The 288,358-nt window shown below is 45.1% G+C and overlaps 1 long non-coding RNA gene across 1 annotated transcript; it reads right to left on the reverse strand.

The window, feature by feature from the left end:
- Positions 1-64,609: 64,609 nt before the first annotated feature.
- Positions 64,610-213,288, reverse strand: LOC146860971 (uncharacterized). The gene is made up of 5 exons (XR_014979224.1): positions 213,006-213,288; positions 76,482-76,553; positions 66,482-66,600; positions 66,159-66,263; positions 64,610-65,993 (listed from the first exon to the last, which is right to left on the reverse strand). It is a non-coding gene; the product is annotated as an uncharacterized LOC146860971 (long non-coding RNA).
- Between the last annotated feature and the right edge of the window lie 75,070 nt (positions 213,289-288,358).

The following is a 288,358-nucleotide window of genomic DNA, read 5'->3' on the forward strand; positions in this document are numbered from 1 at the left end:
CCAATCCCCCCCCAACCCACTGAAGCAGCCCCAACGTGCCAGAAACCTCAACCCGCCCCCCTCCCAAAATTTCCACCCAACAGCTCAACAGGAGCAACTTAGTCAATTTGTTCATTGGGGTACACCCTACAGGGGTCATCTAGGGGCCACATACAGCCACCCTCTACACCCAGCGCCCCAACTCCGTTAGGGGAACTAGGGAGGGTGGTGCCTGGAGTATAGTACCAGCCGCCGCCAAACTCCCGGCTAGGACAGTCTTGAGCAGCATCATTGCAGTCGTGCAAGCGGGCACATGCGGTGGACATCCGGTCAGGCACCAGACACGCTGCCCCCAAGAGCAGCAGCAAGCACAAGAAAGCAACAGGCAAAAAAGTTACTGGTCATCATCATGTTCAGTACGCTCCTCTAGTCGTCGTTCAGCCCGTGCACACTTCAGAGTTTTCAAAAAGTCCTCCACTTGTTGCGGGTTCGTGAAAAAATGTTGCTTAGCTTGGTGTGTAATACGCAGCTTCGCTGGGTATAGCAGCGCGTAGTCGATTTGAAGAGCACAAAGTTTTTTCTTTACCTCAATGAATTTACGCCGCTGCTCCTGAACGACAGGTGTGAAATCCGGGTAAACAGTAAAGCTGACACCGTCACAAGAGAGTTGTTGGTTCTGACGCGCAGCCCTCAGCGCAGCGTCACGATCTCTGTAATTTAACAGCCGAGCGATGATGGGTCGCGGTGGAGCCCCGGGCTTGGGTCGCGGCCCAAGGGAACGGTGAGCCCTCTCGACAATAAATTGCTTGGAAAACGCCTCCGGCCCAATGGAGGTCAAGAGAATCTTTTCCACATAGTCCTCCGGCACCCCCACTACGCGGATGTTATTGCGTCGGCTGCGAGCTTCCAACTCCTCATTCTTGGCAGCGATAACTCGAAGGACATTGTCCATTCTCGAGAGCTGGGAGGTATGCGAGACAGCGAGATCGTCAGCATCGGAGATCCGCCTTTCAGCCTCCGTGAGGCGCTCCTCATGCACATCCATCTTCTGTGCAAAGGCATCCATGTGAGAGGAAATGCGATCCACTTTATCAACTACAGTGGCAAACCCTTGCCTCATCTCCTGCATCAACTGCTGAAGTTCGGGCGTTGGAGTGCCCAGGCCCGTGGCCGCCGCCGGCGGGCTGCACGAGCCCTCCGCATCCTGCGTGCTGCGCAACACCTTTTTAGCCGCTGGGGCTTCAAAAGTGAGCTTCGGCTGTCTACTGTCCTGTTTGCCCATCCTGGGCCCGCTGCTAGGAAGGCGCCGCCAAGGAGGAAGTGGGCACAGTCCACAGGTCACCTCCAATCTCGCAGGACCGGTGCAACTCCTGCTCCAGGTCCTCTAATCACCAGAGCCCAGAAACAGCGGCAAGAACCAGGGCCGGGGAGCGGTCTCAAAGGGGCTCAACGGCCGCAGGCATGGCCGGGTAGGGAGAAGGCGAGCCCAAGGATGACACCAGCCAGCGGGGCCAAGACTGTCCGGTCTAGACCCCTGTGCCCCAGCCAGGATCGCCACCAGATGCGTGATAGTCCGCCGCAGCACGGCCCCCGATCGTCCACGAAGCCTGGACAAGGCCCCAGGTCCGGGGGGGTGGGGGGGGGCCCCAGCACCACAGCGTGCACCGGTCCCGCAGTCAGGCACAGCGATTAATTCTCCAGAAGCGGGGGGGCCCTGCTACTCAGCACTCGCCAGGCACCCCGCCCCGCAATCCAGCAGGCACGGCAATCAGCTCTCCAGAAGTGGGGGGGGCCGTCCATCCAGCACTCGCCATGCACCCCACCCCGCAGGCCGGCACCAACGTGTTTACAGAGCAAGGTCGAGGGGGGGGGGGTCTGCTCTCACCAGCACCGCACAGATCTCCGGAACCCAGGCGAACCGTACCTGCAACAGCCTCCGTACGTTCGCCGCTCGTGCTCACATAGCACACTCCTCCCGCCGGCAGAATGCAGTCCTCGAGGCCCAGGGGGTCACGCTTCGGCAACTCTCTCTGCAGGGCCTACCTGCCTCGTGGTGAGCCCCGGTCTCGCGCAGCTCCGAGGTCCGGCCGCGCGCTGCCCTTCAGGCCGCCTAAGGCACGTTGCGAACCTCGCTGCCTCCAACTCCGTCACGGAAGGTCCCACATCGCCCAAACTTGCACCGGAGCCTCCGGCAAGTACCCGCAGCAGTATCGCGTACTTTTTCGACAGGAAGGCGGCCAGCTGAAAGGATAAACGGAGGATTTCTGCTCCAGGCGGCAGGAGCCTCACAGAAGCGCGGCCATTCTGCGTGCGCGCCCTCTAGCGCCCCCCATGTGCGCATCTTTTTTCCGCACTAACTAGCATTACCTGGGATAATGTACCATAGGGCGAAGGGAAAAGCTCACCAATCAACAACTAAGTGAGTGTGCTTTTATCATAAAAACAATGCACACCCCGGATCTCAGTGGGAGGTGGTCATTACCGCCTAGAGAGTGATTACAGTGTGTGGAAAGTATCCTCACAGGAAATGGCCAGGGTGGTCTATCTATAGAACATTCATCTACCATCCCTTGGAAGACAGGCCTCGGTCATGCCGCTTTAAACTTTGCAGTGATTCAGGGTTACAAATGCAAGGCTGTTGTCCTCTTTACATGCATAGCCAAATGTCGTCTCCTACTCAGTGATATACGCTGCTACAACAAACTCTTCTGATTTCTTGGTTCTTGATGACATGTTTGGTTATATATATATAAACTTAGGTGTTCCAGGGTCTCAGCTAGTATTGCTCTCCAAGTGGATGATAAACTTGCTGAATTTTTTTATTTGTATCTTGAACCATGGCTCACTAGATCATCAGGGCTCACTAGAAGAGGTGCCACAGGACACAATGATGACAAGGCTATGTCATTATTAACATTAGAAATGTAGGACAGGTAAAAGAATGAGCAACAGAAAAAAAGTCATAGCGCCTTCTGGTACCGAGGTACCAGTGAAACTGTTCATACCACCAAGCAGTACGTCTCTGCAATCATAACAAATGCCTATCTGTAGACAATGTAAACATATTACAGTTGCTAAGCTATCCTCTGAAACATTTGGCAGGCATACATGAAGATGACAACTTACTGTGTCAAGAAAGCTGAGAATCTGCAAAACTGTCACAAAGCATAAAAATGCTTGAGTCGCACCAAAAACACCACCTAAACGTGAATTGGTATTCCCAGCCACATAATGATGTTGTTTAAGGGGACTACACAGGCTAGTCCAAATTCAGAGTTCAGCGTTCTAGCTTCCAGTTAACAGGGCGTCTGAATCTTTGATGAAAGATTGCGAGAGGCCCCCGATATTTTTTACAGCTGGTGGTCATGGCCTATCTTTGCAGGTCTGGGATAATGTACTACCATACGTTGATGACTGGCTGTTGAACATCAGCTTGTCACAGTAAGTCAAGGACTACCTGCAGATAACCATATTGCTCATACCTTCCCTGGGGTTTCCCATCAACAAGCTGAAATCCTGCCTTCGGCCTGTGCAGACGATTCCCTTTATCCGGCTGTTTTGTGCACCGTGGCATTCAGTGCTTTTCTACCCCCCACAGCAAACCTGGGACTTTCAGGATATGATCTGATGTTCCGGGCTCGGTCCAGTCTTCCGTCCAGGGCATGGTCTGTATGCCTTCTAGGCTGCACAGTTGAGCCCTTTAAGATAAGTGACACAATTGACACAAATGAAAGCTTATAGATGCTTTACATACTTGATAAAGTGAGTTTGTTGTAACCATTGTGGAGACTGCTTGATATTGATGTCAAATGACAATGCCGTTTATTTATATGTTTTAAAAACTAACACATATATAAAAGGCTTGTCATTTACAATGCCAATAGCTCAAACTCTTGCAAATACAAGACCTTTTGTATTGCAAATGCTTGTTCTCTTAGAACATTCCCCTTTCAATCTCATCAACCTCTCTAACAGGGAATTGTCAGACCAACCATGCACTATTAACTTCACTGTGCGTGGTTGTGTTTTGCAGAGACGCTATGGAACAACTTCCCAGTACCCTACCTTATAACCAGTGTATTTATGTCCACTAGAGCTACATAATAGGGTTCAGGGAGGAGGGCCTGATACTGGACGCTGGTGGGGTCTTCGTTGTCGACCTGCAAGGCAACAAGATTTTGATTAACCTTAGAATAACTGTTGCATTTTGGAAAATAACGATTTCCTCTTTCCCTCCTATTTTGTGTACTTACATTGGTTAACTTCCCTACCTGTGAACTCGAACTGGCAAGCACTGCGTCCTAGCAGACTTGTGATGGCTTGATTCTTTCTCCGGGCATTCTTCTTGAGAGGGGCGTGTGTATGAAGCGAGATCTCCCTCTAACTTCTTCTTCTGAAGAAAATAACAATAATTATTCCTGTGCACTTATTATTACAAAGTGTTTTCTTTTACAGTATTCTATTATGAAGCTGCGATGTTGACGGAAGAAAATCATGAGCTGAAGAGCTGTTCTGTCGATTTCAGGTAAGTGTCCCTAGTTACAGGTCCCTCGCTGGCAACTGGCAGAAGGCTAAGCACCTTCCAGAAGTTGGGTGTGGCATTAAATAGTAATGCCACACCCAAGATGGCCTCTACGCTACGTACGCTCTGCGTGACGCTGCGTGCAGTATTCCTGAGCTCTTTCTGTTCTGTCATCAGCTGAGACACAGACACAAGGCCGATTTGGTTCGCGGTCCAAATCAATATGTCTTTTACTTGCTGCGAGTCAGAAGTTCTCCATCCTTTGTGAGTTGATGGTCAAAACCTTGACGACTGCAAATAATTACAAGTATAGTCACAGTCCCTAATAATATTCGAACTCCAGGACTCCTTCAATTGAATAAAAGATTCTTTCGTGTGCTTTCACACGCAAGGTGATATATCGTGAATGAAAAGCTTTTACTGAGCGTGGGACGTTCTTTAAATGAGCGAGACGCTCCCAAGACTGCTCTTCTGGTCCATAACCTTTCCAATCCACCAAATAATACAATTTCCAACGTACTCTTTTTGCGTCAAGCACAGATTTTACTTGAAATTCGGGGACTCCTTCTATATCAAGAGGAGGTGGAGGTTTTTTTGTGCGAGTCATGGGGTTGAAAGGCTTTAAGAGAGATACATGGAAAACAGTGTGAAAACGATATTTTACTGGGTTAATAATTTTTTCAATGGGAAATGGTCCAATAGTCCGAGGACAAAATTTCATATTACTTTTTATCCGTAGATGTTTCATAGACAACCATACTTTGTCTCCCATAGCATATAATGGTTATGAAGTGCTGAGCGTTTCTGACTTTCTTTAGCTTTTGCCAAGTGAAACTGGGCTTGTTGTTGAACAGATATCAAATTAGTTACATAATCACTTATAGATGGAATCAACAACGGATATAAAAGTTGTCCCGGAATATTCTTTGGATGATAACCATAAGCACAAAAGAATGGTGACATACCTATGGATGAGTGTTCTACATTATTATAAGCAAATTCTAACGCCCATAAAATGTCTGACCATTCTTGGTCGCAATCTACCAACACACAACGTAAATATTGTTCAATGGTTTGATTTGTGCGTTCAGTTAAACCATCCGTTTGAGGATGATAACTTGAAGAGGTTCGCACTTCCATGTTTAATGATTTACTTAAGCTGTTCCAAAAATGGTAAATGAATTGAGGACCTCTGTCAGATATCATGATAGACGGAATGCCATGTAAACGAATGATTTCTTTCACAAATATTGGAGCCATTTCCACTGCTTAAGGGAGTTTTTTTAACTGTTAAAATGAGCCAGGTGCGTAAAATGATCAACTATGGTTAAAATGGTAGTGTGACCAGTCTTGGTAAGAGGAAATTCTACTATAAAATCAAGGGAGACAGTATTTCATGGTTGCGGAGGTATAGGTAAAGGATGTAATAAGCCAACAGGGGCTTGATGTATTCTTGTACATCATCAAACATGGAAGGCCACCAAAATTTCCTTTTAAGAAACTGATAAGTTTTTGTGATTTCTGGATGAGCGGATAAAGGGATATCTCATGATGCAATCGTATAACTTGAGTTTGCAAAGTTTTTGATGGTACAAAGATTTGATAATTCATAAATAATAAATCTTCTTTCCACTGGAGTGAGTGGTACAATTCTTGCCATTTTAATGATGTCTTTGTTTTAAGTTCTTTCTGTATGTCCAACACCACATCTGTATAAGTGATGCTGGCTTGAAAGCAATGATTGGGTAAAATTGTCTGTGATTCTTCTAGTTGTTTACAATTGTCCTCATCCATGCCATTGCGTCATAAATCATCCGCTTTATTGTTTTCCTTTCCTGGCCGATGTATGATAACAAGATTGTAATCATTAAAAAACAACATCCAACGGAGTTGGCGAGCAGAGAGAGTTTTACAGATCGTAAAGTTTGGAGATTACGATGGTCTGTATAAATTGTGATTGGGTGTCTTGCCCCTAACAAGTAGTGACACCATTCTTCAAAAACTGCTTTTGTGGCCAATAGTTCTCTATCAGCAATGGTATTATTTTGTTCTGCGGGAGATCATTTTCTAGAATAATAAGCTATGGGATGCATTTGTCCAGTGTCTTTATGTCTTTGTGACAAAATACCCCCTAAAGCAAATTGTGAAGCATCAGCTTCAACTATGAATGGGCGCGAAGGGTCAGGATGCATCAGTATGGGTGCATCTTTTATCTGGTCTAATAAGGTTGGTATTAAAGGAAGTGGGTAACGGTTTTTAATAGTTACATTATTTAAAGCACGGTAATCTATACACGGGCGTAACTCACCCCCCTTTTTTGGTATAAAAAAGAGGGGAGGAGACTGGAGATTTTGAATGTCTAATAAGACCGTTGGCCAGATATTCATCTAAGAAAGTTCTTAAGTACTCATTTTCTTTATCAGTGAGGACATATATATGGCTGCAGGGCAAGGTTGCCCCAGGTACCAGATCTATGTGACAATCGTAATCTCTTTGGGGCGATAAGGTATTTGCTTTTCTTTTGTCAAAAACATCCAAGAGATCCGAATACTCTTTTGGAATACCTTCAAGAATTAATACACTCTTTGAATCCTTTGGGAAATTATAAACTTGCACTATATGTTCCGTAGTCTTGTGTCGAAAACAGACATTACGACAATGCTCTGAATTGAACAATATGGTTTTCTTTATCCAATACATTTTAGGGTTGTGTTGAACCAACCACGGGATTCCTAAAATAAGACGAAACTGAGGTGCATCTATAACATCAAAAGTGATATGTTCACAGTGAATAGTGGAACTCATCATGACTAAATTCTCAGTATGGTGTTGTATTAATCCTGATGTTAATTCCTTACCATCTACAGCTCTTACCACTTCTGGTCTGGCTTTTGGTAATGTTTTTAACAATAAGTCCTGTAAAAATTGTGTGTAGATGAAATTACCGGTGGCACTTGAATCTATTAAGGCATCTACGGACCATGTATGTGTATTGTTATCTAGCGATCTTAAAGTTACTTTAATACTAAGAGGATGAAGGGAGGCTTTGGGAGCTGTGGAGGCCCAACTAGAAAGTTCACTCGACAAACTGACCTCATCTTTCGCCAAGCTCTTTAGTTTTCTGAATGTTGAACCGCGACTACTTCAGTCACCTTTGGTTTGTTTTCATTTGGACGGGTAGGACATTCTTTTACAAAATGCCCAGTCTTTCCACAAAAAAAGACATTGATTTAATTTACGCTGTTTATCCTTTTCTTCTTTCGTTAAACAGAAACATCTTATGTTATGTTCACCTTCGCATTCTGATAGACAATGGTTTAACTTAACTACCAGATTGATGAATTCACTGCAGTCTTCTTGTGGGTATAAGATTTGAGTCACCATGTCCTTTAGCTCATCTCTCAACCCTCTATAAAAAAAGAGATACCCGTAAATCTGAAGAGCCTTGTTTTAAGTTGAGTAACTGATTGTCTGCAGATTGCACAAACACATGTTTGGCAAACAATTTTTTCATAGTTTTTTAAACCGTCTGAAATCATAGAGAAGCGGGTCATCTTGCTCAACTATTTCGCCTGACCACAATGCTGCGTCTCCTCCTAAATAAGACAGAATAAACACAATTTTAGAGGAATTGTCAGGGAAGGCTATGGGTTTTGCAATGAAATGTAAATGACACTGATTTAAAAAAATAGTAAATTTGTTGCTATCCCCATGACATCTTTCTGGGGGTGCTAAGGGAACTGAAACAGGAGTTACCACTTGTATTTGTGTAGGTGCGGTGGCTGTAGTGCTATGCACGGTCTGAGTTGGTGGTTGGAACTAGGTGGTGGTTGGAAACTAGGTGGCTTAAGGAGAGGCTTTTGCATAGACGGAAAACTCCAAGCTGACTGATCTTGCATATTACTTTGCAAAGCAGAGAGGTCTCCGAGTAATGCTGCATTTTCTGACTTAATATCAGCTAAGATGGTGGCTATCTCCTGCAGAGATATTTGCTGAGATTGGTCCTTGCGTCTGGACAAAACTGTTCACCTGGGCTTAGCCTTCTGTCAGACCAACTATGCACTCTTACCTTCACTGTGCGTGGTTGTGTTTCACAGAGATGCTATGGACCAACTTGCCAGTACCCTACCTTATAACTAGTGTATTTATGTCCACTAGAGCTACATAATAGGATTCAGGGAGGAGGGCCGTATACTGGACGTTGGTGGGCTCTTATGTAGACCTGCGAGGCAACAAGATTTTGATTAACCTTAGAATAACTGTTGTATTTTGGTAAACAACTATTTCCTCCTTCCCTCCTATTTTGTGTACTTATATTGGCTAACTTCCCTACATGCGAACCAGAGCTGGCGAGCACTGAGAACGGCGTGTTTATGAAGCGAGATCTCCCTCAAACTTCTTCTTCTGAAGAAAATAACAATAATTATTCCTTTGCACATATTATTACAAAGTGTTTTCTTTTACAGTATACTATTATGTCATTTTCTTAAAGCCTTAAAACACTCACTTTTTTAGGTTGCCCCCGATGTGTTCCATCACTACAAAAAAATATACAATTGCAAAGAAACAAACAAACTTTCTACAAAGTCACATGAGATATAAATATAAAGGGAAGTCAATCTATATTGCGCTAGCTATTGTCCTTCTTTAGTAATTCTTGATAATAATTATTGTTGTCCAAACATGTTTTTCCTGTTGAAGAAAAAACGGTCCAAAAATTGTTCTAAATAATGACCATGGCACTTTTGCAGGCATTGCTGTCTTGCGATAGGCACCTCAAATAAAATAAATCACTTAGCTTTCTCTTTGTCTTTTTTCCTCACAGGTTTGCAGCAGGAAAGGAGTCGAGATGCCCCAATGAAGCTGCGATGTTGACGGAAGAAAATCAGGAGCCGAAGAGCTGTTGCGTCGATTTCAGGTAAGCATCCCTAGTTACAGGTCCCTCGCTGGCAACTGGCAGAAGGCTAATCACCTTCCAGAAGTTGGGTGAGGCATTAAATAGAAATGCCACACCCAAGATAGCCGCTACGCTACGTACACTCTGTGTGAAGCGGCGTGCAGCATTCCTGAACTCTTTCAGTTCTGTCCTCAACTGCGACACAGATGCGAGGCCGATTTGTTCCGCGGTCCAAATCGGAACGTCTTTTACTTGCCGCGAGTCAGAACTTCTCCATCCTTTGTGAGTTCATGGTCAAAACCTTGACAACTGCAAATAATTACAAGTATAGTCACAGTCCGCAATAATACTCGAACTCCAGGACTCCTTCAATTGAATAAAACAAATGTTTGTGTTCTTTTACACGCATGGTGATAATTACAAAAGCATGACAACCCAGTACCTCAAGCATAATGACACATTTATATTTGAAACATCACACATAACCAAATATTCGGTCATGCTTGGTTGCAAGGGATAGGGGTGGGCTTTTCCATTACTAAGAACTCTGCGCTTTTGCAGAGAAATCATGACAAGAATAAGCCATTTGTTACCATAACAGTACTTCTTCTCCATTTTCTTGCGAGCATCCCACTTTGATTCTGAGTATCTACTCACTGTATTCTTATACCTATTCTGATGCTTGTCTCGATCCCTCTTGTATGCTTTATACTTCCATTCTTTTAAAGCCTCATACTGCATTGGTATCGGATTTGGATTCAAACCATTCATCCGAAACCTCTGATTTTCCTAAATCCTTGTGCTGAAAGTACTATTTTCAGGGAAAGCTAATTCACCTTCATCCTCTGTATATTTTACCCAGTTCTCTAACCATGCACATATATGATAACGCCTTTCTAACGCCATAAATGCTGCTGACGTACCTTCAGGAGCTACTGAAATCCTTTCTTTAATTGGAATTGGTTGATCAATGTCTTCAACAACTTTATTATCTTCATTTTCTCTGCTTACTGTAAGTTAATTATTAATGACTCTAATCTATGTAACATCCTAACAACACTCTCTTCCGTGTTATGTTTTCAACTTCCAATCAAAGTTATTTTCGCTGTCCAATAGCAGCGCTACTCACACCAACTAACCATTACCAGCGTGGCACCTCTGTGACGTTGCTCACCAACTGTCCAATACCAGCGCGGCTCTCTGTTATGTCAGTACCGCTCTTTCAACTTACCCTCCCTTGTCAAAATAAGCGGCAATGTCTTTAAGGTCTTTTTAAACAAATAAAAGAAACTACATAAGCACAAATTTTCTGCTCCACTAAAAGAAATGTTGAAAGTATATGCACTCGAAGAGAAAACCCTACACTCCAACAATAAACCACGACCAGCATGATTCTTGTTCTCTTACAAGCAGAAGATTCTATGGACTTCCCCAGTTGCGCTTACTGAAGTGACCCAAATAAACCCCCACTATTTCATTCAACAAATAAACAATAAAGACCTGGTTGTTCATCCAAGCATACAATGACTAAGCGATTTCCCTGTCACTGCCTTGACCTTCACCTGAGCGCCATGAAACAGTTGGTGTACGCGCGCTTGATAAATGCTTTTAACATAACATAAAATAACAAAGTTCCCTTTACAATACTTTCAGTTCGACGACCGCCTAGTATTGTATTACCAGCAGATAATGTACATTACCTTAATGTACGCAACACTAAGAAGAGCCCTTAGGCATATCCCGGGATCTCAGGTCTCGATGGACCCGTTCAACAAAAAACTCAATGTGACAAAACGAATTCAACATATATTTGAACCGTCCAATCAGCAAAAACTCCTTTTTCTCCACCTAGTATTTTAGTCTAAACTAACCATTTGATGCAACTACCAAAAACTGATGCAGCAGAAGCGGTGGGGATTCATACAATATCCCACACCAACCTTTACAATACCTAAAGAAGCGTAAATATTATAATGACAGGCCCATAAGTCATTATCCTTTCTGTTAGCAAAGCAATATCAAAGGTCCTCCAATAGATCTTTGGTAGAGCTAAAAGGGACTAAGTAGAGAAATCAGAGAACTATTCCTTCATAAGGACCTGTAATGAAGAAACAGCTATACCATAAGATAAAGCACAATTTCATCAATAATATAACAAATTTTATCCTAAAAATAAGTCATGACTCAGGAAATAATGACAGACACTATTCTTTCTAGGTATCTTTTTAGTATTAGTTCTGAAATTATGAATGGTAATACACAAATAAAAATCATAAGGAAAACTCTTTGTTCACAATATCACAGGCTAAGCATCACAGTTATCACAAATAAAGTAAATCGGAGACCATCAAACTCAGTTGAGAAATAAGGGAGAAAGAGATCAGAAAAACGACAGAGAAATCACTGTTTAGTTCAGTTACCTCTCAGTAAAATAGTGAAAACTAATGCACGGCATGCAATAAGTCAAGAAAACTATCTCCACTGCCGTAGGAGAATAGTATGGGCAGCATCACCAGCCGATGATGTGCAAAGTCTCTAGGGAAAGATTTCTCTGCAGTCAGGATTGCCAGCCAGATCAGGAATCAGCACAGCACAGCATGCAGCATACCACGGATGCAGGACAGGTTACCAGAATGTGAACGAGCCGATGATCATTTTCCCACCAGCGTCTTTATACTGACTTCGCGACTTTGTTGCTCTAAGTTAAAACTTTCTTAAACCCTACAAACCACTCTCATTGGTCAGTAATTAGGGGAGGCAAACATCTCCTAACGATGACTTTACAAATTTCTCTAAACAATCTTTGTCTAAAATTGTACAACTTCCTAGAGAGGAAACAGTAAACTACAATGACATATTTTGTAACTACATAGCAACAGTTTTATTCTAAATCCTTGCCTAGACAGGAAAGAGTTGTGCTATTCTCCGCTCTCTAAGGATGTAAATGTTATCCTTTACAAGGACATCAGTAAACACCATGAAGAGAAACAAAGGAGCATGGAAGCACATTCCCTAACCAATACATTTGCTTAGGCCTACACGTTTAACAAAGGAAAGCAGAAAGAAAAGAAAAATTATTTCTACATTTCTAGTCCTACTCTACTTTCACCAAGAATAAAAGAGCTTTTTTCTCTTTGTGCTTGAATACTCCTGCAGTTCAGGAAACATAAGAACATTAATATTAGACACACAAATTAATAATTCATAACCCTATGAAGAAATCTTCCATTCTACATGCGTTATTCTGACTTTTTTTAAACATGTGCAGCTGTGCATATTTTCGGTCGTACTTGGTAACTCTTCACATTTTAGTAATTTCGGTTTTCACACACGTTAATAATTTATTTAAACACACACATGGGTGGATTTTCCCGAGCAGATTTTATTAGCAAAAACCATGCTCCATCAACCACATGGAACACCATTGCCTCAGACAAAGCCACCACAATCCTGTAGCCCATCCACGCTGGGGCCCCATCAGACTTTTGTCCTGACCACACCTTAAATAAAGAATTCACCCCACCAGTAAAGCCCATGCCCGCATCCTCAACACCTCCATCAACACAGCCATATTCCTGGAAACCTGGAAGTACGGAATGGATGCCTCACTGTGGGACCTCACCTGGTGGCCTACAAACCTCTGTCCCACCCCACACCAATCCCTTACCCAAGAAACCTCATGATCATTATCAGTAATAAGCTGGAAATGTCTACCTAAAGTCAGCATAAAAACACTTAGGATCTATAACAGGGATCTTTATAAACCGGAGAAGTACTGATCCCGAAGAGACTACTATTAACACAGAAGTACGTCTGGCTAAGTCTCAAAGACAAGAAAAGAAAAGAAGAGAAAAGAGCACAAATGTGAGTATGACGTAAAAAGAGAGAGGATGGAAGAGAATTCTCTCAGGACAAAAACCCTCACTCACCATTAGGTGACATGCTTCCTCATTATGGTTCTCTCCTCACACAAAGGTGTGGGCTGTGAATACTGAAAATTCATTGGGCAATCACAGTGACAGGGTTAAAAGACAAGAGAATGTTAGGTTTTTCAACAGATAAACCCTAATTCATAATGTCAACATGTTTCTGCCAATAGACATACATCAGGACCTATATTCTCAGTCACTCTGCAATAGTGTTCAAGTGAAACAAAGGAAAAATTATACAGGCCACCACTGGAGCTGTGTGGTCCACTGTTCAACGTCCCTCTCCTTAGTAAAGGGTACATAAACTGTAAAGAGAAGGTCAAGTTGATATCATCAGACCTCCTCACAATTTAAGTCATAGTACACCCAGTGCTCTATTTTACATGAAAAATCATTCTTGCCTATAGTGCAATAAATTCATGTGTACTCTCCACGCTCTTGTACCATCTTGTAGTGCCCAGCTATAAGTGCATATATCAAGATGTATTGTAATCAACCCAATTGTGTACATACCACTCTCAAAGTAACAGACATGGCGGAAGTTGTAATGTCAGAAGTATAGAGATCATTATACATGGGGGATTTGTTTTGCCCTTTGTTCTCCCCTCTGTCCGCATCTCTTCCAACGTAGGGCCAGCACACTCCGTCCCTAAACAGAACTCAGTGGAGTATGCAGTACCAAACGACCCTTGTGGGGACACCATCCTAAACTCAGAAGGCTGGAACTACCAGCAAGGTAATCACATTAATGAAAAGACGTTTAAACCCCCCCTGGTTGATCCTACCAGTAGAATATGCGTGTCTCAAAGATTAAGCCATGCACGGCTGGTACAGTGAAACTGCGAATGGCTCATTAAATCAGTTATGGTTCCTTTGTTCGCTCAGGGACTTAATGATAATATCCCTTGGACGTCCCTTTCCAAGTGATCTAAATTCTCTCAGTGGGGACAGTCTCACGATGCCAGCTTCCCCTGTGGGTATATGCATATTGACAGGACCAAGGGTGGTAATATGGCATTGGTATTTGAGCTCCTCGACCATGGAGGACACGGACCTAAATGTTTGGTCCTTGGTGTATTTGTCCTCCATCATGCCTGAGCCCCCACCCACTCCTCTTCCCCCACTTCCCACACCCCCAAAGGGTGCCTCTAGGGGTCTGTTCATAACTCTGAATGCATATTCTCGTAAATGACCTTTGGAATGCGGGTCACAGTTCGGGGATCCTGCGGGTGACACGGTTTCCCTACCTCTTTGTGGCTTGACTTCCTTTGGTTGGTACTGTTAAGGGTTGCTACAACCAGCTTCTGGATATGTAAAGGGCGGGTCCTATTCGGTGATCCCACGTCTTCATGGGATACATCGTCTACCCGGTCCTAAGTTCCTCATTTCCTTCAATTGTCCCCTTTTACACATTTGTAGGGGGTTAGATTCTAGTCAGTCGCAGGACTTTGACCACCGGGCTGGCTACGGGTAGTTGGGTTGTGCTGCCGCTCCAAACTACCTTTCCCATCATACTGCGCGGTCACGTGACCAGGCGCACGTGCCAGTAACTGGAGACATCACTCAGCTTAACATAATTGAGATGCCGGAGAGCGGACCCTTGACTCTCGCCTGACATCTCAGGAGGCAGTGACACCAGCGCCATTGAGGTGAGTTACTGACTGCTGCAAGCGGTTTTTGTGGTTATGTCTGATCTCCCATGCCAATCAGCTCTATCACAGCTCTTGCATTTTGCCCCGTTTTGAGTTATTACTCGTGTTCGGCGTACGTATTATCACGTAGATTGGAAGGGTCCTCCACTTTGAATCAGGTAGGTTCTCAACTCGGTTCACGGATCATTTCCATCACTGGGTGTCGACCCGAGCTTACCTATGGGTATTTGAAACCGCATTTCCTTTCGGACGCAGTTGGGTGTTTTCCCTACTGAATCAGGAGGGTTTCCTACTCGGGTCACGGGTTACTATCTTTTGCTTAAATGTTTTGCCGGAGTTCACGACTATGAAGTAAGGGACAGTACAATCCCTGTCCCTTCGGATGCATTTTGGGTCCTCCCCTTCCCCCATTCACAGCATCTTTTTGGAACAGGGGGTTAGCTGCTTGTGAGACCGCCTTGTTGCAGCTGTGCCGGTCTGGAAGTCACCTGGGGGGAGGGGGGGTAAATCTTTTCATTAATGTGATTACCTTGATGGTATTTCTAGCCTTCTAAGTGTAGGATGGTGTCCCCACAAGGGAGGTTTGGTACTGCATACTCCACTGGGTTCTGTTTAGGGGCAATGTGTGCTAGCCCTACGTTGGAAGAGATGCAGACACATGGTAAAACAAATCCCCCCATGTATAACGATCTCTATACTTCTGACATTACAAATTCTGCCATGTCTGTTACTTTGAGAGTTGTATGTACACAATTTGGTTCATTACAATACATCTTGTTATATGCACTTATAGCTGGGCACTACGAGCTGGTAGAAGAGCATGGAGAGTACACATGACTTTATTGCACTATAGGTAAGCATGATTTTTTATGTAAAATATAGCACTGGGTGTACTATGACTTAAAAACTCCGTACCCACACATACATACAAAGCACTACATAACACAGGCCCAGCCTACCAGAACTGTCACATTCACTTCCATCAACCTTGCAGGCACTCCCCTCAGACTCTTACTAGCACACGTCCCACGCATTCACAAAAGAAGAAACAGTGGTTGAGCCTTCTCTTACATTGCTCCTAGAGCATGGAATGATCTCCTGTCACTCTTCTTAAATTCTTCAAGAAGTTGAAGACCTAGCTTTTTGAGTAAGTCTCCCCCATCACCATTCAAAGCTAGGCTCACACACCTGCACAGTGCCAGGATACCCTCACAGGTGGTACTGCCCTATACAAGTACATAGAACCCGAGATAACAATTGTATTTTCATCAAATGGAAGAAATATCTCAATAGCAAAGGTAACTAAGGAGCTCACAATATTCTTACAATGGTGCTAAGCTGTGTATGGACACGTTTATTTTTCTGAATCCTAAACCTTTGAGTATGTTTTTGTGGTATGGTTCTAATTTGTTTAAGCGCTTATTTTAGCTGTAACAGTTCAGTCTCAGACTATTTCAATCAGTAGGTTTTTATCTCTCAATCCATCCTTAATACTGGTATGCAGGCACCTTTGTACTTAATGTTCCTTGCACTCTACCTGGTGTTCAGTTCCATGCTGATATTGCAGATTTCTTAGCATTTTAAAGATATTTAATCTGCTAAGATCCAGGCAGCCCAATGTTCAAGCAGTTTTAACGCTAGATTGGTGATGCTTTAATTGACCTCTGTTCATTCAGTTGATGAAGATAAGGGTGTCTTGATTTGTCTCTTGCATGTGATTACTCATTACTATTGATGACTTAGCATTATGTAACCTCTTTATGAAATATTATTTTATGGATATGCAGGTCTGGAACTTCTTGATAGTACCTGCATCTATTAAATAATGTAATATACCATTACTCTCTCAGGACAGGGTAGCCTCCAACATAATTTTTAACTACAATTCCTCCGCTTCCACACTAAAACTTTGCCAACAGTTTTGTAAATTCATATATCAGTTGTTACCTTGGCAACTTTTACATCGGGAGTCATTAAACTGTGATAAGTACAATAGGAGTACCTTTATATTACTGTATTTTAACTCATGAGTGCCTTTATTTCACAGGGAAGTTGGGGACTAATATTTTGTTTTAGGGAAAGTTTTGTAAAGATTTATCAAACGGCATCAAAGTTATTAGCAAACCAAAAGATCCAATTCATTTCCTATTGAAAGCCGGTCCTCACTATAAGCAACATGCAGAAAACTACTCCATACCATCCAAGAAAGTAGATTGTGGACACTCAGGATGTTCCCATGTAAATATTGTTTATTAACAATGGCTCACAATGCATTTTGGTTGGGATAGCCAGCCTTGTTCACGATCATGGCTGCTGGGCTTGGTCCTCTCTGTAGGGTCATTCCCACACATTTTGCCTTCACCCCTACTTTTTTCGGAATTTCGTTTTTGTTGGCATTAGGACTCTGCTAACCAGTGCTAAAGTGCTCATGCACTCACCTTTAAAAATGGGGAAACTGGTTTACTCCCAATTGACATGTTTATGATACTTGTAGGTCCCTAGTACACTGGTGAAACTTGTACACAGGACCTGTAATTTAAATGCTACTAGGGGGCCTGCAGCACTTATTGTGTCACCCACTGAAGTAGCCTTTTAAAAAATGTGTCAGGGCTGCCATTAGAGCCTGTGTGCAGTCTTCAACTGCCATTTTGACTGGGCAAAATAAACCTTTTGCCAGGTCTAAAACTCCCTTTTAATACATATGTCACTACTAAGGTAGGCCCTAAACAGCCCATATGGCAGGGTGCAGTCTATTTAAAAAGTTGGACATGTACATTTACGCTTTTTATGTCCTGGTAGTGAAAAACTCCTAAATTCGTTTTTTAATACTGAGGGGCCTGCCTCTCTCAAAGGATAACATTGGGCTACCTTATTACATTTAATACATGATAAAATTTGATTGGAAACAGGTAGAAATATTATGTTTGGACTCAAATTAATTATAATTTAACATTTTATTTAATGGTAAAGTCAGACTTTAGAGTACATTTTTGTAAATGCTACTTTCTATAAAGTTGGCATCTTACAGCTCTAAACTTTCTGAGGTCGTCTGGAAGTTTCCGGTTGCCTGGGCCTTTTAAATGCACCCTCATCAGGAATGTATATTGGGCCCAGACAGCTAAGAATAGGACCTAGGTGTAGTTGGAAGAAGGCCATCCTGCCAGGATTGGAGGGAGAGAGCTGTTCCTTGCCCCACTTACATTTCAAAGGCTGCCTCTAGCACACTTGAAACTAATTTGGCACCAGGCTTTTGTCACCTCAGACCTCTTGGGACATAGGGAGGGAAAAAAGAAATTCCATTGGTGGGTGGGAGGGCTCCAGAAGTTTCGTCCTCTTCAAAGCTGCCATCAGGTATAAAAATAGGACCCTCAAGCCCACTCTTCAGTTCATTCCTGGAACTTCGTATGACTACACAGGGACTGCCTTGCAATCCAAAGGACTGCCCTGCTGCATGAGACCTGCTTTGTTACTCTGAGGACTGGCCTGCTGCTACCACAGGACTTCCCTCTTGCTTGAGGCCTGCCTTGTTCTTCTGAGGACTGCCCTGATGCTTGAGGCCTGTCTTGCTGCTTGAAGGATAGAGGACCCTCTCCCTGAACCCAGGGCTACCAGAGTGACTCCAAGGGCCAGTTGACTGACCGCCTGTTCTGAGCTACAGGGACACAGCTAGCTCTATAGGCCTCCCTGAAATGGCCCAGCTGACTTGCTGTAACTGGCCTTGCCTGTACCTGCATCTGGACCTGTAACTGAACCTGCCTTGACCCTCCTGGCCTCTGCTGGAGTGAGTTCCGATCCCCCAAGTGGTGCCTCCTCAGTTCCTGGATCTTTGGCTGGCATAATTTGAGCTTCTTTTTTGAAATCCTGAAGTTTTTAACTCTGAACACCAGACTTTGAGAAGGTCACTTTGTCAGCGAGACTAACCTGGTCCCTGTATCTGGCGTGCACTCCATTGTTGTTGGCCGGAACTTGTAACTTTTTTCCCAGTCTAGCGCCAGTGAGCACTTTCTGTTTTTTGGCACTTTTGTTTACTTAAACTTTTAACATGTCATATCTCCGGTTCTACTGATTGGACTTTTGTTGCTTTGGTCACATTTTATTTATTACATTTTACTCTATTATTCTAATTTGGTCTGGGATTTTTCTTGTGTTATGCTTTAACTTCATTATTGTTTGTGTGGTGCATACTTAGTTAATTCAGTACCTCTACTTTAAAGCGGACTGCTTTTGTGGCAAACAAGCAGAGGGTTAAGCACAGGTTAATTTAGTGACAAGGATTGTGGCTGTTGCTTGAGGTGGGTTTTCATTCACAAAAATTCAATTTCTGACAATGACGTTTTATAAACTGGAATGTATATATCATAATAGACATTGATGACAGACAAAAATAGCCTAACTTCAAGACATTTACCATATGACCATCTGCAATTCAAATGTACAAATACAAAAAAGTCATACATGTAATTTCCAATAATCATTGTGTTGCAGGAAATCAAAGCAAAATTCAAATAATCACGACTGTAGGAGAATGCACAGAATGTGGATACACCTTCTTAGAACATGGGAGTGTTACGATAGTGTTCACAATGTATTCTAGTTCATCTACCTGTTCATCCATAGACACCTTTGTGACCAGTCCTATTGGTCCAAGAATGGTAATATTGAGTTATCATCTGTTAGTTCATAGATAAAGTCCCAACGTATCCCTATGTGGTGTTATTCAGCCTCAGTGGGCTACCATAAATCTCCATTGAGAAGCATTTGTCTAAAATCACAAGCAGCATATTGAACACCATTAACAGCTATCACTAACACTAAGGCTGTCCTTGTTATATAATTTGCTGTTTAAAAGTAAATTCAGAGTCAAAGATTATATCTAGATTTCTGACTCCATTGACTGGTGCTGGGAGAAATCCTAACCATAACATCTGCGACCATAGGGACTGGTGATTGAAAACCACTACTTCCGTCTTGTCTCCATCAAGAGTAAGACCATTGTTCTTCATCCAACCTGTCACTGCTACTATGCATATTGAATTTTTGGAGATCTCAGTCTAGCCTAGGTATGATCCATGAATCAATTGCATATGCATAGAAGTTTTTACCGCATGAATTAATCAAATTATCCAAAGAGGCTATATACTCATTGAATGTCATGGGGGCTCAATGCAGAGGCCTGCGGTACTCCTGTCAAAATAGTTTTTGCCGGAGATCGAAACGCACCTACAAGCTCAGTTTGCAAACCATTTTTTTTTTTAAATTAGAAAAGGCACTTATGTACTTCAGCCCTTCCAATAGAATCTTGTGAGAGATGGTATCAAATGTGACTTACAGTTTCCAACAATATCAATGCCATCGTACATCATCAGTTGCTTTTATTAAAACTGGTTCGATACTCTGGCCCTTTCTGAAACTAGACTAAGCAGTATGTAGTATTTGTCTTTCTTCTATGAATTCACTCAGCTGTTTAATCACAATTAATTCTATGATTGTTCCGAAAAGTGGACGTAGGCAATTGTAGGATTGTAGTTGGCAGTTGTTAATGAGTCCAGTAAAGGGTTCTTCAGCAGTGGAGTAACCACTATTTTTTTCAAGGCCAGAGGAACTGTCCTTGATAAAAGGGAGGAGTTGCAAAAGTCCTTGAGTACTGGGACCAGGATGTGGTTTACTTTTTTTTTAACTGTTACACCAGACATTTATCCAGTGATGACAATAATCTTGTCTTATCCCAAAGCCTTTTTTAAAGTTGTCTTCTGAGACGTCCTCAAACACAACCCATATTGATTCCTACTGTAAGTAGTTTGAGATCTGTCACCGATTGTGTTGTTTTAGGTTACAAAATAATGTTTCCTGTTTCTCTGGGAAAAAATTAGATATGTTGTTACATATGATTGCACCGGATTCTTATCTTATCCTACCACTCCTAAGAATCCTCGCCGACTGGAGCTTTTTACCTGCTGTGAAGTGTAAAGGGGAGAAAACCAATGCCTTTGCAACTAAACAGCATAGACCAAATAATTTAGCCTCAGGAAAGGATCACCGACTCCGAATTCCAATTTAGGGGTTTTATTACAAAGCCAAGGATAACTGAACATACAAGCACCTCATGACGAGGTTAAAGAAATACATGGGCACTAATACAAAGTTCATCCTACGCACCAACCTAATCCGGTGAAGCATAAAAAGAATAAGAAACTCCAAAAATATCAAACTAGCAATGACTGCTCCAACATCTAAATCAGTCTTCATTAGTACCTGTGAAGAAATCCATTAAGCTGTCCCTACACTATCTCTAATGTGGCATCCCTACTTAGCATCTCCCAGGCAAGATCAAGAAAAGGTGTCAGTTTGTGAAGACTTCCTAAGAAGTGCACTCATGTTGTAAGGGTTAGTAGGCAAAGCTACAGATTCGTTCTTAAGTCTATCGATCGTTGCCTTCTACCCTCTAACGGCACTCTACTCCATCTGCCCTCTCCTCCCTCGGGGCACTGTCCCTAATACAAAATGCACAATAGGTAAGACATGCCTCTTTAACACCTCCTCTGGCTAGGCACCTCTCGTAGGTAATTTTTCACCAAAACTTGTACTTCGTCCAGCAACGGTCGGTATGTCCTTGGGTCTCAGGCTTCTTCCAATTTTCGGCATTCCAGGATACACTGTTTCAGCTCTCCTCCATACCTAGCTCCTAAAACAAAAGGCATCTGTCTAACTAACGAAGACGGTGTCCGTGCACCTGCAACAGAAGCATGAGAAAAGAAAATCTTTGCACGCACATGAATTTCGCTGACTACCTCCAAATGAGCTTTACCAGGGAAGTACACTTCAGGCCTACACAATTCAGCTAACATAAGAAATACGAATAGGTCTTTCATAGCAAAACGTGAACATTCATTTAGGCCTCTACACATCGAGAATTACACGCATTAATACATGTTGCATCAGTAAATACTACTCTTCATCACGTTTAAGGCACAATTAATAATTTCTACATATGCAGACTTTAATATGGTGCACGCTTAATCTAATGCATTACATTACACACAAGCTAATTCATTAGGCATTTGCAATGAACGTCAAAGTTACATAAGCACATCTAAATGCCACTTTACTTTCTGAAATGGCACAAATTAATTTTCTATTATAATACATACACAATTTGTTATTACTTACACATTTCTAATGATCACTTTTTAATACAACACGAGAATATATGCGGGTGCGGACTATCCATGATTATGATGCACCCCTACAATTTTCAGAACATCATGACGCTCTATTACATAGTTCTAGTGTTTGGTTCATAGCAGCAGAGGGGTGGGCTAATGATTTGTAAATTTCAGCAACCTCTTTCGTTGGGCTGTTTGAAATAATATTGCAATTATGATAGAACCCTGCTTTGGTTTTATTGATCAGATTTTAATACTACTGTACTTGAGTTTGATATTGTTCTTTATTTTCTACAGTTGTATCTTCCTCTAGGCTCATTCTACTATTTTATAGGCTTGCTTTGCGAGTGAAGTTCTTGTGTGTGCCAGGACAATTAGGGATTGTTTCACTTGCACCTAAAAGTTTTTTTTCTGGAATTAAAACATCCAGGGGCTAATTTACAAGCTGCTTGCACCACTTTTGCGTCATTTTTAACATAGGACGTACGGGTGTCACAAGGGGCTTGTAAATAAACCCCTCCAGAGATTTACTGATCCATTCTTCCTACATGCTCATTAGGGTCTGCCGTAAAAAGAATACGTTATATGGTATGTGCTTTTCATAGACATGGTTCTGATAAAATTCAAATTTGAGCTTGGTGAAAAATCACATCCAGGGTAGGTCTGGCACTGTGTCTATTGCTTGTAACTAGCGGTGGTAAATTCAAGGCTTTAAGACAGTCTACTAGATATTGGGAATCTTTATCTAGTTTGTTGTCACTACGCAAGTTAAGTTCCCCCCAATATGACGAGATATAGAAGCCCTCCATGGACCCGACGGCTCTCAAGAATTTCAGGCCCATCTTGCTGCGTCCTTTCGCAGCCAAGGTCATCGAGAAGGCCATCAACACATAGCTGCCACACTTCATCGAAGCCAACAAGATCCTAGACATCTCCCAATCCCGATTCCGCAGCAACCACAGCACCAAGACCACCTTCCTCGCTGCCACAGATGACAAAGGCGCCCTTCTCGACAAATGCCAAACGGCAGCCCTCATCCTCCTGGTCCTATCAGCAGCCTTCGACACCATCTCCCACCACACACTAGCCACCAGACTCCACGATGCCACATCCAAGGAAAGGCCCTAGACTGGATATGGTTATTCCTCACCAGCAGAACACAGAGAATAAGACTCCTGCCCTTCCTTTCTGAACAGACAGAGACCAGATAAGGAGTACCCCAAGGATCCTTCCTCAGCCCAACCATCTACATGGCCACCCACGCAACCATTGTCAGAAACCACGGGCTCAACATCGTCTCCTACGCCGATGATACCCAACTCATCCTCTCCCTCATCATGGAGCCCAACATTACTAGGTACAACTTCCAAAAAGGGATGAAAGCTGTTGCAACCTGGATAAGGACCAGCTGCCTGAATATCAAATAAGAGAAAACAGAAGTCCTCACCCATGGCTCCACCCCCTCTGCATGGGACGACAACTGGTGACCCCCTGCCCTCAGAAACCCACCCACCCCGACAGATCATGCACGTAACCTCTGCATCATACTGGACTCATCGCTCATTATGAATCGCCAGATCAAGACCATTCCCTCCACAAACTTCAACACCCTCCACAGACTATTCAAAACTTTCAAATGGATACCCTCTGGCTCCAGGAAAACTGAAACTCAAGCCCTCACCACCAGCAGATTGGACTACAGCAACGCCCTCTAAGCTGGAATCAACAAAAATGTCCCCCACATACTCCAGACCGTCTAGAACGCCATAGCCAGACTAATCCTCGATATCCCAAGGCACAACCACATCACCCAACACCTCTGCATCCTCCACTGGCTCCCTGTTGAAAGAAGAATACCTCTTAAGCGGCTCACGCATGCCTATAAGGCCCTCTACAACATCGGACCACAATAACTCAACAACTGCCTCTCCTTCCATGCCCCCAAGAGAAACCTCCACTCAACCGACCTCTCCCTAGTCACCGTCCCACGTTTCTACAGGAACAGAGTGGGTGGAAAGTCCTTGTCCTACCTCGCTGCCAAGACCTGGAACGAGCTCCCCCTTCACCTCTGGCACCAATTCAGAAAGACCTCAAGACCTGGCTGTTCGAATTACCCCAATGGAGCTGCACCCCTCCCCTCCCCCAGCGCCTTGAGACCCTAATGGGTGAGTAGTGCACTTCACAAACACCTGATTGATTGGTTGATTGATTGTTTGCCCTTCCTTTATGTTTGGAGCAAAATACAGGCTGTTGAAGGATACCCCCAATACAAGCACGCTCAGCTCTTGGGCAAGTCAGGTGATATTGCAGAAATTCTCCTTCCCCCTCCTCCCCTGTATTTAGGCAGTGTACGCAGAAGTTCAAAAGAATACCCCCGCCCTTAGGTCTAAGGCAGGCGTGTCGGAGGTTACCTCTCATGACAAAATATGAGGTGCAACAGTGCTAATAGTACCCACTCCAACCAGGCCACTTTCATTTAATCTTCTCTCACAATTACATAATGTAAAATATCACAAATTACAGTGATGTATGTCATTGAAGACATAATGTAGGGATTTTCAGATGTTTTTATGTGAAAAAGAATGTTTGGTGTGATAAGCTAAAAATTAGACTATCTGTCAGTCGTGAATTGTCAGTTAAATAAAGGGCATCACAGCAAACTGAATAAAATGTAAGATTAGAGAGTAAAATATGTAGCAGGCTGCTGTGATCTTAGAGGCCAGCAAATGCCTTTTGTTGTTCTGTTTAGGTGTGGTAAATAATTTAATTACCGGTACTTAATTTGATGCGGAAAATCTATAATAATAGCTCAGTAAAATAAGAGGCAGAATCCGTGGTATTAGAGGTTCGGAACGGGCTTTATTCCGAAATCAATTCGAATTGATGGACTCCATATTCCATCACCACGAAGGTTCAGGAAGTGAAGGGCCCACTTTATTGACAGGTAATCATTTTTATACAAAGGCATTACAGTGAAACAGATGCAGGAGGCGTAACAGTTGATAACAAAGATAAAACATACATGCGTAACTAAAGTAGGTGTAACTAGGCGTAACTAAAGAACGTCATTAGGTATGATGTCACAAGTAGGTGGCACCATGAAAGAATTTCGCAATGTCAGCAGAAATACTTGGCAGAAATGCGCGCGCAGCAGCATGACGTGTGATTGACGTGCAACTAGGGGGTGAAGGGGATTTGACATTTAGCTCTACATGTGGAGACAGAAGTCTGGGGTTATGTCAACCTAATCCCAAATCATATCTAACATCCTATGTTTAAAGAACTATGTTATCCAAAAAGAGAAGTCTCTTAGAATAGAATCTTATTCTATACTGACTATACTGACTGTTAGTGCGTGTACAAGCGTCTAAGTGTCTACACTAGATGCGAGGGCAGAAATCTTCCATAGTAACAGGGCTATGAATTACTTGCATAAAGACAGGGAAGCCGGGCCCTTTGCTCGGTAGCTGGAAGAATGTTTACTTAAACTACTAGACAGGAATGCATTGGATGGGGAGCGGAGCAGATAATCTCGAAGGTGAAATACAGTTTTTGGCAAGCAGACAGGTTGAGTCAGGCACCGTTAGCCACGCAGAGAGTAGGACAAAGTTCATGGATACAGATGCGAGCTCAGACTGGAGCTTTCAGAGGCAGAAGGCAGGAAAAGGCTTAATGGCAGAATCAGGGCCTACTCGCCTGGACTGTAAAATGGGATAAATGAACCATATAAAGCCGGTGGCCTTTCATACTTAGGAATAGAATATCCGGCCCATTCATGGCGGATCTGAAAGAGGACATGTTGACGGTGGACGCACATGTGTTTGCGTCTTCATAACTGGAACTGGAGGAAACATACATGTACTGGTGATTTATACATGAAACCGTTGGGGTCCAAGATAGGGGACATAACTGATCATAAAAATCCATATTTCCACATTCCCTCCTTGTCCCCTACTTGCCCTTAAGAGATATCAATCTTCATCAATCCGTTGATCTGTTCATATAGCATCATTTGTTCTTCTTTCTTCTTCCGTGATGAATGAAATCTTGGTGGTGGAATACACGATGTGGCACACAGACCACAAATCGCTGGTCCACATTGTAGGCATAAGCAGCAACTGAATAGTATGAGAAAGCCAATACCTAGGAAGGATAGGACCCTCAATCCAAAGGTTGACAATACACTCCAAAACCAACCGGACCAAGTCCAGGTGCCTGGATTCTGGTGTATCTGGCTTACAATCTTATGAAGGCGAGTTATGGCTTTATATACAGATGGCGAATTTTCTGGTATGAAAATGCAACAACTTGATCCGATGACCCTACAAGCTCCGCCCCTATCGGCCAGGATGACGTCAAGGACAAGACGATTTTGAAGCACAACAATCCGCATAGCAGACTGTTCTTCTGTTAAATTGCCTAAGGCGGAAATAGTTTCATTCACTACTGCTTCAAGGGTTCTGGTTAATCTACGTATCAGCTTACTATTGGTAACTGTACCTATATAGGGAAAGAGACCTTTATTGAAATCTGTGTATTTTTCCCATGCTGTCTCAGTGTAGTCGACTATTGGGAGATCTCTCCGTTCTCTATTGTGTACTAAATGAGTATTTCTGTGATAATCAGGAGGAGCTAGGAAAACAGGTGGCAAAAGGAATCCGATGTAGCAGGTACCATCCCAATCTAGAGGCAAACGTATATATGCAGTCTGACCACATATGAAGTAGGAATGGCGAGAAGCTCTAAATGTAGACTTGCCTTGATCACTGAATTCTATTACAGTGGTGCATCTACTATGGCCCATATGTATGGAACCATTCTTTCTTACACATAATTCACCTTTAACTGGAAATACTGACATAGCGGGCAAAATTGGTGCAGCTTCGGATTCGACATTCAGGATCATGAGGTTAAGCGTGAAATTCCCTAATCCATATACTTCATTTTCTAGATCAGTTCCTGTTCTTTTGGGAAGTCCCTCCTTGTTAGGGTAGCAGACTTTAAGCAAAACTAAGTTCAGGTTTCCCCATACCCAGTTGTCTTGATAAACTGCGGAATTCGAATCTAGGGAATTAATTAAACTAAACCATGCTCCACAGGAGCCATTGTGTGTGAACGGATATGGAAAGAGAGGCAGAATTCCCTTATAGTTCTGATAGGGAGGGAGTCGGCCACATATCCAACAATTTGTAGCATTGCTAGCCTGATGGGAATGATGTAACATACTAATAAAAGTGTTATTGCGCAGCGCAAATCTATAGGACAACTCATGCGGGGGTAATTCACTAAAAGAATGTTCAGCAGTAACATTGTAAACATGTTTAGAAATAGGATAATATATGTGCAACAATATACTTGCAGCGATTATTAAAAGATTTAAGAAAAACAAAATTAATAACGTCACTGTGCAATGACTACGCAGTGATTTACAGTACGCATGTTGTTTCAACTGCATCCTTCGGTTTCTTTCTCTATTCAGGTCTAAGGGATACATGTCAGAGACAAATTCGACCGATTCACCTTGGAGAGGACTTAAACAATCAAATTGTCTGACTTGTTAGACCGTAGTTTTAGTTTATATAGTTCTTTGTCACTCAGTTCAACCAAAGGAAGCTTTGAGTCAATCGGTGAAGACACGTGATGTGTGTCGTTTACATCAGACGGAAGTCCATGAAATTTCTTGATATGACTTGAATGTATCCAGCCTTTGCGACCTTCGATCTTCACGGCTGTCCTTGTGGTTAACAGTACGAGTTGAGGCGATTTCCACCTAGGGTCCAGCTGAGACTTCCGGTCAAAGTTCCTCACTAACACCAGGTCCCCGGGAATTACGTCATGGGGTTTCACCTCGGTGTTGTCGGGAAAGGCTGCAGCTACCTGTGAACGACAAGATTGTAGTGCAGACATCAAGGAAGCCAAGTAATCTGTCAGCATATTACAGTCAATATCAGTTATTTTGCGTGGTATAGGCGTCCCCCACATATTCGGTGGTCTGCCAAAGATCACCTCATAAGGGGATAGCCCTGTTCGAGAGTGCGCTACCATTCTCATGTAAAAGAGTGCAACTGGTAAGGCTACTACCCAGTCGACACCTTTCTCTCTACATATTTTGGACAATCTAATTTTCAGAGTTTGATTATGTCGTTCCACGAGACCTGCGGCCTCGGGGTGTCGGACACAGTGAAATCTCCATTGATAGCCTAACAAAAGTGAAACGTGTTTCATCAGTTCGGATGAGAACGGCTGGCCGTTATCTGAGTAGACAACACGTGGTAAACCGTACCGTGGGAAGAATTCTCGAACCAACTGTTTGGCAGTAGTCGGGGCAGTGTAATCTGAAACCGGGTATGCCTCTGTCCAACGGGAAAGAGCACAGACAACTACAAGAACATATTTGAATCCTCGACATCGTTCCATCTGGATATAATCCATCTGGAGGACTTCAAAAGGGTGATCAGGAGGCTGAAATCCACCTTGTTCTACGGGAATGCTTTTACCTGGGTTAAACTGACAACAGATCATACAGGTACGAACTTTTTGTTTAGCTGCTGCTCGTAAATGTTTGTTGAACCAAATGTGTTGAATGCTGTCTAGCATAGCTTTTTCTCCTAGGTGCGCTGGACTATGTACAGTATTAATGATAACTTGGACCATTGAATCAGGAAGGAACCATACAGATTTTTCCTTCGTCATCCATCCTTGATCCGTTTGGATCCCTCCTAATTCAGTCCATTTCTTTATTTCCTCTGGTGTAGCATGTGTCTGTATGTCAATTACGTCAAGAGCGGGATCCTTAACCATCATGCAATGTGTTGGTGTCGGGACTATTGTCTTTGTCATGTCAGATGTGTGAGTTTGAGCAGTCTGTTTAGCTGTTCTGTCAGCTAGATCGTTGCCTTGGGAAATGATATCAGTAACTTTCGTATGAGCTTTACATTTCATAATTGATATTGCAGTGGGTAGATGTATTGCATCTAATAAGGCATGAATGAGGGGTCCGTGCTGAATGTGAGCACCGTGAGAAGTTAAATAACCTCTCTCTCGCCACAGCACGCCGAAGTCATGTACAACTCCGAATGCATAACGTGAATCAGTGTATATGTTGACTTTTTTATTCGTAGCTTGAATACAGGCTTGTGTCAGAGCGATGAGCTCTGCTGCTTGAGCGGACAAGGTAATTATGCAATTTGTTTCAATAACTTCAGTGTCTGTTGTGACTGCATACGCGGCCACTAGCTCTCCTGTATTTGTTCTCATACATGAACCATCTACATACAACGTCAGGTCTGGGTCTGACAATGGGACGTCTGTCAAGTCTTGTCTAGGTTTCGTCGTGATAGTAATAACTTCAATACAATCATGTGCTAGTGGGTCTGTTCCGTTTACTGGTAACAGTGTGGCAGGATTCAATGTACTACAACGTCTGATTTCTATGTGTGGCTGGAACAATGTTAATTCGTAACCGGTGAGTCTTGCTATAGTCAAGTGTTGTGTTTGCGTTCGGTTCAAGAGAACCTCTACTGCGTGTGGTACTTGTACTGTCAATGGATGTCCTAACACTATGGCATCGCTTTGTCTGATTGCTAAAGCTGTTGCTGCCACTGATTTCAGGCACGCAGGCAGAGCCTGAGCTACGGGATCTAATGTACTAGAAAAATAAGCACATGGTTTGTGTGATCCTGCTTGTTCCTGTGTGAGTACTGACAAGGCAGTACCTTCGCGTTCTGTAACAAAGAGTGTAAACTGTTTATTGTAACATGGTGTTGCTAAAACAGGTGCTTGACATAAAGCTTTCTTTAGGCTTTCAAAAGCTTGTGTATGTTCCTGAGTCCAAGGGAGGACAGTCGATGTGGCTGCCTCCTGTGTTGTCAACTGAATGAGTGGCTTTGCTAGAAATGCATACTGAGGGATCCACTGCCTACAATATGAAGTGAGGCCTATAAAAGCCCGCACCTCCTTTTGTGTCTTGGGTATTGGCATGTTAGCAATTAACTGGATGCGATCGGGTGTAAGCTGCCTTCCCTCCTTGGACAGCGAGTGCCCAAGGTAAACAACTCGCTGGACACAGAATTGCAGCTTAGAAGGGGACACCTTATGCCCCTTTTCGGCCAAAAATTGTAGAACCGTCAGTGAGGCTTTTTCACATTCAGGTTCGCTTCTAGCGGTGATCAGCAGATCATCGACATATTGAAGCAGGGCAGTGTTGACTGGCATGTGGATACTGTCAAGTTCTCGTTTCAGTGCTTGGCTATAGATGCTGGGGCTTTCTGTGAATCCTTGAGGTGCGCGTGTGAATTTAAAGCTTCGTCCATTTAAACTAAATCCGAACAAGTATTGGCTTTCCGGATCTATTGGGACGCTGAAAAAGGCATTCTTGAGATCAATTACAGTAAAGAATGTTGCTTCGGAATCAATGGCTGTCAATAATGAAGAAATGTCTGGGACTACGGGGTATTGTGGTACAATACATTTATTTAATTCGCGCAGATCAATAACCAATCGATATACTGGCGGGGCTTTCGGATCAGTTCGTTTAAGAATCGGAATTATCGGGGAATTACATACATTGGAGTCGGTTTCCACAACCACTCCTTGGGTAATAAGCTCGTCAATGATTTGCAGTAAAGCCACTACAGCATCTGGGGGTAACTTGTATTGTCGCATTCGTGGTAGTACCACTCCTGTCTTTAGTGTGACTCGATATGGTGTAATGTTCATGCAACCAACATCTGTAGGGCCTTGTGCCCATAAACGTGTGGGTAAAGTCTGCAGTCGGTGATCCATGTCTCGGGACACGTAGTGCCCTTTGAAATCACGTAAAAACAATCTTACTCCTTCCGGAGAACAACATATTATAGCTCCGAGAGCTTTCAATGTTTTTATGCCTAACAGGTTTTCTGGACATGATTTAGTAAGCAATAAATCTGTAGTTCGTGTCAAGGGACCAATCGTAAGGGGAAGAGGCTGTGATACTTCGTTAACGATAGGTTTTCCTGAAAAACCAAGGGAAATATTCTGTGAGCCTGAGAGGGGTGCCCCTGGAACTTCACTACGTTTTATGGTTGTTCGGCTTGCCCCTGTATCAAGTAAAAATTTTCTATCTTGGCCTAATAGTTCACTGTGTACATAAGGTCCTTCTTGATCTACAGGGACCTCGATAAGGGGTAAGCCAACTTCCCTCTCTAGGCTGTTTCATGAGTATCGTTGATAATCAGGATAGTCATACTGTGCGGTCTGGTACATCTGTTGTGTCGTTGTTTGTGTGGCAGCAATAGGCTGCGGTGGTGGAGCTGGCATAGACTGTTGCGGAGCTGGCATGGACTGTGCATGCTGCGGGGCTCCTTGTTGGTTCTGATCCTGTCTAAGTGGCCGTGGTCTTTCTTTTGTATTACCTATGGCGATATTATGTTTTAAAACTGGACAATCGTGTACATAATGACCTGGCTGTTTACAATAGTTGCATGTCCCTTTTACAGGACCTGCTGGAACACTGGACTGTGTCATACCCTTTTTATGACCGTCAGCTGGAACTGTCTGGGAAACTAGCATTTTCATTTTCGTGTCTTTCATGCGTCTTTGTTCATGTTCTTGTTCCTCTCTAATTCTATTGTGATGGTACTGTAGCATTTGTAACATTTGTGACGGAGTGTTACCTTGCCATGTACTCTCGAATTTCAATACTCTATTCTTAACTTGGGGCAAGGAATTTTCAACTAATTTTGTCACAAACAGATGTGGATACGATTCGCTACTTGCTTTTATTCCGCTATTTATACCAAAACATTTTTCGAATCGGGCATAGAAATCACTAGTGTCTTCATCGTGCTTTTGTTTACAGGCTGAGATTGCACCCCAGTCTTCCTTTTTCGTAGTTAATAAACGTGGCAGTACCTGTACTAGTAAACCTGGTAGTGTTTTGGTCTTTTCCCCAAGCCCTGAACCTGGACCTCGAGCTTTTTCTTCGTTTTCTAATGCTGTCCAATCTATCTTTTGGTCTCCCACCTCCCAATCCTTTTCCTTGAGTTTTTCGTAAATGCCCGCAGGCATTAATACCTTCAATATTGTCATAATGTCGGGATAGGTATACTCTCCCATGAGCAACATGTCTTTAATTTCACGGTGGAAATCCGCTGGGTCTTTGTCATGACTGGGTACCACTTTCTTCATTTCTAATAGTTCTATTTTAGATATGGGTGTGTATACAAACACACGTTTAAACTGATTGTCCTCACCTTTTATCGGGTGGACTTCGCGTAAGGGATTCTGTCTATCCATATAATACGTCGTTCTTTCCTTGATGGGCAGTGAGACATGTTCGGGGCATACAAAAAGAATGTACTGTTTTCTGGATTCCAGTATTTCTCTAATTAACTCAGTACCTGAACCTCTCCATTTATTCGTGAGTAATTCAGTCAATATATCAGGTAGGGGACCAGGATCGGAGTGTTGGCTTTTATATAATATAAGGAGTTGTTGAATCATATAGATACCAGCTAAACGCTGTTCATCTGGGGTGAAGTTCAAAAACGTGTGCGCTAATGTATCATCACTATATTTTCCGGGACTATCAACCCAGTGAACGGCTGACCTGGCTAATTCTTGTTCGTCCATGGAATCGAGTATATGATAACCCCTTCGTTCTCTGAGTAATTTGTCAGCGGCTTGGAACGAATGTTCGGGGGACCTTATATTTACTATAGGTGTTTGGAAATTTCTGTTATTATCTGGACGTATCGGACGTATCGGATCAGTAAAGCATCTAGTATTATTGCAAGATCTTCCTCTACCTACATAGGCCATGGTTTCTAACTGTCCTGTGGGCAGTTCTAATTCTTCCTCCTCCTCGGTTTGTTCAGGCTGGTCTACTGCTAATCTTTCTTCGTGTATTCGTTCTATTTCTTTGCGGATCTTTCGGCACATAGCTACTATACTTAATCGTTTATCATGTCTCCCCTCTGATATATTCCGACTCCATGTGGTAAGAATTTGCATTTCTTCCGGATTTACCCCTGGTCGGTCTTGATTTCTGATCACACAATTTATGAGGAAACGTAACAGTTCCCCCTGTATCTCCACTTTCTGGTACTCCATGGCTCTATTAATACTTTCAGAATCTCGTCCTGACTGGACAAAGTGATATATATTTTCTAAATGTGTAGTCATTCCTGGTAGTCTCCCTAAATATATCGCAGCTCATCGGATACGTAATGATGCCAGCAGCATTTCGTCCTCTTTGCCGGGCACAGGGTCATATCTACAATCTATTAGAAGTTCCTTAAGCGTGTCGGGAGTTACTAGTTTGGGCGTACGTTGGTGGGCTAATTCTTGAAAGGAAAGTTTATTTACTCTGGGTGGCGTGGAAAAAATGTTTGATGTACCTCCTGTAGCACCACCTGGGGTGCTGGATGTGAAAGGATTCGTTGAACGTGATATAGCAACCATAGGTGTGGGTACAGCTGTAGGAACAGATGTGCTTGCCGGAACTTGTGTCGGAGTTTGCTGTTGCGGAGGTACAGACGGAGGAGGGTCTTGGCGTTGAACCCCCTCGGCAGGCGGTCTATGTGGTGCAGTATTAGCATACTCGGGAGCTGCGTCGTCTAAATAAGAAGAAAGGAAAACATCTTCTGCGGTTCTGGGATGCCCTTTGGGATGAGCTTTTATCGGAAACAATGGGGGTGGCAAGTCTTTTGGTATCTCCGGAGTAGCCTTAGGTAATCCTTCGGCCAGAAGAGGATACATACCATTCATAAGGGCATTTCTTTGTCTGTCTATTTGTTCTGACTTTACTCGAGTACCTTCTTCAATTAATAGATTTTCTCGAATTTTATTTGAATTCTCCTTACTTTTCTCTTCCTGTCTGAGCGCTTTTTCTGTACGTCTATATGATTCTTTACGCCATAATTCAATGGCATCTTTCTGTGACTGTCTAGCTTTCTTTTTCCATAATTCTTCCTCTACTTTCATGATGCAATCTGCATCCCAGGTCCCAGCTACGGGCCACCTCTGACTTTCTGGTAATTCCTTGGTGTAGTCTACCCATAAATCAAGAAATAATATGGCGTCTAGGCCATGATTATGATACATAAAGTACCCTGGAGTGTCCCTAGGAGGAATGGGAACAGCTTCTTCGAGTACCCCTTTTCTAGTTTTTATCTGTCTTAATTTCGAAAAGAGCGGCATATTGAGAACTGATCTGATACCTAATTTTGAACACGTTTAATACAACAAAACACAAAAATGAACAGTCATTCATACCACAATATGCAGAACGTATTTAAAAACATTTTAACATTTAACATTTAATGAACAACAATGATGGCCATTTAGGGAACTAGTCACTAAGCATAATACTCGGCACTAACTAGGTAATTCTGAATTATATACTAGACATACTTGATATACTGCTAAACAGTACAGATACACTGCTGAAACAGTGCAGACCGGATTTGTGTACCCAAACCCGTCTTGACCGGCACAACCTATGTGCACGTCAGAACGCCTCCCCGACAATGGTACTCACCGGGTAGCTCGAAACGGAAGGCCTCGGAACTGAACTGGACTTGAACCGGACTGGACTCGACTCGAAACTTCGGAAACTTCGGAAACTGGTGGGCCTCTGTATACCTCGGATCTTGCTCTCTCAGCTAGGCTCTGGTCGGGATACTTCGCACTTCTCACCGCCTCGTCTGGGTGTTGATCGCAGCCTCAGTTACCCCCGCTCGGCAGGAGGGAGATACAGGAAATCCTGTGGGTACGCGTTGTTGTCCGTCCAGCTGTGACAGGAGACCGGGCCTGCAACGCACCTCCGGCGCGTGAGATGAGAAAGTGTCCCTATTCGGGCGCCATATATGTGGTAAATAATTTAATTACCGGTACTTAATTTGATGCGGAAAATCTATAATAATAGCTCAGTAAAATAAGAGGCAGAATCCGTGGTATTAGAGGTTCGGAACGGGCTTTATTCCGAAATCAATTCGAATTGATGGACTCCATATTCCATCACCACGAAGGTTCAGGAAGTGAAGGGCCCACTTTATTGACAGGTAATCATTTTTATACAAAGGCATTACAGTGAAACAGATGCAGGAGGCGTAACAGTTGATAACAAAGATAAAACATACATGCGTAACTAAAGTAGGTGTAACTAGGCGTAACTAAAGAACGTCATTAGGTATGATGTCACAAGTAGGTGGCACCATGAAAGAATTTCGCAATGTCAGCAGAAATACTTGGCACAAATGCGCGCGCAGCAGCATGACGTGTGATTGACGTGCAACTAGGGGGTGAAGGGGATTTGACATTTAGCTCTACATGTGGAGACAGAAGTCTGGGGTTATGTCAACCTAATCCCAAATCATATCTAACATCCTATGTTTAAAGAACTATGTTATCCAAAAAGAGAAGTCTCTTAGAATAGAATCTTATTCTATACTGACTATACTGACTGTTAGTGCGTGTACAAGCGTCTAAGTGTCTACACTAGATGCGAGGGCAGAAATCTTCCATAGTAACAGGGCTATGAATTACTTGCATAAAGACAGGGAAGCCGGGCCCTTTGCTCGGTAGCTGGAAGAATGTTTACTTAAACTACTAGACAGGAATGCATTGGATGGGGAGCGGAGCAGATAATCTCGAAGGTGAAATACAGTTTTTGGCAAGCAGACAGGTTGAGTCAGGCACCGTTAGCCGCGCAGGGAGTAGGACAAAGTTCATGGATACAGATGCGAGCTCAGACTGGAGCTTTCAGAGGCAGAAGGCAGGAAAAGGCTTAATGGCAGAATCAGGGCCTACTCGCCTGGACTGTAAAATGGGATAAATGAACCATATAAAGCCGGTGGCCTTTCATACTTAGGAATAGAATATCCGGCCCATTCATGGCGGATCTGAAAGAGGACATGTTGACGGTGGACGCACATGTGTTTGCGTCTTCATAACTGGAACTGGAGGAAACATACATGTACTGGTGATTTATACATGAAACCGTTGGGGTCCAAGATAGGGGACATAACTGATCATAAAAATCCATATTTCCACATAGGGCACACCAAAGTAAGCAAGAATAATTGTCAGAGCAGTGTTAATTGTTCCATGGCAGGTTGTCTGTTTTTTTCTCAGAACGCCAATACCTAGAATTTCCTGTTCACAGCATTTTGATCCCTGCGGGCCAAGGATGGGAGAAGGAATTCAGCACGTATGTGGCTGGCAGGTTCTTACACCTGAGGCATGTGATCACAGCAAGCTCTTTTAAGCCCCAGTTTACTTCAGTCCAACGTTGGCCATTGTAGCTGTGCTCCTGTTTGACTAACCCCTTGTCCCTGAGCTTTAGTTAATCTGTGTTCTTTGAACTAGGGAACACTGACAGAATAACGCAAACAAAAATATCGTGTGGGCAGAATATAATGTCAAAAATATCGAGGGCCAAAATATCGAGAAGGTAAGTGCAAATAGGTCAGTATAAATTTACTATTTTTTACTCAGCATCTATGTACCTTGCAGATATATATATATAGTCAAATGTTTACATTGTATTTTCTACAGGCATCAGGCATTCATGCCGACATTGTAAGATACATATATTGCATATGGAAAGCTTATAGATATGGACAATGTTTTAGCCTGTAATTTGATCACTTGAATTCATTGCCGTGGGGTTAATTGTACTTTCTCTCTGTTTATGACTTTATACCCATGTGATTCCCCCCATGTGACCAGCAGTATCACTTTAAATATGTGACATCACGAGTTACACGCTGTCATGTGAACAAGGCTCCACGGAGCCGAAACGTTATGGCCGTCGCTCTGGGCATTAAATGAAAATTTGCACTATTCCTAGGCTCGTGTACTTACTTCTTTGGCAGTTGAAGGACCTTCAAGGCTGGTGGGAGTAGTCTTTGGATATATATATATATCTATATATATATTGTCAAGGCACATATATGTGGAGTTGTATATAGTAAAACTTTGCTTACCTATAGAAACTCATCTTCACAATATTTTTGTCCTTGATATTCTTGACACTATATTTTTAATTATAATTTTTCTGTGATAATTTGTCTAAACACCTTGAACAATTAAAGCCTGCAGTGCTTCCTGGATTCTGAACTAGCACTGTTTGATACATCCTTAAAGGTTTATTCCTTCTGTATTTACCTTTTTCCAGTACCTGCCTTATTCACATTTACCTTAGTTCCATTTTCTAGTTTGCTACCTTCCTGTTCTTGCTGTCTCAGCTTCCAGTTCCTTTGTGTTGTTTGTTATTTGCTTCCTGCCAAGTGTGCCCTTTGTCTTTCCTTTCCCCATGTTAAGTCCTCCTTGTCTATCATGGATGAGTGTTTAGTTTAGCACCCTTGCTGTTTGATCGCTAGGATTTGTGGCACAGCTGACATCCTAGGTGGTGTTTCTTGTCCACCGTACTGTCTTTTTTTTATAACATCACCATAGGTATCAGCTCCATCGACCCTGCCTTTGCATGTATATCCTACATGTGGGTATTTGCAGCCAGTATCTATAATAGAAATTGCGGTGAGGAACTTATTGAGCTTCAGTCTTACCGCATGGAGCTACCGAGTGCTGGACCCCACATTCCCTTTTTTTGTTAATGTTATATGTGTGTATGTATTACACGTCTTCCCTGGGTGTTAGATAGAGTGAATGCCTAATTGCCTCTTGGGTGACCGAGCTTTGACTTTCTTGTTCCCTTGTGCAAAGCTCCCTCTTTGGATCCCCTTTCTCCCCTGACTCCCTGTGTGATCTTGGGTGGCTCTGTACCCAATATTCTGTGTACTTTGTCTCCCCTGAGACCAGTTCTTGCTAGACAGATCCTAACAGATGGAGACTGTCAACATATTTTAGCTCTGCTGCAGTGCTCAGTCTTCTAATAATATCTTTATAATAAAGGGGACTTTTTCTCATAGGTTGAAAAGTGAAAACTCATGATTATTTATTATGTGGAAACTGTTTTGTTCTTCTGTCATGGAAACTAGCGTTTGAACACTTTGAAGCCTTCCTAGACTTCCAAAAGCTCATAACTAACGGTTGGTTTACTCTTTTCTACACATTCGGATTTTAACCATTAATGGCACCAGTAAATTGATATATGGTGTTTAGAGGGCACTGTTGGATTGTTAAAGAAACAGAAAATAGAAGCTGGTTTTCTTTGGCTTGAGCCAGGGAGTGTACAGAATTCTTAAATGTGGTCAAGAATACATTTATTAGTGAGTGGATCCCTGTCAGGTTTTCATTTACAGACCAGAGGAAGAGAAGTCTGTAAGCATGTTCACTCCGTTGATATAGTTAGAGTCACTTAGCTCACGATAGTCTAAGATGGGCACCAAAGAACTGCAAAGAAGACTAGTTCACTGCTTTTGAGTTTTGACTGTCCTAGACAATAGTGAAAACAAAATATGTATCATGGTTTATAGATCTGCCCAACACCATCTAGACACTTTTCTTTGCATAGCATTTTATTCAGACTTTCCATCCCATAATACAACAAAACATTTAATTTGGTATCATGCGGTTGTATTCCTCCCTCCTCCCCAGTCACGTTGTCCTGTACTTGAAGGCAGTTTTCTAGCTGAATATGTTCTGCAGTCCCATACTCGTCACGGTACTTGTCTGTACACTGAGCATGGTTGTCAGGGTATGTGCTGGGCCTTTCTAGTTCTTAGCTCGTCGCTGCATTTCCATTATGTAATGTTTTAACCTGCCCCTGTTCATTCATTCCATATCTTGCTGAATTCCTTGGAACAGCCTCTAACTGTATATATCAGTTTATCTCTAGCATAACATATGTCCATTCGCTCCACTGCTAATGTGGCGGCATATTTGCCGGATCTGTTGATGGCTAATCTGATGGAGAAAACAAATCTCTTTTGGCTGCGCCGCTTTCTATGGAAGAAATTGTGCTGGCAATAGGTACATTTTGTACCGCTAAAGCCCCCGCGGGTGATGGGCTACCACCCGAGTTCTATCAGATAAAAGCTAACCTCCCAGCGGAGCGTTTGCTGGTGGTATATCAGGAGGCATTGAAGAGGGGGGAGATTTCCAGACTCAGTGAGAGAGGCGATCATAGTTATGGTACCTGAACCCGATAGGGACGCTAGAGAGGTCTACTCATATCGCTCCCTATCCATGCTTAACATGGATGCTAAGATTCTCTGCTGACTTCTGGCCACAAGGTTACTCAACCACATGTGACAATGGTGCACGAGGACCAGTGCAGATTTATCCCTCGCCAAAACACCTTGTTTAACCTCAGACGGTTGTATTCGGTACTGCACACAACCAAACTATGGGAGGAGCCATGTGCATTGGCCCTTCTTGATGTGGAGCAAGCCTTTGACTCCCTATTGGGGGACCATTTATGGCAGGTTTTACACAAATTTGAACTGTGGGCCCGGTTCATTAAATGGGTGCAGCTACTCTATAAGGAACCAGTGGCAAGGGTCAATGTCATCAGAAAGGTGTTGCCCCACTTTCATCTTCAAAGGGGGGCTAGATGGGGTGCCCCCTGACCCTGTTAATATTTGCTCAGGCGGTCGAACTGCTGGTGGCTCGGTTGAGATTGGTGATGCGCGACTGGAGAGTGACCATATAAGAGACCACAAAAGTGGTCTTTCTATATGTGGATGATGCACTGGTATACTTGAGGCAACCAGGGTACTCTGTCCCTATCTTATTTGCTACATTGAAGGAATTCAGGGAGCTATCTGGGTTCCATGTTAACCGTCGTACCAAATCTGAGTTTTTTCCTGTGGATCGTCTGGGAGAGGCCCAGAGTCACTAGCTTCCCCATTTATCACTCTGTTGGGAGACAGTGAGCATACGATATCTTGTTATACGAATTGCACGACAAGCAGTGACATTTCTGTCCCTGAATATAGTGAGAGTTATGGAAGGGCTTTGGCCCTCAGTTACATTTTGGAATATGCTACTGTTGTCCTTGATGGGTAGGATGGTACTAGTCAAAATGGTGGTCTTACCCCATTGCCTGTACATGTTTCAGGGTGCATTATTTGACATCCCCAGGGGATACATTTTGGAACTCGACAAACTTATTGTTGAGTTTCTTTGGGCATCTTAGAGGACGAGAGTGAGTTTGTTCACCCTAAAACAGCCTTGGCAATAAGAGTGCTTGAGGAGGGTGCTTGAGCTGACTGGTCTGAAACACTATTATCTTGAGGCCGTACTGCAATATGCAGTGCACTGGCTTGGAGAGGGGAACAACCGGGAAAAACGCATAGTTTGCAGTACCCATGGAGACACACCCCTTCCGAAGCTCCTCATGCTGGGAGCGCTAGTTCCTAAACATCTCCTTTTGTGATTGGTCAGGTTTGTAGGGCATAGGAATGGGCGGTTCAACAAGTGTTCAAGCATGCCTCTTACGCATCAGACATGTCTATATGGTGCCTACAGTCCTAACTCCAAATAAAGCAGACAATGGCGATGGAACATTTGCGTGAAGGAGACTTTACTCTATGGTCTGTACCCAAACAATAGATTCACACCACTTCAGGATGCATTGGAGACTTTTCAACTCGGTCAGTGGCAATTCTTCCAAATTGCCAAGTTGGTGGCCACTGCTTGCGGCATATGGCCTTCATTTGCAGAGGCTACGTAGGAGTCTAGTACACTAGCTACACTGTTAAATATGGAGGGAGGCAGGCGATTGATCTCCATTTTATACAGGGAACGCAGAGAGGATTTTCCCAAAGGACCGTTACTGATACAGGATAAATGGCAGGCTGTGTTGGAAGAACAAATCACAGGGAGGGAGTGGGACGCAGTGCACATAGCCCAAAAAAAACACAGCTAACACAAGGTTTGAATTAATTTAGTATAATGTTATTTACCAAGTATACTTCACACTGGCTATATACCCGGGTTGGACCTCTGCTTGCCCCCGTTGCTCTGTGAAACATGCGGCTTCCTGCATATGTTATGTGAATATAGGGCATTAAACACATACTGGCAGACTGTGACAGACCGGCTGCATATGGCAACGGGTTGAGTGGTTCAGAGGGATCCTATGCAATGTTTTCTGGGTTTGCTAACTGTCTGTAATAAAAAGGCCCTGAGTAGGAAATTCCTTGTACAAGAGTTAATTTTGGCAAAACAACAAATTGCCATTCATTGGCTCTCCCCTACTCCTCCCGAGGTGCGGGTGGCAGATACGGTTGAATAGGCAGTGGTGGATGAGAGGCGAATGGTTACTGTATTAAGGATTTAAAGCTGGCGGACGATTTACAGGCATGGGCTGTCATGCTGGCAAACATGATGTCTGGCTTCAGCTGATAAGACTAAGACCCATAGCACCTAGCATATTTGAAAGAAAACGCTTGTGTCCATGACAGTGTGTGCTTGTTTTCTAGAATGTTTTTAACAACCAATTTACAGCCCTGTTTCCTAAAATTGGTACAGTTAAGGTAGAGCGCACGTGGGTGGGGGGGGGGGGGGGATGTTCTGCAATTGTCTTTACAATACCTGTGGTACATAGCTATTACTTGTGGAAATGTCAATACATTAAAAAAAAAAATAAGTCCATTTCGGTTTCCCAATCACGCAGTATCAGGATCTGTGCGGTGCCCATTTTAATACAATTTGTCATTTGGCAAGTAGGAAACCTAAATTAATAAGGAGTTTCTTATAGGTGGTTGCATCCGACTCTCCATATCCCCAGCAGTGCTAGAGGTGCTTGTGCATATATCTGTATCTTCGTTGAATCCTCCAATCGTAATATAATCCCCTTCCAAAAGTGGTATAGTTGCGTACAGTAACACAAAAGGTACGCCTGGCTGAGTGTGGAATGAAGAGGAGGAAGAGATGTAATGTCAGAGAGAGCAGGAAGGAGAATTCCTTTCAGGATGAGAACCCTCACTCTCCATTAGGTGATATGCTTCATCATATGGGTTTCCTCCTCACACCCAGGTGTGGGCTACAACTCCCCAAGGGGAGGAGCTGAGGTGTTTTCTCTTAAATGACCAATGGAAAGGATGAGTGGGGGCAGAGTGCAAAAAATTGTAGTAAAGTGGTAATTAAAATTGTGAGGAGGGAACCCATATGATGAAGCATGTCACCTAACAGTAAGTGAGGGTTCTCGTCCTGAAAGGATTTCTCCTTCCTGCTCTCTTTGACATTACATCTCTTCCTATTCTCTTTCTCCTTCCCTTCATTCCACACTCAGCATGCATACCTTACGTGTTGTTAAGTATTCAAAGGGATCAGTACTGACCTGGCTTGCCAAGATCCCTGGAGATCCACCTTGTGTGAAATAACATAGTTGTGTACAGTTTCTTATTGTGGTGGAACATGCCCCTCTGTCCACATTGTCGTCAGTGGTTTTCCCCATCCTGTAGAGGAAGGTTCTTGTGTAACATACCCTAGGCAGTACTATTATAGGCTCACTCGGTATTGGGCTTTTATTACCACCTCTCTGGGGAATTGTAAGGAATCTCTCCAGTCGTCGTCATCTAGGTCACCCTGTCTGTTTGCAAGCGTGCCCTCAACTGCTCCAATTCTCCTTGTGTGTTTCTCGATAATGTGTTGTATGTTAGGGAGACTGCCCTTGTGGTCACCTGGCCCTCTAGTAACCTCCATTCAAGAGGAGAGCTCTTCATGGTCTCCTCATCTGGTGGTATGACCGCATGCAGTGCATGCCTCAACTGGATGTATTTAAACATTCGTGAGGGCCCCATCTTGTATTCCTTCGTAAGGTGGTTGAATGGAACAATGCCGTTAATGTACCAAAATTCAAGTAAGGAAGATATTCAAATGGTGTTCCATTTCTTAAATCCTGGTAGGTGCCCAGATAGAGGGAGATCTTTGGTGTGAGCCATTTGTCCCATCCCATTTCTTTGTTAAGATCATGACATGTGTGCACCACCGCTGTGGTTGGTATTGAGGTGGCCAGTGCCATCTTGTCCCCATACAGCAAATGGAGGTATCTGTTTCCCTCTAATGCTTCCCTATCCAGCCTGAATGTGGGGTCATCAAGCAAGGTATACTCCCATTCGTTAACGGTGCAAACCTGAGCTACTACATAATATTTCTGAATATTCTGCAGAGCTATATCCCCTTCATACGTTGACCAGTGGAGATTGGATAGCGTTATCTGTGGTGGGCCATCCAGCTACAACAGGGACCTCACTAATCTAGTGAGTGTCTGGAAGAATGACTTGGGTATGGTGAATCTTGGCAGTGCAATCATTTTAAAGATGGCTATGCCGCCCATCAGAGGGAGTGATTGTGTCAACCAGTGCTTCCCTTCTGCCTTTAATCTCTGGAGCAAGGAGGGGTAACATTTTCTTCATAGTGTGATCTTTTATCGCTGGATATCCACAGTCCAAAATATTTAAAGTGTTACTTCTCAACCTTCAACGGTGTAAGGAGGAAAACGATTGACCCCTATGAACCCATTGGGAATATCAGAGATTTCTCTCAATTTATGTTTAGACCTGAATAACTACCATAGACCTTAAAATTGTCTCCTATTCTCATCAGAGGTTGTTCAAGCTTCGCCAGATATAACAGGACATTATCTGCCTATAATAATATGTATTCTTCCAATGTCCCATCGCAAACCCTCAACTTGGGCATCGACCCGTATCCATTCTGCCAGTGCCACCATACCCAGAATAAAAGACTCGGCAATAATGGACAGCCCTACCTGGTTCCTCTGAGTATTGGGAAATCCCGATAAAAATTCAGTTGACTTTAATCCATGTACTAGAATTGGAATATAGTAATTTCACCCAAGCCCAAAACTTGGATCTGAAGCCCATTTTCTCTAGGAGTGCATATAGAAAAGTCTATTCCATGAAGTCAAAGGCTTTATGCGTATCCAGGGAGACCACTGCCAATGGCAATCTCACCTCTTTTGCTGCAATTATGTTATAATAGAGTCGACAGAGCTTGCTCGACCTGGTAGGCATAAACCCATTTTATTCTGGGTGAATCAAGTCCAAAATCACTCTCTTCAGCCTATTCGCTAGGGTCTTGGCTAGTATTTCAGTGACTGTATTTAGCAGCAAGATTGGTCTGTATGAGTCCCATCTACCCCAGGGCTTCACTGGTTTGGGTATGGGCATCGCCATTGCCAAGCGCAGGTCTCTGGTAAGTTCGCCCTCGCATTGGGTCTCCAGGTAGAGTCTATGTAGCGGTGCAGCAATTTTCCCGGACATTTTCTTCATAAATTTTGCCTGTAGGCCGTTCAGGCCTGGGGCTTTGCCAGACTGCAACTGGGAGAGCACAGTTTATATTTTGTGCTCAGTCAGGTCTGCCTCGAGCACTAATGCGTTGTGTTTCTTCATTATTCTACAGAGGCATTCACAGACAAATTCTTGCAGGTCTGAGTCCCGGGTGGGCACCATCCCCACATAGAACTCCTGCAGATAGTCTGCCAGTTCCTCCTCTATCGCCTCACTTCCTGTAATCCTCCCTCCCAGTCTATTACGAATGTCACTAATATGTGTCTTCTGTGGGTTTCTATTCGTGAGCCATGCCAGGGGTTTATCAGCTTTGTCGCCCACTTCGTATATCTTCCTTTGATTGGCTAGGTAGGTTTGCTTGAATTCATATTTGTTGAGCAAGATAGTCTGTGGGATTGTGGATGTGTATTTCCTCTAATTCCTGGAGTTCCCGTCCTGCTTCCAATTTTTTTTTTGGAACAACTTTTATTCATTTTTTGCATGTTAGCCAATAGTACAATTATTCAGCAGGAATATACAAGTAATCAATCAAGCGAAGCAAAGTGGTTGTCACATTACAACGTATCTGTAATATACTGTTCTGAATTACTCACTGTAGTGCTCGTCCGCGCACTCCTCATAGTGACAGTTGTTGTTGGCCCTTCTGTTACAGTAACAGGATTACAGTGCATAAAAAAATTACTTATACAACACTTAAACATTCAAACTATCCCCACACTCTCCCCGCTGACGGCTCCATGTTTGTGAAAAGAAGATAGACATGAAACCATAGAAAGGGGATACATTGTCAAGATTGCTACTGAGATATTCAATACAATATAATGATTCTTGTTGCAGGGTACTGTGCAGGTTCAAATGAGATTCTCCGATGCCTGTGCTTTCTAAATTTGCTAAGTACTAGGATAACCTCTATTATCTAATAGGCATGGTAATTTCCAGGGGTGAGGGAGTCATTTGCTTTAAAGGATGCCAATTTAGTGTCCCAACATCTGGCTATGGGGTTTTTCCGCAATCCTTCTTCTGTGCAAATGGCCACGCTTTCTGCTAGTTCCCATTTGTCATCTTCATCCTTCCTGGCTTGTAATGTAGGGCCTGTTGGAGACTTCCATCTCTTAGTTATGTTTCATTTGGCTAATAGTGCCAAGTCTGCAAACTTAGCGTGTACCTCGTGGCCTTTTCATAGTTTATACAAACCTAAAATACAAGCTTCAACTGTATGGAATTCTCCATCGCTCAGTATTTCTCTTAACACCTTGGATATCCCCTCCCAATACCCTCGTAGTTTATTGCTGGTCCATAATATGTGAATCAAATCTGCGTCCTGTTCAGCACATCTGGGACATGTTGCATTGGCATCTGAATATTTGGAATTTATTTTATGTGATGTTAAATATGCCCTCTGGGGTATCATATATTGGATAAATTTAAAACGAGCATTGCGGGTGACTCGTTTAGGGTATTCAAGTATAGTAGTCCACTCCTTGTCAAGTAATGGTCTATTTATATCTTGTTCCCATTTACCGCGCACTGAATTTAGCGGGGATGATTGGTGTGTACGTAACCCTTGGCAGAACAAATGTTTCAAGTGACTACCTGTTCTTATAAGGTTCATCAAATGGACTAGTTCATTTGTGGGGGTTCCGTTCACTGAGGAGCCCACTTTTTCTTGCTATAAGCTGTTAGGCTAGTGTGAGTTAAGAACAGTGTTTCTGGTACTCCTTGTTCATAGGTGAAATCAGTATGCGTTAAGAGTGTCCCCTCTCCAAAGAGATTGGCTACTGTGCTGACCCCGGGCTGTATCCAGGGCTCCAACTGTCGTTTAGTTAACGTTCCAGTGTTGGTGGGGATGCCTAATAGTGATATGTTGGGCACATATGCTGGGATGTCTGTTGTGTATTGTAATGCCTGTCTCCAGTAATCTATTGCGATTCTGAGCAGCATTTGGGACATGAGGGGAGGCATAGCGTTAGGCCACAGCAAGCAGTGTAATCTACCTTGCACAAGCATTTGTGGCATGTATGCAATTTCACGTAGGTTTCGGCCTGCTAATCAATATGATAGCCATTGTAGTTATGCGGCAAGTCAGTATGCATAAAAGTCTGGTGCTCTCATTCCTCCTGCATTAGATGGGAGTTGCAGTTTCTTTAAATTCAACCGCCGACGGCCTTTGCCCCATATTAGACTACATAATAGTGTATTCAGGGTTTTAAAAATATTTTAAGGGAACAGTACTGGCAGGTTTGTGAAGAAGTATAACAGTCGCGTAGCATTACCATCTTTGAAATTGCCAGCCTGCCTGCGACTGATAGGGGTAGTGACGTCCTGAATGCAACTTGAGCTCTTAGTGTGTTAATTGCCCTCTGGAGGTTTCTGTCAATAATGCTTTGTGCGTCCCTATATACCTGTATTCCCAGGTATCTAAAGGTGGTGTATGCTATTGCTATGTGCATGTTTTCAAAAGGGATGCCTTGTGCATCTACACTGTCGCCGATTGGGAATGCGTAGGACTTTTCATAGTTTATGGCCAGTCCTGCACTGGATACGAATTGTGTAAAGGTCTGTGCCGCGACAAGGTTGTTATCATGTAATTTGCTGACGTACAGTATAATGTCATCAGCGTGGCATGGTGTGTGTCATGAAGGGTAATGCCCCATCGTATCTTGTAAGCTAATGGCTCTAGTGCTAGAGAAACAACATGGGCGAGAGGAGAGAGCCCTGTCTTGTGCCTCTTTGTATATCAAGGGGTTTTGATATATATAATCTGTTACGTACTCTGGCGGTTGGGAGGTGATATAGAGTTTGTATCCACTTAAAATATTTCTGTGGGTTTCTGAATTTCGGTAGCGTAGCTAACATGTACTCCCAGCTCAATGTGTCGAATGCTTGGGTTATGTCAAGTGAAATGCACCTTGCTTCTGGTAGGTCCCTAGTGCAAAAAAACATATTGCAGAGTCTGTGCATATTTAGGTATGTATTACGTGTCAGGATGAATCCACATTGATCGTCATGAATTAGGCCTGTTAGGAGGGGTTTTAGATGAGTTGCTTAAATTTTGCTAAGGATTTTGTATTCGGTATTCAATAATGATGGTGGGCGATAAGCAGTCAGTTTGGTGGGGTCGCGTCCCGGTTTACGTAACAAGCTTATTAGGGCCTGCGCAGTTGAGGGAGGTAATGTTCCTGTTTCGTATATTCCCACCCAAAAGGTTTTAGGTTGTAGAGTCAATTTTTGCATGTAGGCAACATAGAACTCCATTGGTAGGCAATCTAATCCAGGAGTCTAATGTTTGGGAAGGCTTTTTATAGCTGAATTTATTTAGGGGTAGCTAGATTTTTCCGGGCATCTCCAGTAATTTGGAGTAGTTTCACTTTTTCAAAAAATTAGTGCAGTTCTTGAGGGTCTGTCCGTCGTGGAGCCGTGTATAGGGCTTGATAGTGAATATAAAAGATTTCATTAATGTCTGCCTGCGTGGTCGCTCGTGTATGGTGTGGTGTTATAATTTCCACTATTGGTATAGAAGGCGGAGCATCTCTAATAATTTGCGCCAGCATTGCACCAGGTCCGCTGCATTTAAATGCGTCTCATGTAGCAGGACTATTTGTGCCTTACATCAAGTTAAATGGGCATGTATTCTGTGTCATTTGTGTGGCGATCCTTTTCCCCTTATATTCCAAGTGAGGCAGTTTTAGTGTAATGTAAATAACATTTCTCTAGAGCGGCTGTCACCCAACGGGTATCCTGGCACTGAGATTACCTGGAAAAGAGACTATGAGTAACCGTAATTCATGAGAGCCAGGCCGGGGAGACTGTGATACTATTCTCTAGGGAAAAGACTGTTTTTAAGCTTCTTCCTAAATCGCAGCAGAGTGTCACTTTGTCTGAGCTCGACTGGCAGTGCATTCCAAAGTTTGGAAGCTACAAGGCTGAATGATCTACCGCCAAGTCGAGTTTTGTTAAAATGTGGAATACAAATTAAATTGGCTGAAGAAGAACGAAGACTTCTGGCTGGGTAATGCCAGAGGAATTTCCTATGTAAAAGCTTAGGCCCCGTTTTGTGTACCGCCCTATACACAATACAGAGTGCTTTAAACTGAACTCTGCTCGATGGGTAGCCAGTGAAGATCTTTTAGAGCAAGCGAGGCAGAAGCTCTGCGTTGTATGTTTAATGCTAGCTTAGCTGCGATTACTTGTATCCTTTGCAGCTTTTTTATCAAGGAAACTGGGGCTCCCAGAAGTAGAGCCTTACAATAATCTCATCTGCTCATGATAATACTCCTTACCATTTGGGGTCTAGCTAGAACTGGTAAAAATGGGGGTATTTTACGAAGAGCTGGGAGCAGAGATAAACAAGTGCTCACTGTTTTGTCCACTTGGGAGTCCAGTTGTAGATTACTATCTAATAGTACTCCTAGATTATGGGCTATTTTAACAGGTAGCGGGGGATTATTTGCAGGGGCGGCCAGAAATCTGCTGGCATTGGACGGGACGCTTTATTTGCTGCTCAACATAATACTTCCGTCTTATCACCATTGAATTGCAAGGAATTGTCTCTGAGCCAGCATGCTGTTTCCCGCATACAACTATGAAATTTTTCCAAGGAGACTGCATTGTTGCCTTCAAATGAAAAGACAAGTTGGGTGTCATCTGCATAATTTAGAACTTCAATGCCAAAGGATTTTATAGGGGAGATAAGTGGGCGCAGATAAAAATTAAAAAGGATTGGAATTATTGCCGAACCCTGCGGAAACCCGTGATTTACGGGGCTATTTTGGGAGAGAAATGGCGTCATAGTCACTGCCTGTTAGTAGATAGGACTGCAGCCAGTCCAATGACTTGCCCACGATACCATTCTCCTTAAGTCTCTTGATCAAGATCTTGTGGTTGACCGTGTTGTCGAATGTGACTGACATATCTAGTAACACTAGTATGGCTGTTTGGCCGTTTTCAGCCCGCATTCTGAGGTCATCAAGGACTGTCACCAAGGCAGTTTCGGTACCGTGTCCCGGGCGGAACCCAAGTTGGACTTCATCTAGAGGATTAGTTTCTTCTGCATGTTTTGAGAGGGATTTACTCACTACTCTTTCTAGGATCTTTACCGGATAAGGTAGCAGAGAAATAGGTCTGTAGTTGGAGGGGCATTGAGAATCTAAAGTAGCTTTCTTTAATAGAGGAGACAAAACTGCCTTTTTCCAGCAGTTTGGGACTGTGCCATTGGTTAGAGACTGGCAACAGATTCGGTAGCAGTACGGGAAGAGCTCCGTTCCAAACACCTTCCACATCTTATGTGGAAGCGGGTCCAACGGAGAACCTGAGGAGATGTCAGCTGCGATTATATTGAACTCTTCCTGTGAAGGAACCTGGAAGGTCTCCAGGATTGTCTCTAGCAGATTCTTCATATAGAGTTCTGCTACTTAATGATACACATATATCATCTTCACTGTCCATCTCGACTTCTTTGGTGGTATTTAAACCATTTATAATTTTATTAATTTTTTCCTCAAAAAACACTGCCAAACCATCGCAAAGCTCTTGTGTGGCTGGGATCCTATTCTTTGCACAATCAGGATTGGACATGTCTCTTACTATACTAAATAAGGTTTTGGATTTGTTGGGCGCCTGCAGGATAGTTTCCTCATAATATTTAGCTTTGGCCTTACCCATCATCTCTTTATAAATATGAAGTAATTTTTTCAGAGCTGCTTTGTCTTTCTCCTCATATTTCCTCATCCATTTTCTCTCTGCCTGTTTACATTTTGTCTTCAATATCATCAGCTCCCCGTCATACCATGGGGCTGACTGCTTTTTTATGTTTTTATATGTTTTCAACGGGGGCACTCGATCGAATGTGTGAATAATCTGGTCACATAGATTCATACAGTTCTCGTCCACCGGTTTGTTAATATCAAAGCTACTACCATTAGTAAGTTGAGGGAGCTATTTAGATTTTGATAGTTTATTAAGTATTGACTGGGTTGGAAGTTTGTTTATTTGTAATGGCTGACCATAACATAAAAAGGACCAGAAAATGGTCTGTCCAACACAATGGTAGTATCTCCCCCACAACTACCTCCGTTTGGTTGGCAAAGATTAGGTCCAGCACATGACCTCTCTGGTGAGTGGGACGCAGCACCAGCTGCTGTAGGTTGGTGTTTTCACAGGCTTGGCGTAATTCTTTAAGAGCAATCTCATGGTTTCCATTCTCCCAGAGATTAAAGTCTCCGAGGATCATTAGTTTGGAGTGAGTATGTGAAAGATAATATATCACATCAATCAGAACTTGATAATGACGGGCAACTCCTCCAGGTGGTCTATAGAAAAGTATTCCAGAACACAAATGACCACTATTATCCTTGAGTGAAAAACCAAATAACTCAAAACCCTGTATTTCCTCTACATTCATTGGGGCAAGATTCCAAGTTTCTTTATGTATTATGCCTACCCCTCCACCTCTCCCACCCGCCCTTGGTTTAAGGAATATTTTAAAGCCCGGAGGGCAGGGCAAGCCAAGCCTAGCTCAACTTCCCTACCAGGTCGTGTCCAAGTTTCTGTGAGGAACAGAACATCCATGTTCTGGTCTTCTAGCAATGAATAGATTTCCGAGTGATGCTTTACAAGAGATCTCACATTTACCAGACCACAGTTGAAAACTTTTGACATAGTCTTTAAAGGTGCCCTTACCGCAAGTGTGTCACCTGATATCAAGGGCTGTGTGCTTCTGTTCACCTATAGCAATAAGTTGATCCCTAGAATAGGTGAGGCCAAATTCCCTCGAGAGGCTTGGGGTAGAAGATACAGCATGGCTGGCGCTGTGCGTGACCGGTGCACGGATGGGCGCGGACAGGCTTGCCTTCGGCGCGCGCTTGCATATTTTCTCCTTAAGTAGGGAGGAGTGCAGCTGACAGCTAGAGCGCTAACCAAGATGGAGTAACTTCTGGTGACCTGCTCTAACAGGCGGAGTACACCAGCACACCTTGGTAGTGCTAGAATAACTAAAGTGCAAGTGCGGGCTAGTAGCGCTAAAATAGCTAAGGTACAAAAACAGATTCTTCAAGTAATTCTAACAACACAATTCCCATATGTTAAAAATTATGAACAAATTAAAACAGCACATAATAAAACCCAGCGATATTTCTATAATAATGAACAGAATTTCAGGACGCACAGTTGGTAATCAATCGTTCCTCGCGCGCTTGCAAACCGTCTCCTCAAGTAGGGAGGAGCGCAGCTGACAGCTAGAGCGCTAACCAAGATGGCGTAACTTCCGGTGACCCGCTCTAACAAGCAGAGTTTCAGGACGCACAGCGGGTAATCAATCGTTCTGTGCTGTTTTGAGTGCATGTGCTTTGCTGACATATCATAATGACGACTTATCCAGCCCAAAGGTAATAGATCTAGTGCTCGTTAACTACCCACTAAACTACCCAATACTCGGTCCAACTTCAAAACTTTGTTTGACCAAACTGTAGAAACAAATACTAACAATTCTACAATCAAATATTGTGCTATTGCATAAGAGGTCATGGTAATATCATAGTATACTGGGTGCTCAATAAGTCCCATTGGCTCATTTATTAGAAGCCTCAGCCCCTGACCCGGGCACCTGCCCGACTCTCGCCATTTGTCAAAGTTCAAAGCTTTAGGCCGTAGGTTACAGTTTTTTCCGCAATGGGCCTACATAGTATTCCTTATTAATGCTGGTTTCCTGTAATCTGTAGTGGCAACAGTCTTACCTCTGTCCATGGTGAACCTCTGGTCCTGTCAATGTGGCCTGCTGTACAAACAGATTAGTCATTTCACCTTCTCCGCATCAGCAAGTAAGTACCAAATGGAGTTGGGTGTAGCCGCCAATGTCTCGGGTAATCACTCGCTCTCGTGCTTCCAGCAAATGACCACAGGAGAGGGCTATCGTAGTCACAGAGGTGTGTCATTTTTCAGTCATTAATTAAGCAGGTCAGTGATCGTTTGTGAACATATGGAGGAAAAGAGCAGTTGACTGTTGTCTGGTTCCGAGTGTACAGTGCCCACAGTGGAAAGTTCCTCATCTGTTACTGTTCTGTATTCATGGAATGTGGCTGCAGATATTATGGCACGTCGCTGTCCTTCCAAGACCTGTGCAGGTGTCGGCGTTGGATCCTCTTCCGGCTTCTTAGCTCTCCTACACCGTTGTTGTTGCAGCTGCCATCTGGGCAGTGAGTCTTCATTTCGTCGATGGGCTGAGTCTATAGGGAAATAAGGGAAAGAGTGCTCCAACCATTCCCACGGTTTATCCGGGGTGTCGAAGAAGTGACGTTTTTGGTCATGCAAATTTTTTATCTTGGCGGGGTATAGTAGGGCATATTTCAGGTTTATGCTTTGCATGCGTTTCTTAACAACCTGGTACGCTGCTCTTTGTTTTTGAACCTGAGTGTGTAATCTGGGAATAGTGATATCCACACATTGTCCTTCATCATCGGGACTTTTCTCACATGCCACCTGTAGGATGAGATCTCGATCTCTATAATTGAGCACCCTGACAACAATTGGGCGAGGTGGCGCACCTGGCACTCTCCGCCTGGTGGGGACTCTGTGAGCCCTCTCAATGTAGAAGGTGTTTGTCATTTTTCCTGTAAGCAGCAAGGGGCTCAACCATGTTTCAATGAATGGCAAAGCATTTTGTCCTTCAGCATTCTCAGGCATTCCTATAATGTGAATATTATTGCGGCGCGATCGCCCCTCTGTGTCTTCTATGTGTTCTTGCAGACTCGTGATTTGGTGTTGTAGGCTCTCTAAATCTGCAGAGTGCTCCCTCTGCTTCGTAATCAGTTCCTGCAGAGCCATTTTTATTGGTATTCACTTTGTCTGAAAGTTTTCTGTGTGGCCGTCCCTGATTAGTGCTACTTCTGCTGCGAGTGAACCCAATTGTTGCTCCAGAGATGAACAGGATTGCCTTATTTCTTGAAGGATAATGTCCAATTTATCTGGATGTGTAGTTTCTGTTGTGGGGGGAGGCAGTTTTGGTGGGTGCAGTACTTGAGGAGGAGCTGGCATCTTCAGTTTCTTGGTTCTTACCCCCTTTTGGTCGTCCCATTGTGAATTCAAACTTGTGGTCAGTAGTGCTGCAAATTGTGGGCGGGTACTTTTTAGGGGGGGTCCTGCGAGCCGCAGTATGGTGATAGTGCTCCATAAAAATGAACACGTTTGAAGTTGCACCGAAGTGATTATGACAGACAGGCAAACTCTTGTTGCGTAAGGCACCTTTTATTTAATGCTGTTGTAATGATCCGCCGCTGCTCATCCCCCTCCTTCTACAGCTGTGTGCCTTATTCACCCTGCCCCCGTTGAACCTATCACCACTGTACAGTTACATCGGGTGGTGCATAATCGTGAGTCCATATGCAGGGGTGGGGGATGCGTTGTAATGAGGTTATGCTTCCTGGTTCTCAATAATCCCAGAGCTTACTCTCCCCACTAGCAGGCCACAGTCCAGTTTCATTTAAGGAACAACATTGTTGTCTTTATTAAAAAGCACAGTTACATCAGGTGGTGCGTAATCGTGAGTTCATATGCAGGGGTGGGGGAGTATAGGCAATGCGTTGTGATGGGGCAGTGCTTCCTGGTTCTCAATAATTTAAAAGCATACTCTCCCCACTAGCAGGCCACAGTCCAGTCTTATTTAAGGAACAACACTGTTGTCATTTTGAAAGGCGATAAGGAGGGCTCGCACTGTCCTGTCGCTGCACACATCAGTGGGAAAGTGCATTTGCAACCTTCAACAATACAAGCAGGGGGTCCCAGCGTGCATTCGGAGTGTCGGGGCAGGTGGTGGCCCCCAGACAGCGTTTAGGACAGCCCCACTCGCTTACCGCTTCAGTGAAATATGCGGTACAAGGCACAGTGATGCAGGTTCCCGTGACGTCGTCCAGCCGCACAGTCACTGACTCGGAACACTTCCTCTCGTGCCTCCTCCCCCAGACGTCCAAGTTGCGCTGGAACTCCCGGGGGTTTCCCCTTCTCCCAAGGCAGCGCAGGTCCGGCAGAGCAGCGGTCCCACCGCTCATGTGTATGGGCGCTCCTCTCGTATTGCTGCACCTCCAAACCAGCAGTAAGTCGCAGCAAGGGGCTAGTCAGCCGGTCCACGATCCCGCACCACATCGGTGCGAGAGGCAAGCAGCTTGTAGAGCGTTTCGGGTCTCGCAGGGGCTTCAGTGCTGTGCTTCTACCTTCCGAGCTTCAGGGGAGGCGGGATGTGCCATTTTCCTGCCTCTTCGCTCCCACCGCACACGGCAGAAGCAAGTGTGTGTGTGAATGTCAGGTCCTGGCAGTGATCCCTCACCGTACCGAGATAAAGTAGGTCATCTTGTCAGGGAATAACGGCTAAAATTTTAGCTTGTACGGATGTTAATTGACAGGAATTACAGGCTCCGGGCCTCGAGCTCCGTAACTATACGTCCGCCCTGTTTGGCGGTTAACCATACACCCCCATTCTGCTTCCGACTTGCTAGCTCAATCTGCCATTTCTCTCCCACAATTATCTCTCAATGCATGGTGGCTTTGTATGCCTCCCAGAGAGTAGCCGCATCTTGCAATGAGCCGGTGTTTTCTGTGAAGTACAGTTCTGTGGCTGTGTGAAACCACTTCGTCTTTTGATGATTCATTATCTGTCATGCAGCCATTCTCCATTCACTCTTCCCTCACAGATGCTGTGTGAAAAGTGTGATACTTAATGGGAAGTGGCGAGAAATTCCTCTCGTCTTGTATTTCAGCCTCCATAAACCTGTGGATCATTGACTGGGGTGTGAAAAAATAATGAATGCGAGTATGTGTGTTGTGTGCTCCTGAGTAACAGGAGTACACTGAGTGTGTCCCAAACAGTGCTCTCCAGATATCTCCCATTCCCACCGTGTTTATGAAGCACTCCAGCTTTTCCACATGAGCATGTCTTACCTATCCAGCGTGAGTCCTATCTAAATGTGGGTGGAGTATCATATTGAAATCCTCCTTGTTGCTGGTGGTATTTCCGTCAGTATGTCTCAAGCATCTTAGAGTGTCTGTTTGGAGCCCCGGAGGGATATATACATTTACAAATGCTATTGTCTCTCCTTCCCAGTCACCCAGCACCACTATGCCAAAGTTTTTTTAACTAGTATTGCTACCCCTCTGGATCCAGTAGTATAACCTGCATGGCCAATCACCTCATATTTTCCTGTCTAGTACTGTAACATTTGTCCCTTTCATGTGTGTTTCTTGTAAATACACTATGTCAGCTGAATATCTATTGAAAGCATTAGCGACAAGCCCATTCTTGATTTTGTGTCCCAGCCAATTGACATTCACGTCAGTAGCATAGGAGTATGTACAACCATTTTGTTTATTGATCAGCCCCTGTTCTATGGCTTCTACCTTCAATTGAGCTTTGTGACCCTGGTGTGTGTACCTTATAAATCGATAACATTGTAAACTGTGAAATCTTACCCAAACTCCCGCCCCTGCGTTCTTTACCATGCTGCGGTCCTGAAACTACCCGTCACCCCAAATCACTGCATGTTCTTCACCCAATTAAGGTAAAACTTTCATGTTCCTTCATTTGTGTACTATGCCTTTGTATGCTGGAGTTCAGGGTTGTACCAGCTGAGAGTGTGTCCTATCTGTCGCATGTTGGGTAGTGTATGTCTCTTGTGGTCCATTGGGGTACGGATCTGTAGATGTTGAGCCACAGTGCATTGTGCCAAAGCTGCCCCCCTCTCAGATGATCACCTCCGCGGTCATTGGCTTTACTACTGGTGGGTGTGTTCCGTCTCCTTCTCCCAGGTCGGATTTGTCTTCACTGGAATTGTCCAAGCTTCCCGCAGGAGAAGATTTGCTCTTTTGGAGCGTCGCAATCACACTCGCTCATTGGGAGTCAGTCTGGTCCCTGGAGAGGGCCTGGTGTGTACGTTCTCATTGCTTATGGTATTGTTTGCGCTCCTGCCATCTCAGGAGCTTTATCCTTCCTCTACCTGCAGCGCTGGGTATCCCACTTTCTCATTCCACTCCCAGATTGCTTCCGTAGTTACGAAAAAGTTAAAATTTGCCTCATAAAATATTGTGTTCCTTGGCAGGGAATAACAGTGCATATCTAATCTCGAGTTGTTTTAAGTGGCGCTTGACTTCGAGGAAGGTTTCCATTTGTGGGTTGCATTTGCGTAGTGTAGTTTGGGTAAATATTGACTAATGCCTCTTTTTTTTTTTTTTTGCAGAGTTTTATATAGCGCGAACTTGACCCGAATCCAATCAGGTATCAGAGCGCTTTACATAGCACCAGTTACGTTACATGAGGACACACATTCAATTTTTGTTAGGCACAGGGAGATTAAGTGATTTGCCCAGAATCACAGGATGTTTAGCGTCATTACCGAGACTCGAACCCAGTTCCCCAGGTCCGAGGTCGAGCGCCCTAGCCGTTAGGCCAACTCCTCTCCCCACTTGCCAAGACCTGTGCACCCTCACTGTTTATAAGAACGCAAATCTATCTTGACAGTTTAATAGTCTGGCTACTATTGCTCTCAATGGGGCACCCGGTGCTGGCAGTCTTCCCAGCACTCTATGGGCTCGCTCAATCGTAAACCATTTGGAGGTCTTCCCACTTTACTACCAAGGATAACCAGTCTTCAAAATATAGTTCCAATATAGTGTGAGCACCCTTCGGCATCATTTACTTTATCTTTTAGCAGTGTCATCTCCTTTACCATCCATTGTATATGGGCCTCATAATCGCGCACTGTTGGGTGAACCTGCGAAAGTGTTGATTCCATGTCTGTCGCTCTGTCTACGAGTTTTGTATGGTACGCTTGTAATAGGTTTACCGCCTGTGTGACTGCCTCGATCTTTGCCTCCAGAGTATCTTGAATGGCAGCCAATATTGTTGTTGTGTGAGTTTCCAACCCGTGTTTCAGGGTCATTGTTCTTTGGTAGCTGGATGTGCATTTTTCTCCATTTGTTGGCGTTTGGCCACTTTTGTGCAGACCATGATAAGTGCCCAGCAGATCAGGTCTGGGTCTTCACCCCATTCAACACTCAGCCGGTGTGAAGATGCTTCTTTAGAACCTGTCTCATTCTTAGATGTGGGCCTGCTTCTGAATGACCCCTCAGAGGTTCCGTCTCTCCGTATATTAGAGTGGTTTAAACTGAGTCCTCTCTGCTCCTAGATCACCACTACACCTTGGGCACATGCACTCCTTCCTGCAATTTCCCGCAGAGCACCTCCTGTGCAGTCAATTCCAAGCTCCCGGGGCTTTCCCCGGGCAGACAGCCTCAACGCTTCTGGAGATAACTAGTCCAAACTGTCCTACTGTGGAGGTCCACTACTACAGGCTAGAACATCATGCCCAATGTTTTACTCACTCTCGCCCATGCCTCATCTTTGTTGAGCTGGCATATGTACAGTACATGAGGTGGCCAGCGTCTCCACTCCGGCTCCTCTTCCCCACAGGTGGCTCAATTTCTCAATCGGGCCCTCCCCATCCTGTGGTCTGCTTTCTCGGTTCCTTGGGTGGGGAGGTGCCCATGTTCTCTATGTAGCGGGCCCTGCCTTGAGTGTAGGCAGGCCCATAGCTGTCCCCTTGCGGACCTCATGGGCGGTGTCGAATTCGACCCTTGTTGCAGCGGCTGCCGAGGTCTGAGGAGTTCTTTGCCACTGACGCCACAGTGCCACACTAGGCTGCCCCTAAGCCCTGATGGGTCATTCTCTGCCCTCCTTCACTGTGCAGTGGTAGGATAGCGTTGCCTGAGCATGCGGGTGAGTGTCTTATCTTGCCGCCATCTTGGCATCTCACCCGTCCTCTCGGTTTTGGTTCTTATGCGTGGTCCCTATTTTTATGATCGCGTTCGTTTATCCGACTCTGCCAGGTGTCCCGCATGGGCATTGCCCAGTCAGTCTGTGTCCATGGGGGATCAGGATCTATGCTCTCACGCAGGCTTTGGGAAACGGTGCTCCGCGGCTGTGCTGCCACCGCCATGATGCCTTCTACATGGTCCACCATCTACACACTTGGCTGCTGTGTTTTTTAGTATTTGCATCATTGAATATAGGATTATCGAATTATGCCATGCATCCCACTGGTGGACAAAGTGAACAATGCTCAAGATCGTTGTTAAAGAAATTATCATTAAGCTCTCAGAACAAATTTAACATCTTTCTTTTCACAAGCAGTTGCACCTCAAAAAATCCATTAATAGACTGTATGGCTTTTATTAAAACTTCAATTTATTCTCCAGCTTACCATAGATCTTTAAAAATGTCAAGAGACTTGTATTTGAAATAATTTGCCTTTGTTAACATGCTTACTGTTTTGATGCAGTAAATATAATTCAGCACACTTGGCTTATATACATGATGCAAAAGATGGTCTATTAGATACAGAAGAATCATGCCTTTGTATGCAGTCAACTTGTATATGTTTGTAACCTGTTGTGAAAGGGAATCAACATTACTTTTAATCTGGTCTTAAAAGGTGACACTACACTTTCAGCCAGGGAAATACTCTTATGAGATAATGCAAACTGGAAATCCTTAGCCATCAATAAACAAGTTTGGTGTCAAAGATCAGCTTCTACTTCAACCACAACGTATTTGAACTTTAAAATACGGTGGTCGCTCTTTTTCATACCTTGCCCCATTCCACTGGAACCAGCTCCCCTTTCACATTAGGGATTGCACCAAGTTTTAAAAAACATCTGAAGACCTTTTCATGGCACAGAGCTGCTGTCCGGCTATCAAGCGCCGATATGCCGTTCCGAGGAAGAGTCGTGCGCTATAATAAATTCCAAACATAAACATAAAGACACTCGATGGCAGTGAAGAACTTCAGCTTTACAAACTGGAAATATATACTGCAAATTGACTCATTGCTGATAGAAATGGCCAAACTTGCTGCTTTTATTAAAGAACTGATTACATTAATCTAGGAACAATATTTAACATTATGTGTCATTAATCCCATGAGTCATCTATAGACTACAATATCTATTTCTGAAATAGTCTGTAAGGCTGGCACTCTGATGTTGTCGCATAACAACTAATATGTTAACTTTGTGCCATTAAAATGGTGTTACATTACTGTTCGATCATGCTGGTTAGTGAATTTTATACTTATACTTGCACTGTGCATATTTTTATTTTACTCTACTAAAGGCTTGAAGCTAAAAATTATCTTACCGACTTCAGATTTAAATTCCTGAATAACCTACGGAGCTGGTTACTGATAGTGCCCAGTTCCTGACTCTTACATCTATTACAGATTCTGGTTTGTTGACTCCTCAGTTTTAGGCAACTCCTTCTTTGTATCTTTCCCATTCAGATTGCTAAAGCATCTCCTAACACCATACAGATGTGCAACCACTGTTCCTCAGTGCAGGTACAATAGAGCATACATACGTACACGAGCCATCATAGAGAACAATTTTGGTCTCCTAAAGTTAGGATTCAGATGTCTTGACAGTACAGAAGGGGTGCTGCTTTACTCCCCTGATGTTGTGTGCAAGATAACAGTAGCCTGTTGTATCTTGCACAACATTGCAGTAGATCTGAGAGTTACTTAAGTGGGTTCAATTACTTTACAAAGCCCCTGTTGCACGGATTAGAGCAGGGACCTTAGTGTCCAGACAGTTTGAACTGTGTAGGGGTACTCGCCAGGGGTGCCAGCTGTCTCTGCTGTTGTTCGCATTAGCCATGGAGCCACTGGCGGCAGCTCTGTGGAAGGAACTGGGAGAGTGGGGGGTCTGATTAGGCGACACCAATCATGTGGTGTCCTAATATGCTGACGATACTCTGGTCTACCTCCGCCAACCAACAAACTCAGCATCACTGCTGCTCGTAGAACTGAGGAGGTTTGGTATGGTGTCTGGACTCTGGATCAACCCGGGAAAATTCCAACTAATCTCCATTGGAAGATTAGTGAGGATACCACAGACAGAGCTCCCTAAAGAAGAACTACCATGGGTGGGAGAGGTCCCTGGGTATAAGATTGGCGAATTCGCCATCCATGTATATTGAGCTCAATATTGGCAGAGTGATTGAGGGACTACAAGCTTCTGACAGGACTTGCAGCTGTCCCTCATGGGTCGAATTGCAATAATCAAAATAATCATCCTTCCTAGATGCTTATACAGACTGCAACACTCGCTCTATATCATTCCCCGGTCCTACTTTCGAATGAATGATCAACTTCTGACAGACCATTTATGGGGCAACATACGGAAACGGGTATGTCTTACGACGCTGCAGATGACATGGGGCAGAGAAGGACTGGAAGTTCCATGCATAGAATTATATTACATGGCCTCCCAACTACAGCATGCGGTGCACTGGATGGACACTTACGACAACTGGGAGATATATCTCCTAGCCGGTACGCATGACGGATACACATTCCCTGAATTATTAATGCTTGGGAGAAAAGACCCCCCCCACCCCCGGCTCCCATATACTATATGACATGTAGTGGAGATTAGGGACACTGTGGTCCGCAGGGTGGTCTAACATGCACCATATGCTCCTGATATGTCTCTATGGGCACTATGGCCCTTTGCCCGTATTGCGGACTCTATGTCCATAAGGAAGTGGAAGGAAGGGGGCGGCCAGAAGTTGGGAGATGTATATACGGATGGTAGATTTCTGACACAAGAGGAAGCAATGGATGCCTTTGATATGGGGAAGAGGCAATTCCTACGATACGGGAAAGTTTCCAGTGTCCCTGATTAACCCTATAGCACGAATCCATTAAAATGAATGGTATATATGGCGCAGGGTAGGCGACTAGTGTCCCACAGATACAGTGCCCTAAGGTACGACCTGCCTGGCGGCATTTTACTGGTGAAGCGAAAATGGGATGCTGTACTGAAGGAGCCACTATCTGATTAAGAGTGGGAGAGAGTCCAGCAGGGGATCTGTACTGTTAGCTCCAATGCACGATTTAAACTCCTACAATATAATTTAGTACAGCAGGTATACCTCACCCCAAATACACAACATACAATCTACCCCACCCGAAATGCTGAATGCCTGAGATGTAAGGCACAGGTAGCGGACTTTATCCATATGGTTTAGACATGCCCTATGCTGGTCTTCTATTGGGATGAGAGAGCCACAGGATGGGTGGAACCTAAAGAAATCTGACAAGTAATGTTGGGACTCATACCTAGCCCCAAAAGTAAAAACGTAAGTAGCGCTTTCTCTCATTGGGGCTATTGTTAGCAAGGAGGCGCATTATTATAGTATGGCTCAGACCCAGGCCCCCGCAGGTGAGAGAGTGGATAAAAGATATATGTGAGTGGGCGACAGCGGAGAGGGTGCGAATGAAGATGGTACGTAAGGATGAGAAATTAGTGACAGATCTTCGGGCATGGTATCATATGATGGCAGACCTCAGGGACGAGCATGATACAGGAACACAGGTATCTGGAGATGCGGGAGATGTTGCATCGCAGGAGAGTCATTAAGGGAAAGAAATGGCATGATCTAAATGAAGCGCTGAGAACAGTATACAGCAACCATGCATGTCGTAGCATCTGAACTGTCAATTAATGTTTGGAGCGGAAGGGGGCCGGGAAGGGGGGGGGGGAGGAGGAAGTTGGGGTTGGCAAAAATTTACATTATTCTATTGGGAACAATAGGCGAACAGGAACTTAGTCTCCCCCTTGTTAGATCCCCGGGACTTGTAAGGTCAGATAACTGTGAGGGCTGGAAGATGATATGATCAATTTCTGTACTATGCTCGGAAGGCAGGACCAGGGGACTACATTGTTATTTCGATATCCGCCTGTAAAACAATGTCTATATGATATAAATGGCAATAACATTTATGGGGGGGAAAAAATCATTGCACTAGATTATGGCTTACACAGACCTCTGGACCCTCACCTAGGCCTGAATCTGGGGAACCGAGCCAATGTACAAAACTGAGGTCAGGGTATGCAGGTGCGTGATCAGCTGGTTGACACTTTTTTCTCTTGAGCAACCAGTTGTGTTACAGCTTTTATGTGGTTTCACAGTCTATTGTCAATGATGATTGGTAGACATTTAACACTCTGTCCATAAATTCCATCACAAGACTACTCTGTAAGCCATACAAAATGTTTGTAGACAACTTCTGTTGTCAAGAGTCAAAATATTGGCCATGCAACACATGTCGCCCACTGTAGTGATTAATGTGCATAACGTCTCAAAGGACTCCATTGTCTTAGGAGAATAAATGTCACAGCATTTGTCAGACCTCCGTGAACAGTATAACAATTGAAATGTAATGCTCTGTGACACAGTAGATGTGGTGCTGACATAGTGAGGCTAGGAATGTTCAACAATTCGTTGCCCATGATCTACTGTTTACCCATGTTATATCCTGATGGTTACCAAGATACCATAGTAACATTACAACACAGTCCTTAAATCTCCAATGCATAACGGTAAACATCTATGTATAGTAGTGTTTAGGATCCGTAACATGTGAATGTACAGGTATTGCAAATATCTTGGACCTGATCTACAAAGGGCCTCCGCACTCATAGTGGAGGCCCTGTAGTCCTGGGGAAGTCACCGCACTTGGGGGAAATATGCGCAGTGAGAATTCTCATTGCTGAAATTACGCCCCGAGTGCAGAGATTCCCCCAAGACTGAGGGATTTCCACCACGACTGCAGAGGCAGTTTGTGAATCAGGCCCTGTATTTGTGTGTGCTTCAACTCATTTGGCAGTGTGTCCATCAGTCTGTCATACGTACACCATGGTTCAAGTGGACCTGCGTAATGACATCAAGTTATCACATCATGCATGGACCTGCAAAATTTGCCAGGTCTGTGTGCTCAGAAAAAGACTCCCTCATGTATCCAATTAATATCTAAGGATCTAATTTAAAAAGGCAAGGCATTTTGTATTGTGTGTAATGCCGAATGCATCATACACGCAGGTTTAATGTCCACCTATGATCGTATGTCACTGTCTCATGAAAACTTTCAGGTACTATGTGAGATATTTGCCAAAGAGTGGCTGGCACTGTCTAAGCAGTAAATGTTGTACTAACACTTTCTCCAATCAATAACAGCACATCTTGGGCCACGGCAGGTACACACACACTGCACAGCAGCACACATCAAGATCCTCCAGATTTGGTTGTCCTTTGCATTGCTCAGCTTTTCCTCTGGTCCCTCATTAAGCACAGGGTACTTTTCAAGCACTCCCTCAGTTAGTATGTTCAAATCATTTTCACTGAATGAGTGGAGCCTTGTCCTCAAGTCCCTCAGTCATGCTGGGGGCAGATGATTTTGCTTGGAGGTGAAGGTGTCTCAGAATGACCATAAAATGGCTGCCTGCCAATCCCCCAAGTGCCTGCATGGAAGAGCTGAGGGAGACATCTGCCCCCAATACCCCACACCCCTCATGTTTGAGCCAATCCCCTTCATGTGTGATTTCTCCTGTGAATGCATCCCAGGAATTGATTTTGGCATCTAATGTTGAAGAGAATGTTCCTTCTCTGGTCTTACAGGAGACCCAGGATGAACTCCGGAGGTTTAGAGAGGCACATTTTAGAGAAATGGCCAACATCAATGCCCCAATCACTTTCTTGGGTGCAGCCATATTGTCTGCATTGACCCAACGACCCACCCAGTCCACTTTAGTGGTGTCTCCCAGTTCATCTTCCCTCACTGTTTCCCCTGCTATTCCTTGTACCTCTGTTTCCTCACCCATAGGGTGTCTGGTCCTGCACCGGCCAGCCAGGATGAGTCCACAGGAGCTGAGGATCTCCACATTGTGGAGAAGGAAAGTGAGGGTGACCAGTGACTGGACTATGTTTGGACTATGGACTGTGCTTTACCCATGTACATAGACCGGTTCCCCTGATGCTTCCTGACAAGTTTATGTATTATTTTATTTTACCCAACTCCCTCCAAGTGCCCTAGCCTATTCTGCAAGACTTTTATTTAATTTCCTTTCACCCTTTCCAATGGACAATTTTTCACTTCAATTATTTCCCAATATATAACACCATCTGTCTTGTGGAGGTCACTATATATGCTGGATTCAAAGTATGGAAGTCAACAGTGGTAGGTGTTTAGCTATGCTTTCAACATGATTATGATACCTTGTTACAAACTTGGTCCTACAAATCTACATGTCTTACTCACACACACTTATCACATATATGGCCTTACAACCGGAGTAACCAACTGACCATCACTAACTAATATGCAACTCAGTATTGACTTGTGAAGATTATCTTTTTATTTACATATATTGCGTATTCGTATTTTACAATGATCATGGGGGATATCTCTTGCGACTTAGCAATTGTGGTGGTGAGGATCTCTGTGAGTAAAAGCATTTACTGTGTTGTTGCCGATGTGTGGGTGGGTTTGGTGTATCTGCCTCTTCAGTTGGTGGGTGCGATTGTAGAGGGTGAGAGTACCTGTACAACTGGTGGGTGTGCCTGTACAAGGGGATAGGGTGCCTGTACAGGTAGGAGAGGTGGCTGTACACTAGGTGAGGTTGCCTGTATTGGCGAGGGAGCTGCCTGTACAAGGGGTGTGGGTGCCTGTATAGGTGGTAAGGGTGCCTGTACAGGTAGGAGATGTGACTGGGCAGGGGGTAGATGTGACTGTGCAAGGGGGGCATGTGCAGGTGGTGGTGCCTGTGTACACAGGGGGCGCTTGTGCAGGTTGTGGTACAGGTGGGTGGGTGAGGTGTGGTACAGGTGGGTGGGTGAGGTGTGGTGCAGGTAGGTGTGTTGGGTCCTCTCCATGTGTTGACCATGAAGGAAAACTTTGGTACAGTTCAACATGTCCTCCATCATCTTCATGGCCAAGGCATGGTGCCTTGTACTCTCTTCCCTATAGACTGCCATGATGCCATTTCTTGCCTTTCTATTTCTTGGCAAGATTTCTCAATCCTGTTCAAGACATGGGTCTGTCTGTCAATCATCTGGGGGATTTACTGTATTCCTGGTAGTAAGTCTAAAATGTCAGACAGAGTAGCCCCTATGGCACAAATGTCCTGCTTCACATCAGCCACTTTGGAAAAATTCATCCTCCCACTGGCCACCATGACCATCTGCCAGCCCCCTCCACATAGGGCGGTCTCTGATACAACTGTCGGGTCCCCCAGAACTGGGAGGGGTAGCATGTGAGAGGCTGTGGTGAGGAGATTGCTGCCTAGGGGATAGCTGCTCCTCACCAGGAGTGTCAGGTGCCTCAGATGCTTGAGAGAAGGCCTAGGATGCACTGCCATGGGAGGAGTGTGTAGGAAGAGCAACATGTCTAACCTCGACGTGAGGGCTGTGAGCAGCTGATGGTTGTGCTGGGGTAGGTGAATGCTGTGGCTGGTTGGCTGACTGCTGGGAATGGGCAATCCTCAAAGGTGAAGTATGAGGCACAATGCTGACCGGACCTGGTGTAGGCTTAAGTGTTCTGCCCAGGGAGCCTACAATGCAGTCTTGATAATATGTTTCCTCCTCCATGACCAGCACCAGAGCATCTTCTTCATCTTCATCTTCTTCCTCCTCCTCTTCCTGGGAGGTGCTGGCAGCTGACATAGCTGCTTGGAGGATTGGGTTCTCTCCTCGAATTGCCTGTCACCTCCACTGGCGGGTGGTTCAGCTCGCTCCAGCGACTCATTGTCCTCAGCACCTGGAAGACAGAGGCTGCAACAGAATAAGTATTTGCCATAGTATGTGCTACAACACAAGGGTTGAGTCAAATAATATTTGCATCTATCCGATGTTGCACATGTGACCTGGTTCTTTAAACCTTCATGTGACAGCTCACACTGTATTCAATGCAGATGTGCAATGCGAATTCAAACTCACCAGCTCGAGCCACAGCTCTGTGGGATATTGAGATCCCCTGTGATGTCAGCTGCTGACCCAGGCTTCTTGAGTATGTGGCGGAAGATGTAGTCCTCGCTCCAGCAGCTTCAGAAGGAAGTGACACCCATAATTAATGTTCAGCATAAATTATATGTAAACATGCAAAATGAACACAGACATCACTCATTATGCTGGGAACATATTCCACACCAACTTCTAATGCCAGAAAAAGTGTCAATTTCTGCTAATATCCTTTCACAAGGATTTGGATATTGAGCAGGATTTGGGAATCAATAGTTTACTACAGTATATGGCACACTTACCTGATGGACAGATGGCAGTGGGTCTGACTGTTGTAGCCAGGATGTCTCCCAAATCCCTAGATAGTGTACTCTGGATCACTGAGGAAGTCCTGACAGCAGCTGTAATGTGCCATACATATCTATATTTCAATGCAAAGGAAGATGGTAATCATTTTACGTGTATATATCATATGTATAAACCGGTGATACTCAAATTACGGCCCAGGGGCAGCATTCAGCACTCCTGACCTTTAGATGCGCCCCCCCACCCCCCCCGGTCAATAGCAGTACTAGGCTGCTGTTTACTTAACACAGCAATAACATTTAAAAGATGATAAATAAACAAGCAAATGTGTATTTAAAGGTCGCTTGAAGGTAAATAAAGGAGGTAACTCGGGTGTCCTGCACCACTTCACTTTAGAAACACATTTTTAAAGACATCTTGCAGCATAAGTGCAAAAGTATGATGAAGTCTCTTCAAAATTCTAAAAGTGTATTTCATTAACATGCAGAACTCTTATCCTTAGTACATTAGATTATATCAGTGCGTTTATAAGGGACAGTTTTCAAACATGAATTTAGAAACATTCATCCCACCCTGACAACAAGGCCAATAGTGAACTTGGAGGTAAATCAGTTGTAATCTGCAATCTTTGGGTGGCCTGTGTTCCTATTATACATAAACAACATCATAGTTTACTAAATAAAACACTAAAGAAAGTTTTGACCAGCACACATCCTAAAGTCATCCATTTCAAGGTTCACTTATATGTGATTATGAAGAAAAAGGAGGGAAAGTGAAATAAAACAATTGCCTAGGCTCACAAAAGTTGGTTAAGTGGAGAAGCTGCGGTTAACTCCAGGTTTTCTGGCTTCACGTTGTGCAGTTCAGCCACCAGATGTATATGATTTGCTTCCCCAACACCCACCTTACTGCCAATCCTCACACCCCCCCCCAAACCCCAACAGCCACCCTGCTGGCATCGGTGTGGCCCTTGGCCACATCACTGACCAAACATTTTGTCCCATGAGAAAATGTTTGCGAGTATCCATGGTATAGAGTTTCAACCTAGTTGTGGCTACTCCTCTTTAGATAAGACAATATAAGCAATTTAGTACATACTGTATTAACATAAATATAGAGTCATCCTTTCATTAGCCATTATTTAATGAAGTAGTATACTATTATGATCCATATCTGAGCATATGGAGATGAGTGACAAAAGGGATATTGTACAACGTTTCAGTGATGGTTACTCATTCAGGCACATTTTCTAGTGCAATTCATCATTGTAAAATGAAATCAACAGCAGTGCTGGCCATCTGTTTGTGAATGAGAAATTGGAAGTTACCATTTCCATCACAAAGGATTCTGGAACTTGCAGTGCAATAGTCAAAATGAGACAACTGAGAGTTCAACTCACCATAAATAGTCAAACAAACTTGTAGTGACTTCCATAGTCACATTAGCAGAGTCTGGTACACATTTATCATTTTGAATCATTGTTAAAATCATCACATATAACCTGGCACCACATTAAGGTCATCATTCACAGGCAGCCCATGCAGCAGGTGGGGGTGCATGGAGGAGAGGGCGTCCTTCTTAAGTGGGGTGAGACAGAGACGGACTCCAGATGACCCATCCTTGAGAGCTCTGGCCACCATAAACCCAGTGAACTTCTCCTTCACCCGCCTCTTCTTTAATTTGTATTTATTTATAAAGCACAAACACTCATCTCCGAAGGGATATCACGGTGTTAGAAAGCTCCCTATCTTCCAAATGTGAGAACTGAAAATTAAATCAATCAATCAGGGTTTTGTAGAGCGCACTACTCACCCTTTACGGTTTCAAGGTTCTGAGGGGTGAGTGTGAGCAGCTCCGTTGGGGTCATTTGAAGAGCCAGGTCTTGAGGTCTTTCCTGAATAGGTACAGTGTCAGGCTTTGCCGGAGGTGAAGGGGGAGATCGTTTCAGGTCTTGGCTGCAAGGTAGGAGAAGGACCTTCCACCCGCTCTGGTCCTGTAGAAGTGTGGGGCGGTGGCTAGGGAGAGGTCAGCTAAGTGGAGGTTTCTCTTTTGGGCATGGAAGGAGAGGCAGTCGTTGAGGTCCGATGTTGTGGAGGGCCTTGTACGCATGCGTGAGCATCTTGAAAGTTATTCTTTTTTTTATGATGAGCCAGTGGAGGTCATGAAGGTGTTGAGTGATGTAGTTGTGCCGTGGGATATCGAGGATTAGTTTGGCTTCTGCTTTCTGGATGGTCTGGAGTTTGTGGAGGAGTTTTTTGTTTATTCCGGCATAGAGGACCATTTTTCTGGCATCAGAGGGGATCCGCTTATATATTTTACGTAGTATGCAGAGGGTCCTGAAGCATGCAGAGGAGACGGCATCAAACAGTGATTAATAGTGAGCGATGAGTCCAATACGATGCCAAGATTACGTGCATGGTCTGTCGGGGTAAGTGGGTTTCTGAGGACGGGAGGGGGGGGGTTTACCAGGTGTCGTTCCATGCTGAAGGGGTGGAGCCGAGGAGTAGGACTTCTGTTTTCTCTGAGTTGAGTTTCAGGCAGCTGTTCTACATCCACGTTACGACGGCTTTCATCACTTCTTGGAAGTTTTGCCTCGTGATGTTGGGTTTTTTGGGGAGGAAGAGGATGAGCTGGGTGTCTTCGGCATAGGAGACGATGTTGCGCCCATGGTTTCTGAGGATGTTTGCGAGGGGGGCCATGTAGACGTTAAAGACGGTGGGGCTGAAGGAGGATTCTTGGGGTACTCCTCATCTGATCTTTGTCGGTTTTGAGAGGAAGAGCGGGAGTCTTATTCTCGGTGTTCTGTGCAAGGGAATGAGCGTAACCAGTCTAGGGCCTTTCCTTGAATGCCGACACCGTGGAGTCTGGTGGCTATTGTGCAGTGGGAGACGGTGTTGAAGGTTGCTGATAGGTCCAGGAGGATGAGGGCTGCCATTTAGCCTTGATCGAGGAGGGAGCGGATGTCGCCTGTGGCGGTAAGGAGGATGGTCTCAGTGCTGCGGAATCCGGATTGAGAAGGTATCCAGTATGTTGTTGGCTTCGATTAAGTGTGAGCTGGATGTTTATGGCCTTGTCGATGATCTTGGCTGCAAAAGGAAGCAGTGAGATGGGCTTGAAGTTCTTGAGGTCCGTTGGGTCTGTGGAGGTTTTTTTAAGAGGGGGCTGACTTTGGCACACTTCCAGTTGTTGGGGAATGTGGCGGTTTCGAGGGAGCAGTTGATGGTTCGACGTAGCTCGGGTGCAATGGCTGTGGTGGCCCTGTGGTGGGCAGGGGTCTGAAGGTGCTCTGGAATGGATGCTCTTCATGGTATTTAGGGTGTCTTCTGTCATGAGTGGGGTCCAGGTAAGTAGGGTCTGTTGGGTAGCGTCACTGGAGGTGGGAGTTGGAGCGATGCAGAAGTCTTGGACGTCAAAGTTGTCATAGACCGTTTTGATCTTGAGGTGAAAGAAGGAGCGGAGTCTGTTGCAGAGGTCTTAAGAGAGGGTCATCAGTTGTTTCGGTGTTGGGTTTGCCAATGGTGAAGAGTTCCTTGGAGTTGTGGGAATTGGAGAGGATTCTGTCTTAGAGAAAGTTCTCCTTTGTGGATTTGATGAGGTGGTGGTGTGCCTTGGTGGCTGTTTTGTAGGCAGAGTGTACTTCCAGAGTTTTCAGCAGGAGCACTTGGATTCTTGGAGTGCCGTGGTGAACCAGTTTGCTTTCTTGTTGTGTCATCTTGTGGTGTTTTGGGTCCACTTCTGAAATCTCTTAATCTTTAAAAAGCCAAGTTTAAAAAATGTTCCTAAACCACAGGTGGTTATCAGTCAAGTGAAGGTCTAAGGGTAAGATGTTCCAGTGGGCCGCTGTCGGATCTGAAAAAGAGCAGCCACCAGTCCTAGCTTTTTTATTTGTTTGGCCTTGACAAGTGAAAGGTTTTGTGACCTCAGTTTGCATGTGGGCTTGTAAAATTTAACTCTAGTTCGAAATTGTTTTGGCCCGGTCTTATATAAATTCTTGCGTGCATGAAAATGAAGCTTAAAGCTGGTTCTTTTCTTCATTTGCAGCCAGTGCAGAGTTACCAAGCAGGCTGATGCTGAAATGTATCTATTCAGATCAGCTTCGCTGCAGCATTATGGATCACCTAGAGCCTGGTAAAAAAACTATATTCGGCCATACCCACATACAGGGCATTGCCATAGTCTAATCTGTTTATAAAGTCTGGACTATTGTTTTACGCCAGTCGACTGGTATCCATTGGAACAGTCGTCTCAGTAGTTTGAGGATACCATAGCATTTTCCACAAGTGGCGTTAACTTGCTCCTGCATTGAAAGATTATTTGCTAATTTCTTTGGTATCAGTGCCTCTACTAGAGATGTGAGCCACCAAGAAAAGCTCGATATTTGGTGGGCTCTGCTGAAAATTAACATCTAAGTCTCTTTTGCACTGCGTTTTCAAACAATGAAATTATTTTGAGTTTCCTCATATTTCTCCCCCATGGAGATGACAGGTTGAGTATCATCCACATATGAGCAAATCTCGAAACCCCATTTTCGTACCAGCTTAGCTAGGGAGGAGACATAAATATTGAAAAGAGTTAGATTCAGAGAGGAGCCTTGAGGGACTCCGCATTTGGATGCATAGGGGCAGGATCTAAAAGTGCTCAACTGAACTGATTGTGTTCTGTTCCCTAAAAATGATCTAAATGACTGTAAAGGTTTAGAGTGGAATCCAATTTTAGGAAGTTTCCTCATCAACCGACTATGGGAGACGGTGTTGATAGCCGCTAACAGTTTGAGTAGGATCAGAGCGGCGGCCTTACCCTGATCAACTACTGACCTGATATAATCCAGTATGGTGAAAAGGGTGGACTCAGTAATATTTTTGGGCCAAAAGCCAGTCTGTGAAGGGTCTAGTAAGTTGTTATTTTCTAGAAAGTTATTGAGCTGTCCATTCACAATTCTTTCCACACAGACGCATCCATTCCTGGCTTCTTGGCTAGGGGTAATATTAAAGCCTGCTCCAAAATATTAGGCCTGGGCATAGTTTGTGGAAAAACTCTGCGAAGTTCCGCGAGTGGCGGAGTGCAGGGCGGACTGCAGTTTGTGCTGGTATTCCTGCAGCTTGGGTAGAAATTCTACCTGAGCGGCAGCTCGCGCTGACAAATTTACCATTTGCGATTGTGAGCGGGAAAAAAACTCTGCTGCACATCACGAAGCGGAGTTTTCTGCACTCCTCGAGCTCCGCAGAGTGCGGAGTGCAGAAAACTCTGCAAACTCCGCGAACGAAGCGAAGTTCACTGCCCAGGCCTACCAAATATCAGAATATGTTGCTCTTCCGAGGATTGATTAAAATGTGGGGGGAAAAAGGGGTTTCAGTATAGCAGGTACCTTAGAATAGATAAAATGAGGGCAAGGATCGAGAGGAGATCCATACCTAATGTCAGTCATTAACTTTGCAACTTGTTCTTCCTTGATTCTTTCAAACGAACTCAAATGAGTAGCAGCCTCTGGATGAGGGATTAGCAGTTCCCATGGTATCTCATCTAAAGAAGGTTGAGTGTCAAAGGATGAGTAGATTTTCTAAATGTAATCATTAAAACACTTTCCAATTTCCTCAGTGAGCATCTGTGGAAACAATCGTTTGAGAGAGGCATGTTGGCTGGGATAGCTCTTTTACAAATTTGAACAGCTCTTTTCAAGAACTGCTATTCTCTTCAAAGCTCCTAATAAAGTAGCCCTTCTTAGCCCTCCTTAGTGCTTTGTGATATTTTTTCAGTTCGTCTTTATGATTTAGGCAATATATTAGAGTTTTTGAGTGCCAACGGGTATGTTCAAAAGCTTTGCATTTCCTTTATGCTAGCCTTAAATCATTAGTTATATTTTTCTGAAAGTGAACCTCTAACTGGTTTATTTGCTTTCAGGGGCGTACATCTGTCCATGGACTTAGTGATGGCAGCATTGAGGTTTTTAATATTTTCATCTAGAGGTTTTGTTTGGTTATTAGATGGTAGAATAAAATGATTAGAGGAATTTTCAGCATTTATACGGCTCCACGGTCTTTTGTGTGCTGCAGAGGTATTTTTTGATCCACTGGTAACGTAAGATTGAAAGTGACAAAAAAGTAATCTGTCCGTGTTAAACGGACAGTGTCAAGAATTTTTGTAGCTTCAATATTTGAAAAAAGAAGATCTAAAGTATGGCCAGCTCTATGAGTGGGGCTACTAATCCATTGCTTTAGTTGGAGCATTTTCATGTAAATCTCTGATTATCTACAAAGTGGATCCTCCATATTCTCATAATATAGCCTTATAGCCCACCGTAGCGGGCTATACCGGCAATTAAAGGCCTGCTCCAGCGTTAATGTTCCGAGCCGAAGGCGAGGGCCTTTAACAAGGGAGCGGGACTTTAATAGCCGGCATAGTCCTGCTACGAAGGGCTATAAGGCTATTAGAACATTCTGCCACTAGAGGGCAGAATGTTCTAACAAATAAAACAAAGGCGTCTCGGAGCCTGAAGGGGTTTAAAGCCCCTCGAGCTCCGATAGGCCTTTGTTCACAGCAAAAGTAGTGAACAAAAGAAACATTGGAATGTTGCTCTGCGAGCCTTTAACGTCCCGTAGAAGCATGGAGCCCTCCATTGTCTGCAATGAAGCTCCCAACATTCCAATGTTCTAATATAGCCTTATAGCCCGCTGTAGAGGGCTATACCGGCTATTAAAGGCCCGCTCCAAGGGAGCGGGACTTTAATAGCCGGTATAGCCCAGCTATTAGAACATTTTGCCACGAGAGGGCAGAATGTTCTACCAAATTAAACAAAGCTCTCGGAGTTCGAGGGGTTTAAAATCCCCTCGAGCTCCAAGAGGCCTTTGTTCACAGCAATAGCTGTGAACAAAAGCAACATTGGAATATTACTCTGCAGGCCTTTACCGGCCCGTAGAAGCATGGAGCACTCCATTGTCTCCAATGGAGTGCTCAACATTCCAATGCTCTAATGTAGGTTAAAATTCCCAATGACTTAATAATGATCGTTCTTAACACTTAGAGGGATTATCTAAGCAAGGAGGTTAGTCGTCATTTGGGTTTGGTAGACTGGCAGTCTATAAAGGCCATGCCTCCAGACAGCTTTCATTTTTTCTAGGGCAGCTGGTAGGCTAATATTTTACAGTCTGTCTGAGGAGAGCTAAGTTCAATGGAGCAGGTAAAAGTATCTTTAAAAATAAATGCAGTGCCTCCTCCCGTGCAGCCAACTCTATCACAATTCAATATTTCATAGCCTAATGGAGTGGCCAGCGAGAGTTCGGGTTGGGATGAATCTTTAAGCCGGGTTTCTGTTATAAACAGTAAGTCTGGCTTAGCCTCTGTGGTAGTGTTTAAGTAGGGATCTTGCATTAAAATAAAGGCATTTCAAAGTTAAATCAGTGCTTCTGACCCAGTTACAATTTAGACAGGAAAACGGGCCTTCTAGGTGGCCACGGAAGCTTTTCCACCAAGAGATATCACTACAACCAGGAGAATTGCCTAATGCTAAAAGATTTTCACAGGTATATACAACTATTACCTGACATTTTTTTGTTGGACCCGACTGGGTCCCTGGCCCCTGATCCCGTTAGTGTGCAGATGGGCTTGCCTTTGGTGCGCCGGTGGAGCCCTCGTTCTTATCGCCCCTTAACATTAGAAACTAGACTGCTAACCAAAATTGCTCTCAAGGATAGCAGCAACAACAAAGTGCAATGTGCAATAACTTAAAACATTCAATTTATGTCCAAAGATAAAATTCCTAGCATGCAGTCTCGCAAATTAGGGAAGCAAGTGCAGCAATTTCAACTGGCTGCACAGCGCCCTCCTTCTAATCACCCCTTAATGTCAGAAATAGAGCACCGACCAAAAAACATGGCGGTTAAGAGATTCTCACTTGCTGTTCGGCATGGTTTAGACCTCCCACTGCCTCGAACAGCTAAAAGTCTTAAAAATCATAAAAACACGATACCCCAACTTTGTAATAACAATGCCCCCTAAAACTGATTGACTTTATTTCTTTTTTTAAAAAATGATCCATCATTCTAAAAAGATATAGATTCCCCTCACAGTAAAGAGCTCAAGGATAGCAGCAATGAAAAAGTGCAAAGTGCAATAAACTTAAAACATTCAATTTATATGCAAAGATAACATTCCTATCATGCAGTCTCACAAATTAGGAAAGCGAGTGGCAGCAATTACCATCTATCCCATCCTGCCACTTCTTTTTGAGGTCTGTGATGGTCTGGACATCCTCCCAAATGCACTGACTGCAGTTGCCAACTGCTGCAATATGGCTGCCTTCTGAGTTGTATTACCAAAGTATGGAGGTAGCCCATGCAGTTTTTTGTAGCTCCTCACTACAAATGTGACAATCATATTGGCCTCCTCCTCAGTGTAGTTCTTCTTCCTCCTCAAATGTTGCATGCTGAAAGCAAGGCACAGAGCAGGCAGGTGAAGTGTAGGTGTGGAAAAACCAGAGCCTTGAATATGTGCTGCTTTTATGTGGTTTGTAGTGCAGGGGTTGCAGGTGATATTAATTGTCTGTAGGGGTATGAAATTACATCTACTCTTCCTGAGTGCAGAGATTCAGCCCGAATGTGGAAACTCCAAAGTGGTGAAGATACTGCTCGTAAGTCCCTTTGTGAATATCAAAAGTCATAAACTTAGACTTTTGGCATAAGTTTACTTTTGTAAATCGGGCCTATAGTAGGCAGCCGAGTGACAGTAGCCTTTTTGTAGTCCCCAATTGGCAGTTAGTATGGAAAATACTACTGTTTGCTCTTTACATAACAGTTTGACCTTTTTTTGCTATGCCGACAGTGTAGTATGCATACAAAACAAGCATTTGCAGTCCAATAAGAGCAATAGTTTTTTAAAATATAAAAGCAGGCGTCGTGCTCAAATTAAGCACAGTGCCCGTGCATATAAAGGTTATGTGCATGGCTGCCCGTGAAATGGCCACCATGGTATTAAAAAAAAAAAACATGAAATTGGGCGCCCGCGTTGCAAATATGAAAGTAGGTGCCAATATGGAAACTGGAAAGTGTGGTAAGCCTTGTTGGAATTGCTTGAAGGCACATAAAAAAATAATGAAAAATGGAGGCAGGAGGAATGAGAGGGCGGTAGAAGAAATAGTACCTCATAGAAGCGGACAGCTACTAATGAATGGAAATCATTTTGTAGTCGAGTTGTACTACTCAACAAGAAAAGGGAAGTGATGTATCGGGTTGGGAACCAATTAGGAGGCTGCAAAGAAGAGCGATGCTCAAAAGAGGCCCAACTGCAGTGCTGGCACCTTAGACATTATAACACATGAAGACCCCCCAAAAATACACACACGTGTATATAAAACGTGTACAGACATGGAAATGCACGAATGCGCAGCTGCATTATGTGCACAACAACTAAACAGTTCTCCCTGGCACCGCCATGTATTGTACAGAGCCAATGCTTAGGGCACACCGATCCCCGCCTGCTGCCTAGGAGTTCCCTTGCAAGACCCCAAACTGCTACCAGTAACCATAAGCACCGCAAGTGGTAAACTCTACTGGGAGCACAGCCATATACATTTATGGAAACGGTGCTGTTCATCCAAGTGGCCAGGAACGGGTTAATTTGTCTATGCAAAATAATTAAACATGCCTCTGTAGACTACACTATAGAGGTTTGTGTTGTAGCTCTTCAAGATGTTTTCTAGGCAGCCTTATTTTCCTAGACAGAAGAGGGAATGTAGAAAGGAGAATTTGCTGACTATTTGCATGAAACTGGAAAGAAAATGGTAGACTTGGGTAATGAAATAGGAGGTGCTGGAATTGCTGATCAGCAATGACAGACGTTTCCTGAAAAACTAAGGAACTCAAATATGTGAAAATGCAGACATCAATCTTAAAAATAAATAGCAAATACTGTTTCTGGAATGACCAATGTGTTTTGAAAATCAGTGTCTTCGGTTCACAAGAAATTTATGAAGATGTACATTAAAAATACAAAACATATACGCACAGTTGCCTTGGTCTGCAAAAGTTGCTCAGCGTGTGGATTCGAAGACCGCATCTGCTCAGTAACTCCTCGTGTCTAAAACAAGTCAGAAAATTCACTATGAAAAATTCGGCGCAAACTCGGTCAGGTGCTCTGTGCTCAGAGGGTTAAATAGTCGAATCAGACATTAGCTGTGATCTGCAGGTCACGTGTAATTCCTGGCAAGGCCAACTCAACCTTTCATCGTTATTAATATTAGTGTGGTATAAAGCACTGTATATAAAACAAGTTATTATTAATACAAGTAAGACTCATTACAGTGGCACCAGAGCTTGGCATGCCCACTGCACTCCGATTATAGCAGTCTTTCCTTACATAACTTGAGGTCAGAGTTTCAATTTTCTTTGCTTGCATTATGGCCCATAGCACACTTGCTCTGGTAAAATGTGTTGACCTTCAGTCCTAGATCAAGGATAAAGTCAACACTGAGACATTTGCTTGACAGTTACTGCTGATTAAATGCTGAAGTCTTCGATGGGAAGCAGTTTTGTGGACCAGCAGATAGAGGCAATAAGTGGATCATCGGAGAATCCTCCTGTGTACAGGTACAACCAACCTGATTCTACCGTATCTGAGAGCCTGAGGGAGAATGGGAGGGTCCTGAGTCCACTTATGAAGAGCATAGTGTGTGAGTCAATGGTGGATGATTACATGTTCTAAACTGACACGTGGGCAGAAGGCGAGGGTAGCATGGTGGGCAAGTGGCAACCAATGTCTTGACATTAGGGCGTTGCAAACTTTTAGCTCTTTTTGGCCATTGTTAAATCGGTTTATGTAAGCCACACGTCTGCTTCCCATGTCATCTCGACCTTGGGCCAACCCTTAGTTGCGGCTTTTATTTCCTTCTGTTTTCCTCCTTTGCTATATTCTCGAATTGATTCTAGTTTGCTCAAATATGGTGAGTAAACAGTAGGGTCAAACCATGTAATTAACTCCAATCTTGGCATTAATGCTCCTTGCTTTATTTCCAGTTCCTGAAATTGCTAATGATCAGAATTTCTAAGAGCTTAAATCTTCTGCTACAGACCTGGAGAGTGACAATTTCTGCTTTTGGTATGATGTACAAACAATGATTTCCTTCTCTGTCTTGCACGTGAGCTATCATAGCAATGCTATGGTATGAACAGAAGTGGCTATGTATGTGCAAGTCCCAGCTGCTGAACATCAAACGCCTATCTATACAGTGAAGGCAAAGAGAAAACACTGCTGCCAAAGAGCTTCAAGGCCGCAGTATCAGAAAACAACACCTGACCACATGCACACAAATAGCAAGGCCCAAGGAATTCCACTGGCATGTGTGCGTACAGGTCAAAGTAGTGGATGTCACATGTGAATTCTCACTGTGCCTTATTGTGTGATGAAAGCATCAGGGTTTACATTCATAAATGACAAGCCGTTAATGCAGAGGCACAAACAGCTCCTTTCCTGTATGGCACAGCGACGATGGTTTATGATGCTACATTCCTATGCCACTTCATATGGAATATCACATAGGGCACCACTACTTCGACCTAACCAATACATCACAGGTGAGTCAGAAGAGAAGGAGATCAGGGTATCAGAGTAGTAAGTATATGCATCCTGAGTTCTGCAGGACACTGTGCAACAGCTGGATCCCATTAAGAAGCCCTGGTTGATGAGTGTGCAATGTGCAGACACAGATCCAAATGGATAGTGAGAACTTAGGACAAGGGGTAGAGTGTGTGCAGGTATATATTCAATTGAGTGTGCAAGTTGCACAAAATGTAATTTGCAGACAGAGAAAATTGAGGGCGCACAATTTTGAAAAAGAACTATGTGTAGATACATATTCCATTGAAGAATTAGAAGGCTGGCAGTGTGCAACATGCAGCTACATTGTCAGATTTGTAAGACTATGTTCCATGCTGAAAGGTGTGTGAGAGGGAAATGACGTACTAGGCAAGCGGCATGTACAAATGGTAGTGTGCATGTTTGAGAGACAGAACTCACTCAGTGACTATCAGGTGGGAGCGCCCCACAAAGCACGTGGGAGAGGCCAGAGCAGCTGACTCTGGAACGCGGAGGCTTACGGAGCAGGGCATTGGAGAAGCAAGTGCCCTGCTGATAAACGCGAGGCCTCACGGATTGCTGCATCGGAGAAGTGGTGCTGTGCTGATGACCGCAGGGCCTCATGGAGCGCTGCATCGGAAAAGCGGGTGCCGTGCTTATAACCAAGCACGTGGGAGAGGTCAGAGCGGCTGACTCCAGAGCGTGGGAAGGAGGCTCAGAAAGCACGGCATATCTGAAGTGAGGGAAAGCAAAAAACTGGACAGAAAATGGTAGACTTAGGTAATAAAATAGGAGGTGCTGGAATTGCTGCTCATTAATGACAGACGTTTCCTGAAAAACAAAGGACCTCAAATATGTAGGAAGGAACATATATTAAACAAGCGTACTTACACTGTACTTTACCGGCGCCCCTCAGCATTGAAAGGAAGTGAGGTATCAGCAGCGGGAACGAGACAGAAGGCAGCAAAAAAGAGCGATCCTGGAGTGCACCAATGGTAAGTAGGAGGCGGGAATACAGTCATTTTATTGATTACAGCAGGTCATGCAGACAACGCATGCGCGCTGTTAGGCTTGACCTAAAAACTATTGACTGCTGTCTGTTTTGTAAGTGGGTAGCAATTTGACTATGCTTCAAACCCTGCAGGCACAATAAAAAGACTACCTTCTGCACTATTGTACATGGGCCGTCTCTGCAGCACAGTCCCTTCATTCTTGCTGAGTTTTGAGGTAAGAAAAAGTAACATAAAAATAAAAAAAACACTACTGTTCTGCAAGGCTCTCCCCACGTGTGTGTGGTGTTATAATTGATATCATTACGAGTGGCCCAGATGAAGTAATTACTAAGTGAAACTGATACTCCGGGGTTCAGAATTTCCCAGGTGCGAAAATCAATTCTACTTCAGTGCTTTCCCACTGACAATGCTGAATGACAGGCAGATTTTTTGCTTTTCACCTAATTCATCATGCTTCGGAATTTGCCAGTAAATTTTGGCAGATCTGGCTTGTTAAACTTTATCTTGGCATATATGCGAGGGATCCAGTAATTGGTTACATTTATAGTTCTGATTCCTGTGCAAATAAGTGTTTCCAAAGGGACCGGAATTACCCGGTTCACTTGTAATGAAGATGAAACTTGCAAGTATTTTCAGGTCACTAAAAAACAATTTCTGCTCCTTTGTCTTATTTAGGCCTCCTTGCTGCTAATTTTAATAGAATGGAACGATGCCCATCCCTTGTAGATGTAAATTTTAACTGGGCAGTGAGCAGTACAAAATGTTAATTAATAGTATTTTTGTTTATTTACAATAACAAAGTGAGTGGAAGCACTTAGTAATTGTACTGTTCTGCCAGTGAAATCTGGAGACTAAATAGGGTTCCAGTGTGTGGTAGGAACACATGCTGATGCCCCATGTCATTATACACAAAAACTCGGAAAATTAGCTGGGCATATGCCCTCTCCCATGCTAGATCCCTGAGTGCCATCTTCATTGTCCACTTGGTAGGGTGACGTTGAGGACATCTTATTCTTACAGTTAGACATCAACTTTTGCATTCTGGGTCTCGACATCGTAGTTGAATGCATTGAGTACATTTAAAAATTACATATGAAACAATTTTAAGAAATTGGGTTATTAGTTGAGTGGGGCGAGAATCCAACTCAAGTAATAACCACTATTCTTCTCAGGATGAACCACAAAAGTCCCTTAACTTTCTGAGCTCAACCCTCTGATAGCTATCGCATTGAGCAGACAGGCATAACTTTAGAGGCAATGTGTAAAAAATTCCACACCAATTGAGAAAAATAGAGAATACTGTAATAAATAAAATGACACCAAAACAACAAAAATCCAATCAGTCAAACTGGACTTTATTGTAACTGTTCTTTGAAGGTTGTACATACTAAAAAAGATTCCAGTTAGGATCAGGTGCATATCAGGGACAGGATCCAAGCATTCATACAGTTCAGAATCACATATACAGTGGGTTGAGTATACAGAAAATCAGTAGAACTGGATTTATGATTTTTTAAAGTGTAAAGTGCAAAAATAACACTAAAAATGAAAAGCACCAACCGCAGTCATCAAGTTGAGCAAGTTTGGTACAAGGGAAAGTTTTAAGGCCGACCACAATTGAGCACTGTTTGGAAACAACAACCAGGTTTTATTCCTTGTCAAAAAGTTACCTTCACGGTTAGGTACTTTATGGATGCTGAAAGCCTTCAGCAGAACAAGGCAGTAGGCTGAATTCGAGAAGGGGCTCGACTTCAGCCGATTCAGGCATTGGGACAGAGTCTTGTGAAGCCATTAGTTTAAGCAGGAAAAGCTCAGAGCAGGTAAAGTTTACATTTCTCACCACAGAGGTCTTTGGCATTAACAGGATTCCCTTTCATGGTACCCGTGAAGCTTCGTGCGTCAGACTTAAAAACTGTCTCAGAGGGTGGATTTCCTCAGTAGGACACAACAGCAGGCTGGAGCTGAATAGGACTCAGCATCAATAGATTCCGGCGTCAAGAGAAGGACGTAGCGGAGCTATGACGAAGTAAGGCCCAGTGGTAATGCACCCTTGTCTGATCGACTGGGCAGGTTGGTCCCGGTCTCCTGATAGTTCTCCATAGGAGTACACATTGACACTAGCCAAAAGATCTAGACTTAGAGGACAGCACTTGGGACATCTAGGCTCAGTCCAGCAAAGGTAAAGCAAGTTATGTAACAATGGAGTAACCCAAAATACCACTGGACACAGGTAGCATACAGTACAACAGAGAATGGTCACAGTGGAAATCAATTTTGCAAGATACGAAATTAGGTTATTGAAGCATCACCATGATAAATTCAAATGAATGTGATTTTATTTTTACCACATGATTATCAAAGACAGCCTGATTGTCTGTACATTTAATTAAAATGGTGCTCGGAGAAGGGAATAGAGTGCTCAGGAGGGAATATGTGCTAGTGAGGGTTTTAGGAAAGGAAAGGTAATGTGCAATATATACATCAGATATAGCTGAAACCTATCGAGCCTAAGGATGGCAAATTAATACAAAACAAACATGGCAAATTATAAGATCAGATAATTAATCTCTGTCGTCTATGCTTGAAAAGTAGTAAGAGACCGTCAACGTTTCAATCCCTATATTCAATAAAGGTAATTTGATCCTTATCCTGGGGTCTTTATCAGGACCAAAGATTGGAGGAGGGGGGAGGAAGAGCACCGATTTGAGGCAGCATGAAAAATCAGGCCACAGACTGGGAAGCGGTGGGCCCTAAGGCTCTTGAAAATGTGCAATTTATTCTCCCCAAGTCGGACGGCGGAAACAGATTCAATTGTTTCTCTTGTGCAAAGAAAATCCCTGCACACCTGATATTCTCTAAGGAGGTTACTGACCAACCTTGGTCGGAAGTGTGAAATTCAAGACCCACTTTTCCCCGTACTATGAGGGCCCAGAGCCCTCATATAGGGGTCGAAACGTCGACTGTCTCTTACTACTTCTCAAGCATAGACGACAGATTAATTATCTGAGCCTATAATTTGCTGTGTTTGTTTTGCATTAATTTGCCATAATTAGGCTGGAAAGGTTTCAGCTGTATCTGATGTATATATTGCACATTGTCTTTCCTTTCCTACAACCCTCACTAGCACACCTTACCTTCTGAGCACTCTATTCCTTTTTCCGAGCGCCATTTTAATTAAATGTAGAGAATCAAACTGTCTTTGATAATCATGTGATAAAAATAAAATCACATTCATTTGAATTTACCATGGTGATGCCTGAATAACCTAATTTCGTATCTTGCTAAATTGATTTTCAGCAAAGGCAAGCAGCAGAGTTTAGGGCAGGTCTGGTCAGCAAAGAATGCAGGAAAAAGGCCTCTTGTAACTTGTTGTGTCTCTGTAGCTCAAACAAAGGCTGGCAGCAAGGTCCAGGGAAGATCCGGCTGGAACTGGTCAGCTGGGAATGCATGAAAAAGGCCTCTTGAAGCTTTTTGTATCTCTGTAGCCCAAACAGAGGGTCACCTGTATGCCCCTTGGAGTCACTTTTGGGTCCTGGGTACCGGGAAAGTAGAACAAAGTCCTCACAGATCTTCAGGCAGCAGAGTGGTCCTCTTCTGAATCTTCCTCTGGTCCAGCAGTATTTTGAGGAGGGTGCTGTGGGTGCCATATTTATACCTGGCACCAGCATGTGGGTGGGGGCATCTTCTTGCCACTGCCTGGCTAATGGTGTAAAAGTTCCCATGGATGACTGCCAACTTTTACAGCACTTCCTGTGAGATTTACTATAAACTATCCCACAGTACCCTTCTCTCCATAAATTCAACATGGCAGAAACTTTCTTTCCCTGGTCAGAGCTTCCTGCACCCACCCAGAGGTGTGGCTATGAAGATGGGCAACATGTCCCTTATGATTACTCTAAACCAGTTGTGGGGCAGCTCCCCCTCCCACAGGGATCAGTACCAGCCTGACTAGAATGACAATAGAAGGGGTAGGCCCACACGTGAGCTACATCTGCCTGTCACAGGGTAGGCCTCCTTTAAAGTTAACCAAGTGCCTGGGCACAGACCTCAGGCCGTCCTGCCAAGGGAAGGACAACACTTCCCTGCACCCAAGGCCCTTTTTCCCTGACCTGGGAGCAATTCACACCTTACTACAGGGGAGTCATCAGCTCCCAGGTGACAGCTGGAATACTTACAGAAAGACCTTGGAGGCTTTAGGCAGGGAAAATAAATGATTTCTAAAATACCCTTTCCTTGATAGTTTGACTAACTAATTAATAGAGTCCTTGAAATAGTTCTCTGGCTGTTTTCAAACCAAAATTAGCATTATAAGGTTTCATAATGTAATAGAAGGTTTTCCTATGGAGGAAACTGGCATATCTACAGTGAAAATAGCTTTGAGACTTTATCACTGTAAAGACATGCGTAATATTAAACTTTTACATCTACTACTTTTAAATACAATGCACCCTGCATTAGGGTACTGAGGCCTACCTTAGGGGTGACTAGTGTGAATATTTAGAAGAAAGGTTTTAGGACCCTCAAAAGGGTTTATTTAGACAGGTCGAACTGGCAGTTTTAAACTACACTGCCAGGCTGCAAGGTCAGGCCTAGAGTCGGATTTGCTGTGTCATGGCAGTAGGTGGCACACCAGGCACTTAGGCCTACTGGTACATTTACCTTACAGGACTTGGGTGCACTTTGTACCATCTGATAGGGACCCATAGGTAAACTATATGTGCCAATCAGGGGTATACCATGTTTCATCATGTTTAAAGAGGGGAGCACAAGGACTACCAAGCAAACAATGGTCATTTCCAACAACAAAGAATGTAAAACGATAGTCATGGACCACAAAGGATGTGTGCTTGAGACTACGGCCGCAACTAGATCTGAACTTCGGGTTCTAACATACCATGCAATTGAGTGGGACTAACACCCTGAGTGATGGGCCATAACATGCCAGGCAATGGGGGCATGGCCATCCATATCACCACACGTATGAGAACTGAGAATGCATCCTTTTATCCACCGATTCATTCTTCCCTTCACCCACTTGACCCTCTGACGTAAAACAGACACAAATACAGCAAGCATATGCAGAATAAATTAAAAGAAGGAAATGATTGACAGGGGAGGTATGAAGAAAAAATGGAAAACAAGAGTGGGCCGCCAACACACCACTGAGGCACACTTGTTTTCAGGTGGATGTGCATATAGGATGAGAATAAAACGCTATCACTCATAGTAAAATAGCCAATATGTTGTCACTGGCAGAGTCAGAACATGAATGACACACAAGCATACAGTAGAGAATTGACTCAAAGACCCTTTACGTATGTATGTAGTTTTCTTTTAATTACAGGGGCGTGGCAGACAGCTATACCTGCTATGTACTCCTGATGTTCTAGTAAGGATTATCACAGTGCAAATCTTCACCCCCAGGGTTTGTTAAAGGAATTAACCAACACCAAAACACTTGTCTATTACAGTAATCAGGAAATGCTATGTAACAAAGATATTTGTACAGGATTTAACACAGTGTAATAAGAAAACATCCCTTAAAGGGCTATTGGCTTTAAAATATGATTCTCACAAACACTCAGGCCTATTGAGTCTGGTGTATTTTTTCACAACAGATTGAACCTCCACTCATTCCTTGATCTCGTCTCCCAAAGTATACCTTCGTCATGGTGTCATCAACTGTGTATCGTCCAATCCTCAGTTTCTTCATTGGTCTCATCAACTGTGTATCTTCGATCCCCAGTTCCTTCATTAATCACTGCCACAGCACAAATCCCAGGCCATAACTCAGCCCCCTCCCGTCTCTCTCCAGCCCATATTTGGTCTAAGTTTTTCTCCAAATATTTGGGCTGCTGGTCTTTTCATTCGCCTCCTGTACTTCTGTCCACTCCTGTCCTCCTCACTTTTCCAGACACTCTAACCGTCCCTTTCTCCTACACTCATTCTCTTCGCCCATCCTATGCCCCTCCAGCATTCCATCCCTTCGCCCTGCCCTTGTCTCTAAACACTCCATGCAAACTAGGCCTAAGTATTTCCACCTGTCGTTGGTCTCATCCATGTCCCTTTTCCCTCCAACTACTCCTTGGCTTGGTATCGTCAGACAATCTACAATTTAAAGTACGGACAGAATCACTACAGGCACACTCTGAAGTGCCACAGATTGTTGATCAAAAGTGCTGTACTGCTGTTTTTGTTTCCTTAAAATTAATAAAGCTGATTGTCAAACAAAAAACACGTACGGACAGAGCTGATTTTGTTGCAAAGTTTAAGAAATGTTTGCACAGTAATTTCTGATATCCAACAAGATGACACGTGGTTTAAATCCCCTGCAAGAAAGCGTGTTTAGCTTCGGAGACAGCAAAGCTGGTTAATGTAGTGAATGTGATGATGTGTGTGTAGCCTGCGAGTTACACCTACATCACGGCAAGGGTGGCGTGGCTCAGTGTTTCATCCTTCTGAGGTCACCAAAGGGCGCATGAATTATGGAGGGTAACAAATCCATTTGCTTAAACATAGAAATAGGGTGCCACACTCACTCAGGGACCCCAGTCCCCTCTATGCTGGCTCTCTGCACATGATCCTCTCTGTCTCACCTTCTGAGGACCTCATGACAATGCTGACCTCCCAGATGCACTCTCTCCCCTTTAGTGATGTAATTCAAAATGTTTGGGCCTCTTTCAGAATGTGATGAGGGGCCCTTGAGTCTCACATACCTCAAAGATATTTAGTGATTTTGTGCTGAATGGGGTCCCCCTGAATGGTCTGGAGGCCTGTAGTGGTTGGGCCCCTTTACTGTAGGGACCTGCATTATAACACTGCTTCCCCGCACCTCCCTACTACCCCTACTTACCTGCTCATTAGCTTCTCTGCCCCCAATGAGCACAGTTGAAACTAGCTTGAAAAGCTGGCTCTTAGACTCTTGCTGCTGCTTGGATGATCTTGTTCTGGAGTGGCACCACACTTCAGGGTCCCACCCCTCCATCAGGCCTCCAACTTCAGTTGCTGGTCAGGCATCTCCTGACTGGTCAGCTGGAATAGGTATGACCCACCACTTCAAAGCCAATGGAAAGATTTTTCTGGCAACCTTTGACACTATCTTATCAGATAATCAAGCTAAACACCTATGCAGGATTAGGGACGGTGTCAAACCTCAACCATATATGAGGCAATGTGCTCCTAAATGGCACCGAAACACAAATGTAACAAGCATTGGAAAAAGACATTAGGTTTCGCCTTTGTGAAGATTGGGTTTGCCAATGGTTTTTAGCGATGCTTTGCAGCATGGCTAAAGATGATTTTTTTTTAAATGGTGTCCTGTCGCAACCAAGCAGCAGGTTGGATTGGTAAGAACATTTTTTAGTGCTAAAGTGTTTTTTTTTTAATTGGGTGTGGGAAGCAACGCTGAGGAGGAGGAGTAGAAGGACATGAAAGGTGCAGGGGAGATCATGGAGGACGGGTTCTGAAGCATCATATAGAGTGGACGTAGTACACAAAGCAGGCGAGAGAGAGCAACTTATAGTTCCACTGGTCATTCCACAGGCAAGAGAGAGCGCATGTGGAACGGGGAGAAGCACACGGGTAAGAAACCAATATGGGGAAAAGCACATAAGGCCAAGCACAACACAGTGGGGAGTTCCGGAGAAGCACACAGGCAAAAACAACATGGAACGCCGTGAAGGTGCAAAGAGAAGTATATGAGGGAGACAGCTGGAAAACACATGCACTCTCATGGAGTGCTTAACCAAAAAGAACAAGCATTGGCAAAACCAATAAATCTTGCTTATGTGAGGTTGTATTGGCTTTGTTGGAGTGGCATTGTTTGGTGTGGAGTGGCGTGGCATTGTGTGACATGGAGAGGCTTTGTGTGCTGTGGAGTGGTGTGAAGTGCAGTGTGTTGGCGAGTGGTATTGTGTGTAGTGAAATACATTGACACTGTGTGGTGAGGAGTTCAGTGGAATTGTGTGGCATGGAGTGCAGTGGCATTGTGTTGAGAGGCTTTGAATGGAGTGGTATTGTGTGGAGTGCCACTGTGGGGCATGGAGTGGCATTGTGTGCTATGGAGTGAGATGGAATTGTGTGGTATGGGGAGGCATTGCGAGGAATAGATAGGAGTGGCATTGTGTGGCTTGGACTGAAGTGGCATTGTGAGGCATGGAGTGGATTGAAGTGGCATTGTTCTGTGGTGTCGAGTGGCATTGCATTGAGTGTAGTAGCATGGCACTGTGTGGAGTGGAGTGGCATTGAGTGGAGTGGCACTCAGATGTGTAGAGAGGAGTGGTGTTGTGTAAAATGAGGTGGAGGGAAGTGGCATTGTGTGGCATGGAGGAGAAGTATCATGGAGTGGAGAGGCACTGAGTAAAGAGCCATGCCACAAAGCGCTTCAAAGCCTTGTCAATGGTAGTAAACACTATATAAATACAATTATAACGGAGTGGAGTGGCATTGGGTGGAGTGGCGCAGAGTAGAGTGGAGTGGCACTGTGTGGATTGGAGTGGAGTGGCAGTGTGTGGTATGGTGTGAACTGGCATTGTGCGGTGCTGAGTGGACTGGAGTTGCACTGAGTGGAGCGGATTGGCATTGTGTGGTGAGAAGTGGAGTAAAGTGGCACTGAGTGGAGTGTGTTGAAGTGGCATTGAGAGGAGTGGCACTGAGTGGAGTGGCATTGTGTGGCGTGAAGTAGAATGGAGTGGTACTGAGTGGAGTGGAATGGCATAATGTGGTTTGGAGTGGAGTGGCAATGTGTGACACGGCATTGGGGTGACATTGCATGGCGTAGAGTGGCATTGAATGGCAAGGACTGGAATTGTGTGGCATGTAATGTAGTGGAATAGATTGGCATTGTGTGGGATGGGGAGGGTTTGAGTGGAGAGGAGTGACATTGTGTGGAATGGAGTAGAGTGGAGTGGGGTGGCGTTGTGGGATGTGGAGTGGCATTATGTGGGTGAAGTGAAGTGGAGTGGCATTGTGTGCCGTGGAGTGGAATTGTGTGTAGTGGAGCAGCATGGAATGGAATTGTATGGAGTGGAGTGGAAGTGAGTGTTATGGAGTGCAATTGTGTGTTGTGGAGTGGAATTGTATGAAGTAGAGAGGAGTGAAATTGTGCTGCGTGGAGTGGAATTCTGTGGAGTGGAATTGTGTGGCGTAGAGTGGAGTGGCATTGTGTGGCGTGGTGTGAAGAGGCATTGTGTGGTATGGAAAGTTTCTTGCCCTACCACTACAATTTGCCCTCTGGCCAGGGCCACTGGAATTATGCGATTCTGCAGCTGCAGCTTTTTTCCCCTTGTAACTATGAGCTACATAATCCATAATCTACTGCATAATCTGTAGATTTTAACAAACAAAAACAAAAGATTTCTACCTCAAACAAATGAAAAATTACTACAAACATAGCGACACGTGTTCACGTGCAGTGGAAGGCCCTTCCTAAAGCTTAACTGGTCATCTTTCAGTTGCTTACTTCTGTATTTGGTTGTTAAACTAGCACTGTGAGGTAATGAGGTAAAATATTTGCAAGACAGTATTAACATGTGTAAAAATAATAAAATAATGAAGTAATACTATCAAAATTTGTGCCCAATTATGTTGCAGAATTTGCCTTTTCTAGCCTCATAATTTAGTCAGCCTTTCACCAAATTTGCGTAAGTCTAGTGACTATGGCACTTCAAAGCCTTGTGCTAAATAATTACAATTATAATCAAATACTTTACCATTTATCTAGACCTACGATCTATGTAAACATCTGATACCTTCTATCCGATGCAGGAGCTTATTAGTATGTACAACGCAAGACTTAGTTTTGTACATACTTCAGCAAGACTTAGTTTTTTTTCTACAAATAAATGCATTTTAGATTTGGAGGAGATAGAATGTGAGGGAGCAACATAAATTGTACCGGTTGGGGATAAAGGAGATGGAGCCAGGTAGTGCAGTGTTGTGGATATAAAAGTGTTAAAATTCTTTTCCAAACAGGAGTAGTAGACATGCTCAGAACTCAACCATGATAGCGAATGAGAGTGAGTAACAATCACCTTGTTATGAGAAGAGGCAAACAGAACACACTGTCGGAGTTTTGAACCAAAGTTATTCCAGAATTGAAAATCTGGAAGCTTTACAATGACTGTCTCAGATTTTGGGGTGAAGTGGTGCTAAAGGAAGAAGCAACATGGAGAAGGGGTGGATGCTAAGGGGAAAAAGCACCACGGACAAGGGTGTGGGAGGGGAAGAAGAAATAGTACCTGTATCACAGCATGAGCAGAATACACTAATTAATTTGAATCAATCTGTGCTAGGTCCATGCTCCACAGAAAGAAAAGTAAGTGACTCCTGGCACCTACTCGCCAATTAGGGGGCAGCTAATGAATGGTAAGCAACGCGCAAGCCCCAAGCCCTTTATGGTAAACAGTACTCCTCCCAGTGGACAGCGCATGCAGTGTTGGCAAATGAGACCTCTAAAAAAGGAGTGTCTGAAAAGTCAGCAGTAGAATGGCACAGGTAATGACGCTATGCTCCAGGGCAGTACCAAACAGAAGAGGAAGAAGAAAAGCCCACACAGCTAGTCTTCGAGGCAGGAATGACTACATTTGCAGGTTGCTTTAGTAAAAGCTTGCCACATAAGGTGATGAATTCTACGGTTTCTTATTCCCAATGTACAGCAATTAAAAAGTGCAAGGCAATCAAATATGAAGTTTATGCAAATGTGTATCTACCTAGCGAGCACTCTCCTTAGGGTTCAAAGCAAAATCGTACAATAGAGGTCCTTCCCAACTTTCACATATTTATTTCCATAGTTAAGACCGACAGGTTGATAGATAGCAATAGTAAATCTTTGAGATGACAGCTTTACTCGATTCCTAGATGCATAGTGAGAACAAGTTACTCAAGAGTAAACAAATGCAAAAGTATGCACAACTTTCCATGAAAACAGCAATCCAGTAATGAGTTGAAAATGTTTGTTAAAAAATGAAGACATTCTACAGAAACAAAAAGCTATGTAAAGTGAAAGGGTGGTGGGGTTTAGGGTAGGTAGGTAGGTAGGTTAGGGTAGTGAGGGTGATGGTGGTACAGTGGTGAAGGTGGTCATGCTGATGAAGGTGGTAAGAGTGGTGGTGGTGAGGTGGTGGTGGGAATGGTGGTGGTGGTGCTTAGATTGGTGGTGATGGTGTTAAGGGTTGGGGTTGAGGGGATGGTGGTGAACGTAGTGTTGAGGGTGGGTGGTGAGGGTAGTGGTGGTGGTTAGGGTAGGGTGGTTGTAGGTAGTTAGGTAATGATGGTTTGTGTGGTTGTGTTTAGGTGGTTTGTGGAGGCTAGTTTGGAGGTGGAGGGAATGTTGTGATGGTGGAAGGATGGTGGGGGCATTAGTAGGGATGGTGGTGATTATTAGTAAGCACACTATTGTTAGATAAGAAGGTGCAACATTGTTGAACCCCCAACACACAACATACCCCGCCTTCTTTTGCGAGACTAATATCTAAAGCTAGACAACCCTGAATATTCAGTGCATGCATAGCTATAAGCTCTTCTTTGAAATGAGTTAATGCTTCCACATTGTTAGAAGCCAGATGATCAACCAATGTAGACAATTTTCTAATTTTCACATCATTCAAAGCCACACTAATAGTAGAAATCAAAACACCAAACACATCCTTTAACATATGCACAAAACCATGCCGTAATCTTTTAAGACTCATCTCGTTCATATGGTATACACAAGGGAGCACTAGAGCATTATGGCAGCTTCCCACCCAACTATGTGGGAGGTTAAAATACACAATCTTGCAGGAAAACATAATCAATTCTACTGAGGATTGGTTCCTCACCAATCAGAAACTTATCATCATCAACTACATAACTCAAAATACACTCACTCTTACCCACAAATTCAAGTGATTCAGAGGGTTGAAACTTTTCACACACCACACAAATTACTTCTTTCTTTTCCTGCTCCACTCCCAGTCTAAGAGGCATTCCTGAATTTCTCCTCCACTTCTTCTTCCAATTCAATCCCTCTTGTTTTTTCAAAATGTTATTAATTTCAACCTTTCTCTCATTGTACTGTTATATAATTCACGCTTCACATCATTCAGTGTATATGCAATCCCACTGATAGTCATTTTAGCTTCCAGGTTAGAGTGCATAACAGATCTTTAGTAATTTCAAAACTTTAGTTTCAGGAACAGCTTCTAAGGCGACGTTATAGATATAGCGCTAGGAACTCTTGATTCAAGAATACATTACCAAAAACATTACACAATAGGGAGTATGGCAAGCGAAGTTGAAGACAGGTCACACCCTCTATGAAGGAGGTTGGAAGAATGTGCATATGAAACAGTCTTTCATTCTCATAATCCTTGCATACTCAGACAATAAAGTAAAATATATATTCTCCTTGTAATTACCTAAAACCCTATTTATATGTGTTAACTTCGCATTCACTAAACTATGATAAAAAATGGGTAATTCTTTATTCTTATTTGTACATGAATCATAGCCAACTGGCGAGATTAAACACAAAGATAAGTCAACTAGTGATGTTGTTATCAATGCTAATAAAATTATTCATAATTTTTGACAGCATTTCTGCTTATTGGTTGTCATAGCTCATATATAAAAGGCTTGGGAAAAAAAGAAAAAAGGATTTAAAAAAATGTGACAAAAATCTAACCACTAGTTTTACAGATGAAAAATAAAAATAAAAACTCAAGAAAACTTCATTTTTTTCCCAAAAGAACACTTCAGAATATCGATTCAGTCCATATAGTGAGGATTCAAGGTAACCCTTTAATCTTCGTCTGGACACCTAAGATACAAAACAAAACATTGCTCTCCTTACTTTCTAGCACACTCATGCCTCTAGGGGACGGGGGATGTATACTTTGCTCTCCCCGCTCGGTGTAGTACCACTGTTAGTGATTCCTAAAATACTATCCTATTTGCTCCATGGGAGGGCGAGAGTGGAAGGGCCTACTATGACTTTTGTCTGTATTCAGCGCTTCCAGACGTTCAATCTACAGGCGTCCTCTCGGTCTCCCCGTCGGTGAGCGGGGAGTGCGAAGTATACAGCCCCCGTCCCCTAGAGGCATCTTCTTTTTGCACTAGGTGGGAGGAGACAGCGCCCATAGTTAGAAATCCCCCTTTTTTGGTCCGGACGAATGCTACGTACCCTTAGGGGACACGAATGCAGAAACATGTTGACCACACTTTATACGGTGAAGGGAGAATAACGTCCCGGATCACCGCTCACTTATTTTAATACCATACATTTGTTCTATGAATAAATATGGTCTTTTGACAAATGTAATTGTTTTTAGATCACTTTTCACCTATTCACGGCAATCACTTAGCTTTAGAGCTGCATCCCTGTCTCCAGGTGTATGCCCGCACTCTATCAAACAAAGTTTTTAGAGGGCGAGGACAGCCGATAATGAAGCATGACACCGGGCGGTGTGTGAGGCCAGTCCGTAATTTTTTATTAGATTCCCCCACTGATGCTGCATCTCAAGGTTACTTTGTAGGAAACTGTAGGACCCCATATTAGGGGCAGCCCATTTTTGTGGATACATAGTAGAGTGGAGGCTGGCTTGCCCCTAAGCCCTGTGCCTCTAGTTCCCATATCCAGCAAGGACTGGGGTTAGTGTGTGGAGGGATGTCATGTGAGATGTCATGAGTGATGTCACTGACCATGTCATGAGTGATGTAATATGTGATGTAATCAGCAGTGCATTGCAGGGGCGCGAGTTATACTTAGCTCAACTAACTATAACGGCCGAATTTTTATGGTTTTGTATGAGTGAAATGTCAAACTAACCATAACATCCCTGAAATCTGTGGTTTTTTCAGTGAATTTCTAAGGTTTTTTAAATGCTAATTTCTAACTATGCCTACAGAGGGAGGACATGTGCAGAAAGAGGAAGAAAGGCACAGAAAGAAGCACGAGAAATGCAGAAAAAGCCAACAGAAGTCCAGAAAGACGAAGAAAAGTGTTGAAAGAAGCAAGAGATATGCAGAAAGAACCAACAGAAGGGCAGAAAGAGGCCTTGTTGCAAAGTCATCCTGTGCCCCCAACCTTTTGCTGACAGGTACTGGTGGTAACTTACTCTGACTAACCAGGCCTAGAGCCAGTGCTATGCTAAAAGACACTTAGAATACAGTGAAAACACCTACATACACTAGGGTACACCATGGGTTGCGGTACCCCTGTGATTGGCATGACCTCCCCTGTAAGGCCCTAGTATATAATAGGGCAGGGAGATTAAAACTACATCTAAGTCAGAGGTGCAGAAACATGCTTCTTTAACTAGTATTCACGTTTGCAGAGTGGTAGAGAAAGGTGCTGGGCCTCCAACCAGCGCTCAGGTATTCCGCTGTGTAGAACTTACAGGAGGTACCAGGAGGGCTTCTTGGCCCCCAAAGTCCCTCAGGAGTAAAGTGGACTTCATCTCCCATCCCGTAGTCTGTCAGGAGGAAGGTTTGCAGAGTGGTGGAAAAAGGAGGCATGGCTTCCGAATTCGTCTTAGCAATCCTACTGATTTTGTATTTTATTTTTTAAATGCGGGCTTCCTGTTGACCTCCTGAGGCTTGAGCCGGTGAGTAATCGATGGTAAGGAACTCTGCCAAGTTACGAGAATTTTTATGATCATTTTAAGACTGATTTTAGCAAAATAACATTTATATATTTTTGATACTCCATACCTGCACTTGCACCTTAGTTGTGTATGACTCTGGGGGCCCACACTTGAACGCGGTACCACCATCTTAGGAGGAGTGGGTTTAGCGGGCTAGTGTTTACGGCCCGGGGGGAGATAAGAGGAGGAGTGGCACAAGCGGGCTTCCTGTTGACCTCCTGAGGCTTGAGCCGGGAGTAATCGACGGTAAGGAACTCTGCCAAGTTACGAGAATTTTTATGATCATTTTAAGACTGATTTTAGCAAAATAACATATTTATATATTTTTGATACTCCATACCTGCACTTGCACCTTAGTTGTGTATGACTCCGGGGGCCTACACTTGAACGCGGTACCACCATCTTAGGAGGAGTGGGTTTAGCGGGATAGTGTTTACGGCCCGGGGGAGATAAGAGGAGGAATGGCACGTGCGCGCCGTAGGCGCGCCTAAGGCAAGCCCGTCTGCGCCCGTCCGCGTCTGGCCCGCGTCTAGCGTCATGATGACCCCTGCTCCAATTCTTAAATGTTATAAACCACTAACATATTCGCGAGAGGATCTCCTAAAGCTGAATACTAATATTAATGCTCTCTGCTTTAGACCAATAGACCTTAGGCTCGAGCCAAGGAGGTGCGAAAATTGCAAGCTGAACTTCAGTTATATTAAGGTAAAGGAAACTACCAGTCAAGATGCACAACAAAATAGGCCTATTCTGAAGGAGTGGAGAGCAGTATTAATTAATGCACGTTCACTGATTCGACATAATACTGAATTGGCGGATCTGATTGAAGGCCAGAAACTTGATCTGGCATTCATTACAGAAACGTGGGCTGATGCCGCCTCAAGTTTAGAATTAAAGGCAGCACTCCCGCTGGGTTACTCTATTGTTAGAGCAGACAGAGAGCACAAGCTGGGGGGGGGTGGGGGGGGGCTTGCTATTATTTTTAGAGGAAAACTTAGAGTGATGGGATGTGCTAGCGGCAGCTCACAAGAGTGTGAGACACTAGCCTTTCAGATAACACTCAACAATAATTATACGTTAAATGGCCTTCTCATATCGTCCACCAAAAGCTCATACCACCCTGATGGAGAATATAATTCCCTTTTTAGAATCAAGTATAAAGTACAGTATTAGGGGATTTTAATTTTCGAAAAAGGAGAGGATAATAACACGGCCACACTTATTGATTCAATGGCAAGCTTCTCCTTAAAACAAATTGTCAGACAAGAGACTCACATTGCAGGACACACCCTAGATGGAATTTTTACTTCCAATCCAAGAATAAAAATGTTGGAAGTTATACCAGTCATTTGGTCAGACCATAAAGCCATTGTATTCACGATACAGGATATTGGACAGTCAAGGATATCAACCGATATCCCGGCCAGAACGGTATATCAAGACTGGGCCAACATTGACATCCCTATGCTACAAGAGGTACTAGGAACAGCTAAGCCAAATTTAGAGACTGACTCGAACGGTATGGCCAATAGACTACATCTTTGGATCAAGACGGCGGTAGAATCAGAAGTTCTAAAGAAAACCTTCTTATCTAAAAAGAAGCGACCCTCTCAACCATGGTTCTCGGACAAGCTCAGAGAACATAAAAAGGCCTGTAGAAGGTCTGAAAGAAGGTGGAGAGTGAATTATGATGATGGGAGGAAAAGAGTACGTACAGACGTTGCTTGAGTATAAGGAAATAATTAAAGAGGAAAAGCGTAAATATTTTACTAACAAGATTTTAGAAGCAAAAAATACCTGCAGAGAATTGTTTGATACGGTGAAAAAACTCACTAACCCTCCAGGGAGCTCCCAGAAGCAGAATGATCCAGAATTTTGTAATACTCTGGGAACTTTTTTTATTGATAAAGTAGAGACATTATACAAATCATTTAAAGATAGTTCAAGGCTAGCCTCTGAAGATAGCAAGTCAGGAAATTGCACAGCAGGATCGAGTCCTGGGTTCCTCTTTTTTCCGCCTTCAGAGGAACAGGTTAGACAAACAGTAATGTCAACCAAGTCCGGAGCTCCATCGGATCCTTGCCCCCCTAAAATTTTTTCATATGGTCACAGATATGATTAGTGAACAACTTACATCAGTATTTTCACAAATAATACGGTCAGGGATTTTCCCAGAATCATGGAAAATAGCCTCAGTCCGGCCTTTATTGAAAAAGAACAATCTTGATCCTACTGAGCCAGGTAGTTATCGACCAATTTCAAGAATCCCCTTTTATTCTAAGGTGTTGGAGAAACTAATTAACAAGCAAATCACAACCTTTATTATGGAGAAAGATCTTTTAGATCAGTCACAATATGGCTTCAAAGAAGGCCATGGAACCGAGACAGCATTGGTAATGGCAGTAGAAGAACTTAAAACAACTTTGGACGAGGGAAAGAAGGCCGCCTTGATTCTGTTAGATCTGTCGGCGGCCTTCAACACAGTTAAGTCATGGAATGCTAATAGAAAGATTAACAGAGCTGGGGCTCCAAGATACTGCCACCACACTGCTATCATCATATTTAACGAATAGATCATTTGTTGTAGAAATGGATTGACTGGTCTCTAAATCCTTTAAATTGTCATGTGGAGTGCCACAGGGCTCTTCCATCAGCCCCACTCTTTTCAATATATATGTGGCACCTTTGGCGGCCATAATTAGGAAAGCTGGTTTCTCGGTGGTCTCCTGCGCCGATGACACACAGGTAGTGGTCTCGGTGTCTAATAACATAGATGAGACAGCAGACCGATTTAATACTTGCATGGTACAGATTATTATATGGATGCAGAGAAATTGCCTCAAGCTCAATGGGGGGAAAACAGAGGTGCTGTTATTAGGAGCCAAGACACCCTTTTGGTCCCCAAGATGGTGGCCGGCCGACCTAGATGAATGCCCAGTCCCAGTCACGAAGGTGAGGAACCTAGGTGTCATAATTGATGAAAGACTAACGTTTGAATGGCAAATCAAGAAACTGGCATCTACCTTTTGGGGCATTTTGAAAATGATTAGGAAGATCCGTCCTTTTATTCCGCTGGATGCCTTGAAAACAGTGGTTGTCGCTTTGGCTTTATCGCGCCTGGATTATGCCAATGCCCTATATGTGGGTCTTCAAACACAATTTCTAGTCAGACTCCAAAGGATGCAAAACGCAGCAGCTAGAATGATTTTAGACATTTGAGTCTGTCTCCATCCGATTAAAAGAACCTCATTGGCTTCCAGTGGCTAAAATAATTATTTTCAAGTCACAATGCCTAGCATTTAAGGCATTACATGGGAATGGTTCACTGTATTTTAGAACACACCTTAAAAAATACAGTCCAGTTAGGAACCTAAGGTCATCACAAGCATTTCTTTTAGCAGTACCCAGATATAATCAAGCTCGATGGGGGGGGGGGGGGGGGGGGGGGGGGGGTTTCTTTCCGGGAACAGCAAAAATCTGGAAAACGTTACCTATGTCAATAAAAAACAGCAATTCATTAATGACATTTAGAGGGTTGCTGAAAACATGGTTATTTAAGAACTAACAATCTAAAGCTTAGGTAATTTAAGTAAAATTGTGGAGAATCCTTACTGTTGATTATAGCGCCAAGACGCCCTTGGGCATTCGTGCGCTTTATAAGTCTTAAATCAAATCAAAATCAAAATCAAATCAAATGCTTATTTTGGCTCTGGAGGTCCTTGTGGGACCCCCTGAGCAGGCCTAGGGGGTCAGGGTCTTTCTACCCAGCCCCCTTTTCTTGTTATTCATCTTTTTTTTCACCCTTTTTCTAGTCACAAGATAACTGCCAACACTTCCTGGTTCGGAGTGTTGGCAGCCAATCAGAGTGAAGCTCGAGCCCGGCAGGGTTTGCGATTCTGCCTCGGTGCTTAGATATCGATATTTTTATTTCTTGAAATTCTCTGTAACTACTGAACGGATTTACACCATTTAAAAAAAAAGGTCACTTTCTGAACCAAAAACTACATTTTTGCCAAATTTGGTGTCATTCCGTTCAGCAGTTCGGGCTGTAGCCTGTTCCAAAATTTCCTATGGAAATTAACATGGAGAAAACGCGTTTTGGGACCCCCCTTTTTTCTCGGCCCCCGCTTGACGAATCACCCCCAAACTTTCAAGACAGGAGGTGACAGGAGGTGACCGGAGCGGGCCTTTAGTTTTGAAAATATTGCGAAGATTTGTCAACCGGCGCCAAAGATATTGGCAAAAGAAAAAACACTTTTCCTATGGAAACTAGGTCCTAACTATAACTGCCTACTGTCGACTGCCAGGAGGTAATATATATATATATATATATATATATATATATATACACACACACATACACACATACAATCCTGCTTCCACAGAAACTTCCACAGAAGAAGGCAAGTACTCGAGGCTGTATGGATATGGGCTTTTTTATTTTCTCAGGTCACCCTCGACCCCGAGACCAGAGAGACGCGTTTCGGCTTCACAGAAGTCTTTATCAATCAATATATATATATTACCTACTGGCGGTCGCCAGTAGGTAGTTATAGTTAGGACCCTGTTTCCATAGGAAAACCGCAACATTCTATTTGGAATAACTTTGGCGCCGGTCGACGAATCCTCGCGAAATTTTCAAAACTAATGGGGCGCTACGCTCTGCTCCTACCCTGAAAGTCTCGGGGGGGATTCGTCAAGCGGGGGCTGAGATAAAAGGGGGGTCCCAAAACGCGTTTTTCCCATGCATTTTTCCATAGGACCTTTAGACACAGCTACAGCCCGAACGGCTGAACAGAGTTCCTTGAAATTTGGCAGAGAGGTAGTCTACAGGTCAAGGAAGTGCCTTTTGTAGGTTTGGTGTAAATCTGTTCAGTAGATTCTGAGAAAATAGCCTTTAAATCAATATATATATCTGAGCCAGCTTACGGTGCGCTTACCGTGCGCGCACGCCGCCGTGCGCGAGCGCGATTCTGATTGGCTGTTAGATCTTAGTAAACATTCGAATCGGTCGAAACCAGGAAGCGGCGGCCGCCATTTTCTCTCTCGCAGTCTGAGAGGGGGTTAAAAAACAAAGGCCAAAAACATGTAAAGGGGCTGTTTAGACAGCTCCTAAGCACCTAGCCATGTTGAGGGAGTCCTCAAAGATCCCCCAAGGCCAAAAACGGAATTTTAATTTTTTCGATAATTTTGCCGATTACGCTTACCGTACGCGTACGGTAAAAATTAACTAAAAAAAAAAAAATATCCATACTCTCCCCACCCCATGTGCAAATGGTGCCCGAAGGGCTCCATTTGTGCCTGGCATATAACAATTGAGAAAAATTAAAATATTACCTTTCACAACGAAGCGCATCATATGTCCTCCATGTGCGCACGGTGCGCAAAGCGCATCGTGCGTACATGGCCCATCTAGCGTAACGTGGGCACGCGGAGCGCACCGCGTGCCCACTGTGCGTGCACGGCACTAACTGCGTAAAGTGGGCGCGCGGTGCGCGAAGCGCACCGTGTGCTCACTGTGCGCGCACGGAACGAACTGCGTTAAGTGGGCGCGCACGCCACGAATGGCGTAAAGTAACTTAGCATTTAAAAAACCGTACAAATTCACTGAAAAAACCATAGGTTTCACACACGTTATAGTTAGGAATTAGCATTTAAAAAACCTTGCAAATTCAGTGAAAAAACCATAGGTTTCACACATGTTATAGTTAGCTGGAAATTTTACTGATAAAAAACCAATGAAATTCCCCCGTTATACTTAGTGCAGGCAACTATAACTCACGCGACCGCAATCTTCTGCTGATGCTAATACTGTATTTAGACACTTATTTGCCCATGTCTTCTTCCATTAAATTTTAGCTATACATATATTACAAATATTTTTTTTTCATAAAGACACATATGTCATCAGCAGAGGATTGCGGTCGCGTGAGTTATAGTTGCCTGCACTAAGTATAACGGGGGAATTTCATTGGTTTTTTATCAGTAAAATTTCCAGCTAACTATAACATGTGTGAAACCTATGGTTTTTTCACTGAATATATATATATATATATATATATATATATATATATACACACACACATACACACACACACACACACATACATACAATCCTGCTTCCACAGAAACTTCCACAGAAGAAGGCAAGTACTGGAGGCTGTATGGATATGGGTTTTTTTATTTTCTCAGGTCACCCTCGACCCCGAGACCAGAGAGACGCGTTTCGGCTTCACAGAAGTCTTTATCAATCAATATATATATATATATATATATATATATATATATATATATATATATATATATATATATACACACACACACACATTATTATATAGCGGTCACTCCATAGTGTATATGCAGGTGCTAGAAAAAAGTGCTCATGCATAAATGAAAGGAGATCAGAAAAGAATACAATCTAATTCCGAAAAATTAAAACCACAAACAAGTAGCATCTTGTCCTATCTGACAATCTTTCTCTTTAGGTCAAATCACTTTCCATCCATAAGGGGAATTAGTTCCCCTTGAATCCTGAGAGTCCCTGGGGGCTACAGCCCACCAGGTACCTCCAGTAGGTGCCACAGGGCTGTGTTGTAGAGAGGTGGTCCGAGGCCACGCCCCTTTTTACACCTCTCTGCAACGCACCTCATGGGCGCTTACTGGAGGTACCTGGTGGGATAGTGGGACCCAAGGGACCCTCAGGATTCAAGGGGACTTAATCCCCCAACTTACAACGTGCCAGAGGGCCCGTTTGCACAGTGGTGCAGGGAGGGGGTGGGGCCTGATGTGACAAGTGTGCAAACGTGCCATGTGGCGCGTTTTTTAAGTTGGGGGATTAAGTCCCCTTGAATCCTGAGGGTCCCTGGGGGCCAACTAGCCCACCAGGAACCTCCAGTAAGCGCCACAGGGCTGCGTTGCAGAGAGGTGGTCCGAGGCCACGCCCCTTTTTACACCTCTCTGCAACGCAACACTGTGGCGCTTACTGGAGTTACCTGATGGGCCAGTTGGCCCCCAGGAGCACTCAGGATTCAAGGAGACTTAATCCCCCAACTTAGAAACACGCCACAGGACGTGTTTGAACACATGTCACATAAGGCCCCGCTCCCTCCCTTCACCACTGTGCAAATACGCCCCGTGCCGCATTTTATGTTGGGGGATTAAGTCCCCTTGAATCCTGAAGGTCCCTGGTGTCCTACTAGCCCACCAGGTACCGCCAGTAAGTGACACACAGCTGCGTTGTAGAGAGGTGTAAAAAGGGGCATGGCCTCAGACCACCTCTCTCCATCGCAGCCCTGTGGCATGTACTGGAGGTACCTGGTGGGCTAGATAGCCCCCCACAGACTCTCAGGATTCAAGGGTAACTAATTTCCCACCTTAAAACGTGCCACGGGGCACGTTTGCACAGTGGTGCAGGAAGGGGGCGGGGCCTCCGGAGATTTGCCGGTTCCTTTTAAAAAATAAATTGGGGGAGGGGGGCTGTGTGGCCCCTCTTCCCTTGGCCACTTTTGGCCCCGGGCACCACATCCCCCGGGGTCTTGCACCCTTTTTTTTTTTTAAATTATGCGGCGGGGGACCACGTGGCCCCCCTTCAAAGGCCAATTATGGCCCCGGGGACCCCATCCCCCGGGGCCGGCCTTTTCTTTTTTTTGTTTTGGGGAGGGGGTACGCAAGGCCCCCCTTCCGGACCACTTCTAGCCCCGGGGACCCCATCCCCCGGGCCTGGCCACACCATTGGGGACCGTGGGGGGAGCCCCAATACCCACACGGTCCCGCCGTCTACCCGCCTCCTGCGGGAGCCGGCATTGCTTTTCCACAAGGTGAGCTGCTAACATGAAGCTCCCCTTGTGGAAAAGCAATCTGCTTTGGATTTTGGAAGCGAGAGCAGGAAACCTTCGAGTTTGATATGGCAGGGTGGGAGCCGCACGACTCCCGCCCTGCCATAGCAAAGAGCAGTGTCCCGGGGGTGGGCACACTGGGACACTGCAGGAGCGGCCCTGGGGGGTGGCGGACCCCAGGGCCATGGAGGGCTCCAGGAGGGGGGCAGCGCGCCCCCCTCCCAACCATTGCAAAGCCTTGGGGAGTTGGTTGTCCCCAGGGGGCCCGTAACGGACCCCCGCATTTACATTTTTAGTGCCTCTGGGAGATGGTGGTCCCCAGGGTGTGTAGGGGGGCTCGAGCCCCCCTCACAGGTTATTTTATTAAAAATAGAACCCCGGGGAGGTGGCCGTCCCCGGGACAGCGTGGGGGGGATTGGGACCCCATACTTTGTTTTAACAGCCCGAGGAGGTGGCGGTCCCCGGGGCTGCAGGGGCCCCCCATGTGCCCCCGCTAATGAATTTCTTAGTGTCCCCGGGACCTGGTCCACCCGGAGCCCACGCATCTTTTTTTTTCAATAATTTGGGCGGGATTCACGACCGCATTGCGATTTCCGCCGAAATTATAAAAACAAAATGCTTTTTTTGGCCCTGAGGTCCTTCTGGGACCCCCTGAGCAGGCCTATGAGGGTCAGGGTGTTTCTATCCTGCCCCCTTATCTTCTTAATCTTTTTTCTACTTTTTTCTTGTGACTCGGGTCACAAGATGGCTGCCAACACTTCCTGGTTTGGAGTGTTGGCAGTCAATTAGAATGAAGCTTGTGGTCAGGAGGGTTCGCGAACCCACTGCGGCAATAGATATCGAAACGTTTTCTTTTTCTAATTTCTCAGGAACTACTGAACGGATTTACACCATTTAACAAAAAGGACTCTTTCTGAAACCAAGGGCTACCTTTTTGCCAAATTTGGTGTAATTCCATTCAGCAGTTTGGGCTGAAGCTTTGTCTAAAGTTTCCTATAGAAAATAACATAGGGAAAACGTGTTTTGGGACACCCCTTTTTTCTCGGCCCCCCGCTTGGCAAATCGCCCCGAAACTTGACGAATCGCCCCCAAACTTTCAAGACAGGAGGTGACCAGAGCGGGCCTTTAGTTTTGAAAATTTCACGAAGATTCATCAACCGGCGCCAAAGTTATTGGGAAAACAACAACGCTTTTCCTATGGAAACTAGGTCCTAACTATAACTACCTACTGGCGACCGCCAGTAGGTAAAAAAAAATTATATTATATATATATATATATATATATAAAAAAAAATCTACTGGCGGTCGCCAGTAGATAGTTAGGACCGAGTTTCCATAGGAAATCTCAAAATTCTATTTTGAATAACTTTGGCGCCGGTTGACGAATCCTCACGAAATTTTCAAAACTAATGGGGCGCTCCGCTCAGCTCCTATCCTGAAAGTCTCGGGGTGATTCGTCAAGCGGGGGCTGAGAAAAAAGGGGGTCCCAAAACGCGTTTTCCCCATGCATTTTCCCATAGGACCTTTAGTCGAAGGTACAGCCCGAACGGCTGAACAGAATTACTTGAAATTTGGCAAAGAGGTAGTCCTCAGGTCAGGGATGTGCCTTTTGCATATGTGGAGTCAATCTGTTCAGTAGTTCCTGAGAAAATTGCAGTTAAAAGCACATAAATATCTATAGGCGCACACCGTACGCGCATGGTTTGCGCACCCTAACGTGCGCGAGCGTAATTCTGATTGGTGGATTCATGACAGTCAACATTCGAATCGGTCGAAATCAGGAAGTGTCGGCCGCCATTTTGTGTGTTGTGTGTGTGACAGGGAAAAAGAAAGGTGGAGAACGTGAAAAGGGGGCAGGGTAGAGAGTTCCTGACCCCCTAGCCTTTGTTAGGGGGTCCCTGAAGGACCCCGAAGGGTGAAAATAAATATATTTTTTTTTTCAAAAAATCGTGGGGTGCGCGCACCCCCAGCCGCCATTTTGAGTTTTAGAGGCAGAAGAGAGCTAAAAACACAAGTGGAGAACGTGAAAAGGGTGTAGGGTAGAGAGTCCCTGACCCCCTAGGCCTTCTCAGGGGGACCATGAAAGACCCCTTAGGTCTAAAAAAAAAAAAAAAAAAAACAATTTTTTAAATATATCGTGGGGTGCGCGCACGGCGACAAAAAAACATAGAAAAATAGAATTAAAAATCAAGTTTAAGTGTTTGAGTGTTTTTTTGTACCTACAAGTAAGTACCGATGCAGAGTCTAACGTTCAAGAGGAAGCCTCGGTTGCCTTCATCTGTGAAATTAACACCGTCTCCTCTATAAATGCCTTGCATGTTGTAACGCAAGTTGTTGTGGTATATAGAACCCATACTATAGTCTCTGAGGAAAGCAGAAACAGACTTATTGACGTGCTTTCTTGCTTTGTCAATCTGTGGACAACATTGGCTGGACCAGTTCCACTTTTGCCTTTGGCATATATTAGAATATACAAAGGTAGTTTGAGGAAAAAGTGACATCAATTGCACAAAGGTGTCCTTAACAAGCATTTCCAGACCTACCCCAGTTAAAGTGCCTAGGTCATTTCCACCACAGTGCACAATTATAAGGTCAGGCTGTGGGAGATGTAGAAAGGACTTCACCAAAGGCATTAATTGGTGCCACTTTAACCCTCTCTGACCAATCCATTTAATGTCTACATTTGGCAAAGCAAGGTCTTTCAAAATACCTCTTTTTTCTGCATACTTTTCACTCCAGAAGACATAGCTATGACCTACAATCCACACTGTGAACATCTTTCAAGGAGATCTGGATACACTCAGAAGGTGTCTTTCAGTAGAATGGCAATATGAAAAGAAAGATAGTTGTAAAATGGAGGCTTACATACTTTTTTAAAATAAAAAGAGCTCATTGGCTGTTTCAGACCATTCTAAACTAAAAACTAGGCTGTATGTTTAAATTTTTAAAAGCATGTTTTGTATTGGTTCAAAAAAATGTGTTCCCACAGAAGATTACTTTGGATATGCAGTTAGGTTTGAAAAGTCAAGCACTCTTGCTCTTTGGATTAGAAACATTGTGTGCTGAACTTCTGACCTCTCTGCTCACACCAGTGTTCCATGACCTGTTGCTATGGTAGGAGGCAGAAGTCATGTGGGGGGTAGGGATCATTTGGAAAGGGTTGGAATTTGCAACCAATAGAAATGTGTGTTTCCATTTGAAAAAATATGGGAAGCACTGTGATTTGAAGTTAACATGTATATGTGTGAAAAAAGAGGGAAACATTGCCATTTACTGGTTCTGCTGAGAGGTGTACAGTTCAGAGATTCTGGCTCTGATAATCTGCTGTGTGAGTGCCACATTTCTTCCTCAACTAACTACTTTTAAAGGTGAGTTATGAATTTGAGAGGGGATGTATGAGGTGCATTATGATATAAAAAATAGAAATGAGATTCTTGTTTTAAAGTTGTGTTTTACATTTTATGTTTTGGAAGATATTTAACTGCCTTGAACTTGTCAGATATTATGGAGTATGTCTTCACCATAAGTAAAGGTGTACTGGTATCACCCAGGAATATTGTTTCCTGCCTAGAATCACACCATGAGTCTGTGTGCACAAAGGAATTGTTGTCAGAGATTTAATTCGTGGTGGTCTGGTTCTGTAAGACTTGCATTCGTAGGAAAGGGGCAGCTTGTTTTGTTGAAGTGTGATGGCTAGCATTCAGCACAAATCAATATTTCACAAATGAGAGGGAAATGCTAACACATTTGCAAACAACAGGGTAGATTTTCCTTCCACTCCTGCAATGGGTGAGGTAGTTCCTATGTGTTACAAACTGCAAATAAAACTTATCACACATGTACTCTTACATACATCTGTGCAGTCTTAATGCAGTTGTGCAAGCATCTATGCAGATCTCTCTTGCACCTGACAATACACAGTCTCCAGAAGGACGCTCTTAACACACAGGTAGCTGCTTCTCCTGCACTCCCATGCTTACTATTCACCACTATGGCATCTGTAATGAGGATGTACAGAAGGGAAAACAAAAGGAGAGTGATGTGATTGCAAGCAAAAAGAAAAAGGACAATGTTGAAGAGGTTGTTGGTTGTCATTTTGAAAATAGCTCTGGTGTCAACTGCTACGCTAATGTAGTGCTGAATGTTGTATTTTATCTTGAAAGTTTGCAAGAGCAGATAATACTAAATCATGAAAAAAGATTCTGTTCTCTGCTGAGTCTCCTTTATGAGAAGCTGAGTAATGATAAAACTAAAATAGAAAGTGCTTCTGATGTTAGAAATCTTTTAGATGTATGTTCAGGATGTACACAGTTTACTCAAAATGTCCAGCAAGATGCACAGGAATTCTTAATGTATATGCTTATGGTACTGGAAGATGAAGGGGTAGAAATAGAAAATATGTTTGGTCTCTCTTATAAATGGGAACATAGTTGTGAAAACTGTTTGAACACATGCAGCTCTAATGTTGATTCTGAAAGGTTCATATATTTAACATTACCAGAGAGTAAATCAGTGACTTTTAGTAAATTAGTTAAAGATGCAAATCACAACATGGAATGTTCTCAATGTAAATCAGAAATGTTATCAACGTTATTTTTAAAGAAATATGGACAGTATGTAATTTTAATGATGCAACGTTGTAGAGCTGATGGAACAAAATTGCACACTTTAATAAAGAAGTTTACAGGAAATCAATTATCAATATCTGGAAAGACTTTTGTTGCAGTTGCAATAATTTTCCATGATGGACCTTCTATAACTTCTGGTCATTACACAGTTTATCTAAAATGTGAAAAAGGCTGGACACTGTGTAATGATTCACAATTGATTTTCAAGCAACGTTTGCCTGCAGAATTACCAAATTCCTACTTAATTTTTCTAAAACCCAAATTTTAGATACAAATTGCAGCATCTGAAGAAACCATTATTTCGATTTTATAGGATTACCATTGGATATTTCACCCCAATTTTTTTTTTAAATTACCATTTGGCCTCATGGAAAGGTAACTCTTTCTATTGTGGACTTCTTTGACAGATATTATCTTGGTGTATGAGCTTAAGCAACCAAATTTACAGACGTTATTTATTGCAAATAGTTATTGGTCTTAGATGATATTTTTTAATATATATGTTACATTTCTATAAAGGCATGTGTTACTGAGTAGATATTCAGGGCTTTTTTTAAACAATCTTTCAGATTGTTAATTTTTTTGTCCGCTGTTAAGTGATGAATGCAATTGATTTCACAATTTGCAGTGAAATTCAATATATTCTGAAAACAGCAAAAAAAGGGCAAAAAATGACTTTGTTAAATATGAAAATATGTGTACTGTATTCTAAAATGTATTGTTAAATATTACTACTTTTTTTCCAGATCGAGAAAGAAAATTTAGGAAATGTAATCCTTTTTTCTAGTAATTAAAAAAAAAAAAACATTTATTTCTAATTAAGTTATTTTGTTGGTCAGGTAAGTTTGAAATATCTGTATTTCTCACCCCTTCACTTTCATGCTCCCTTTTCTTCACTTCTCCTCACTCTGCTTTTCTCATTCCCCTTCTCTCTCTCTTCTTCCTTTACTGCTCTTTCGTAACTCCCTCACTCCTTCTATACTACTCCCCTAGGTTTACTGCCTCCATCACTACTTTTTCAACCATGTATCTCTCCCTGTCTCCATGTGTCTCAGTCATTCTAACTGCCTTACTCCTTATCAGTTCCTTGCTCTCTGTCTCTGTTTCTGTCTCTCTCCCTTTGTCTGTTTTACCCTTAATTTGCTTAACATCTCGGGAAAATTAACAAGGCCCCTGCGCCACCACTATGTCACTTTTCATAACGTACTGGTGGCGCAGGGAGCTCCTCCATATTTACAAGGAGAGGAAATCCCACCCTGCGTGACTTTTCCTTTCCACATAAATCAGCCACTTCACACGCAGCACTGTGCGTTGAAGGGGCATTCCATGGGTGTTGTTGTGGGTGTTCCCACGCAACACTCAAAGAACTAGACACATCTCCAGGTTTTAGAGAAATCGTAACTCTGGAGATGCGTGTGAATCCTACGGTGCGCGCACGGCGGGGAAAAAAAACAATAAAAATAGAATTAAAAAAAAAAAAAAAGTGTTTCGATGTTAGGTGGCTATTGTGTTTAGAGGGACAGAGGAAAAAAAAAGACATGGCAAAATTTATAGGGTGTCACACGTGTGTTGCTGTATCTTCCTGTCTATTAGCGGAATGCTGGTGTCCGCATAACAGATAAGAGCATTACACAAGTTACACCGCATATGCACCCTCTCAAACAGAGGGTGTATATCCAGAGGAGCCGAAGAAGGTGAAGCTGCCGCCGCAGATGAAGTGCTCTGCTGAGCTGCCGATGATGTGCTCGGCTGAGCTGCTGGAGGGTTTGCTCTAGCAGCTCGAGCATAAGCCACAGGATGTACATCTCTAACGTGCATGATCATAGTGAAGATACTAAAAGAGTACTTCTTATTAGGATCTCCTCTTGATAAGACACAATCACAAAGACTGCAGGTGACTTTGGGAGCATTCACTTTCTTCTGCCCCTGTGGAAATGTAAAAAATTGCCATATAAAAGAATCTTTCTGTTTCCTCTGTCTCTGTCTCACAAGGGTCTCCTGCTCACTCCCAGAAGATGACTGCTGCTCTGCCATTCTGAAGTACTGAAGTACTAGAAAAGCTGCTCAGCTCCTTCTCCCAGAGAATCAGAAGTAATAATGAGGGGAATGGGTGTGGTGTTGGAAGTTTCTGGAACTGAAACTACTATAAACCAATGAAAAGTGTTGTTTCTTGATCACATGACTTACCGTGCGCGCACGGTACGCTTACGGTGCGCGCACGGTACAAGCATGCATGCGCGTACGTAGGACGCGCGCATGCGCAAAAGGAGCACGTGCGCATGCGCATACGGAGCGCGCGCGTACGCATCACGCACGAAGTACGCATGCGCACGTAAATCACGTACGCATGCGGAGCACGTACGCATGCAAGCCACGTGCGCGCACCGTACGCGTACCATACCGTACACGCACGGTAAGCGGACGGTGCGCGCACGGTCAAAAACCCTTAAAAAAAAATTAAAAAGAACAATGTTTATAGGTTTCTAGAAGATATTAACTATGCTGTTCAACTATATCTAAAATTAAAAAAAAAAAAAAAGGTGAGCCATTCCATATTGTAGGATACAGTAAATCTATAATTATATACATAGGGGTAGCATATTGTAAAATAAATAAATAATATAATAATACATTCATAAATTAGCATTTAATGTCATGAGTGATGTCATTTGAGATGTCATCAGTGATGTCATGAGTGATGTCACTGACCATGTCATGAGTGATGTAATATGTGACGTCATCAGCAGTGGATTGCGGGCGCGCGAGTTATAGTTAGCTGAACTAACTAGAACGGGGGAATTTCATTGGTTTTGTACGAGTGAAATGTCCAGCTAACTATAACGTGTGTGAAACCTATGGTTTTTTCAGTGAATATATATATATATACATATACATATACACACATATATATTTGCATTTAATGTCAATACATTTTTTTATTAATTTCACACATGAATTTGGTGCCGTAATTGTGGCATACTCTTCCTTTTACTTGGTAATGTTACTTTCCCCTACGACGCATCTTCTTCTACCTAGGATTTACAGGCTACTATCTCCCTTGTACTGTCTAAACTTGATTACGTCAAATGCCTCTACCATGGATCATCTTTATCAATTTTTAAAAGACTACAATGGACAAAGAACTCTGCTGCCAGACTACTCCTACATGTAAAGCCACAAGCCCACCACATCTCCACTGCCTTGAGGGCTCTACATTGGTTACAATTTACTAGAAGATCCACCTTCAAGCTGCTTTGTATCACCCACAAACCAATACATGGACCAGGAACATATTTTAATACAATCACCAATACATACAACAAAGGGAACCTTCACTCCAGATTGACACCTCCCCTCAAAACCCCAGCATACAAGAAAAAATAACATGGGTGGTATATCTTTCTCTGTTCAAGCAGCCAAATTATGGAATTCATTACCCCCAAACATAAGATTTACAGATAACTATCTTATCTTCAAAACCACACTCAAGCACAAATGTACATATGCCTGTGTATGTAAATATTTATAATTTGATTATATGTATGTATTTAGCTATGTGTTTCTCTGTACAAACATATATACTACCTATGTTTTAAAAATGTATAGATATTCTTTAGACCCGTTTAGAAATGTATACAGTACTTTTGTTTAATATATATATATTCTATGCTTAACATGTATATAGACTACTGCATAGCTTTCACATAAGGTATTTCATTAGATGCTTTAGGGTGGGTCTCCATTTTTATTTCATCTATCACAATATGTAAATAGGATCATAACAATTGTATCCATAAGTGCTTCACTATTGAAATACTGAGTAAAATGTAAATGCAAAATGAGCACACAAAAAAGTTATTAAAATACACAGATAAATTAACATACAGTAAAAATTGAAAGTCTGAGTTTCTAAGTATCTATCCACACATGGACATATGGCACTTTATACAATACAACTTTATATCTCAATATATTATCTTCCTTATACATGTATACCCTTTCTATGTAGCTATATATCTATATACTTATTACTTTACTCCTACTGTAGAAGACAAAATGAAAACCTTCAACTCTCTCCAATGCACTTCTCTATGTCTCATTGTATACCTCTCCAAATTTAAACTCTACCTCTACTGTCCGACTCATGCCAAACTTCATGCTACTACTATGATCCCCAAATAACCCTTTCTAGATTCTTTCCTCTCATGTAGCCCTTCTTTGACACATTCCAAACCTCATTTTACTACTATGATCTCCCTAATCCTTTCTAGACTCTTCCCTCCTTTATACCTCCTTTGACTCATCCCAACCCTCATCTTACTACTATGATCTCCCAATTAACACTTTATAGGCTCTTCCCTCCTCTATCCCTACATTATCCTGTTCAATCAAACTAACAGACTCACATGTTGGGGGCATGGCCAGGCCATCGACCAAGATGGCCGCTCGGCACTGAAGCTCCGCCAGCCTCTTCCAGCCTAAAGGCTATATCCCTGTAAAATGCTGCCTGATCGACATCTGCTGTTAACGAAACATGCAGGGAGCCTGCTGATCCTACCCTCTTGTTGAATGGAGCCTCCGTTGCAGTAAAATCGTCGCTCAGTAGATCGGGGCGGAGCTACATCGGGCCTCGGGCTCTGCGGAGTGCCTCACAGCCGGTTTTCAGATGCGTTGCAGCCCAGATCGGCTAGATGCGGTGAGCGGGCATCAACATTGGCAATGAGTGCCCCGGGCACGGGTCACTCCTGACGCCTTCCCCCTCCTCCTGCTGCCGTGGCGCAGTCACGTTGACTTGGCCCAGGAATCCTCCATTGTGCCTGCAGTCTCCCCGAGGCCTCGTGGAGACAGGGCCAGTGAGCGAGCCAGGGAGGCGTCCACTCGGGCACTTGCAGACGTGGCTGTGGGGGAGATGTGAGGGCTCCCTCCGTCGATCCCCGCGCCCGGTTGCCCACGCACCTGATCCAGCTGCCATCCCACCCGTCAGGAGGCCCGCTGCTGGAAGCACCCCCTGACCCTGGCTGCAGGTTGTACATTGGGACCGGAGGCTCGTATCTCATCAGCACTACACCTGGCGACAACGGAGGCACTTGCTGAAGGCCGCCCTGTCCCTACAGCACATCCCGTGGCCTGCGCTCCTACATGCTCCAGATTGCTACAATCCCACGCACAGCCTCGGTGGAGGGACGATCTGGGGGGTGCGGCCTAGGAGCCCACGCACAGTGGTGGCCTGCTTTCCTTGCTCCTGCTATCCCGTTGGGCGCCCTGCCGGCCCTCTACCAACATTGGGCCTCATCTGTTGTATCTCGACCACCCCGGCGATCATCCTCATCCTGGTCACCACACGGAGGGACCACCGCGCCCACACCGCGGGGATTGTCCTCGGCGGTTGTGATGCGGGCTCTGCCCGGGTTCTGCCCAGTACTGTACTGGCGCGCTGCATTGTTTGCACATGGACTGTATCATCCCGAGGCCACTGGCCCTACTGGTGTTCCCCTCTTCCGCCACTTGACCCTATTGGTTCCCTCTTCTTGCTGCAGAGGCCAACGGTGGTGATGATTCCAGGAGGCATTCCTGGGGTGGGTCAGTGGTGCGCCATCTCAGTACGCTCGCTCCCCGCTCCCAGATTACACTTCGGCCTAGTCCTGTGGTACCGTTGATGTTCGGCCTCCACAGAGCAGAGACCTCTGTCCTGGTGTAAGCGCTCCCTGGTTTTGCCTGCCACTTACATCCCGCTGGATCCTCCTGAGGGCCTATCACTCCTGCGCGCATTTCCGGATATCCAATCCCTGCCTTCACTTGGACATCCTCTCTGACGTGCTGACCCCTTGGATTGCTCCCCGGCCCTGTCTGGCATTGGCTCTTCACTGCCCTCAACTGGGCTGCACCCCTCACTCATGCAGGGCCTTGAACTACGATGTTTTGGTGCAGCTGGTCATGGGCACCAATCTGCTGGACCACAGGGTCGCCGAGGGGGCCCGACGCCGAGACGACTGGGGGCTTCACTCGCTGTTCCACTGACACTCAGGAACCTGTGCGCTGATTATCCCTCTACTTCCGTAGCTGGCTCTAGAGCTTGACCCGTTCTCTTTTCATCAGCACCCGCTGAGCATGTCCCACTGCCACTGCCTCCACTACGTGACACTGCGCCATGGGCCACAAAGATCCTAAGCAGAAGACCCTCCCCTTCGAAAAGCTCCCTGAAGATAGCGCCGACATGGCGGATGGCGCGCAGGGCGTGGACCGTGCCGACGACCCCTCTGCTCCCTCCTCTTCCCTGTTACAGTTTCCAAATCTTTCTTTAGAATTTGACAACAGATTGATTGGATTTACGTATACTCTGGTGGGATACAACAGCAAACCAGGTCTTTATAGAGGAATCTGAATATGAAAACGTACTTATTATCTTTATGAAGAGGAATGGAGAAGAATGCTTGGCACAAGTGAGTGACTGTGTACAATTCTGCATCCACAGGAGTCTAAAATAAAATCACAGACAGTTTTGATACCAAGGGTCAACATAAAACTACAATTTTGTTACTCTTTCATAAATCTTCGGTCACCCTTCATTTTCCACTCACTTTTTTGATTTGCATCACAGGAGAGTTGCAGGGACTACCTGGCACTTTTATTAGACTGCCCGGTTCAAATATGTTTTTTCAGTTATGGGTTTCATTCCCTCCTCTGTTTCATGTATAGGTTTGTACTTAGGAGTTTGCCAAACAATCTGCATTAGGTTTCACTGTCATTTTTACTGGCTCTGCACTTTTAATTAGTCCTACCTCTTTACCTGTGAAGTCCCATTTCTCCTCTGTATGTCTCAAATAAGGAGGCAAACCATCTTTTGTGTGATCGGGAACAATTGAACTCTAGACCCTTTTGATTTAATTTTGAAGGATAAGTCTTCATATTGTGTTTGAATTGTGAAACCATCTGGTGTACAGAAAGTCACACAATTATAAACTCATGGTCAATTTCGAGTAGGCCAGTTTTTACAGGAACATTTGCTTAGACCTGATTAGTAATCTATTACTAATTATAAAAACTTGGATTCCCGAGATGGGTTGGTTTGGAGAATTTGAGAGAATAGTCACAAAAGTGAATGATGTATCTAACAACAAGCACTCACAGCAGAAAAATAGGAAGCACGGGAATGATCTGTGTCGTCGAGTATGCTCCATGGCCTCTAAAGCCCATCCTGAGACCCACCAGACTGGTGGTGGTTCTACGAGGTCCATGAATCTCTTGCCTTGGGACGAGAAGCTGTATGGAATCCTACACAATGGAGGCTTTGAAGGAATCCCTGGTGGATTGGAGACTGGTAAGAACAACCACTGTACTGTGTCTTCATTATTATTATTATCCTTCTATAGCAAGCTACACATGGTTGACCTAAGTTATAGCTGAGGTCTAGCTAGGAAAGTCCTCCTGGCAGTGGAAGTGGGTACAACGCCCCCCTGCGCCACCTAATGGCCTTCATCTTGCCCGTGGCCTATCCCCAGCTTGATGGGGAGCTGAATACCAGAGCGCAGCAACAAAGGGGTAAGTATAAAGTTATATGTCTGCTGTTATCCAGATTTGTTGTCAAAGCACAACTCTAACAAAACATATGCATGAGGTATAAAGATTTGATAGTCAATAATTGTTATGCTGTATTATGCTGTTTGTGTTTCAAATCTGCAAACAAATATTTACAACTATAATAATGTTTTAGTAAATTAATGCAAGCCATAAGTAAAGGTGACCAGTGGGTGTGTAACATTGCTGTAACATTTGTTCTTTGTGTAGTACTACATTGAGAGCTTTCTAAAATTACTAATATTGTGCATAAATTCATGGTTTACTTATGAAGGCATTATGCATTGTGTATATATATTGCAATAAACAAAATGTGTGTTAGATGATGTAGGTTCACCTGCCAGGCTAAAAGAAGTGTAGGATCACAAAAGACTGATGTCAAGTCCCTTTGTTCACGTGCAGGAAGCTCTCCACCACATCATTCCTGTAAAGATTGGAGATTATACTAATACCTACGCTGTGTGGAGTTAAAACTCCACTAATACCTGCCAAGCTCTTCATAATCAACTGATCTGGGATACATGCTACAGGAAGCAAATGGTTAGGACACAGAAATGGTAGTTTTTTTCGTAGTCCTATTATCTGGTTTGTGAGTTAACATCCAAATATACAATTAAAGATGATGTAACATTACCAATCAGTAATGTATAAACATGATTCCCCTACATGTTCTCTATACACACTTATCATTTAATATATTTTATTAGGTAACCCAACGTCATCCAGTGGGAGTGGGGTAGGCCTTTCAGTAGTGAAAAGCACAGTTAGGAGTTGTTCTGAAGCAGGACATTCAACACTTAAAAATAAATGTCCTACTTTGTAATTACACTGCACCCTGCCCTATAGGCTGTAAGGGCCTACCTTCGGGGGTAACTTATATTATTAAACAGGAAGGATTAGGCTTGGACCAATATCACTTTTGACAAGCCGATAAGTCAATAAAAAACTACACACAGGCTAGAATGGGAGGCTTGAAATAGGTTTTAAAATGAAACCCGAGTGTGTGGCATTATGAGTGCAGCAGGCCTACTTGTAGTCTATAATTTACAGGGTCCGGGTACATGTAGTTTCTTATTACTAGGGACGTATAAGTAAAATAAATTAAACAACTGGGTGCAAAGCAATTTTAGTATGTTTCATGGAGAGTGCACAAACACTTTAGCACTGGTACTCTAAATGGGTTTTAAAAACTGGAGGGGGGAAGGCAACACGTTTTTGGATGAGCCTTCAGGGAGGGCCTAGTCCAGCTCTTGTATAATGAGATATTCCTGAAGGGATGCGCAGTGCATACTTGCTTGGTGTGTCAGATAATCATAGGCTTAGAAACAGCAAGTGCCCAAAGTCCAAGATCAATGACGTCCACAATGGCACCATAACAAAGTCCTATCAAGAGGTAACCCATATCCTTCACTGCCTATGGCTACATTTAATTCTCAGTAAATTACTGTCCAATTGCAAAACTAAATAATAATCCCGAAATACCGATTTATTTCTGCTGTATATGATTTGTATGTTATGTAGTACATCTTCATCACATCTGAACCACAACAGATAAATAAAACTTGTTTTTTTATATTCTGAAACAATATTGTGTAGATTACACAATCAAAGCCTTTACATAACAGGAATACATCATTATGATGTATGAAGTATGGGTATGATATTATTTGATAGGTAGAGTGATGCACATACAAGTTATGTGTACATAATTGTGATTCAACTAAACGAAGATGACAACATAAATTCCCATGTGATACACATATGACAACATCCAAAGTGATCACCTGTGTTTATGTGCCTAGCATATGCGTTACCTACACATAAAACACATAACCGAAAGCACACTAAATGATGTGTTTAATAGTGCTCCAAGAACATCATACTATTAAAATATTGCTGAAACATGAATGTAAGTCCAGATTTTGATGGATGGGTTACTCAATCAAAAACATCTAAGATATTCTGTCAACCGTAATACAATTGCATTATATCCTATGGTAGTTGTAATATGGCAGACACCTTCTCAGGCAAGGTTGTGACCAAATAACCCATCTGCAAAGTAAACAGTCACTTGTGATTATAAATTGACTTCATTTTTATAATATAGAGCGATAATAAGATTTGTGTTATAGTAAAGCTGCATTTATTAGGAATTGTGTTTAATAAATACTTAATATTGTATAAAGATTGGATGTAGGGGGCCTGGCCAGCTGCCGGTCATGGCAGTCGCCTGTTGAGGGAGCTCCGGACCCGGGCAGTAATTATCCTGTAGCCTTGCCAGATCCTGAGGTCTCTGTCGTCTGCCGATCTCGAGCGCGGCGGAAGCTGGTTGGTGCCGACCCTCGTAGCGCTTTTTGGCTCTCGAGGAGGCAGAGATGCGGAGCTGTCGGGACCTGCGGGGAGCCGTGCGGCCTGGGACGGCCTGATTTGCAGAGGCCGCCGTTCCTCCCCGTAGGGGGGGAGAGGCTCAGGGGCCGGCGCCATAACCCTCGCCGCGCCGAAGGTGACAAGAAGGAACCGGTTTTGGGCGCCCTTGGCGACCAAAAGCGGCGAGCAGTAGCCCCTCCTGCCCACGCGCTGGCCTCGCGGCTACCACTCCCCCCCGCAGCCAATGGGGGGCGAGACAAGATGCAAACCCCCCAATGGGGGGGCAGGCACGATCGGCGGGAAAAAGAAGATGAGGGATATAAGGGGCCGCTCTCCCAGGGAGCTCCTAACTTCGGGGAGCAGGGAGAGCGGCGCACCGACGTGGTTTCTGCAAAGGACGAAGGACGAAGTACTGCCCGGACGAAGTACTGCGCAAGGAGACGGCGAGGTACGAACGGTGGTGACCAGGGCAGCCAACTTGCTGAGTGGCGGGACTATCAGGTTGTGACCTGCATCCGTGGAGCGAAGCGCCCTTCCAGTAACGGGAGAGCGCTGGGTGAAGAGTCTACCGGAGCCACAGGGAACGAGACCCGTCTGCAGCCTTCGCCGGTGGGGTTGAGGTGAGCGGACGGACAGGACCAGCCCCGAAGTGAGACTCACCTCTTACACCGCTCTCGGGACCGTCGGTGCCCCTAACAGCTGGCTCCGCTTCTTCAGCAGCGGCGCAGGCGCACTGCGCGCCGGTGGAGCCCTTGATAGCTCAGTTGGTGGAGCGGAGGACTGCGGTGAAGGGCCGGACATTCTTCAGACGCAGGTTCAGAAGCACGCGCGAAACGATCCAGGGGCCCCCTGAACAACCCGGAAAAAGAGGGAGGAGCTCATCGGAGTCCTCGGCATCAACGGGCGTGGCGGAGCAGCTCCGTCTTTCTGCATCGACACTTGCGCGCCGAGTCGCGGGTGCACCCGGCTTTGGAAACGCGCCGGAAGGATTCGGGGGGGGCATAGGTCACGGGCCGGCAGGCCTTGGTGGCATCACGCGCACCACGCGCCCCTCCCCCTTGCAAGGCAGGAGCAGCACAAAAAAAAACACAAGCACTGCCCGGCTCGGAGGGCTTGGAAAAGGGGGATCAGCTATAATCAATTTGGTGCATAAGTGAGCGGCAGCACCCCGCTGGCAGCAATGGCAGAAGGGCAGCCGGAAGAAATTGCTGAACTCCTCAAGCGCATCAAAGAAGCGGCGGAGATTCACGGCAGGGAGTGGCTGAAGCCACATCTGGGCCTCGAAGGAGAGGAGAGTGCGGAAACGCAGGCATCGGAGGACGTTGACCCACCATCACCGAAAAAGCTGAAGACGACAGCGCCGGAGACTGCCACACCGGGGCTGGCTCAGAGGAAGGTGCCCAGAAAGAAGCCGCAAAAGAGGAACCCACCTGCGGGGGGCGCACCAAAAGGCGACAGCGAGGGAGAGCCCAGCAGAGCGACAAGTGGTGAGCATATTGCAACTATTGTGCAGGAATGTGTTAAATCAATGGCGCCTTTATTGCTGAAGGGTCTTGGGCAGGGTGCTGGGGAAGCCCGGAAACAGCGCGCAGAGGACACGACCGGCTTGCCATGGCACCTGATAGATCCCGGGTGGGCACGGCAAGCTAGACTGCAAGGACAAAGTGGGCAGAGTAGCCAGGGCGAAGCGGGGTCTCCCGTGGCAGCATGGGGATACGCTGGCGGTGTAAGCACCCCAGCAAGTGAGTCTCAGGCCACTGAAGGCTACAGCAGGCCATCCCCTGGCCCTGCGTCCTTGACCACAAGGGCTACGGGCCTGGCAAGTCTTATCCCGGTAGCGGTCAAGGAAAGGATATGGCGGAAAGAGTTCATAGATATTTTTTCCTTGCTGGAGGTTCAAATGGAGGGGTTGGACCTCACAGCCTGTGATAGGAAGGAGGAAGACAGGAGGGAGAGGCGCGGCGCCAGGAAGGAGCGAAACTTTGATAATTGGTTAGATGCATTCAGAATTATGGCATGCATCATTGTAGAGAAATTCCCGCGCTGCGCAGCGGATTTATGGCTATATGAAGCTAACATTCATTGGGCCCAAAGGCAATTCCCTGGTGATGCGTGGCTAGAATACGATAAAGGGTTCAGATTGAAGATGCAGAGACATCCAGAGATGGAATGGAACGAGGAGGATGTCTCTGGGTTCATACATAAGATGCTAGTGGTCAAAGAGGTCAAAGCCTGGGCAGGAAAGAGTGACCAGTCCTTTCGGACCTCCTATAAAGGGAAGGGGAAGGCGTTCCACAGACCCAAGTTTGGCGGGGGGAAACCGAACCCATCTAACGGCCCGGCGGCAATTTGCTGGAGATTTGATGCCGGAGATTGCACGTGGGGCGCAGCATGTAAGTTCTTGCACGCATGTTCCAAGTGCGGGGGTGGGCACCCGTCAGCTGGCTGCCGAGGCAAGCAGGATCAGAAGAGGGACAAAAAGGACAAGAAAAATAAACAGTGATGGGGAGCGGGGGGGGTCTGGAGGATTGCCAGTTAGCCAGGTCCCCGATTAACGTACATCAGCTGCGTGAACTGGCAAATAAGTACCACAACAGAACAGACGCTGCAACATTAGTCAAAGGTTTCGAGGAGGGCTTTGTTATACCGTTCAGTGGCACACTTCCCCTGGGGGGGGCGGAGAACTTGAAATCCACTAGGCAGCACCCAGGGGTGGTCACCAAGAAATTGGCAAAGGAGAAGTCATTGGGCAGGATAGAGGGCCCTCTACCACTGCACCTCCAAAAGGGCCTGGTGATCTCCCCCCTGGGGGTCGTGCCCAAAAGGGAGCCGGGGCAATTCCGGCTCATTCACCACCTCTCTTTCCCAGAAGGGTCTTCAGTAAACGATGGTCTAAGCCCAGAGGCATGCTCGGTGAACTATGCATCCGTGGACGAGGCTATCGATATGGTTAAAATGGCTGGGAGGGGGGCATTAATGGCCAAAGCAGACATAGAGTCCGCTTTTCGTCTGTTACCTGTCCACCGCTCCAGTTTTCATCTGTTAGGTTTCCAGTGGGAAGGGGACCTATATATTGACAAAGCCATGCCCATGGGCTGCGCCATATCATGCGCATACTTTGAGATGTTCGCCACATTCGTGGAATGGGCGCTGCACGATAGACACCCAAAAGGGGGGAAGCTCCATTACCTGGATGACTTCCTGTTCACGGGTCCCGCCCAGTCACCAATCTGTGGGAGCACGTTGGCGGCGTTTGTGGAGCTGGCGGGGGCGCTAGGGATTCCTTTGGCCCCAGACAAAACAGTGGGCCCTTCCACACAGTTCACATTCCTTGGCATTGAGTTGGATTCGGTGGCCGGAACGGCTAGGCTCCCCCAAGACAAGGTAGAGGACTTTAGGGCGGAAGTGAGAAGCCTGTGCGGTAAGAAGAAAGCTACGCTCAGGGAACTCCAAAGGCTGATTGGGAAGCTTAACTTCGCTGCCAGGGTTATCCCGGTGGGTAGGGTGTTCGCAAGGCGGCTCACGCAGTTGACAGCAGGCCTCACACACCAGCACCATCACGTGCGGTTAGGAAAGGGGGTCAAACAAGACTTATGTATGTGGGATAAGTTTCTCGCAAACTTCAATGGCGTCCTCATATGGAGGGAGGGCTGGGTAACAGCCAGGCAGATAGCCCTGTTCACCGATGCAGCGGGCAGTGCGGGATTTGGGGCAATTCTTGGCCGGAGGTGGTGTGCTAGGCAGTGGCCGGAGAGATGGCACAGAATAGGTCTCACAGGCAACATAACATTTTTGGAATTGTTCCCCATTGTGGTGGCCATGACAATATGGAAACAGGAGTTAAAGAACATGAAACTAACACTATGGTCTGATAACAAGGGGGTGGTGCAAGCCATTAACAAGGGGGCGGCTAGGTGCCCCGATATCCTAAGGCTAATGCGTCAGTTGGTTCAATTGCAGCTGGAAGGCAATTTGGAGGTGAAGGCCCGCCATGTCCCGGGGGTGGACAACACGGTGGCGGACGCCCTGTCCAGGTCACAGATGGACCGTTTCAGGGAGCTGGCGCCCAGGGCAGACGAATGCATGACACCTTTCCCAGCGCACCTGTGGGACCTGGGGGGGGTAGATCTCTCGATCCTGGTGAACCAGTCCCTTGCCCCCGAGGCGGCTAGGCGCTACAGAAAGTACGCTGCAACAGTCATGGAGATAGGTGGGGTCCAGTCCCTGACCGACAGGGTGGGGACAAGGAAGGCGGCAGAGCGCTTTATACAGTGGGCATTTGCCAGCAAAAAGACAAGGTCCTGGGCACAGGCACATCTTGCAGCTCTGGCCCATTTTGCAAAAATACATACGGGGGAGGACCCGACAGCATCCTTGTACCTCAAAGCAGCCATGAAAGGGTGGAGACGGGCCGAAGGAAAAAGGGTGGACAGCAGGAGGCCCATAGATTTTGAGAAATTGGCCAGTTTGTTGGAAGCATTATCATGGTGCACGAAGGATGACTTTGAGCTACTCCTGTTCCAAGCAGCATTCTCGGTGGCGTTCTTTGGCGCCTTCCGCATTAGCGAGCTAGTGGCTCCCAGGAGGCAGGGGCCGGCCGAGCGCTGCATCCAAGCAGAGGACGTCAAGCCAGGGCCAGCCTCAGTGCAAATAAAGCTGCGAAGGTCAAAAACCGACCAAGAGGGAAAGGGCGCGGTGGTGGAGCTGAGGTGCATCCAGAGCAACAGGTCATGCGCAGTGTGCTGCCTGCGGAAATACATGGTGGCTCGCCCCACAGGCGGGGGAGCGCTGTTCAAGCATCAGGATGGTAGTAACCTGAGCAGGTTTCAGTTTACTACATTGATGCGCCAAGCCCTGGATAAAGCAGGGCTGCCCTCGCGAGCATTCGCTCCTCACTCGTTCAGGATCGGCGCAGCAACGGCAGCATCACAACACGGCATGCCGGAGGCGAGAATCCAAGAAATGGGCCGATGGCGGTCCAGGGCCTACAAAACGTATATCAGGCCGCAGCTGCTTTAAACCTGCGGATAGGGTCGCGCCACTCGCCTTGGGATGCCGCACGGCAGGGTCAGTGGCGCGCAGCATGCCACCTTGGGATGCCGCACGGCAGGGTGGCACGCAACAGGAATGCCAAACCAAAAAAAAAAAAAAAAAAAGGAGAGAATGTATGATGATCTGATATGCGCCCCATTGTTCAACAGGAAAACGCCCTCGGCCGGTATGGGTAGTGGGCCACTCGTTCGTCGCCAGGATGGGTACTTGGTGGCGGCAGACGGGCCACAGGCTGGCGGAAAGGCCCAGAGACACGTGCATCCGGTGGCTGGGACAACCAGGGATGAGCTGGAGCAGGCTGACGACGACGCTCGAGCATCTCCTGGCGGATGCAGCATAGCACCCAGACATACTGATCATCCACCTCGGGGGTAATGACTTGACACGCATGGGGAGGAGAGTGTTAAGCCACGCAATGCAGGACGACCTCGTAAGGGCATCGGCGGCGTTCGGGGGAACAACCATCATCTGGTCAGAGATAGTCAGCAGGGGTCACTGGAGGGGCGCAGAGTCCCATAAAGCAGTAGAGAACAGCAGAAGGAAACTGAACATTGCCATGCACAAATTTTGCAGTGCCAACGGCATGGAGTCAATCAGACATGGCTTGATTCACCTGGGGCGCCAGGAGCTGTATGGCAAAGATGGGGTGCATCTATCCGAGGAAGGGATGAAGATGTTCTGGGGCAACCTTTGGGGCGCGATGGCCTTGGCAGGTTGCAGATAAAAAAAAAAAAATAAAAAAAAAAAAAAAAAGAAGGGGGACGAGCGTAGGGGGGGAGCCGCAAGAAGACGGGAGCCTCCCTGCGGCGTGGCGGAATAACGGTACGATGGTTGGCTAACGAGACACACCGACAGGGCGGTGTGTAGGAGGAGGGCCGCTCACCTTGGGATGCCGCACGGCAGGGTGATGTGGCCTGGCCAACGAAAGAGGGGTAGCAAACGGAGACAGCGCTCGCGGCCCAGACCCGGCCTGTCGGCAGGGCACAAAAGGTAGCGAGTTGGGGCCTAACTCCGGGGGGAGAGAAAGCTACCCCTCCCTACACGCAGAAAAGCTTGAGTGACCAACCAAATGGTGGTCCCAGTGGTAATTGGACCAGAGGAAGAATACTAACGAACAACAACAGATCTGGTTGGGGGGTCGGGTCCTTTACGAACTGGAAGTACAACGAACTACGAATGGGGGGGCACGGCTTTGTGTCCAAAGAAATGGCAGTTCGCAAATAACCCGATATGACCGATGTCATGCCAGATGTATGTAACCAGAATAAAACTGCGGCCAACAACGACCACAACTGTACCATTCTTGTTGGCTAAGTTCTTTGGGGGATCGCCATTGGGGCAGGGGTGTAAGTCGCACCGGGTAGGCGCAGTGCGAGGGTTATTGCAGAGGCCGCCGTTCCTCCCCGTAGGGGGGGAGAGGCTCAGGGGCCGGCGCCATAACCCTCGCTGCGCCGAAGGTGACAAGAAGGAACCGGTTTTGGGTGCCCTTGGCGACCAAAAGCGGCGAGCAGTAGCCCCTCCTGCCCACGCGCTGGCCTCGCGGCTACCACTCCCCCCCCCGCAGCCAATGGGGGGGCGAGACAAGATGCAAACCCCCCAATGGGGGGGCAGGCACGATCGGCGGGAAAAAGAAGATGAGGGATATAAGGGGCCGCTCTCCCAGGGAGCTCCTAACTTCGGGGAGCAGGGAGAGCGGCGCACCGACGTGGTTTCTGCAAATCCCACCCACCCACACCTACGATACAGCAATGTCGCAGTGCTGGACAGCAACACGAGCGTTTGCGGAATAACGGTACGATGGTTGGCTAACGAGACACACCGACAGGGCGGTGTGTAGGAGGAGGGCCGCTCACCTTGGGATGCCGCACGGCAGGGTGATGTGGCCTGGCCAACGAAAGAGGGGTAGCAAACGGAGACGGCGCTTGCGGCCCAGACCCGGCCTGTCGGCAGGGCACAAAAGGTAGCGAGTTGGGGCCTAACTCCGGGGGAGAGAAAGCTACCCCTCCCTACACGCAGAAAAGCTTGGGTGACCAACCAAATGGTGGTCCCAGTGGTAATTGGACCAGAGGAAGAATACTAACGAACAACAACAGATCTGGTTGGGGGGTCGGGTCCTTTACGAACTGAAGTACAACGAACTACGAATGGGGGGGGCACAGCTTTGTGTCCAAAGAAATGGCAGTTCGCAAATAACCCGATATGACCGATGTCATGCCAGATGTATGTAACCAGAATAAAACTGCGGCCAACAACGACCACAACTGTACCATTCTTGTTGGCTAAGTTCTTTGGGGGATCGCCATTGGGGCAGGGGGGGTGGGGGCAGGGGTGTAAGTCGCACCGGGTAGGCGCAGTGCGAGGGTTATGCTGCGTAGTGTGATCTGGCAGAGGACAGCCTACATTGCGTGGCCCAACGGGGCTCGGTGCCTGGAGGCCCTGGGCGGCGTTGTTGTTAGGGTGACCAACCGTCCGTAAATTTCACGGACAGTCCGTAATTTCAGCCGTCTGTCCGTTGTCCGTGAAGGATTCTTTAACGGACGCCATTTGTCCGTAATTTTAACCAGGCACCGGTCGCAACACCCTAATGCCGGCACAGCTTCCACCCACCTCCCTTCTTGACTCCGATGCCGTACCAAAGCTCAGATACCCAGCAGCACTGGAGAGGCACAGCAGGATGGAAACCCTCACACCTTCAGCCCTTGATGAGCTGTTAAGAGGTGCTTGAAGGTGACTGAGAGGGAGGGGCTGCAGCTTCAGGCGCAGGGGCATCTATTCAGATGCAAACAGCCCTGAATGCGTCATGTCTCTGCAATTCAGAGGGGCCTCACGCATTCCCTTTCTGCCCAGGGCCCCAAACATCCTAGAACCGGGCCCTGATTACACCGAGGCAGCACGTGGTTCTCTTCACAGAGCTTAATTACTGTCAATAAATTGTAAGCAAACCTCGGTTCTTCAAACATGCAGTCTATAATGTAATACATAAATAAAAAAGAAATGGCGCAATCGCACCCACACTGATTAACAAAGTATGGAGGACAATCAATTAAATCAGTTCTCTTGGAGTATCTCCTTTAAGTACTGTACATCACAGTGGGGGATGGCAAAACTAACATTTTGGAAAGAGAGCCTGTCTTCTCGTTGCCCTACCCCACCCTGGAAGAGACCAATCTGATACTAGAATACTGCATGCCCACCCCTGTGCCCACCCTGGTAGATCCTGTTCCCCCTCCTGTGATGGCTCTTACCCCCCACCCCCACTGTGATGGCTCCTGTCCCCCCTGTGGTGGATCCCGTCTCCGCCCTGGGTGGCTTCTGTCCCAGTCCTGGAATGGCTCCTTCAGCAAGGGTGAAGTTCTTGATGGGCCTCTTCTCAAAAAGGCTCAGCTCAAATTTAATATGAAAAGTTGGGCGAGTGAGTAAGTGAAGGGATGGCTGGATGAATTAGTGAAAGGGTGAATGGACGAATGAAAGATTGAATAGAAGGATCATGAGAGAGGATGGATTGATGAGTGAGTGGAGGGATGTGTGAGAGGAAAGGTAAATAGCTGAATGTATGGGTGGAAGGGTAGCTGGATGGGTAAAAGGGTGGATGGATGAGTGAAAGTATGGATGAGTGAAAAGGTGGATGATGAGTGAGTGGGTGGATGGATGAGTGAAATGATTGACGGATTGATGAATTGATAAGTGCAAGGGTGAATGGATGGACGGATGAGTGAAAGGGTGGGTGTAAGGATGGATGAGTGAGTGAAAGGGAGGGTAGATGGACAAAAGGATTAATAGATGAGTGAAGGAGTGAAAGGATAGAGGGATGAGAAAGGATGGATGAGTGATAGGGTCAATGGATGGATTCATGAGTGGATGAGTAGATGGATGGGTGGGTGGATGGATGGAAGGAAGGATGGCTAAGTGAAAGTGTCGATAGAGAGAGAAAGGGAGGATGGATGGATGACTGAAAGGGTGGATGGGTGGAAGGATGAGTGACTGGGTGGATGGAGTAAGTGAAAGGATGGCTGGATGGGTTAAAGGGTAAATGGCTGGATGGATGGGTAGAAGAGTGGATGGATGAGTGTACCGATGGATAGGGTGAAAGGGTGGATGTATGGATAATGGATTGATGAGTGAAAGAATGGATGAAGGGATGGATGAGTGAAATGATAGATGGAAGGATACATGATGGATAGGTTTGCAAATGGTTGAATATGTTTGGATATGGCTGGGCTTACTTATATTTATATACTATTGCGCGACCTCCTCTGATGTGTCTGTAAAACGTACCTATTGTCCTGAAGTTTTGTCCTGAATTTTGACCTCCTGTCCTGAATGTGTCCTGAATTTTGACCCTTTGTCCTGAATTTTTACACTCACCGTCCTGAATTTGCATCGATGCCAGTTGGTCACCCTAGTTGTTGTGAGCGGGCAGTGTCCCGTACTGTCGATGGAGGGGCACAAGCGACGAGAAGCAACTAGCGTGGCTCAGGTGGGCTGGCCTGAGGCGCGAGTCCCGGGGCGCGATTACGCTAGCGCCGGGGATTTAGCGCGGCCCACACGAGACCGCAAAACCAAGGAGGCGAGCCCAGGAGTCGCCTACCCCTCTACACCCGGGACGGGGTGACCAGAATTTTAAAGCAAAAAACAGCGTCATTTCCCAAAAATAGAAGAAGGACTGCAATTTTACTTCAACAGTGCACAGAATGACAGTGCACCTTGGAAGAAAATTTCTGAAAAGGCAGAAAGAAAATACATAAAATGCCATTTTAAAGCCAGTTGCATGCCTTTTAACTAAATTGCTCTCCTGTGACAGCTGCTAACTATCCCTGCTTTGAGAAACATAAAAAATACCTCCCACCCTTTGCAGCCGACCCTCTCAAAAAACCGGGACATGAGCTTAATTTTCTGAAATCTGCTGGGACAGCAGCCGAAAAGCAGGGACTGTCCGGGCAAATCCAGGATGCCTGGTCACCCTACCCCAGGAGGACGTAGGTGAGTGAGTGCCACCACCTGCACACCTGGAGGGGGGGAATCCTACGGTGAGCTGCGGGCTCCCCCCCCCCCCATAACCAGTGCTGCAGCTGTCTGCTCGCATGAGTGTCTGTGTGAGCGCATTGAGGCGAGCCTGTGAACGACGGTGTACCTGGCTACTTGGCACTGCGCACAAATAATGGAGTGGCCATAACAAATATTGGTGCAGGTCCTGGAGTGCTGTTACAGTGTGTGTCACCTGGAGTGCCCCCACTCCCCTGTCCCCCTGCTGTGGAATCGGACCTGCATGGCTAGACGGCGCATTGCAGCTGTGGCAGAAGGCTGACATTTGGGGCACTGCATTTGGTGGTACGGACCGGTGGCCTGCATACCGGTACTTGGTAGGGGGCGCGACGGACTGCGATTAGTGCAGTCAGTTGGGAGCACGGTGCAGTGGGGGCTGCCAAACAATACAGGAGCTTCCCCCACGGAGTTGGGGAGTACCACCCTGTCGTTTCGCCTCGACCACAGGGAGTGGGGCGGCTTCACACGCTGTGATGGGGCGAGTGAAGGGCAAACAATTTGAAGGTGTGGCTGGAACCGACAATGTCCCGGAGACCGCGTTATCGTCGAGTGGCTCCCAGCAGGCCAGCTGCATTCTACCTACCAACACAGCGGAGCCGGCGGACAAGCTGGATTTGATTTTACAGGAAGTGCGGGACTCTAGGAAGGCCATAGAGGCGCAAATCGGCGCACTAACGTCTGGTCTGTCGTTGCTCCGGGCGGACCACGCCAAACTTGCAGACAAGGTAAAAGATCACGCAGTGGAACTACAGGCCTTGTCCCCCCCAGCAAGCCCAAAACACCGCTGATATTAAACTCCTCCAGTCCCAGGTAGCCACCCTCATGGACCGCGTGGAGGATGCGGAAGGAAGAGCGCGGAGGAACAACATCCGTGTCATAGGTCTGCCGGAAGGGAGGCGAGGAGGCCGACGCGGCCCGCTATATGGAGGGGTGGCTCAAGGAGCATGTAACTTCGGAGGGCCTGTCTGACCAATTCTGCATAGAACGGGCCCACAGGATCCCCACGGGCCGTCCGAAACCGGGAGACCCACCGAGGCCACTTATAATTTTTTTTTTTTTTTGAAACCGTTTATTACAAATCTCAAGAATATACAGGTATGGGCCTACAACCTTCCGGCCGGCCGCTAGGAATGACAGGAGCATATGACATACGTTCATAAAACACTTGGTGTTGCAGAGGAGCATAATCAGGAGGTATCAATGCCGTGGGCCATATCAGTCAGACCCCACAATACGGTTTCATTTTATACAAACAACAAGAAAAAACCACACCCACAAGGCAACCCGCAATCGACAGTAGCAGCACGTGCTCCCCGAATGGGGGACCCCAAGTATCCACAGGAGTCTAAAGAGGGGAAGGGGAACAGAGCAAGGACTGGGGGAACCCTGTGCCCGGGGCTGGGGGAAGGAGTCAGCTAAGGGGACGGGACTGGTGAGGCAGCAGGCCGCAGTGGTGGCGCGCAGATACCCCCGCGATAGGCGTTCCAGGGGCCCCATACTTTCACCCATGTCCCAGGCTTACCCCTCGCCACATACACCACCTTTTCTCGAAACATACACCAGTCCATGTGTTCTTTCCAGGCCGACACCGCCGGGGGCTTCTGGGATCCCCACAGTTGAGCAATATCACGCTTAGCTACCATATATCCCAGAGTCACCCACCACATCTGCGGAGCCGAGTAGTCAGTTGGTTCCCACACATTCAACAGGCACCTCCTCGCTTCAGGCAGCAGCGCGACACGCGTAACCACTCGCAGGACCTCGTGCACACCACGCCAAAATCGCTCCACCTTCGGACATTCCCACAAAATATGCAGAAAGGTCGCCAAAGCACCACACCCACGCTTACACAACCCATCCTCAGCATAGCCCATACGCAGAAGCCTTGGCCCCGTCATGTAGACCCGGTGGAGTATCTTAAGCTGGACGAAGCGAAGGCGAGCCGGTATGGCCACCTCCTTCGGAGAGGCCACCGCGGAGATCCAGTCCTCGTCGTCCAACTCCAGCCCATCGGCAACCCAAGCCTCTCGGAGGCCAGTTAGCAAGCCCGAGCGGTCATTGATCAGTTTTTTGTAAATAAGTGAGATCGTGCTGTCTGGGACATGGCCATCTAGCACTCTGTCCTCCAGGGGGGAAGACTCCGGGATGGAGGCAACGTCTGGGAAGACGGAGCCCAGTGCATGACGGACCTGCAAGTACCGAAAGTATTCACTGTCCTGCAGCTGAAACTCCGTCTGCAGCATCTCGAATGTTTTAAATCCCCCCCCTCGTCCAGAGATCCCCAACTTTACTGATGCCTATCGTGTCCCACTTCTCGAAGCCCTTCGAGGTCCACAGGGAGCCCAACCTCTCAGACGCGTACAGCGGTGACGCCCGGGTCAAACGGTCCTTCCACCCCATAGCTGCATTAGCCGCGTGCCATACTCGCACCATGACACGCGTAGGTCCCGTCAGGCGAGCGTCGGGCGCGCCAGAGTAGAGCGCTCGATTGTAGTCGCCACCGGGCAGTAGCATCTTGTCCATTTCAAATGCCGGGTTCAAGGCGGGCCCGTAGAGGCCATGGTTGATTGCAGCTAACTGGGAGGCCCAGTAATACCGTTTAATATCCGGGAGGGCAATCCCCCCGTCGTACCATGGGAGCGTCAACTTCGCCAGTGCAATACGTGGCCTCCCGTCCCAGAACAGGCGGCGCTGTAGACTCTCCACCTCACGGAAGTAGCGCGCCGGGACTAAGTCCATAGTGTTCTGGAGAGCGTACAGGAAGCGTGGCAACGACATCATCTTAAACAGCGCCGCCCGGCCGAGCGGCGAAAGCGGCAGGCGCCGCCAGCGCGCGACGTCCTCCTTCAAGCGCTGGAGGGGGGGAAGCAAGTTCCGCTCGTAGCGGGCCTCCGGGTCCAGAGTAATGTAGACACCCAGGTACCTAAACCCCTGAGAGGCAATCTGGATCGGACAGCCCCGCGGGAGGACGGGAGCCTCCCCGGAGAGCACATACACACATGATTTAGCCCAGTTGATGACAAGGCCTGAGTTGCGGAGGCCACTTATAATTAAACTGCTAAACTACAGAGACCGGGACACACTGCTGCAGAAGTCAAGAGAGATACCCCAAATTAATTTTGAGAAGGTCTTGCTGTACCCAGATTACACACTTCTTGTGCAGAAACAGCGCTCCTCCTTTTTGTCGGTCAAGAGGAAGCGACGAGAACTGAACCTGCAATACGCCCTTCTCTACCCGGCGCGGTTGAGGATCATTTATGAACGGAAAACGTATTTTTTTGAGAGTCCAGGTGACGTGGAGGAATAGTTGGAAGTGATGGAGCTGGGCAGGCAATCGATGGCTAACTCTCAGACCTCGACATACACTATGCGCAGTGGCCGTGCGGCGGGACGCCGCGCTTCAAACCGATTACGCAAACTGAACACACATCTCCGGCCAACGACTCAGCAGATACAGTGCGACAAGGCAACGGCGCTTCTTGCGGATTCCTCCTTCTGGGCTACGGCGCAGATCGGTGACCAGACTACAAGTAGACACCCAGAAATCGGACTCAGATGGGAGTATGGCCCTGTTTCCCTCGGTAACCCCACAGGCTGCAGATTGACTGATTCCCGGAACTGGGTGAACAGTATTACGAACTCGCAACTGGACAGTAATGTATATAACTGCGTTACCTTTTTTTTTTTCTCCAATATATGTGGTATAAAGGCATTATGTTACTTGTAATTATGGCCCGGGGGCCGTTTGAATTCCAGGGCAAATCGGAGCAGGAGCGCTGCATGGGTAGGTTTGGCCACGTACCCCAATATGCGAACGCTTTACATAGATGTTACACGAGTCTGTGTTTCCTGTTTAGTTGGGTGGTCCGGTATAGTTTTACGACCAGACAGAGTATTGGGAATGGGTGGGGAGGGTAATGGTCCTGCGAAATGCATTCTGTTGAGTTGGCACGGCACTACACCAGATCTGCTGCCTATACGGTGGCCACATACAGACACGTGATGCAGATACAGAATAAGTTTACCATACTAACGTGGAACTTTAGGGGCCTGGGGTCAGTTCAGAAACGACATAGAGTGCATGCACAGTTATTAAGGCACAAGGCGCAGATAGTGTACCTGCAAGAGTCCCATTTGACTGAGTTGGAAGTAGGGAAGCTGCGTAAGAAATGGAGAGGGCAAGTGTTCTCAACCACATGCTCGGGGCGCTACGATCTGGGTCAGGCATGGAGTGCCATTCATACAAGCAGAGCAGAGAACAGATCAGCAAGGGCGGTGCGTCCTGGCCAGGGGCACCTTAGATGGCCAGTCGTTAGTACTGGGCTCCATATATGCGCCGAACTCGGAACATGGCAAGTTCCTATGTAGGTTATCAACTGCCCTAGTGGGGTGGGAAATCTATCCATGGATCATCGGGGGGATTGTAACGCTGTGATGAATGTGTTGCTGGATAGGTCGTGCCCCCCTCTGCATGGGGCGGGGGTTTGTAAACAAGCAAATGCATTGTGCGAATGGGCGGAGGGCTGGGGGCTATACGATGTGTGGAGGATGAGGCACCCATCACACAGGGAATATTTCTTCTACTCCCCAGTACACGTTACACACGCGAATTGATAGGTTGTACTGCTCCTCTACTATTGCAATGCAGGTTCTGAATACTACATACCTAGCGAAGACCTTCTCCGAACACAGTCCGTTAGAGGTGGTGCTTGGATGGGGCAGGGTGCCCACCCCAGTGCCAACATGGCGGTTGTGGCCTCAAATGCTAGAGGATTCAGTGTTCCACGCTACCATGTCGGACACAATCCGGCAGTATTTTGCTGACAACAGTAACACAGTGTCCACCAGACTGATCGAGTGGGACACCTTTAAAACAGTGGTTCGTGGGAAGGCCATAGGGGCAACTGTAGGGGCAAGGCAAGAAATAAATAAGTCTTTGATAGACATTGAGGAGAAGCTCAGTAGATTAGAGCTGGAAGCTGTTCAGGACAAGGCCCAACGTGCCCCCTTGCAGGAAGCTAGAATCAGACATGCCAAAATCTTGGAGTCCCTCCGAGTCATTGACCATCAAAGATACACTCAATTGACCCACACAGAAGCAGACAAGACGGGGACATTGTTGGCGAAACTACTGCGGGATGACCCCCCCCAATGTTGTGATTAATGAGGTTACTAACATCACGGAAGATATAGCGGCTACCCAAGGGGAAATTAATGAAGCCTTCAGGCAATATTACGCTAGACTTTACAGTGCGCCTGAGGAGGAGGTAGGTACGGCCATGGACAAGTTTTTCTCCGCAATCCAATGCCCCCAACTGTCGGCGGAGGCTCGGAAAGAATTGCTGGGCCCAATAACTCAGTCCGAAATCAGGGCTGCCATTAAGGGCCTCCCCCGCAACAAAACCCCTGGGTTGGACGGCTTACCGGCTGAATTTTATACCTCTTATGCGGATCAACTTGTACCCCAATTGGAAATCCTATATAAAGAGGCATTGAAGGAGGGACTTTGCCCCTCACTACAGCGCAGGCGCTAGTGATATCACTCCCGAAACCGGGCAGGGACCCCACAGATATGGCCAGTTACCGGCCCCTATCATTACTGTCCACGGAGTACAAAATACTTAGTAAAATCCTGACCAACAGACTACTGCCAACACTACACAAACTGATTCATATAGACCAGACAGGCTTTTTACCAGTGTGCAGTACATCCCTGAACACTAGAAAACTGCACCATCTTCTTGCAGAGGCCCCAAGCCGAGCAGACTATGCGGGCTGTATCTCGTTAGACATGCGTCAGGCGTTCGACACGATCAAATGGGAATACATATTTAGGGCCCTCGCAAGATTTGGGCTGCCGGAAGAGTAAATTGCTTGGATCCGCCTCCTATACAATGCTCCAACAGCCACGGCACGGACATGAGGGCATATCTCGGCAGAATATAAAATATATAGGGGTACGAGACAGGGGTGCCCGCTCTTACCGCTTATTTTTATACTGGCACTTGAACCCTTGGCATTAAGGGTCAGGGCGGAATTGTCTAACTTGGGGATCACAATAGGTGACACCACGCACTTGCTATCGGCATACGCCGACGATATTATACTATACCTGCGCGACCTCCGCTCCCCTATGGATGCTATGGCTGCGCTATTCGCCTGCTTTGAGAGACTGTCAGGTCTAGCTATTAATCCGGCGAAAATTGACGTTTTTCTTCTTTAAAGAGCAGGCACCTCTACCGGACTTTCGATTTGGCTTGCTGAGGTTTAAGGTTGCTCCCCACACGTTTAAGTACTTAGGCATACATGTATATAGGACACAAACGGATATGCTAGAAGGCAACCTGAACAGAGCTCTGAGAGCCATACGATCTAGCATTAACTTCTGGACATCCCTTCCGTTGTCAGTGGCAGGCAGGGCAGCGATTGCCAAAATGTTGGTCCTTCCGCGACTACTCTAGTATTTTACGAACATTCCACTTATGCTCCCGAACAGCACTTTCAAATTGATGAACACCTTACTGGTTGACCTTATTTGGGGGTCGGGCAGGCGGAGGATTAGCCTAAAGAAGCTGCAGCGCAGCACGGCTGGAAGGGGTCTAGGGGTACCTGAATTTAGGGCGTATTTTTATGCCTGTCAACTGCAGTGGTTATTCTTTTGGATAGCAGGGCGCAACTTGCAGGAGATAGGGATGACTGAGCGCGATATAAGTAAGGGGACGCTACACATCCTTTCATTGCCGCATAGCAAGATGCCGCGGGGCCTCCCCCCACTTTTGCACACGGCGTTGCGGTGTTGGAGGGCGGCGCTGCAGTATACAGGGGTCTCCCCGGCCTATGCCGGTAACATTCCTTTGCTTGGTATTCCCCTACAGGGCAGACGGCTGTCCGTGCGCCGGCTTACACGCTGGGTGGACGTAGCGGTCACTACAGTTGCAGACCTCTTCGGTGAGGGGATGTTATTAGACACGATAATTTTGTTCAGGAAACGGGAGCACCTGATCATTTATACCTCTTACATGCCGCGCTGCTACAATGTGTCCGAAAGTACTGGGCCCCGCAAAGACAAGAGCCCCCCACTAACGACCTAGTCAAAACATTGTACTACATGGGAAGGGGGCGGCATCTCATTAGGTGGTTATACGTAGGCCTACGCTCCCATGCACAAGTAGATCTGACACCGCTTCGCACCGCCTGGGAGGGGGACATGGACAGGGCGCTTGAGGATAAGGAATGGGAGAAAGTGTTGGAACACCCTAAAAGGGTATCATGGAATGCGCGATTTAAATACATTCAAACTATGATACTGCACAGGGCATACCTTACACCACGTAGGCTCGACAGGATGTACCCGACGGCACGTCACCACTGCCCTCGATGCCAGTTAGAGGGAGCAGACCTAGCACACATGATATGGTCCTGCCCGTGGATCGGTAGATATTGGGCCTTGATTCGGGGACACACAGCGGAAATCACAAAGAAGGAAATAGGTGCTACGGTGGGGAGCTGTATCCTTGGATTACGGAAAGGAACTTCTAAGTATAAAGTGCAATATAGATTTGAAAACTTGGCGATCCTCTTGGCGGTGCAAGCGATCACCATGCGGTGGAAGTTGAAGACGCCACCTTCTATTCATGCATAGCACAGCGAACTGACGCGGTGGGGTGTTGCAGAGAGCGCTGCATTGAGGAGGGAAGAGGCCAGGGGATTGCGCAAGACCCCGATTGCGATGGACTGGGACATCATGTTGGAGGCATGTAGATCTTTGGACATACCCTTAGACACTAATCTCAGTAATGCCTAAGCTGGCGACTACACCTATAGAATAGAATGGCCTGACCCTGGGTATCTGTATCAGAGTGATGAAAATGCAGAAAATGATTGCGCCAGTGCTGGCGAGCGACTTTGGAGAGAATTCTTCTTTTTTTGGTGTATGTACATATGCAGGAACAGCGGGTGGGGGGTGGGTGTATTACAGTTGTGGGGGTTTTTAAGTATACCTATGTCCAGGTAAGACAGTAATATAAGAGTGTGCAAAGTCCTGTACTGTTATAGGCGAGTTGATATGATACCACACTATCCTCAAATTGGCTTATTAAAGGTTAAAGCATCGCGCAAGTAGAAGTTAATAATGTTACCGATAACGTAAGACGTTGGACTTTTGTAAGGTGTAGCATGAGAATTGTTAGAATATGTTACCTGGACTGTCATATAATGTACAACACAGTCTTGCTATTTTCTGTGCATATATGCTGCGAATAAAAATAAAAATAAATAAAATGGTTACAAAAAAACATTGGATGTAGGTGTTCATAATTTTCTTTTTCTTAAAAGCATACTCTTGAGCCAGTGAAGGAGACGTTGCCCAAGAAGATGAACAGGACGTCTGCTGGGAGTCGAAAGGTGGAGGGACAGAGACCATGTAAGTCACCCATCACTACCAGCAAAATCAGCACTCTCCTTCATACTCCCCCCAGTGTTTGCCAACACCCATCCCCTAAAAAGGCTGGAGTTTCCTTTTTCCCCAGGTACCATCGCTCCTGCCCCTTATTACCCAGAATTGTTGTTTGAGGAGGCTCTTGATTTGTTGAGAAGCCTCTCTTTAGAACTGACTGCACTTTTGTGTGCCATCCAGGGGGTAAGTCACTAACGAACCCAATTATTGGCATTCCAGGATGGCATGCACAGTGATTGATTTATTGTTAACCGTTCGATTATTTAAAATCATTACAGTAAAAAAGCTTAAATTGATGCCCGCCCACTCATGCCCTCCCACCCATGCCGCCCCCCTCCCCAACCGTCCCTTCAGCTTTAAAATCCCGTTTCCAATAGTCAATCTTGTGTTGCAAAGTCCATATTGCCTTTGATCCGGGGATTTAATTCATATTGCGGCAATTTTCAAATCAAAACTCATTGGCCCATTAATCAGTCTCTGAAATTCAAGAGCTTGTGGAAAGTAATTTATACACTTGCATCTAAGGCCTGTCTGATCTGGTGATTACCTTTTGCCGCTCTTGCGAGATAGTGGTTTTTTGTTTCCGAAAGGCACCAATCTGATGCCTCCTTGCATGTTCTGATGCCGAGATCTCTTAAAATGGGGTGGAGCAGCCCTCGTCATTCGCTGGTCAATTAAGGGCAGCAACATAATAGCTGGAGCCAGGATTCCCTTTGGTAGTTGCATAGACGACAAGAAACGGCTCTGTCTGCTCGTGCCCATGCTGGATTAAAGTGCGCAGTTCTAAGGGCCGTTAGCCTCATAAAGAGGATTTTCCTGCATGCCTGGGCCCCTAGTGCTTCCCGTAGGTATTGTTGAGCTTTCCCCATGGTATAAGATTCATCCAGTGCCATCGTGAGGGTGTTTTGGCGAAGTGCGATTAGATCCTTTTCATGCGAAATATAGCGGACTTGCCGTTTGATGATATTTGACCATGCCTTATGAGGGATGTCTGGTAGAGACAGACTGTTGGATTCGATGTTTAAGATCCCTATTGCTTTGTCCAACTAGATATGCCAGGGGGAGTCCTGTTTTCTGAATATTGTTACCAAATGATGTTTGAGAGAGTTATATGGGGCTTTAAGACTCTGATATAATACTTAATTTGGTCCCCCTGGAGGGCCAGTTCAGGTCTACAGAGCCCTAATTCCAAACGTAACCTGATGTTCCTTTCGTGCCTAGGTATTTGCCACACAAACTTGTGGGCTTTGACCTGAGCTGCTGCTATAAGATTGTTTAAGGCTCCCGGAAATGCCAAATGGCCGTAGTTAATGGCCGGGATTAATTTTGCCTTAAGGACCCTCAACATGGGGTCCGCTGTTGGGCTGGACAAGCGTTGGCTTAAGCGTCTCATTGTTTTGACTGTAGGTTTTGGCAGTTAATTTTTTTAATGTATTTATTTATTTAAGACGTTTTATATAGCGCTGACCTGACCTGAGGGTATTGGAGCACTTTACATCAGTTACAATGCAGAAAATCACATAATACAATCATGTGGAAAATCACATAGTAAAATAATAGTATAGGAGGTCATTGGCGGAGAGTTCTAATTCGTAGCCATGCTGACCCAGCGTCGAAGCAGTGTGAGGTGTCTGCTTCAGCGCTCTGAATGCTCCTATCGGTTCACTAGGGAACGGTCGAGGAACAGGACTTTGAAGTGACTTTTGAATTTTGCAAAAGAGGGAATAGTTCTGATGTCGGGGGGAATAGAGTTCCAGATTTTGGGCGCGTTCCTCGCGAAAGACCGGGCCACGTTTTTTTGTTTACGTGATTTCAGCGGGATGAGTAATAGTGTGTTTGAGCTTCTGAGGTTCCTGGTCTGACCGGCTTTTTTGAGTTTGGCAGCCAGATATTCAGGTTTGCCGGCGTGCAAGGCTTTGTATGTGAGGCAGGATGTTATGAAGCTCGCCCACATTTCGACTTGGATCACATTTCACCTGCACCCTCTGAGTGCAGGTGAAATGTGATCTAATTTCTTGATTCCAGTGACCATTCTGGCTGCTGTGTTGAGAGTTGTTTTGAGGGGAGCAAGATGTGATTTAGCTATTCCTGAGAGGACTGCATTCCCATAGTCTAGTCTTGACAGCACCAATGATCGTGTGGCTGGTTTGAGATCTTTGTGATTTAGAAGCATTGTGCTACGAGGTTTGACCACCACGGTTACGCCGACGGTAAGGAAAATCCTAATTGGGTGGGTGGAGATATGGCTGAAATGCCTCCATCAGCCACTTTTTGGCCAGATGAGGGTGGAGGTCACCTAGACAGAGACCCCGGGACTCCGCTGTGTTGATCCAGGACTGATGTTGGCCACGAGGTAGGGAGCGACTAATCCCTAGAGTAGCCCCGGTCCACGGCTAACGTCACTCCTGTGGCTTCATGGGTGACTCCTGGAGCTCCGCGCTGTAATCGCCACTGTGGAAGGGTCCTTACTTGATGGTAGATTTACACCAAAGGACTGGCCTAGTAGATATGAGACGGCTATGGTAGCGGGATTTGCCTCAGCCACTATTTGCATATTACCATACGCACTCTACCTGGCATTGACTGAACTGCTCCCCTCCTTGCCTCTTGGATAAATAGTTGGCTCCCGTGCTCCTGCACAAATACCATAACAGAGTTATTGCTACATGCAAGTCTGAATGTGCGCTGAAATGGATTTTGGGAACTGTATGTCGTACATTGGGGGGCCACCATGGTGGGCTGCACTGGACTCTGCGATTGCTCACCTGAGGCGATCCTCCCTGACACACACCCTGCCCCCACATTGTGTGGTGCTGGGCAGATAGTTTTGCCATATTTGTGGGAAATTAGATCCACTTACACCTATTCTGCTACTCAGAACGTATAGTAATGGGCAAGCACAGGCCACAGAGATGGGAACAACAAACAAAGATGGATCAGTACACAGCCCGGGGGGGGGGGGGGGGGGGGGTAGGGCATCGAAGGCAGGTTTGGTGCCCAAATACTTGCAGATAAAGAGGCCTCCAGCGCGGCCGTACAGGCCAAGATTGATGCGATGTCCCTAGATGTCAGACTTTTGCAAGTTGACTTTCGCACTGTAGCTGAAACATCCCTTATAATTAACAGGCTGTGGTTGAATTGCAACTTGAGGTCTCTACCTTGAAGGCGGCCCTCACTGATTTATCTGCTAATTCTGTGGCTCTGGAACACTGAGCTGAGGATGCAGAGGGCAGTTCCCGAAGATGTAACCTTCGATTTGTTGGATTTCCACAGGGGACGGAAGGGGGAAACCTGGACCTTTTTCTTGAGAAATGGATTAAGGAAGCATTCCCTATGGCAGAACTATCTGTGATCTTTATGATTAAATGTGCACATCAGGCCCTTGTATCACCACCCCCTGGAAGTGCCCTGCCCCAAACTCTTATTGCAAAGGTCCTCAACTACAGGGATCGTGACTGTATCCTCAAAGCCGCCCTCTGAGATGGAGGCCACACCTTCAAAAATCACATAATTAGAATTTTCTCAGAAAACATGCGTGGTGTAGCAACAGAGGGTGTCCTTTGGGAGTTGAAGCAGAAATTGAGGGCAATGAATCTCCGGTACATGCTTCTTTATCCTGCTAAGCTGAAGGTCATTCATGGAGACCGTACCCATTTCTTCACATCCCCGGAGGCCGCATGGGACTGGTTGGAGGTGGGATTCGAAGGGAGAACTTTGAACTGGGGGGAGGGGGTGCGGTTGCATGGAATTCTGCACAAAAATGGCATGGAAAGATGGTAGACGAGCCATGTGAGTTTCTTCGATCAAGCGAGAGGTGGTGCGCCATGATGGTTCCTTGGATCTAGAACAGCTGGACTCTGGTAACGAGGACAGACGGTTGCTCATAGTGGATCCGCTGTTGCAATAGGCCAAGCTTGAGGCTGGGAGGGCTCTAATGGAGGAAGGCACTGCTTCTAACTCCAAAGCTAGCATGGAGGATGTGGTGGAAGAGACCCCCTCCCATCCTTGAATTGGCCGTAGACTGGTGATCTATATGTAGGGGTTATTACAAGCTGGAGGGGTGGGTCCTGCGCCTGGCCTTGGTGGCGAGGAGCTGAATCAATTACTGTAAAAATTTGGCATTATTAGCTGTTGATCCTGGCCAGAATATGGTGTGACTGGGATGGGTGCTGCTACATGGCGGGCGGACACCCCTCCTTCTTTCGCTATCTCATTCTTATGCTCCTTATCTTCATTTTCTTCTCCACTATTTTGCTTTCCATATATTTCATCTGCTGATTGCAGCGCTGTGCGAAAGGGTATGTTAGAGGAGTGATTGGATGTATGCCTGTACATGAGTGGTGGCCGAGGAGGGGAGGGTGTCGTTGGCGTGACTCACAGTGTGACTGTACCATACACCAGTCAAATCTGGTGTTAGGTTTTTTCGATGGCTGAGTGTGAAGTGTACGGAAGCATGTTGATTAGTGCAGTTCGCTGTCCATTGAGTGCCTGGGTGGTGTTTTTTTTTACATTTCTTGCAAGCTGTGATGTATTGTTCATCCTTCACCATTGCTGGGTGTGCAGGCATGGCTTCTGTGTGGGGATTGGGAACGTGGGTGGGTGTCGAGGGAGTTGGAAATGATTGAAAATGCACATCTTGTTTTTGCTGTGTTTACACGGGAGAGTTTCAGTTTTTAATCTTTTGTTATTTGGTGGCAGCAATGGTAGCGGAGCGGTGGGCAGACGGAGCAGGGGTGACCTCTGGTTACGAGGGAAGGGGCAATTTAAATTTGTAACGTGGAATGTGCAGAGTCTCATTTCTTTTGTGAAGCACTACAGGGTACAGACTTACCTACGCAGAGAAGGGGCGCATGTGGCGATGTTGCAGGATACATACCGGTCAGACCCCAAAACTCAAAAGTTGCACAGGAAATGGAGGGGACAGATGTTTTAAGCCACTTACTCCACATATGCAAGAGGAGTGGTGATTTGAGTGGCCCCACAGGTCCTGTTCCGAGTACGTGGCTACATAGCAGATATAGAAGGGAGATATGTGGTGGTGCATGGCACACAGGACGGTGTGGAGGTATGTCTGCTGACTGTCTATCCCCCGAATGTGCACGATGGCGAGTTTTACTTGAATCTAGAGAAGTTGCTGTTTCCTTATGTAGGGGTGTCGATACTATGGGCAAGAGATTTTAATTGTGTGCTTAGAGGTAATTTGGATAGACATCCCGAGGCGGCATACTAAGCCCAATATGTCGGCAGCTCTGCGGAAAGTGATGGACCTACGTTGACATATGGCGGGGGGTCATCGCAAGATATTTTCACACTAATTGGTCGTCCACTGCCAGTAGGGGAGTGGAGTTGGACACTCTAAGGGTGGTGACCCGAGGAGAATGTCTTTCTAAAGTTGGGGGTATGAGGCGACGTCTGGAGAGGGTGCTTACAGAGGCGGAGGACATGCTAGCAGGATTGCAGCATAGGGGGAAGAGCTGGAGCGACGCAACAAATCACTTCTATAAGCACAGTGCTGAGTTGAGGAGATATACATTTTCTCTTCTGAGCCTTGTCTTGGCTAAGCGCCGTATTGTCATACACTGGACTTACACTATTCACCCCCCCCGCCCCCAGCTGGATGGGGCAATGCTGAGGAGTGCCTCCTCCGAGCCATAGGCACGGATGAGAATGCAGAGCGTGATTTGGAAACATGGGTATATATCCTGAAGAGCTTGCAGTCGGCTGAGGGTTAGGGCAGAGAGACAGAGGTCTCCACGCAGATGTTGGACCATGCCACCCCTGCTTCGCCCGTGGAGGATGGCCCCATGTTGATTGACTGGGCTCCTGTAAAGTCTGTATTTGCGTGGGATGAGCGAATGAAAGGGCTGGTGACTAGGCTAGCAGCAGGTGGGCTAACAACTCAGACTGTAGGTTCAGCAGAATGCAACTGAGCCAGTTTCCCAAGCTTCTAATGGGGTCCTGATAGAGTGCCCGACATGTACCATTATCCCCGCAAATTGTACTGTCTTGGACTGCTGCCCATGTAATATCTCTTGACGACCCCCCCGCTCCGAATCACCGTAGTGGCCCTCTCCGGAGGGCTGACGGGCTTCACCCCTGTACATTCTGAATTCTCTGACTGTTGCTTGATAATCCTCCTTTGGGACTCCTTTTTCTGTTCTGGGACGAGCGCCCACCACCAGTCGCTGGCAAGGTTCTCTTTTTCTTTTATTACAAGTTATATCAGCTAATACTGCACATAATCCTTCTTTATGGGGACTGTTCTGTATGCCATACAGACACCATGCGCCCTGCAATTAAGCTGCAGAGCGCAGCATATGGGCCTACATACCGACCACTATTACACCATGTACTGCTACATTGGAGTAAATGTTAACTGGTGTTTTTTCATTAACCCTCTCTGGTGCACTGCAAACTGAAGGGTTAACATGTAATGTGAGATCTGTGCAGTAGTGAAATGTAAGATGTAAGATTGTTTTATACAGCAAGCAGTTACCCGAAAGTGTTTTAACCCTATGATTGGATGACAGAACAGACAGCCAGACTGGAAAGAGGCACTCAGCTTAGTTGAATGATTCAGTAAAGATCCAGGTCTTCAACTGCTTCCTAAACTGAAGCAAGATGGGTTGGAAATGCAGGGATGGTGGCAATGAGTTCCAGAGTTTACCCACGTAGAAGGAGAATGTCCTTCCTCCCAATCTTGCTTTGTTTATTCTGGGGATAGTTACCATTCGGGCTAAGACGGATGTAAGATGCCTTCCAGGAGTGTACCAAGAGAGCTGTTCCTGAAAGTATACTGGACCGGTCTGATGAAGGGCTTTATGTACCAGGCATAGTACCTAGAAAATGATCCTCTTCTTCACTGGGAGCCAGTGCAAACCATGCAATGATTGGGATATAGATGCAAACCTGGGAATTTTGAAGAGAGATTAAGTATTTTCTACACAGAGCATTACAGTAAATAAATAAAAACAAGTTTAACAAAAATCACATTCAACTTCACATTTTCTAATTCTAGAAAAACCCTATTTAAGTGTGACTGCAGTGCCTCACAATACACACCTCCACATTGCAGACATGTTCAACAAATATGAATATCTAGAGATCTTGGATTATGATGACTTAATTTACCAAGAATCCATCAATAACCACAAAAATTCTTTAACTCAATTTTTTCTACATTAATATCAATGACGAACACTTAAGACCACCTCAGAAATATGATAACATCATTAAAATCACAGTAACTAAGCCACCTAAAGACCCGTAAATTAGAATAAAAAAACAAAGATCTCACATGCTGTGTAATTCATTCAGAATACATTCAAATTACGAGTCCACAATGCACTCAGAAAAAGCTAAAATCCACTTCAGTACATTCAGCCCTGTTGATATTCAGTGCCGGAATACTCCAAATTATCCAAATTAGAGACCACTGAAAACAGGAGACAGAATCCAAATTTTGGTGCATTAAACATTTTTGGGTACCTAATTTTGGGGTGACAACATTCTCCACCAAAACCGTTTATGCTATCATAACAAAAAATAAAAATAAAGCACCTACACAGGATGATGGACGGTGTAGAATCGCAAATATGTACGAGGAATTGTGTACCTAAATGGCACCCTAAATACAAATGAAAAAATGTGCGTGTCAAAGAAATAAGGGCCTGATTTAGATTTTGGCGGACGGGTTACTCCATCACAACGGTGATGGCTATCCTGTTCGCCGGAATATAAAACCCGTACGATATCATGGGATTTATATTTCGGCTGAAGGGATATCTGTCACCGTTGTGATGGAGTAACCTATCCACCAAGATCTAAATCAGGCCCTCAGTCTCTGGAGTCAGTAGTTAAATGTAAACCATGAAGGTTTATTAAATAATTCAAGGTGCAATACAGAAGGCAAACATAATAGTCAAAATGCATAAAAATCAGTTTAAGGAATCAGCATAAGTCTGAATCAAATGGAATAAGAGAATGATATGAAGTCAAGGCAAAACTATTATATGTCCAAAGTGTGAAAAGAACCAACAAGTGTTCAGTCCCTAAGCTGGGTCAAGCCAGACTGGCTCACTTTTAAAATGTACGATCTTTTATAGAAAACAAATCAAAATGTCTCAGGTGTGGTAGGGAGGAGGGCACATTCCTACATACGGTCTGGCATTGTTCGTCGCTGGCTCGGTTCTGGAGGGGGATCTTTTCCTGTTTGTCTGAGGTCCTGGGATGGCTGCTCCCGCGCACGCCGCAGCTCGCGTTGCTACACGTTCTGGATGGCATCGGGGGCAATATTTATAAACGGCACCTCATGCTGCTTGGTCTTACGCTGGCGAAACGTGACATTGCCAGGATGTGGAAGGATGAGCGGGCCCCCTCGGTGGTCGCCTGAAAAAATGGCCTAGACTTCTGTATGGGGCTGGAACAACCTATTTTTGTGGCTCGGGGCTGTCCGCGTAAACATTTTAAGATATGGAAGCGGTGGGCGGATTATCGGGGATTGTGGCTGGAACCACCAGCGGGGACGGAAGATCTCCCAGTGGGATGAGGGCAGGGCTTGAGTGGGGGACCTGCGATGTGGGGGTAGGGGGGTTGCGGTCAGTGCAGGGGTGTTGCGGATGGGGCGGGCCTCTATTAGAGCGGGTAGGCCGTCATTTCTATTCCTCTCAGTGGACTATGGGTGCGGGCGGGTGAGCGGTTCTCAGTGGGCAGAGCGCAACTTGACGGGGGGGGGGGGGGGGGGGGGGGGGGGGAGGGCGATCCGAGATTCCATTCTGGATCAAAGAGTGTGTGTGCCTTGTTTTTTTCTTTGTGGTTCCTTTTCTTAAAAATTGAAAATGTCTTGTGCTGTGTTATTGCTTTGTAACTGGATGCTGCAGCGGCCTCTGGGGTACAGAGCCCTGCATATAATGTGCAAATGACAAATAACATTTGTTGTTAAAGAAAACAAATCAAAATACAGAATTATACAAGGTCACCGATTGCCACCATCTACACTCTACCCCCACTGAATATTAATATGCTCTAATCTGGCCTGATGTTACCGGATGCGGAGGTATAATTTTAGTCACAAAAACAATGGAAGTATTAAATGAGTGGATTCAGTATTATTGGCAGGAAGTGCCTGAAATGTTGTGAAAGGCTTCGTGCAGTGTCAAATAAAAACACATATCATGGCTGCATTGGAAAAAACCAAGATGGAAAGTAGGCCTAATTTGGCCCAAGTTTAGTCAGGCAAATGAAAATACAGTTCTGTCAAGTGCAGTGTTGCATTTTAGTACAGAAATTTTCATAATGTTAAGCACACATTTTCTTAAATTAAAATCAAATTCAACACACCACCCACTATTTAAATGGTGACTGGCACCATGGATGTGTATTGAAGGCCATGGATGCTGGACTGGGGCACACACGGGAATTATGTAAAAAGAAACAGGTTCCCAGAATCTTTCATCCTCGCAATCCCTTGTTGTTCTCCTGCTAGATACACTATCTTCCCACTCCGTGCAATTCTAGCGCCACAGCCAAAATGAGGTCAAATTTGTGCTACACGGAGAAGCTGCAGCCCGGGTTGAAGGGGGGAGGGGGCTTTTTGGCCAAATGGGTGTTGCAAGCCCGCTTGACACATGGGGGTGTATGGCAACCCTAACCTATGGGCTTAAAGTCATGATACTGACTTGCAGGTCTTTGAGGGGCCTGTGAATGTGAGCCTAGTGAACTACAAGTGAAATATCGAGTGGCGTAAATCTATGGGCGTGGGAATTTGGAAGAGAAACAGTGTGACAATGAAACAAAAACTGTTGAAGAGCATAGTTAATACCATTTCTCTCCAATTTTTTTTCAGTGATACTTAATTTGAAATGTAGTGTTACTTGAACTAATTTTTATGATTTTTTCAGGCAGGTTTGATTAAAAACACCTTGGTTTCAATAATGCTTGAAATAGTTAATCGATTTTGAAATGTACTTTAATATCAGTAAAATAAATATCAAGCTACAGCTATTGCTAACGAAACGTATACTTAATCAGGGGTTACATATTAAACAAAACATGTTATTCGTTGCAGATATTTTTGGAAAACATTCCAGGTATTTTATGAAAGAATGCGGTTGACAACATTAACACTATTTGTACTAAATGTATATGTACAAGTCTGGAGATGTCAGCATTTGACTGATTTTATTGTGCAACTGCTTGCTATAAAGCGTCACTCAAATTTCCACGAGTGATCACTGACCAGGGGCGCAACTAGACTTTGGTGCCTTCTTTCCCCGTTCTGGGTCAATGTGTAATAAGGGGGGAAGAGGGGCCATTTATCTGGACAATATGGGCCATTAGGAATATCTTGTTACTTACCGGTAATCTTCATTACCCCGATTAGGGTCCTCCCCGTCCCAGTCCTTACTACGTGAGGCAGTCCTGCCTCCGCCCAGCCAATCAAAACGCCAGAAAACCCCAAATGTTAAAGGTTACATAAACCCCTCCCACCCACCGCCATGCCTGTTATCAACAAGACTCAGACACAAACACAGCGGGAGGGAGGGAGGGAAGAGGACTGGGACGGGGAGGACCCTAATCGGGGTAATGAAGATTACCGGTAAGTAACAAGATATTACCCCTACGTGAGGAACTCACAAGCAGAGAACCAAGAAGTAAAAATGCAGGACACCAGGGATCAATGCAAAAGTACAAAACTTTAATCAATAAATGATCAACGAACAGCAGCGTTCAAGACGCCAACAGAAGTGTCAGCAGAGGCATGTAAAACATCAAGCCGATAATGTCGCACAAATGTGTGATGGGACTGCCAGTTGGCCGCCCTACAAATCTCCTGGATAGAGACCCCCGTCGCCTCAGCCCAGGAAGCAGACACAGAATGCGTTGAATGACCCTGCACCTGAGACGGAGGAGGTAGATCCAAAGACTTATAGGATTGGCAGACCGCCAAATGCACCCACCGACTGATCGTGGAAGTGGAAACCTTCTTCCCCTTAGCCACACCCCCACAGGAGACAAACAGGGCAGGAGAAATCCGAAACTCGAGCGAACGTTGGAGGTAAATCTGAAGAGCCCTGCGAACATCCAAAGAAGGGGGAACAGGGGAATCCCTCTCAGCAGGCTAATCAGGAAGGCTCAACTCCTGCTGCAAATGGAAACTCGAAGAAACCTTAGGCAGAAAAGCCGATCAAGCCGCAAAACAACCCGATCCTGCAGGAACTGCAAATAAGGAAATTAAATGAGCAAGGCTCCGAACTCACACAACAAGCGAGTGGAGGTGATGGCCAGCAAAAAGGCCACCTTAGCGGATAACCATAACAAATCCGCTTCCTACAAGGGCTCAAAAGGGGACAACTGCAGACCCCGCAAAACAGTAGGCAAATCCCAAGAAGGCACGATCACGGGAGAAGACAGCCGACGAAGCCGAAGCTCCCAAGAAGCCGACCCACCAAAGGAGCAACATCCAAGGAAGCCCCAGGACCCCGACAAGCACTTACCGCCGCCCACTGAGCAGACAAAGTGGAGAGGGAAAAGGCCCTTTAAAAAAACATCCCCAAGAAAATCCACAATAGAAGCAGGACCCCCCAGCACAGGATCCACCCCATGGGCAGAACACCAAGAGACAATGAGCCCCAATGGCAACCATAGCACTTAAGGGTCGAAGGACGACGCGACAACTGGATGTCACGAGCCACCACAGAGGAACAGCCCAAAGATTCCAAAGTCAACCGCTCAAGAGCCAAGCCACCAGCTGCAAACGACAAAGACAAGGCGGAGACAGGAGCGGAAACTGAAAAGGAGCCGAACCAAAGGAAGCCGGACAAACCGACCCCCCGCCAGCCGCAACAGGAGAGGAAACCAAAGGGCGCGAGGCCAGAAAGGAGCAATCAACAGGACCGAAACTCTCTCCCCCCGAATCTTCTGCAGCACTCTCGGGAGGAGGGGAATGGGAGGGAAGGCATACAGAAGGCCCGTATGCCAGAGAATCGAAAGAGCATCCACTGCCCAAGCCTGAGGACACATCACCTCCGAACAAATACGGGGGAGACAAGCGTTGTGATGAGAGGCAAAGAGATCGATCTAGGGAGTCCCGAATCGAAGACTCAGGGACTGGAACAGAGGAAGAGAGAGATGGTACAGAACAGAGGATGGAAGATTGCGGCACAGAGCGTCCGCAAGAAAATTCAACTGTCCCAGAATGTACACCGCCCTCAAGGCCAACAGATGAGATTCCGCCCATGCACAAATCTTGGAGGACAACAGGTTCAGAGGCGCACATCTGGTCCCCCCCTGATGGTTCAAGTAACAACGAGCCACCTGATTGTCGGTACGAACCAACAGATTCGTCCCGTGGAGATGATTCTGAAACAAAGTTTTGGTGCCTGCAAAGCAGGGGAGTCACTCCTTGACTCCAAGGGAGATTCTTCAGTCTTCCAGAGGTAGTGGAATGTCGAAGGTCCAGAATTCTTCTTCAGAGCGTCGTCCAGGGATATCTAGTTTGCAATGGCAAAGGTTCCCTAACTTATACTAGAAGAAAGGGAGGGACTAGCTCTATGACCCCACCTATGGGAGGGTCAGGGGAGTGGGTGGCTACACCCACTTCCCTTTGTCCAGTTTCGCGCCAGAGCAGGGGCAGGTAGCCCCTGAACCGGTTTGAGCTGACATATGCACAGAGGAGCCTACTGCTCCCCCAGTGCAGGACATCAAAGCACTCTAGGAGTGCACCCACCCAGCCCCAATACACTAAATCCTGTCTGGGAGGGGGTTACACCTCCCTGTGACAGGATGCCTATTGTTGGCCCTCTTCCACTGCGAGTTTCGGTCAGCAGCAGGAGGGCAGCTCAGTGTCTGTGACTGGTGGCATCCATTTTGTGATGCCAGGGCTCTTCAGGATTCTACAGTGTTTCCACAGTGGGTACATGGCTATCCTTCTAGAAGGGTGGGATCATACTCCCACACCAGTTACTGGTGTGGGGGTATGATTTCAAAGCGTTTGACAACAAACACGACATGTTTTGATGCAGTCATCCCAGAGTTAGCATTTACTGCGAGGTTATAATGCACTTAAGAGTATATGGTTTAACTACATCCACAAACAGCCACAGAGAATGGACTCTTGAGAGCTGCAGAGGGGCCCTGCTCAGGCAGAGACACCCCCTCACATGGCAACCAAGCACCCTGCCCTCAGGATTGATAGGGCCTGCCTTAGGGGTGACTGATAGGTTTATATGTGTGTGTATGGAGAGATATAGGGAACCTATATCTCAGTGAGGAGTGCTAACACTACCCCACCCAGGCTGCAGTAGCAGGCCTGTGGTGCCAGATTTAGTCTGCTTCCCAGGGGTGGCATAATACATGCTTCAGCCCCTTGTAGGCCTGTGAAGTACCTATGCCCTTGGTACCTAAGGTACCATATACTAGGGGCTCATAAGGTACCACAGTATCCAATCACTATTGCACCTAATATGCACTCCAAGTTGTTTAGAGAGGACAGAGGCTGGGGCCCTGATTAGCAGGGTCCCAGCCAGACTATAGCCAGAAACCAGCGTTAACATCAGAAAAAAAGTGGGGGCAACATAAGTGCAGATCCTACTCTCCAACAAAGCAGAATAATAAATAAAAGCCCTTTTTATGAAAATAAGTGGCAGCAGTGCATGAAGTATCATTTGGATACCAGCTGCTACTGTTGTGAAATTTTACATATGGTTACACAGAGGCATTGTATTTTCTGTCGAACTCTTTTGTGAGGCACAGGGATCATGAAATAAGACCTCTTGGAGAAATGCTCGGAAGTAGCATAACAAACCTTGCATAAGGAGTGGTAGAGAAAGTCAGAAACAAAAATAAAAAAGGTTTTGGACAAATTGGAGCGATTTTGAGGAAAAGTGTCAGTCATAAAGACATTTGACTTTCAGAGGTAGAGTTCTGAGTAGGAAGCAAGTACTCCGAAATAGTAAATACATACATTTAGAACTATCCATTTCAAGCACTGCTTGCTACTCTAATACATTCCCTCCAACCTCTAAACCCTGGTAAACGATTTGACTTTCCTAACCCTCATGGTATCTATCTTTCCAGAAACCAAATTATCTCTCCCTAACTGAATATGTCCATTAGGAAGGCTCATTGTGTGCAGCATTTGGAAAGTTTAAGGCCTCTGATCAGCTTACTAGCTTGCCCTAGACTATCTTGAAAAGCTCAATGTGTCTAACTCTCTGTCAAGCACGGATTCCTCTACCTGTCACAAAACATGTCTAACTGCTTCACTCTCTCATGTTGACCTCCGCTCTCCAGTTCCCATTATCTCATTTTTCTACCGTCTCCCTTGGTCTGGCACTTAATAAAGAATCCTTTTTCTGTCCAGTCACAAACCAGTGTTCGGGAAGACTACTCAATTCACAAAGCTCCTTCTTCATTCCCTCTATCTGGTCTCATACTTTCCTGCTCTCTTGGCCCCTCTTTTCTGTCTCTCCTCTTTCCTCCCCTTTTGATCAGCACTACTTCCCCATTTGCACTCCTATCTCCTGTGCTCCCCTTCATTAGGTCTCGCGAGCCAAAGGCTCGAAGAGACATTTTGTATATGGGCTTCAAAAAGTGCTACCAGGCCAGCCTAGAGCTACAGTGCATGTGCGCGGGCGCGCGCTTGCACTGCTTACTTTCACTTTCTCGGCCGCTTTGATCGCGATCACGATCACTTTCACTTTCGCGGCTTTGCTGCGCAGACCCAGCCTCCTCTGCCGGCACACCCACTGTTTTCATTGATTCACCTTCAACGCCACTTGTTGCTTCTTACTTTCCTACCCTTTCTCCTCTACCTTCCTCTCCTTTTAATCTGCCTTCACCGTATAGCCTTTGCTCTCCTCCCTTCCTTCTTTACAACCTTCCTTACTTTTTTCATCTTTCCTTCATCCGCTTTCTCGTCTATGCCTTCCATTCTTAAAAGGTACGCAGAGTCTGCGCAGTGTCTGCGGGGCTCATGCGCTTCGTCCTCTCTAGCATCAGAGCGGTCTGCTTCAGACGGAGAACGGCTCTCACCCTCTTTGTCCACCTCCATTATTGTGCGTGGTTTTTGACATCCGCGTCACCACCCATTTGGCGATTCCTTCATATTTATCCTTGGATATCCCTTGTTTCCCTTTGTGTGTGTTTTTTTTTGGGTCAGTCCCCCCAGGGCACAAGCAGGCATCCACTTCTGTCTTTTTTGCTCCGATCAGCTGTCCTGACAGAAGTGGATGCCTGCTTGTGCCCCGGGGGAACTGACACCAAAAACCGTATTTGGTCAACTTTTTGATGAGGAACGGGGAAGGGGCCTTTCATTGCTGTTATGATGTATGTTACTTTATATTCTCTGAGAAGATTCGACATTTATTTCAGGGAATGCAGAGATTTTTTCGAGGAGAAGTTAGCAATAACACCGCTCCTTGTCAGTCTGTAACTGGGCGTTCATTATGAAAGAATTTAGATTATCCAGTCGCGATTCTATCTTCTTCACGTTCTTTGCCAGGGACTGTAATATTACAATCCGAGAGTCCATTTAGTCAGCATGCACCATTGCCACCTAGCCCATGGTTGTTAGTGTGGTGTCAATGACCGACCACCAGTTCTGTATCTGTAAGTTCATGACTGGTGTGTCAAAGGTGGACTTTTCGTTGTTAACCACTGAGCCAGGGTTATCCACCCTATCTTTCTGTACCAAAGGGGCTTTGTTGCACCTGAGAGATTCTGAGTCCAAGCGGGATCTAGGCTCCTTCTGAGACCCTCAAGTGGGTGAGTGATGAGATTGTTAATTTTTCCGTTTCGTTGTTTTTAATTTATAACGTTCATGACCACTATTACTTGACTGGAGGCCTAGTGGGTGTGTTACCGATAACAATTCTTCATCTCTTATGTACGGTTCCTCAGGTCTAATGAAACTAAAGTCTGTGCCATTGTGTTTTGATTAGGATTGCACGCACACACACACAACCACACACACACAACCACACACACACACACCCCCCACACACACACACACACACACACACACACAACCACAACACACAACCACACACACAGAGAACCACACACAAAACCACAAACACACACAAAACCACAAACACAACCACATACAACCACAACCACACACACAACCACACACACACACAATCACACACATACAACCACACACACACCCCACCACACAACCACACAATAACACAAACACATAACCACACACACAATAACACAAACACAACCACACACAACCACAACACACAACCAACCACACACACAATAACACAAACACAACCACACACAACCACAACACACAACCACACACACACACAACCACACACACACAACCACACACACACAACCACACAACCACACACAACCACACAACCACACACACACACCACTCACACACACAACCACAACCACTCACACACACAACCACCCACAATCACCCACAACCACACACAAACCCCACAACCACACACAACCACACACAAACCCCACAACCACACACACAAACCCCACAACCACACACCCACAAACACACACACAAAACCATACACACACAAACCCCACCACACAACCACACACACAAAACCATACACACACACAAACCCCACCACACAACCACACACACAATAACACAAACACATAACCACACACACAACACAAACACACACACACAACCACAACACACACAACCACAACCCACCCCCCCACACCCACACACACAACCACAAGCACACACACACACAATAACACAAACACACAACCACACACAACCACACACAACCACAACTACACACACAACCACAACAGCACACAACCACACACACACACAGAACCACAAACACAACCACTTACAAACACACACAACCACACACACAATAACACACACATAATCACACAAACACACACCCAACCACAACACACACCCAACCACAACACACAACCAACCACAACCACACTCAACCACACACACACAACCACACAAAACCACACACACACACACACCACCACACACACACACACACACAACCACACACACACAACCACACACAACCACAATAACACAAACACACAACCACACACACACAATAACACAAACACACAACCACACACACAACCACAACCACACACAACCACACACGACCACAACCACACACACCCAACCACACCCACACACAACCACAAACACAACCACACACAATAACACAAACACACAACCACAATAACACAGAACCACACACACAACCACACACAATAACAGAAACACACATCCACACACACAACCACAACTACACACGCAACCACAACACACACACTACTACACACACAATCACAACACCCACACACAGCCACACACACAACCACAAACCGTTTTCTGGCTGTCAGCATAAATACGCTGTCACCAAACACGATGAACACTTTGGGAAAGTTTGTGAAGTCACCCCCAACTTTGAAACCCCTTGTTGTAGCGGAGTGTGTGCTGTACACATGGCAATACCTTGACACAGCGGACTGTTGCAAGGAATGCTTTGAGCCTCGGAGGCTGACAGACCTCAGTCTGTGCATTAGTTCACCCCGTCTTGGCACTGCATAAAAACAGGATGCCCACTGTCCAACATGAAGTGAGACATTGTGATCGGGGCTGGAGATGCTGTTTAGCAATCTGCTTAGAACATTGTGTTTCATTTAGGGCATTAAACATAAAGGAGCACTGGCAATGCTGATAAAATGGATTTCATTTTGAGTAGTGACTAAAACTTTTTAAAAAGTCTGCTGTACTGAAACAAGCATTTGCAATGCAATAGGTCTCGCATTTGCAAAAGTTTCAGCTATTGACATTGTTCATGACAATGCCTTTTTAATCTATTTTATAAAACAAACACATAAATAAATGCCATTATCATTTACAATGCCAATAGCTAGTGTTGCATTATTATTAACAATGCCAACTGCTCACACTTTTATAATGCGAGACCTATTGCATTGCAAATGCTTGTTTTTCTTTCCCTTCCCTATTTCACTCAGTGTCTCTCGTTCTCTATGTTTCTCTGTCACGTTCTCTGTCTCTGGGTCTCACTAGATTTCTTTTGGGAAGTGCTGAAAGGACATGTATAGGTAAGGTAAGATATGAGATGAGCAATAGATTAGAGGAAATGAAGTTTTTGAAGGGAGTGTGAGGAATGGCTATTTGGCAGAGGATAGGAGAAAGCCAAAAGGAAAAGTGTGGAGAGGGACAAGAGATGAGGCGGTATTGATGAGGGAGAGGAAGCCCCCGAGGGAAGAACAGGGTTATTTGGCTGTGGGATGGGCAGAGGCTACCCTCCCTCCCCACCCTATGCCCACATAGCCCTTCCTCTACTCTATCTTCATTTAGCATGCCTCCTATGGGTGTAGATGTAGAATAAAAGGACTTTGTCCTATGTATTCTTCTGCAGTGGCATAACATTAGCCCTGTGGTGAGCAGGGACCACTGAGCTCCAGGGGGCCCCCTCCAGCACTGGGCACGGGCAGTGGGCCCCTGGCCTGACTGTCTGGATTGGGGGGCCCTCCAAGTACTTTGCAGGGGGGCCACTTCAAGTTTCGTTATGCCACTGTTCTTCTGCAGAGATACAAAGTTATCCATTGCTAGGCATTACGAGAAGTCCTATTGGGAATTATTCTAATATGAGTGTTGAGAGAGCATGCTGTTAAGCTGCTATATCTTAAGCTTTGGTGCCTTGTGTGTGAGGACCACAGGGAGTGGTTTAATGTGTTCATTTGTTGTGGGGAAAAGTATAAAGGTAACAATGTGGATGTCTAGCTGAGGTGGTTATGTATAGCCAACTGTGTGACTCTGGTATTGTGTTGTGTGAGTGATAATATGTGCTTTCAAAAAAGAACTTACACGTGAGGTAATGTTTACTGTACTAAAAAATTGCACAAACTAGAGTGCAAACTTGTTCCTTTAAAGCAAATTTGGGCAGCAATACTGATTGAATAATCATAGTATAAGATCTTAAAGAACACACAGAAGCGGTCTTTCCCAAGCAAACTGTTTTATATATGTTATAGCACTTTTAACCTACTTCACTAGTAAAAAACTGACAGAGCTTTAAGAATCTGTCTTTTTACATGTAATAAATACTGATCCATTGTAGATTCAGATGTGTAGTTTGCAGTTCCTCTTGGTGAACAGACTGTCTTTCCCATCAGCTGGACAGATTATATCTCATTGAAATTCTCTCTTTCTCCCTTCTCTAGCTTTCCCTCCAATTAATTCTCCTAATCTCTTCACCTGATCCTCTCTCTCCTCTCTTTTCTGCCAACTTTCTCTCACTTTTGCTTCTCTTCTCCATCCAGTCTGTCTTGCTAAAGCTGTTTCAGTATCACTGTTTTCATTCATTCTTTAGCTATCTTTTCTTTACTTTCTGTTTTTACTACTGCTTCTCCTTTACACCTTCACTTCTTTTCATCTTTCTTTTCGCTTCACTCTTTTTATCCCTCTTCTTCTCTGCTCCCATTCTCATCACTCCTCTCTTTTATCCCAACTTTCTTGCCTGTAGCTCTATAGTTTTTATCTTCTCTCCTCCTTCCTTCTCTGCCTGTTTCTCTCTAGGGACCATTGTTCACAAGGGAACTTGCGACGTAGATCTCCTGTCATGCTCTGCGGCTAGCTTGTTCCCTGGAGAAGGAGCAGTGCGTTGGCGGTGGGACGCTAAAGGAGTGACTTTTCTCGGATTCGGCAGACATACTGGACCACAAAACAGACAAGCGTTTGAATTGTTTTTACCTGCGGGTGTCACACGTACCAGGCACAGCTCGACAAGGCACAGTGCTGTGAGGTACGGCTGCGAGTCAGAAGGCTTTGTGAATGACAGTGCCAGTAGCAGCCGTTCTAGAGGGGAGGGGTGTAAGCAGAGTTGCAGCGAAGACCTTCGAGCGGCAAGAATCGTCGATCGTCGAACACAGTATAAAGAGTGCAGCGGCTGGCTGGCTTTAGTGACTGGAGCTAGATTAAGAGCCTGTCACCGGGTTGCGGTAAGCTCCAGTCATTTCATTCTAGTGCCTGTGATACTCTCATTAATATCTTTGTTTGTTACGCAAGCCAGGCTTCTGATTCTTTCTACAGACTTAGTATCATTAAAACAAATGCTCATGGTGCTGCTGCATTTTTAACCCCCTTTAGCCTAGCTTGTTCACCAGTGGAACAGTGTTAGTATCATTAAAACAAATGCTCATGGTGCTGCTGCATTTTTAACCCCCTCTAGCCAAGCTTGCTCACCTGTGGAACAGTGTTCAGCTACTCTATGGGAAGAACTGAGGGGTGAGACTAAGAGAGGAGAGATCAGCGCTAGCGTCAGAGTTCTACTAGAGTTCTACTTGATTCCTAAGCAACCCGAGGCATGACAATCGGTCAAACCTTAGGATGGGAGTTGGTGGGATGTGCAGCGGAAGCGGTCTCTGTAGCACGGATGCGGCCATCTCATCTAACCTATTGCTGGAATCTGTTGGTCATAACCCAATAGCTTGCTCACTTGCCAATCTTTATTACAACTAGTCATTTTCAATGAAGCGCATTTCAAGGGATTCCTCTATGAAAACACAGTCTGCTCGACGGAATCTCAAAGGTGATAAAACAGACAACAGTTGACAGATACTCGTGTGGTAGTACGTGCGGTAGCACATCAAACTCGCAAGAAACAGCTTCTGACTACAGACAAGCAATCTTGGCAAGAGTCCTGGCTTAATATGTCTCAAGAACCTAACACTAGGTTGGATTCCAGCTCAAGCTCGGGCACCATATATCCTCTATCAGGAACCCTATCAACTACATCACCTACACCAGCTTTACCAGCTGTGTCAACTACACCAGTAATCGGCATTCCGTTAGTATCCCCAAATCGGGAGGGAAGTAACCTTACCCTCTATTTTCTTGGGCCAGCGCAAAAGAAGCACAAGCAGGTACCTACGTGCCCCTTCATTTGACTCAACCAAGTACCGAACAATTCTCTCCACAATTGTTATCAACTCAGACATTTGATTTCTCTCATTTTTCAAGTGAGAATCTAACTACTCCCCACACTTCCAGCCTTTCCTGTACTAACCGCATAGATTGTCTTGCCTTCACAGTCTCTTCGAATTGAGGCAACTCTGCAATAAATCTTAAACGAGCTGCACGACATCAAGATCTCACAATTAAAAGCACATGCAAAAACCAATGAACAACTTGAACAGATAAACAGCCTTATCCAATTATCTTCCCCTGTGACCCGGGCAGAGTCTCGAATTTCCCTTTTAGAGGACTCTTCAAAGAGTCAAGATGCAACAATGCTTAAGATGAGGTCGGAACTCGAGGATATCCAACTCAAAATTGATGTGAAAAGTAGGGCACGTCGTACCAACCTCCGATTTGTGGGTATACCCGAAGACTCTGAAGCTGGCTCATCTTCTCTAAAACTGATTTCGGATTTAGTCCATAAGTATGTATTAGTAGACAAGGCAGCCATAGGTGATAATCTTACTATTGTTCGGGTTCACTGCGTTCCTGCAATTCGCTCTTCAAACGCTAATTATTCTCGAACTATAGTGGCCTGCTTAGGAAAGTCCGAATAAAAGAACAGATCCTATCTCAGGCAATTTCCAAAAAGGCCTTCTCCACAACTGAGAACTTTTTGTTTCATATTTTCTCGGATATGTCACTACTAGCGGCACGAAGACGAAGAGAATTTGTGGGCATGATTAATGAATTTAAGAACTCGAGGGCACCCGCTGGGATTATGCAACAATCAAACTAAGAGCGCTATATAAAGGACGTACTCATGTTTTTCACTTTGTAGACCAAGCAAAGCAATTTTTACGCATAGTGAAGCAGGGCGGTGGGTAGGAAGGGTTAGGGGTTTCTCTCTTTTCTTGGCCAGGACGATTACCAGATGAAAAGGAAGAAAGAGATACATGGTTCAAGTAAAGCAATAACTAATAATTCTAAGCTATCCACTGCACCTCCGGGGAATGAGTTTTTGAGTACCATTCCAATGTACTCAGTTAAAGGGAATTGGGGCAAAGGGGGAGGGTTGGGATGGCCTTTTGGGCGTGTGACGGGTGGGGCCTTTAAAGGGGAGTTTCGGAGGGGGGGTGTTTTACCTAGGTGTGGGGGTACGAGAGGTAAAAAAGAAAAAATGCAGTTAGTAAAAATATTTCCTTTTTTCTATAAGATTTTGAAAAGAGCAAAACAAAAAAGCTGTTTGAATTATATTACGGTTCCATCATTTTCGTGCAACTCCAAATCCCAATGTTTTAAATTCCAATAGCTTTACAACAAATAATTAGATTGGCCTCATGTAACATCAACGGGGCCAACAACCATACTAAATTAAAAGTCACACTGCAATGGCTGGCATCTGCACAAATTCATATTATTTTACTTCAGGAGACGCACCTAAGAGGTGATGTATGCCCCTGCAGAGCATCGAGTTATATTTCCCCAAGCTTTTTTTGCCTCAGCAGGGGCTGCAATAAGGGGAGTAACAATCTTGTTAACACACCATTATGAGGGAGACGTTTTGCAGATTTATAAAGACCCCACCGCCAGATGGATTATTGTAAGCTGGAAGATAGGAAACCAGATCCTCCAGATAGTTTGCTTTTACGGTCCAATCTCTGATGATACAACAGCCTTGGAGGGTCTTAAAGATGCTCTCTCCAAACTTCCAGCTCACATTATCATAGGGGGGACTTTAATCTAATACAGAACTTGCTGCTTGATTCTTCTCGTAAAAATAAGGATCAAAACAAATACTAGAGTTTTCCCCTGTGACTTTCTGCGCCCACACATAATGACCCTGGGTTCCCACTTACTTGGGGCACTGCACGAAGCCCTAGAAGAGCGCATTCTGCCATCTGACTGCCGGCACGCTGAAATTGTTGTTTTCCTTAAACTGGTTCGCCGTCCGTAAGACCCAGGCTCCTACCGCCCCATTTCACTGTTGAATTTCAAACCCAACTTTCTGAGGAAAGTTCTGGCCGACCACCTTCGTACCTGTATTGAAGTCCTGGTACACCCAGATCAGTCAGGCTTTATGCCACAGCGCTCCACCAGACACAATATCAGGCGAGCCCACAATGCTATTGTGGGGGCCTCCAGCCTGGGTTGTCCCACGGTGGTTCTACTGGCTGATATTGACAAGGAGTTTGACTCGCTGAGCTGGATTTACTTTTTTAAACTCCTGGATGCCGTTAACCTGGGTCCACGATTTATAGCGTATGCAAATCTGCTGTGCACTGACCTCACCACCTCGGTTCGTGCGTCCGGATGCTGCTCAGCCCCCTTTTCCATCCGTAGGGGTACGTGCCAGGGGAGCCCCTTATCTTCGCTACTGTTCACCTTGGCGATAGAGCCTCTGGCCGCATGGGTGCGCCGAGACCCCCTAATTGGGGAACTAGACTGGTCACAGGAGCATTCCGACTCAATTGCGCTTTATGCAGATGATGCCCTGTTCTTCATGTCAGACCCGTGGGCCTCGGGCCCAATGTCCCCAAAATTCTCCATATCTTTGGGGAGACCTCTGGTCACTTCGCCAATCAGTCAAAATCTACACTGTTTCCTATTCACAGCGAACAGAGGAGCCAGGCCTGGGCTTTGGAGTTGATTATCACAGAAACGGGTTTCAAGTACCTGGGGGTCTATATCTCGCGGTGTCCCACTGTTGCTTGGATGCACAACATTGCTCCACTTCTCCCGGCTGTTCGTGATGAAATGACGATTTGGTCTCAACTACCCCTATCGTTGTACAGCAGCTCTGCGATTTTTAAGATGGTGTCCCTACCGCACTAACTCTATAGGCTCCAAAATTATCAACACTCTATCCCCATATCGTGGTTCACCCAACTCAACACACTTTTGAATAGATTCCTTAGGCAGGGGGGGGGGTGCAGTTTGCGTGGCCCTCTCAACGTGTACACAGTCTAAGTATTGCGGGGGTATCGTGGCTGCAGACATTCGTGCGTACTACTCTGCCTCGCACCTCCTGGTGATTAATGAGTGGTGGTACGGATCCCAGACGGACCCGGCCTACGTTGTTTAACGGATTGCTATGGCGGGTACCCCTTTGCTCCATTTTTTATATAGTAGCACTTCACTGGATGCACTTCCTCCGGCTTGTCAGATAGTCATCCAGACATGGAGGGGGGTGGTTCGGTCCACGGGCTGGCGGGGTAAGCTGAGGGCACCACTTCCCTCTGGCAGGGTACTCCTTTACGGCCGATTTCAGCACTCGCGGGATTCCGCAGGTGGGACCTCATCAGTATATCTACGCTTGGGGACATCATGCAGGGGACTACCCTTAAATCCTTTCTAAGGCTGCAGTCTGACTTTGACCTTCACAAATCGCAGTTCAATCGCTATCTGCAGCTCCGCCATGCCTCGACCCCCTGATTCGGCAGTTAGAGTTCCACCAGCTGGAGGGCCGCCAACTTATGGGGGATCTTGGGGCTCACAAAATTCGGCAAATTTACCAGACGCTCACTACACATTCCAAGACCACTATCCACAAAACCCGGGAGGCGTGGGCCGCTGATTTGCCGGCCCTCACGGATGACGATTGGGCCGAGGCGTTGGCTAGCCCCCGGTATGTCGCCTTATCGACCAGATATAGACTAATCCAGTTTAAATACCTCCATAGGGTATACTACACTCGTTATAGACTTTGGAAAATGGGGGAAATCCAGTCCTCGATCTGTCTCCGCTGCAGTGCAGACGAGGGGTCGTTTTTACATACGGTTTGGGTTGATTTAGCGATTTTGGTCCAGTGTGTTGTCTTGCTTAGGTCGTGTCCTGGCATGGGATATTCCGCTGGACCCTAGACAGGCGCTCTTGCATAGCACGGAGGACATTGGGGGGGACCAGTACAAGAGACACCTCTTATTTTTGGCCCTCACCTTAGCTAAGCGCTACAGAGTGGAGCATTGGAAGGACGCGTCCCCGCCCAGCGTCACTAACTGGAAAAGGGCACTGGACAGGTGCATGTCTGCGGAGATTGTGGTGTTTCAGGCGAGGAGGTGTCCTCCGAAGCATGGAAAGATTTGGTCTCGGTGGGCCGCGTACAGAGGTATAGATCTGCCTCCAATGTCGCAGTCCGCTGCTTGTGATCCCATTGATCAATTGGTGGTGACTAACCTACCTAGCTAGTGTATTGATGTCAATGAGACGTGGCTGGCACTTTCCTTAGATTCTACATGAAATGTTTCCTAAGTATGTATGGTGCGCATTAGGGGGGTAGGGGGTTTCATGTTTCTCTCGGTCTGATGTTCTGCAGACTATGGGGGGGGTTTTACATTGTACCCAGAGACATTATCTTTAGTCACTTCCTTTGTACTTTTCTTGTCGAGCTTCACCCATTTGGTACGCTGAAAATTCAATAAAATCTGTTGTTAAAAAAAAAAAAACTAGAGTAGCAATGTTGGAAACCCACTCCCACACTAGAAGGGGTGGTGGTGGTCTTCCGGACACACTGTGGTAGCTTGGCTCGAGTGGTCAGGAATCAGGCTCCGTGCTAAGCATACAACATACCCAAACAATAACCATGCGTGCATCCGTTCCAAAAACGACTCTACACCGTAAAAATTATGAAAATATCTGTTTATCTTCTTTTTCTCTTAGTTGCTGATTGGAGAAAATAAATAACAATCACAATATACAAACTTCTTTTAGAAAGTGCAGGTCAAATAAATACTAGCTTAATGATTCAATAAATAGGGGTGATCATAAATACTGAAGGCATAAATAAAAGTGCAATACAGACAGGCAATTAAATATTCTGAGGCAATAAATACTGTAACCAATAAATATTGTGCATCAATAAATACTGTGGACCAATAAATACAGTGGAACAATAAATAGGTTAAATACAATAAATACAGTGCCCCTAATAAATACTTAAAAGCTGACAGTGACACTCATGGAATCAGATCACTTTTGATTCCTAAGGGCTGATTTGGCCCAAGCACAGCTTGTGGGGATGTGGAAGGCTTGAGGGTGACTACTCCCTGGCTTGGTCAAGGCTGAGGCCTAAACTGAGGTAGATAGGGGGGGGGAAATACCAGAGACCTGGCTCTCTCTCTCCACACAACTTCTCTAGATTAGTCCCAGTTCACCCCTGGCACAGTCAGGTTGGTTCCAGCACCTCCCTAGCCCCTTAGAGCAGTCTCTCAGGTCTCCACAGGGCCTTAGGCGCCCTCTACTCCACTTACTGCCCTTTTTCTGATGCTCCGACGCCGCTGGAGTCGGGTCGATGCCGTGAGGCGGTTCCAGCTCGATGTCGGCGGCCTCGGCACAATGTCAGTTCTTTGACGACGCCGGTAGGCGGCTCCGGTCTCGATGTCAGCGGCCTCGGTTCGATCTCGACCTCCGATTCGATGGCGTCGGGCAGTCTTACTCGATGTCGACTTCGGGCGGCTCCGGTCCAATGGCGACCTCGGCTTCGATGACGTCAGCCGGCCTTGCCTCGATGTCGACTTCCGGCGGCTCCGGAGTGCGATCCTCACTCCCGACCTCCGGTGCTCCTCACAGGTTTCCGGCGACTCCGGAGTGCGACCTCCACTCCCGACCTCCGGCACGATTCTCACAGGTTCCGGCGACTCCGGAGTGCGATCCTCACTCCCGACCTCCGTTACCCTTCACCTCGGTCTCCGACGACTCCGGAGGGCGGACTTCACTCCTCCGATGACGCCGCTCGCTCGACCTCGGGTGACTTCCTCCTCGACCTCTGGTATTCCTCACGACCTCTGACGGCGCCCTCTCTCGACCTCTGGCGGCTCCGGGTACGACGTCTGCTTTTCCAGTCAGCGCCGCTTCTCCACCTCGGGCTCCAGGTCTTAGGCTACTCGACGTCGGACTTCAGGGAAACCAGCTTCCAGGTCAGGATCTTGCTGTTCTCTTGTTTCTAAGGCCTGTTCCTGCTGTCCAGGTCCTCAGGATGGTTTTTCTGACTTCTTCCCACACAGGGCTCTAGGCTGGGCTCCGTCAGTAGGGACTAGTATCAAGGGTGGGTTTATGGACCCCACTCCAGGCACAAGTTTCCACCCCTGCTGCTTCACTCCTTCCTCCTTCAAGTTTGTGCTGCTCACTCTTCACCAGTCAGGTGCCAACTGCCAGCTCCAACTGCCAACTCTCTCTCTTAGCTTCCCAACATTCTAAACCGCCTCCAACTGTCACAGGGTTCTGGAATGTTCTGGAAGGTGCTGGTAGGTTCCAGTGGATGCTGGTGATGTCACAGGTGGCCACCATTTTGGGCTTCAGGCCCTCAGACAGAAGTTTCAGGGGTAGGTAAAATGGCTCCCTGAATCTGCAGCAACACTAAAAAGTCTGGTGGTTCCCAAAAAGGAAAAATTCAAACAGGGTTTGAGGCAAAAGTGGGACAAAATAAATAATGAGGAGGAGGGACCACCCAAAGGGCTGACAGGTCTAACAAGATAAGTGCTGTCACCCTAATACAGGAATTTTCTTTACAAAATCCATGGTGCATCCAACATCCCAGGTCTCGTGAATATACTTGTTTTTCAAAAACATATAATTCAGCTTCGAGAATTGATGTTTTTTAAATTCACACTACTGGGAATGGGGAAAGTCCTGTATTCTTGCAAACCCATTCTCAAATCATTCGGTCCCGGTGATAGAAATCAAGGTTAATCCGGTTAGACTGGAGTATTCTCACTGGACTTTAGCCAAGACTCTTCTCACTGAAGAAGAATGGGTCACGAACATGCGAATAACAATCATAGACTTTTTGGAAAGTAACAAGGGATCTGCTCCCTCTATCTCTGTTTGGGAAGCTTGTAAAGCTTTTATTAGGCAGGAGATAATATCACACAAGGCTTACTTATTAAAAATAAGAAGGACTACAGCCTTGGCGCTTCAGAGTAATTTAGATTAAGCTGTCCAGAGAAATATAAATCGATTATTCCTCAAGCACAAAAAATACTTTGGAAAAAGCTTGAAACAATCTTAAAGACTTTTATGTTTCTACTACTATTCTCAACGAAAATACATGTTTTCAGAATCTGTATGAGGAAAGCGAATATGCTGGTAAGCTCCTTTTGTGGTCTCTAAAGAAGAGAACTAATAAAGCAACGATTAAAACCATCTTCGATTAAAATAATAATCAACTAGTAGATCAAACAGCTAATATTGGAGCGAGCTTTCTCTCACACTATAAGAAAATATATTCATCCTATCTTCGACCTCTTCTTCCTCCGTAGATACATTTCTTAATCCTATAAAACTACCCAAACTTAACGATTCTCAGCGAGCTTGTATAGTGGCCCCAATTACTACTGAGGAAGGTCAGGAGGTTATTAAGGGATCCCGGGATGGAAAAAGCATGTGGCTGTGATGGCTTTCCAGCTGAATTTTATAAGATTTTTTGCCCCACTTAACTGAAATGTTAGTCGAGCTATTTAATGCAATATTAGTAGGAAGTCATCTCCCCAAATCCTTCTCTAAGGCAGTCATAATAAGCTTCATTAAAAAAGGCAAACCACCCGATAATCTGGGCTCGTGTCGCCCAATCAGCCTTCTCTAAAAGTAGACTGCAAACTGTTTACTAAAATGATGGCACTAAGACTAACCATTTCCGCCCAATTACTGGTACATAGAGATCAGTCAAGTTTTTTGCCCGGGAGAATGATGGCATGTAATACCAACTTTTTAGTTTAGGCAATCGATTATTACATACACAAAAACATTAAAGCTACTATAATAATGATATGACGCAGAAAATCTTTTGATTTAGTCCCTTGGGAGATATTGTTTGCCTTTCTAACAAATTTAATTTCCCTTTACAACTCGTTAATTTATCAAACAACCTTTACAAGAATGCCGAAGCTAAGATCATAGTACATTGCCAAACCATCGGATCACTACAAATTAAACGAGGCACTCGGCAAGGGTGCCCAAAATCACAAGTGCTCTTCGCGTTATTTATAGGACCTTAAGCTTATTTCTTACGACAGGATGTACAAATTAGAGCACCCATCCCGGGCGCGCCTAAATGAAAACTTTTCGCAGATGATATAATTTTATATTTGTCTAATGAGCAACACAATATTTTGAATGTCTAACAAAATCCAATGGTTTTCGGACCTGGGGGGATATAAGATTAATCACTCTAAATCTGAAATTTTGCTTTTCAATTGCTCTGACCAGGTCCTTCCGTTAGATATCTTTTTTCAGGTTCGTGTTACCGGAGCAATTAGATATTTGGGGATATATGTATCACAGGACCCTTCTCATTTATACCAGCTCAATTACGAAAATATGCTTACCAATGCAAGAAGTCTTTCAAGCAGTGGCAGAACCTACCACTCTCACTCATTGGGAGAATTGCTGTTGTCAAAATGATGATTTTGCCTTTATTTGTTGTCATTTTTTCAAACCTTTTAGGCAAAGTTCCTCAAAAACATTTCAACGAGGTAGGCCAAATGCTTTGGTTTTTTATTTGGTCTGGTAAGAAACCTCACACAAAACTAAAGACTCTACAATTACCAATTCCTGACGTCTTGCACTCCCTAATTTTAATAAGTATTACCAAGCAGCTTTATTTGATTGGTGCACAAGGTCTTTCACTAGATGCAATCTGGGCAGTAATTTTTATATGAAGCAAATGCTCTTGGAATCTGGTTCCCACCTTGCTCCTTTTATTAAAACACCGAGGCTCCCCAAGCGCAGTAGATACAAGACACTCCAAATCACTGCTGATAGTTTCTTTTAATTGAAGCAGGAATATCAGTTTATCGCTTTCCACCCAGAAATGTTACTTTCCCATAGTAGGTACACAGGTCTTCAAATAAGTCAAAAAAGTTTGGTTGCTTTGGAAAGATTGGGAATTCTACACTTCAGGGATTTCCTTGTAGGAGATCAAATGAAATCCTGAAATCAAATTAAACAGTCTAATCCCGGACTTCCAACTTCATTGATGGGAGGGGGGTGGGCAACACTGCCTCACACTGCAGCACTCAGTTTGCCCCGATGCATCATAATAAATGCAGTGCATGATAACACTTTCTTCGGCGTCAGGCTTTAGTTTTTCACCCTTGTTGGTGCAGACAGTGCTGTGTATCTCTAGACATGCGTTTCTACCCACCCCCCTCCAACTTCATTGATATTGTCTTTTTTCAATTTAGGAACCTTCTAAGCAGGTTACAAGTCTCCTCAGATCCTTAAGGCTTTTTCTCTCTCATTGTCTTCCTCTCTTACACTGTATGTCCTCCATATTTCTATCAAGTTGTTCCTGTATCCCTGCTTTCTTTCACTTATACTTGTTTCTTGCATTTCTGTTTTTACACCCATTTCCTCCTCTGTCTAACAAATTTTCTTATCTGTCCTTGCTGCTCTTTTCTGCACAGTTTCCTTCTCATATTTCTTACTCTCACTCTCCTTTTTTCTTCACATCCCATCACTTTCTTCATTCCTTTCCTATCTCTCCCTCTTGCTAGCTTTTCTATGTATCTTTAACTTTCTTCTGTCACCCTCTTGTGTCTTGCTTCCTGTTTTTCCTTTCTCCTCTGTTCCCTGTCTCTAAACCTCTTTTCTTTTAGCCACCACCATTTTCCAATTTATTTTGAATATATCTCCAGGGCTCGAAAAACCATAAAACGTTTACTAGACCTGCAGGTCTAGTAACTTTAATAATCGTCTCGACCTAACTGTAATGTACTTGACCCATAAACTGGTCTCAAATTGTGTGATCCTAGGCAAATTTTTTGTCTTATGGAGCCGCCTTTTTTTTTTTATTATCACATAAGAGAGTACCTTCAAATATGCAAGTTTACTATTTCTGCTGTACAAGAAAACTATTTTTATTTACTAGACTAAAAAGGCTATGCATGTAGAAATCGCTTACAAAATAGCGATTTCTAAACATTCCTTAATTGCGACTCGCAAATTGCGACTCGCAATTAAGGAATACCTCCCCATTCATGCCTATGGGCCTAGAGGCCCATAGGAATGAATGGGAAGACTTTCTCAATTTGCGATTCTCAATTAGAGATTCGCAAATTGCTCATGCAATTTCAAGGGTGCCAGGGTGTAAAAGGACACCCTGTTGCACCCATGAAATCTGCATATGAGTACATCTTGCACACACACATGCCCCAAGGGCATGTGTGTGTGTAAAATGGAACTTTGAAAAATGCACTTTAGTGCATTTTTCAAAGCTTTTGCAAATTACCATGAAGTTCAACTTCATGGTAATTTGCTCCTCCTATTAGCGAAATCGCTAATATTTTTACCTTAATGCATTGCATTTAAGGAATCTCAATTTGAGATTCCTTAAATGCAATCGCAATTTAAGTAATCGCTATTTAGAGATTACTTAAATTGCGATTTTTGCATTTGGGATGATGCATCCCAAATGCAAAAATACCGGTCGCAAAGGGGCAGATTCTGAGTATCTGCCCGTTTGCGACCGGTTTTTGCTTTGATGCATGTGGACCTAAATGTTTGCTCCATGTATAACAAGAATTGAGCAAATATACAGGGTACACATGATCCCTGGCTTGCCTCTCAGTTCACTAATAATATTGCCATCTGGGCAGGAGCACTAATAATTCACAGTTCCAGTTTAAAAACACATTTTTCATAAATATATTACCAAAGCATGATGTGGTAGCGCACTGTCATTTACAGATAGCATATTTTCAATTGAAAAGGCCACAAAACGTTCCCACTAACATATAGTTTTACTGATAATAGCGCATAAACAATGTTTGGAAATTGGGTTTCAGCAAAAATAGTTAACATTTGCACATCACCAAGTAAAGTGATCTAATCTTTTTTTGCCTATAAAAAAAAAATGTCACCACAGAATTACAAAAATGGGTCTTCAAACCTAGTGAAATATATTTGAAATGTTTGAACAGTTCACTTAGCTTTTTCAGTGTTGTGTTAGAAAAAAGCCTGACATCTTACAGCCTTTTTTCATTTAACATGCTTTGCACAGTTCAATTGTCACAAAGTTCACTTTACAAAATCCACTAACTTCAGTCACAGAAAAGAAAAATGTAGGAAGACAAACAGGCTTTTAGATCTCTGTCTCTGAAAGACAGCATATGTGACAAGATACCAAGATTCAAAGGCATTTTTATTGCTCTTGCAATAAAGATGCCTTTAAATCTTGTCATGTTTTCTCTGGTTTCAGAGACAGAGCTCAAAAGTCAGTTTATCTTCCTACATTTACTTTTTGTTCTGTGACTGAAGTTAGAGGTTTTACTCCTCACTAGAAAGGGCGAGTAGTCCCTAAAAATAGCTGGCCCTGATGCTCCATAATGCGATTGGGCGAGTGAATTTTTCGAGCCCTCTCATAATGGTGCTCTCCAAAGCCCCAATTCTGAATGTTCAGCAAACTCCAGAAAAACATGATTTCATCATGCATGTTTTTTTTTTTAAAGCAATTTATCCGGTATATATTCAAATTCTTATAAAACTATTCATTTTTTTGGGTCCGGCGTTAGCCAAGACCTTTTGATTTTACTAAAATGTATATATAATACACTTACTTCTATTCAGTGCCAGGGCATATGGGGTATGAAATTCCTATAGCCCATGCCCAGAACATATTGTTTGGGATCAAGGACAACATGATTTCATGTTTATTTAGTCCTTGGGACAAGTAGGCCCTACCCCCTGAAGCACAAACCCTTTAGGTGCCAGTTTACAATACCACATTGTGGATCAGGAAAGGGCACTGTCTGCAGTTAAGGTAATACTGATGTCCGTATGCCAAGCCTGTTCAAACTTGTTTATAAGGTTCATTAGTGCAAAGCCTTTATTATTAGGGTGAGCGCTCTAAGGAAATGTTGTATGCTCGGACTCCAATGTGTACACATTTGCAAAGTTTAACGATATGAGGCTACGTATAATGCTCCCAGAATGCACTCTGATTTGATGCAAATATTTGCAGAAACTTGAAAGCAAGATTGATGGTTCTTTGCTTTCAAAATAAAATGTTCACATAAAATGCAACTAGGAACAATTTTTTGTTACACAGCGAAATTTTAGTTACCATTTCTTTAAAGCATCATTTGGTAAAATGTGTTGATGCATGCTAGTATTGCCCAAAAATATTCATGATGGAAAATCAGTGCAAGCAGTTTCAAGAAGATTATGGGAAACATGAAAATAAGCAAGCATTGACAAAGCCAGTAGGTCTTACATTGGTGGGCAGCTTTTTGGTTTTGTCAATGAGTTTCTTGTTTTGACATGGTTTTCGTAAAACTTTATTGTTGTGGGAGCTGCCGGGATCTCACCATTATAACAAACATTGGCAAAAAACAAAAATATTTTTGGGTTTTAAAAAGCACACATTGCCACAGTAGTTCCTGACACAGAACACAACTACTTTTTCAGCCGATATGCTCCTTGTGAAAGAGCAGAATATTGTCACTTACAGTGAAGCCAGCCAATAGAGAGAGATATAGATAGATTTTTTTTTTAAACGAAAGATCTTGGTTAACACTAGACCTAATTAGGGACCAATTTTTAAAGAAAGTCCTAAAAGTGTACGTGTCTTGGCATTATCGCAGATTTACGGCTTTCATCAATTCACAAGAATTTACAGAAATAAGCCAAGAAATTAAACTACTAGACAATATTTGTGAACTGCATTTTAGCACGAGCAAATATGCATGTGTAGATTTGCTTATGCAAAAATCTGTTGTGAGTTTACAAGTTTACTCACTTTCCCTTCAACCAATTTTTTCCCAACCCTGGAAGAAAGATAACTTCTGCCCTTGTCAGGGGTAGATTTCTAGCCTTTCTCAGTATGAGAAAAGATCAGAGAAGAGCTGGTGAAAACCCATAAAACATGTAATTTAGTAGGTTTGCACAGATTCAATTGGGCTGTTAGAATTGGGGATCTTTTGTTGGCAATTGTGTGCACATTTGTCCAAGTAGGGACCCTTGCTTCTAGTCAGGGTAAGGGAGTTACGCCTTAGACAACCCCTGCTGACCCCCTTGGAAGCTTGGCAGACAGGCTTATCTCAGAAGAAGCGTGTTAAGCATTTGTGCTTACACACAGTAATACACTGAAAACCCTACAAAGGGACACCACACCAATTTATAAAAATAAGTAATCTTTATCTAAACCCAACAAGACCAAAACGACAAAAATCCACAATACATATACCAAGATATCCTCAAAAATAGGTTATTCACACAACCAAAGCTTGTAGCATCAAATAACTCCACCTGGAGCTATTGCGATGTCGTGATAGATGAATATCCAAAGTACGGCGCTGACCACGAGGTGTGAGGTTTCGGGGGCCGAGTCACACAGACCTCCAAAGAATAGTACCTTGGCAAACGATGAAAGCAAAGACGGTGCACGGCATAGGGGAAGTGATGCTTTGTTTGCCCTGGGCAGTGTCAGTTCCTTACGGCCACAGGGGAGGTGATGCCTTGGTTCCTTATGACCCCAGGAGAGGTGATGCCTCGGTTCCTTAATGCGATGCACAGGCGGTGGGGCGTCGGTTCCTTACTGTTGTCGAGGAGGGGGGTGCCATGGTTGTGGCGAGGCGGCGGTTCCTTACGACAATCCGGTGCAGATGGATTCAGGAAGTCACCCACGTCCAGTATCGGCTCCGTGGTGATGAGGCACCGATGTCGAGAACGTCAGGCTGCAGTGCGAGTCAGGGTGGTGAGTTGTGAGCGTCACATGCAGTGTCTTCGGCTCTGGTGCAGGCAGCGACCTCAGTGACTGCATCCGAGTCGATACGGTGCGGCGTCAGCAGGCGTCGGGGTTGGGGTGCAAGTCAGAGCGGTGCGTCATGCTCTTCACAAGCAGTGCCCACGGCATTGTTGCAGGTCGCGGCGTCGCTCGCCAGCATCAGTGTTGCAATTTCCCTCTGTGGCAGCTGAAACAGCAGTTACAGATACAGGAGGACAGAGGAAATGAAGTGTTTGTGTCCCTGATAATTCAGAACAGGAGGCAAGCTCTACACCAAGCCCTTGAAGATCTTCTTCAAGCAGGATACATAGCACACAGTAAAGTCTTGGTCCTCTCCTTGGTAGAAACAGCCACTGCAAGGCAACCCCAGAAAGCACACAGCAAAGAGGCAATACTTCTCCTTCAGTTTTCCTTCTTCTCCGTGGCAGAGGTTCCTTTTGAGTCAAGAAGTAATCTAACGTTCTGAGGTCTTAGCCCCAATATTTATGCTCAATTTCTCTTTGTTTATTTCTTTATTTTTATTTCTTATTTAATGCAATTTTAAATAGCGCGGTCTTTACCCAAAGGTGTCAGAGCGCTTCACAATAGAACCAAGTACGTTACATGAGGAAATTTACATACTTACATGTTACAGATACAAACGAGATAGATGAAAAGGTAAAATAAAACAATAGGTGGCAGTCACACAAAACTCAAAAACACATTAGGATTAGGATCGTAAAGCCATAGATTACATATTTACAACATTGTAAGAACTTCCTTGAGGGACATGAAAAGGAATGTATTAATTCTGGAAGGGTCTTTGGAAGAGAAGAGATGTGTTCTCTTGTGGCAGAGAGGCTCTGTGCTCAGTCAGAACCAGAGGTGGAGACAGCATTGTGTAAGGCAGACCATGTCTATTCAGGTGCAAGGAAATCTCCACCCCTCCCTACTCTAAATGCATCCCAGGTCTATTCAGCCCTGCCCTGACTCATCCAGGAGAGGAAAGACACACCTCAACCCCCTCCCCCCCCCCCCACTCGTGGCGGTCTACAGTGAATGTACATCCCCAGCCCCTATCACTCCAAAGCCAGACAGTTAATCCACAAACCAGCAGAGGCACACAGGAGGGCTAAGCAAGACAATACCTACTTTCTAAAAGTGGTATTTTCAAACACACAATATAAAAATCAACTTTACTAAAAGATGCATTTTTATATTCTGGGATCAGGCATACTAAACTCCATCTTTCCATCTTGTCCCAATGGGAAGTTATATTTATAAGATGTTAAAAATAAACTCCCATTCTATCCAGTGGGACAGATAGCCTTTCAATAGTGAAAAACGCATTACACTGTAGTTCATTATCAGGACATGTCACACACACCAGGGCATGTCCTACCTTTCACATACACTGCGCCCTGCCCACAGGGGTACCTTGGCCTACCTTAGGGGTGACTCACATGTAATAAAAGGGATGGTTAGGGCCAGGCAAGTGGGTGCACTTGCCGTGTCAACATGGCAGTAGAGACTGCACGCAGACACTGCAGTAGCAGGTCTGAGAACGCTTTGAAAGGCTGCTTCTGTGGGTAGCACTATCAGTGCAGCAGGCCCTCTAGCAGCATTTGATTTATAGGCCCTGGGCACACACAGTGAACTGTACTAGGGACTTAGTAGTAAATCAAATAAGTCAATCATGTAAACGCTAATCCATAATAACAATTTACATAGACAGCATATGCACTTTAGCACTGATTAGCAGTGGTTAAGTGCCCAGAGTCCTAAAGCCAACATAAAAGAGGGTCAAAAACAGGAGGCCAAAAAACAAAAAGTCTGGGGGTAACCCCGCTGAAAAAGCCAGGTCTTACAGGGGCTTTCTATTGCTTTCCACTGCCTCCAGCCCCAGTATGCAGATCTGTGGAAGGGTAGCAAAATATGGAAATTGCTAGTATTCAAACCATACTAGAGTATGAGCCCTGGCTTATTCAGGGAGGCTATTTATAAGGGCTCTTATATAATGAGATTGTTGCCGCACTAGATGGCACGAAGGGGACAAGTGGATTTTTTTAAAGGACAACTTGTCTCATTATTATTATTATTATTACTGGCAATTTGAGGAGCGCACAGCTACCTCCAACGGAGGTGTCCCGGCGCTAGCAACAGAGCACGAAAAAAAGAAAAAAAAACGCAGAGGTGCTAAGAGGGTCTAGGTCCGGTCAAACAGCCATGTTTTCAGGTTATTCCTGAAGATCCGTTCTGAGGGGGATTTACGCAGATGTTCCGGCATAGAGTTCCATAGCATGGTTGTTCTTACCGAGAACGACCTGCCGCCCATCCTGGCTTTCTTGAAATGGGGGATTACCAGTAACTCCTGAGAATTCGAGCGAAGGGTCCTTAATTGTGGGTATTTCTGGAGTCTTTTCTTAAGATACATTGGGCCTGAGTCTCGAGAAGCTCTGAAGGCCAAGGTTAAAGCCTAAATTCAATGCGTCTTTTTACCGGTAGCCAGTGAAGGCTCCGGAGATGCGGAGAGATGTGATGGCGGAAAGGAACATTCCTAATCAGTCTTGCTGCTGCGTTTTGTATAATCTGCAGCTTTCTGACAAGGTACTCTGGCATGCCAAGATACAGACTGTTCGCATAGTCAAGTTGGGAGATGACCAGAGCATGAACTACGGACTTTCTACAGCTGATCAGTATTAGCTTCAGGAATCTTCTCAGGGTTTTTAGCTTCCAAAAACAGACGGCAGAGACCTGGCTGATCTGGGATTTGCTTGACAGGGAGGCATCAGGGGGGGGGGGGGGGGGGGGGGGGAAGAGGTTGGTTAAAAAAGAGTATCTCAGTTTTGTCTGCATTTAGCTTCATACAGTTGTAATTCATCCAGGAGGCAACTTTCTGTAGGCAACTCCTGAAGTTCGTAAATGCAGCCACGGAGTGTTCCCTAAAGGAGAACACAAGCTGCGTGTCGTCCGCATAAGAGATGACTTTCACCCCCAGTTGTTCGATTATAGGGGCCAGTGGGGCAAGATAGATATTAAAAAGGGAGGGACTCAAGGCTGAGCCCTGTGGAACTCCAGATGTCAAAGGGGTGGAAGAGGAGACATTTGGGTGCAAAAGCACTTTTTGGGAACGTCCCTCCACGAAGGAGCGGAACCATCTCAGGGTGGTACCCATCACTCCAAGCGCGGCGAGTCTTTCTAGGAGGATCTGGTGTGACACCTTGTCGAATGCTGCGGATAGATCCAGCAGCACTAACATCGCACAGTTCCCTTGGTCCATCGTCTCCCTAACTGTTTCCGCCACTTCAAGTAAGGCCGTCTCGGTGCTGTAGCCTGTCCTAAAGCCCGACTGTGAGTCATGAAGGAGTTTATGTGATTCCAGGAATGCAGCCAACGGTGTTTGAACTTCCTTCTCTAGTACTTTAGCGGGGACTGGAAGGAGTGAGATAGGCCTGAAGTTTTTTTAAGTCTGCTGGATTAGCATCCTCTTTCTTCAAAATTGGCTGGACAAACGCCATGTTCCAGTTAGTCGGATAAATACCTACTTTCAAGGAGGAATTCCAGATAGGGTTAAGTACTGGGATCAGCCATGGGGCTAGGATTTTAAAAAACTTAGGAGGACAGGGGTCGGCTGGAGAACCAGATTTAGCTTTACAAAGTTCAGACAGAGAGATGTCTGGGCTGAAAGGGTGGAATTCACTCCAGCCCTCCGTGGGGAGAGTTGTCGGCAAGATCTCAGCCGGTGGCCTTGGGATGGTTGTTTTATGGAACCTTTTTTGTGCCACTCTATAGGTCTCTTTTGCCCCGACCTCATACTTTTTTCGCCAGAGCCGTTCAAGCCTCTTGCATAAGCTTTTCTCCCGCTGGAGTTCTAACGAGAACCAGGGGGATGTAGGTTTTTTTCTAGCAGGTTTTATGATATTGGTGGGGGCTACTTTGTCTAGAGCCGCCGTGATCCATGTATCAAAGGCCGAGATATCTTGATCGGGTTGACCTGTTAGAGGCGGAAGTGTGTTTTGAAGTTCAAGACCCATGGGCTCGGGAGCCACAGGCTCCAAATTGGACCCACTGGGCGTCATCTGGCCAGTTAACGTGAAAGGGACCAAGAAATGGTCAGTCCAGGTCAGAGGAAGAGGGTCCTTTACACTAAGGGAGAGATCATTTGAGAAAATCAAGTCAAGTGTGTGGCCTGCAACATGCGTAGGGGAGGATACCCTCTGAGTCAGGTTAAGACCGAGGAGAGTATCCGTAAGTGTTACGGCTGAAGGGCAATTTGACTTGTCCATATGGACATTAAAGTCCCCAAGGACAAAAAAATTAGTGTATTTTAAGGAGAGAACAGCAATAGTGTCAAACAACTCCTGCCAGTGCGAGGGAGCAGAGTCAGGGGGTCGGTAGACAAGTAAGCCTGCATATGAAAGAGTAGAGGTGACTCTAATACAAAAGGACATGGCCTCAATGGGGCCTGCCAACTTGATTATTTTTGATGAAATTTCCCATTCCTTCCTGAGAATCACCGCTAGTCCCCCCCCACGTTTGGTGTTTGGTCGATTGGCTATTGCCATCCTATAGCCCTCCGGGATCGCCAGGCAAAAATCAGGATTGGAGCTATCTTGAAGCCAAGTTTCCGTCAGAAACATAATATCCCAAGAATTTGTTTTTAAGTTGAGCCAAATGTCTTCTGTGTGTTTAGGTAGAGATCTACAGTTAATCATACAAGCCTGTAGTGTCCCAGGTGATATTACGATGGCTGTAGATGATAATGCCCCCAGCCTACCACAACTTTTGACCCCATGGTCAGGTAGCTTCTCCAACCGGAAGGGACAGGAATCACAACAATCCTTTGATTGTTCCTTATCCCCCCCCCCCACCCTGAGACATCTGTACAGGAGGGCGTCAGACAACCTCCTCGGTCAAAGCTGAGGAGTTCATTACGTAGCCAAACGATTCTCGGAGCCTGGTATTCCTCTCTTGCAGCGTGGCCAGCGCTCGTCGCTAAACGAGCGCAGACGGGCGCAGACTGGCTTGCCTTTGGCGCGCCGTCGGCGCGTCCGCTGCGCGGTCGCTTAGACATGGTACTAATATGCAGTGTCCAGCCCCCGGAACTGCTCCAGGGAGGAGGGGGGGGGGAGGAGCCACGTCCCTCCGCAAAAATCGGCACAACAGCCGTGGCGGAACGGGGACGGGCTCAAAGGGTCAGGTAAGTGCAAATTTCGCAAGAATTAACAACAAGTAGTTGCTGCCACAGTACTAAGGCTAAAAGTATAAAAGCTTTCCCCACTGTTTAAAACAAGGTTTCCCCAGCGTTAAGAACAAGGTTTCACCAACGTTTAAAATACAATATAAAAGCAAATCACAAACTTCTCTGGCGCTACAAGCACCCAGCGTCTAGCGTTCGTGCTGCTAGCTGCGGCGCGCGAGTCCTCAGTTTGCTGCCAATATAGAGTGTCCAGCCCCCGGAACTGCTCGAGGGAGGAGGAGCCACGTCCCTTCGCAACAATCGGCACAACAGCCGTGGCGGAACGGGGACGGGCTCAAAGGGTCAGGTAAGTGCAAATTTCGCAAGAGTTAACAACAAGTAGTTGCTGCCACAGTACTAAGGCTAAAAGTATAAAAGCTTTCCCCACTGTTTAAAACAAGGTTTCCCCAGCGTTAAGAACAAGGTTTCACCAACGTTTAAAATACAATATAAAAGCAAATCACAAACTTCTCCGGCGCTACAAGCATCCAGCGTCTAGCGTTCGTGCTGCTAGCTGCGGCGCGCTAGTCCTCAGTTTGCTGCCAATATAGAGTGTCCAGCACCCGGACTGCTCGAGGGAGGAGGGGGGAGGAGCCACGTCCCTCCGCAACAATCGGCACAACAGCCGTGGCGGAACGGGGACGGGCTCAAAGGGTCAGGTAAGTGCAAATTTCCCAAGAATTAACAACAAGTAGTTGCTGCCACAGTACTAAGGCTAAAAGTATAAAAGCTTTCCCCACTGTTTAAAACAAGATTTCCCCAGCGTTAAGAACAAGGTTTCACCAACGTTTAAAATACAATATAAAAGCAAATCACAAACTTCTCCGGCGCTACAAGCACCCAGCGTCTAGCGTTCGTGCTGATAGCTACTTATCAAGTAGATATTTTACTAACTTCAACACCCCTGTGAGACCCAAAAATATTAGCTATTAACCAATTGCTTCATATATTGGTGATTGCCCAGTAGCTCCCCCAAGAAAAAGTTTCAAGTTGACAAAACACGCATTGGTAAAGTAGAACCGCTGATGGCCAGCGCTGGACCTATTTGCTTTGCCGATGATTTTATGTGTTGTACTTTGTTCTTGTTGTAACTATAACTTCCACAGACACTCTTTTCTTGATTGGACAATTATGGTGACTTGTGCTTTATGTGGCACTTGCTCCAGCGGATTTCTGCAGTCCCTTCATTGACACACATTTCATAAATTTAAGAAGGATGAAAGGTTGTGATGCCCCTGCTGGAATTCATACTTGTGCCCTACAGGGTAGATGCATATTACTGCAAAATTCACAATAGTGGGACGAACTCTTGTGTAATTCAAAATGTCTATGTTAAGCACATTTTGCAAAATTGCTTGCCATTATGTAAGTGCACATTGTTGCTTTATCTGTGCCAACGGGACACTCGTCCGAGCAATCTGAAAACTAGGAATCATTATGTCCAGGCCTCACTCCCCTCCTGTCTGCTCCAGCGCCAAGAGCATTCGAGCACTATATAAAACCCCAAATCAAATCAAAATCAATAAAATTGTATATTTTTTTCTCAAACCGTCTCCTACCGTGTTCTTGTGTGGCTCTTGTATATAAGGCATGCCCTCACATCCAATTTTTACTCGAGATACTGAGCTAAATATATGCAAACTTTACATTAATTTTGGATAAAAATGCAATTGTGGCCACTCCTAACACACACGTAACATCATACTTTGTGTAGTAAAATAAAACTCAATGTCAGAATGTAAAATATGTGTTGTACAGTTGAAGCCAAAAAATGGCGCCATATATATTCTGAATGGCCTCGCATTACAAATACGGACTAATATCGAGATTTCTTTTCTACTGTAACATGCACTTTTCTTTGTCTTTGGAAAACAAACCTCTTTTCAAAATATGTTTTGTACCATTTGCCATAATTTCGTACTTATAGTAGCTTTCCTCTTCTGTTTTTGTTGTAAAGGGAGCATGCATGGCACGAAACACCTGTTGTTTATTTGACATTTGGGTGTCACTGCTATTTTAAATCTATCTCCAGTACATTTTATGTAGCCCCTGGTGACTGTTTATTATTATGAAAGTGAAAACAAAAGAAGCAATGAACAAAAAAAACAAACTAAACGGAGGCCGATAAAACTATAAATGACTCCGACTTCAAGCGAGATGAGTGGCCTTTGGTCGTCTGATGCAGCTCAGCCAGCCCCTCTTACAGCAGCTGTAGGGGGCGAGAACTTGACAATTGCACACGACTTGAAAGTCACACTTCGGCGGCAAGTTCCGAATCACTTTACAAATGCATTTTAGGATACACTTACTTTCTTCACTTAGTTATAAAACCTCGCTTTACGTATTTTATGGTAAATTGATTATATTGTAATTCTTCTATAATATTTTACAACAAATTACCAATCTGGCTGTCTCCTTTCGCTCCGAAACGACTTTCCTGCTTTGGCGCCCTCTCAGCGCGTGCCCGACTCTAGCAACCGGAAGTGACCGGTCCCCTATTTGTTAAAACCAGGAGCGCGCGCATGCGCAAGAATCAAGAAGCGCAGCAGCCAGAGACGAGTGTTATATAACTGCTGTTGGTCAATAGATGTTAGGCGGTTTATAGTTTTTGTAAACGTGGATATGCGAGCGAATCTGAGAAGAACGGATCAAAAATGTAAGGAGAACGGTACGTGATCAGGGTCCGAGGGGTGAGGGAGAGCTTGTCGGAGTTTTTCGCTACCTCATGAATCGACCGTTACGCATATTTCTTGTTTGTTTTCTTTACAAACCTAAACAATGGTATTGTGCTATGATGACTTAGGTAATCACTTTGCAGGACACATAACACACGTGTGGAGACACTTTGCACACGTGCGGAGGTTTCTTAGGGAGACCCCCTTTGATTTGGGCAGCACATATTTGTTGTTTCATCCTATAGTCCCCTCCTCCAAATCAGGCCATCTTAAAAGATAACTGCTAGAATTGAATCGGAGTCTGGTAACTGGCTATTCATATTGTATTTGAGTTCTAATCTCTCTACAACCCCAGAAGTAAGTCTTGACTGCTCGCTATTGCAACTTTTGACAGACACGTTTACAACATTAATACCCGTGGTAGCCAAATGGAATGAAATAGTCCTGAGCATTATAACTTCAATAATGCATAACAGTAGCTGCCATGTACACTGCACAGTAACCACATAACTTCCACAGAACATGCTCCAGTGTTTATGTTTTAGCCAGAGCTTTAAGTGGTCCAGGTCCGTCCCGGTCACAGACCCCTTGGTAATTAAAAATGGACATTGAAATAGGTCCCTGTCAGGTCCTATATTCATGTCCTGAAGTAATCCATGTCAGCGATTTAATGGTTTCACATTTTACTTAATCCTCATCTTATATTCCATAAATGCTATTTTCATTTATGATGCGTTTCTATATTTTTTCATGTAGCATGATACTCTTTTATAGCGCATACTTTGAACTGAATGACCTCAGGAGTTGAAGCTGTAGGCTTTGCAAGGTTCTCACAGGGCCTGTCTTGTCAGTGAGTCAGAAAGGTAGTCGGAATAGCTGCCCATCGAATTCTTGGCCTCTCTGCAGAGCGCACTGCGCAATGATCACGTATTCTAGTTTCACTTTTAATTCTGTGCAAATATGTGTGAAGGAGGTACACAGTTGTCAAACTATTGATAAGGCAAAGGTAAAAGATTCACTGGGTGTGCAATGTGTTTGGGGGTGGTGAAGTGAAGATGCGGGGAACTGCATTCAGGACAGAGTGTGAAAAAAGCATGCTGAAAAGGAAAGAGAGGAGATGTAACATAGTGAAATATGGAGGGAAAAAGGGCATAAATGCCTAAGATAGAGTAAACATAGCAGGTGTGATTCAGACACTGAACACAACTAACTACCCCTTACACATGCTTCAGTAATTTTTAATTCAGTCTCAGAATTGAAACGGATACTCGTTGGGTGGCACACTATGAAATGCATTGAAATTTAGTTTACGTGTTTAAGCCATACCCTTAATTATATAAGTCACTCTCCTTTTAAAGACCCACCCCCTTTTTATCTGACTTAAAGCCCTGGTTTTAGCCATAGAACTGGGATACTGGACATATAATCTCAGCGTTACCACGTCACCTATATATGTTGGAAATAACCTCTGTATTCTTGAACTGTGCAGGGTCTACCACACACTGACATTTCTTAGGGAAGGGCTGCCCCTTGGGATTGCCATCAGAATCTAGTCCCCCATAGTTGTGGTTTAGCAGACTAGTTGGAAACGTTGATCTAGGAGAGACAATTTGTAAATGCTTGCCTCCCAGTTGGCCAAATAATATGCTCTTGGGCAATCACATTTTAAAATTTCTTCCTTTGATCCCTTTTCGCCAAGGTTGGAAGTGTTTAATGTAGAAGCTGCTAGTAAGTCTGTCTAAAAATGTACCGGGTATGACCTGGATGAGGGTAAAAGTGTCCAGTTTTATGGTATATTTACCAAAATGCTATATAGTGGTAAATGAATAGTCCTTGGAGCAAGTATAAGTGTGCTATACAGTCTTGGGTCTACTAACGTAATAAACTGACCCTCTGCAAACCGCACTATGCCTTCTCCTTACTCTCTGTCCTCTGATATAACAATATGTCAGCACTTTAAAACCGGCTTAGCAAAGAAATAAACACTAGAGGCATTCTCCTTGAAGAGGTCTCCTGCATGAATTAAAGACAATTTCACTTGCTGTGAGGGGAACGGCAGCTTTCCAGACCCTTTGCTTTATTCCCTCACTTGCCTGGCACCATTTACCCTGAAGCCGTGAGGGGAACGGCATTGCTTTCCCGGTGAAAGAGAACTACGACTCCCAGAGGCCCTAGCGCGACCAGCGCGCACGACGTCAGCTGAGGGCAGGAAGCCCTCATAAGCCAGGGGCGCCTCCCGCAGCGCGGGACGCGGATACGAGACAATTTCACTTGCTGTGAGGGGAACGGCAGCTTTCCAGACCCTTTGCTTTATTCCCTCACTTGCCTGGCACCATTTACCCTGAAGCCGTGAGGAGAACGGCATTGCTTTCCCGGCGAAAGAGAACTACGACTCCCAGAGGCCCTAGCGCGACCAACGCGCACGACGTCAGCTGAGGGCAAGAAGCCCTCATAAGCCAGGGACGCCTCCCGCAGCGCGGGACGCGCCCGGGCAGCGTCCGGGCCAAGGGTGGGCCCGTCCAAGGCCGAAGGAGGCCGGGCTGGGCCACCCCCCTTACTGGTACTACCGGGTTAGTTGGGTTTTGTGTCCCCTATTCGTCCATTTATTTTATTGTTTTCTTTTGTTCTGAATAATCAGTCAAAAGCTGCTATTATAGTGTTTTTATCTTTATGTAACTTACCTGTGTTTAGGTATTTAGTTAATACCTCTAAGGTGGAGTTGTTTTAATGCGACTCCTGCTTTAATCATGGGGAAACATTGTAAGCATCCGACTGCTCGACCAATTACCAGGCAACTTGCTAATTTGAATCAACCGCTCCCGAGCCTCACTGCTATTGACAAAATGTTACAGCAAACCATTGGGGTGGTAGCTACGGCAATTGAAAACACCGAAAGGCGGTTGTCAATCACTCCCGCTATTCCATCTGCACCCCCATTGGATGATGGTTCGGTAGATTCCCTCAACCAGGTTGAGGCGGAAGCCTTGTCTTTTATGTTGCCTCCCTTCACACATTTACCCTGTGCCCAGACTATATCAGCGGAAATGGTGCGAGTAGAAACTGGTCCGCTCTCTTCTTCTCTGGTATCTACTGTGGCACTTAAAAGGCGGGTGAAGGTAAAGAAAAGGAAAAAAGCTAAAAAAATGGTTAAAAATTCTGTCTCTTCCACCATAAATCCTGACTACTTGGACATTGTTAGTCATTCACCAATCTCAAGCCCGCCGGTGTGGGTTACTAATATATTAATAGCTTTGCAGTCTCATATAGACCAAACTCTAAATGCTTTATTTAAAAGCCTGTCGTCTAAGATCGACAGACTAGTAACCTTGATTAATACCAAAGGTGCTGGGAAAAAACAGTCAAATTCTGTTTTGCAAGTTCCTGGTAGCATGGAGGGTTCGGGATTACCATCCTCGACTAGTAAATCTACCCCACAGGCTCCCTCTATCTCGCCCCAATCTACATTACCTGGTTTAGTCCAGTTGCCCCTGGTGATGCCAGTGATACCCTCACCTGCTGTTGGGCCTTCTACTTCTTCTAACATTTCTCAGGTCCCTATTGGCGCAGGCCTTCGTGATCAACCTTCTAGCATCAAGACTTGTGCTCCACGGAGCCTGGGGGTGGGTAGGTTGATGCCTAACCCGGCTGTGAATTCAGGCACAACAGGTTTGGCTAATTCTCCTCCCTTTCCGCAGCTCCCACCTGAGGCTTCACCCTATGTGGTGGTGCTCATGGGAGTACCTCCTTTATCAAGTGACAGGGGGAGAAACTTATTTTGAACTAAAAAATAAAGTTATTCACTGGTTATCTAAATATAGACCACTGGATGGAGTAGGACGGGGGGAGATTCTTTTTGTACGTAGAGTTTGCTGGTTAGGGACCAGATCTAAAGATATAGGGGGCGATTGCGTCCTAATCAATTTTAGGGACCCGAGAGTTGTTGGCCACATACTGGATTTTGGTGGGAAGACTAAAATGGGCTCTATTGATACCTGTCACTTGGGGTATTTCTACATGCACCCTTGTGTTCCAAGCCCCAGGGAATTACCCTATTTTCATCAAGCCACCCACCAATCTCACTTTAATATTCCGATTGCCAACCCATTTTATGCACTTAGCTCTGTGGACTGACCATCACTTTTGAGGGACACTGAAGGAAGGCATATGTATGCCAAAGGGGGTTTGGTTCAGGATGACTGTACTATGGAGGTGTCTGTGCCCAATACAGCTTATGGAAATGGGACAGGAGTAATTTCTATTCCTTTATCCCCCCAAAGCAACAGTTCTATCCAAGGGTCATTTGAGTCTGTTCTTCTAGACCGGATAGCTTCTTCCCATTTTCTTGATTGTGAGCCCCTAGTGGATTGTCCACCCCAGGTAGTTGGAATGTGGCTGGCCTGGGGTCCAAACTCCCTAATCCTGAGTGGGGAGAGTTAATGGACAAATTTGATATTTGCTTATTTCAAGAAACGTGGTTACGGTCCATACCAGTGCGGGTGGGCTATGCGTCCTTTTTTGTCCCTGCGGTCCAAGGAGCTAGGGGTAGACCCTCTGGGGGGTTAGCTGTATGGGTTGCCACCCACTTAGGCTGTACAGTTAAGACCATAGACTCACAGTGCCCTGATATTTTAGGCTTGTTACTCACTTTCCCCGCAGGATATTCGCTGGCTGTACTTAATGTCTACTTGTGTCCCTATCCGCTACAGCTTGGTCTATCGATCTTGGGTGCCCCAGATGCCATCTTACACTCTTCCCCCTTTGACCCACAAAATATTAGGGGCTGATTTTAATTGCCATTTTGAACCCCTTTTTGGGATTCCCTCAGTTACTGTAGATGAGGATGAAATTTTTAAAATCCCAGATTGCACTATGTACCCTGAAAAACGGCTACTGCCCTTGGCCCTCGAGATTAACAAGATAGTTATTCTTCATTGCCTGAGGGCCTGTAATGGCAGACTTCTTCCCGATGTCCCGGGTTCTTATACGTTTAATAGACCCTGGAAATGCTCAACCATTGATTACATCCTGGTGAACGTCGAATTTTGGGGCTATCTAGGAGCTTTTTCTGTCATACCTAGGGATGACAGTGACCACAATCTATTGTCACTAGAATTGGTGACTAATATTGGTGGTCGTAAAGTTCCTGGGGGTATAGTAACACCAAGCAGCGAGAATTTGGTTTTAGCTGCAGGTGGTAGACACATCAGGTGGGCAAGGATCGCGACTGAGGAGGCGAAACTGGTGGAATTATACCACAGCGTCTCCTGCTCTTTGGCGGAGGTTTCCCACCTTCTGCGTCCCAATGGAGATATTTTACAGCATCATCTCTCGGACCTGCAGGACATTCATACTAAACTTCTGGGTTGTTTGGCTGGTTACTTTTATAGTTCTACAAATAACCATCAGAAGGTGCACAGTCCGTTTAAAGAAGAATAGCTAACCAATAGTTACTGTGGAGGAATGCATGAAATCCTACAGGTAATTGAGACACCACCTCGCAGGAGGTAAGAGTCCATCAGCCCACCCTTGTTGGCGGAGCATCGTCATTTGGAACTCTAAGGAATCACTGTCTGAGCCCAGGGTCGCGGGTCACCAAAGACTCAGCCTGGTGCGCAGGTCAGCGATACCCAGAAAAAAAAAAAAACTCCTGCCAGGGTGTGTACCCAAGACTCGAGGACTCAAGTGATGTGCAGTGCTTATATGTGATGTGAAATTAAAAATGAATACTTGGTCAAAAAATGTGTTTAATATGGATTAACCAAGTTTCATATCTAAAAGAACCTATAGTCTTATTCAAAATTCTACAGACTAATTCTTGGTTCAATTATAGTGTGGTCGACATGTTTCAGCCGGAGTGGTCACTTGACCCGGCTTTCTTCAGGACCAAAAAACACAACAAAAATGCTACTGCTAAACTAATGAAAAGTGGAAAATCAAAAATCAAAAACCCGTGCAAACCAAATGTGAGTGTTGGGTAAGACAGTGGCGAGTGCCACCCTACCAGACAAACAGTCTCGTGCTTGAGCGCAAGAACAATGTCTTCATTCCTACAAAAGAATCCAAAAATAAATCATTGGAAGTAGACACCATGCACAACAGAACAGCACTACTAATCGCTATTCGGCAGAGCTATTTCCGCACTGCCCTTATTTCAAAGAAACTCATAACGATGTTTGCAAATACAACAATGTGTAACTAAAAATAATAATGAAGAAACTCACCCAGCTTTATGTGGGAGAACTGCCTCACCTCACCCGGCTGACTGCTCGGAGAAGGAGGCACCGCTCTGTTTAAACGTGGAGAAAAAGCCAGACAGATTGCATGTTGATACCTATCTGCTCAGGACTCGACACATATACCTTTAAACATTTCAAAAAACCTTCAATAATAAAAAGTCAAAGACCTCAAGACAACCCAAGTGTGTCATTTGTTAGTTGATGAAATCTGTTTACAAGACCATGTCAACATCTAGTGTGACCAGATCACAAGCAGAACTACAATTGATTGTTGCCTCTGTGGTTTGGAAAGGTGTTATTCATTGTACTGTAAATTGGTCAATGGCCCACTGAAACAGAGCTATGGCCAGACTTGAAAAAGACCAACATGCAGGGAAGTAGTTTCTTGCTCTACTTGGTTACAGAGTTTGTCAACATTTAGAACGTAAGAAACCACTTAGTCAAAATTAAAATTAAATTAAAAACTTTCGGGGAGATAAACCTCTGACAAAAGCCCTCCACCCTTACCTGTCCGTCGATACCTCTGACTGGCCCACGAGCTGTCTGGGAGGTATCGACAGGAAGGGGAGGGTTCTTTTTATAGAGGTCGCAATTGACGTGATTGTTTTCAATCAAATTCAGGTGTGGATGTTGGTTAAGAAACACCCCGTCAGCATCTGGACAAAGAAGCGCATGCGCATAACTGAGAAGCATGTCGTTACAGACGAGCAACAGTCCGATGCCTAGTGCGCAGGCGTCGATAATGAGCACTTTTAGAGCAGCGCCGCGTTGAGAATGCATGTTTTTGCTTTCGGCGCTGTAATTAACAAGAGTGAAGATGAAAAAACCTTAACCTTAACCAATCCCTATTACGGGTGGCCATATAGTGAGAATAAAGGTATATAAAATACACAATCAAGGACACAGAATGTATCACGCCGAGGGCGGACACTTCATCAAACCTAGTGCGCAGGCGCCAGTTGTCAGTATCATCTAGCCACGCATGCGCAATGCAGAACGGGAATACCTTTCATCCTGCATTACAATAAAATGTAGAAACCTTAATCCTTATTACGGGTCACCATTACGGGAAACGACAACAGTCATTAGGCACTTAAACTGCAAATCAGGGAGATACCTCTCCAATTATTACTGTTGCGAATATCTATCCAGGGGTATCTCAGACTCCTCCCAAACATGACAAGGACATGTGGAGCACCACAACTGGAAACAACCCGTGAAGTGACAATCCCTTTCTGCAAGAGTATATTGAAACGAGGACAAATACAAACATGTGTGCCTCGTTGGGACAACCACACCGATGTAGATAGTGGCGGGCTGTACCTGCTTGCAGAACTTATGGGAAGTATATCACTTCGTCCCCTCTGATTCGTGTTGTGTACAGCACTACCGACTAGGTTACAACCCAGAGGGGGTAAAAAAGGGGATGAACTAATGATGACTAACGTTAGCAGGATCCGTCCCCAGATTAAGTGCCAGTAGGTGGCTCATTGTTGTATTCTCATTATGAGACTACCTATCGGAACAAACAGGACTATCAAAGATTATCCAGCGACAAAAAATGCCCAAATACAGAGACAGGTCAGTAGAGAGCCATGTATTCCAGCACAATGGTGGGTGCTGGGTCAAAACACCTTAGGCTCTGTATAAAGGTGTATTTTGAGAGAAGTGTGACAACCACACCGATGTAAATAGTGGCGGGCTGTACCTGCTTACAGAACTACTGGGAAGTATATCATTTCGTCCCTTCTAATTCATGTTGTGTACTGCACTACCGCCTTGGTTACAACAAAGAGGGGGTAAAAAAGGGGGGATGAACTAATAATGACTAACGTCAGCAGGACCCGTTCCCAGATTAAGTGCCAGTAGGTAGCTCATTGTTGTATTCTCATTATGAGACTTCCTATCGGAACAAACAGGACTTACAGAGATTATACAGAGATTATCCAGGGACAAAAATGGCCAGATACAGAGACCGGTCAGTAGAGAGCCATATATTCCAGCACAAAGGTAGGTGCTGTGTCAAAACACCTTAGACTCTGTATAAAGGTGTCTTTTGAGAGAAGTGTGACAACTATGCCCAGGAGATACCATGTAGGATGGAATGTCTAGTCACTCGATAAGAGGAACAGATCTCGTGCTACTCAGAAACCACAGAAATGAGTCAGCTCTCGGAGTGTATTCAGATTCGACCAATCTCCAAAAAGAATGAGAGAGTTGATTAATTGACTTAAGCATAAACAGAAGCCCACGGTATGCTGTCATTTAATCCTATTGTGTCAGTCTTCAACTTAAAAATCCATCTTTGTTCTTTAGAAAATAAGAACTTGGAGACGTCCGTTATGTGCTGAGGAATAAAAGGACGTTCCAGTACGAGCCACCTCAGATCCTCAGCCTTGTGTTTCTTGGCTAGGAAATGCTCGGTCAGACAGGTGGATTGTTTCATGCAGCGGATGGTGCTTTTATGCTCGCTGATACGGAGCTTGACTTTGCGTGTAGTGTATCCTATATAATGCAGGGTACAGGGACATGTAATTCTGTAAATCACGCATTCTGAATTACAATTTGTGTGATTACGTAATATCTAGGGACGATCCGTCCCTATGTCCACTGATGTGGTCTTGATGGTCTGGGGACAAACGCTACACGTACCACACGGAAAATGGCCTCGAACTGGAGGTAGTGACCACAAGGTGTTAGTCTCACGTGTGGGAAGCGACAGTGGTCTTGTGTGGACCAAGCTGTCGCGTAAACTTGGACCTCTCTTAAATGCAAATAGAGGAGGCAAGATGTTGTCGGCCGCTATATTTAATATCTGCCAATGCTTTCGTACTGTTTTTTGTATATGATTGGACAGAGTACAGAAGGTCGTGACAAAAGTGAGTCTCTCATTGGTAGTCCTGGGCATGTTGGTGTCTAATAGAGCATCACGGTTGTTATTTGATGCCCGTTTCCAAGCTTGTGGTACTAGACGTTTGGGATATTGTCGTGACTGTAATTGTGTGGCTAGTACTTCGGCGTGTTTATCAAACAGCTGTCGGGTGGAACAGTTTCTGCGGATCCGCAGGAACTGGCCAACTGGGAGATTTTCCCGGAGAGCCTTGGGATGATGGCTGTTAAAGGACAACAGGGAGTTTTTAGACATGGGTTTTTTTGTACAGTTCAGAGCATAATGAATTCTCATGAACGAAGATAGAGATGTCCAAAAAGGCCAACCGATATCGATTGTATTCGATGGTAAAACTCAGAAAGGCGTTCTGTTGGTTTAGCCAGGAGTGAAAAGCAAGAATCTCCTCGCTTGTGCCCCGCCATACCACTAAAATGTCGTCTATGTATCTCTTCCACAGCAACAAATGATGACGAAATGGATTGCTGTGGTTGAGTACATAGTTCTGTTCGAATAGATGGACATAGAGGTTGGCGAGGCTGGGCGCAAAAACACTACCCATAGAGGTGCCAGATGTCTGGAGAAAGATCTGATCCTCAAATCTGAAGAAGTTCTCCATCATGGCCAATCTGGCGCACTCCATAATAAAGGTGACGGGGGTAATGCTGTCCAATGTACGTGCTATTCCAACCTCTGCGCCCAGCCTCGCCAACCTCTATGTCCATCTATTCGAACAGAACTATGTACTCAACCACAGCAATCCATTTCGTCATCATTTGTTGCTGTGGAAGAGATACATAGACGAAATTTTAGTGGTATGGCGGGGCACAAGCGAGGAGATTCTTGCTTTTCACTCCTGGCTTAACCAACAGAACGCCTTTCTGAGTTTTACCATCGAATACAATCGATATCGGTTGGCCTTTTTGGACATCTCTATCTTCGTTCATGAGAATTCATTATGCTCTGAACTGTACAAAAAAACCCATGTCTAAAAACTCCCTGTTGTCCTTTAACAGCCATCATCCCAAGGCTCTCCGGGAAAATCTCCCAGTTGGCCAGTTCCTGCGGATCCGCAGAAACTGTTCCACCAGACAGCTGTTTGATAAACACGCCGAAGTACTAGCCACACAATTACAGTCACGACAATATCCCAAACGTCTAGTACCACAAGCTTGGAAACGGGCATCAAATAACAACCGTGATGCTCTATTAGACACCAACATGCCCAGGACTACCAATGAGAGACTCACTTTTGTCACGACCTTCTGTACTCTGTCCAATCATATACAAAAAACAGTACGAAAGCATTGGCAGATATTAAATATAGCGGCCGACAACATCTTGCCTCCTCTATTTGCATTTAAGAGAGGTCCAAGTTTACGCGACAGCTTGGTCCACACAAGACCACTGTCGCTTCCCACACGTGAGACTAACACCTTGTGGTCACTACCTCCAGTTCGAGGCCATTTTCCGTGTGGTACGTGTAGCGTTTGTCCCCAGACCATCAAGACCACATCAGTGGACATAGGGACGGATCGTCCCTGGATATTACGTAATCACACAAATTGTAATTCAGAATGCGTGATTTACAGAATTACATGTCCCTGTACCCTGCATTATATAGGATACACTACACGCAAAGTCAAGCTCCGTATCAGCGAGCATAAAAGCACCATCCGCTGCATGAAACAATCCACCTGTCTGACCGAGCATTTCCTAGCCAAGAAACACAAGGCTGAGGATCTGAGGTGGCTCGTACTGGAACGTCCTTTTATTCCTCAGCACATAACGGACGTCTCCAAGTTCTTATTTTCTAAAGAACAAAGATGGATTTTTAAGTTGAAGACTGACACAATAGGATTAAATGACAGCATACCGTGGGCTTCTGTTTATGCTTAAGTCAATTAATCAACTCTCTCATTCTTTTTGGAGATTGGTCGAATCTGAATACACTCCGAGAGCGGACTCATTTCTGTGGTTTCTGAGTAGCACGAGATCTGTTCCTCTTATCGAGTGACTAGACATTCCATCCTACATGGTATCTCCTGGGCATAGTTGTCACACTTCTCTCAAAAGACACCTTTATACAGAGTCTAAGGTGTTTTGACACAGCACCTACCTTTGTGCTGGAATATATGGCTCTCTACTGACCGGTCTCTGTATCTGGCCATTTTTGTCCCTGGATAATCTCTGTATAATCTCTGTAAGTCCTGTTTGTTCCGATAGGAAGTCTCATAATGAGAATACAACAATGAGCTACCTACTGGCACTTAATCTGGGAACGGGTCCTGCTGACGTTAGTCATTATTAGTTCATCCCCCCTTTTTTACCCCCTCTTTGTTGTAACCAAGGCGGTAGTGCAGTACACAACATGAATTAGAAGGGACGAAATGATATACTTCCCAGTAGTTCTGTAAGCAGGTACAGCCCGCCACTATTTACATCGGTGTGGTTGTCACACTTCTCTCAAAATACACCTTTATACAGAGCCTAAGGTGTTTTGACCCAGCACCCACCATTGTGCTGGAATACATGGCTCTCTACTGACCTGTCTCTGTATTTGGGCATTTTTTGTCACTGGATAATCTTTGATAGTCCTGTTTGTTCCGATAGGTAGTCTCATAATGAGAATACAACAATGAGCCACCTACTGGCACTTAATCTGGGGACGGATCCTGCTAACGTTAGTCATCATTAGTTCATCCCCTTTTTTACCCCCTCTGGGTTGTAACCTAGTCGGTAGTGCTGTACACAACACGAATCAGAGGGGACGAAGTGATATACTTCCCATAAGTTCTGCAAGCCGGTACAGCCCGCCACTATCTACATCGGTGTGGTTGTCCCAACGAGGCACACATGTTTGTATTTGTCCTCGTTTCAATATACTCTTGCAGAAAGGGATTGTCACTTCACGGGTTGTTTCCAGTTGTGGTGCTCCACATGTCCTTGTCATGTTTGGGAGGAGTCTGAGATACCCCTGGATAGATATTCGCAACAGTAATAATTGGAGAGGTATCTCCCTGATTTGCAGTTTAAGTGCCTAATGACTGTTGTCGTTTCCCGTAATGGTGACCCGTAATAAGGATTAAGGTTTCTACATTTTATTGTAATGCAGGATGAAAGGTATTCCCGTTCTGCATTGCGCATGCGTGGCTAGATGATACTGACAACTGGCGCCTGCGCACTAGGTTTGATGAAGTGTCCGCCCTCGGCGTGATACATTCTGTGTCCTTGATTGTGTATTTTATATACCTTTATTCTCACTATATGGCCACCCGTAATAGGGATTGGTTAAGGTTAAGGTTTTTTCATCTTCACCCTTGTTAATTACAGCGCCGAAAGCAAAAACATGCATTCTCAACGCGGCGCTGCTCTAAAAGTGCTCATTATCGACGCCTGCGCACTAGGCATCGGACTGTTGCTCGTCTGTAACGACATGCTTCTCAGTTATGCGCATGCGCTTCTTTGTCCAGATGCTGACGGGGTGTTTCTTAACCAACATCCACACCTGAATTTGATTGAAAACAATCACGTCAATTGCGACCTCTATAAAAAGAACCCTCCCCTTCCTGTCGATACCTCCCAGACAGCTCGTGGGCCAGTCAGAGGTATCGACGGACAGGTAAGGGTGGAGGGCTTTTGTCAGAGGTTTATCTCCCCGAAAGTTTTTAATTTAATTTTGACTAAGTGGTTTCTTACGTTCTAAATGTTGATAAATGTTGACAAACTCTGTAACCAAGTAGAGCAAGAAACTACTTCCCTGCATGTTGGTCTTTTTCAAGTCTGGCCATAGCTCTGTTTCAGTGAGCCATTGACCAATTTACAGTACAATGAATAACACCTTTCCAAACCACAGATGGCAACAATCAATTGTAGTTCTGCTTGTGATCTGGTCACACTAGATGTTGACATGGTCTTGTAAACAGATTTCATCAACTAACAAATGACACACTTGGGTTGTCTTGAGGTCTTTGACTTTTTATTATTGAAGGTTTTTTGAAATGTTTAAAGGTATATGTGTCGAGTCCTGAGCAGATAGGTATCAACATGCAATCTGTCTGGCTTTTTCTCCACGTTTAAACACAGCGGTGCCTCCTTCTCCGAGCAGTCAGCCGGGTGAGGTGAGGCAGTTCTCCCACATAAAGCTGGGTGAGTTTCTTCATTATTATTTTTAGTTACACATTGTTGTATTTGCAAACATCGTTATGAGTTTCTTTGAAATAAGGGCAGTGCGGAAATAGCTCTGCCGAATAGCGATTAGTAGTGCTGTTCTGTTGTGCATGGTGTCTACTTCCAATGATTTATTTTTGGATTCTTTTGTAGGAATGAAGACATTGTTCTTACGCTCAAGCACGAGACTGTTTGTCTGGTAGGGTGGCACTCGCCACTGTCTTACCCAACACTCACATTTGGTTTGCACGGGTTTTTGATTTTTGATTTTCCACTTTTCATTAGTTTAGCAGTAGCATTTTTGTTGTGTTTTTCGGTCCTGAAGAAAGCCGGGTCAAGTGACCACTCCGGCTGAAACATGTCGACCACACTATAATTGAACCAAGAATTAGTCTGTAGAATTTTGAATAAGACTATAGGTTCTTTTAGATATGAAACTTGGTTAATCCATATTAAACACATTTTTTGACCAAGTATTCATTTTTAATTTCACATCACATATAAGCACTGCACATCACTTGAGTCCTCGAGTCTTGGGTACACACCCTGGCAGGAGTTTGTTTTTTTCTGGGTATCGCTGACCTGCGCACCAGGCTGAGTCTTTGGTGACCCGCGACCCTGGGCTCAGACAGTGATTCCTTAGAGTTCCAAATGACGATGCTCCGCCAACAAGGGTGGGCTGATGGACTCTTACCTCCTGCGAGGTGGTGTCTCAATTACCTGTAGGATTTCATGCATTCCTCCACAGTAACTATTGGTTAGCTATTCTTCTTTAAACGGATTGTGCACCTTCTGATGGTTATTTGTAGTGTCCAGCTGGGATTGGAGGTGTTTTAGTCCTTAAACTAAGTCCCCTTTTTTGACCCTCTTATAAAATAGATTTTTGGTACTTTTATAGTTCTACCATACAGAGGCCAAGGACCCCAAAGAATGATCATTGGTACAACAAAAGTTGTAGGTTGGGAAAGTCCGTTTTGATTAGGGAAGTAAAAGAGGGTTCTCAGGCAACCATCAGAGCTGCGAGGGTTCATTATAAAAACCTGATAAAAGCGGCTAAATCTGAGTGGGAGGACTCAATGTGGTTAAGTATGAAGTCAGCATTAGAAGCTCGTGACTCAAGGGGATTTTGGAATTTTGTCCGAACTGGTTCGGCAGAAAGTCCGTCTGCTATTATTCCCAATCTTAGCGAGGAGGTTTGGCTTGAGTACTTCAAGCCCCTCTATTCGCTCAGTAATACCAATAGTAGAATAGATTCAGTAATCCGGCCAACTGATATTGTTGAGGCGCATCCGGAACATGTGGATCTGGAGAGCCGACCCTTCACCCTCTCGGAAATTGAGTTGGCGCTTAGTACCCTATCTGTGGGGAAAGCCCCGGGCCTTGATAGGATTCCGGGTGATCTATATCGAAGCGAAATAAAACTCTGGGCTCCCTACATTCGGGTATACTTCAATGCTATCTTGCAGGGCCTTGAAATTCCCCATACATGGTTAGGAGCCGAAATTACACCCATCCACAAAAAATCTTCGCCTCTGGACCCGGCCAATTATCGCCCCATTAGCCTGATCGATGTTTTACAGAAGCTGTTTGCTCGTGTGCTCTTAACAAGATTACTGACTTGGATGGAGGAATATGAAATTTTAACCTCTCTTCAAGCGGGCTTTCGAGCAAAAGTTTCCACCATTGATAAACTGTTCAGGCTACAGTTGATCTACTGGAAGACAGTTTCTATGGGGGCTGGCAATTTGTATTTGATCTTCGTGGACCTTCGGTCTGCGTTCGATATGGTCCAAAGAGAGAAATTATGGGTATTATTAATGGAGATGGGTGCTCCCCCTTATCTCTGCCATTTATTTAAACGTATGCATGAAGGTACTTGTGCAAGGGTGAGATACGGGAGAGGTGTGCAAATTTCGGGCCCATTTCCGGTTGAAAAGGGTGTGAGGCAGGGATGTGTTCTGGCTCCGACACTATTTTCCCTTTTTATCAACGGGTTGATTGAGTACTTATTGTGTGCTAATAATCTGGATTCCCCAATACTAGCGGGGCGTAAGATACCTGCCCTAATGTTCGCGGATGATACGCTCTTACTGTCAAATCATTTATGGGCATCCAGCGTTCCCTAGAGGCATTTTGCTCCTTTTGTAAAATCAGGGGTCTGGAATTGAATTTATCTAAAACTAAATTCATGGTTTTTAGCTCTAGCCCAGCCAATTGTCCACACCCCCAGATGGAGGGTACAGAGTTGGATCGTGTATCCACATTTGATTATCTGGGGGTTACCCTTAATGACAAAATGAAATGGGGGTCACATATGGCGAAGGCCAATTTGAAGTTAGCACAAACTGTGGGGGGTATTTTGAAGGTTTTTAATAATACCTCATCCAAACCCCTGGGCCCTCCTATGGAAATTTATAAATCTCAAGCTAGAGGGGGCGCGCTTTATGGCGCAGAGTTATGGGGACATTGCAGTATCGCCCTTCTAACTTCAATTGAGAACTCTTTTATTAGGCGACTCTTGAAATTACCTATGAGTACCCCCCTAATCCCCCTAAAATGAGATTTGGATTTAGTTCCCATCGAAGAGATTGCCCTGAACCGCCCACTCCTGTATTGGAGACGACTCTGGTCTACACCCGAGCTTGTGAGTTATAGGCAGGATCTTGGTGATATTTTGTCAAGAGGGAATCTGGGGAAAATCCCTTGGCTGATGCATGTTAAGAACCTTTGCTACCTTATAGGAAAGGGGGTTTTGTGGTCGGCTCCTGAAGAGTCTTGCTGTATGTTAACTAAGAAATCATTGATTATGGCCTTACAGCAGTATCGAATGGAAATCCTATTACACTCTTCCTCGGGTAGGCTAACCAACACCTTCTTGGACATTAAGACTAGTCCCCATTTTGAAGCATTTTTGGACGTTATTCAGCCCCCATTGGCCAAGAAACTTTACTTTCAGTTTAGACATGGCTCACTACCACTAAGGGCTTTCACCCATAGATGGTCTAATGCGCCTTGTCTCACAAGCTCTTGTCCAGAATGTATTGATACTTGTGAGACAGAGTTGCATGTTGTCTTCTTTTGCCCTCTCTACGCTACGGCAAGAAAAAAATGGATCATTCAACTCTGTAAGTCCAGGGGCCTTAGGGACTATCAGGAGGTGTTTAGAATCCTTAAATATGACACCACCCCTATGATAGGTTTTGCAACGGCTAGATTCCTCCTTTCCATGTGGTTCTCTAGGTGTAAAAAATTAAAAAATGTGAGGTATTAATCTGTCCCCAATGATGATTTTTTTTGGGATGTAGCGAAAGCGTGTTTAGATATGAGTCTATTTAAGGATTGAATATTGTTTTATTTTGTCCTTACTAATAATGCTTGCAATTGTGTTTTAATGGGATTTTAATTCTAAAACAAGGTGTTTATGATGGATTATATCTAATGCAATTGATTTAAATTATTTTTATTGTAAATAGTTATTTATGTCTTTTTATGGTATTATACCGAAATAAAAGCTTTTTGACTGACTGACTGATATTTATTCACAATTTAAAGGCTGTTTGCAAATTGCACCTCTTTTGCTGAAGGTGCGCCTAAAGTTGCTTTGTGCAGGACCCCTTTTGTGCTACAGATTCTCCCTCTCAGCCACTGACTAAATGGCTGGAGGAGTGAGTTTCTATTGGTTTGGGAGTGATAAAAGTTGCAGAGCACCAAAATGTACAAAAGTGCACTTTTTGCAAAAAAGAGTCAACAGCTGCTGCTTTTTTCCTTGGTGGTGTTTGGATGCGCAGCGAAAGAATCATTTAAGACCTGCCTCACACATTTGCATTGAAAGACACTGATATCACATATCATCTAAGTTGACGTTTCTGTTTTAAAAAAATGTAACTGTGGTCATTTCTGCAGATGTGTAAAGTTTCCACTCAGAAAGGGAATACGTTTTTTGTCTCTAGTAGTTGAGGAGCATATATATTCCTATAAGCTGTTTAAGAGTATAGTTGATTTTTCCAGTGAATGCTTACATTGCGTATATGTTTCCAAAAAAAGGAAAATAAGCATGTTTTTTCCGAGAATATAAAAAATGCAAAAATAAATAAATAGGGAATGCATTAAACAAATACATCAGTAAACATTTGTTGGCAAAGCCAATAGATCCAGCTTTTGTAGGGCTAGTGCCAAACCATTCCTTAGCCAGTGCTTGCACATAAATCATTGTTGAAAGAAAAAATGTGGATGTCATATTGGAGTACACTTTTTTTTTTAGTAGCGCTTATAAGGATTACTGATGATGTGCCACTATGCATTGATGGTAATCTTGAAAGGGGTGTTCTGAAAGGAACATTACAAAGTGGTCACTAGCCTGTATCCATGCATCATGACGTAACAATGTGGGCGTCATTAAGGGGTCGGCAGGAGTTGCAACAGCGACCCCTGACAAGCATTTGGGACCTCTGAAATACAGAGATCGCACTCCCTGGGATAAAAAACAAACAGGGCTCCTTAAGAGCCGTGATGCTTTCTGATGTTTGTATCCACTCAAACTCTACATCTGCAATATGCAGGCAGTCACGGCATAGTCCCAGTTTCTGTCGAGAGTTCACAATGTTGATACTCTGTTAGCAGGCTACTTTCTTTAAAGAACTGTGAAAGGTCCTTCAGTGTGTGTGTGTGTGTGTGTGTGTGTGTGTGCGCCACGGAAGCTTGCACTTGCCTGAAGAAGAGCGCCTGCTTCCCATTCAGACTTTTCAATTAATCTGTATGAACTAAGGAAGGTAAAAGTTGTAGCATCTTTCAATGAGTAGTTTACTCAGTACTTTATAATCCATGTTCATTATGTATAACAGTCTATAAGAAGACAGCATCATAGAGTCTCTCCCTGGTTTTAGGATTGATGTGACCAATGCCGTCCTAATAGAACCTGGGAGTCCACCAGCCTCTTTGTCAAAGTTATATATCGCCAGCAGCTTACGTGCCAGGAAGTTCTCAAATGTGGCATAGAGATCTGTGGGTAGGCCATCATAACCCAGAGTCTTGCCTTCTGCCAACAAATGCAGGGCCTGTTTAATTGCCTCCTCAATGAGGGGTGTCTTCAAGGCTTCACTAGGCTACCATGTGATCTGTGAGAGAAGCGATCCAGTAAGGAATTCCTCTGTACTAGATGGGGTGGGCATTTGGGCTGGTGAGTAGAGTCATGCATAGTAGCTTTTGAAGGACCCTACTGATGTCCAATTGTGTCTGGACAATGTACCTATCACAGGTCATGACTGCTGTGAGTGGAGGGTCAAGTAAGGATGGCTTGATCAATGTAGCAAGCAGTCTGTTGCCGTAGAAAGAAAGAGACGATACGACTTCCGTTGGCAAGTGTAACCTGTATGCGTCAGTGCCATGTGGAATCAAGGAGCACACAATGCAGGACTTGTTGGAAGTCTGTGTACCTATCCCCGTCAAATGATGGTACCACATATTTTCTAATAAGCTTGCATGAATACTATGGGATATATTTTTCTGCTCAGGTACTGCTCTGCAAGGCTGTGATATTTTGACGTAATGCCATACATGAGGTGAAATACCATTGCAATGTAGTCGTCAGCATAAGAAGGCATAAAAAGAAAAAGCAAAACAAACTGTCCACTAGCAGAGTCATTAAAATACTATACTCATGCTTTTAATGGAGACATTTTTACTCCTGTGTCTCTCTTTTCCCCTCTTGCTCCCCCTCTGTCTGTGGAAGTGTCTGAGGCAAGGCAGAGTCCCGTTGAACGTCCGACAAGTGGATCCATGGCTTGCTGGAAGTGTCTGAGGCAAGGCGGAGTCCAGTCGAACGTCCGACAAGTGGATCCATGGTTTGCTACCATCCACTTTTACTGAAGTGGGGGATATTCATTGCCACTGAGAAGGGGCCTTCAAACTTCTTGTCCCTCCATTTTCTGACAAAGTTCTGAGTATAAACTTGTTTTCCAACGGGTATTAGACTGGTCTGCTTGGCTACAGTGGTCTTCTCATTTCCCAATACCTGTTTAGAAAAGAACTTGGCAGGTTTCATTAACTTAGACAAGTAACAATGAGTTTCATCCCTTCAAAACCTCAGCCACCTTATGGGCATCTGTCTTTTGCCGCGCTATCGGTAAAGAGCCGGGCATGGGATGTCCTGTCACTATTTGATGAGCTGTCAAATGGTGATAGCTTCTTGGCTGATTTCTGAGGGCGTACAAAGCCAGTGGTAGGCAGTGCAGTCATTTCTTTTGCAGAGTAGCATATAGTTTGCTTATTTTATTCTTGAAGAGGGGATGAGACAGATGACAGTTTATGTTTTATTCCTAGGGTGATGCAAATGTGTTGAAATACTGCATTAACAAAGTGGGGGCCGTTAGAGCGATTCACTTCTGACACACCCCACCTAGATATTACCTGTCTTATCAGAAAGTTGGCATCATTATGTACAGAGGGTCCTGCCACAATCCATCGTGAAAATAAATGAACAATTACTATAATATATCTGTAATTGTTACATCTTTCTATCATGTCTACAACATTTTAAAAAATGTATTTGGACCTGTTGGGCGTGGTATTGTTGAGGTGATCACTTTTAATGTAGGCTTAGCGCTATCCTCTTGACCTACTGTACATTCTGCATTGTACATAGTGATCATTTTAGATAGTTGTGGAATAAACCAATATGCCTGTAATGTAGCAGGAACATAGTCCTTTGCGGTGTGTGCTGGGAGATGTAGTTGCCCCAGAGCTGTGTACAATAGGGCTTTTTGAATTAATGACTTACCTGTACTCTCTGGTCTGTATATGAAATCTGTTGTTGAGTGGGTGCAGCCCCTCTGTTTCCCACTGTTCCCTTTCATGAGGAAGTGCTTGTTCTTGAAATTCGCGCAAATGTAACTTTGCTGTTTCCATATATGGGGGTGGTAATTCCATAGCATCCTGCTGCCTGCTTGTCATCATACCTAATGTGCGTTCATCATAGTCATTATGATTTGGGGATGCTTAAGCGGCTTCTTTTGCTGCCTAGTCTGCCAGAGCGTTACACCTGGACATAAGTTCTTGCAGATTGGTGTGCGCTGCACACTTGATCACTGCCACTTAAGATGGAAGAGTTAGAGCTTTCAATAACTATGCCACTAAATCTTTGTGCATCACAGGGGGCACATCAAGTTTAAGAAATCTCCTCCATTCCCATCTGTGAATGTGGTGACGCCTGCTGAATCTGAGTAAATCGTGACCTCTAGTCCCTCAGCTTGCTGCAATTCTTCAATAATGGCCACTAATTCTGCAGCCTGTGCTGAAAAATGAGAAGGTAGTGGCATCGGGCTAATATTTGTAATGTATCAGATAATCCCTACTGTTAAACTCTTACAACTGATGCTCCAGAATGTCTAATCCCAGTTTCCTGATCTATGAAAGAGGACCCATCTTCAAAAAGCATTATGCTCCTTCTGATGGGGTTGTCTCTCACCCTATTTCCTTCACCTCATTTCCTTCATCTGGTATGTAATTAGCACAGTCATGTACCTGTTCATCATCAGTAACTGGGTGTGCAAAGAATGTTGCTGGATTAACTGTGTGACAGCGAACCCAGATGCCTTCTGAGTTGTGAAGGTGTTCTTGCCTCTTTGTAAGATAGCAAACACTGCATATTCTACATACAGTGCTAAAGGTAATCCCATCACTATGGTGGTGCATTTCTTGATCACAAATGCCGCATTAAGGTGGTTCTTTCCTTGTGTCCCACTTTTGATCTGGTTGCCCTGATGAAGGTGTGACCCGCATTTGGTTAGACACAGAAACGCGTGTTGGCGCTGGATAACCTCGTTCCTCCAGATACCTTCAACCTTCATAAACAACCGCAATGGAGCGCACACCGCTAGCTCCTCCTCCGGGTCGCCCCATGGGAAGCTGGTGCATGAAGTTCTTAAGTGGTTCACCCCAGTGGGTGCAAGTAAGTACTTGTTAAACTGATGATCTCTAGACCCGATACATGTCCAGGGTTTTAAAATATCGCCCGAGACATGGCTCGGGTTTCGGGATAACTTCCCTCCTCAGTAGAGAAAATAGTTAGGGGTGGAAGAGAAGGCCGCCAAGCAACCGTCAGGTGACATTCAGGCTCCTTTGAGCCGGTGGGGCTGACGAGCCCATGGCTACGCACCTGCGCGCCTTGAGTGGTACTTTACCTGAGAATATGTTTTGGCAGCCTACGCAGAAACCCTACACCCATACCTACTCCCTGCTGACGAGAGGCAACTACCTCAAAACACGTGTCCAGGTTTGGCTAATGCAACACTTATTTTCATTTTAAACTTTTGGCATAGGCGTACCCGTCGACGCTACTTCATGGACCACAATTCTATGGGGTAACACGCTGGTAGGACTAGCAGAGTGCGGCCAATCGGATTTTTGTTTACATTCAGGCTCCTTTGAGCCGGTGGGCTGACGAGCCCATGGCTACGCACCTGCGCGCCTTGAGTGGTACTTTACCTGAGAATATTTTTTGGCAGCCTACGCAACCCTACACACATACCTACTCCCTGCTGACGAGAGGCAACTACCTCGAAACACGTGTCCAGGGATGGCTAATGCGACACTTATTTTCATTTTAAACTTTTGGCATAGGTGTACCCGCCGACGCTACTTCATGGACCACAATTCTTTGGGGTAACACGCTGGTAGGACTAGCAGAGTGCGGCCAATCGCATTTTTGTTTACATTCAGGCTCCTGTGAGCCGGTGGGGCTGACGAGCCCATGGCTACGCACCTGCGCGCCTTGAGTGGTACTTTACCTGAGAATATTTTTTGGCAGCCTACGCAGCAACCCTACACACATACCTACTCCCTGCTGACGAGAGGCAACTACCTCGAAACACGTGTCCAGGGATGGCTAATGCGACACTTATTTTCATTTTAAACTTTTGGCATAGGCGTACCCGCCGACGCTACTTCATGGACCACAATTCTTTGGGGTAACACGCTGGTAGGACTAGCAGAGTGCGGCCAATCGGATTTTTGTTTATTTCCACAACCTTCCACTGAGAGGACGCACAATAGTTGTTTTTGTTAATATTAATCCCTTGTATAGAATCCTTAATTACCTTAGACTTTGGACAACATTTCCTATGATGAATTGCTCTTAAGTGGTTAGAATGTATGAGTATGTGTGTATTTGCAGATGTGAGTTTTTGAGTATATGAATGTGGGACCCTATTTATCTGTTTTGTACTAATAAAATTATGTCTTATGTTATTGTTTTGCAAACTTTGACAAAATGTTGTTAATACCAAAAATAATAAAATAAAAAATATATCTATTTTGTCATATATATAAAACATCTTCTCTGTTTTGTTTGGGGGAATTTGTTTTTGTTAGCTCAGCAAGGTACCTATTTTGCAGTGACCCTGACGGGCACTCCCCATATTATCGCTAGACAGGTCGGGTTCTTTGATTGTTATTGGTCACAAATGCTGCTGTAGCCAGTGCTTGCTCGCGTGGGTAGTGACCTTTCATGAAGGGCTCTAGCTTCTCACTGTAGTAGGCAATCTGTTTGTGTCCGATGTCTTTTGAGTCAGCAGGGCTGTGGAATTTAATAAAATATTTACTTGTCCATGGGACACGTAGCTTCATAAATCTACTTGTCCTGTACAAGTTCCACTTGTGCCTTTGGTGCCATGTAGTGCACCGTCAAATAATGGCAGCGCTCATAGAAGAGCTCGGATACTAGCCTCTCTGGTTATGTCAGGCTCATAGTATAGAAGGATTTGAATACTAGTGATTTCCTCATTTTGCCTCTTTTCTGCATTTCTACCCATTCATCCTTTCATTCACCATTGATATCTAGCATTTCACCTTTACATTGGCTTCCATTCATTCTTTCATTAGCCTTTCACCATTCTGTTTGTCAATCCATCCATCCGCCCATCCATATCCAAATCTACCCATCCATCCCCAAACATATCCATCAGTCCATCTCAGCCATCTGTCCATCCTTTCGCTCACCCATTCTTTTGCTCATTCATCAATTTACCCTTTCAATCATCCATTCTTTCGCTTACTGATCCATCCACCCTGCAACCCATCTATCTTTTCACCCTTTCCTTCATCAACACATCCATCGTCCATCCACCATCCCTGTCACTCATCCATCCTTTCACTCATTCATCCATCTAGGAAGCCACACTTACACCCATACACTCACTCATCTATCCACCCTTTCACCCACTCATCCATCCTTTCACTCACTCACTCACCCTTACATGTTAATTATGGGCCTTTGTCTTCCAAGCTGTAGCTGCTAAAGTGAGTGGTTCACGACGCCCCTGGCCAAACCTATCCTTCCAGCTCCAAATCTATATCATTCAAACTTATCCATCCCTCGTTCCTTCCACTCATCCATCCATCCTTTCGCTCATCCATGCATCCACTTTCACCCCCTCCATCCACCCTTTCACTCATATCCATCCACCCTTTCACTCATATCCATCCACCCTTTCACTCATCCCTCCATCCAGCCATCCTTTTGCTCTTCCATCTTTCACCCCTCCATCCTCCTTTCCACTCATATCCATCCACCCTTTCGCTCATCCCTCCATCCATCCATCCTTTTGCTCTTCCGTCTTTCACCCCATCCTTCCTCCTTTTCACTCAACTATCCACCCATCAATCTAGCCATCCTTCCACCCATCAATCTAGCCATCCTTCCACCCATCTATCCATCCTGCCACACATTTATCCATCCTTCCACCCAGCCATCCATCCACCCACCCTTCCACCCCATCAGCCATTCATCCACTCTCTCTGATCCATCAATCCACCCTTTCATTCAACCATCCATCCTTTTACTCATCCATCCACTTTGACCCCATCCATTAACTCACCCTTTCATTCATCCCTCCATCCACTATTTCACTGAACTATCCACCCATCAATGTATCCATCCTTCCACCCATCAATGTATCCATCCTTCCACCCACCTAACCATCCATCCATCCACTGACCCATCCATCCACTCACCCACCCATCCATCCACCCACCCCATCAGCCATCCACTCTCTCTCATCCATCAATCCACCCTTTCATTCAACCATCCATCCTTTCACTCCTCCATCCAATTTGACCCCATCCATTCATTCACCCTTTCACTCACCCATCAATTCTTCCACTCCTGCATCCTTACATCCATCCTTTCACTCATCCATCCACTTCAACCCCATCCATCCATTCATCCTTGCACTCATCCATTCATTCTCTCACTCATCCATCCTTACATCCATCCTTTCACTCATTCATCCATGTATATATCCATCCACCCTTTCATGTCAATTATGAACCTTTGTCTGGACCTGCAGAAAGAAGAGGCCCATTAAGAACTCCACAGCTGCTGTAGCTGCTACAGCAGCGTGTTCAGATGCCCCTGGTCCACGCACAAAGTGAGACGATGAGGCAAATATGAGAGGCACAGGGGAGCGGGTCAGGGCAGTCAGAGGGGGCAGCAGAGGGGGGTGGGGTGGGGTTAGCAAGTACAGGCATTGGGTGAAACATAAGGTGTACAGGAAAAGCAAAGTGCAAAGGAGGGTTGTGCAGGGGCTGCAAGTGAAGGGAAAGCATGGGCTTTACTGTAGGCCCCCAGAGACGAGGGTCAGGAGGGATCTTGGGGCCGATTTTAGGCAGAATGGTGAAGCACAGAATAAAAGGTAGGGGGTCACAAGGTTAAAGTCAGAGCAGGAGTCAATAGGCCCCTAAGGCATCCTCTTACATTCCAGTGATGTGAGTGTTCTGGAGCTGCAGAATCTCCATGTTCATCTCATGCTGGAAGAAAATGGAAGGACCAAAGGAGGGCCTGGAAGCCACACAAGAGCCTCGGGGAGAAAGCAAAAAGATTCTTACCTGACAGTGCTATTGATGTTTTATATGGGGTTGCAACTTTGAGCCCAGCTCCATCTTGTTGTTCTGCTCTGAGGAAATTAAAGTGCAGGACCCAGCTTTTGCATTGACTCTTTCACTGCCAATAAACTGCTCATAGCTCCTTATTAACTGGCTGTGACCAAAAGGGTTGAACAGCTGTGTATCAGATTACCTTAAGACTGTCTACTTGTCCTTTGGACAAGTTAGAAATAAAAACCTCTTGCCCTTGTAAGAAATCTAGATGTCTCGGGCGCCGGCGTCAGGAGATAGGAATTCCCCACCCCTGAGTCAGTACTGTCCATATTGTCATTCCATTACAATGACAAGAGAAGTAGAATATTTTGCTGTAGTCAGGTGTACCTTACAATGGAGCATTCGAGATTGCCATATTTAGCTCCCGAAATGCTGTATCGCTTTTATCAGTTCATTTTATTTTGTTTCCATTAGCATGGGTCTCTTTTAGAGCAGCCCGAAGTGGCGCAGTCAAGGTGGCATAATCAAATACCCACTGCCTCATGTAATTGCAGAGTCCTATGAACTGCTGCATTTATTTTGTGGTGGTGGGCTTGGGCATGTTTCTGATGCTCTCTGCTCTGTCAGGTATCACCATCCTCCCGTCTTTGGATATTATCTGTCCCAAATAGTGAACTTCTGTCTGCAAATATTTGTCTTTTTCCACTTTGTATTCTTTTTTTGCAAGCATGTAAAGGAGACCAATGGCATCATCTCTGCATATGTTTTCAGTGGGGCTTCACACGAAAATGCCATCCACGCACTGTAAAAGGGTGCTTTTGCATTTTCCATTTGCTAAATCCTTTTTCACTGTCCTGGTGAAGATACTAGGGACTCACAATAGCCTTGAGGGAGCATTCTATAGTAATACTGCATTTGTCTGTACGTAAACCCTGTTAAATACTGACTATCTGGGTGCAGTGGAATGCTGAAAAATGAAGTTTTCAAATCAATCACTGAAAAGTGGGGGGCATCCGTAGGAATGTTATTCAGTATGGCTGACGGGTCTGGTAGCACTGGAAATACTGGTATTACTATATTGTTCAGGGGTGGAAATCTTAAATCATCCTTCAAGTCCCGTCCCTCCCCCCCCCCCAGCCTTCTTTATCAAACAAATCGGGGTATTACAGGGTTGTAATGGTTAGAGGTGTAAAGCCCTGCATTGTAAAAGTTTTCACGGAGTAAAGAATGCGGGGTAATAGCATGCGTTGTAACGCATTCATGGTAAAGGATGTTTACCATGGGTGACTGTGCATGGCTGTATGTATGAGTGAGTGAGTGGGTGTGTGCGTGGCTCTATGGATGAGTGAGTGGTTGTGTGAGTACTTGTATGGGTATGTGAGTGGTTGTGTGGGCGAGTGAGCTGGTGTATGAGAAGTTGTATAGCCATGTGAGTAGGTGTGTGAGAATTTTTGAGGATGATGTCATTGGTGATGTCATGAGTGATGTCATTTGAGTTCCATCAGTGATGTCACTGACCATGTCATAAGTGATGTAAGGTTATAAGCAGTGCATTGCGGGGGCGTAAGTTATAGTTAGCTCAGCTAATTATAACTGATGAATTTCATTGGTTTTGTATGAGTGAAATCTGAGCCCAACTATAACGTCCCTGTAAACTTTGTTTTTTTCCAGTGACTTTCTAAGGTATATTCAATTCAAAAATCTTTATTCGGATAGAGGTGTATCCATAACAGCATTTTATCACATATCTATAAAATAAAATCGTTCATAAACAAACATCATATTATAAGCGATAAGAACAGTGTTCATTACGAGCTCTCTTAATTTAAGTCATATCAAATCATTACGGGCAGTTTAAGAACTAATCTGCACACAGTATCCATTTAAGTCATATTAAACATAATGAGAATATATATAAAATTAGTTCGAATAAAACAACCTTCATAAAGTGCACATTGAATTACGGGCGCGTACCTTAAAAAGGTGCCAACACGGAAAATTAATTCATCATTTTCTAATTTAAGAATTTCTATGTACGCTGTTTCTAAATGAATAGATGAGTTTTTCTTTAAAAAAAAAAAAAATGGTATAAAAAATAGTTTTGCGTATTCTATATAAAAATTACAAAAATATAAAAAGTGAAGTGTTGTTTGCCCGCTCCGACCTTCACAGGGGTATAGTAATTGATCTAAGTTAGCATTATACCCCAAAGGGAAGCAAAGTAAGAATTTGACTGTGCCAGCCCTTAAACGAACGAGAAGTCCTCTTTCCCAGCGGCCTATTGGTTTTAAGAGGTAACTAGATGGCATGTGTGAGACATCCTCAATTGACATGTAGGTTGCCACGGACGTTTTCAGGGCCTCCCTTTCGTGTCTTGCCTTCCTGTAGTGTGCATATAAAGCCCCACAAAGGACTTTTTTTTATTAATGCGGTCTGTTCAAGTAGGATTTAAGAAAACCTGTACATGATTAATAGAACTCAGGCTCTCCCTCACTGCAGCAAGCCACGGTATTTCCTTTCCCTTCTCACACTTCAGGCAATCTCTTATTATCTCTCTGGTGAGGGATGCTGCTGGGTTTTTTCAGATTGATAACCAAAATATGGCAGGGCGAGCCTTTATATAATCCTCTATGTAGTGCAAGTTCAGTTCGCTGTGGCAAACATATTCTGATGTGGAGATCAGTGCTCCCAAGAGTTTCAGACAAAATCTATTTTCTTCACGCTGGGTGGTATTACTCTTTGCAAAGCCCCAGACCCCAGCACCATATGTTGCTGTTGGAATACACAGCGTTTTATAGATTTTCATGATTGCTAAAGTTACCCCTGTCCTTTTGGGCTGTGGAAGGCCAAGAATTGAATTGATAGCTTTCGAAAACGTATTCCTGCTATATGCCACATGGACAGCATAGGAACCATTAGCAGTGAAGACTAGCCCCAGGGAGGGAAAAGTGCCACAGTGATGGAGTTTAAAAGATACTTTTTCAGCCCACAAGACATGATAAATTATCTTTTAAAATTAGTACAAAGATCTAAACCAGCCATAAAATCCACAAAACCCCGCACTAGGATACGTAAGGCATTGGGTGTGCGGTCCGTTAGGACTGCATCATCAGCTTATAATAGGGCGGGGAGTGTTTTACCATTGATTCTAGGGACATCATTAGTGAGTACTATTCGAGAGTTATGTAAATCATTGATATATAAAATAAAAAGCAGAGGGGCCAAGACACACCCCTGCCTGACTCCTCTGCCAACTCTGATGTAGTTTGAAACCTCTCCACCCTTTATTAGTCCTCACCCGGGCTTTCAGGTCCTTGTGCAGGTAAGCTAAAAAATGAACTAAAACCTCATCCAAACCATATTTTAAAAGAATAGACCATAAACGAGACCGGTTAACAAAATCAAAGGCCGAGGTAAGATCCATAAAAGCCAAATATATTGGGGATCGTTGGGTTACATTATACTTCCCAATTATTAAGTTAAGATTTAGGCATTGTTCAATTGTGCCTATTTTATTTCTAAATCCTAAGTGGCATGTTTGTAGAATGCAATCCTCCTCAGCTCAAGTTTTTTTCTCATTATATAAAATCCTCCTTAAGATTTTCATTGTGTTATCTATCAGGGAGATCGGTCTATAGCAGCTTGGCTGGGAACGGTCACCCTTTTTAAAAATTGGTACGATTATGCTTGTTGACCAAGTTTTTGGAAGCGGAGCATTAGTTAGGTTATTAAAAACATTTAATAAAAGTGGGGCCCAGAACTCCGGTTTATGCTTAATCAAATCAATAGGCAACCCGTCAGGTCCGGTAGCTTTTTTTCCCAATCTCTGTTGAATAGCGTCTTCAACTTCGAGTAGGGATATTGGAATCACAGAGGGGATCTGGTGCTCTGCGTGGTCCTCATTAAGTATTGGTGCTGAGTAGATCATAGAAAAATGAGCCTCCCATACCTCGCTAGTTATATTACAGCTTATCGAGGTCAGTGGATCTCATGTCTTTAACGGCTGCCCAAAAAACATTCCCATTCTTTAAAGTGGTAGCCTGTGCAAGTGCATCCCAATGTTAATTCACAAGTTCTTCCTTCCTATATGAGAACGCTACCGTGTACTTTTTCCTTAACAATTTGATAAGAGAAGGATTTCTTTGGTTTGTTAAGAGTGCCTTACGAATCTGTCTATTAATTAATGAACAGTCACCGTTAAACCATTTTGGCCATGTTGTACTTTCAAGATTGGTTTAGATATTATGGATTTAGGGCCATATGTAGGAAACATACAATTTACCGATTCATAAATACTGAATTTTACCGAATCGGTAATTATGAATCGGTAAATAGTATGTAGGTAAACAATCGGTAAAAATTACCGATTCGGTAAAAATCGGTAAATGAATACAGAATCCTAAATACCGGCCGGAATCATGAATCGGTATTTACCGAATCGGTAAATACCGATGTGGTATTTACCGATTCGGTAAATACCGATTCGGAGTTTACCGAATCGGTAATTCAAATATACATCACTTTATGAATCAGCCAATCCAGTGCAAGGCCAACCCCACCCAACCAGGAAGTGGCCACACCCAGGCAGGTGCACACAATCAACAGACTCTGGAGAGGCTGGGAGTGCAGAGCAGAGCAAGGGAGCCAGTGCCCGATTGTGAACCTCAAACTAACAATGTCCAGCCAGGAGACAGAGAGAGATGGAGGGGAAAGGAGGAGGAAACAAAAATTTAGCCCAAAGGAACTGCAGGTACTAGTGGAGGAGGTGGTCAAGCAGCACCAGAAGCTCTTTGGAAAGCAGTCCCTGCAAGTGCCTGAGTCGGAGAAGAGGAAAATCTGGCTGGGATTCCAGGCGCAGGTGAATGCAATCGGAGTGACCCCCAGGGACATAGACGTGCTGAAAAAGCGGTGGTACGACCTACATATCGTCACGAAGAGGAAGATGGGGGAACTGCAGAAGGAGGCCAGCCGGACAGGAGGGGGAAGGAACAGGGCACCTGCCCTTACAGAACTGGAGGAGCTGGTGGAGTCCACAATAGAGCCCGAGAGTGTCGTGGGGATTGGGGATGCCGACAGCTCTGCCAGAGCCGCCACCAAACAAGGTAAGACGCATGCACAGCAATGTGACCCCCCCTACCACTATCCCAACTCCCCAATTGGGCAATGAGTATCCCACCCCAGTCCATGTGTTAGTGCATACTAGCCATGCATTATGGGAGATGTAGTCCGGGAAACCCCAACCATGAACTGAATAGCACAGAACAACAAGGCATGTTACACACATTAGCGAAAAGCAGGCAGAGGACAATGTGAGAGTGTTTCAGAATTGTATTGTGATGCTAGCAATGCAGGGCTTCAGGTACACTGAGCTGATGTTGCATTTCTGTCCACAGACGATACATTGCGCAGGACTGCACATGAGACGGGAGAGAGGGCACACCGGAAAGACAGCTCAGGGAAGGCCACCACAAGTTCTGGCCAGAGATCAGCACCACATGCAGCCTCACCACCACAGCCAGCATCACCACCACAGCCAGCATCGCCACCACAGCCAGCATCGCCACTCATGCTGGAGTCACCGGCATCATCACCGCCTGCATCGCTCAGGTCGAGGAGGCGTGCTGCTTCCAGGTTGCAAGTGTCGGAGTCCTCATCCGAAGACTGCAGGGGGCCGGAACCGTCCACTGTGCCCCTGGATGGTAGCCATGCCAGTGTGCCCTCCACCTCTGAGGGAGCACACACAGGTGCCAGACGTCGCCGCAGGGCTCGGGTGCAGAGTCCACCACCACAGGTTGAGAGCCATGGAGTGTTCTCGGGGCTGGAGGCCACCATGGTAAAGATACAGCGCCTACAGGCAAGGGCAATGATGTCAGTGCAGCGGCAAATGCGGGGACTCCAAGATACATTGTAAATATGGACAGGGGCATCAGCGCTATGGCTGAGGGAATGAGTGAGACGGCTGCGGGCATGCGGGACATGTCCCAGTCCGTTATGCTGCTGTGCAGTAAGTTTGATGCAGACAGAGCTGCACGGCGCCGGGAACGGCAGAGAAGAGACAATCATACACGGGCAGTCAACCGGCTGGCAACTGCCACTTCGCTGCTCTGCAGGCGCTCTGTGGCAATGCAGGAGGGCCTGACGCACTGCAGCAATGACGTCTCAAGGGGGATGGTGAGGGTCACCAGTGCACTGGAAGTGCTACTGACAAGCCAGTCGGCCACAACTGGTGCTGGGGATGTTGTGGACAGCGTAGAAACCACCAGCAGGAGCAGCAATACCCCCCCTGTCCCAGATACACGGAGGAGCAGCAGGCGGCATGGGGCTGCCACTAGCGAGGATGCACAATCAATGGCATCCCGCACTGTAGTGCGTGGGCGCAGACACTAATGCTGCACAGTATAGCATGAGACATTTGGGTGAAGTAACCCTTGATTTGCAACTGGTGATTGCACAATATTGAGAGGACAGGTTTTTCTTTGTGTTGTGGCGTAGTGCCGCATAATTAAACTACGTCATGCCATCCAACTACTGGCTGTGTCCCCTTATTTACTCAGAAATAGTTGCATGTGATCTCTGCCCGTCTCTCTCCCATCTGTTGCTACTCCAGCTGCGTTGGCCTCTGTCTGTGCAGACTCATCATCATTGTCCTCATAATCAGTTAGCTCCACCTCTGTACCTCTCTTCGTGGCAAGGTTGTGCAGCATTGCACAAGTGGCAATGATTTTGCAGCAGATGATGGGTGAGTACTGGCGTGCGCCTCCGCTTTTGTGGAGGCAGCGGAACCTGCTTTTCAATAGTCCAAACGTGCGCTCCACCACATTGCGTGTTGATTTGTGTGCCACATTATATCGTCTCTCACTCGGGGTTGATGGGTGTAGGTAGGGAGTGAGGATGAATGACCGCACGGCATATGCACTGTCGCCTAGGTGAGTAAGAGAGAACCATCAGTCACATGCCTCAATACACAATAATTTGCACTAAGTATTAGGGAGCGTCACAGTGATTTACCTAGCAGGTATCCTTCTCCAAATTCTCCGGCAAGCAGTCGTGTGTAGATCCCACTGTTCTGGAAGATGAAGGAGTCGTGGGTGCTCCCAGGAAACTTTGCTACGATATCAGTGATTATGTTCCCAGCATCGCAGATTACCTGCACATTTATGGAGTGGGTGGACTTTCTGTTCCTGTAGATGTGCTCAGTGGCTGCTGGTGGGCAGATTGGAATGTGTGTGCCATCAATACAGCTTATGACATGCGGGAACTGTGCCATCTGGTAAAAGTCTGTCTTGGTTTTCTGCAGTTCAGCCTGTGTGTTTGGGAAGCTGATGTAGTGTTGCATTCTCTGCATCATGGCATCCAGGAACTTCCTGAAGAAACGGGACAGGCAACTCTGGGATACACCGCCTACCGCAGCTATCACCCCCTGGTAACTGCCAGATGCAAGTAGATGTAGGCTGCAGAGAACCTGCACATGTGGTGGTATCGCATGCGCCCTTCTTGTTGGCTGGTCCAGGAGTGGGTGCAGGTCCCTTATCAGGTCCATGATGGTTTGTGGGTGTAGCCTGTACCTTTCATGTATCTCAGCCTCAGTCTGTTGAAAGAGTGTGATGCGCTGTCTGTAAATGCGTTCCTCCCATCTCCAAATCCTCAGACCTGCTGCCTGTAGACGTAGGCGCCTTGCAATCACATACAGAGCAGCCATGGTGTCCACGCTGTTGCATTTTGGGATTGCTGATATGCACTGTTGCTGATTACCACCTGCTTTCAATCTGTGTTAATTACCTACTCTTAAATACCGAATTTCATGGATTTCTTAAATACCAAATTTACCTACATCTCTTTTCTCGTTTTACCACTTCATATTTACCGATTCGGAAAATATGTATTCGGTAAATATGAATCAGTAATTTAGAATTCGGTAAATATGAATCGGTGTTTACCGATTCTTATTTACCGAATCCTTCTTTTTGGCCTCCTACATCTCAATTGACTAAATACCGGTCGGTAACGGGATATTTACCGAATTTCGGCCGTTACCGACCGGTATTTAGCTACATATGGCCCTAAATGTCCTCACATAATTTTGAAAAGGCACCAATTACCTCGGGATTAAAGTCTTGAAGTGACAGACACGAATCAATAAGTCTCCAATAGTCCCTTATCATCTTAAAAAAGAGATCCGTATTATTGACTCCTCGCCAAACTAATCTTAGGTTGTCTGTAGAGGGGGACAGGTTCCTGGCGCCACACTCAATATATGTTGGCTTAGGGGAAATTTGCAATGCTATTTTAATAGGATTAAGGTCACCATGGATAGTCGGGACAACCTCAGCTTTCATTAAACAATCCTGAAGAATAGGAGAAAAAAAAAACATACTCTATAGTAGAGGCGCAACCCCTACCTCTAAATGTTGGTTCAGGGAGGTTATTATTATTAGTTGTAGAAGCCATTTCCATCACATTCATTACGTTGATTAAGTAGATGGTCCAATAATTCAACACCCCTATTACATGAGTGCCCCTTAGTACTGTGTCCTGGGATTGGGGTGATTTCCCTAGGGATCTTGGAATTAAAATTACCCCCCAAGAAAATCCCAACTGTGTTGCCGAATCAGTTATGAGGTTGTAATGTTGCAATAAAATCAAACACATTAATAAAATTTACATTGGGTACAGAATGAAAATCGTTATTATAAAAATCATTTAAACATATGGATACACCTCTTCTATATTTTAATGCTTGATATCTGTCATTGTTTATATCTAAAACCTTGACGCTACCTCCTGCAGCAATATTAACCCAAATTGAAAGACCGCCAGACAGGCGACCCAATTTTAGAGTTAAGGCAAGAGTATTAAAACATTCAAACCCTTCGATATATAAATCTTGCGTGGCCTGGAACATAAGAATGTCCTGCTCACGTGCAATGTCTAGCCAATCTGGAAGGATTATTTTTGACTCTAAAACTAGCGACATTCCAACTGAGAATATTTAGATTTAAATCATTAGTTACTTTATTTAACGTGTTATGTTCGCCCAGCTCTGAGGAATACAGATGCGCATTCGGTGAAAAAGGTGGGCTCGTTGGTTACCGATGATTGGGTCAGTCAATCCTGGGTATCCAAATCAGAAAGTGCTAAAAACCTGTTATGCGTTGTTTGGGAACGTTTTTTATCAAGGGCCCAGGAATCGGTTTATAAAAGTAGCCTAGCTGTAACGTGTAAATGCATGTGGAGTTGATAGTAAGGTCCTCCTGTGCCTTCAATAGTGATCTGACCATGGACAGTCTGCGAAAGTTGATCACTTTGCAATCCCCCTCTATGTTCTTTGGTGATGTGCCCACCAACCCTACTCTACGTACCATAATGATGTTATTCATATCTGACACATTAAACCTCCTATGTTTGGATAGCCAGTCTATACATTTGTTTAGCAATTGATCCCATGTCGCCCCCTGGTCTTTCTTAAGGGTCGGTATCCCTGCCAGCACCAAGACATAGGGGCATGCAGCTGGCGTCAATCCTAAGACCTCCGTGTTGGACTCGGAGGTTCCCTTTCTCAGGGGGTCAGGTGCGCTATTATTCAAACTGCCTAACTTTGGATTCACACAAGGAATGCTGGCCACTGATTCAAGCTGGCGGGTGGTGGGTAAATTTTGAACAGCTCTGGGTGTGTTTCGTACACTATTAGAGGCAAGAGAATTTATTGACACAACATTAAGCTTTTACAAAAAGCACTCCTTAACTTTGCTACATGTTATGCATGAACTTTCAATTAGAGGACCATTAGACAAGATTGGAGTTGGAATCAATTAATCAGAACTAGGACCAGCATCAATTGGTAAGATTGGGATTAAACCCTCTCCTATAGTGGCAGCAGTCTGATTAGTCTCTTGTTGTTGGCTCAGCTTATTATTCATAGTGTCCAGATGATCTAAACGTTCCCAAAGGGGGGTAAAATTCTTGTCTATCAAATCTTTGATTCGTACAGTGACAGTGTCAACAATAGTGTCAATAAGCCTATACCCAAAGGCACTATGTTCAAGTTTAATTGATATAGCCTCAGTCTGCGTACTAATAGTACTCATTGGTGCACGCATTGGTGATACGAACAATTGATGGGGACTGTATCCACGCGCTCAAGACAGTACGCAAAGAACTAGAGCGAGTAGGTTGCTTCCTTTTAGAACTGGTGGGCTTCCCAGGCTTCCTTTTATGATTGGCCACTGAGACAGCAGCTGGCGCTGGTGTGACCGCATATAGCTGTGGCTCAGTCATATCAGCTCCTTTGGGGCTCCCACGAGAATGAGCTGTATTGTTAATACTGGGTCCCAGGGACGTCAATGTGCGCAGTGCAATTATAAGCATATAGGTGGCTGCGGGTCGAAAAACAAAATCAGCTGGAGCCCCTTCTCCTGTTGAGTCGTTTGGTGGTACCTCGCTTCCCAAGGATAAACCTTGCTCAGTTCGATTTCACTGGAAACAATACTAACATCCCTTTCCAACCTACTATCAATGCTAGTGGTAGCAGGCCGCAGAGGCAATCTCCCTGTACGTTTCCCCAAAATTGATGTTTAAAGTCAGTTCTATCTGTCCAACATGATAAAAGGGCACTCACCTCAGTTTGCCTCAGTCACTCAGTTGTTAGAAAAGAAAAGAAGGGGGGCCCTGCCCTGCCTCTTCCTGGTGCTGACGGGCGCAGATGGGCCTGACCTTGGCCCGGGCTTTGCCCGTGCGCGGCTCGGGCACACCCGCATGCTGCCTGCGCCTTGGGAGCCCCGAGCTGAATTTATGCGCCTCTGGGCGCAAGAAACACGCTGGCGCCTCCTGTGCGCAACGGCTGTTGGGGGACGGAGTCCCCAGGAAAGATGAGACAAGGTGCAGCTGTGACGGGCTCCCACGCAGCGGGAGCCTCGAGCTGAATTTATGCGCCTCCGGGCGCAAGAAACACGCTGGCGCCTCCTGGGCTCAAGGGCTGTTGGGGGATGGAGTCCCCAGGCAAGATGCAGCGAGGACCGGCAGGCAAGATGCAGCTGTGACGGGCTCACACGCTGCGGGAGCCCCAAGCTGAATTTATGCGTCTCCAGGCACAAGAAACAAGCTAGCGCCTCCTGGGCGCAATGGCTGTTGGAGTATGGAGTCCTCAGGCAAAATGCAGCGAGGTGCGGCAGGCGAGGTGCGGCTACCGTGGAGGTTTAGTTAGAAATAGAGGGTTTTCATGTGTAACGTGTCTGATGGCACAATCAAGGTGAACGAGCAAGTTGGTGGTTACAGGGTGCGTGAAGGAGGTAATTATGTTGCCTGTCATGGCTTGAAAGGTACAGATTTATATGGTTTATGTTGTTGGTTACGGGGTTAGGATTAAGCAAACACACATTGATTTTAATTTTAATTAATCTTATTTTGTGTATGATAGTTTATGTAAATGGGTGGGAGAATATGAGAATTAATTTATGTCAGAATTAGTTTGGTTAAAACACAGTGATTTATCCAACAGTACGTTTTTTAAAATGTTATTTTGATGAGTCCAGTTTTATGGTAACTGAGTGAAATGTTTGATTCCTCTTATTCTAGTGACCCCTAACGAAGGGCTTTAAGAGCCCGTAATGCATTGTGTGATAATATATGAGGCAAACCACGATGAATTGTTAATCCCAACGTGCCACTGATAAGGCCTGGATGGGCATGCCAGTGGCATTTGAAAAAATGTGGAATAACGCGGCCTTTTAAGTGATTGGATAAAATATGGATGAAGCTGAAAATATAAATAATGATATGGATTAAACTCAGATTACTGGATGAACATTGGTTTATTGTTAAAATAAAGACTTTACTGCAAGGCTGTGTGTCTGATTGGCGCGTAAGGACGTGCCATATATACAGCGAATAATGCTCTCGTGCTATTTGGGACAGAGCACGTAATCAGTCAGCACGCCACAATATTGCCACGAGCAACCAGAACAGTCACAAGTATAAGAAGGTGTGCAAGCTATCATTCTCGTTTGTACTTTTTACATAGGTGCCATATTTCCCGTTCCCAGTTTCTTATTCTCCACAGATGTCAGCCTGTTCTCTGTGGGGTTCATTTCATATTGAAGTTTGCAACGTCGGTCATAAGTGACAGGACCTCCTCAGCAGTCCAGAGATCCTGTGAACGGTGTTATACCTGTGAGCTCCTTTATCAGGCAATCAACAATTGGCATCTTGACAGTAGTGATTCACGGGATAAACGTTGACGTTTGATGATTAGGGATTTAGAGAAAGGAAGTGTTAGGCAGGTTCCTGAATAGACATCTGATGCTTAATATGCTAGTGAAACAACCCTCACAGATGAAGAGATGTATCACACAGTATGTGCTGAGTCAAATTGATGTGCAAAGTTCTAAAACAGTTAAGAAATGACTTGGTTACCTGGGTCGTAATGTGCAGAGGGCAGTGGTTGGAAGAGGCAGCCACCCATACACTACCCAGGATATTTATCAGGTCCATATTTATTAAGACAGATGTCCTTGTTGTGGAATACAGTGAAAGTGTAGTTTGATAAGATAGTGAAATCCAGTATATTAGGCATAGGTGTTTGTTGAGCAGTATTGTCAATGAGGGTGTTGCAGTACACTTTAAACCACAGAGTAAAGCTTGTCCCCTTACATTTGCTTTGTTTTTCTCTAACCCCATTCGCGAGAGAAAAATGACTGCTGCCACAGAATATACATAGTTTGCTTCCTTTAACTTTGGCTTTCTGTCTCTGAAGGGGTTCCCGGGATAGACCACTGATTGTTGTGCGTTTTGTCAGTTCCCAACGATTCATGTATCCCTTCCCGTTCTTCCTGCTGTTATCTAATTGTGTGTACTGCTAGCACTGCCATGTTGCCTCTTATTTCCCACTGTGCAGTTCTTCAAGTAGCTGGTGGGCTGCTGCACCTTCACTCACTTCAACACAGATCTTCCCTTTTCCTTCAATTCCCTCATACAGTTACATTAAACTATAAAGTTTGGCAGTCCATCGGGCGGCATATTTTTCAAGATGAGTTGAACACATTTCATAAAGGCTTTTCTTGTCCACACATCTGCAACTCTGAATCGGCACTGAAGATTGGAAGGGGGTTAGTTTAGAGACTCGAAAGATTTTATGGGATGGCAGAACGCAGCTTTTGGGCAGGTCAACACTCGGTACATCTAATTTTCCCAGGCTAAAATCCGTTTTTTGGGGGTTTTCTGCTCCATATGTTATAAGTGAATCTCACTGGCGCTTCAAGGAAAAACAACCATGTTTCGCTGCTCTAGGCTGTGTCTCCTGCCATGTTTTCTTGACAATGCTAAAATCTGTTAACCAGATGTCTTGGATCAAAGACAAGAACATAGAGCATTCCTGGTTTTATCGAAAGCTGCTGCTTCTGTAGATACTTTGTTCATATGTCAATACTTTTAAAGCTCATCTTCCTGCATTTTTATGAGCTCTTATACCGTTACAGTACAGAAACCATCCAGACATGATCAATTCTAGAAATCTTCTGTAATGGGGTATACATGTTTGTTTCTTCTTAAGGGGTTTTCGACTGCTTGACTAATGCCAGATGATCCTCTTACTCCTGTTTTCGAAGTCACTAACAGACTCTGCTGAATCCCAAAGATGTAGGTTTCTTGCACAGTCATAGTGTGTTGACTTAGAATCACAGTAGCCTCACCTGGAACAACAGCTAGGTCTAGACCAGACCTCCATTCTACAACCAACGGCTAGGTAAGCTAGAGACTTCTTTATAGAGATATTTTGGTGGCTGATGGCCCGGTGTTCAGCTTATCAACCTCGTTAGACAATTTTTCATACTTTGAATTATAGTTTGTTTTGTATTTATTGGTGTTACGTAAGGTTCCTTTTAATTTCCATTATTATTTTGATTAAGATATCTGACAGGGTATGAGGAAATTAAATGGTTGGGTGGGAAGGGAGAGTCCGCGATATTAGGAGAACTTTTTGCCTTTGTGTGAGTGAGACAGGCAGAACTGTAACCAGAAAATTTAAAACTGCCATGGTTCTGCTTGAAGAAAAAAATGTATGCCTGTTTTATGTATACTCACTTTGGTAAAAATAAAAAGTGGAAGGATTTAAAGAGTTAGGATAAGCTCTTCCCATAAGCAGGTACTTACAGTATAGAGTGTCTTAAATATCTAATAAAAAGCAAACCTTAACAAGAGATCCAAGGAACTAAAATCAGGGTTTTCCCAGAAAAGTGGCAGACTTTCTTAAATGGGCATAAGGAAGCTCTGAAATGCTGGCAAGATTCTCAAGTTAAGAGTCTGAAAGACACCCAAGAACAATTAAGATCTCAAATTAGTCACATGAGTGACAGAATTAAGGCTTATTCTCTGATTGCACTGCCTTCTCGTTACCTCGTTACCCAAATAACTGATGAGGCCTGGGAAGATGGGGAGGAAGATCCCTTAAGTATCTTAATCTTACCATATCTGACAAATGAAGCTAGTTTCCCATGAGGTGCACCAGTTGGAGCACCAGCAGGTAATGCAGGACCAGTCAGTTGACCAGATTGGGACAGAGCAGACAACTTGTGCACAAGCAGGTGCAGCGAGCACTAGTGTAGGAAGTGGTAGGACAAAACCAGGAGGCTGACACCACGGCACCCCATTTACATGCAAGTGGTGGGCAGGCATTACCTACACAGTCTCTGTCATACCCCTCAAGATAGCCAGAAGCTTGCAACGGGGTAATGAGGTCAAATGGAGATGTGCTGAGCAATTCCCCATATTTCTTTCTACCTCTGAGGCAATGCCCCAACCATGAGATGGGTACAGGTTACTGTTTACATACCTATGTCCCCATTAAACTTTTTCAATATCACCAGACCGTTTCCTAAAATCTGAGAGAACTTCCAATAATGTTTGGAAGAGTTACAGATAAGTATTGACTGTTTTGAACTCAATTTGAGCTTGCATTAACCAATTACTGAGAATTACAATGCCCGGTGAAATTGTGAGAAATGTAACAGCCAAAGCGAACTAAACATAGCAGTCCCTATGAATGAAGACACACTGACCATTGCTAGAGATGCGCTATTGAATGCAATAACAGAAGTGCATGTCCCACCTGACAAAAATATATAATTGAAAGCAGAAAATAAGAGAATCACACCCTGAGCATCTAGATCGTTTAAAAAATATTTTGACTACCCTTATGGTATTGTACATGGCACAGAAACCACCACAGGTGCTGTGACTGTAGCTTTTGCCCAAAGGTGTTGTCAAATGAACAGGGGCAATTGTGAACTATTTGTATGGCAGAATAAGAATCTGTCAGAGTTCTTGCTGTGGCTATTTGTGTGTAGTTGCCCAGGAAAGAACGAAATATCTATTGAAATGAAATGAATATGTTTTCAGATGCAATCCTTTCATTTGACGGAACGAGGGAAGGGCAGAGGTAGACAAGAAGACAGAAGAGTAGGAAGGGACCAACAACGGGGAAAGGGAGACATTGTTGGCTCAGAACTCCTGCTTTAATGAGGCCCTTTGTGGTATTACAAGGAGGACTACCCAAGCCAACCTCTGGGTTGCTGTGCAATGAGCAATTCAGCGTCTCTCTTCAGTATCCACCTTCAAAACCCCGATTCTCAACCTATTACATTAGTCCGAGAAATGTGCACTGCCTGTGCAGTCCTTAATTGTAGTGGATCGAAAAGGACCATTTGTTCAATGCAATAATAATGGCGGACACACCTCTTTTCTTATCAATACTATTGCAAGCTGGTCTTCCTTCAAGACCGCTGGTTTTCCCATCAGTTCCTTTCTTTTGCAAAACAATTAACAATCAATTATGAACCAAGTTAATCTATATTACTGACCATGCATCTGTTTTCCTAGGTCTAGTAACTGACTCTTTCTTTCTGAGCCTTAATCCCTTCTCCCAATCTATTGTGGATAGAATCTCCTGTAAATTGTGTGTATATTGAGCTGTACTGCCTATTGCTCTAATGATGGTGTTTTCTGGATGTTCATATTGAAAATTGTAATGTTGTTTTTGCTATGATGGATAAATGTTCTCTTATTACTGATATTCAACGTACTTTCCCCTTCTCTGTATTTGCTGATGTACCTGGAGCTTAATATACATTTGGCAAACAAGCTTGTATGTGTTACCAAATGACTGGTCCAGATGCGGCCCGTGCAGGTAAGAGCGGTGAGGCCAGGTAAGGAGGGATTTCGACGGAGGATGATGAGGGACAATTATTTATTTATTTATTTTTCCCTTGTCATCGTCCGTCGAAATCCCCCCTTGCCTGGCCCCACTGCTCTTACCTGCACGAGCCGCGGCTGGACTGTTCTGATTGGGCTTTCTTTGTTATAAATGACTGGCTGTTCCACACTCGAATATACCCCTTTCTATCATAGACAGCAAAGAAAAGGGCAATTTAGGAGAAAGCTCAACTCTTTGTAATAAAGGTTTCAAGCAATGCATTGGGTCTGTCAAGCAGAGAAATCTGAAAAGTTGCAATAGTTGGTTAATTCACTGCAAGCGCTCTTGAAAGAGTACCTAACCAATTCAATACTCAAAGAACTGTAATTTTACCAAATAGGCTGGTCTTAATTTTGTTTGGCTGCAAAGCGTGGTGTTTGTTCTGTTATTGGAGTGGAGTGTGGTGTTTCTGTAGCTGACTAATTTCTGGAACTTCAACAACAAATTGACGAAATGGTGTTAAACGCTTACTGTTGATAATTCATTTGAATGGCGGGATCATAGACCTGCATTGCAAAGTATATACCAGCTACACACCCACATTCTCTGATGATTTATACCCATTAAACCATTTGTCATAAAATATTTGACCCCAGGCATTTTTCCACTATTTTGTTCAAGGAAACTCCAATTCCAACACTAACAATTAAAGCTTAACATAGTTCTCATTGTTTAAAGAGGTACCTTGATGCTAGCAAGCTCTTTGCCCTGTTACACACTAATTCTCAACAAACGTCACTGTGCAGCTCCCTCGTATAAAGTCAGGAATACAGGAACCTCTTGTTATTATTGCAAAACCTAATCTGTGTTTTTCTCCGAGGTTGTGCCTTGCTCTGAACGGTATTTTGGTTCATTTTCAGTAAATGCAAAATATAATTCATTCATACGAATCAAACTGAATTAAGTGTAAGTAAGGGTGGTATATTTCAGTAAAAATTATTACTTTAAATAATTCATCACTCAATTTAAACAGACAGCGTGAAGTAGAGTGGTCTATCTAGCAGTAGTTAAGGCATACTAATTGTAATACATTCAACAGTGATGTTTTATATTTTCAGGGAACAACTGCAAGCAACATCCTAGATGGATCACAACTGAAGGTATGTATTTGTTTCTCCATTAAGCCTTCTTTTAAAATGGCGCTTTATTTTACTGACTATACCTAGTTATTTCTGAGGCACGCTGTGTGCAACCCAGCCCCGGTACGTGCAGGCGACAGTGGTGGGGCTGGATAAAGTGGGATTTCAAGGGACAATGCAGAGGGAAAATTAATTATTTATTTAATTTCCCCTTGAAATCCCCCCTTACTGGGCCCCACCACTGTTACCTGCACGGACCGCGGCTGGTGCAACCTATATGTATATTACCGTAATGCGGAAGACTGCTCCTTTGAGAGCATTCTTTATGGGCTATGTGTTTCAGATAAATAGCTGTTTTACACATACTGTGACCTATGAAGGTTCAAGGGGCAATACTGACACTACAAACAAAATACATGTATGTTTCTGAAGAAATGCATGTCCAAGCACTTCGTTGATAGCTAAGAATGTGACCTATATAAGATCTGATCTTAGAAAAGGGACCATCTAAGGACATCTCTTAAACATTCTTCTTTTTGTGATGGTGCGCCTTGTATCAAGGCAAGAGAAAACAGAGCAGTGAATGAAACATGAAAAATTGTTTACTGACCATGGGTTATTTTATCTGCTTCACTGTGCCTTCCCTAAAGGATTTAGAAACTGACCTCTTAAAGGTCATGCTAGGCTTAATGGTTAACCGTGATCATCATTAGCAATCCAGGGACCACGGTATGCAGGAGTGCTTTTGCAGTCTCTTACAGTCACTTACCACTACAAATAAAAATTAACCTATTCAACTGATTTGAACAATGCATATCCCGCCCGATTTGTCAGTTATAAAAGCAAATTGTCATCCACTTTAAAAAGTAATTGTGGAAGACCTCTCTAGATGGCTTCCTTTAACATTTTGGAGATTAGGCAGGGACGGTATTGATTAAAATGAACACACAGAAAAGTCTTCTATTTTTGTTTACAGCACTCCAGTTATAGTCACAAACATATTCTTTTTTTTCTGAGAAATCACAGGCCAGAATGCACTAAACGTTCACCCTTTTCTAGGTTTATGAAATACCCTATGATTGCACAATTTGAAGTGCCTATTAGAGAATTGACTGGCTGGACGTAGACAATAGCTGCATTTTACCTTTCATCATGAAGGGTTATCTATGGTTAGATATCCCATACAGAATTTGAAAGAATCTACTCTGAGACACCGTTGTAGGTTCCGAATACTGGGCTAAAAATATTTTCTGCTTACTGTATTTTTTGGTCAGTCTGATGTTATCACAGCCCAATTTGTTTTAAAAAATGGAGAGCTATGGGATTTTGGGAATTTATTGTATATGGGATGCATGAGTATTTTGAAGATCATGTAGATGGTACAAATAAATATCTGTCACAAAATCCTGCTGTATTTTTTGATCTTTAATTCTGAACGGAAATTGTACATAACAATAGAAGCTACTACTACTACTACATCGAAGGATATATACACACACACACACACACACAAAATATATATTTCTTGACTTTGTAGAAGGTCTCCTCAGTGTTGATCAGTCTGCTGAAAGTTGGTGAAACCTGCATAAGTCTGTGACAGACCCACTTTAACTGTTTTTTTTGCTGTGGATAAAACTACAGTAGTATAATTCTAATTCTATATCACATTGCAGCATATATTGTAGAAATGTGCTGTATAATACAATACCCTAACCTAAACACTTAGTGTAGTTGAACAGAAAAAAAGAAGGGTGTCGGGTCAAAAGTGCATCAGCTGCCAACAACATATATTGTTACTTTAGGAGAGGCAGCAGCTTTCATTACCCAACATGCACTCTACTGGCAGTTTACCGCACAGGCTCAGTTTAATTTCCAGCTTGTACTGACCGGATCTCCAACCGCTGCAGAGGTTCTCAACCTTATTTTTTCTGAGGTGTTTTCCTTTAGAAAATAATTATTTCAGCTTCACTCAACGTTTGTTGAAGAGTTTAACATATTACCTGTGTTTTTAAAGCTTAGGGATGTTTTTAACTCTTCATTATGCCTTCACTAATTGAGAAGTGCCCAAAATTTGGCAGAAAGAAAGCTGCTTCAGATCCCTATTTGTGGTCTGCCTTCCAGTCTCTCGTACGTAATTGCCAAACAAATGACAAAGTGCTCTGAAGGACAAAGTGGAGGAGGAGAAGAAGAAACAGAAGAAAAAACAGAAGTCCTCCTCTCCTGCTAAAGCCTCCTCCTGTGAAAAGGACACCTACTGAGGTAGATCCAGGAAGAGAAAATATCAGTCATCACCACCATTGCTCCAGGCATTCTTGCACTTCTAGAGAGCACCAGTTGGTGTCAAAGCCATCGGCACCGACTTGTTCGCTGTCGAGACACTCAGCAGTTCCAGCTGTATCAACTCCGGATACTCGGGTACCAACCATTATGGTTCCGTTTCATCAACATCATCATTGGCAAAATTGGTTCAGTCGACTGTGATAGTGACAATGCAGGTCCCATTTCATCATTGTCCCTCTACGGCATGGACTCCTTGACGTAGACACCTGATGCCAGCTCACATCATAGTAACATTGTCGACTTCAACACATCACATCTCAGCCCCAAGCCTAGCACTGACACCGAAGTTCACATTTAGAACAACATTGAGAAGATCGAGATTGAGGCACTCTTCAGGTTCATTTCCTAAACTTTCTTCGATGCTCTCTGATGCAGTTATTCCCATGGATGAACCCGCAGCACCTCCAAGATTGAGGTATGTTATACCTGCGAAGACCTACTCCAAGTGCACATTATATCATCCCTTCACTGGTTCCGTCAACACCACAACCTAATATTCCTCAGGAAGATTTTATAAGTGTTACGCCAATGTCTCGTAGGTCACGTACACCACAACATAATCCAGATCGACAACGAAGGAGAATACCTTGTAACGTCTCCAAGTACATTACAGGGTCATTCAACTGATTCATCCGATATATGCCAACATCGCTTCCAACTTCTTCTATTAAAATCATTCCCAATTGATGACGTTCTCACATTCCGAAACTTACTGGTGAGAGGAGCAGCAAAACAAAATATACTGCTAGAAGGGCCTCAATCTTCTGTGATAATGGAAATATTACAACCCTAAGCGTCACTCTGAAACCAATATTGTTATCAGTCCAGTGCTTCACAAAGCTGGAAGAAGAATTTTGTTTTTCACTCTAGCAACTTTAAAATCAGTAACACCGCATCTCCTCAAAAAAATATAAACCTGTAGAACTCGTAATACAAGTAAGTAACATTTCCTTTCTAGACAATCGAGTTTAGATTAAGTGTGTAAAAGAAAGTTACATTGCAAAGAATAGCTTGATCAAAATGTTCCCAACATGAGATGGTAGTGTTAACATCTAACAGTTCTGTCGTCGTCTCTGCTTGTTCACATTCTTTGTATCTATTCTTTTCCAATTTGACATTCATGCTTCAATTGGAAAATGAAGCACAGCTGTGCAGCATTTTCAAAGTTTCAATGTATATTTCTTGGAATTTTATTGCGGTGATTCGAAGCTAAATTACTCATATTTGACAGAAAAGATTGCAGATATCTGTTGACCTGCCTGGAACATTACAGGAGGGGATTTTCACCGAACTCTAAGTTAAGATAAATTCTGTCCCACATCAGAAAAATCACCTGTGGCACGCGTTCTGATGTGAAATGCCTAGAGTACTTACATAAACTAAAAGATTACCAAGTCCTACTCTTTGGCCCTGAATAGTAGTTGAGCAGAGCACTATACATGGCTGGGATACCCGCTTTGCAGGATCACAACTGACCCATCATTGATTTTCTATGTGCCGGCATATCTGGTCCCATTTTACTGGTCAGACAAGACCAGTGCTAAAATTACATGAAGATTGGGCAGAGGCTGCAGGCACAAGTGCAGCCCAGCCTTCAATCAACCCGTTCATACGCACGATGGAGCATGGCCGGCTGCACCCTCCTTGGTAGAACCAGAGACGTATTAAGGCATGGGCTAAGTGGACTCTGGCCCAGGGCCCCAGCCTTTCAGGGGGCCACCTAATAGTGCCAGTTCCGTTTCTAGAGAGTCTTACCATGATGATCTTGAATAATTTTTAAACAGATTGTTTTAAATACAGTTTTCCTTTAATTTATTTTTAATGTGGGTGGTGTGTGGGAGTCTATTGCAGACATTTTGCTGAGAATTTTTTTGTTTATGTTTCATGCAACATCCAAAAAATGTTTCTTTTAGATCAAAACAGGACCTGACATATGGGAAATGGAAGGGTGTCACAGAGATTATTTGCAGTAATATTAGTGAGTTGCTGCTGTGTTACAATATTGAAAACACACATCACAATCCCTGAATATTAGACATTTAGAATTTGGATGAGTGTGCTTGTGCACTGTCAGTGACTTGGCCAAACAGCCCATGAAAGAGCTGAATTTGGATCATCAATTCAAATCTGTTCTAACAGTGGCCCCCAAACTACGTTCAGCCTACGGCTCCCAAAATCCTTAAAATGTCCCTGCGTTGAACATTCCTTTCCGGTTCCTGACACCCTACTCACCCACTATCCTGCAGAAAGAGGGATTCAGAGATGGAAAGGACAAGACAATTCCATGTCCACATGTCATTCTCATTCCGGGGACAGGAACTCAATATAGGTAAATTTAGATACTGGGATACCGGCCCGAGACTTTTAATTCTGGCAAACCAGTATCTCTGCAACAAAATCCACCTGCTTCGTAATTGGTCCCTTTGTTGTAACAACATTAACTATTGAGGTAGAATCCACCTCTGAGACAAGAAAACTGCAGTTGTAAGTGCCGAAAAACTGCTCTGCCACTACACATGGAATCTATTATAGCGCAGAATTACTAAGCATGATACTAGTAATATCCAGGTCGAACACCGACTGAATCCTACAATGCCTAGGAAAAAGAGCAGAGAAAAAGGGTTTTTCTTTTTAAAGTTTAAGAAGCTTTATTGAAATATAACAAAACAGTAGTATACAGTAAAAGCCTAGAGAATAATAATATAAGAATAACATGTAAGCAAAAACAAAATAGGCAATGGGACAGAGAAGAAAGCTATTTATATTTTTAGGAGTTTTAGGGGTAAGAAAAGAAAAGAAAAGGAAAAAGAAGGGATATAAACATCATAATAATTAAAAACATTAAAATATACGTCAATCAAAACTATGCTCAAAATAAGTTAAAGTATAAGAAAAAATAACTGTTGAATAGAAACATTGCCATGTGATAAAAGAAGAGGAAAGATGATAAAAAAGAGGAGGGAAATTCAAGAAGATTGGAAATTCTCGGAACGGTGAGGAGAAACATTATTGATTCAAACAGCATTTAAATAAGCAGGCAATGGCAACCAAAAAACATCTGTGTTGACATGTGGATTACATTGGGCAGCAAAAGCCATATCTAACCTATGATATTAACATGCGGTATTCCACCATGACTTAATTGAAAGTTTAGTCAAACATTTCCAATTCAATGTAATTTGTTGAAATGCTAGAGCTAACATAAGATCAAACAACCCTTTTTCATAGGAAGGCAGAGGAATGAACTCTGAGAGGCTTCCCATAAAGAGAAGAACATTCGATAATGGTATGTGAAACCGAAACTTTTTTGATAAACGAGTCCATATTTGTGTACAAAAAGAAAAAACAGGAGGGCAGGAAAAAAGGAGATGTAAGAGGTCCGCTGATGGGACGTCACAAGACCAGCATTTCTTATGATCCATGTGAGTGAAAGCAGCTATCGAAACAGGAGTAAAATATAATCTATGATAGAGAAAAAACATAGATTGAGTAGTGGAAGCAGATGTTGAAATCCTCAGCGATCGAGCCCAAATCCCATTCCAAATATCAGTGCTCCATTGGGAATTTAAGTCTGATTCCCAAGCAAGTTCCAAGGTAGTCTTATCCCGTTCTGGATTGGGAGTATAAAAGAATTTGTATATTGAAGAAGCTTTAGGGATTAATGTTAAGATTCTAAGAAGCGAGTCATGAGTGGTGGGGATGTCGTCAGAGGGGAGGGAATAAAAGGTGTTTAAAATGGATTCCATAAGAATGGAAAATTTAGGTAGAAAAGATCGAGGACACTTAAAAGTAGTTTGGAAATCCGGAAAAGAACGAGGAGAGATACCATCAAATAAATCATTAACCCAGGAGATACCTTTTGCTCTCCACGAAGCCCAATATATAGGTTGATCATTAATAGTTATGAGACGATTATGCCACAAAGGAGAATGAAGAAATGTGTTTCTGGAAATGAATTATGGTTGAAAATGAAATTTTAAAAGAGAGCAAGTGTTTAAACAGTGGGGGGATGTAAGAGCATTTTTGACTGTAAAGGAAAGAACTTCTTTAGTCGAGAAGGGAGCAAACAGACAACGTTCGACATTGACCCATAAAGGGGTCAAAGTAGAGGATTCTGTAAGGAACCAATGAGAAGCTTGTTTCAAGCTGAACGTTTATGATATAAACGAAAATCCGGAAAATTTACCCCACCCACAAGTCTCGGTTTCCTAAGATGAAGTAAAGAGATTCTAGATTTTTTGTTTTTCCATAAAAATTGTGGAAGAAGAGAGTCGATTTTTTTAAAGAAGGTTCCAGGGATATGAATAGGAATCATTGAAAAATAATATAATAGAATAGGAGTAATCATCATTTTGATAGAATCAAGACCTCACCAGGATCGGAAAAGGGGATTCCAAGACAAAAAGAGTTTGGAAATACGCTCTGTGGCTTCATTCATGTTCAATTTAACCGAATCAGTAATGGAATTAGGAAACCAAATACCAAGATACTTGATTTTAGAGCTATTCCAATGAAAGCCAGTAGAATCAAATTGTTGTTTGAGACAAAATATTGTAAGTGGCAAAACTTCCGTTTTATCAGAATTAATCTTATAGCCTGATACTGTTGAGAAATCGGATATTTCTTGTAATAGGGAAGGAATAGAAGAATCTGGATTAGAAATGAAAAGCAAAATATCATCAGCATAAGCAGATAATTTCAAATGATGATCGCCATATGGAAAACCAAAGATAGAAGAATTCTGACGGATACGGGAAAGAAAAGGTTCAAGAGAAAGCACAACCAAAAGGGGAGATAAAGGGCAGCCTTGCCGAACACCCCTATGAAGTTGGAAGCGACGTGAGACTTGACCATTGACAATAGTAGAAGCAGAGGGAGTAGAATAAAGAAGAGAGATCAGAGAAATAAATTTAGTACCAAAACCATGCCATCTAAGGGAATGAAACAAAAAGGACCAACCAACCCTATCAAAAGCTTTCTCTGCATCGATGGATATCGCCGCGAGCGGGAACGATAGAGAGGGGGCTTTATTGAGAACATTAAAAAATAGTCGAGAGTTATCAGAAGTTAGTCTACCCTTAACAAACCCACATTGTTCAGGACCAATCAAATGAGGGAGGAAGGATTCAAGGCATAATGCTAAAAGTTTAGCAAACATTTTATAATCAACATTTATCAAGGAGATGGGGCGGTAATTTTTGCCCGAATTTCGGGTCTTTGCCTTCCTTACGAATAAGACAGATAGATGCTTCCAAAAAAGTACCACTTGCTGACCCAGTAGTACAAAAGTGTTGAAAAAGATTGAGAAGTTTTGGTAATAAACAATTGGAGAAATGGAGATAAAATTCCACAGAGAAACCATCAGGTCCAGGGGATTTGTTCTTTTTCAGAGAGGAGGACATTTCCTGTAATGAAAGATCGATATCAAGAGAGGCGAAATCAAGGTCAGAAGAAAAAGGTGAGGGGATAGTACTAAGATATTCATTAATAAGTTTATCCAAAGGGGTCTACTCAGGAGTATATAGGGTAGTGTAAAATTTAGCGAATTCAGCTGATATGTCATTATCTTTGAAAAGATGTTTATCATCGGCAGAGTGAATAGACTCGATAAATGTTTTTTCCTTTCTAGATTTTAAATAATTTGCAAGAAGTGAACCAACTTTATTACGGCTGCCGTAGTACCGGGCACTACTACGGCGCATGGTAGATGAGGCTTTTTCAGTAGAGATTCTATTGAATTCCATCTTAGCGTGAATAAGTTGTTTTTAAAATAGAATCTGATGAGGAAGTATAAAATTGATGTTCTAAGAGTTTGATAGAAGATAATAATGCTTTGTGTTTATTAGAAGACTGCTTCTTTTTCTTAGAAACAAAATCAATAATAAAGCCACGAGCAGCCACTTTGAAACTATCCCACACCGAAACAGGAGATATAGAGGGATCCTCATTGATAGAGAAGAAGTCCTCTGCAAAAGAAGTGAAGGAAGAAGAAAAAACTGGGTCATGTAGAAGATAGTTATTAAATCTCCACCTAGACTTTTGAGAGTGGGGAGGGAGAAGATCAAAGTCTACAACCACCGGAGCATGATCTGAAATTAAAATGGGCTCAATCGAGGAGGAAACAAGATTTTGGGCCAAGGATTTAGAAAGAAAAATGTAGTCAATGCGAGATAAGGAATTATGTGGGGGGGGGGGGGGGGGAGGAAATACTCTGAGAGATCTGGATTGCATAATCTCCAGGCATCCACCAGTTGAGTCTGTGTAATAGTGTGAAGAAATTGTTTATGGGTTTTATGAGGGATAAAGCGTGTCTGGGATTTGCGATCGAGAAAAGGGTCTACAACTTGATTACAGTCCCATCCAAGTATAAAAAATGCATCTTTGTTTTGAAAAAAAAATTCGGTAATAGTGGACCAAAATGAAGGATCAGGTTTAGTTGGGCCATAGAGGTTAAACACAGTAATAGGGATATTATTAATTAATAGTTTGACCAGAATCCACCTTCCTTCAGAATCAATGTCTTGTGCAATAACAGTACATTTCAATTTTTTGTGACAAAGAATTACGACTCCATTCCTCTTTGTATCGGTAGGTGAAAACAATACAGAGCCAACCCAATTACGTTTAAGTTTAAGAGCTTCAGCCTCGGATAAATTAGTTTCCTGTAACAAAACTAAATCAGGGTTATATGAGGCTAAGTGTGAGAGAATTCGCTGCCTCTTTATGGGATTATTAAAACCTTTTATATTCCATGTAATTACTCTGAACGCGAAAGATTAACATCATATAAACAACAGTATAATCTTTGAGAAAAAATACAATTGAGCATAAAATGTAGAATAAGTAACTGAAAAATGGAAGAGAAAGATAGCAATAATAAGGAAAGGTAAGTAAGGTAGACAGAGATATAAAAAAGAAAAGTGAAGAACTGAGAAGAAAGAAGATAATGGCAGGAGTCTTCCAGTCTTAGTAAGAGGAGAAACAAAATATGTTTAAAAAGAAGAGGACATGATAGGAAAAAGAAAGAAACAAGTAGATAAAGAAAGAAGAAGAGCAAAAGGAAGAAGGGAAAAGGAAAAAGAAGAAGAGAAGACAGTACATATCAGAAAGGACGACTGAAAAAACATACCTGAGGGGACACGGGACAAGAAAGAGACTGGGGCAGGAACGACACATGAAAAAATGAACCACCTGAACACGAGGAGCCCAAACCACACTGCAACGGGACGGGAAATAGAAGGGAAACGGAACCATGATATGAAATAAGACGTGGACGAGGGAACCTAAAAGAAGAAAAATATGGAAAAGACAAATGATTTGCAACAAATATATAAAGCAGAAGAATTACACGCAATACTGAACAACAAATGAACAACTAATAAACCTTGGGAAATGTCAATAAAATCTGATTACATAACGAGAACAGACTCCAAAGTGTTGAATTAACTCAACAAGAGCAAACATATCATGAAACATTTCAAATGTAATTGAGAAAGTACCAATACATTAAAGAAAAATAATCTAATCAGCCATTAGAGGGACCAGCAGTATCCATGATGCTTGGAGTATGAGACTGAAGGAAATTTTTAAGTTCCGCTGGATCCTCAAAAGACCAAGTTCTATTTTGATAAGTCACCTTAAATAAACAAGGATGAAAAAGACCATATCTGGCTCCAAGAGACCGAAGAGGAGGATGAAGACTTAGGAATTCCTTCCTCCGATTTGCTGTAGCGTTGGAGACATCCTGGGAGAAAAATACCTTCTGACCAAGCCAAGAAATTTGACGTTTGGCTCTAGCTGCAGAAAGGACTGAAAGCAGATCTGTGAATTTTAAGAAAAGGATGATGACTCCTCTTGGTCTAGCTGGAGACGCAGAGAGTGAAGGACGAGGACCAAGTCTGTGTGCTCGCTGGATGTTAAGAGATGTGGTAGAAGGCATGTCTAAGAGCTTCGACAAAAAGTTGGTAAAAAAGGAGACTGGGTCGTCACCCTCCAAAGTTTCAGGCAAACCATAAATGCGTAAGTTATTCCTCCTATTGCGATTTTCCAAATCCTCGGTATGTTGTTTCAAAGCACGAACTTCTTTTTCTAAAGAAGAGAGTCTCTGAGAATCCCCTTGAACCACCAAAAGTTGCTGTTCTACGCCAGATACCCTGGTTTCCATTGTAGACCACTTCTCCTCCAAGAATTGCATTTTGTTATTCGTTTCCTCAACAAATGGGCGTAAGGCGCAAATCTCCTCCAACAGTAACTCCATAGAGATGGGTGAAGGCACCGTATCCGGAGATGGAGAGCCTTGTTTCAGACGCTTAGAAGCTGAAGATGACGGAGAAGATTTAGAAGAGGACTGTGACGAGGAAGAACGGTTAGAGGAGACCCCAACCATTGATCCTACAGCAGAAGGTATATTCAGGGCAGAGGTAGGAACAGAAGACGTTGTTGAAGTACGCCCTCTACGTGTAAAAACGAATTTTGGCTGGCGCAGTATATTCATAAACATGAATTACCAAGGTAGTATAAAATACAATGAACCATTCAGCAATAACGTTGGCGCTCAAACTGTCCCAAAGAAGTGAACGTTGGAATACCACTGAGAAGAGGTAAAAGAACAACCACATTTGCTTCGCAATAGGAGGTATAGTGTGACTTAGTTGAGAAATGGAAGAAATCTGACTGAAAAACCACCACGTAGTGACGTAAATAAAATTGTATTATGGAATGAAAAACAGCAAAGTCCAGTGAAAAGATTCAGTAGTTGTCATAAGTTCCGAAGGAGGATTAAAAATATCCAGAAGAAAAACATATTAGGGCGGCTGACAGAACATTAGAGGCCAGATTGAAGGAAATTCTGAGGTGACTCCAAGTACAACTTTGATACATCTGGCCCCTAGGCAAATAAGCATAATACATGTGATACATAAACTTTTTTGTCAATAAAGGTCGGAATCTTCCTCTAAAATGTTAGATTCCCCTGCCTGCTCCATCTGCTGGGTCTCCTCTTAGCTGACTGCAGTATTCTCAACATCTCTTGGCACCAGTGGTCACAGGCACAGCAGAGTGGGATGGGATGGATACACAGCGTGCTCAGCACCACCTGTCTTTGAGCACAGCAGCAGTACTTCCATCCTCTCCGAAAGTCACCAGAGCACCGTCCCCTCTCCTGGTCGTGCCAGTTCCACTGCAGCCATTCACCACTCTCACCATGTCACTCTTCGTTAGCACTCTACTGCCAGAACCGGGCCCCAGACACCCGTCCTCGACTTGTTGCCATTGGTCACATGCAGCCCCCACGCCCCTAGTGGAGTTGCTCTGTGCAGACCCCACCCGGGAAAGGACACACACCAGCATAAGCAACAGGCCTGGTCTGTTCGAGACCTGGTCATTGGTAGCCTCCCTCATTCTACAATGAGAGCTCCAGTCTTTATCCTCGGGTGAGGAGCAAGGTTGTCACACTAAAAATGCTGCCTTGTGTTATTTGACACTGTCTGCGAGCAGTTCTCTAGTTTGAGAGACAGTCAAGCTGCTGCGCACATACGAGCTGCATTCCCCTTGAATAGTTGCTTAGGATACAGCTGTGTTAATGTATTTCTGGTGAGATGACAAAAGTCCATCTGCTACCAGCTCACACCCCAACATGCAGTTTTAGGATTTGGTGCTGAAGGTAGCTGCACAGTGTTCGTACAGACATCATCTACATAAAAGGAGGGGACATCCAAACCTCTGCATGTCGCAGTAAGTGCTACCGCCAGCACTCCCTAAACTGATAGCAGAATTCGGCAAACTAAATATTGTTTGGGTTTTTTTCCACCAGGGTTTCAACAAGGGTTTTTTTTAGTTACACCCTACTTTTGAAATGTGGGCTGAAAATGCACTTTTTAACTAAATTGTTCTTACTTTTTAAATACCTTGCAACATAAGATTTGTATCGCCCTTCAATCCCTAGTGGCACAGCACCCAGGATAATGTGCTGCATGGCTAAACACTTAGAAGGTCTAAAAGGCGAGACCTATTGGCTATGTCAATGCTTGTTTCCTTTGGAACAACGTCTTAACCTAGCACCCTAACGTTTTAGGGAAGAGTTCCTATATCTTTACCACCCTGAAAAGAGATATGTATTCCTGACCTTGACGGAAGTAAATCTCCAAACTTGAATTGCAGGAAAATAGGTCGTAAATATCTGTAGACGTCTAAGTTTGTTGGTGTTCTCAACCTTACTGTGCCTTTTTGTTCAATTCCTATCCACCCCATCCCTGATTGTAGATTTACTCACACGAACATCTTTGTGTGAGTATATCCTTTTATACGTGCAAAACCAACGTTTGAGAATAGCAGCAGTTTTTTCAATTTATAAAAAAACATGCTCTTCATCTTTAAGTTAAATTTATTCGCACCTAGCTTTGAGAATGGGCCTCGTGGCCATTAGAAATGTTGCTTACTCATTCTGAACAGACGAAAGCCCAACTATTCATTTTCAGTCTCTCGTGCTTCCAAGAAAGTTTTGAAGGACCGCGACTCATTCTAATTCACCATCCCCTTATGTCCCTTTTCTAGCCCCCTTGTGACCTTTCCCCAAGAAGCTGCTTTGACCTTCGTGTTAGGCTGCTATACAAAAACTAGTAATCAAAATCCTTATACTTGTTGTCTAGCGCTGGGAGAACTTCGAAAGGGCACTCCTGGAAGCAGCACTAGGCCACAGTTGCTACATAACTGTTACAACGTAAAAGAGAGGCGTGCTGGATAGGAAAATAATACAAATCTATAAAATCTGTTTTTAAAATGGTGTTCGTACTTTGATTGGACTGAAAAGTGAATTTGATCACGTGATCTTTCCCTGTCTCAATGCCTCTTGAATGCAGAAAGGGTAAGTAAACCCGGTATAGGAAAGAATAACTGGCATATGAACAAGAAGCTTGTTAAGTGACTTGGAACCTTTACTGTGCGGTTTATTGATTTCTTATTAAATGAAACAAGTCAAACAGCGTGGTTTTCAAGACTTTTTTATAATAAGTCAACACTGTAATGTTTTATTCGTGGACGCTTTTTTTTTCTTTCAATGCGCATATTCTGGAAGAGGAGAGAGTGCAAGACTGAGCTGTCATTATTGAGCAGATCTGTTTGAGGTCCTTGTACTGCAATAACAGGGAGTTTTCCAAGTTATGATTGAGGTATTTGGCAGTGTTGCTTAGCGCTCAGCAGTGACGAAAATTCTGAACTAAGTTACAATAATAGAGTGGTGTGGGACCCACTACTGAAATAGTAGGAGTTCTGAAACCCAGAAACTCCTTTCATTATAAGTGCTGTGTGTGGAATAGCTGGCGAATGCTGTGGGCATTGGGGCCTCTGCAATTTTGATACCCCACATCGTTACCTCACTGAATGCCCACAATTACAAACACATCAAAAATATCAGAAATAGTCAATTAAGTGAAAGGGCCTGCTCAATAGCTGAGTTCTAGATCAGCGGAATAGTTTACAGGATGTATTACAAAAATTCAAAAGGGTGGTACAGGATAATTATCCTGAAGGCTTGCAGCAGATAGAGCATTCTAGAGAAGTGCAAAATCAAAATTATTTCAAGAATCAAGTGGGCAGCAAAATCAAGAAAGAAACAGACAGCATTCCTAGCAGCATCTAAGTCTTCAAGAAAGTCTTCTGGCTCACCCCCAAAATCGAGGGTTTATATATAAACTATATTCGCATATGAAATCTGTAAAGCTGCAGAACCATCGTCTTATGGTCAAATGCGTTACACCACCGCAAATCGGAGCATAGTTTTATTAAGTGTTATATTGCCTTAGTATCATCCCACTACATGAATATTGATTCTGCCCACTCTTTGTTAATGTCATGCAGAGATGGTTGAACAAACTACATACATGAGCACCATCAAACTTTTATTAATGAATAGGTTATAGTGAGCTAGCGGAAGGGCCTTAAAGTAAAGTTACAGTTTTATGGACAGTCTGGGGCAGATTCATCAAGAGCACCATGAACAAAGACAACGGAAGTAAACGTGCCTCTGCTTGAGACTGCTGCTGCACAAATAAACGTTGAAATGTGCGGTGGGAAAAAAGATAAGATAGTCATTTTGTAAAACATGACTGCTAGGCCCAAATGGAGGGCTAGTTAACAAGGGTCTGAAAAACACAGTTCTGCACTTCATAGGAAATTTTGTTTTAAAGACCATGTTACTATATCAATGTGTAAACGTGAAATCAAGTTAATAACCACATTATGTACGTTGTTAATGCACAAAAACAGAAATGCACAAAAATCTTTATCAATCCCCCACTTCCCGATTATGGTCTAATAAAAAAACTCACAGTTAATCTAATTAGTAATTATAACATCGTCAGCTTCACTGCATTTTTCAGGTCCATTCTTCCATCAATTTCAGCTGATTGTGAACATGATTTCTGGCATCTTCCATTTCAAAGTGGAAGCTGTAATTAGGTCCTCATTCACCTGCAGAAGGGAGAAAGTACACATAAAACAAACCTTGACCCTCATAATGTTCACATAGCGCAACATTTTAATGTAGATATTATGAAATCTACTAACTAAACTTTCCCTATGTGTTATTGAGGAGATTAAGCCAGAAATGTTGCTACATTTGCTAAATGTCATTTTCTATTGAAAAAAGGAACGTGAAACTCCAAAAATCAGCAAACTCTCTTTTGTTTTTTTCAAACCATTAATTAAACTTTTTTTCAAATTAATAATCAAAATAGTCTTTTTAATAAGGTCTTTTGTTCAATTCACATAGTTAATATTCTCAATTTTTTTTCATCTGGATTCTTTTGTGTGGTTTAAACTGTCAGACTTTCAGAGTTCACGGTGGGTTCTTCTCTTAGCATGTTTTAAATAATGAATTTGCAACAGTTTATTGGACTGCATATCTCTATCTGACTCTTCTTCTGAGACAGAGATGCTAGTTCTGCCCATTCAGATGAAGCATACGTCTATTTGGAATTCTCTCTCTTGCTGGCCTTTTAGCAACTAGCTACTCTCTTTCACTATTGTCTGATTCAATTTCAGTCACTTCAGGTTCGTCTTTGATTGATTTTAACCTGTCATTCTACCAGTGCTTTCTTTTACATGTTCTTTTACAGAGACATGGTCTTTTGCAGAGACCGCACCAACGGAGTCGGAGGAGGAATCGTCATCGTCCACAAGAACAGCATCAGGGTCACGACTAGCACCGACAACACGCTCAGCATTGCCGAACACATGCACTTCCAGATCCACACAGACCCCAACTCCACCCTCAGAGGCACCCTCGTCTACCGACCCTCCGGACCCTGCCCCCAGTTCAGCGTCTCCATCGCCGACTTCATCAGCACGTACGCCCTGAACTCCACGACTACATCCTCCTCGGAGACCAGAACGTTCACCTTGAGAACAACAACGACAACAACTCCACAACCCTGATCGATAACCTCGCCAACCTCGGACTAAAGCAACTCGTCACAACGCCCACCCACTCCGCCGGCCACACGCTCGACCCCGTCTTCTCCTCAAGCCCGCACGTCTCTATCAGCCACACCACTGAACTCCTCTGGACCGACCACCGCTGCATCCACTTCACCTTCCAGAAACCCACCACACACCACCGCACCCAACAGATCCCCCGCCGCTGCTGGAGCAAAATCACCGAAGACCAACTACATGCAAACCTCGCTCTCAGCCCACCCACGAACCCTCCAACACCGACGACCCTGCCCACAGCCTTAGACGCTGGATCGAAGACTGCTTCAACACCCTCGCCCTGCTGAAGAAACCCCCCACAGAGATACCAGCAAGAGGGCCAGCTGGTTCACCCCAGAACTCCTAGCCTCCAAGCAAGCCTGCCGGAAACTAGAGAAGAAATGGCACAGCGAACAAACTCCGGACAACCGCGCAGCACACAGACGCCACCCGCAACCACCACCACCTCATCACGGCCGCCAAGAGAACCTCGTTCAAAGACCGCCTCAACAACAACGCACACAATAGCAAGGAGCTCTTCAACATCGTGAAGGAACTCTCCAATCCCAGCTCGAACACCAACGACATCCCGCCGTCACAAGCCCTGTGCGACTCCCTCGCCACCTTCTTGCACCGCAAGATAGCAGACATCCACGACAGCTTTAACATCCAGACAGACCCAACAGACAGCAACACAACAGACCCTCCGCACACCATCGACCACGACCGCCTGCTAGCCTGGGCCAACGTGAGCATCGATGACACCATCAAGACCATGAGCACAATCCACTATGGCTCTCCGTCAGATCCCTTCCCACACCACGTCTTCAACAAAGCAAGCAGCTTCATCGCACCCCACCTGCGCAACGTCATCAATCTTTCCCTCAAGACCGCGACCTTCCCAGAGAGCTGGAAGCACGCCGAGATCAACTCCCTACTGAAAAAACCCAAGGCTGACCCAAGAGACCTCAAGAACTTCCGGCCCATCTCTCTGCTCCCCTTCCCGGCCAAGGTCATCGAGAAAATCATCAACAGACAGATAACCCAATACCTCGAAGAAAACAGAATCCTGGACCCTTCCCAGACAGGGTTCCGCAGCAACCACATCACCGAGACCGCCCTCATCGCCACCACCGACGACATCAGGACCCTGCTGGACAACGGCGAGACCGCAGCACTAATCCTCCTAGACCTCTCCGCCGCCTTCGACACCGCACACTACGCGCACGCCTCCACGCCGCAGGGATCCGAGACAAGGCGCTGGAATGGACCACTTCCTTCCTCTCCGGCAGAACCCAGAGCGTCCGCCTCCCCCCATTCCGGTCCGAAGCCTCCGAGATCATCTGTGGCGTACCCCAGGGATCCTCCCTCAGCCTGACACTGTTCAACATTTACATGGCCCCGCTCGCACACGTCGCCCGACAGCACGACCTCAACATAATCTCCTACGCCGACGACACTCAACTGATCCTCTCCCTCACCAAGGACCCCATCACCTCCAAAGCCAACCTCCACGAAGGAGTGAAGGCCGTCGCCGACTGGCTGAAGACCAGCCGTCTGAAGCTGAACTCTGACAAGACAGAGGTCCTCATCCTCGGATCCAACCCTTCAGCCTGGGACGACTACTGGTGGCCATCGGCACTGGGAGCAGCCCCGACACCCACCGACCACGCACGCAACCTGGGAATCATCCTCGACTCAATGCTCTCGATGACCAAGCAGGTCAACGCCGTCTCCTCCTCCTGCTTCAACACCCTCCACATGCTCCGCAAGATCTACAGATGGATCCTGACAGATACAAGAAAGACAGTCACCTAGGCCCTCGCCAGCAGCAGACTCGACTACGGAAAAGCCCTCTACGCGGGAGCCCCGACCAAGCTCATCAAACGACTACAACGCATCCAAAACGCCTCGGCACGACTGATCCTCGAAGTACCACGCCACGGCCACATCACCCCCCACCTGAGGGACCTGCACTGGCTCCCCGTCAGCAAGAGGATATCCTTCAAGCTCCTCATCCACGCACACAAGGCACTCCACAAGACCGGCCCAGCCTACCTCAACAGACGGCTCTCCTACATCCCCAACCGTCAGCTACGCTCCGCCGACCTCTCACTCGCCACCGTCCCGCGCATCCGAAGAACAACCACCGGCGGGAGATCCTTCTCCCACCTCGCCGCCAAGACATGGAACACCCTCCCACTGAGCCTACGACAGACCCAAGACCTGCTGACCTTCAGGAGGATGCTCAAGACCTGGCTGTTCGATCAGTCGCGCCCCCCCCCAGGCTACTTGAGACCCTCGCGGGTATGTAGTGCGCTTTACAAATGACTGATTGATTTATTGATTGATTGATTGATTTTACTGCTCTTGTTATCTCAACTCTTGTATTTTCACTAGTGACTAGTGCTGAATTTTATCCACTTATGGAATTGAGCTTTGATCAGCATGAGCAACTTGACTAAGTGTTAACTTCTTTCTCCCTCTGGTGGTACTCTGGACTCCAATTTTCAACTTCAGCCTTTCGCTGGTCAGAGCAGATACTATTTCTTCTTGCTGCTGCTCGTGACAGCTCTTGACTCAACCTCAAAATGAAACTGGCCAACGCTATTGCTACCTTCACCATGATCTTCACTTTCATTTTCACCAGCAACTTCACCAGGATCGTCACCAGTTTAAAAACTTTCATCATCCCCATCCCCTCTGGATCCAGGTTTGCGAACTTGAGATTGGCTCTGTGAATCATGGTCACCACTTCATCCGCTGTCTTTATTCTTCTCTTGTGAGTGATGTGGCTCCACTGTGGGACTTCAGCACACTTCACAGAGGTGTTAGTCACAAGTACGACTTAGAATGGTCCTCTCCAACGTTCCTCCAGACAACTCCTGTGTACCCACTTCTTTATGACAACCTAATCTCTTTGGTTCAAAGGACGGCATTGAGTTTCTTTTGTTGATGCTGTTGCCAACTTCACCTGATGAGATACTGATTTGACCATATGAGGCAGACCATTGCAGTAATCTAGAACAATTCAATCAGTCATTGAAACAAGTGTAACTGAAGCAATATAGGACAATCTCATTGGTCTGCCCATCAGCTCTTCATGGGGCGAGAGATCAGTCTGTTCATCTGGAGTATGTTTAATACTCCTCAAAACAAGCGGAAGGGTACCTGGCCATTTCAGACTAGTGGATGCACAGATTTTGGCCAGCTTGGTTTTGATGGTCCCATTCATACTCACCCTATGCCAAATGGTTGAAGACAATAACTACAATGGAACCTTTGGTCAATCCAGAGACCAGTACAAATCAATTTCAAAATTTAATTCTTAAAGTGGGAGCCATGAGCTGCTTCAAAAAAACTCTGCAGGCCAAAACTATATTAACACCCTCAAGAAATGCTTGGCAGCTGTGTGGAGGCCACCAACCACTTAGAAAATAGCAGATAATCACAAAAATGTACTTATGGGCATTGTAAACTGGCATATCTATGAAATCTGCTTGAAGTCTCGTAAATAGGCACTCTGAAATGCCAATATCGTTCATAAGAACCACAGTTTTTCCCTGATAATTTGTCTGACAAATGAAAGACCTTTGGCACAAATCGTCTGCAACACCTCTCAATTTAGAATTTGAAAAGTACTTATAGACAGTTTTGGTCGTAGTGTCTCTCCCTGCATATGACTGATTCTCCAGTATTGGGGTGTCTTTCATAGATTCACATGCTTGAATATTCCCCGTCGTCGAAGTGGGAGTCCCACAGTACATAAAAAGCAATAAACCTCATGTATATAGATACATCATAAATATATATATATAAGAATAAAATACATATATAAATAAACTTTATATAGTTTAAAATAACATACCAAGTCAAAAATACCATAGGATAACATTGACACATAGGAAAGCATTGAAAAAGGAATCACTTTACTGACATATCCATGTCGTTTTTATAGTCCAAACTGCAGCCAATCAGGCGCAAGCACCCTCTAGAACCTTCTCCTCAGAGGCTCAGGCCCTCAGATTTTCGTAGCACAAGAGCGACAAAAGAGCCTAATGAGGAGAAGAGGGTGGGTCGCATGTGAATCTATGAAAGACACCAATACTGGAGAACCACAGTTTACAGGTAAGTAACATTCATTCTTCTTCAGTATTGGGGTGTCTTTCATAGATTCACATGCTTGAATATTCCCCGTCGTCGAAGTGGGAGTCCCACGGTACATAAAAAGCAATAAACCTCATGTATATAGATACATCATACATATATAAATATAAGAATAAAATACATATATAAATAAACTTTATATAGTTTAAAATAACATACCAAGTCAAAAATACCATAGGATAACATTGACACATTATTTATTTATTTATTTTAATTATTTATATAGCGCAGCTGATACCTTGCAGGCTTCCTGGCGCTGAGGAAAAATACTATACTGAAGAGGAGCACAAGTAGGTAAGACAGGGAGGTCTAAGGGAAGAGCCAGGTCTTGATGCACTTCCTAAATGGGAGAAGTTGGGGGGTTTGGCGTATTTTAATGGGCAGACTGTTCCATAACTTGGCAGCTGCGACCCTAAAGGATCTGCCCCCGGTTCTGGCTTTATTGTATCTGGGCACCCTTACCAGATACGCCGAGGAAGACCGAAGCTCTCTAGTAGGAGTATACCACTGAAACAAGGTTTGCAGGGGCCTGGGCCCGAGTCCGTGCAAGGCCTTGAATACAATGCAGAGGGACTTAAAAGCCACCCGCTGCTTTAGGGGTAGCCAGTGCAATTCGGCCAGTGCCGCAGTGGCCGAAGACCTTCTCGACCAGCCGAGAGCCAGTTTGGCCGCGGCTGATTGAATTCGTTGCAACCGGTCCAACAGCGTGACAGGGGACTCAAGGAGTAGGGCGTTGCAGTAGTCCAGGCGACTCAGAATCGTACACCTGACTACCAGCGCCCGGGCTTGTGCAGGGAGAAGTGGCATAATTTTTCGCAGGGAGCGTAGCAAAGCCGTGCAGATCCCCACTGTTTTTGCCACCTGGGTTTCCATACTCAGCTTGTTATCGAGCATGACCCCCAGGTTGCGGACCGAGGAGACAGGTTTAGGTTTCTCCCTTGTCTCAGGAGGCCAGAAGTCGTTCGGGAACTGGTGTGATAGCGTGGTGCCAGCATGGAACAAAACCTCTGTTTTGGAGGCATTAAATTGAAGAGAGTTCCTATGGAGCCAGCCAGCCGTTTCTCTAAGACACTCATGGAAGGAGGTCAGGGAGATGGAGTCCTCTCCTTCCCAGGAGAGAATGAGCTGGGTGTCATCTGCGTAATTAATTGTTTTTAACCCGAATGACTTGATTAATGTAATCAGTGGTTTAAGGTATACATTAAAAAGGATGGGACTGATGGAGGATCCCTGGGGAACTCCCTGTGGCACAGGTGAGAAAGCAGATTGAAATGGGGGGAGGGAGACAGCCTGTCTCCTGTCCTGCAGGTAAGAATGAAACCAAAGCAAAGCTGTGCCTTCCACACCAGCTTCCCTGAGTCTCAACAGCAGCGTCCTGTGGTTGACCGTATCGAATGCGGCAGACAGGTCCAGCAGTATCAATGCCACTGACTGGCCCCTGTCTGCACGCATGCGAAGATCCTCCATGGCTGTTAAAATCGCCGTTTCGGTCCCGTGGGCAGGACGGAAGCCGAATTGGAGATCGTCCAGAAGGTTGTTCTGCTCAAGATGGATAGAAAGGCAGGAACTGACCCATCGTTCCACTACCTTCACAGGGAAAGGCAGTAGGGAGATGGGTCGATAGTTGGAAAGGCAGTCTGGGTTGAGGGAGGGTTTCTTCAGGAGCGGGGTAACAAGCGCCTGTTTCCACGGGGTTGGAACATAGCCACATTGCAAAGACTGGTTGCAAATTTGGCGCAGGATGCCAAAAAGTTCTATTCCAGAGCTTTTCCAAATTTTTGGAGGCAGTGGGTCGAGCGGGAAACCTGAGGTAATACTGAACGCCAGTTTTGCAAACTCGGGTTCAGAGATCATGGAGAATGCTCTCAGTCTAGCCGTCGCGCAGGAAGATTGAGGCGACAGGTCCAGGGGGCTGGTGCTGGCTCCCTGAGTATTGGCATCTCCCAGTGCGGGGGGGGTCTTCAGGTTTTGAATAATGGTATTAATTTTATTAATGAAAAAGGTTGCCAAATTATCACAGAGGGCTTGGGTGGGAGGCTGCGTTGACGTAACACAATCTGGGTGAGTAAGATTTCTAAGTATCTGGAAAATGCTTTTTGCACTATTTGTGGCGTTGGTAATCGTAGAACAGTAATAATTAGCCTTTTCTCGGACAATGGCAGATTTATACGCTCGGAGATTGTCTTTCCAAAGAGTTTTATTGGAGTCGAGATAGCCTTGCCTCCACTTTCTCTCAGATTGTCTGCAAACCAGCTTGAGGGCTCTCAGGGAGTCGTTGAACCAAGGGGCGGCTGCTCTTCTCCTTGGCTTACATTTTTTCAGAGGAACGATACGCTCTGAGATATTAACGATGTTGGTGCAGAAGGACGTATAGTTGTCCTCCACCGACCGGGCTGTGGAGAAGCTGTCTTCCACCTCGAATACGGGGCCAGTCAGTCTCTGTTTATCTAAGACTTTCCAGTCTCTATACAGAGAGTCGGGTGTGATACTGAGTGGCGGTTTGTTAGCTCTGCCGCTGGCTATGTGAAATTTAATAAGTGCATGGTCAGTCCAGCACAAAGGCAGAATGTCGTTCAGGAAAGCCAGCTGGGGGGAAGAAAAAATAAGGTCGAGCTGGTTTCCAGCTGAGTGTGTAGGTTCACTGACCAATTGCGAAAGTCCCACACCTTCGCAGGAGAGTAGGAGATTGTTTAAAGCAGAGTCCAGACTACCATTGGGCCAAAGATTGAAATCACCCAGAACAAGCAATTTGTTGTGGGAAGTGGCCATATTCGTAATAGTCGTGAGGAGCGACTGCTGTTGTGTGGAATTAAAAGCTCCCGGCGGGCGGTAACATATTACGGCCGTGAAGGATGTTCCGGAGAGACAGTTAATTGAAAGACCTAATATTTCCGTACCAGCCACTGGGTCCATGTCAAGTGTTTTTATGGACCAGGAGGCTCTGTAGATTATGCCAACTCCACCACCCCGACCCTTGGGTCTTGGGAGATGTAAGATTTTATAATCTTGTGGACATGCCCAGTCTAGCTCTATGTTACAGTCGGAGTGGGTCCAGGTCTCAGTCATGAACAATACGTCGAGGTGGTGATTCTCGATAAGCTGAGAGATTTCATTGGCGTGTTTGGGCAATGACCTGACATTCAGCAGGCCGCCCATCAGTAGACCTTTGCAGGCGAAGTCTTGTAAGGGGAATGCAGTGTCTATGAAGGAGAGTTGGCCTTCATGAACAAAGTCTCTGAGGGAGAGTAAAAACTCACGTGACAGATACGGAGAGCTGGTGGAGGGTGTAAGGGCAGGAGCATCGGGGAGCGCTGCAGCCACTGCCGAGGCGCGGACGAGCGCAGACGAGCTTGCCTTATGCGCGCCTTCGGCGCGCATTCGTCGCGCCCGCTGCGCTCGTCCGCTGCGCTTCCGACAGAAACTCATGATTTATAGGTAGTGTCGGTGCGTAGGAGGGGGGCGTGGCCTGGCGCGGTGGGCGTGTCCGGCGGCGACCAAGAATGGCTGCAGGACGCGATGTGCTCTACGAGCAAAGCGGCAAGCTGTCAGCCGCTGAGCTGTGGCACAGGTGAGGCCAAGGTCTTAAGCACAGTACAAGTATTAAAAACACACTTTATACACAAAGAAACAAAGTTTTAAAACTAGCGACTACCGGCTTCCGCCTCAGTAGTGTTTTCCAGGTTGTAGAAGGGCGCAGGCGCTTTGGCGCGTTATTTATACCAATTTAGGCGGGGGGGGCGTGGCCTGGCGCGGTGGGCGTGTCCGGCGGCGACCAAGAATGGCTGCAGGACGCGATGTGCTCTACGAGCAAAGCGGCAAGCTGTCAGCCGCTGAGCTGTGGCACAGGTGAGGCCAAGGTCTTAAGCACAGTACAAGTATTAAAAACACACTTTATACACAAAGAAACAAAGTTTTAAAACTAGCGACTACCGGCTTCCGCCTCAGTAGTGTTTTCCAGGTTGTAGAAGGGCGCAGGCGCTTTGGCGCGTTATTTATACCAATTTAGGCGGGGGGGGGCGTGGCCTGGCGCGGTGGGCGTGTCCGGCGGCGACCAAGAATGGCTGCAGGACGCGATGTGCTCTACGAGCAAAGCGGCAAGCTGTCAGCCGCTGAGCTGTGGCACAGGTGAGGCCAAGGTCTTAAGCACAGTACAAGTATTAAAAACACACTTTATACACATAGGAAAGCATTGAAAAAGGAATCACTTTACTGACATATCCATGTCGTTTTTATAGTCCAAACTGCAGCCAGTCAGGCGCAAGCACCCTCTAGAACCTTCTCCTCAGAGGCTCAGGCCCTTAGATTTTCTACCGCACGTCGTGTGAAGGGAGTCTCCCTGAGCTCTGCTCAGTTTGTTAACTGGTTTTGGATTTCTTCAACTTTTCCAGATGTCTTCAAGTAAGAAGTCTCTTTTTCCGTCCTTGTACTTCCTGTGGGAAGTTGAGGCTTTATTCAGAGGACCCTCACGAAAAGTTTATATACTGCCTCTACCCTGACCATCAGGTAGGCAACTGTAAAATTTGCAGGACTTTTTCACAGAAGACTCTAAAAGATAGAGAGGGCCGCCTCCTTCTGTGGCTACAGAAGTTGAAGGTCACGGATAATCCTCTCTCGTATGCTGAAAGTGTGGCTTCTGCACGCACTGGAGCCTCTTCTAAGCGTAGCAGTGTGCAAGACTTGCCTTCCCCTTTTCTTAAAAAGAGAAAGCTTCACCTTTTGGGGGTTACTAAGGTGCCAATACACTCTGCTGCAACGCCCATGCTCCCAAGATCTCACTCTCGGGCGTCTGTGGCTCTCCCAGCGCATGTTTCCTCTCATAAACGTGCCAGACCGTCGACGGGCATGTCGACGGTCACTCCGTCGACGAAATCTGCTACATCTACGACATCGTCGACAACGGTTCCCAGCAGGTTCCCTAAGTTGTCGACAGCGGCTTCGTCGACGCTATCTTTGTCAACGGTGGTTTGTGTCTCCTTGAAAGCTGTCTCGTCGACGATTCCGATATCTTCGTCGACGACGAAGAAACCTGTGGCTGTCCCGTCGACGTCTAAATCTTCATCGACGATCAAGAAAAAGAGATCTTCCTCGTCGTCGGTGACTAAAGTTTCGTCGACGGCAGCTTAGTCGACGGCGGTCTCGTCGACGGCGGCTTCGTCAACGGTGGTGGCTTCGTGGACGGTGGTGGCTTCGTCGACGGTTGTGGCTTCGTCAACGGCGTTGGCTCTTTCGTCGACGGCAGGTCTCTCGTCTACGCCAAATTTTGCATCTCTTCCATTGGTGCCTCTTTCTACGCCAACGTCTGCTCCTGTCGACGATTCGCTTCTACAGCGTTGTCACGCTGCTTTGGAATCCATTCAAGTACCACCAGCCACTCAACCACCGCCACAACTGTTTCCCTCTGGCAATGAGGAGGATTCTGCCTCGGATGATGACATTCATACCACATTCCGGGCTGCTCACAGTCCATCAGAACTGTTCATAAAATGTCAAGATTTCGACGAGGAGGACCATTTCTATCAGGAGGAGTAGGAGGAACCTCCTGCGCAGATTCCGATGGTACAGTTGCCTTTATCCCTCATTTCTAACCTCCAATTTATGCTAGAGGATTACAATCGCCGTTTCCCATCTTCTTCCCACGGCTCTCCACGAGAAGCGCCTCCGAACATTCCAGTTCCTCCTCAGCCGCCGGCGGAACCAACACCATCCGCTCCTTTACCAGTACCTCCTATAGAGGGTGACGCTGACGTCCTTCCGGATACAGAAGATGGTGAACTCCTGGGTGATGACAAGGACACTATGGCCGATTGGGACGATTACCAGATCAATTCGCCTTCTCCGCCTCCTAGGTCACCAATCAATTCTCCTCCTGTTGATATTACAGGTTTCCATCAGTTGATGGAAAGGGCGGCACAGCGATTTCATCTCCCAATGGTCGTGAGAGAGGAGGATTGTTTTCTATATGATAAAACTCAGCCGCAGAAACAGGTTCGAGCCGTACCCATAGTTGACTTCATTTGGAATGAGGGTATGAAATTGATGAAGACACCAAATTCAATTCCGGCAGTTGTCCGCGGTTAGAGAAGAAATATAAGGCTCCGGACTCTTCTCCCGCTTGCCCGGTATCCCAGCCAAAGCCGGATTCCGTGATCACCCAGGCGGCACAACGTCGCTCAAAGAATCCCTCGTCTCCGCTTACCTCTCCACCTGACCGTGATGGATGTTGCTTGGATGCCATTGGGAAAAAAATTTCAACCATGGCCTCGACAACGGTCAGGGCAGCGAATTCCCTGGCCATCTTGGGTCGCTACGACCGCCAAATCTGGTCTGACATGGCGGCTTTTATCAACCTCATCCCAGAACCATCTAGAGCGGACGCTCTCAAAATTCTTCAGGAGGGAGAAAGAGCATCTTCAGAGATAATCGATTGCTCTGTGGATATCGCCTCCACTGGTTTTCGCCAGCTAGCTGAGGCAGGGTTGGCTTCGCTCTACTTCTTTTCGCCAGGAAGTCCAGGCGAAGATCCTTGACATGCCCTTTGATGGGGAGTCGTTGTTCGGCCAGCACGTGGATGAGGCTCTCCAAACTATAAAGAAGGACACAAACAGCTCGTTCCCTTGGCACGCTGCAGTTTAAAAGCCAGCCTTTTCGGGGTGCTCACGGACGCAGCACCACCTCCTCCTTTCGTGGCGGATCAACACAATACCGCTCATACAATCAAGGACATCAACGTTTTTCCTCCCAGAGCCCACAGTCTTATCGACAACAGACTAACAAGTCCTACAGGGGAAAGTCTAACTATCGAGGAAACACCTCCAAAAAACAATGACTTTCTTTGCTTACACCCCCCTCCTCTCAAGGCCCCCCTTTCCGAGTTGGAGGACGAATCTCAAAATTCTTTTCAAATTGGTCACTAATAACCTCAGACCGTTGGGTGTTGGACATTGTTTCAAAAGGCCATGCTCTAGAATTCGTCAAATTCCCTCCGAACAACCCCCCAACCGGTCCTCCTTCTGCTCATCTCAAGGAGCTTTTCCAACAGATCAAACTCATGCTCAAAAAAGGGGCCATCGAAGTGGTTCCAAAGACTCAGAAGGGGCTGGGCTTCTATTCCCGTTTTTTCCTCGTGCTAAAGAAGTCTGGAGAGTGGCACCCTATTCTCGACCTGAGGGCTCTGAACAAGTTTCTAAAGAATCAGACTTTCCGCATGCTTACACTGAGGGAAATTCTTCAACTCCTTTCTCAAGACGACTTCATGTCGACAATCGATCTTCAGGATGCCTATTTCCATGTGCCGATTTTACCACACAACAGGAAATACCTGCGCTTCCGTGTAGGTCAGAGACTTTCAATTCAGAGTCTTGCCCTTTGGGCTCCGCTCCACCCCCAGGGTCTTTACGAAGGTTCTCTCCCCGGTGGTGGCCTATGTACGATTGCGGGGCATTCAAATCTTCCTGTATTTGGACGATTGTCTCATCAAGTCTCAGTCTAACCATCAGGCATCCTTAGACACTCAATTTTGTCGGACTCTGTTCCACTCTCTGGGTCTGTCGGTCAACATACAAAAATCCAAGTTCACACCAGCTCTTCTCAGAACTTTCCTAGGCGCTACACTCAATACCTCCATGGCCATGGCTTTTGTTTCCAATGAGCGGCAGAAACAGATCCTGCAGCTCGCAGCTCACATCAGATCAAAACGGTCAGTTTCAGTCCGCATCTTGAAGTCCTTTCTGGGGATGGCGTCCTCCTGCATCTCTTTGATCCCGCATTGCAGACTGAAGAGTCGTCCAATTCAGGAGGAACTGGACAAGCAGTGGCGTCAAGTCTCCGGTTCATTCAGCAACCGGATCTTCGTAACCGCTCGCAAGGCACAAGCTCTGAGCTGGTGGACGCAACCTCGCAACATCGCAGCCGGCACTTCTTTCTTGGCAAGGGCTCCAGGACTCGTCCTTACCACGGATGCCTCCCTGGAAGGGTGGGGCGGTCACCTTCAAGGATTGTCCATAAAAGGCAAATGGAACCTGCCCCATTGTTCTTGGCACATCAACAGGCTAGAACTGATGGCGATCTTCCTTGCACTCAAATCGTTCCGACTTCTGCTTCAAGGGGAATCAGTGCTCATTCAAACGGACAACACCACCAGCATGCACTATCTCAACAAGCAGGGCGGTACCAGATCTCCGCTGCTTTCCCAGCTGGCTCAGAAGATCTGGGATTGGGCCATAGTCCATCAGATCACGCTCACAGCGGTCCACCTACCAGGCATTTCCAACATTCTGGCGGATTCTCTCAGCCGGTCCGCGTCATCGACCCACGAGTGGGAGTTGCATCAGCCGACTCTGGACTTTGTCTATAGCCTCTGGCGTCACCCGGGCCTGGATCTCTTTGCAACTCCACAGAACAGCAAATTCCAGTCTTACGCAAGTTGGCTTCCCCACAGCGGGTCGTGCAGGAATGCCCTTTTGATGGACTGGTGCAAGATATTTGCCTACGCTTTTCCGCCAATCCCTCTGGTAACTCGAGTGTTGTGGAAAATGCAGAGACAACCATGTCACATTCTCCTGATTGCTCCCCGGTGGCCTCGGCAGGCATGGTTCTCGGAGTCACTGCTCCTCTCACAATGCGAGCCCATCCTTCTTCGCCCCCGGCCGGACCTTCTGACAATGAACAATGGTCGGATCTGCCATCCGAATCCCAGTTCGCTCAAATTGTCGGCCTGGAACCTGAGCACCTTGAATTTGCTCACTTGAATAATTTGCCTGCCTGCAGAGAGGTTCTTGCCAGGGCGCGGGCGCCTTCTACGGTGAAGACCTACAAACTAAAGTGGAAACGCTTCTGTCATTGGTGTTCGTCTGTTAACATCCACCCAGTGCACGCATCTCCGGCACAGATTCTGCCTTTCTTTTTGCAGTTGGCACAGTCAGGACTGTCTCATTCCACTCAAAGTCTTTTTGGCAGCAATTTCTCATTTTCGCCAGGACGGCTCTTCCTCGCTCTATTCATCCAGAGTGATTCAGCAATTCTTTAAGGGATTGTTCCGGATGTTCCCACCCATTCGGCGTCCCCCGCCCACATGGCGTCTTAACATCGTATTGGCGCAACTTATGAAGGCTCCCTTTGAGCCAATCCATTCCGCAGGTTTCAAATTCTTGACCTGGAAGGTTGCCCTCCTGCTTGCTCTGACTTCCTCTCGTCGAGTAAGTGACATTCATGCCTTCACAATCCAGCCTCCTTTTCTCCAATTTAAATCGGACTGTGTTATCCTTCGAACTAACCCAGCCTTTATGCCCAAGGTGCCGTCCGACTTTCATCTTAATGAACCTGTGATTTTAAAAACCTTTTTTCCTCATCCGTAATCTCCAGCGGAACAGAGTCTGCATTCTTTGGACTTAAAGAGGTACCTCAAATTTTATATCAGCAGAACGGCACCCTTTTTACAAATCTGACCAACTGTTCGTTGCCTATGGGCGAACCTGTAAGGGACATTCTGTTACCATACCAACAATTGCACGTTGGATTTCTTCAGCGATATCTTTCTGCTATCAGAAGGCTGGCAAGCCGCTTCCTTCTGGAGTGAGGGCGCATTCTACAAGGGCGATGTCCTCCTCCACTGCCTTATTCGCTGGTGTGCCCATTCATCAGATCTGCCGGGCAGCTACGTGGTCCAGCAGGCACACTTTCACGAGGCACTACTGCCTGGATGCAATCAACGAAGCCGATACAGCAGTGGGCCAAGCAGTTCTTCGCAATCTCTTCAAATAAGGTGAGCCTCTGTTGCTTCCCTCCTCCTTGGGTTGTTATCAGTTTTCTGTTTCTATCATGCAATGTCATTGTATTTCATGCAACTTTGATACTGCCTTTTCAGGCTGCAGAGTACTGCTCACTAGTCTATTCAAGCATGTGAATCTATGAAAGACACCCCAATACTGCAGAAGAACGAGTGTTACTTACCTGTAAACTGTGGTTCTCCAGTATTGGTGTCTTTCATAGATTCACATGCGACCCACCCTCTTCTCCTCATTAGGCTCTTTTGTCGCTCTTGTGCTACGAAAATCTGAGGGCCTGAGCCTCTGAGGAGAAGGTTCTAGAGGGTGCTTGCGCCTGATTGGCTGCAGTTTGGACTATAAAAACGACATGGATATGTCAGTAAAGTGATTCCTTTTTCAATGCTTTCCTATGTGTCAATGTTATCCTATGGTATTTTTGAATTGGTATGTTATTTTAAACTATATAATGTTTATTTATATATGTATTTTATTTTTATATATATATATATATATTTATGATGTATCTATATACATGAGGCTTATTGCTTTTTATGTACCGTGGGACTCCCACTTCGACGACGGGGAATATTCAAGCATGTGAATCTATGAAAGACACCAATACTGGAGAACCACAGTTTACAGGTAAGTAACATTTTTTCTTATGCAAATACATAGCCATGCACTTCAGCATAGAATCAGATAAGATACATTTATACTCAGAAGGGATCCACACATACTGGTAATACGTTTTGTAACCCAACATTTCCCATATTCTTTTCTCATCCTCTGGGACTTCCACCTGGAGGTCCATCAGTTAAAGCAAGGAAGTCTGTATTGGATTCAACAAAGAAGAATTTACATTTTCTGCATTTCCAACAGCATTTACACTTGATTAATTTCATTCAGTTTCTTCAGTTGTAATTTGTTCATTTGATCTCCAGCTTCATCTTCATTATGTGGTCAATAACAAGTGGGTTCTGCCACCTTCAAGACAGTAAACATTCTTGGGATTCGTGATAGATTCGGTGAAGAAATCTCTGAGCCTGTGCCCTCGGAAGGTGGCAAAGATCCTCAGGGAGCTGAGGAGGCTGTTTTCTCGGTCCATGACCTCCCTCTGTCAGGTGGCTCGGATTGTGGGCCTTCTCTCCTCGTCTATTCAGGCAATCTTCCCGGGCCCCCTTTATTACAGGCCACTCCAACGCCTTAAAGCCTTTTACCTGCGACGGGGCTTACAGTATTCTGAACTGGTTCCATTGTCGGACAAAGTAAAGGATGAGATGAGGTGGTGGTTCGACCACATGGAAGCTTGGAATTGCTCAAGCTATTTTCGTCTCCGATTCCCGTTTGTTTATGGACTCCAGTGCCAGTATGCTTGGCTGGGAGGGGGCTCTTTCACAGGATGAAAGTGGTCCTCAGAAGAGTGGCAGCCCCACATCAACTGTCTGGAGTTGATGGCCGGGTCCTGCGTATTAAGTGTTTGATGAATGATAGGGTCGCCTGCAGCGTCCTTCTCAAGATGGACAATGTGCCCGCTGTAAGGTATATCAACCACTTGAGGGGCACCAACTCCAAGGTGCTGGCTGAGCTTGCCAAGGATTTTTGGACGTTCTGCCTGTCCCACAACATCTCGGTGACGGCAGAGTACCTCCCAGGTGCATCAAATGTAATTGTGAATTGGTGGTCCTGGAATTGGTCGGACATAAGCCTGTGGCAGATGTAGGAGTGTAGGGCCTGCACTTATGTTACCCCCACTTTTTTTCTGATGTTAACACTGGTTTCTGGCTATAGTCTGGCTGGGTCCCTGCTAATCAGGGCCCCAGCCTCTGTTCTCTCTAAACAACTTGGAGTGCATATTAGATGGACTAGTGATTGGATACTGTGGTACCTTATGAGCCCCTAGTATATGGTACCTTAGGTACCAAGGGCATAGGTACTTCACAGGCCTACCAGGGGCTGAAGCATGTATTATGCCACCCCTGGGAAGCAGACTAAATCTGACACCACAGGCCTGCTACTGCAGCCTGGGTGAGGTAGTGTTAGCACTCCTCACTGAGATATAGGTACACTATATCTCTACCTGCACACACATATAAACCTATCAGTCACCCCTAAGGCAGGCCCTAACAATCCTGAGGGCAGGGTGCTTGGTTTCCATGTGAGGGGTGCCTCTGCCTGAGCAGGGCCCCTCTGCAGCTCTCAGAGTCCATTCTCGGTAGCTGTTTGTGGATGAGGGTAAAGTGCATTATAACCTAGTGGTAAATGTTAACTTTGGGATAGCTGCATCAAAACATGTCGTGTTTGGTGTCAGATGCTTTGGAATCATACCCCCACACCAGTAACTGGCGTGGGAGTATGATCCCACCCTTCTAGAGGGATAGACATGTACACACTGTGGAAACACGGTAGAATCCTGAAGAGCCCTGGCATCACAAAATGGATGCCACCAGTCATAGACACTGGGCTGCCCTCCTGCTGCTGACCGAAACTCGCAGTGGAGGAGGCCCAACAATAGGCATCCTGTCACAGGGAGGTGTGGTCACCTCCCAGACAGGATTTAGTGTATTGGGGCTGGGTGGGTGCACTCCTAGAGTGCTTTGAAGTCCTGCACTGGGGAAGCAGTAGGCTCCTCTGTGCATATGCCAGCTCAAACCGGTTCAGGGGCTACCAGCCCCTGCTCTGGTGTGAAACTGAACAAAGGAAAGTGGGTGTAGCCACCCACTCCCCTGACCCTCCCATAGGTGGGGTCATAGAGCTAGTCCCTCCCTTCCTTCTAGTATAAGTTAGGGAACCCTTGCCATTGCAAACTAGATATCCCTGGACGACACTCTGAAGAAGAATCCTGGACCTTCGACGTTCCACTACCTTTGGAAGACTGAAGAATCTCCCTTGGAGTCAAGGAGTGACTCCCCTGCTTGGCAGGCACCAAAACCTTGCATCAACGGTCGCAAACGTTCCCGCTCCCGCCGGAGTCCGAAGTCCCTGCAGCCCCGGAAGTGGATTTCCTGACTTCTCCAAGGCCATCGTGAGTCCCCAGCAAAGCTGAGGCAAGTGGACCCCACGAGTGACGAGGAACCGCAATACCCGGGTACCGTGCACTATTGTCGGGTGCAACCCCTTCACGACGTTCTACGAACTTGTGCTTTGGACCACGTGTGGTCCAAGCCTCCAGCAGGATTTCCTCCGAAGATCAGAGACCTACCTCGTCCCGAGTGACCGTGGGCTCCTGGTGAGTGAATACTCCCGAGGCATCTTTGCTATCCATTGCCGGTTGGCTTGTGGGTCCCCAGAAGACTTCTCTACAGAACGAAAGGGCTCCCCTGGTTGCTCTAGGCCTGCCCTAACTTACCCTCGCTGGGCGAGTCCCTCAGACGTTGCTGGTCTGCACCGCTGACTTTCTTTACTTTCTACGAGACTTGCTGTTGCCAATGCTTGTTGGCTCCAATTCGGTTGCCGACACCTCAGTAAGCTGCAGACTTTGTGGGACACGCCGAATCCAGCTCCTGGTCGTCATCGACGCCTCCTGGACCTTGTGGCTGAAGAGTCAAGACACCCGTGATCACCTGAAATCACCCGACGACTGTGGGCATCCAGCTTCCTTGCCCCGGGTCACTGCCAAGTGACTTTGAACACTGTCCCTTCTGCTTTCAGGTCTTCTTTCTTATGAATCCAGCCTTGGATTCCACCGGACACTTCTCATGTCTTCACAAGCAGCAAGTCTTCTTTGGCTCCTATTGAAAACGACGCCGCGACCCAACACCAAAAGACACCTATGCACCCGGCTCCCCTGGGTGGGTAACTCCAGCACTACGGTGCTCCTGTGGGTGTTGGCTCTAGAACTACTTACCCTGTAAGTGACTTGCTTGTAGACTCTCCCGAAGTATCCTAAAACTTTAAAATTCCAACCGTGACTTGCTCCATTGAAGTCTATTGGGATCCGCGGCTGTGTTCTCACACTGCATGCGTCTCCCGTGGGTCCTTTACTTACCTGCCTTGGGTGGATTAGTGAGGCCCCTGCGCTTCTGAAGGCCCTAGGCCTGGTCTCTTCTCAAGTCGATATTCCTAAACCTCTTTTTTAGTATATGGTCTGGGACGCCCCTAGGGCCCCAGCCATATTTGTGCTTAACTTGTTGTGAAATGTTGATTTGTGCATATGTCCTTGACTTCTAATCTCATAAAGAGATTAGTAGAGTGTGTTAGAAATAAATACATATATATTTTATATATATACCTGTGTGGTGTCCTTTCATTTAGTGATTCAAGAGATTATAAGGTAAAACAAGCTGCTTTACATTCCTCTAAAGACTTAGCCTGAAGGCTGCTCTCCACAGCTAGCACTAGGATAGCTTTCTTAAAAAGGTTGTCTTAAACCTATCTACCATAAGAGTCGAATTGTACTGGTGCAAGGTGGCACTTTAACTAGTGACCAGCATATACCAGGCCAACTTCTCACAGCAGCCGAGTTCCTTGGATTTCCAGAGACTGGAAGCCCTTTGGGGTCCCTTCTCCGTAAACCTGTTTGCCTCGCGGCTGGACCACCAGCATCCCCGCTACTTCAGCTGGAAACCGGACCCACTAGCGATGGCCCTGGATGCCGTCCTGTAGGATTGGGCAGTGGAGTCTGGGTATGCCCCCCGCGCCATGATCATGCAACTGAAGGCACAGGTTCGGAGGCAGGGGGTGAGGGCGGTCCTAGTCACTCTGTTTTGGAGATCCCAAGTATGGTTCCCAGCTCTTCTGAAACTTTCCTTGGATTCTCCAATCCTTTTACCCTGAGTCTCAGATCTTCTCCGGGATTCACTGGGCAACCAGCACCCTCTTCTCCTCCAAGGCTGCATGTCTCTTTATGGAGTGTCGGATTTCCAGCATCTTTGGAGAGTGTCGAGCCTTTGAGGAGAGGCTGAACGGATGATCGCCACAGTTTGGGCCGATGTCACAAACAAGCGCTACAAGTCGGCTTGGGCAAGTTAGGCTGATTGGTGTCCTGGGCACAACCAGGATCCCATGTCCTGAATTTCCTAGTTTCCCTGGCTTCTGAGGGCCTGGCTTACCATACGATTAATTCCTATTGGTCTGCTATTTCTGAGTCACCTGCCAGTCCAGCGCTTCCCCATGAGGGAGCATCAGCTGGTGTGGAAGTTGATGAGAGGTATTCAGCTACCATTCCTCCAGAGCCCAGATATTCCACCCTTTGGGATATCAATGAGGTCTTAAACCTTTTCAAGACCTGGCAAACGAATAGATCTCTTTCTCGTAAGCAGCCGTCTGCGAAACTGGCCATGCTGTTGTGCTTAGAGTCTTGCAGGCGAGTTTCAGACGTGAGAGCTGTGGACATCTCAGGTCAGGTTTTCACCCCTCATGGAGTTACATTCCACATATCCCGCAGAACAAAGACGGATTCCAGGTTGGTCTCCTACCTGGCTTTCGACAAAGCCCCAAAATTGTGCGTGATAAGGTGCCTGTGAGCTTAGGAAACAATGATGGAGGAACTCCGTCTGCATGGTGAATATCAGTTACTGACTTCCCAGGAAACCATTCATGCCAGTTGCTCCTCCCAGCTCTTTTCGGAGCTCATTCTGTCAGGGAAGCCATGGCCTTCAAGTTGTTTGCCCTGGCAGCTCACCTGGTTGACATTATTAACGCATCAGCCTGGTCCTCGGACACCATGTTCAAGCAATTTTATTATAAGCCAGTAATGGATATGGCGTCTTTTGTGGTGGACAGGCTTTGAACTAGGATAATTATCGCCTCCTGTTGTGACATAGAATTACCGGTTTCCTAGTAAACATGAAGGAAAGTTTCAATTTTATTAAGGACACAGAGGCGAGGATTATTGCCACCTTGTTTACTGGGGTTACTGTTCTGCCTACCCAGGGAAAGAGATTCTTCCCACAATTCTGGCTTGGATGTACATGGGACATTGCAGTTAAGGTACAAGTACCCAGTTTCAGGTTCCTCTATTGCTGCCTTGTTCAGTTGCGTGATGCTGGGCTCTGCCTTGCTTTTAGTTTTGAGTTATATGGTATTAGTCCCATGAGATGCTATTGTTGCTTGTATGCTATGTTGTGTCCTAGGCCGTTTTATTCCTCCCATCACTAAAAATGGCTTGATAGTTATAGGGGGCGACTTTAACTGCCAATTTGAGCCCCTGATTGATTCCCGTGGAATAACATCCTGTGAAGAAGATTTGCAATCCCTGAGCCTAACATCCCGCCAATTAAGGCATGGACACTGCTGGCTCTTCAGATCCAATCCCTCACCCTAAACTCTCTAAGAGCCTGCAATGGTCGCATAAAATCTTTCTCTCCAGGGAAGCAAACTTTTAACAGAGTTGGCCATTCCTCCATTCTAGATTACATCCTGGTAGAAACCAGGATGTGGCACAGGGTTGTTGACTTTGCTGTCATGCCTCGACATGACAGCGACCATAACACTCTGATTGTGAGGATGAAGTTGCGACTTAAAACACCATCAGATGGTAGATTACTAACAACAGGAGAAAAATACGGTGGCCGTTAATCCAACAATCTCCCTGAAGGCTGGCTCCTTATATGAAACTGTCCTCCTGACCCTACTAGAAGTAGAAAAGTTTATAACCACAGATGGTTCTTTTACCTCTCTAACCGGAGTTCCTAAGACTCATGAAACATTGACATCTAACCTGGTTGAAATATTCTATCCAATAGGTTCTTCTAGGGAGGGTAAAAAGGCCAAGTGGTCCTGGTTTGATGATAGCTGTCGGGCGATAGATGCCATCAAATCCAAGGACCGGATTCAAATTTAAAAAATAAGGGTATCATATAGAGATACCATTACACTAGCAAAAAAAAACTGGGAGATAGACAAATGGGACTCTCTGAAATGGGCCCTATAAACCAATGATATGAAAGCCTTCTGGAACATAATCAACACAGGCTGTAGTGATGGGAAGCAGGCTATAGAGTCTAATCTAGCGGCGGACATCTAGTGGCATTTCTCAGGCTTTATACACTATGCTGGAGGTTGAGGATATCAACATAGCACAAGTAATCATCCCACTGCAGAACACCAATATAGAGGTCCCTGAGATAACTCTGACCGAAATAGTTAGTGCCATAAGCAAAATCACCCTGTGCAAAGCACCAGGGCTAGACAAGACACAAGGGCACCTCTTTTGTGCAGAACCATAAATCTGGGGGCCTTATCTGTAGGTTTTATTTAATGCCATACTGCAGGGAATGACAATCCCCACAACATGGGCTGGAACTGAAATCCTCCCAGTTTACAAAAAAGGCTCACCACTTTGGCCTAATAATTACAGACCCATCAGTTTAATTGATGTAACCCAGAAATGTTTTGCCCAAGTACTGTTGGACCGTCTCCAGGCCTGGATGGATGAGCATAAAATCTTGAGTCCATTCCAAGCATGGTTTAGTAAACACATCTCTCGATCTAATATTTGTGGACTTAAAAACACTTTTGATCAGGTACCCAAGGACAAACTTTGGGCTGTACTTAGTGATCTTGGGGTTCCCATCCATCTTTGGTACATGCTCAGGAGGTTACATGAAGGCAATTTCCCCCAAATCAGGTACGGGAAGCATGGGAACTTGCCACACCACTTGCAGTTAACAGAGGAGTCAGACAAGGTTACGTGCTCGCACCTACCCTGTTCTACTTATATATGAATGCATTGGTTGATCTATTGAATGAGGTGAAGGACATAGATGTCCCGAAGTTAGCGCATAGAAAAGTGTCAGCAATGATGTTTGCTGACGATACTTTTTTGCTTTCTAAGTCACTAATGGGTATCCAGAGGATCCTCAATAGGCGTGGTGTTTTTTGTAACTGCAGGGGGCTGGAGATCAACATACAGAAGACGAAATATAGGGTCTTCAGCCCAGTTAGCTTGACACATTCTAAATCCCTCTTGAATGGTATCCCGCTTGACAGGGTATCAGTATTTGAATATCTAGGTCTCACCTTACTGGAAAAAACGGATAGGGGGCCACAATCAGATAGAATAAGCCTCAAATTAGCACAGACAACAGGGGGACTGGCCAAGCTCTTTAGGAACTCTTTCTACAAACACGTTGGTCCAGTTATGGAGATCTATAAAATGCAAACAAGGGGTGCTGCAAAGCTTTGCTGAATCACAATTGCAGATGGATTCTCCTACTGTAGGTTTTTTCAATTCCCAGATAAGCTGAACTTCAGATTTGTTTGGGAAAGTACCGTTTTTGTCCTCCACTCTGAATTCCTCTGAAGGTTCATTCTGAATTCTTCGGAAGGTTACGTTTTGACTTTAAGGTCTTTATGGCACCAGTCATGTTCGCAGTTGTAATCTCATTGTTCCCTTTACTTTTTATGAGTGTCAGTAAATCAGGACTGCAGTATGCATTGCTTTGTTCTTGTTCAACTAAAAAGAATTTTGAAAGATGCTGAAGATTCTTCTCTATGGCTATCTTTTTTTTCTTGATGTCAATAAACCAGGCCTTCAGTCAACACAAAATAAACATTTGGAAAGGTGCTGGAGATTCTTCTCTCCTGCTACTTTTTCTTGTGTTTGTAAAACAGGCCTGCAGTACACATTCCTTTGTTTTTGTTCAGTTAATAAAAAAACTTTGTAGGGGGCTGAAGATTCGTCTCTGCAGCGACTTTAATCTTGGTGTTAGTAATGAAACAGATACCTAGATTTGGAATTTCACCAGGAACTGTGACTGAACAAGTATTGATTGCGAATGCATGCAAATAATTTCAATGAGAGACTTGACACTGCATGGTGTCCACTAATCCCTTGTAATCTAGGTTGTAGCTTGAGAGGGCAACTCTTATGGAGTCATTTAAATGTTCGTCAGTCAGATGTGTGCGAAACTTAGATTTTACAAAGTTCATATCGGAAAATGCTGATTCACAAAGATAGCTAGAGCCAAACAGGGAAAAAAGTTTCAGTGTAGCTATGTGGATGTTCTTAAACTTTTCAGCATCCACAAGACTCCAGTAATTAATGTCAGATTGCCTTGATTTCAATTCAATGTCATTTTGAAGTGTGGCAATCTCTATTTCCATGGTGGCAGAGTCAAGGTTCAGAAGCACACTCATTTTCTCTGAAATGTCACCAATGTCCACTTCCATGAAGGGGTTTGAAGTGAACATCACACAGAGCTCCAGTTGCTCAAAATCACTAAATCTGTCATGAACTCTTGATTAAGCCTCATGAGGAGGCTACTGTATTTTTCTATGTCCAGGAGCTCAGCCTCAGCTTTGTTTTCTGAAAGAATTTGGAACACAGAGAGAAAATGATGCATCTTTCTTTTCTGTATATGCTGTATGTAAATGTTAAGTTTTGATTTGAATGTTTTCACAGAACTAATGATTTTGGTTATTGTCTTATTTTGCCTTGCAACTCGTAGTTCTGTGGTAAATAAAATTCATTACCGGGACTTAATTTGATACGGAAACATAATAAAATAGCTCGGTAAAATGAGAGGCAGAATCCGTGGTATTAGAGGTTCGGAATGGGCTTTATTCCAATGATCGATTATAATCGGTTGCTCCAAGTTCCATCACCACGGAGGTTCAGGAAGTGAAGTACATACTTTATTGACAAGAAATGACTTTTATAGTACATACATTACAATGAAGCGAATGCAGTAGGCGTAACAATTGATAAGGAAAATGACGATTCATATGCGTAACCGAAAATGGGTGTAATAAGGAGTAAAAAGGAACATAATTGGTTATGATGTCATATATAGGTGGATCTATAAGATAATACTTGGCATAGATGCGCGCGCAGCAGCATGACGTGTGATTGACGTGTAACTAGGGGTGAAGGGGACTTGACGTTTAGCTCTACATGTGGAGACGAAAAGTCTGGGGGGTCAAGTCAACCTAATCCCAAATCATATCTAACATCCTATGTTTAAAGAACTATGTTATCCACAAAAGAAGGACTCTCGGACAGAATCTATTCTATACTGACTGTGTGTGCGTGTACAAACGTCTAAGTGTCTACACTAAATGCGGGGGGGTAGGAATATTCCATGGTAACAGGACTATGAATTACTTGCATAAAGACAGAGAAGCCGAGCCATTGCTCGGTAGCTGGAAGAATGTTTATTTAAACTACTAGACAGGAATGCATCGGCTAAGGGGTGAAGCAGATAACTCGAAGGTGAAATACAGTTCTTGGCAGAGAATAGGCTGATGTCAGGCTTCGTGAGCCGCGCAGGGAATGAGACAAAGTTCATGGTCACAGATGCAGGCTCAGACTGGAGTTTTCAGAGGCAGAAGGCAAGAAGAGTTTGACGACAGAATCAGGGCCTACTTGCCTGGACTGTAAAATGGCATAGGTGAACCATATAAAGCCGGTGGCTTTTCATACTTAGGAATGGAATATCCGGCCTATTCATGGCGGATCTGACAGAGGACATGTTGACGGTGGACGCACATGTGTTTGCGTCTTCATAACTGGAACTGGAGAAAACATACATGTACTTGTAATATGCACATAGAACCGTTGGGGTCCAAGATAGGGGACATATCTGACCAGAAAAATCCATATTTCCACATTCCCTCCTTGTCCCCTACTTGCCCGTCAAGAGATATCAATCCTCATTAATCCATTGATCTGTTCATATAACATCATTTGTTCTTCTTTCTTCTTCCGTGACGAATAAAATCTTGGTGGTGGAATACACGATGTGGCACACAGGCCACAGATCGCTGGTCCACATTGTAGACATAGACAGCAACTGAATAGTATGAGAAGGCCAATACCTAGGAAGGATAGAACTCTCCATCCCCAGGCTGATATCACACTCCAAAACCAACCGGACCAAGTCCAAGTGCCTGGGTTCTGGTGTATCTGGCTTACAATCTTATGAAGGCGAGTTATAGCTTTATATACAGATGGCGAATTTTCTGGTATGAATACGCAGCAGCTTGATCCGATGACCCTACAAGCTCCGCCCCTATCAGCCAGGATGACGTCAAGGACAAGACGATTTTGAAGCACAACAATCCGCATAGCAGACTGCTCTTCTGTTAAATTGCCTAAGGCGGAAATAGTTTCATTCACTACCGCTTCAAGGGTTCTAGTTAATCTACGTATCAGCTTACTATTAGTAACAGTACCTATATAGGGAAAGATGCCTTTATTGAAATCTGTGTATTTTTCCCATGCTGTTTCAGTGTAATCGACAATTGGGAGATCTCTCCGCTCTCTGTTGTGTACTAAATGAATATTTCTATAATAATCAGGAGGAGCTAGGAAAACAGGTGGCAAAAGGAATGCAATGTAGCAGGTACCATCCCAATCTAGAGGTAGACGCATATATGCAGTCTGACCACATATAAAGTAGGAGTGGCGATAAGCTCTAAATGAAGATTTGCCTTGATCACTGAATTCTACTGTAGTAGTGCATTTACTATGGCCCATATGTTTGGAACCAACTTTTCTTACACACAATTCACCTTTCGCTGGGAATACTGACATGGTTGGTAAAACTAGTTCAACTTCGGATTCGACATTTAGAACCATGAGATTAGGAGTAAAGTTACCTAATCCATATACTTCATTTTCTAGATCAGTTCCTGTTCCTTTGGGGCGACCCTCCTTGTCAGGGTAACAGACTTTGAATAAAACCAGGTTCAGATTTCCCCATACCCACTGGTCTTGGTAAACGGCTGTATCTGAGTCAATGGAATTGATTAAACTAAACCATGCTCCACAGGAGCCATTATGTGTAAACGGATGTGGAAAGAAAGGCAGGACTCCTTCATAATTCTGATAGGGAGGGAGCCGGCCACACACCCAACAATTAGTTGCATTACTAGTCTGATGGGAATGATGTAACATACTAATGAAAGTGTTATTGCGCAGCGCAAGTCTATAAGACAATTCATGCGGGGGTAAGTCACTAAAAGAATGTTCAGCAGTAACATTGTAAACGTTTCTGGCAATAGGGTAATATATGTGCAACAATATACTTGCAGTAATTATTAAAAGACTTAAGAAAAACAAGATTAATAATGTCACTATGCAATGGCTACGCAGTGATTTACAATACGCCTGTCGTTTCATCATTTTTCGCGACTGTCCATGATTCAGGTCTAGGCGATACATGTCGGAGACAGATTCAACCGCTTCACCTAGGAGAGGACTTAAACAATCAAATCGTCCGACGGCCTAGGCCTTAATTTTAGTTTATAGAGTTCTTTACTGTCGGCCTCAGCCAGAGGTAGTTTTGAGTCAATTGGTGAGGACACACGAGGTGGGCTGTTTACATCTGAAGGAAGTCCATGAAATTTCTTGATATGACTTGAATGCACCCATCCTTTCCTGCCCTCGATCTTCACGGCTGTCCTTGTGGTCAGCAGGACCAGCTGGGGTGTCTTCCACCTGGGCTCCAGCTGAGTCTTTCGGTCGAAATTTCTCACAAGCACAAGGTCCCCCGGAACTACGTCATGGGGTTTCACCTCAGTGTTGTCGGGAAAGGCTGCAGCTACCTGTGAACGACAAGATTGTAGTGCAGACATCAAGGAAGCCAAGTAATCTGTCAGCATATTACAGTCAATATCAGTTATTTTGCGTGGCATAGGCGTCCCCCACATATTTGGTGGTCTGCCGAAGATCACTTCATACGGGGATAGCCCTGTTCGAGAGTGTGCTACCATTCTTGTGTAAAAGAGTGCAACTGGTAACGCTACTACCCAGTCGACACCTTTCTCTCTGCATATTTTGGACAATCTGATTTTCAGTATCTGATTATGTCTTTCTACGAGACCTGCTGCTTCGGGGTGTCGGACACAGTGAAATTTCCACTGATAACCTAACAGAAGTGAAACATGTTTCATTAATTCGGATGAGAACGGCTGGCCGTTATCTGAGTGAACAACACGTGGTAAACCGTATCGTGGGAAGAATTCTCGAACTAACTGTTTGGCAGTAGTCGGGGCAGTGTAATCTGAAACCGGGTATGCCTCCGTCCAGCGGGACAGAGCGCAGACAACTACGAGAACATATTTGAATCCTCGACATCGTTCCATCTGGATATAATCCATCTGGAGTACTTCAAAAGGGTGATTAGGAGGATGAAATCCACCTTGTTCTACGGGAACACTTTTTCCTGGGTTGAACTGGCAACAGATCATACAGGTACGGACCTTTTGTTTGGCTGCTGCTCGTAAATGTTTATTGAACCAAATGTGTTGAATGCTGTCTAGCATAGCTTTTTCTCCTAGATGTGCTGGACTATGTATAGTGTTAACTATAACTTGGACCATTGAATCAGGAAGGAACCACACAGACTTTTCCTTCATCATCCATCCTTGGTCCGTTTGGATCCCTCCTAATTCAGTCCATTTCTTTATTTCGTCTGGTGTAGCATGTGTCTGTATGTCAATTACGTCAAGGGTAGGATCTTTAACTGTCATACAATGTGTCGGCATCGGGACTATTGTCTTTGTCATGTCGGATGTTTGGGTTTGAGCAGTCTGTTTAGCTGTTCTGTCGGCTAGATCATTGCCTTGAGAAATGATATCAGTAACCTTCGTATGAGCCTTACATTTCATAATTGATATTGCAGTAGGTAGATGTATTGCATCTAATAAGGCATGAATGAGGGGTCCGTGCTGAATGTGGGCACCGTGGGAAGTTAAATAACCTCTCTCTCGCCATAGCACGCCGAAGTCATGTACAACTCCGAATGCATAACGTGAATCAGTGTATATGTTGACTTTTTTATTTGTGGCTTGAATACAGGCTTGTGTCAGAGCAATAAGCTCTGCGGCTTGAGCTGACAAAGTATTTATACGATTAGTTTCAATGACTTCAGTATCTGTTGTGACTGCGTAAGCAGCCACCAACTCTCCTGTATTTGTTCTCATACATGAACCATCTACATACAATGTCAGGTCTGGGTCTGACAATGGGACATCGGTTAAGTCTTGTCTAGGTTTCGTCGTTATTGTAATAACTTCAATACAGTCATGGGCTAGTGGGTCTGTTCCGGTTACTGGCAAAAGTGTGGCAGGATTCAATGTGTTACAGCGTCTGATTTCTATGTGTGGCTGAAACAATGTAAGTTCGTACCCTGTAAGTCGCGCTATAGTCAAGTGTTGTGTTTGCGTTCTATTTACAAGAACCTCTACTGCATGTGGTACTTGAACTGTCAATGGATGTCCTAACACTATGGCATCGCTCTGTCTGATTGCTAAAGCTGTCGCTGCCACTGATTTTAGGCATGCAGGCAAAGCCTGAGCTACGGGATCTAATGTACTAGAAAAATAAGCACATGGTTTGTGTGCTCCTGCTTGTTCCTGTGTGAGTACTGACAAGGCAGTACCTTCGCGTTCTGTAACAAAGAGTGTAAACTGTTTTCTGTAACATGGCGTTGCTAAAACAGGTGCTTGACATAAAGCTTTCTTTAGGCTTTCAAAAGCTTGTGTATGTTCCTGAGTCCAAGGGAGGACAGTCGATGTGGCTGCCTCCTGTGTTGTCAACTGAATGAGTGGTTTTGCTAGAAATGCATATTGAGGGATCCACTGCCTGCAATATGACGTGAGGCCTATGAAAGCCCGCACCTCCTTTTGTGTCTTGGGTATTGGCATGTTAGCTATTAACTGAATGCGGTCGGGTGTAAGCTGCCTTCCCTCCTTGGACAGCGAGTGTCCAAGATAAATAACTCGCTGGACACAGAATTGCAGCTTAGAAGGGGACACCTTGTGCCCCTTTTTGGCTAGAAATTGTAAAACTGTCAGTGATGCTTTTTCACATTCCGGTTCACTTCTCGCGGTGATCAACAGATCATCGACGTATTGAAGCAGAGCAGTGTTAACTGGCATGTGGATACTGTCGAGTTCTCGTTTCAGTGCTTGGCTATAGATGCTGGGGCTTTCTGTAAATCCTTGAGGTGCGCGTGAGAATTTAAAGCTACGTCCATTTAAACTAAATCCGAACAAATATTGGCTTTCCGGATCTATTGGGACGCTGAAAAAGGCATTCTTGAGATCGATTACAGTAAAGAATGTCGCTTCGGAATCAATAGCTGTCAGTAATGACGAGATATCTGGGACCACAGGAAATTGTGGCACAATGCATTTGTTTAATTCGCGCAGATCAATAACCAATCGATATACTGGCGGGGCCTTTGGATCTGTTCGTTTAAGAATCGGAATTATCGGTGAATTACATACATTGGAGTCTGTTTCTACAACTACTCCTTGGGTAATGAGCTCGTCAATGATTTGTAGTAAAGCCACTACAGCATCTGGTGGTAACTTGTATTGTCGCATTCGTGGTAGCACCACTCCTGCCTTTAATGTGACTCGATATGGTGTAATATTCATGCATCCAACATCAGTAGGGCCTTGTGCCCATAGATGTGTAGGTAAAGTCTGCAGTCGGGGATCCATGTCTCTAGACACATAATGACCTTTAAAATCACGTAAAAACAACCTTACTCCTTCCGGAGAACAACATATTATAGCTCCTAGAGCTTTCAGTGTTTTTATTCCTAACAGATTTTCTGGACATGATTTAGTAAGCAATAAATCTGTAGTTCGGGTCAAAGGTCCTATCGTAAGTGGGAGAGGCTGTGATACTTCATTAACAATAGGTTTTCCTGAAAAACCAAGGGAAATATTCTGTGAGCCTGAGAGGGGTGCCCCTGGAACTTCACTACGTTTTATCGTTGTTCGACTTGCCCCTGTATCGAGTAAAAATTTTCTGTCTTGGCCTAATAATTCACTATGTACATAAGGTCCTTCTTGATCTACAGGGATCTCGATAAGGGGTAAGTCAACTTCCCTCTCTAGGCTTGTTCATGCGTATCGTTGATAATCAGGATAGTCGTACTGTGCGGTCTGGTACAGTTGTCGTGTCGTGGTTTGTGTGGCAGCAACAGGCAGCGCTGGTGCAGCTGGCACAAACTGTATAGACTGTTGTGAAGCTGGCATGGACTGTGCATGCTGCGGAGCTCCTTGTTCATTCTGGTCCTGTCTAGGTGGCCGTGGTCTTTCTTGTGTTTTACCTATGGCGATATTATGTTTCAAAACCTGACAATCGTGTACGTAATGACCTGGCTTTTTACAATAATTGCATGTCCCTTTTACAGGTCCGGCTGAATCACCGGAATGTGTCATACCCTTTTTATGTCCTTCAGCTGGGACTGTCTGAGAAACTAACATTTTCATTTTCGTGTCTTTCATGCGTCTGTGTTCATGTTCTTGTTCCTCTCTAATTCTATTGTGATGGTACTGTAACATTTGTAACATTTGTGATGGAGTGTTACCTTGCCAGGTACTCTCGAATTTTAATACTCTATTCTTTACTTGGGGCAGGGCATTTTCTACTAATTTTGTTACGAACAGATGTGGGTATGATTCGCTACTTGCTTTTAGGCCACTATTTATACCAAAACATTTTTCAAATTGGGCATAGTAATCACTAGTGTCTTCATCTTGCTTCTGCTTACAGGCTGAAATTGTACCCCAATCTTCCTTTTTCGTAGTTAATAAACGTGGCAGTACCTGTACTAGTAAACCTGGTAGTGCTTTAGTTTTATCCCCGAGTCCTGCTCCTGCAGTTCGGGCCTTTTCTTCTGCTTCTAATACTGACCATTCTATCTTTTGGTCTCCTACCTCCCACTCTTTTTCCCTGAGTTTCTCATAAATGCCAGCAGGCATCAATACCTTTAATATTGTCATAATGTCGGGATAGGTATACTCTCCCATGAGTAACATGTCTTTAATTTCTCGGTGAAAACCCGCTGGATCTTTGTCATGACTGGGTACCACTTTCTTCATTTCTAACAATTCTATTTTTGATATGGGCGTATATACAAATACGCGCTTAAACTCGTTGTCCTCGCCCTTTATTGGGTGCACTTCTCGTAAGGGATTCTGTCTATCCATGTAATACGTGGTTCTTTCCTTGATGGGCAATGAGACACGGTCTGAACATACAAAAAGAATATACTGCTTTCTTGATTCTAGAATTTCTTTAATTAATTTAGTACCTGAACCTCTCCATCTATTCATAAGCAATTCAGTCAATATGTCAGGTAAGGGACCAGGGTCCGAATGCTGACTCTGATATAGTATAATGAGTTGTTGAATCATATAAATCCCAGCTAACCGCTGTTCATCTGGGGTGAGATTCAAAAATGCGCGTGCTACTGTATCATCACTATATTTTCCGGGACTGTCCACCCAATGGACAGCTGCCCTCGCTAAATCTTGTTCATCCATAGAATCGAGGAAATGATAACCCCTTCGTTCTCGGAGTAGTTTGTCGGCGGCTTGGAACGAATGCTCGTTAGACCTGATGTTAATTATAGGTATTTGGAAATTCCTGTTATTATCTGGACATATCGGACGTATCGGGTCAATAGGACATCTATTACTATTACAAGATCTTCCTTTACCTACATAGGCTATGGTGTCTGACTGTCCTGCGGGCAGTCCTGACCCTTCCTCCTCGTTTTGTTCGAACTCGTCTACCGCTAATCTTTCTTCGTGTAGGCGTTCTATTTCTTTACGGATCTTTCGGCACATGGCTATTATACAATTTTGTTTATCATGTCTACCTTCTGATATATTCTGGCTCCATCTGGTAAGAATTTGCATTGCTTCCGGGTCTACCCCCGGTCGGTCTTCATTTCTGATCACACAATTTATGAGGAAACGTAACAGTTCCCCCTGTATCTCCACTTTCTGGTATTCCATAGCTCTGTTAATACATTCTGGATCTCGCCCTGTTTGGACAAAATGGTATATTTTATCTAGATGCGCAGTCATTCCTGGTAACTTCCCTAAGTACACTGTGGCTCGTCTGATACGCAATGATGCCATGATCATTTCGTCCTCTTTGCCGGGCACAGGGTCATATCTGCAATCTATAAGAAGTTCCTTAAGCGTACGGGCATTTATGAGTTTGGGGGTACGTGAATGTGCTGACTCTTGAAAAGTAAGTTTATTTATTCTGGGTGGCGTAGAAAAAATGTTACTAGCACCTCCCGTAGCCCCATCTGGGGTGTCGGGTGTGAAAGGATTCGTTGAACGTGACACAGCAACTATAGGTGTGGACACAGCTATAGAAGCAGCTGTAGGAACAGATGTAGAAACAGATGTGCTTGCCGGAACTTGTGACACGACCTGTTGCTGTACGGATACGGGTACTGGGTCTTGGCGTTGAACCTCCCTGATAGGCGGTCTATGTGGGGCGGAATTAGCATACTCGGGAGCTGCGTCATCTAAATATGAGGAAAGAAAAACATCTTCTGCGGTTCTAGGATGCCCCTTAGGATGTACCTTTATTGGAAATAATGGGGGCGGCAAGTCTTTCGGTGTTTCTGGAGTAGCTTTAGGTAATCCTTCGGCCAGAAGGGGATACATACCATTCATAAGGGCATTTCTTTGTCTGTCTACTTGTTCTGATTTCACTCGGATACCTTCCTCAATTAATAGATTTTCTCGAACTTTATTGGAATTCTCTTTACTCTTCTCCTCCTGTCTACGTGCTTTTTCTGTACGTCTATGAGATTCTTTACGCCATAACTCAACGGCATCTTTCTGTGACTGTCTGACTTTCCTTTTCCATAACTCTTCTTCTACTTTCATGATGCACTCTGCATCCCAGGTTCCCGCTGTGGGCCACCTCTGACTTTCTGGTAATTCCTTGGTGTAGTCTACCCATAAATCAAGAAATAATATAGCGTCTAAGCCATGTTTATGATACATGAAGTACCCCGAGTGTCCCTAGGAGGAATAGGAACGGCTTCTTCGAGTACCCCTTTTCTTGTAGTGATCTGTCTTAGTTTCGAAAAGAGTGGCATATTGAGAACTGATCTGATACTTAATCTTGAACACACTTAGTACAAAAGCACAACAATGAACAACCATTCATACCACAATATGCAGGACGTTTAACACATTAAACATTAAACATTAAACATTTTTTAACCTTTAAAATAACCAACAATGATGATCGTCTGCATAACTAATCACCAAGCATAATTCTTTGACATTAACTAGATACTTCGGAATACTTGATATACTGCTAAACAGTACATATACACTGCTAAAACAGTGCAGACCGGATTTGTGTACCCAAACCCGTCTTGACCGGCACAACCTATGTGCACGTCAGAAATGCCTCCCCAGTAATGGTACTCACCGGGTAGCTTCGGAAATGGAAGGCCTCGGAGACTGAACTTGGACCGGACTGGACTCGACTCGACTCGTTGGAAACTGGACTTGACTTCGAACTGGTGGGCCTCTGTATACCTCGGATCTTGCTCTCTCAGCTAGGCTCTGGTCGGGATACTTCGCACTTCTCACCGCCTCGTCTGGGTGTTGATCGCAGCCTCAGTCGCCCCCGCTTGACCGGAGGGAGATACAGGAAATCCTGCTGGTACGCGTTATTGTCCGTCCAGCTGTGGCAGGAGACCGGGCCTGCAACTCACCGCCGGCGCGTGAGATGAGAAAGTGTCCCTATTCGGGCGCCATTCATGTGGTAAATAAAATTCATTACCGGGACTTAATTTGATACGGAAACATAATAAAATAGCTCAGTAAAATGAGAGGCAGAATCCGTGGTATTAGAGGTTCGGAATGGGCTTTATTCCAATGATCGATTATAATCGGTTGCTCCAAGTTCCATCACCACGGAGGTTCAGGAAGTGAAGTACATACTTTATTGACAAGAAATGACTTTTATAGTACATACATTACAATGAAGCGAATGCAGTAGGCGTAACAATTGATAAGGAAAATGACGATTCATATGCGTAACCGAAAATGGGTGTAATAAGGAGTAAAAAGGAACATAATTGGTTATGATGTCATATATAGGTGGATCTATAAGATAATACTTGGCATAGATGCGCGCGCAGCAGCATGACGTGTGATTGACGTGTAACTAGGGGTGAAGGGGACTTGACGTTTAGCTCTACATGTGGAGACGAAAAGTCTGGGGGGTCAAGTCAACCTAATCCCAAATCATATCTAACATCCTATGTTTAAAGAACTATGTTATCCACAAAAGAAGGACTCTCGGACAGAATCTATTCTATACTGACTGTGTGTGCGTGTACAAACGTCTAAGTGTCTACACTAAATGCGGGGGGGTAGGAATATTCCATGGTAACAGGACTATGAATTACTTGCATAAAGACAGAGAAGCCGAGCCATTGCTCGGTAGCTGGAAGAATGTTTATTTAAACTACTAGACAGGAATGCATCGGCTAAGGGGTGAAGCAGATAACTCGAAGGTGAAATACAGTTCTTGGCAGAGAATAGGCTGATGTCAGGCTTCGTGAGCCGCGCAGGGAATGAGACAAAGTTCATGGTCACAGATGCAGGCTCAGACTGGAGTTTTCAGAGGCAGAAGGCAAGAAGAGTTTGACGACAGAATCAGGGCCTACTTGCCTGGACTGTAAAATGGCATAGGTGAACCATATAAAGCCGGTGGCTTTTCATACTTAGGAATGGAATATCCGGCCTATTCATGGCGGATCTGACAGAGGACATGTTGACGGTGGACGCACATGTGTTTGCGTCTTCATAACTGGAACTGGAGAAAACATACATGTACTTGTAATATGCACATAGAACCGTTGGGGTCCAAGATAGGGGACATATCTGACCAGAAAAATCCATATTTCCACAGTTCAATACATTTAATTTTTCTGTCACATCTGTCCAAAAATCTAAATTGAGCAACTATTCAGTGTTTGATAATTGTGTGGTATCTTCATTTCTGGACTCCATTAAAGCTTTGACTTCTGGCAATAGCGAAAAGAATCTTCGCAGTATTTTTCCCCTACTAAGCCATCGGATTTGAGTAAGCAGTAAAAGGTCACCCTACTCGGCTGATAGTTCTTCAAGGAACAATTTGAAGGTTCGGTGCTGCTTGGCCTTTGCACAAATTAAATTAATAATTTTAACAACAGGAGTCATCACATGATTAAACCCCATTACCATGGCACATATTACTTGTTGATGTATAATGCAATGGTAGTTCAATAATGGATGGAAATCTGGATCTGCTTTATAATTGACATGAAGCTAGAATGACGCCCTATCATTGCGGGTGCACCATCAGTAGCCACTAACCTTTTCAATGGGACATTTTGTTTCACAAAATACATTTTTACCTCATTGTGGACGTTAGTTCCTCTGGTTGTGGTTTTCAGAGGCAACAGAGTTAAAAATTCCTCTTTATGAGTAAAATCTCCAACTGCAATATATCGCTTGCATCAACAGATTCATCACATTGAAGAGAAAAATATTTGCATGTCTTTAAATCTGGCTCTAACTGCTCTATCATGTTGGCCGATAATGCAGATACCCTTCTTGCCATAGTGTTTGACCCTAACTGCACATCTGAAATGGCAGATATAATTTCTGGGCTATTTTTAAAGTCTTTGAATGAGGATTCGGCCATTAGAAGCATTGCTTCCTTCACAAGGTCTCCATCTTAAATTGTTGCTTTGTGCTTGATCAAATGATGAGTAACTATGAAGGATGCTTCAGTTGCCGCAGTGGCTTTCTTTGTTGGCTTTGTAAAAAATGGTTGCTTTTCTGCACTATAGATTTCAGTTTGTTCACTTTTTGTGACCTCAGGCTGCTTCCTTTAGCAAAATTCCTCTCAAAATGCATGTGCTTTGTTGAAAAATGCCTCCTAACATTGCCCTTTTTCCCACTGCAACTTTTGCTCCACAGATTAAAGCACAGTTGACTTTAACTTATGTAAATAAAAAATTGTTCTCCCACTCTTTATGGATGTAGTAAGTCTTCCTCTTTCCCATTTTGGAGCGACCTGGCTCTTCATCCACAAATAGCTGTTAAGGCTGTAAGCAAGAGTAAACATGTTGATGAAGTCAACATACAATCCATAACAGGCAAGAATACCATGTGGACACCTTTAATAAAGTTGTATTGCAGACCATTTGTGAGTAGCAGCCATGATGGTAAATTAAACACCACTGTTGGAAAGTGAGATAGCTAACTCACCTTAGCTATGTTTAATTATGAACACAGGAGGACTGCTTTTCACAAATGACCTGAGATATGATTAATTATGACCAAACCATAGTTTTTGGCTTGTATGGACCCTAGTTGACTTCTGTAAATAGGAAGGGGCCTTAATATTGTACCACACCAAGCACCCAATTCACAAAAGTGAACGTTTTGCAAATCATTTCTATTGGGTGCTCCTAAATTTGTAGCAAACTTTGGACTTTTGGGATTTAGGACAAGCTTTCAAAACTACTCTACATAATGATATTCCATGACATGACAGCTGCAGATTTTGTGACATAGCCCTGTGACCTCAAGCTTATGGTGACTCGGATCACCCACATTTTAAACCAATAAATATCACCTTTCTAAAGATTGCACACAGCTGACTGAGGCAAGGAATAATGTTATCTGATTATCCCTATATATGTAGGAGTGAAAATGTCTCAGTATAATGATGAACAGTTCTTTGACTGGCCCTGTTGTGAAGAGCCAGGCCGTTAAGCACTGCTGCTCTAAACTGCCCCGGTGCTCTGCTTGTGTCTAATCTTCAGTAGGCCACAACTCACTCAATGAAGCACTAAAAGTGGGAGAAGGAGATACCCAGTGGGTGAACTTTACAACATGAAACCGGAAAATATGGGAGCAATCACGGCTCCCCTATTCAGCAAACTGTGTGACCCTGACCTCGGTAGTACCCGGATAAGGCTGCTAGTAGACTACTACAATCACAAGAAATACCAATAGGACCTATAGAGCTGTTCAAAGCTGTCAGCAGACTGAAAAATCATAAACTGTAACTACACACCTCATCATGGACCACACTGCTATACAGTGTGTTCCATAACATGATATTGTTTTATTATGTTATTATCAGATAATAAGTAAAATAAGCACACGTTGGTGTTCATCAGACACACCTTGGAAAAACTTTCCACATAGGATCACAAACCAAGGAAAACACTTTCAACCACACACCCTACATGGCACAGCTTGTTGCCCATGTAGGTAAGTGCTTCAGGGCCACACATTGAGTTAGTACGTGTGCCCTACGCTAATAATACTGCAACACAATGCCTCCCCTTTCTTCATTCTCACACATGACAGCACCTTGAAGTGCATAGGTTGAGGGTTCACTGTACAAAATCTATGAGGCCACACAAAGCCACCCTGTGTGGCCTTTAATGGCCTCATAGATCTGGCGGCAAGGCAGCGCAAATTGATGTGTTGCGTTGCTCAACCCCAGGGAGGCTTTCCGTGAGTGGAGCAAGGGTGTTACCACGCATCCACCCATAGACTTTGGAGCATTCTCAGATTCACTATTAGTGGTGGACCTGGGAATGCGTCAAAATGCTACGCCACCCTAGGTGAGGCATAACAAGGAGAAATACCTTTATTGCTCCTTTTTTCTCCCTTCTTAAATGTGTGCTGCCTTCTGCAGCACACATAGAGGAAAATGCCTCAGAGGATTGTTTTTGTGCAAGAAGGTGCCCCTTCCTGTGTAAAAACAATTCTGTCTTCAACGCAGGAACCCTTGCACCACAGCACAGAGGTGCCTGTGTTGGGCCCTAGGGGGCAGCAGTTTGTGTGCCTGTGCAGGGAAAGGATAGGAATGAGTCATATAATGTTAAATGTGGTGCATTCACTGCCACAACAGTGAGACAACAAACTAAAGCACAAGCCACATCATTGAGACAACAAAAGCACAAGCCATGAAAGTGGAGCTCAGTGCTTGTCGGAATGGGACAGAAAAGAGGCCCTTGCACCACATTAGAAGTAGCCCCATTAGCAAATCCAATAGCTAAAACAACTGGGCCACATTTGTAAATTAAGTTTTAAACTTGTAATGTAAAGACATATTGTGTAGGAGGTGTTTTTCAAGGTATGGAAGACTAGTCTATTTGTGCTTGCAGCCGGCAATGTTTGGTAATATCAGAAAAATTTACAATAAAAAACAGCCCACCAGCCATTAAAATCGGCCCACAAATAGCCAAAAAACCACAGACAAGCATTGCCTCAGACCACCAGCCAATAAATCGGCCCACAAACAGCCCAAAATACAACCAATGCACTGATCTGTCAGGCGAGCCCTTCGAGTAGGGCCTGATTCAACTGCAGGCCATTCCCAACCCAAATGTAATCACTCCCACCATGTACATATGGTTCAATAGTCTATAATATTGCGCATTTAACAATTGTGGCCATATACAAAGTGCGCATTACAAACAGACATACTTTGCTTGCTCATGGCAGTGTTGTTAGGGTATCATATGTGACGAAAAGTTTATGTGTGAAAACTACAGTTTTCATCCAATTATGTCAACTCTGTGATATAACCCACTGTAGATACCATCTTACCTGCTTCACTGATCAAATATAAAGGTGGCAGGCCGAAAAGGAAGGTGGTCCGGCCGTTGAATACTACTTGCACTACCTGAAAACCTGCTCTGCACCAGCCCTTGTTGCACACAATGAAAAGCATGGTGACAGGGTGGAAAAGGCAGGGGGCACAGCATTGTATGCTAATGTTGTGACCTCGTTCCTTGCAACTTATTTGGAGGCCTGCCTTAATTAGTCACTATAAATAACCTTGAGGCACTACGGAGGTGATGTGGTCCGCCCATGCTGACAGTTTAATTAAGGTTAGGCAAGCCGGTTTTAGTACAGGAAGGGCAAGAGGGGACATATGGGCCCCAAGTAATGTGCCATTGCAGGCCTGTAACATTGTCAGCCCAGGGATTGGGTTTCTATGACAACCGAGAGCTATTGGCTCCCTTTTTCACCTCCTACATACACAGAGGACTCTCGTTATTCAGTGACTTGATACATACAGTTATCACAGGCCTGAGCTTTCAAATGCTGGGCCCTAGTGTTGTAAATACTGTGTTGGTCATGCATGAATGCAACCGACACAGGGCTCACTCTAGGACAGTGTTATCCTTTTTTTTTTTTTTTTTTAAATCTCTTTTATTGGATTTTTTAAATATAAACATGATATATTAAACCAATCATACATTAGCACAATAAGATATCAGTCTTTCCGAGAGCATGGTTACATTGCATTTCAATATTAAACAAGTTATTACGTGATAAAGCATCGCTTGCTACTGCATCTCTATGTTCATAAATGCGCATTGTATCTCTAATTCGCTACTCGCTGCCTCTGATTACAATAGGCACCGCTGCTTTGCAGATTTACATTGTAAATGCAACTCCCAGCTGGAAAATTTATCATTGGTGTGCTATGTTCATAGGCGGTCTGTATTTGGGTAGTGCTGTGTTGCGTAATGAGCTAATGACCTGCAGCGGTGTTTAAACTAAGACATAATACATTTTTATTTTATGCTAAGAAAGTAATATAAATTGTGAAAGAAAAACAAAAAACCATATACAAAATACTAAATGAACGTCATCTAATACAAGATGCGGGTGGGTTGAGATTTATGCGTCGAGGTATGTTGAAGCCTGTGCTTGACTTGTGTTTGTGTATGGATTTAGCTGAGTTGTGATGTAGCTCGCGCCCTTGGGGTATCACGGGAATAATTGACTACATAATATGTGTTGAGGGAAGAGGGTGTCTCGTTAGGGCGTTTGTGGTGAAGGGGGGTATCTAGTGGCCCACAACTTCATCAATGTCACTGGCTGGTTATGAAGATGCAGGACTATCTGTGCCGTCTGGATGCATGAGCGTTTTAAGGATAACATCCCAGGACTGCCCTATTGGATACTTGCGTAATCCCACAGTTTCCTCTCTATGTAATGTAGTGCTCTCAGCCTGCGCCCACACTGTGAGGGATTTTGCCCAGCTGACTTATGTTGGGGGGGGGTCGCTGTATTTCCATCTCTTCGTGATTAGGCACTTTGCCGTTATTAATCCTAGATCCCTGAATCTGGAAGTTACTTAATTTTTTTTTGTCCGCTGACATAGTCCTAATATGCAAAGTTCCCATGTGCACTGTAGCGGCATCTTGGTGCACTTTGTTAATGTTTCCGTAACTGCATGCCAATATGGCTGAAGTGAGGAGCAGGACCACAGCATATGTAAAAGATCAGCATCAGTCAGTTGGCACCATGGGCAGGAAGAGGTAGTGATATTGAAGTATTTATTCATTTTATCTGGGGAGATGTACGCCCCGTGTAGTATATATGTCTGTATGAGCTAAAATCTCGAACTACGAGGTATATACGTGGGGCCAGCGATTATCATGTCCCATTCCTTATCTGTCCATGGTTGCCCCCTATCTTCAGCCCATCCCTCGCGGAGACTCATCAGTGGTTTCAGTGTATGCGCAAGGAGAGCTTCCACCAACCAACGGACCACCTGCGAACCCTCACCCATGACGTGTAAGTATAGTAAGAGCTGATGTGTTTGTGGCTCAGCTGTCATATCTCCCCAGGCCGTTGTCCACATTATAGCAGCGTGTAGAAGGAATTGACCTGTAGGGATATCATTTTCTATAGCTAATGTTTCAAAAGTTAGAAGGGTGCCCTCTGCATATAGATCCCCCACTGTTTCTATTCCTGCCTCGTGCCAAGTCATCAGTTCCGCTTCAGACACTTTCTCTTTACCTCTAGGAGTTCCTACGAGTGGTATCAATGGGGCATAGGGGAGTGTGTAGCGAGTTAGCTGAAGGCTCCTTCGATAACACCTGTGAGCTAATTCAATATACATTTGAGGTGGGCGGGGGAATCGAGTAATGGGATGGAATAGGTGATAGAGTTGAGATTGTGTCCACGGTGGTGATGTTGGAGCAGTGTCGTCCAGATTTTTGCCACTCCTCCATTTTGCTAACCACTGCAATTGAGATGCTAGGTAGTAGAGCTCCATGTTTGGAACTGCCAGCCCACCTTTGCTCGTTGGCGCATACATTTTCCATAGTGCTATTCTAGGCCTTCCTTTATTCCAAATTAAGTCTCGAAAAATACTTTTCAAGTTCCTAAGTATCTTGACCGGGACCTATACAGGGAGATTTATAAAATAATATAACAGTCTTGGCAATAATATCATCTTAGTTAGAGTAATTCGGCCCATTACGCTCATTGGAAGGGTTTTCCAGAAATGTGCCTGCGTTTAGATGGCAGCGATGGCTCTCATTATATTGCCTTCGAGTACGTCAGTAGGGGATCTGTATAGGTAGATTCCCAGATATCTAAAAGTGGTTGGGTACCAGGTCAGGGTAGTCCCATTGATTATTATATCTAATTCAGTCATGTTATTGCTAAACGAGTATACTCCTGATTTTATCCAGTTTACTCGAAGCCCGGACATTTTCTCAAATTTTTGGAAAGTGTTGGCTATGCTGGGGGTATATTCTGTAAATCTCTTATGTACAATAATAGATTGTCCGCATATAAGGAGACTGTATGTAATCCGTCACCTAGTGGTATGCCCCAGTTCGCGCCACTGTCTCGAAGAATTACCGCTAGGGGTTCCATTGCAAGAGAGAAAAGCAAAGGGGACAGTGAACACCCCTGTCGTGTTCCCCGTTTTATGCGTAGTGCATCTGAGGGTAACTTACCTGTCTTAACCCGGACCGTGGTGCGTTGATAGAGCAGTCGCACCATCTGTATGTATCCTTCCCCTAAATCATATTTACGCAGTACTGCCGCAATATAAGGCCATTCCAGGGAATCAAAGGCCTTCTCTAGATTGAGCACTAAGCAACCGGATCGCGGCCAATTATCTGTAGCGTATTTTTGTATTTTGAATAATCGGCGTATATTTAGGGATGTGCTCCAAGTGGGGACAAAACCGTTTTGATCGGGATGGACTAATGTTCTAACTATCGGGGCAATGTGCTTGGTCAGTATGGATGCAAATATTTTATAATCTGTGTTGAGAAGCGCTAACGGGCGATAAGAGCCAAGAAGTTCTGGATCTCTACTTGGTTTAAGTAGGGAGACCAGCGTCGCTTCATTTTGTGTGGTTGTAGGGGCAGAGTCCTCAATGGCGGCTTCATATAAATTTAACAATTGTGGTGTCAGGATGTCTGAGTATGCCTAATAAAACTCTACAGGCAAGCCATCTGGGCCTGGTGACTTGCCATTGGACAATGAAAATATACTCTCTAATTTCCTCTTGCGAAATGGGTTCGCTAAGTTCCTCATTTTGTCCTGGAGTAGGCTGCGGTAGCGTTAGCTCTGTGAGATAGGACTGGATATCTGTGGGTGTGGCTTGCAGTTGGGATTTATACAATGTGTTGTAATGGGATGTGAATGCCTCATGTATATCTGTCTGAGAGCACAGTGTGGTACCCTGTGCTGTTCGTATGGATGTGACCGGTGAGGTTGCCACCTCCTGGCAAATCAGCCATGAGAGTAGTTTGCCCGCCTTATCACCCTGATGATGTGTCCTTGCAGAGTGAGCTGCATAATTTAAACAGTGTAGCCTGTCTAGCAACCGAGAATGCTCTTCTCTGTCAACAACTAAATTTCTTGCAGATTCCCCGGCTGTCCCATATTCACTCACGGGTAATCTCTGCTCTATGTCAGTTAGCTATCTTTCAAGCTGTCTACGCATTCCTGCTTGTGTACCCAAGCAATGGCCCCTCATCACTACTTTAAGTGCATCCCATTCTAATTGCGGTGTGGAGGCCGTGCCGGCGTTTTCGTCGAAGTATTGAGCGGCGGCAGTGGCTAATGAGCTACGAAAGGGTGCGTCTAGTAATGTGTCAGGTTGTAACCTCCAGGTTGGAATTGGCGGCCTGGTATGCTCCCACTCTAGGTCTAGTGTGTGGGGGTTGTGGTCCGAATCCGTCCGTCTTAGGTAATGTGTCGCAGTGACATTTGGCTGCAGGGTGTTTGAGGTCATAAAACGATCGAGGCGCACATGTTGCCTGTGTGCTACTGAGTAATAGGAATATATCTTGTCAGTTGGGTTTCGGTGTCTCCATGCATCTACCAAGTGCCATTGTGTCGCCCAGTTGTTCAGTGCTCGCATGGCGGTAGATATGTTAGTGCCTATAAGGGGAGGAAACGAGCGATCTAATGTGAGATCTAATACACTGTTGTAGTCGCCTCCTAGTATCAGAGGAGTGTCGTGCCAAGGTGCTAGTAACTGGAAAATGTTATCCAGGAAGACCCCTGTTCTTTGTTTGCCGCATAGAGCGATGCGATCACAATTGGCCTGCCGTCCAGTATGCCCTTCACCACTACGTACCCACCCTCCTCGTCAATTTTCGTGTCGGTGACCTTAAAGGGAAGTCCTGGTCTCACCCATATTAAAACCCCTCGTGCAAATGCTGAATAGCCCGTGGCATATAATTGTCCCCACCAGCGACGGTGCAGATGTCCTAATTCTGATCTGGATAAGTGTGTCTCCTGGAGGAGAGAGATTTGTATATGGTTTCTCCTGAGATAAGAATAGATTAGATATCGGCGTGACGGGGTGTGTATTCCTCTCACATTCCATGTTCCTACTTTAACTGATGACATGGTATGCATATATAAGTGGCAGTGGAAAAGCGAATGAATATGTCACAAATAAGCTAAACGTCACAGTTAATAGAAGTTACAGCACTGCATTTTGCACTTCAAATGATGTCGTCAGACGTTTGTGGGGTGACGATTGGTAATTCACATGAGTCCTGTGAAGTCTGTAAGTCATCGGAAAGGTCATAATCGCAGGCCTGTTCTTGCTGGCTTAGAGTGAAGGCGCCTTCCTCCATCATGGACCCGTTGATGTCGGCCACTGCCCGAAGGACCTCACGCTGCCCGCTGAGTACTTGATCTTGGTCTGGTCCTACACGTTGGGAGGCCCGTAACTGTTTCCGTCTCCGTACCATTCTGCGGCGACAAGATGGCACACCATGTGCTTGTGTTTTCATGACAACAGCGTCAGCTCCAGAGTCTGTGGGGGCATATGTGTCAATCCAATCTTCCGCCAACTCTGAGGTATTGAAGAAGTGCGTTTTCCCGTTTGCAACCACTCGCAACCGGGCCGGATATAACAAAGAATATTGAAGATTATGTTGGCGAAGGCGCTTTTTAACTGCCATGAAAGAGAATCTCTGCTTCTGAACCTGTATCGTATAATCTGGAAAGAACATTACCCTATGATTACCAACATGAATGTCCCGCAGTTTCCTGGTTTCTTGCAGTACAGCATCTCTGTCCCTATAGTTGAGCAGGCGGATTAGAAATGGTTTTGGATTCGAACCTGTGGGCAGAGGTTGTGTAGGCACCCTATGTGCTCGTTCCACCACAAAGTGGGGCGAGAGGGTCCCCTCAGGCAGGCCCACTACGCAAACATTGTTACGTCTCGCCCGCCCCTCAGCATCTTCCACCTTGTCTTCCAGGAATTCTACTCTGTTAAGCAGGTTTCGTACATATTTGTCCCCTGCTACTACTTGAGGAGTAATGTCAGCGATAGTAGTTTCCATGGTGGCAGTACGGTCCGCTACTTTACTGTGATCAGCACGCAGGTGGGTAAGATCAATTGCTACTTTATGTATTTTATTTTCAAGAGAGGTACGAATTTGGTTAAGTGTTTCTCCCAGCTTCTCCACTGCAGCATTCACCGTGTCCAGTTTGCTGAAGGTTGGGTCAGTGTAGGACTGCTCTGCCATTTTACTTGGTTTAGTTTTAGATGTCAGGGGTGGTGCTAGGGTGGCTTCTGCTCCTACCTTTGCGCGTGTGCCTTGCGACATGAGGCCCAGGCGTATACACGTGGCGATCACTGGCCTGTGATAGTATACGTTATTGTCTTTCCTCACAATTTCAGGCTCGCAAGACTTGATGTATTGATGGATGCTTTGAGAGAATTAGTGCATGAGGCCTTTTGTATTTCCTCACTTCTCCTGTCTTCACGTTACGTTGTTATGTGCAGCTCAGGTAATGCTAGTTGTGTTACTGCCCACATGTATTACTCCTGCAGTTCATTGCTGTGTCCTGAGCTGTAGCCACTTCCACATGTGCAACTTTTGAAGTCCCCAGCCAGTTCTGATTACAGAGGAGAAGTTGTAGGCTGTGTGGAGCAGTTCGCTGCTTTTTCGCCAGGCAATAAGGTGGTAGGAGAACATGGCATGCAGCTTTAATGTGGGATTGCCCAGCTTCTGCTCGTGATTGTTTTGGGGGGGAATAAGGTTGGGTGGTGGCATATTCGCATGCATGCAGTTATATGCACCACTGGATCTTCTGCGCTCTTTTATTAATGGCTGCGGTCTGATCCGGTCACTCCTGGGTTACCGACCCACAGATCGGTGATTCACTGTAATCGACGAGGAGGGCGTTCCTGCCAGCCACTGTCACCGCTCCTCGCCTAAGGTGTAGCTTCTTCCGCAACCCAGCGGACAGGACCCAGCCGCAGTTCAACCAAGAGAGCCTCTACAAAGTCCACGAGGAGGCATCCAGCCTTATGAGGAGATAAAGTGCACAATGCGAAGTGGGGTATGGTCGCGGTCACCTGCGTGGCAGAGGAGGCCAGTCCCATCATGCAGACAGTCCCTGGGTGTTTACGTAGAGGTGCAGGGGTTGGGCCCAGCAGTCACGGGCTGGGGGTGCCTCGTGGTGCAGGTCGGCAGCAGAGCCAGGATAAATTTGCGAGGGGGGGGGCGCCCGAAGGATCACGATGCAGCCACTCACTCCAGGGCCTCCCACTCGCCAGGTCGCTGTACCCCCCTCCACCGCCTGCAGTGTACCTTAAGGCCAAGCGAGTCGGATCCACTGCGATTCATATGCACCTCGCCATCCCAGGGCCTCGATGTAGCAGCACACGCATGTAGGCTGTCACCTCCTCCGTATGTGTCAACTCTCCCGGCACCAGAGCCCCGGCACGAGGCTAGGTTACGACATGTGTTCTTGCCGCGAGAACGGCTGTCGGAGGCGTTGATGTGTATGGGCTGTGCGACCGGGAAATTGATGTGTGTAATTGCTCCGGTCTAGCTATGTGGGGTCTCAGGATGTTGAAAGCTTTCTTCTGTGCAGGGCGACTCTGACTCTGCACTCCGGTGCCTCACCGGATCAAGTGCGCCACTCATTGAGGCCCTGTGGGCGGAGCTTGACTCCCGACTTGCGTGAGCTGTGCCTCTGGTTTGCTACTGGCTTTTCCGGTGTTGTGCAAGGCCAGGGGTCGCGATGAGGAACGAGGTCCCCGATTGTCTTCAGATTCACCCCGAAGCTTCAGATCATGCCCGGGCGCCGTGTCAGCGAGCCACAGCCTATGCAGTGCGATTTTGTCAGATAAATTAGGCCAGAACAGGGAGCCCTCAACGGAGCTCTAGTTGAGCACGTCCTGCTCCATTGCTGGCTTAGACACGCCCCCCCAGGACAGTGTTATCCATGACAGCACACCAGGCCACAGGTGCCCGTCTCTTTGCATGGTGCCACTCGTTTGGGGGAGGTTAGGTACTGATGAGCACACACCACAAGCCTATTGGTTTCAGATTGCTTCACTGCAGTCTCACGCTCGCCTTTCATTTCTGGTACCAGAGCTTCAAGAGCAGTCATGCTCCTTCAAGCACGCTTCTCAAAGACGCTCTGAAATGGATGTTTACTTGCCAGACGTCTTGAATTGAATATCAATGGCTGCCTGGTACCATAACCTCGACCATTTTTCAAAGTGGCCTGCCGTGGAAAAATTACTTCAAGTTAAATATGCTTTCTTGAAGTAGTGGCATGGGGTGCGACAACAAAGATTATCGCACCAGGCCCCACAAGCTCTAAACTCGGCCCTGCTCTTTTAATATAGTGGTGCTCTAAGTTTCCTTGTCGGGTGGAGGGTAAGGAAAAGGCTGGGGACGCATAAACGGTCACAAGAAGCTGATCTGCAGGAGAGGAACGTCCTCCTTTTCGGCACACCCTGCCCCAGCTAACCTCAAAGCCAATCTTAGCAGCTGGATATGTGTGAGGGCGGGCCACGGAGCCTGAAAAAAGCCTAAATAGCCCAAACAACACTAAAGGGCTACTAAATTGAGCAGCACTCAGCACAAGCTACTCCGGATCTCGATAAGCTACCTGTAGCTCGTGGTTGACTGGTTGGAGACCCCGGGTCAAGACTGATATGCTTGTGGCTGTGTCTGAACTGGGGTGGCGAAGGGAGCTAAAGATCAATGATGGATTCAACCCAGATCTGTGACTGGGTGTGAGTGTCTGAAAAGTTTCTGCACTCCTTTCATCATCTCATTGTGTTTGCTTTGTTCGCCCTAAGTTGGCAGGGTATGCCCAGACTTGGGTCCCTTTCCCACTTTGCCACTGGATTCAAGCTGGCCTGGCTGATGAGGGGTGTTTCCCTGAAACCGGTCCCAGGATGCTTGTTTCCAGTCCAGGGAAGACCTGGTTTGGCAATTCGGGCTACACTATTCCCATGAGGAGTAGGGTCAAGACTGATTTATATGTGGCTGGGTCTAAACTGGGGTGGCGAAGTGAGCTAAAGAACGATGATGGATTCAACCCAGATCTGTGACTGGGGGTGAGTTTCTGAAATGTTTCAGCACTCCGTCCTTTATCTCCTGGTGTTTGTTTTGTTCGCCCTAAGCTAGCAGGGTATGCCCAGATGTGGAGCCCTTGCTCATTTTGCCACTGAATCGAAGCGAGCCTGGCTGATAACGGGCTTCCAATACCTCACAGATTCCTGGGACTCTCCATATAGAGATGTGTGTATGTCTTGTATTGTCGATTTATTTACAGGGCACGACACCAGTAGAATACCTCACCCTTAGAACTTAGCGGAATAACATGCACCACTTTTTGACAGGTCATCATCATTTCACCTGGCATGCATCGCATACCTACGTTTTTTATTTACTGTGTTTCTCTTACAGATTGCCATTTAGGAAATCCCTTGGGTATTGGATATTGATTAAGGCAAGTCAGTCTTGTAATCACGTAGTATTGACTACCTATTACTATAACATATTAACATTTTCAACATAGTTATGTGAGAGCAGAAGGGATCAGAAACTTGTCCTGAAGAAGAAGCAGCACGCTTCGAAACATGTTGACACGCACAGGAGGTTTTGAACATTGAAGCAACATACCTCCGACGCACCTTTTTAATAATACCAGCTCAATGGAATATTAACATTTTGTAATCCACAAGAACTAGGTATTTTTTAACTCACTTTTCACTCACCCCTGACCCTTTTCACTCACTCATTCCTACACCACACATAGTTGTGACATCAGTGCTCCCACGTATCCATAGGTCATAGCACGCCCCGTCCCGCAGCGGGGCAGGAAGACCCCATAATGAAGCATGACACCAAGGGCCCTTTTGGTGTGTGAGGGGTATTTCAGAAACACTATGTGCTTCCCACCATTTTAGGTAATGCACATGACCTGTAAGTTATAACGTTCCTTTTTTGTACCTCCTGAGGGTGGATCCCATTGTTTATAATACATTGCAAGAGGAGGATATATCCACCTCCAGTGTCCGTTTTTGACACTACCTCTTCACTCCCTATTTTGTTGAATAGTGATGAGGGGTTTACACTGAACCTGGTCCCAGGATGCTTGTTTCCGGTCCAGGGAAGACCTGGCTTGGCAGTTCGGGCTGGACTCTTCTCATGAGGAATAGGGTCATGACTGATTTTCATGTGGCTGGGTCTGAACTGGGATGGCAAACTGAGCTAAAGAATGATGATGGATTCAACCCAGATCAGTGACTGGGCGTGAGTGTCTGAAAAGTTTCAGGGTTCCATTCATTATCTCCTTGTGTTTGCTCACCTCAAATGGCTAGCCACCAATTTAAGCCATGAATAATACAATTTTGTTTAAAAATATAATAGAGAGGCAACTTCAAACAAAAGCTCGAGTAGCAGCAAAATGCTATTTGATCACAAATAGATGAATCAAGAGGTAGTTTTCTTAGTTTATGCAATTCCTTATTCGAAAATCTTCTGGTTTGGAGAAAACAGTTTCTGCGCAGCCAACGTGTTTCTGTCAATTACGGGCTTATTCAGAGCCTCAAAACAATTGTATATTTGTCTTCAATCCTTAACCCCTTGTGTGCCCATGACGAACTGGACTCGTCATGGATCACAGTCGCGCTGTGCCCATGACGAGTCCAGCTCGTCATGAGGCATTCCCTGGGGAATCCCCGGGCACCAGAGGGATTCCCTTTTAGTGAAAATAGCCTTGGGAGCTGGGGAAGACCTTCCCCAGCTCCCGAGCCCCCCCCCCCTGCTTTCAGTGTAATGACGATCGGCGCGCACGTCATTACACTGAAAGTGAAACTGAAATGAGCCAAGAGCCCCCTGAGCACGTAGAAAGACGGGAGAGGTATCGTTGGAAAGGGGAGAATCTCCCCTTTCCGGGGGGGGGGGGGGGGGGGGGGGACAAAAAGACCACTAGACACCAGGGAATTTTACAAAAAATAAAAATAGGGGTGTGGGCTGCCCAAAAGGGGCATGCCCCCACCCCACCCCCCAATTATTACAGTCTTTCTGCCCCCCCCCGGGGGGCAGATGGAGCATTGGCCCCTAATCTGCCGCTTCGGGGGGAGGGGCAGAAAGCCCACTAAACACCAGGGATTTGTTTTGCACAATTGTTTTTAGGGTGTGGGCTGCCCGAAACAGGCACGCTAATGCCCCCACCCTCCCCCCCACAAAAATGACAGTCTTTCTGCCCCCCAGGAGGCAGATGGGAGCTGTAGCCCCCAATCTGGCCCCCCCGGTGGCGCAGAATGCCCACTAGAAACCATGGATTTTTTTGTTTTATTAGTGTAGGGGTAGGGGCTCCCCAAAATGGGCATGACAATACCCCACCCCACCCCAATAGAAATTCCAGTCTTTCTGCCCCCCCCCCCCCCCGGGAGGGCAGATGGTGGCAGTGGCCCCTGATCTGCCCCCTGGGGGGCAGAAAGCCCACTACGCGCCAGCGAGTACGCAGGCTTTTGTATGCGTGGGGGCTGCCCAAAATGGTCATACCAATGCCCACACCCCCACAAAAAATAGCCACAGTCTTTCTGCCCCTTTAGGGGCATATCAGGATGAAAACCCCTTCCCCGATTTTTCCCCAGGGCGGCAGAAAGCCCACTGGGCTCCGAATTTTTTTAGCAATGTGCATACCTGTGGATTTTGGGCCCTAGCGCAGTTGGCACGTAGGCAAACCTGTACATTTTTTTAAACTAGACACCAAGGGGAATCCTGGATGTGGTGACATCACTGGCTCTCACCAGGTTCTGTTACCCAGAATCCATTGCAAACCTAAAAATGTGTCCAAAATAACACATTTTCCTCACATTTCTGTGGTGGAAAGTTCTGGAATCTGCGTGGGTCCACAAAATTCCACCCATCCTGCGTTCCCTAAAGTCTTCAGAGAAAAATGGTACCTCACTTGCGTGGGTAGGCCTAGTGCCGGCGTCCGGCAAGGGCCCAAAACCTATTGAGGAGACATCAAAATTACCTATCACAAAACAACCTGGTTTGGCAAAGGGGGTCCCATGAGTTTTTGGCCCCAGGCTTGGCGGCCATCTAGGGAAACCTACCAAACCCACACATTTCTGAAAACTAGACACCCGGGGGATTCCAGGGAGGTATGGCTTGCGTGGATCCCCCAACGTTTCCTTACCCAGAATCCCCTGCAAACCTCAAATTTAGCTGAAAAAATCACCTTTTTCACACATTTTTGTGTGGGAAAGTTGTGGCATCACCGGGCTGACACAAATTTCCTACCACCCAGCGTTCCTCCGGGTCTCCCGATAAAAACGGTGCCTCACTCGTATGGGAGGCCCAAGTACCCGCGACAGGCAAGGGTCCAAAACGTAGTGCGCCTCAACAGGCAAGGGTCAGAAACGTAGTGCGCCTCACTACGTTTTGGGCCCTTGCCCGTGGCGGGTCCTTAGGACTCCCACACGAGTGAGGCACCATTTTTATCAGGAGACCCGGGGGAACGCTGGGTAGTAGGAAATTTGTGTCAGCCCGGTGATGCTACAAATTTTCAATTTATCCTATATTTAACTGTTAGTTTCTATAAAGAAACCTTGATGGATCTACACAAATGACCCCTTGCTGAATTCAGAATTTTATCTACTTCTCTAAAATGTATAGCTTTCCAGGATCCATTATTGCTTTTGTACCCATTACTACCATTAACTGGAAGGAGGTTGAAAGCACAAAAAATAGCAAAAATAGGCTATGTCCCAGAAAAATGCCAAAACTGTGTAAAAAATGTTGGGTTTCTGACAAACGTCTGGTATCCACTAAAAGCTGGGAAAATGGTGATTTCAGCCCCACAAACCCTTTTTTGATAACATTTGAAGGGAAAAAACCAGATGCTTTCATTTGCAGCCCGTTTTTCCAATTTTTCTCCCTAAATTTTGCTGTATTTTGGCTCAATTCTGTGACCCCTCCAGGGGAATCCACACACCCTGAGTACCTTCAGAATCCCCATGATGTTGGAAGAAAAGGACGCAAATTTGGCGTGGATACCTTATGTGGTCATAAAGTTACAGGGGCCTCAGCGCGCACTACCCCAAATAACCAAAAAAGGGCGTGGCACAGGAGGGGGAAAAGGCCTGGCAGCGAAGGGGTTAAAGAAGACTTGCCCACCAAGTTTTTCTTATACAGACATAGTTTATGAATCCTCTACGATACGTTGCTGGATGGCAAAGTTAGACCCTCCGTGCAGTTCAAGCATGTTCGTTTCCTTTAGATTTGCCCAGTCATCTTGAGCCGTATTCGGCCATTGAAAGTGTGTCCACGTTGTTGCGGCGTCTGACAAGTTTTGCCAAAATCATGTCAGACGCCACAACCATGTGGACACACTTTCAATGGCCGAACACGGCTCAAGATGACTGGAGAAACTCTGGAGACCTGGAAGGAGAACAAATAGACTTTTCCCTGTTTAAAATTGTAATTGTAATTGTAACTGGGTTTTATATCGCGCCAACTCACCAACAGGTCTCAAAGCGCTACTGACCAAGTACATAACAAAGATGGAAAGAGGAAGTATGGGTCTCAGGTCTAACAATCGCCTATAGAAGCGGGAATGCGTCTTTGAAGAGTAAGGTCTTCAAAGACTTCCGAAAGCGGAGAAGGTTGGGCTCTCTCCGAAGCACCTCCGGTAGCTTATTCCAACTGATGGGGGCCTGCACTGAGAAGGATCTGCCTCCTTTAGTTGTTAGCTTGAAGCGTGGTTGAGACAGTAAGAAAGATCCAGACGATCGCAAGATACGTTTAGGTTCGTAGAGTTCAAGCCTTTCTTTTATATAAGCTGGCGCCTGTCCGTGGATTGCTTTGTGGCAGATACACATGCTTTTGAACTCCACTCTCTGCACCACGGGCAGCCAATGTAATCGGTGGAGCAGGGGGGAAGCATGGGTCCTCCTCGGCACTCCAAAGATCAGGCGTGCTGCATCGTTTAGAATGACCTGAAGACGGTTGATGGAATTCTTTGGAAGGCCGAGATACAGCGCGTTTCCATAGTCTATTCGAGACACTATTGTGGCTGAGACAATGGTTTGCAGCATATTCCTCGAGAGCAGGGGGGCGAGTTTACGTAATTGCCTGATCAGGTTAGTACAGCAGCTAACTACAGCGGAGACTTGATTGACCATTGAGAGTTCCTGATCGATTTTCATCCCAAGACTCTTGACATTGGGGCATGGTTTTGGAGTAGGGCCTAGTTCTTGTGGCCAGAACAAATCGCTCCAGGGGGAGACAGAAGTCGAGATGACAAGGACTTCCGTTTTATCCGGATTGATCTTCAACAAGTTAGATGACATCCAGTTCACTGTAAAACGTAGGATGTCTTGAGCCACTGATTGTGCCGATGGTGTATTATCGATACTCAGCAATAGCTGAGTGTCGTCGGCATAGTTAAATACTTTACACTTCATGTTTGCCAGTGACTCTATCAGTGGTTGCAAGTAGAGGTTGAATAAAAGTGGCGAGAGTGCTGACCCCTGCGGGACCCCACAGACTAACATGCCCACCTCTGAGACCTGGTCTGCCAACTGGATCTTCTG

This window comes from Triturus cristatus, chromosome 3_1, assembly GCF_964204655.1.
Source record: "Triturus cristatus chromosome 3_1, aTriCri1.1, whole genome shotgun sequence".
Classification (NCBI taxonomy): Eukaryota; Metazoa; Chordata; class Amphibia; order Caudata; family Salamandridae; genus Triturus; species Triturus cristatus.